The sequence below is a fragment of the Adiantum capillus-veneris genome, chromosome 9, assembly GCF_014529385.1.
Source record: "Adiantum capillus-veneris isolate H3 chromosome 9, ASM1452938v2, whole genome shotgun sequence".
Classification (NCBI taxonomy): domain Eukaryota; kingdom Viridiplantae; phylum Streptophyta; class Polypodiopsida; order Polypodiales; family Pteridaceae; genus Adiantum; species Adiantum capillus-veneris.
In genome coordinates this window covers 133,803,679-134,092,036 of record NC_140939.1, presented here as the reverse complement: position 1 = coordinate 134,092,036, position 288,358 = coordinate 133,803,679, and the positions used below count along the sequence as shown (strand labels likewise).

At 43.2% G+C, this 288,358-nt stretch overlaps 2 protein-coding genes and 1 pseudogene across 5 annotated transcripts; all 3 read left to right on the top strand.

Moving 5' to 3' along the window:
* Nucleotides 1–116,119: 116,119 nt before the first annotated feature.
* On the top strand, nucleotides 116,120–119,883 carry LOC147451207 (uncharacterized). Of its 2 annotated transcripts, none has more exons than XM_086520169.1 (10): nucleotides 116,120–117,555; nucleotides 117,666–117,707; nucleotides 118,221–118,323; nucleotides 118,413–118,487; nucleotides 118,579–118,717; nucleotides 118,792–118,861; nucleotides 119,009–119,074; nucleotides 119,154–119,276; nucleotides 119,360–119,470; nucleotides 119,558–119,883. In XM_086520169.1, the coding sequence occupies exons 1-9, from the start codon at nucleotides 116,508–116,510 to the stop codon at nucleotides 119,467–119,469; spliced, it is 1,776 nt and encodes a 591-aa protein (XP_086376295.1). In that variant the 5' UTR covers nucleotides 116,120–116,507; the 3' UTR covers nucleotide 119,470; nucleotides 119,558–119,883. The 2 variants fall into 2 exon arrangements, with proteins under 2 accessions (XP_086376295.1, XP_086376296.1); XM_086520170.1 differs by having other exon boundaries at nucleotides 119,546–119,883.
* A 33,453-nt stretch (nucleotides 119,884–153,336) lies between these two features.
* On the top strand, nucleotides 153,337–274,791 carry LOC147451206 (uncharacterized). Of its 3 annotated transcripts, none has more exons than XM_086520167.1 (11): nucleotides 153,337–153,935; nucleotides 169,048–169,256; nucleotides 169,339–169,683; nucleotides 209,206–209,455; nucleotides 231,817–232,092; nucleotides 232,227–232,292; nucleotides 251,609–251,641; nucleotides 255,088–255,141; nucleotides 255,405–255,466; nucleotides 271,348–272,419; nucleotides 272,688–274,791. In XM_086520167.1, the coding sequence occupies exons 1-11, from the start codon at nucleotides 153,638–153,640 to the stop codon at nucleotides 273,764–273,766; spliced, it is 3,744 nt and encodes a 1,247-aa protein (XP_086376293.1). In that variant the 5' UTR covers nucleotides 153,337–153,637; the 3' UTR covers nucleotides 273,767–274,791. The 3 variants fall into 3 exon arrangements, with proteins under 3 accessions (XP_086376293.1, XP_086376294.1, XP_086376292.1); XM_086520166.1 differs by lacking the exon at nucleotides 255,405–255,466 and adding an exon at nucleotides 255,226–255,404 and having other exon boundaries at nucleotides 153,338–153,935; XM_086520168.1 differs by lacking the exon at nucleotides 255,088–255,141.
* Nucleotides 274,792–281,601: 6,810 nt separating this feature from the next.
* Nucleotides 281,602–282,274, top strand: LOC147451205 (uncharacterized; annotated as a pseudogene).
* Nucleotides 282,275–288,358: the final 6,084 nt, after the last annotated feature.

The window sequence follows — 288,358 nt, the reverse complement described above, 5'->3', positions numbered from 1 at the left end:
TTAATGGTTTAGCTCGACCCTTACTCCTTCAGCATGATGGGTTCAAATGGGAGAGATAAAAATCTCCCTCCCTCTCTCTCTTCTCTCTCTCTCTCTCTCTCTCTCTCTCTCTCTCTCTCTCTCTCTCTCTCTCTCTCTCTCTTCACTTCTATGTAGTGTTCGAGAAAAGTGTGCCTCAGTGTAGCCTTGAGGCGGTTGGAAAATCAAATCAGCAGGTTGAAGAGAGGGTGAGAAGGAAAAACTCCGATTGGAAAATTTAACAAAATAGAGTTAAATTGTAAAAAATGCCAATTTTTTTGGAGAATTTTCTCTTTGAATCTTAGAGGGAATTTTCTATGTTTTGAAATAGATTTTTTTCGAGCATTGCTTCCGTGCGAGCATCAGTCTCCCTCCTAATGAGCACTACCTACGGTTGCCCCCAGCAACATGGGCTATTTTTTTGACCCCAGTGTTCGGGGAAAATGTGTCTCAGCTTAATATCTTGTCATTTCCAATTTCAAAATTGTCAATTGACTGCAAGGGGGAAAGGAGAAATTCCACCCCAAAGTAGAGAAAAATAATGCAAAACCCCCAAAAAATAACCTAATTTTCTACAATGGTGAGGCTTTCGGCAGTGTTCACACATGCCAACACTATCTACATAAGCCCTATATTGAGAGAGAGAGAGAGAGAGAGAGAGAGAGAGAGAGAGAGAGAGAGAGAGAGAGAGAGAGAGAGAGAGAGAGAGAGAGAGAGAGCTCATTTTCTACTGTCCATATCCCATAATTAGTGTATTCCAAGAGACGAAATCTTGCATAGCAAGCTCCTCAAGCACCTTTTGTGCTTTATGAAGTGCACCACATTTAGCATATATGTCGACCGAGGCAATGCCAAGCATGCCATTTTCCTTCAAAAATGCAAAGACTACCAACATCATCGTTTGCCCACATCATTTCATTTGGAGAGATGCCCTCACTTTGCATTTGCTCAAAATAGCCCAAAGCTTCGTGACCCTGATATTGGACATATCTTGCGATCAATGCACTCTTGCGAGGCCCCATCACAACAAAAAACAGCCCGGAGCTTCCTCTCTCTCTCTCTCTCTCTCTCTCTCTCTCCCCTCGACATCTCGGACATGAAGCTCCTCAAGCACTTTTTGTGCTTAATGAAGTGCGCCACATCTGGAATACATGTCCAGCAAGGCAGAGCCAAGCACAACGTTTTCTTTCATCAACCCCTTGACTAACCATATCATTGCATTTTGCATTTGGAGAGATGCCCTCTCTTTGCATATGCTAAAAGTAGCCCAGAGCTTCCCGATCATGCATGTCAACCAAGGCAATGCCAAGCACACTGTTTTCTTTCAATAACCCATGGCGAACCATATCATCATGAATTCCTTTGCCCATATTGTAATAATAACCTCAATAATAAGACTTAATATGAGTCCATTATTTTCTTGGGCAAATTATCAAAATAATTCTCTAATTTGTGGAAATTTCCAAAATACCCCTTAAATTTCAAAAATCCCAAAAAGACCCTTTTATCTATTTGGTTGGATTGTTCAAGATTTTCTAATCTTTATTCATTTCTAACAATTAAGAACCGCTTTTGAGTGCTTAGCATGTAATTTGTCACAAATTATCTCACAGAAAAAGGCAATCATGAAGCAATTCATCTCCAAAGCCTACATAACCAACGCAAATTCTAGTTTTAACATAAATACCCATCAACACCACCGTAGTACATAGAAGCAAAGATAAAGAGAGAGAGATCGTGATGTCGAATATGGGGAGAGCCCAAGTCTCCATTGTTGGGTATTCAAGCCCGAGTCCAGTGTGTCAAGCCCGTGGGAAACGCCTCATAAGGCATGCTGATACACTTTAGTCTTCTTTTAGAAGTTTGCATGGCAAGGCTACTTTTATATTGTAAGCCTTTACAAGATACAATATAGCATTTTCTTTTCAGTGTGGATTAACTCTCTCTACTCTCTCTCATTATCTTGTTCTTCTTTTTCTGCTACTGCTCCTTGTCAATGGCATCCTCCTTAGCCAGTGCCCCCATTAACTGCTTTCAAAGCCCAGGAGGGCGTTGACACTCCAGGTGGGCATCCCAAAATGCAGTAGAACTTGGCACTTGCAGTGACATCTCAGCACGCCAATGTTGGAGGGGTATGCAGAGCCAGAGGAAACCCTAGGCACCACCTCTAGCAGCATATCAAAATGATGTCCATGACAACGGCGGCAAGCCCCTGCGTGAGAGTTTTTTAAAGCACTCAAGGAGATGTAGAGCAGCGTTCATAGGCACGACGTTCTGAAACACCGTCTATGCAGTGAGACCATAGGCGCTCCCTCTGCACTAAGAGATTTATAACCTTGCTACAGCACATAGAGATTATATTTAACAGCATTTCAAAACATTGTTTAAACCTGTTGCTAGCGAGGTTGTTAAACGGCATTTCAAAACGTAGTTTTTGTTTGATCTTGGTTACATCGGCATATCAAAATTTTGTCAAGCCTATTGACGGTGTAGCAAAGCAAAGTTTTTGCCAATATATTAAAACATTGTCCAAGGCAAGTCTTGTCGAAAAGCAACCCCTCAAAAGCTAAAGAAGTTCACTTCATCAGTTACAAAGGATTTGTCAAGAGGTGATACGAGCACAGTTTGGATAGTTGACATCGACAATACTTGGCAACGGCATAGATGAAGCAGTCACAAGAAGATGATCAATTCACATATGCAAATCAAATCAACGTATTTTTGACCAATTGAAGCTAGCAATGAAGCTAGTGAAGACTATTCCAATAGTTTGCTTCAAGCACTCAGTACATCAACAAATGCTACACATGAAGATCTGCTTTGCGATTGCGGTACAAGATTTCACAAACTATTTTTGCCACTTTAGTGTCATAAATTTTCTATCTTTTGTCTGTTGTTAAAAATAATCAAATATTTCTTATCAAAAGCCTATCAATTATCAGTTATTGTCATGCCAAAATTTTGTAGAGGTTAGACATTGCCACACATAAGTGGTAAGACCTGCCAAGTCATCAATTTTTGTTCCTATTTTGTTCCGCTTCTCATGTGGTTATTGGGTACACCTTAAACCGAAGGTTTGGTATTGAACCAAAAACTCCATTTGATGGGTAGCGTAATAGAAGCACCAGGTTATGGATACACCAAAGTCCTTGGTTGTGAGAGAACCTAAAACTCACAGTTGTTGAGGTATCATGAGAGTGACGTATGTAGTTCGGACTTGATGGGGGGTGTTGGGTATTCAAGCCCAGGTCCAGTGTGTCAAGCCCATGGGAAACGCCTCATAAGGCATGCAAATACACTTAAGTCTTCTTTTAGAAATTTGCATAGTAAGATTACTTTTATATTGTAAGGCTTTATAAGATACAATATAGCATTTTCTTTTAAGTGTGGATCGACTCTCTTTGCTCTCTCTCGTTATCTCAATCTGCTTTTTTTGCCCTCTACACACCATGGTTGCTGCTCCTTGTCGATGTCATCCTCCTTAGCCAGCGCCCCCATCATCCATCACCAAGTGGGAGGGTGAAGGTGCCACCATGATCCTCGTGTTACCACCAAAAGAGAGCATGCCCTTCCCTCCAGGACAAAGAACTAAAACTCACAAGGACCGTTTGCAAGTCACGATCATCAAAACAGAGCCACTTCATCCAAGCATGGAGCCAAATATTGATCATCATCCATGATCCATTGAAGTTGGATTGAACCACCAGTGCTACACCCAAGAGGGTGCTTCCCACAAGTAGGCTTTGAGGGGGAGCCAATCCCTTTCTAGGATAGCCATTCCAAGTGACCAACATCACCTCTGCTGCCACCAATGGCATTGCTGTGAAATGGCCATCGAGACAAACACTGAGCCACCAAGAGTCCTCTAAGAGGAGAAGGAAGGATGGACCTCTCCCCATGTCCAAAAATAGAGAGCAAACAACAAGCCAAGGAGGTAGCAATAAGGGTGAGGGGATCACAGCCAAGGGCCCCAATGGGAAGACTCTTGTGCCTCCCGCCTAAGCAGCTTCGCACCCTGCCCCAGTCTTGCAACACCCGCGAAGAGTAGACCCTGTGTTCTCTTCCCTAAAGCCTCCCTTGTTAAGTATGGAGCCTAATATACCCCTTGTAATTTTTTGTATTAAAAACGCACATTTGTAAGGCCCCCATTATGAGGAGAAGCCATCGTGCGTCAAGAAAAATCACTCACCAAAAACCAAAATTTTCACGGCCAGTGTTGAGAAAAGCTCGAGACTAGCTTCATTGGAGTATTCCTTTTTGCCGGCATATTATGGCCGGATGACAGCCAAAAAGTGGTCAAAAAACGGCCGGTCGTTTGGTCGGTTGGTCGGTGGTCGGAAGTCAACGGCCGATGATGACTGGTGGTCGAATTCACTGGCTGGTGGCCGAATTCAAAAGTGCACTTGTCTTCTCAAAGGGGGCTACACATGGGCGGATTGGAGGGTCCAATTTGAACTTGTCTACACAAGGGCGACTACACATGGCTGCATCTCATGAGAGAGGGCAACCCTTTTGGCCTATAAAAGGAGGCCTCTTCTACAAACAAAAATGGATTTGTGAAGCATTGTGAAGTGAGGTGGTGAGCGTGAAGCAAGGCGGGAGCTCCAAAAAGTTATAATCCCTTTGTAACTTACTTTTTGTTTGAAGTACTAAAGCCATTGAGTGGCTACTTTCCTGTGGACGTAGCCCACATTGGGTAAACCATGTATATCGTGTGTGATCTCTCTCTCTCTCTACTCTATAATCTCTCGTGTGTAAAAAACTCTCTACTCTACTCTATAATCTCTCATGTGTGATCTCTCTCTCTCTCTACTCTATAATCTCTCGTGTGTAAAAATCTCTCTACTCTACTCTATAATCTCTCATGTGTGATCTCTCTCTCTCTCTCTCTACTCTATAATCTCTCGTGTGTAAAAATTATCTCTCTCCATTAAGTAATCTACTCAGTTATCTACTTAGCTACATCCTATTTCCTAACAAATGGTATCAGAGCAAGATGTGCTTGTAGCTAAATTGTCTTAAGGAAACGATTCCTTGAATTGAGTGGGAGTAATGGCGGAGGAAGGGAAGCTCAAGATTGAGAAGTTCAACGAAAAGAACTACCAACATTGGAAGATGCAGATTGAAGAATATCTCTACCAGAGGGACTTTTATTTGCCACTATGCGGTCTTGCAAAGAAGCCCGCAACAATGGCAGATGAAGCATGGATTGTTCTTGACCGAAAGGCATTAGGAACAATCCGGCTAATCTTGGCATCAACGGTGGCCTTCAACGTTTCGAAGAGGAAGACCACAGAGGACTTGATGAAGTCACTTGACGACTTCTACGAAAAACCATCAACGTTCAATAAAATATTTCTCATGAAGCGCTTGTTCAATCTATAGATGGTAGAGAATGGTTCAGTTGCAAAACACCTAAATGACTTTAACACCAATATAAGTCAACTTTGATCGGTGAAAATCAATTTTGATGACAAAGTGCAAGCTCTCCTTATACTATCATCTCTACTGGATAGTTGGGACAGCTTTGTGATGGCTGTAAGTAATTCTATCTCTGGCACAAATACTCTTAAGTTTGATGATGTTGTGGATGTTTTCCTAAGTGTCATAATAACTAATATCTAATTCTCCTAAATGATTTTCTCATGTTAAACTGATCATTTAATATGGGGAAGTACCAGGGGAGAAAAAGCTAGATTATTAGTAAAGCTAGCGACTGGTCATAGTAGGGGGCCCACAGTAGGGATCCAAAGGGGTACCATCTGCATAAGAGCAATGTGCAATGTGCAATGAATGGGCTCCAAAGACCTTAGGGTTCAGCCCATTAAGACTTCCAAAAGGTTAAGTTCCAAAATTTCAAAGTGTAAAGTCCAATGGTCAATTGTAAATGGAATTGGATGCTTTGTGTGTGTGCAAAAGGCCAATAAGCTAGAGGACAAAAGCAAAAACGTTTTGGGAAGATGACAAAGCTTAATAAGGACTAGACACACACACACACACACACACACACACACACACACACACACACACACACACACTATACACCTAAGCTTATCCTTTCCACAAAGTAAAGAGGACACATGTCAGGCATGCAAAAAAACCCCCAATTCTTGCCTGAATCCTATTGGATGGGCACTGAGGTGGACCAATGAGAAGTTAGCAGTGTAAACTAAAATTTTACTTTTATAAATGCTCAAAAAATAACCAATAAGAAATAGTCTCCCTAAAAGACTATTGGACAGTCAAAAGGTCCAATGATAATTAAGCAGTTCCTAAAATTGCTTAATTCCTATTGGCCAAAGGACTAAAAGGTCCAATAGCTAAGCAAATAATTAAATTATCTATTTGGTATTTACAAAATGGAAAAAAGGATGGACACTTGTCACAAGGCTCTTGACTGGGCCTCTCAAAAGCTATTGGCCAAATTATTTACGGGCCAATAGGAAGCCAGCAAGAGTAAAACTCATACTCAAATACTATTGGCTAGTCTTTTCAAGGGCCAATAGGAATGCAGCATGAGTAATTGGCAAGGGGGGTCAACCAAGAGGAGAGAGGGGGCTGTTTTGGAAGGGCATTATTCCACACACACACTCACATAACTCATGTGTAGAGCAAGAAAATCATCTCCTTCTCCAAGCTTTAATGGAAAACTCATCTTCTTCTCCAAGTTTGAGAATGGAGGCCTACACCAACAACTCTTGGATATGGAATGCAAATCCAACCAAGAGCTAAGCTTCAATGCCATGCTTCTCTCCTCTATTATCTAATTACTAAGCTAAGAAAAGCTACAGGAGTAATTAAGTGATAAAATACTTCTTTCTCGTAAGAATACTCCTTCTTCCTCTAGATCTACTCTCATACCCCGCTAGCTCTCACCATCTTCGAAGGTGTGTGAGGTCTTGGGTCTGAGACCAACGAGTAACTGATGTTATGTGTTATCACATGTAAGTTTGGTGCATGAAGCTTCCATCTTCATAGCACCGACGAGTTTTTACCAAGGAACACAAAGAATTGTATTGTACAAAGTATCTCTTAATGGGAGAAGTTATAATACAAATGCCTAATGGAGGGGGGACCGGTCCATGTAAATCCGGTCCTCAATAGTTGTCAATTGTTCTATTTCTCTCTCTCTTTCAAGTATTGTTATGCCAAACTAATTAGGTGTTATGTTAATGTTGTTATCTCCAACCAAGCACTCTTGTATGCTCATTAGGAATTTTCTCTTAATGAAATGCTCTCTATGTTAAGTTATTTTCCACTATTTACAAGCTTTATATGCCAGTAATTGTTACATTGGTATCAGAGCTATCGGTTTCTCTTTTCTTGCTCAAGAAGAGAGGTCCTCAGGCTTGCTACAAACGGTTGGAATTATTAATTGCATGAGGGTAAGGAGAACAAGGATTTATTATCCTTGAGGTGCGCCTGCTTCGTGCAGTTAACGGGATATCACCGTCGAGAGCTATGGTCTTAATAATGGAGTCCCAAGGGGCTTGCCTACGGCTTAACCATTATTGATCTATTAGAAGCTTGACAGGAACCGGTGCCGACTGGGCTATGATAAACCCTCTCTTCTATTCCTTGCAATTAATGATATTCCGAGCCACGGGTATAGATGCATGAGTGCTTATCTTTGAAAGTAAAGAGGAGTAGCAACTAGGGCTTGAAGTGCCAAAGTACAAGTAAAAATTTACACCTAAAACTTAGTTATAATGGCTGACAATAGTAGAGAAAGTGAAATTAATGTTGATGGCTTTGATTTTGCTAATGGTCAAGCTACTAATGATGCCCCTATGCTTGTGAGCTATCTTGTTACTAGGCTTCAACAAGCCATGGGCAACCCATCCCTCCAAGGTGAAGTACAACAGCAATTACGCATCCATGGGATTCTCCAATCTCCTCACCTAGAAGAGGGAGTGCCTATGAAAGCTCCTAGTGAGATTTCTAAAAGAGGGCTCTCTACGGTGAGAGAAGAGGAGGAGCCATACGAAGGACCTAAAAGCTTACAAGTTGATGGGGCAACTCCCTCACCAAGGAGAGCCCAAATCTCAACGGTAGAGCCCCCACCGAAAGAACGGGAAAGAAGTGAATCTCCCGCCACCTCGGCGGAGATGGCACCACGAAGAAGGCGGGCAAAACGCTCTACAATACCCCCTAAACGGAGAAGACCATCGGATAGTCCTTCTCACCGTAATTCAAAGAAGGAATAAAGGAAGTATGAGAAGAAAAAGGCGAGAAAGAGGTCACCCTCTTCTCCATCTTCATCATCCTCCTCCTCTTCTGAAGGAAGTGATGGTGCGGCTCCCAAAGAATTCAAAAGGAGAGGCCATAGGAAATCCTATGCCGCTTGGAAGAGGTCGTCCAAGCTCAAACAGTTCAAGGAGGGAGGAAAGAGTATCTCTTTTCTTACCTACGATGGTACCTTTGGTGCTACGGACAAAGTCTTGGCCTTTATTCAACAATTTGATGCGGCATTTGGAGATGAGGGCTTCATGGAGTCCTCTAAGATACGTCATGTAGCCATGCATCTCCAAAAGTCTGCCAGGCAATGGTGGTCTAGCCAACGAGCAAATGGTGAAGCTCCACGAACATGGAAAGCTTTAAGAGCTTCCATTATGAAGCAGTTTTTGGCTAGCGAGCCAAAGACAAAGTGCTCACCGAATGACGAAGCTTGAAGCTCTCTCCCTACAAATCTATTCACAAATACGTAGACAAGTTTTGGGATTTACATCTCAAAGCCACTTTCCACAAAAAGATAGATTTTGGAGAGCAAAAACAACAATTTTGTGCGGGTTTATCTGAAGATATGGCGGAGTATGTCAACTCCCAAAGGCCTCGCACTATTTCAGCGGTCATACACCATACTATGGTGGCTTCACGAATCCACTTCCAGCTTGAGTGCTAAGAAAAATCTTAAACCCATGGAAAGCAAAGACCGTAATGAGCCTAAGGGGAAGGACCATGTCCAAAAGTTTCCCAAGGGCAACTTCAACAACAACAAAGCTAAGGAGAAGGGAGTCTACAAAGGCAAAAATAAACTCTCTCCTGAAGAGCTAGAGCGTTATCGCAAGGATAACCGTTGTTTCAAATGTGGGGAGCAAGGGAATTCTTATCGTGCTTGCCCACAGAAGAACACACACAATGAACCTCCTAGAGCTTCCATAATTGAAGTTAAAGAAGAAGATGCTCATCACAAAGGATCCCCTCTATGCCATGCTTGGGGGAAGGTGAGAGAACATGATGCTTTCATTCTCTTCGACAATGGCTCTACTCACAATTTCATATCCACGGAGTTGGCCACTAAGCTAGGCATCCAAGACTTTGAGATGGGAAATCCCCTACCAACCGATAATGCTTTCAAGGGAGAAGAAGTCCCAGTTACTCCCTTGATTGGGAAATTGAGGCTTCATGTCCAAAGCTATGTGGACAAAGAGGATTTCTTCATCTCTCCCCTTAAGCATGAGGATGTAATCCTAGGGGCACCATGGTTTGATCGCATGGCGGTCAACATCAAGTTTCCTGAAAGGCAAAAATGGGCGGATTGGAGGGTCCGATTTGGACTTATCTACACAAGGGCGGCTACACATGGATGCCTCTCATGAGAGAGGGCAACCCTTTTGGCCTAATAAAAGGAGGCCATTTCTACACACATTTCAGAGTGTGAAGTTGATGCAACAAGGTGAGTGTGAGGTGGTGAGAGTGAAGCAAGGCGGGAGCTCCATTAAGGGTATAATCCCTTTGTAAACTACTTCTTGTTTTGAAGTACTAAAGCCATTGAGTGGCTGCTTTCCCGTGGACGTAGCCCACATTGAGTGAACCACGTATATCGTGTGTACTCTCTCTCTCTCTCTCTCTCTCTCTCTCTCTCTCTCTCTCTACTCTATAATCTCGTGTATGTAAATCTGTCTCTCTCCATTAAGTAATCTACTCAATTATCTAGTTAGCTACGTCTTATTTCCTAACAGATATTTACCAATTAAGCAAAAATATGTCAAAATATAGTAGAATTGATATTTTAAAAGCTGGCAGGTAATGGGAGGGTCATCACTAACCTGTCAGGGACTCATTTAGCAGCAAGGGGTGCCATATGGAGCTGTAGGGCTGCTTGAGCTGCAACCAACTGCTTTTTTCAGCCTATGAGAGCTTGTGAGTGCCAGAAACCTATAAATAGGACCCCTTGCTTCACAATTTCGGACATACTCAGAGCCTTGGCACACTCTCTCTCATCTAGAGAGACCTCTATGCAAAAATCATTAGAGATCAAGCTCTAGTTGGTTAATTAAACGGTAATTAGCCCAATCCTTTTTAATTAACGAAGCTAGGTTAACCTATTTTCTTAATAAATTAAAGATTAATCCTATGTTAATTAAATATTCTCTGCTGATTATTATGATTAAACTTAGGGATATTAAGAAATTTAATTATTATATTATATTAGGACTCAAATTATCCATTTAAACCATAAATTAATGGGAGTTATACTAATTAAGTTTAGATGAAGTTGAGATGATTATCAGAGCTGTGTTAGACTGTCATTAAGCTAGAAAAATTATCTTATAATTTTTTGCATAATTTTCATAATTAATTAAGAAAAATTGCACTGTTTTGGAGAGAAAAATAAAGGGGAAAATAATCAAATTGATTCAAAATGCTTTGAGTTATTTATCAGAGGTTAATTACATCTTAGGAAATCTATGATAATTATGTTAACCTAAGATAATTAGTTTACCTAATTATCTTAGCAGAATTACACTGATTTTAGGACAAATTAAAAGGTGGAAAATAGTAAATTGATGCTTTGAGTTATTTATCAGAAGTTAACTACATTATAGAAAACTTGTGATAATTTTTTTAACCTCAAATAATTAGTTTACCTAATTATCTTAACAGAATTATACTATTTTTAGGATAAATTAAAAGGGGGAAAATATAAAATTGATTCAAAATGCTTTGAGTTATTTATCAAAGGTTAATCACATTTTAGGAAATCCATGATAATTATGTTAACCTCGGATAATTACTTTACCTAATTATCTTAACAAAATTACAACATTTGTAGGACAAATTAAAAGAGGGAGAATAGAAAATTGATTCAAAATGCTTTGAATTATTGATCAAAGGTTAATCACATCTTAAGAAACCCGTGATAATTATCTTAACCACAGATAATTATCCTAATGGAAAACCACGACTATTGAGGGTAAATTAAAGAGGGAAATTAGTAAATCATGTGCTATGATTACATGTTATTTATCACAACTATATTATAGAATAAAGAGGCCATGATATTTATATCAAGGTTATAAAAGTAGTATAGATATCTATCTAAGTCAAATCATACTAATTCTAGCTAAAAACTAAAGATGGAAATTAGTAAATCATGCTATATGATTACATGCTATTTATTGGAGCTAGATTACATGATGAGAAGGCCGTGATAACTATGTCAATGTTAGAAAGGTAGTATAAATATTTATTTAAGTCAAATTATCCTATTATTAGCTAAAAATTAATTAAGTTGGAAAATAATAAGATAATTACCAGAGGTCAAAAATATCCTTATCTACTTTTGATAATTATACCATAGTTAATTAGTGAGTTTAAAAAATTATAATTGATCAAAAGTCCTAAAAGATTAATAAAAATTATAATTGATCAAAAGTCCTATGTTTAACAAAAGATTAATTAAAATAAATAGACTTTGCGGTCAAAAGTTTTTTGGGAAATTATAGTAAATGGAAACCTATGATATAAAGTTGAGGAAATGAAATCTTTAAGAGAAAATAAATAGAATAAATATTAAGCTCAAAATAAGCAGATTCCAAGCTTAAAATTCGATGGAAAAGTTAGGAAAAAGATATACAAAATTATAAGAAAATTAGGATAGCTTAGAAAACCCTTATGGAAGCTGTGGAAAAAGTTATCATGCCTATTTAGGTAGATAAGAAATTACTAGGTCAAGAATTTAACAATTAAGACTACAAATTTAACCTAGATTTGGGTAAAATTGGTTACAAAGGTTAAGTCTAGTTTTTGAATTATTTACCTAATGATTAGACGTCCTTTTTATAAGGATAAAAAGTTATGGTGCCTAAAAGGACCCAAGTCAATCCTACATCTGATGAGGGCAGAGCTCTAAAAAGAACTAGAGCGTCGCACAACAATGAAGTTGGGCCTAGTAGTAGGCCTATGGAGGAGAGTCTTCAGTCGCCAACGCAGGAGCGGATGGCCGATCAATCCCAGGTGGGTTTTCCATTATTCAATTAAGTCTTTAAATAGTTTAAGTTCTTTTATAAGTTAGCATTGCATACGTAAGGAGTAAGTAAGAATACGGAAAGGAATAATTGACCAAAAACGGAGGGTAACTTTCAACGTGCATTATTTATAATGTAGGAAAGAATTCTTTGGGTTAAAATTGGTTGAATTAGGAATGATATGATTGATCATTCTTAAAACAGCTTGTCTCAAGACACTTCCGACTCCTTGGTATAAATTGATGATAATGATTGGCTTTCCAGCCACCACGGATAAGTCGGTTACCCCCATGAACGACGAGTTTCTACTCTGTGTCATGTCTTGATGTTTCTACATAAGTTAGGATACCGTTTTAATCCTAGGGGAGCCGCCCGGTTGTATGGGCAACTGGTTTGGTGTATGGACATCCGGAACCTTGGGTGGGGGTTTATCCACTCCGGATTATGAATAAGGAATGGGTGCCGTTTTTTAAACCTGTCTTAAGTTTAAAGATGTCTTCTTGTAACATGGGCAGTCTTCAGTCGCCAACGCAGCAGCGGATGGCCGATCATTCTTTTAGAAAACAGACATCTTTAAACTTAAGACAGGGTACTGTCAATCAAAACATTGTCCATAATAACCATGACCAGTACTCTTCTTGTCTCATGGGCATTGGTTTCTTTGGCACCTGCTTGCCCAGTATAAAAATGGGAATGACGTTGTCGTACAATATGGTAGTGATTATGGGGCAATGGCTTTGCTGGGGAGCCAGTGGGCCGAATGATGACAATATTTGAGAGCAACGAGGAATTCTCCAACAAACTACACTCTATTCTTGAAATGCAAGCCCAAAGGCTGAGAGAGATTCAAGAGTGAGATAGAAAACTTGTTGAGGAGGTGGATCGTGCATTACATGAAGTATCATTGATTGAGCCACATCCAAAAATTGTGGAGTTAGATCCTCTCACCACTGAACTAGAATAGACATTTCAAGTTTTCCAGATGTACTATGTGGATTGATAATTTATGTAGATCACTATGGACGATTTCTTTTTGTAGTCTTTCGTAAATAAGCAAATTTTCAGCTAATTTCTATTAACAATTCTCAATGGGCATGCAATCATTGTGGTTCTACTTTGTTTGTGATTAAGCTCATCTCAAAAGTTCATTGTTGTAATTGAATATTTATGTACATCTCTCTCATCTTTCTCTCTATCCTCCCCCCACCCCACATTAGTTGCATTAGACAAGTCCTATCCATGCTTCTTATCCGCATATTTTAACTCGGCTGTGTTTTAAAGTGAAAAATCTATCTCTTATTTTGTGGACTGAGAAGCTCTCGCTTGGTGGACTTATGAACTTGTCTTCAGATGTATTGTAGCTTGTGTGCAAGCACACTGTTGAAAGTGAAAATAAAACTTTTCAAAAGCCCAATTTTCACCCGTAGCAAAGTATTTTAATGTTGCGGTGTAATTTTGGGTGACAGCATACACCATCATGGTTCATCATTTGGCGAAGGGAGCTTTGTGCATAATATTATGGGATCCATCATAAAGTTCATAGAGAGAGCTTTTTCATTAAATTTGCTTGCCATTCCATTTTTCCTCAAAAGCTTAGTGTATTTGTATCTTCCATTGGGAGTGCTTCACTTGGCTTATGAGCTTGTTCTTTTCGAGACATCTCTGAAGTCTCTATCAGTTCTTCCAAACTCTCTACATTATGAGCACTAGCATCTTGTCGAAGCTGCTTACTTGGAGGAGTGATGTGTGGAATTTCCTCCTTGTTTACTTGCTCTTGTTCAAGTTTTTCCTCTATTGGTGGTGTTGATTCTTCTTCATGTGTCTTGGCTTGTTCTCTTTGACACTCTTCTCTTTTGTAAGAATATTCCAATCCTACCATAGGATCATCATGTTGATAGTACATGGGATTCTTGGTTTGTATTTTGATTCGCTTGGGTGAGGGTTTCCATTTTCTTTCAAAATCACCTTTGAGCCCTCTTTCAAGCTCAAATGCAGCTACTTCTTCTTCTAATCTTGTAGCTCTTTGAGTCGGCTCTTCTATTGGTGCGGCAAGGCATGGTCTTTTCTCAGGCACTATCTCATCCACTTTAGTTTTTCCTTTGCTTCTTGTTCATCTTTCTAGGGGAGTTTCCTCCTCCTCCTCTTGTTCTTTGTCATTGTGAGTTGATTTTGATGCGGCTGTAGTTTTTGTGGTTGCCTCGTTTTTCGAAACATTGACCAGACTTATTCTTAATCTTGTGGCCACTGATGGTGCCCTGGTTTGTACTTCATCTTCATCTTCGTTTTTGTATACTAGTCATAAATTTTGTTTTGAGGTTGGAGGTAGGTGTTCTGCCTAGACGATAGCATGATAAGCTATCCGTGTGAGCACTTATGGAGCCCTTGTTTGGTGGATACAGGCTTATGCACACCAAACCCTGTGAACACTCTATTTTTCAAAGAAAGCCATGTAATTCAGCCTAGGATGAGTTGTAACCATAATGTAATTAGGAAATACCCTCTATACTTCTCTAAGTCTACACCCTTGTAAATAGGCTGGATGGCCGTGGGAAAGCCCCCTTAACTTTTAAAGTCAAAAACCTTAGTTTTGAGAGGAGAATCATCAAAAGGGGAGTTGAAAATGTGCACTGTGGAGCCTCTTATTGCTACAAATTGTAATCTTCTTTTCTTCTGAACTGGTAATCAAAATTCGTTTCTGAATAGCATATTGCGTTCCTTGTCTCTTGCTCTACAATCTAAGTGTAATCATTTTCAATTTTGTTGTGGTTCGCGATGCATTGTTTGTGAGCTAAATGCATTGATTTGGAGGTTAAAATGGTTGTTTTTTTATGTTTTGACCATAGATAAGTGTTCTTATGCTTAAGGAGGACCTTTCTGAGTACTTCTATTTCAGTTTTTTGCACATTTTTTGTGATGGATCGTGATTTATGTACCTTCCTAGATGGTGACAGAACTTGGTAGGATTGAGCCCTTAAGTGTTGTGATACCTCTCCTTAAGTTTCGTTGCATTCCGGATTCATTTGGCTGCCGAAAAGGCGTGATGACCTAGAGTGGTGAGATTGGATGCATACTAATTGTTTGACTAGGAAGTGGTTGATTTGCTTTTGTCGTGAAACGAGTAGCCCATTGAGTTCACTTTGGTGAGATTGACACTCTCAATAAGTCTCTGTGCCCCATCCCGAGTCGCTTCCTTGCATATTGACATTATGTTAGTACAAAAGAGCTATGATGCTGACGTCCGTCGCGAGGACCCACTAACATTGGCACCGTTACCGAGGAAACCGATCCATAAGTGGTGAGTGACTCGGTGTACAAAAAAAAAACAGTCTCTCCCTTCAAGCTTTTGATACCCGTTCCGCTTACACATAGACAGTGAAGCAGCTAGACGTAGGTTTAGTGCTTGGTAGAGACTGGAGTCCGAGACTAGCTAGTGCTATTCCTTAAGAGCAAAGAAAGCTGTGAGTGAAGTACAAGATAGTATTTTGTTCTTTGATTTTCACATGCTTGGGAAGGGCTATTCCACCACACACTTTGTTGTTATTTTCATACTGTTAAGTTCATTTATGTTTGCAGATTCATTTCAGTTTATAGGACTAGGTTAGAAAAAATATTACACCATCATTTGGGGCCAAAAGGATCGAGGGAAAAACTGTCAAAAACCTTATTTTGGTGTTGAAGACCATAACTCTGAAAAGTTGAAGAAGTAATGGTCCGAGCTTCAAAACTGGACCAAACCCAACAAAACTTTCAAGAAGGGGATAAAAACACTTGCTGAAAAAGACTGTGCAAAAAACTTTCAAATTCTTGTCCAACATGGATCGCGATCCATGTACCTTTTTGGCAAAATGTGCTAAAACCATTTCCTTTGCTTAGAACAGGCTCTTAGGCATCAGAACCTTGCGTTTGGTCTGAAATAGAGTGCTAGAAGATCAAAAAAATCAAAAGATTGGGGTGAGCAGAGCAAAACCTTGAAAGAAAGGGGAAAACAGAAAAAAACTGAACATATACTTGTCCAAATTCAAGAAGGGATGAGAATTGGGATGTCCAAATGCTTCCCAACATGGATCGTGATCCATGTTCCAAGTAGACATCTGACAGTAAGATTTTATCAGTGTATTCCTGATTACTAGTTGAACAACTTTTCCAAAAGGAGCCATAGACAAAAAGTGAAAAAATCTGGTCAAAATACCAGGAAAGGAGTTGTTTGCAAAAAACCGCAAAACAGACACAAAATCTTGCTTTTCACCTGGAAAAAACTGGTCAAATCCAAAAAGACTTGGGGAATAGCATCACCATACCTTGCGTGATCAGCTCACAAAGCGTCGGTCCAAAATCTTGCCAAACATGGATCGCGATCCATGTACATCTTTGGAATTTTGAGTTGATGATAGGCAAGCAGGGAAGTGATAACAATTGAAACACTTTCTCCCAAAGAACCCTTATCAAAAAAATTCAAAAAGAGGGCAAAAGGGGGCAAAAATCGGACCAAGGAGAAAACCACTGAAATAAACCCTAAAACTGACTTTTGTCTGTCCTAAAAAGCTTTAAAACATTCAAAAACCATATAGCCAGCATTACTAGGCCAAGGGCTAGTTGTGGGACAAATTTGAGTGCATTTTGACACAAAGGAAGATGGATCGTGATCCATGTTCCCCTAACATAATTTGACACCAAACTGGCACCATAGCTAGAGGGAATCAAAGAGAGTCTAGTGGTCCTTCTAGAGTTGAATTTGGGTGCAAGAAACCATCCCAACAGCTCAGAACTGACAAAAGCTCAGGCAAAGTGACAAAATCAACTTAACCTCCAATCCAGAGGTTCATTTCTAAAAAAATTGATACCATAAGACCTCTTAATCATGTTAAACTTGAGGGTAGCAACAAAAGTTCATTTGGCTTCCCAACATGGATCGCGATCCATGTATCTCTGAGTCAGAACAGAGACAGAAATTTACCATACGAAGAGCTAGCCCACAATAACCTGGTGGTTCTTTCAAAATTGAAATTGGACCCAAATTGTTGAGGTTGTGTAAGGAATTGTGTGCAACTGAAAAAACCTAGCTAAGTTTTGTCGATTAAAAGCAAGAACTAACAAGAACGGTTGTAAGCTCACAACTATCAAGCAAATTCTTGATAGGTCGCAGGTACTAGAGGATACTACCCATCAAGCAAGATCAAACAGGAGATTCAAACTATTTAACGAGGTAACTCGGTTTGGATTTTGTATTACCAATTCTTCATGAATTTGCAATCAAGAAGATTGTACCAGAATAGGAATCCCAGCATCTTTGATCAAGGGAGTAATCACTCGACAGAAGAAAGTGTGAATCAGAGACCACTGCCACCTTTGGAACCCATTTTAGAGGAGATTTTTTCTGACACTTTGTCTGAGAGATCATACAGCCTCATGACTAAAGATTCTAACAAGTCAAACCCTAAGGCAACAGCTTCGATGGGTGCAGGTCCTTCTCAGCTCGCATCTGATGTAAAGTTGTTGTATTTGAAGTTTCAAATTGAAAATGTGCTTAAGGCCAAAATCTATAAGGATGGAATGGACCGCTACTGTGTTAAGTTGGAAAATAAGCCGAGCGAGTTCAGAGACCTTGTAGATGTTGATTATGACGGGGATAGATATTTTGACCGAGAGGGAATAATATACTTGGTGGTTCATAACCCTTTTATTGTGGATAAATGGGGAATGACTAGCACCAAGGACAAGGTAGATAATGAGCTGGCCGAGGAACCACCCAAAATGGAGAAGCAAAACGCGGTACTAGAAACTGGCTATATTGATGATGCGGGTGGCAAGAAGAAAAGGAAGGATGTGATCATCAAGCATCTCCATCCCAAGCAATTGTTACCCATGTTCCAGCAGCGTGTTCGAAGATTCATAAAGCACAACTTTATTGCACGGTGGCAAGATCTATAGTTTAAGGAATGCTTGACAAAGTTTCCATCTGATGTGGTGGTTTCAGTAATAGGCTTTGCTGAAAACTATTCATTCAAGGAGCAGAACGAGATTCAATCAATGCATTGGTATTCAGCACAAGTCACAATACTGGTTCAGATTATATACATGCAAACACCAACCCAAGATATAATGAAGGTGATACACTTTTACATATCGGATAACAAAATGCATGATACACTTTTCGTGCAGCATTGCATGCAACTTCACTACAAATGCTTAAGGAGAACTCACTTGGTGAATTAAAGAGACATTGGGTTTGGTCTGATGGTTGTGCTGCTCAGTTCAAATCGAAAAGGCCTTTTTATCTCATCGGCAGGTAATTTGCATCATTTGAACTAGTTATCATTGTCCTTGAGTCACCTAGCAATTTAGTTGAACTGCCTAATGTGCTAGCTTTGACAGTTTTCAGAACCACTTAATGCTACCTAACAACTTTTTTTATTTGCAAGGTATGGTCACCTAACTGGTCTTCAAATGACATGGAGCTTCTTTGCGTCTGGGCATGGAAAGGGTGAGCATGATGGGGCTGGAGCTGTAATCAAAAGGACGCTGACACACGAGCATCTGAAACCTGATGCGTGGCCAATGAAGTGTGCTTCTGGTGTGGTTTTATTCTTGAAACAGAGGTTTAGGGGAGCATTAGGATAGGTAGGAGTGAATAGAGTATTTTGGGATATCACTGAGGAGGTACCACGAGAAACTCAGTGGAATTGCAAACAAGTGCCTGGTTCAAGGTCTCTACATTGTGTGAATGCATATTTTCCTTTTCAAAGCATGAACTCAGGGTGAAAGCACTTTCATGCTATTGTGAAGCCTGCATGGATGAGCAATGGAGGAGATGTAACAATGCACGTCATGTATAGGACTGGCAGTACATAACTTTAGAGCCTATTGTAGACAATGAAGCAGAGCATGATGAGCCAGATGAAGAGGATGAAGTAGACATGCCTCTATATGCCGGGCACCATGATGCCTTGAGTGACGTGATATGCGTTGGCGACAACTTTTCCACCAATGCTGCTGAAATGGAGTATGATTTTTACATACTGAGATGCCACAAACCCAAGTACTTAGCAACAAATGCAATCAATGATTCTTGGAGAAATTGTAGTAGCTGCTAATACATATATCCTTGAGGGTCACTATTATGAGAAGTTTGAGGGTACTACTGACATCTACTACATTCCTTACAATCATCCCAAGGTGCTTCTGCCTTCCCATCTTGTACGATCTATAAAGTTCCCCGTGCCTCCATTGCCTACAAACAAAAACAAGTACATATTGTCGTCCGAAATTTATGAGTTGGTTTATAATAGTAATAGTATGCCAAATTGACCATGCGACTGAGCAACATCAACCATTTTGGCCTTTTGATGACGTTACTATATCATTTCATTTCACTTCATATCTAACAAGTTCCAACATGTCTCCAATGCATCAACTAGTCCTATGCATACCTCAAACAGAGCTCCAATAAAGAAACACACTCTCTCCAAAATACACAAATGAAATACACACAAGTCTAGAGCAATACTCGGGTGTTTAAAAATTTTACTTTGATATATTTGTGATTATGATTACATCCCCGGTACAAACGGCTGTAGCAATTGAAATTTGGGAAGTACATGTAGCATAATGAGCAGCAGCAGTGGCTGTGTACCAAAAAAGTCATTCTTTATATTTACCGTTTTGTGCATGCTATAAACTGCAGATCAAGAATGTACATTAGACAAACATACAATGTCGCAATAGACTTCAGTGGGGAGACCGTTGCCTCCTTTGCCATGTATTGTATTTCATCCTCCATCCACCTTACATGTTTCTGGTGACAAAAGAGTCGCGGCTTGGCTCTTCCCGACTCGACATCACAAATCTAGCTCGGTCCTCAACAGCCACTCATTGTCCAGCCACAAAAGCAATCTGTCTACCATATAATCAGCCTTCTTCTCTTTTGTCAATATGACAAATGTACTTGTCCTATTGTGCATATGCTTGTACCAAGAATCATCAATGGCCAAAGTATTTCCTTTATGATATTTACCCCTATGTCTTTCAAAAAACACAGGTAATGCCTTGAAAAAAACTGGCTTCCCTCTAGGAAATTTAAAGCTTGCAACCTCACAACATTCTTGGCCAATCCAACCACTAAGACATTTAATTGCAACAGGAAAACAACTCTTTAACTTCTCTTCCAGGTTGCAAAGGTTCATCGAACTCCAAATATAGACATCAGCTATTTGGCTAGCCCAAGCAAGGAATCTTGCTGCATCCTTACGCACATAGTTTGTTCTGTATTGCTCTTGTACTACATAGTGGTCATTTGAGTCCATATCAAGGGGTTTCTCTTTCAAATGAGGGTGAAAAGTGTGTACAAGCACATCATTCAAATCAACTAGTAATGCAGGCCTGCCTAGAGTCTCGTTTGTTTGAACCGCGCTTGGAACCCATTTGGGTAATTCCCTGATTATAACTTCTTCCGGCTGTGCACATGGTTTTCTCTTATCTAGACAAAGACACACAATCATGGAAAATCATTGACCATACCTTGTAAAACCATTCACAACTCATACAAATGAAACCGTATAAACTTAATTAGCATAACTTTAAAATGGTTACTCCAATAAGGCAAAAAGGCAAAAATCTTATTTCTAGAGGCTAATTTGACAATAATTAGGGAAACGGTCAAGCATCGCAAGCACATGAATGTTCACAAAAGGAATGATGTAAACCAAGGGCAAAAATACAAGCACACATCCAAGAAGTTACAACTTCTTCCAAGCACGTGGTTTTGGATGGGCATCGTTCAAGTCAAATGAAGGCACAACACAACTGTCAGTTTTTGTAGATAAATACCAACATATTTTTGCATAGTAGATCTTGTTTTCTTTGATGGGCCTGCATTTGCATCGCAAACCAATTGAAATTGGATGACTCACAAGTTTCCAAGAATGCCAAATTAGCTAATTGGTAACATATCTTACCTTCTCCAAGTACAGTAGTTGTCGTTGTGTGCTTGTTTCATTTGAACCTCTTCACAAACTCCACCAAAAACATAGACTCTGCATCCATGTCGCCACCCAATACGGCTTCTACACCCACCTCAGATGTTGCACCAATGGCGATTGATTCAGGGGGGACAGTATCATGCTCAACATTCTTTGCTGCTTTGGGATCACTCCATGACATCTCTGCTCCACCTGAGCTAGCTATTCCAAGATCAAAAAATTTCCTTATTCAATACCAATAGCATTCTCAGTGTAACCACGACTAGTTTCAAAGCTCATATGATGTGCAGCCTCTACAGTAGACCATCCTACAAAATGGTGAAAAGAATTGTGAGGTCCCCACCATCAAACGGCGGATTTGATGGTGAACCTGGTGGCCACTAGATCTATAGCGGAAGCAAACAAAGTGGTCCAGGGTTCAACTAGCGGACGATCTCTCATCACAAAGTGAGTCGAGTTCGAGCCTACTAGCAATGAGATCTAGTTCCACCTCGCAGGGCAAGCGTACTTCACCTATCTAGCGATCCTAAGACCCACCTTCCAAGAGGAGAGAAATCCCGAGTGTCTTTTCCCCCATGTTTCAGAGGCATGTACACTTGAGACTTCGCCCCTCTAGGGGCAATGAGTATTACTAGTATCGATTTTAACACTATGGGGACAGAGAGTTCCCGACCAATCGAGACCACCCTTCTCATAGGCATTGGCAACCTGAGCCAAGCCCCCACTTTCCACCCCCACACTCACACTTCCTTGTGTGTCCTAATTACTACCACAATGGTTGTTCAACATAAACATTCCTTGATTAGATTTTGAATCACAATGTTCGTTAAGACAGCCCTTCAATCAGTATTGCAAAGCGTCACCAAGATAGAACTCTAGTAAAAATTCTACTCAAACTTATTCATTAAAATTCCAATGTTCTGGAGGTACAACATCCCCCCTCCAGCGAGAGTTTACTCCTCTCGTTGTCGCCTAGCTGCCCATACAACTAGGTATGTCCACCGCATAGAAACCACGACATAGACATTCCCACCGCATAGAAAGCAAGTCGTGGGTATCCACCGCTTAACCAGCAGTCATGGATTCAAGAGCCCTTAACCAGGAACTCTGCCCCCTGTGATCAGGAGGGGGTTCAAGACTAATTCAACATTGCAAATAGAATGAACATGCTGAGCTAAATTTTCCCTAGCAGACATTCTTTCCTATTGCAAACAGTATATCCGTCAATCATTTCTTTCCTACTTTAGACTTAATGTACAATGAATTCAAATACCGAGGTTTTCGTTGGATTTCTCCAACATGTTTGGGGGTATGTTCTTTCCTTGCTAAACGTGTGCAATGTTAAATTAAACAACTTGAATAAAATTGTGACCTACCTCTTCCATTTCTTCATCGATGGCTCGTGAGATGGCCGGTGCTTGTTCATCCATAGGAGCTTTTCCTTTCCCATTCACATTGCTCGTTCCCGCCTCGCGGTCGTGGGCACCACCAAAGCAAGTTCTCTTAACCGGGGCCATTTTATACTCACTACTTTAAATGATAAACTTGAAGAAAAGATCTAAGGTCCGAGAGCATCATAACAATCCAAATGACGGATTAGAATCATTGAACAATCCTCCTTATGCAAGAGGGTTAGATTTTTCCTTCGAGACATAGTAATTTTATGGGTAATACTTTACTTGTCCTATGGGAACCGGCTCTAAAGTTAATCACTTGGCTTAGATGATTAAGAAATTCAGAATTTTACTAATAAAATTACAAGAGATATGAATTAAGCAAGTTCAATCACTTTCCTAGTGCAATTAGAAAGATGCAGAATTACCGCATGCATAGGTGAGAGAAAATTCTCTTCTTAGTGGCTTAATGATGGATTAATTTTTGCCTTAATCACATCTTAATGTATGAGAAAATTGAATCTATCTTAGTTACACCAATATTGAGTGTTAAAAGAATGAATTTCATCAAATCTACATCATTACCGGCTTGTCAATTAATTACTATGCTGCCTAGAGAGAGAAATCTCTCCTAATCATGCATTAATCATTGATTAAGAGTGATGAATGGCTGCATAATCAGCTATTGGTTGATGATTATATAATGGAGTATAGCTATGGAGATTTAGAGTACAGCTATTGGGAATTATAGCTAGGATTAAGCATAGTAGACGAGAATCTAAAGAGAATGATGAAGAGGTTTACAGATGAGCATAAATTAAATCATCATTACTGAGATTAGGGGCTGAAAATCCTCTCGATTTTCTGATCCAAATGAGTTCTCAAGACGAGAATTCGGCAGCACTTCCCTCCTTGCTTCTCCTTCAAAAACTGTGTGTGCCGGCAGCACCTCCCCAAGGTGTCTGTGTAAGTGTGTGGGTGTGTGTGTGTACTGAGTGTGTGTGTGAGCATGTGTGTGTGTGTGTGTGTGTGTGTGTGTGTGTGTGTGTGTGTGTGTGTGTGTGTGTGTGTGTGAGCACACCTTTAAATAGGCTCCTCAAGGCTGAAAATTGAACCTAGCTGCTATAAGCATCTGAGTGAGCACTCACTTCATGCATTGGAAAGTCTAGTTATCTTCCCACCAAGTGTCCAGTTAGCTACTCTAACTGGCTCTCACATTCACTCTCAAGCTTGAAAACTCTCCCACAAGACAAGAGGGTGCCCCCTAGCTGCTAAAGCTGGCTCTAAGTGGCCTGGAACCTGTTCCCACACAGCCTCGTGTCTCGGAGCCTCCCCGCACAACTTTAGGAAAAATTGGTTTTAGGCTAAAACAGCCCATACGAGTCGGAATTTAATGCCGTAAATTGCTATACTAAGCTCTAACTAAGGCATATTGGTCCAAGTACCTGCCATATTTAGCAGCCCCTAGGGTCCGAAAATGCATTTTTTCAAATTTGGGGTATGGGTGCAGTTTTTCAAGACGATCAAAACTAGATGGGTCGGGTGACCAAAAACTTACTATTTTTGGAAATTTTTTACAAAAAATTATTTTAATTCACATTTCAAAGCTTTAAAACATTCTAAACATCATGCCACTGACAGAATTTGAGAAACTGCTAAAAATAGTAACTTTTTTCATTATGTTCATTCCATGGTACAAGGGTGCTCTTTTAGCTCGGGGTCAGAGACTTTACAACCTTCCCAACGCGAAGACTTTGAGATGTCCTCATCTCAAGAATACATATGGATAAGCTCTATGCTAACTACTTAGGTACATATATCCTTTGTCTAAAGTATGTCTTTAGCTTTATGCGTCTTATTTTGCTGAACTTTGATGAGATCCTGGTGCTTGAATTATTGCTCACTAGGATTAGCAGTTGCAGCATACAGAGCTACTCTCTCATCAGCTTCATCACCCACAGTTGGTTGTCTCACTGCAGCATTAGCGAAAGCTCCGCTTCCTTGTCCTATGTTTCCTCTTCCTCGGCCTCCTCTTCCGTTTGGTTGACCTCGCCCGTTGACGTTCAGAGGTACATTATTAGCACCGGATGTTTGGGAAATCCCTTTTGGACATTGGCTTTTGTAATGTCCATACTCCTGGCATTCAAAACATTTTATATTGGGAAACTCGGTAGTTGCCGTAGTAGCTACTACAGGACGATGGTCGTATGCAGGGTTGATTGGTCTGTTACTCCAGTTGTCTGTCCTGGCCCTGTTTGAAAAATAGTATTGACTATCTTGGGTAGTCCTCTGAATCTCTTTAGCTAACGGTTTAGCCCTTAGCAAGGCGTCTTGCAGAGTTGTTGGTCTGAGAGCTTCCAACCGAGTATTCAAACAGTCGATTAGCCCTTGGCAGAACCTCGCTACTTGTTGTTCCAAAGTCATCTTAGCAGCATATCTCCGAAGAGTGACAAACTTTGCATAATACTCTTCGACAGATGAAGTGAAAAGAACTCGTTCATCTTCAAGGTTTTATAGGCAGGCGGTAAATAACGTCCCATTATTGCGGCTTTGATGTCTTCCCAGGATTGGGAAGATCCCTTAATATCCAAATCCCTGCAATGTTGCTTCCACCATATCTTGGCATCGCCAGACAAGCGGAACATCGCAAGCATGGTCTGATTCACGGGTTGGATTCACGAAGCTTCTAAGTAATCGTCCATTGCTTCATTCCACACTTCCGCATCTCTCTCCACATTTGCCCCTTCGCCTTTGAAGGTTGGAGGCTGAGCTTGCTTAAGGAGAAGCTTTTTCTCTTGAATGGCAGTATATAGCGCAGTAGACGGTACGTATCCAATGGTATAAAACTCATTACTATAGCACTCTTCTAAAATGAACCTAGGCTTTTCCATACTCAAGAAGAAATTAAACTTTTTGGGCTTAACCAGCCTACTTTATCTGTACAGCCATCACTAAGGATTTAACCATTCCACCATTAGTTTAAATTCCATTGAATACATCCAAAATTGTCCGATAAATAATGGTAAAAACTTTACTCGAGAGCTTTGATCCATATTTATAACTTTATGTGCATCAACAGGCTATGTGCCCGCAGCACTAGTCGCAGCAACGACTTCTCAAAAAACATCATATGGAACCCACTGAATCCCAACAAGCTCAACGAGTAAAACTCTTTAACATCACTAGGAGACAATCCACTAAACAAATCCAATGTCGTTATTCTGTGAAACATCATGCTCAAGCTTTGAGTACGAGATATCCTACTATCCCTTATTTTTTTAAAAATTTCAAACAACATCATTTTCCAGTTCGTAAACATATAGCTCTGATACCAGGTGTGAGGTCCCCACCCCGCCGTATCAAACGGCGGATCTGATGGTGAACCTGGTGGCCACTAGATCTATAGCGGAAGCAAACAAAGTGGTTCAGGGGTCAACTAGCGGACGATCTCTCATCACAAAGTGAGTCGAGTTCGAGCCTACTAGCAATGAGATCTAGCTCCACCTCGCAAGGGAAGCGTACTTAACCTATCTAGCGATCCTAAGACCCACCTTCCAAGAGGAGAGAAATCTCGCGTGCCTTTTTTCCAATGTTTCACAGGCACGTACACTTGAGACTTCGCCGCTCTAGGGGCAATGAGTATTACTAGTATCGATTTTAACACTATGGGGACAGAGTGTTCCCGACCAATCGGGACCACCCTTCTCATAGGCATTGGCAACCTGAGCCAAGCCCCCACTTTCCACCCCCACACTCACACTTCCTTGTGTGTCCTAATTACTGCCACAATGGTTGTTCAACATAAACATTCCTTGATTAAATTCCGAATCACAATGTTCGTTAAGACAGCCCTTCAATCAGTATAGCAAAGCAGCACCAAGACAGTACTCTAGTAAAAATTCTACTCAAACTTATTCATTAAAATTCTAATGTTTTGGAGGTACAACATACCCCCTCCAGCGAGAGTTTACTCCTCCCGTTGTCGCCTAGCTGCCCATACAACTAGGTATGTCCACCGCATAGAAAGCACGACATAAACATTCCCACCGTATAGAAAGCAAGACATGGGTTCCCACCGTATAGAAAGCAAGACATGGGTTCCCACCGCATAGAAAGCAAGTCATGGGTATCCACCGCTTAATCGACAGTCGTGGATTCAAGAGCCCTTAACCAGGAACTCTGCCCCCTGTGATCAGGAGGGGGTTCAGGACTAATTCAACATTGGAAATAGAATGAACATGCCGAGCTAAATTTTTCCTAGCAGACATTCTTTCCTACTGCAAACAGTATATCCGTCAATCATTTCTTTCCTACTTTAGACTTAATGTACAATGAATTCAAATACCGAGGTTTCCGTTGGATTTTTCCAACATGTTTGGGGGTATGTTCTTTCCTTGCTAAACGTGTGCAATGTTAAATTAAACAAATTGAATAAAATTGTGTCGATGGCTCGTGAGATGGCCGGTGCTTGTTCGTCCATAGGAGTTTTTTCTTTCTCATTCACATTGCTCGTTCCTGCCTCGCGGTCTTGGGCACCACCGAAGCGAGTTCTCTTAACCGGGGCCATTTTATACTCACTACTTTAAATGATAAACTTGAAGAAAAGAGCTAAGGTCCGAGAGGATCATAACAATCCAAATGACGGATTAGAATCATTGAACAATCCTCCTTATGCAAGAGGGTTAGATTTTTCCTTCCAGACATAGTAATTTTATGGGTAATACTTTACTTGTCCTATGGGAACCGGCTCTAAAGTTAATCACTTGGCTTAGATGATTAAGAAATTCAGAATTTTACTAATTAAATTACAAGAGAGATGAATTAAGCAAGTTCAATCACTTTCCTAGTGTAATTAGAAAGATGCAGAATTATCGCATGCATAGGTGAGAGAAAATTCTCTTCTAAGTGGCTTAATGATGGATTAATTTTTGCCTTAATCACATCTTAATGTATGAGAAAATTGAATCTATCTTAGTTACACCAATATTGAGTGTTAAAAGAATGAATTTCATCAAATCTACATCATTACCGGCTTGTCAATTAATTACTATGCTGCCTAGAGAGAGAAATCTCTCCTAATCATGCATTAATCATTGATTAAGAGTGATGAATGGCTGCATAATCAGCTATTGGTTGATGATTATATAATGGAGTATAGCTATGGAGATTTAGAGTACAGCTATTGGGAATTATAGCTAGGATTAAGCATAGTAGACGAGAATCTAAAGAGAATGATGAAGAGGTTTACAGATGAGCATAAATTAAATCATCATTACTGAGATTAGGGGCTGAAAATCCTCTCGATTTTCTGATCCAAATGAGTTCTCAAGACGAGAATTCAGCAGCACTTCCCTCCTTGCTTCTCCTTCAAAAACTGTGTGTGCCGACAGCACCTCCCCAAGGTGTCTGTGTAAGTGTGTGTGTGTGTGTACTGAGTGTGTGTGTGAGCATGTGTGTGTGTGTGTGTGTGTGTGTGTGTGTGTGTGTGTGTGTGTGTGTGTGTGTGTGTGTGTGTGTGTGTGTGTGTGTGTTTGTGTGTGTGTGTGTGAGCACACCTTTAAATAGGCTCGTCAAGGCTGAAAATTGAACCTAGCTGCTATAAGCATCTGAGTGAGCACTCACTTCATGCATTGGCAAGTCTAGTTATCTTCCCACCAAGTGTCCAGTTAGCTAGTCTAACTGGCTCTCACACTCACTCTCAAGCTTGGAAACTCTCCCACAACTCCCACAAGACAAGAGGGCGCCCCCTAGCTGCTAAAGCTGGCTCTGAGTGGCCTGGAACCTGTTCCCACACAGCTTCGAGCCCCGGTGCCTCCCCGCACAACTTTAGGAAAAATTGGTTTTAGGCTAAAACGGCCCATACGAGTCGGAATTTAATGCCGTAAATTGCTATACTAAGCTCTAACTAAGGCGTACTAGTCCAAGTACCTGCCATATTTAGCAACCCCCGAGGTCTAAAAATGCATTTTTTCAAATTCGGGGAACGGGTGCAGTTTTTCGAGACGATCAAAACTAGACGGGTCAAGTGACCAAAAACTTACTATTTTTGGAATTTTTTACAAAAATTATTTTAATTCACATTTTGAAGCTTTAAAACATTCTAAACATCATGGCACTCACAGAATTTGAAAAATTGCTAAAAATAGTAACTTTTTTCATTATGTTCATTCCATGGTACAAGGGTGCTCTTTTAGCTCGGGGTTAGAGACCTTACAAGAATAACTCACAACAGTCAACAATTCCACATAAGCAAGCTTGTTAGTAATACCTGAAACTTCTGTCTTGATATCAGAAACTGATGGCTCCTGAAAGTAGAGGGAGGCTCTCGGATTATGTCCAACCAACATAGACTTAACAGTCTCAATAATTCTTTCATTGCAACCGAACTGCACACAAACTTGCTTAGAAACTAGTGCAGTTGCAAAACACATAATGTGGTATTTATGACCACATGGCAACATGTACACTCCAATGGCATTTTTGGCGGCAAGTGGTTCACCACAAGCAACACATTCTAAATAAAATCTACCCTATTTGTACGACCCTCCTCAGGGGCATAGAAGGCAGGACTCAAAAGCAAAGTACAACCATTGGCCAATGGCTTCATCATATTCTCAAAGAATAACATATAATGCAAGGAACATGATAATTTCTTTCCAAGAGGTTGACGTCTCTCTGCAAGACCACAAGATTTAGTTAGATATGAGGTAAACTACAACACATAAATACCTTCAGAAAACAATTAATGAGCTCACCATAAGAAAATTTACCTGATGGGAAAACTTTAACCAAATAGATGAAAGTTCACCAAACATGTGAAATTCTGCCTTACAGGTGGAATTTCTCTTTATAGGTGAAATTTCACCTGATAGGTGAAATTTCACATATTAGGTAAAGCCACACATGAGAGGTTGAACTATAGAATGGTGAGTATTTCACCTATAATTAAATAAAAGCACCAAATAGGCGAAATTTATTAGGTGGTACTATAGATTGGTGAGTATTTCATCTCGACTTTTATAAAAGCACGTAAACTGTTAACCTTGAATAGTTTCTCAATAGCACATAGAACAGTTTATAACATCACCTAGAATAGTTTATAACAACTAGAGAACACCTACAGATTATGTTAGAGGTAGAAAATTCCACCTATTAGGTAGTTTTCAAAACTATGGTAGGCTCTTACAAAGCACCTAGTGTTAGATGCCTTTCTAGGTGAAATTTCTTCTTTTAGGTGGTACTATAGAATATTTAGTATTTCACCTATAACTTTATGAAAGCACCTACTAGGTGAAATTTCACCTATTAGGTTGGTGAGAATTTCACCTAGTCTTTTATTAAAACATCTAGAACTATTTTAACCTGGAACTATTTCTCAATAGCACCTAGAACGGTTTATTGCGCCACCTAGATATATTTAGAACACCTAGAGAACACCTAGAGATTATATTTTAGGTATAAACTCTACTTATCGGGTAGTTTTTAAAACCTTGGTAGGCTCTTATAGAGCACCTAGTGTTTGTGACCTTGGTAAAATTTCACCTATTCGGGGTTACTATAGATTGGTGAGTGTTTCACCTAGAGCTTTATAAAAGAACCTATAAGTTGAAATTTCACCTATTAGGTGGTACTATAGAATGGTAAATATTTCATGTAGACCTTTACAAAAGCACCTAATAGGTGAATTTGACCTATTTGGTGGTACTAATATGAATTCGTTAGTATTTCACCTAGACTTTTAGAATAGCATCTATATTGTTAACCTGGAACAATATTTAAAGAGCACCTAGAATAGTTTATAACAGCACCTAAAATAGTTTATAACAGGAGCACTTACCTCTATACTTTCCACAACAATCTTTATGTTGGCTATTTTTTCATCTCCTTCTATCAGCTTTACTGCATTGGACATGGCAGTAATTTGCGCTTCCACAGCTGCAAGTTGCTCAGCAGTGGAATTGCCCACTTGCACTAGTGAAATCATTTTATGACTTGAATGCTCAAAAATTGGGCTCACACACGCAAAAGGATTTGATTTAAGGGATCCTCACACACTTGAAAGTTGAATCTACCTAAAGATTTGGAGCCAAAATTTTACCTAAATAGGGGGGAAAAGTGTATCACCTAATCATGCTTTCACCCATTACTGGTTTTTCAAAATGCATCCCAACATTGATCACGATCCATGTTCCTTTTTGCCAAAATCAGGGTAAAAGTGGCTCACTAGCTGGACAATGTACAAATAGTACTAGTGTTGCAAAATGATCACAAGAAGTACTCTTAAGATCATCAATCCTCTAGGATTGCTACTTTTAGTCTGCAAATGGTCTTTTGGTCATTTTCACAGCAAAAAAAAGGTGGGATCCCGAAGAAAAACTCATGAGAGGTCAAATGTTGGGATGCCAGCAAGACCCATAAAGAAACGCTAAAGACAGAGTCCTGACAAGTTTTCAAATTATTGCTAAAGTCAATTGGGAGACTTCACACTCTCCTCGGAATCTATCAACAAGCAAATATAACCTAAGGATGGTGGTAGAATCAAAACTAAGCAAAGGTTTACTTACAAATGGTGAAAATTGCAGGATTCGATTTGTCTTCTCAAAAGGATTCAATGTCTGGTAGAATTTACCAACGAACTAGGCAAAGCTATGAACTTCAGACCTAAATCATCAAAAATCAAAACAATGATAGATCTCAGGCAAAACATGAGTCCAAAAATGGTTGCTAGAAACAGATATGGTCAAAACAAAAAAAAACGTGGCCATAAGCTGGAAAATGGGGCAAACTAAGGAAAAACATGTCCAAAGTTGTCAAACCATTGATCCAAATCCCAAAGAATTTGGACCAAGGCATAATCTAGATGAAACCTACTTGATGGTATCATCAGATTTCCAAAATGTTGCCCAACATGGATCACGACCCATGTACCTTCAACCCTAAATCCAGAGAAAATTGCTCTGTAGCATCCCCATATGCCCATGAATAACTTCGCAAAGTTAGAATTTCAAAATTCTTCCCAACATGGATCACGATCCATGTTCCTTTTTGCCAAAATTCATATGTTACATTATATTCTTGTGTCTATAGTAATCCTAGATGCACTGATGAAATTTGGTCAAATTTGGAGTAGTTTTGACAAAGTTATGCTCATTTTTCATTCTATGGTCGAGTTTACACTTTTTAACAGTTTTGATCATTGCCTAAAACCTATTTTCAATGCTAGAATTGACAACAAGATGCCTCAAAGAAAAGCACAAAAGGAGTGGAACGCGGCACCCTATGAGATAACCAATATCTCATCCAATGAGAAAGCTCACATCACTGAAGCAATTCCAGCGAACATCTTCATTGGAAGGTTTCAAGCAACAGACGAAGAAATAGTAAAGGCCACAATCTTTCCACAAGAAATGTGAACTTTGCACCAAAAGCCAGAAGTGCAAGCAGGGGGCAGGTGCCTACATCTAGACAACTTCTTACGATTGCCTCCTTGGGGTACGGACTTCAGACGAGCTCACGAGCTCATAAGTTCAATTCCGTACAATGGGGAAGCAAATCTGGCGGACAAGGATGGGACAGTCGTCAAGGTAAAGATCACAGTAGAAATTTTCAATGAAGCCCTCCACCTGTCGCAAGGGACGCACAATCTCTTGCAGAAGACGAAGGCAATACACAATGATAAAGCCTTTTTGAAGCAACGAGGCCACAAGTTGACGTATCAAGACCTAATATACTCAGAAACTGAACTTCCATTGTGCCTTATATCGCAACATTTCAAGGTGCAAAAGCCGCCTAGATATACCGAACCTTTGTTGCACATGGCCCTGGTAATGGCAATGGGCTTGGCTGAAGGCAGGGTGGTCAGTTGTGATTTTGGCAACTATCTTCTTGACACTATTGTGGAAGCAAATCCAAAAGGGAGTCAAAGAAGTAAAGCTTACATGAACCGGGGACCAATGCTAACATGTATTGCCTATCAAGCACTGGGAATGATCGAGGATCTACCACCTGCCGACGCATAGATAGATCTGATCCATAGATCTAAAAGAGTTGTAATACCAGTGGTGGGGCCTTCTACAAGGCCAAAACCAGAAGTCAAATAAATGAGGTAAAGCGCACCATTAAAGGATTCTGACAGCGAGAAGACCAAGTCAGATGCTCAGAGTAGCCAGGAAGAAGGGTCCCACCCAAGAGACACTCCTTCAGACTACCAGTCTTTGGAGGAGGAGCAGGACAGCCCATACACACTTGGATATACCCAGTTGAGAAAAAAAGTTGCGCACATGGCAGAGGCTATCCCCATTACTCATGCCAGGAGGACAATGAAAGAAGCTCAGGCATTGAGGAAAAAGCAAGATGAAAAACAAACCCAAGGAACAGAAGTGGATGATGAGAAAGAAGAGGATGAAGCCGAACATATTCCGTTGCTACGCAGGCAAACAGCGGCTTAAGAAATGATCAAGCAACAGAAGAGGCAAGAAGCTGAAGAAAAATGGGAGATTTCCAGCGCCATGCGGCAGTGCATTCACAATGAACTCAAGCGAAAGATGGAGCAAAGGCAAAAAGAAGAATCAAAGAAGCCACGCGTCATGATCTCGAATCATTTGACGAATCTAATAGAAGCAAAAAAGAGAGAAGTCACTCGCAAGGAGAGGAATAGCATGACACACAGGACCAGCAAGGTCAAGACCTTGGTTCTCCCAAGGACGCTGAGGCACCTCCAGAGACTTCGGAAAAAGGGAAGGAAAAAATTGCAGGCTTGCCAGAACAAGGAGTGGAGGAAAAGCATACGAATACAAAACGAATCAAGAAACGGATTCCGCACAAACAAAGCCCGCCACAACCTCTGCTGCTCTAGAAGATTCAAAACAAAGAGAAAAGCAAGCTGAGATGGTTGAACAATCGGATCAGGGCCAAAAACGCCAGCATAGGCCAAGATCGCCACGCTCACAAGCGGCCATGGAAGAAGGAGCGGAGATAGTTAAATCCTTTGACATTTACACTCACTTAGAGTAGAATCAAGCTATAGTTTCAATGTCAAAGGGCTCTTTACAATCTATGAGAGCTGGAGTTAGAAGATACCAACAAAGAAGCGTTTAAAACGGCAGCAGATTCCTTACAGCTAAAGCAAAAAATAGAAGCACTAAAGAAGACACAACTCCTGGCACAATCGGAGTTGCAAAGAGAATAGGAGAATGCAGCCTACTATTACAAGGAAGTGTAACAATTTAATGAGGCAAACTCCGCATTACAGGTCGAGCACCAACGTCTCGAGGAAGAGCTAACTAGAGAAAGAGAACAAAATGAGAAGCAAGAAGGCTCGTATGTGGTGGTTAGTAGATCTCTGAATCAGCTCCTGGCCATACAAGAGACCCCTCCTCCTCAACGACGACTACAAGATCTACCTCCTTGAGTCAAGAAATCAAAGAGTTGAAAGAAGCCCTGAATCAAGAGAAACATGACAGATAGATCTGCAAGTTATAGGGCCCTACAACAGGCCAAGGATGAGGAAATTCAAGAATTAGAAAGGCAACTGGCTGAGGCAAGAGGGGATTTAGCAACTCTGAGAGGAGATCAAACAAAATATTAGCACGCCCCATGGGAATTTGAGCAAGGAGGAGGATTCGAACAATCCACGTTTGAAGCTCATCAAACAGAGTGCCCACTACCAACACAGGAAAAGGAACGCAGGAATCTGCAGATCTAGCCACGACATCCACTTTGGAGTCGACAAGGGATGAAATTCAGTGCTGGATCTTAGAAATAAAGGACCCTTTGCACAAAGCTTATATACAATTTGAACTGAACGTGCTGGAATCGGCTGCCCTTCTCATGATCACTCCCGATGAGGTAGTAAAGAATCACGGGCACGAGATGATCGCACTGCCATTGATGAGGCAAGAAGTTAAATTATGGTAGCAAAAGATGCTCCCCAAACTTGTACCAAACAGCAGAGGGGACTACAGGGAGATTCCTATTACGGCCCTTCAGATTCAGACAATCATAGACAATCAACCCCTCTTGCGGAAAAAATGGTTCGATCAACGACCAACCAATGAAACCTATTACAGGAACGCTCCCCAGCATCTGAGGATCAACCCCACTTATTGTCCTATCAACAGACGGCGATCTTGGGATAGTTTTATATTTGGAAAAGCAAAACACCGGCAGTGAAACTACCCGATAATCACAAAACCTCTCGATAACAAACCCACCATCCGAGCAGTACATGGTTCAAACTCTAAAAGGGGTAATCAACATGATGAAGGAGATCCCAAATCTCGCCTATCCGATGCTTGTGAAAATTTCCAAAATGCTCATCACATGCATTATAGCTTTTAGTGATATCGAAGAAGCAGTGCATCCCTGGCAAGTTTTTGTCGAAGGTACGCGGGGCATTTGCTGGAATATGGAGACAGAAATCCCAAGCAGGAATTTCATCATGGGATTATATGCAAGAGTCATGTTTCTGTCCTCTCATTACATGCAGACCTTTGAAGAGGCTTTCATGATCAACTTCTTCGAAGTGGAGTCTTCCATATTCAATCCAATGACAAAAGATTTGCCAGCCTGCCACATCGCCTACCAAAGTACCCTCAATAATAATCCCTTCAGAGAGCTAGCCACCAAAGTCGAGATTGAAGCAAGAGCTCAAAAATTCAAAAATCTCACTGCAACGCTCGAAAGAAGGCAGTAGACTCGCTTAGAGACAGCTTGCACGAGGACGTGCAATGAATAGGAAGGGGGGAATGTTTAGTGGATACAGGTGTATACAGGCGTATGCACACGAAACCCTATAAACACTCTATTTTTCAAAGAAATCCATGTAATTCAGCCTAGGATGAGTTGTAATCGTGATGTAATTAGACAATACCCTCTCTACTTCTCTGAGTCTACACCCTTGTAAGAGGCCGGATGGCTGTGGGAAAGCCCCGTTAACTTTTAAAGTCAAAACCCTTAGTTTTAAGAGGAGAATTATCATTAACAAAGGGGAGTTGAAAACATGCAATGTGGAGGCCTCTTACTGCTAAAAATTGTAATCTACTTTTCTCCTGAACTGGTAATCAGAATTCGTTTCCGAATAGCAAATTGTGGTCCTTGTCTCTTGCTCTACAATCTAAGTGTAATCATTTTCAATTCTGTTGTGCTTTGTGATGCAGTGTTTGTGAGCTAAATGCATTGATTTGGAGGCTAAAATGGTTAGTTTTTTATGTTTTCACCATGGATAAGTGCTTCTATGCTTATGGAGGACCTTTCCGAGTACTTAGTTTCAGTTTTTTGCACATTTTTTGTGATAGATCGTGATTTATGTACCTTCCCAGATGGTGATAGAACTTGGTAGGATTGAGCCCTTAAGTTTTGTGATACCTCTCCTTAAGTTTGGTTGCATTCCGAATTTGTTTGGATGCCAAAACGGCGTGATGACCTACAGTGGTGAGATTGGACGCATATTGATTGTCTGACTAGGAAGTGGTTGTTTGCTTTTGTCGTAGAACAAGTAGGCCTCTGAGTTCACTTTGGTGAGATTGACACTCATTACGTCTCCGTGCCCCATCCCGAGTTGCTTCCTTGCATATTGACATTATGTTAGTACAAAAGAGCTATGTTGCAGACATCCCTCACGGTGACCCACTAACAGCTCCCAAGAAAGATATGTTCTCTGGCTTCTTTACATGTGTTAAAGTGGTATGAATATAGTGGGCATGGTTGAACTCAATGGCTCATTCTCTCTTTGATGCATGTGTGAAGGTAGAAGCCATGGCATGATTAGGAACAAGGTACCATGGTGGCCTCTTCATGGTGAAATGGAAGTTTTGGAGGTACAGCCTGAGTGTCCCCCTCTATCCTTTTCTATTGAGGTCGACGGATGATGTTGCTAGAGAGTAAGCTTAAAAGTTGTATGAACCAATGGGTAAGCTCAAGGACACTTTGAGGTAAAAATTTCAAGAGTTGGCCAAAACTTAAATTATTTACTTTTTCTTGATATTTTAGGCCAAATTAAGTTTTGACTTGATTCACAGGTTTGAAATAACTCATAAAAGGACTGTCCTTGAAAAAAGTGTGAAAATTGGTTCATTTCAAATCTGAAGTTAATAATCGTAATTATTAACTTTCAGCTCAAATTTGACCAAGGTTCATACCATTGACTCATTGCATGTGTACAAACAACTTTTGTAAAGGCACAAAAGATTTGGATCACCAAACTGACAAAAAACTGGGTAAAAACTAAAGTTTGTATTGACTTTCTGAATCTTGAGTGCAAATTGGGGAAAAATTTGTCCAAACTTGTTGAAATTTGATTCATAGGGTTATATTGATGTGATAAACATGTGTACATGATCAGCTGACCAAAAAGATGCAAAAAGTTGCCAATAGTAAATAATCACGATTATTTACATCTGTCCCATTTTTTAACTTTTTTGACCAAGTCAGCAGACCACTAGCTTTACCATGTTGTAATAAGCCCACAAACCAAATTTGATAAGATTTGGATCATTGGATTGAAAATTGTGACCAAATTCACACAGTTAGTCTGCGGACAGAAAATTGACGACCATTTGACCAAAACTTGTCCAAACTTTATGAAACTTGGCTAGGAACCTTAACTTGAGGTGCTTAACAGATCTGTGTCAACAAAAATATAGTTGGAGTAAATAATCGCGATTATTACATCTGCTTCAAAATTTGACAAATTTGTAAATTTGAGTATACCACAAGGTCAAGCATATCAAGTAGATCCCACGAATCAATTTTGGTGAAATTTGGATTACAAAAGTGAGACTTAAGCCAGATTCTTGAAAGTAGAGTCTACGGACACAAAACAATTGATAAACTTGAACAGATTTTGTCCAAACTTGTTGAAACTTGTCCAGGGACTTTACCAGGTTGTATACTTGCCAAACCAAACCAAAAAGTGCAAAAAATTCGCAAAAGTAAATAATCACGATTATTTACTACTGCTATACGAGGACATAAGTTTTGACTTTTGAACTTGTACAGTGTTAGACCAGGATAATACAAAGCCACCAGGCAATTTTGGGTTCAATCGGAGCCAAATTGGTACATGTTCACTCAGTTTTCAGGTTGCAGATTAATCCTTTGATTTTTGTCAAAGTTGAATCTGAAAGTCATTTGCTAACTCCCATAGCTTGCTTTGAAGTGATACACACATATCAATCACAATAGTTAGCAAAGTTATACAGTCTTTGTGAAAGAATAGCTAACTTTATCAAATTTATACAGAAATCAGGTAGTAGAAAAGGAATAGGTAGCTTGACAGAAAGTTGCAATCGAATCAAGTGGAAATTGACAACAAGTCAATCCAAAGGTAAGTACTCTATCTAGGGCTTCTCAAGTCTTTATGAACTTGAGATCTGGTCGTGTACTAGGAAATCGGGGCATATTTGGAGAAACGTCCAGTAGAGTATCCACCAAAGAAAGCGTGAATCAAGGCAATTGCTTGCACACTATTTTTGAAGAAGTCTCATACACTTTTTCAGATTCAACATCTGAAATGTCTTCCTATTCGACTCACTCAAAAACCAGAACGACAATGCGCTATAAGCATATACTCTCTTTTTATAAGACTAATCACCATGGAGCTCAGGTTTACCTAGATCCTAACAAAGAGTATGCTATTCGCATTGATGACCATGGTATTGAGTTTGAAGAAGAGATTAGGGCAAACAAACAAGGAAAAATGTACATGGACAGAAACGAAACTCAGTATTTACAAGTTGAAAACCCTGACGTGATAGACAAATGGGGGTTAGAATTAAACACCATAATCCCATATATGTCAGCAAAAGAAGGACCACCAACTTTAGAATTTGAGGCATACGATCAAGTAGATTTGAATCCTTTGAAACGGCTTAGTACGGAAATCCTAGGATCGAAGTCTATTGTTGGGAGGATAGAAACGTAAAATATCTTCTTTGGACTTTGCATATCAAATCGGGACAACTAACGGCCATGAAGATCATCTATATCTTCAAGATCAAAGATAAGGGATAATCAGACCTACCAACATACCTGTTTAGGGATTGTTATAACAACAACTTTGTTATGATGACTCTTGAGGAGGTCGAACAAACCAAATACCAAGGGTATTCCATAAGGGATTGGATATTGGAACAAGGACCAGAAACAATTCCAAGAGAGGAACACCGTGAGAGATCATCTGAGAGTAATGTTAAGAAACCAGAAGCCACCTCATCATCACGAAGAAAATCCGGTGACACTAAGGCCAGTCCAAGGCTACATGAGTCACTATTTTCAACAGACTTGTTTAAAGGACTTGGAACAGGATGAACTACCAGGAGACCAGGAGTTGAACCAAATAGACACATTAGACCAGCTGATTTTCCAAAATGGGTCAGAAATACGGTGGATCAGGGGATCTATACGACCACTTAGCAAGCTTTAAGCAAGTGTTAAGAGCAGAACGTATATTCGATTTCCATAATCAATTTGAGGGGTTTAGAATGACATTAGAAGGAAAAGTATTGACATGGTTCAGAACTTTGTAAATATCCAGAACTATAGATAGAGGGGATGCAGGTATTTACAGTGTGCACAATCATCCTATAGGCTATTTGCAGGTGGTCTGTTGGAAGAAGAGGGGGAGATCGACAGGTTAAATTATTCAACAAAAGCTCCCAAGCATCACCATCAACCTATCCATCTCTTCTTCCAATTTCCAAGCACACACACTCACAAACATAGAATTGACATAGACATGCTTGTAAGAGAGTGTAAGAGATGTGTAAGGGATAAAGATTAGATTAGAGAGTACACAGCAAAATAACCATAGCATAAGAGAGTAGAGAAGAGAATGTGCAAGAGAAAGGCCTAAATCTAGCCCCAAACTCCACGACACCTCTGTTGTAGAGTTGGTATTTAATATATTATTTTTTAGTTTAAGGTGCCAAAAATTGAGGCCCCTCTTTTACAACCACTTCACTTTTGTTAATGAGTGAAGCTCATTAGTTCTTGCATGACCCATAAGGGGAGTTCCCACTATACCTATTTACAGAGACATAGTGGCTTATTGAAATGATATTCTAAGATACTGTGCAAATATAAAATGGCCAAGAGTAATTGTCGTCACCTCTTCATCAACTCCCCGTATTCCACTCTACAAAATCATCATCAACTCAATTAGTAAAATAAATAGACAACACATAATTAACCATTACGCCAGCTATCCCAATTGCAACTAACCACTACAACAGGAGGGTGCCCAGTCTCGTAACTTCCCTCCCACCAGGGATAGCAATTTTCCTCAGTTGCTCAATGGAGAAATCAACTGGACTGTGAGTGATGGAAAGTGTAGAGAAGGTCGGAAAAGTTGCGAAAAAACTTTTCAAGCATCCATTTGGCATCCTCTCTAGGGTGGCCCTTGAAAGTCAAAAGGTAATGGTTATAAACCATTCCAGTGCGTGTAGTGGTGGTTTCATGATCAACTATTTTATCAGGGATGAGTTGCTCTTCTTGGTCTACAAGTGAAGGTGGGTCTGCATAAATGTGGTGTGTAGGTAGGGGTCCTCGGAATGGGCGTAAAAGACTAATGTGAAAGGCATTGTGAATGTGCCAATGTGCAAGTAGTTCTAAACGGAAAGAAACATCATCAATGACAGCTGAAATTTTGAAAGGTCCATAAAAACGAGGAGCAAGCTTAACAAAGACATTGGTATCAACACTTTTGATCCTTCGTTTTTTGATGCGAAGTAAAACATGATCACCTTCTTTGAATTGGTGTGCCTTGCGGTGCTTGTTAGCATGCTTGGTGTAAAGTTCTTGTGAGTGTTTAATGGCAGAATGCACACTTGTATAAATATCATGAAAGTCGGTAGTAGTGAAATCATCAAAGGCGGCAGGCACAACATTAGAAAGATGTGAAGCAAGAGTAGGAAGAGAGTGATGGAGACTTATCCGTGGCAGTGTGAGTGGTGTTGTTGTATGCAAATTGTAAAATAGGTAGGTAATCATCCCATTTCTTAGGTTGAGAAGAAACATAACCCTTTAACAAGTCAATAATAGTGCGGTTTGTGACGTCGGTTTGGACTTCGGTTTGACCATTATATTTAGGATGAAATGCAGAAGTGAAGTCAAGTGTACTGCCAAGATTTTCAAACACAGTAGTCCAAAAAGCACTACAAAATTTTGAATCTCAATAAAAAATAATCACTTTAGGCAAACCATGATGTGGAAAAACAGTTTTAAGAAACAAAAGTGCAGCTTGATGTGATGTGAGTGTTTTCTTACAAGGAATGAAATATGCTTGTTTAGAGAAACAGTTAATAGTCCATATCATGTCATGTTTGTGCATTGTGAGTGGGAAACCAGTAACAAAATCCATTGAAATATGTTTCCAAGGTCTTTCAGGAATGGGGAGCGAGTGTAAAAGTCCCAATTTCTTACCTGTAGTAGTTGCTTTCATTTTTGACAAATCAAACAAGTTGAAACATAATGTTTAACATCCATTCTCATAGTAGGCTAATAGAAATCAGGACATAAATTTTGAAAAGTTGCAGCAAATCCTCTATGTCCAACATAAGGTGGTTTGTGCAATTCTTTAATAATGAATGTACGGAAAGGTTTAGTGACACACAATTTTTGTTTGAAATAAAGGAAGTTTTCTTGAATAGTGTATTCGAGGAATGTGTGTATAGAATTATCAATCATGTGCAACCATGTCGTTTTGAAGTCATCATCATGTGCATAAGTGTCAGGCATAGTGTCAAATGAAGGTCCCGTAATGGTTGATAGATGATTAAGTGAGGGTCTTCTACTCAAAGCATCAGCTACAACGTTTTCTTTACCAGGTTGGTATTGAATGTTGGGCTGAAAACTTTGAATAAAAGCCGCCCACTTAATATTTCTATCATCTATTAAGGGCTGAGAAAGTAAATATTTGATACTTTGTTGATCAATTTTAATGATCAAGTCAGTACCCATTACAGAGTGTTTCCAAATTTTCAATGCATGTACCACAGCAGTCAACTCTTTATCATAAGTACTGAACTTTGCTTCAGACGGTTTGAATTTATGACTTTCGAAAGCAATTGGATGGTTATCTTGCATAAGGACTGCACCGATACCTTTTCCACTAGCATCAGTGACTACCACAAAGAATGCTCTTTCAAAATCAGGCAATTTTAATACAGGTGCATTAGTCAAAGCATGTTTAAGTGCATTAAATGAGCTTTCTTGCAAATCAATCCATTCATAAGGCGTGTTTTTCTTCACCAGGAGAGTCAAATAATGTGTTTTGTAAGCACATTTACGAACAAATTTCCTATAATAGCTACAAAGACCGATAAAAGATCGTAGCTCATGCAAGTTTTTGGGTCTATGCCATGATTGAATGGCTTCAATTTTCTTTGGATCGACATGTATTCCCTTACCCGATACAATGTGTCCCAAATATTCAATTTCAGATTGGAAAAATGAACTCTTTTCAGGATTCAAATACAAGTGATTTTGTGCAAGCAGATCAAATACGCGTGTTAAATGTTGTTTATGCTCGTCTTCAGATTTACTGAATACCAACATGTCATCAAAAAATACAATCACAAAATCTTGATGGTCAATGAAAATTCTATTCATCATGTGTGTGAAGGTGGCTGGTGCATTTGTCAAACCAAATGGCATGACAAGGAATTCAAAGTGTCCAGTTTGTGTTCTAAAAGCATTTTTATAGACATCATGTTCAAACATTTTAACTTGATGGTACCCTGATTTGAGGTCAATTTTGCTAAAGATGTTTGCCCCTTTCAGTTTATCTAATAGATCATCCACTCTAGGAATAGGAAACCTATTCTTAATGGTGATCTCTTTAAAGCCCTGTAGTCGATACACATACGAAAGGTTCCATTTCTTCTTGACAAGAAGTACTGGAGCTCCGTATGGTGAACTACTAGGTCGGATTAGGCCTCGGTCAAGTAAATCAGTGACTTGAGTTTGTATTTCCCTGTGTGCGGTAGGATTTACACGATAAGGTGCTCTACAAGGAGGTTCACTCTACCCTGTATAATGTCAATTTTGTGGTCTTCTGGGTGTGATGGTAGAATTCCAGGTGGCAGATCATGAGTGAAACAATCTTGAAATTGTGAGAGAAATTTATCGTGTATGGAGTTACGTTAAGTTTCAGTTTCAGCAGAAATTTGATTTACCAATACTATATGTTTTCCCCTATTTTCGAATTGCTCATTTCGCTTGAGTGTGAGAGAGAAGTGGGAATTTTTTATGTGCCAGTGTTGCTTGGATGGAGAAATTTTTATTATTATGAGTGAGAGACATTGTACGTGTTTTATAATTAATCAACGGGTCAAATTCATGACGAATGGCATTCCCAAAATCATATCAAGACCATGCAATGGTGCTACCAAAAATGTACGTGCTTGTGTGAATTCACCAATGCAAACTTCAACAGTGACTTGAGTTTTACAATTAAAACGTTGATTATTAAAAACAGTTTTGACCTTGTGAGGTGATGAGATTTCAGAGAGTGATAGTTGTTGTGCCAATCGTGTAGAAATGAAATCATGGCTACTACCGTCATCTAACAGGATGGTGACATTTTCACCCTTAACAGTGCCTTGCACTTTAAAGTATGAGGAGATATAGGAGTACCTGAGGATGGGTTGTCATCGTTATCATAATCAGGATCATATCCCTCACCGTAGTAAGCTTCCACTTCATTGTCGTCGAGTGTAGCATCTTCGATGAGGTTAAGAGTAGCTCCGTTGGGGCGATTGTTGTTGAAGGGTTTTTGACTTGAATTTCTGTTGACTCCATTGGAATGGCCATTGGATTGACCATTTCCCTTAGCATGACCATTTGGGCACTTATCTGCATAGTGACCATACTGAAAGCATTTAAAACACTTCACCTTTAGTTACCATTAGAATTTGGAGGAGAATGTTGGTTGAAAGAATTTTGGTTGCTCGTTGCTGGGTGTTGTTGTTGTTGTTGCTCGTATAAGGTTGAGCAGTTGTAGGAGAATTGTCAAATCCACATCTTTTGAAAAAAGTACGCCTTTGGTGTTTGTTTCTGTCAAAGTTAGTAGAGAAAGGAGGTCTCTTGTTGCGGTTAGTGTTAGCAGGTTGATCAGTGTGAGAGGAATGTCCACCTTTCTTCTTTTCTGCGTTGAGAGCCAAATTAATAGCCTTTGACAAAGAATCTGGTTCAAACATATCTACCTCAGCACTAATTTGTAGTGCCAAGCCTGATATGTACTTTCGCTTCAATTTTCTGCAACTAACATGTTCAATAGCTTGCAATTGAATTAAACAATTCCGAAAACAGTCAGTGTAACCCTGTACATCTTCATTTCTACCCTGTCGAATTAAATCCCACTGTTGTCGTGCTTTAGCTTTGTACTGTGTGGGCAAAAATTGGGATAAAAACACTTTTTTAAATGTATGCCAAGTGCGTGGTCTTCTTCCATGTTGTTTGGTGGCGTTCCACAACAATGCAGCGCTGCTAGTGAGATTATTTGATGCACATTTTACCATTTCACGCTCGGGAAAGTCTTCATCATGAAAATAGTCATCTAGTTGACTAACCCATGCTAAAACCGTGCTAGCATCTTTAGTGCCATCAAAATCCTTGAAAGTGAAGGCTTTTCTGCTAATTTTGTTTTTCTTGGGTGCCGGTGCAGATTCGGTGCATGCAGAATGCAATAATTTATCTTCAAGTTCTTGCCTTCGCATGCGTTCATATGTGAGTGATTGTTGCAGATTTTGAAGTTGTTCCGCAATCGTGGGTGCCTGAGGAAGGTGTGCCATGATTGCGTGGTCTTTATTTTTTATTTTTTATTTTTTTTTTGTTTTCTTTCTCTTTTTTTATTTTAAAAAATATTATTTTTTAATGAATATTTAAATGGTAATGCTTAAAAAGGCTATTTGGTGATATTCATAGATGTAATATGCAGAATAAAAGAGTAAAATAAATAACAAAAATGTAATGTACTTAGCTGAGGAATAGCGGTGGCGTCCAGTCCGGAATGGCAATGCGCTAGGAAATTGCCAGAGAAGTAGACGGTCCGACGGTGCGTCACCAAGCCAGTTGAATTTTGTAGCATCCGGTCTCCCTTACCCCAAAATGATAATACACTAACAATTTTACGGTATGGTCACTGCCTGATCCGTGCCCTGCGTCATGGTGGATAGTCGCTAATGATACACGGCCTTTGATCGCCTCCTGTTTTGATCTTTGGATGCGTTTCTTGAAAGAAATAATCGTGTATCTATTTTTCTATAATTTTGCAATGGCAAGTGGCAGAAAATAAAGGGATTAGAGACCATCTATCCAACAAAAATGTCCATCGTGGATCAGGATCAATTCAGTCCTCGATAGCTTTGACTGTTCAATGGCCGATTAGTAATAAGGTGTGGGTGTCCTCTTGAAGTATTTAGAATGTTGAATTTAAAAGAGGACTTGGAAGGTTTGTAGTGGGCGGCCAAAGTAAAAGCAGTGGGCGGCCAAGCAATTTAAGCAAGCAAAAAGTCTCACTTTTTCTAAATAAAGTGGGAAAGCATGCAATGGACCAGCGACGAGCAGAGAGAGATGCCGACAGCACGAGCAATAAAGAAGGATGTGGACGGCGCTACAGTGGTTTTCGGGCTGCAAGCAAGGACAGGAAAAGGTTCAGCTTTCCAGGGTGCTCTGTCCCATGCTGATCTTGCAAGATTTGAGCAAAGTCGGTGGTTGAGTCCTTTTGCATGCAAGGGAGGTTTCCCGCAATCGTAAGTGGTGGCAGCCCTCCAAGAGAAATGAGTTCTTTTATTCCTTGAAGCATGGTTTGCCGACGCGATTTCAAAAGCCCTCGCAAACTCTTCTTCTTTTAATCTTCTTCTTGATATTTAGTCTATTCCAAGCTTTAGCCGTCCAAACTTCCTTCTGATTTCTCCGATGTCAGATTCGGCTCTTGTTTTGTCTCTTGCTATTCCTTTCCAACAATCCACAAGAGTTAGCTAATATACTGAATTTTTAAGCTTGCCATACCGAATTTGGATTGTCGGTAAGTGGAAATAACTAGCCGATTTGCCAATTAATCGTCAGATAAGCCTTGATTTGCAAATCCGATGCTGCAAGCTTGAAAATTCCTCTTTAAAATTCGACAATCAGGTTGTCGGTTGCCACGAACCTTCTCTCTGATACCACTGTTGGGAGAAGAGGGGGAGATCGACCGCTTAAATTATTCAACAAAAGCTCCCAAGCATCACCATCAACCTGTCCACCTCTTCTTCCAATTTCCAAGCACACACACTCAAACCTAGACTATCACACACACACACACACACACACACACACACACACACACACACACAGTAAACATAGAATTGACATAGACATGCTTGTAAGAGAGTGTAAGAGATGTGTAAGGGATGGAGACTAGATTAGAGAGTACACAGCAAAATAACCATAGCGTAAGAGAGTACAGAACAGAATCTGCAAGAGAAATGCCTAAATCTAGCCCCAAACTCCACGGCACCTCTCTTGTGGAGTTGGTATTTAATATATTATTTTTGAGTTTAAGGTGCCAAAAATTGAGGCCCCTCTTTTACAACCACTTCACTTTTGTAAATGAGTGAAGCTCATTAGTTCTTGCATGACCCATAAGGGGAGTTCCCACTACAACTATTTACAGAGCCATAGTGGCTTATTGAAATGATATTCTAAGATACTGTGCAAATATAAAATGGCCAAGAGTAATTGCCGTCGCCTCTTCATCAACTCCCCGCATTCCACTCTACAAAATCATCATCAACTCAATTAGTAAAGCAAATAGACAGCACACCATTACGCCAGCTATCCCAATTGCAGCTAACCACTACAACAGGAGGGTGCCCAGTCTCGTAACATGGTCAGCTGTATTCTTCATGTCAAGACCATTGGTCTTGATTAGCAAGGATACAACTTCATTAAAGTATCTATCAGACAGACTACAAGGGAAATTAGGGAAGCATCCCGGGGGATTCACCATGGAAAACTTACCGCACCACGTAAGTGCATGGGAGGGGGTTTCTTTTACAAGTTATATAAGCGTATAAGTTAGGGGTAGGCCCCCAATAATTTATCTCCCAAGCTTAAAAATAAGGGAGGGGGTATCATATTCATTGGGCGGGGGGGGGGGGGGGGGGGGGGGGAGGTGAGAAAAGGGAAAAATGAGAGAAAGTTTTTGTGTTTCAAAATGATTCCCAAAAGAGTTTTCCCTCGAACTTGTTAGTCAATAGTTGCAAAGATACATGCAAGAACTAACACTGCTTTGTATCAATTTCTTGTTTTCTTATTATAGTTCATTTGTTGAGGGAGGAAAGCTATAAAGAGTTTGTATAGATGCAAATTCACATGGAGAACCTAACATAACTTTATAACCATGTTTTTTGAGTAATTTAGATGGGTCAAAATTGGACGAGTAGCTAGAGTGCACGCTGAAGGGGCACATAGTTTGAAAGTCAAATTAAAACACATTGAGGGTACATCTAGTTATCAATAGAAATGGTTCCTTAGTACATGTCCAATCACTATGTTGCATGCTCTTTGACTAGTTTTACTCAGTTAGATCATGTGAGACCTAAGTTTTATATGTAAGATAGGGGTATGATAGTTTTCTACATTGATCGTCATATAAGCATAGAAAAGGGGGTCATATTCCCTAATACGAGTCGTATATAGGGGTTTTATCAAATTTTTCCGCTCGCAGGTGGCGTCCTATTTTGTATATAGAGTGAATCCCCCGGGGGAATCATTCAATATATATGGGTCCGTTGGACAGGTTTCCTTGCAAAATGCTAAGAGTTTGATCATTCAGGTTCTTGTGCCTTGTGTCTAGCAATGCTCCTATGCATGACACATTAAGTCCTTTACGGAAGAGAGGTATGATGCCTACCGCTATATACCCGATATGCACAAACTGATGATTTCTGTTCAAAGCCTTTTCTCTGAATTCAGATAGCTCTTCGAACAGATGGACAATATGATCATCATTATTGCTATTCTTGATGCTAAGCTTTCCATGAGTCTCATGGTACAAAGTATTGTCTAGTATGGTCATATCCCCAATTTTACTTACCCCTTTTAAGCTAGTAGAGGAAGAAGTAGGAGATTCTACCTTCATCTTTCCTGTTTCCCTACTGACAGGGTTCATAATTATGGTTTCTTCATCAGTGCTAATATCTGAGTCTTCATCAGAAGATGCTGTCAGATCTAGAAATATCTAAGGTATCTGCACATCCATCTCATCTAATTCTACTTCTTCATATCCGACACGAGTCGTCTTGAAGGACAATCCACTCGATATCTTCTGGTAAGATGTTGCGAATCTCTTCTCCTAGGTGCTGCCTTTGTGTCCATGTCTATCCTACGGACCCATATATATTGAATGCTTCCCTAATTTCCCTTGTAGTCTGTCTGATAGATACTTTAATGAAGTTGTATCCTTGCTAATCAAGACCAATGGTCTTGACATGAAGAATACAGATGACCACCTGCAAATAGCCTATAGGATGATTGTGCGCACTGTAAATACCTTCATCCCCTCTGTCTATAATTCTCGATATTTACAAAGTTCTGAATCATCCAAAGGACAGAATATAGTTATGAAAGTAGATGAAACTACTATGGGCACTCTACCTGAAATGGTAGAATGGCAGGAAGTGCAGTTTCCTGCTAAATGGAAATTGAACATATCCAAAACTCTGATGAATGAGGTGCAAAAACCTGAGCCTATGAAAATTGAGCGATTGGGCTCTACAGATCAATATAAAGTTTTGGGTAAATTGAAGTCAAGGCGAGAACTTGCTTTTGTTCTTGCTCCACCACAATACAATACTGCATCAACAAGTTCTGCAATATCTTCAAGCAAAGGTCGTCCAAAGCTAGTGTGTATACATCCGGAGACCTACAAAGATTTTGAAGGTCTGTTCTCTGAAATCGTATAATTGCTACCGACTTTGCTATCAATGGGATCGAATGTCTCACCAAGGAGGCAATCAATGACAAAGATATGTCTACAAGAAAACCATACATCTTGCCTTCTCTGAATTCAAGGTTGCAACCATTGGAAGCTGCTTTACAAAGCTGCTTTACAATACCAGGTATTATCTAAGCTAGCAATCTTCACTTCACCACTGTCTCTTGCTCGACAAGTCTTTATCCCTTAATCTAAGATTCAGCAACAACCTGCTATCACTTTTGGTGGCACTAGTGAAGACAAAACATTCCCATGGATGTTTTCAGCAATTCAGCAAGAGCTAGCAATTGATTCTGTTGATCAATTCCCAGTCCACATGTCTCCATTTATCGACGAGGATCTCGCCGATGGCTTTGATCCTAATTTTTGTTTGGGAGAAAATGCACAGGTTCAGACATGGGCACAAAGGCAGCAGCTAGGAGAAGAGATTTGCAACATATTACCAGAAGATATCAACTTGATTGTCCTTCAAGATGACTCTTGTGTCGGATATGAAGAAGTAGAATTAGATGAGATGGACGTGCAGATACCTCAGATATTTCTAGATCTGACAGCATCTTCTGATGAAGACTCAGATATTAGCACTGATGAAGAAACCAGAATTATGAACCTGTAAGGTCTCTGACCCGATCACAAGAGCACCCTTGTACCACGAAATGAATACAATGGAATAAGTTACTATTTTTAGCAGTTTTCCAGATTCTGCCAGTGCTATGATGTTTAGAATGTTATAAAGCTTCAAAATGTGAATTAAAATAATTTTTGTGAAAAATTTCCAAAAATAGTAAGTTTTTGGTCACCCGAACCGTCCAGTCTCGATCGTCTCGAAAAACTGCACCCGTACCCCAAATTTGAAAAAAATGCATTTTCGGACCTCGGGGGCTGCTAAATATGGCAGGTACTCGGGCCAGTACACCTTAGTTAGAGCTTCGTATGGCAATTTACGGCATCAAAATCCACTTCGTATGACCCGTTTTAGCCTAGAACCAAATTTCCTAAAAATTGTCCGGGGAGGCATCGGGGGCCCGGGACTGTGTGGGAACAGGTCCCAGGCCACTCCAGATCAGCTTTAGCAGCTAGGGGGCGCCCTCTTGCTTTGTGGGAGTCTTGGGAAAGCTGTCAAGCCTGCAACTCAGTCTCAGAACCAGTTAACCAAGCCAACCTGACACTTGGTGGGCAGAGAACTGGACTTGCCATGCTTAACTGGAGAAGCTCCCAGATGCATTTAGCAACCCAGATCGATTTTCAGCCTGTAGGAGCCTATTTAGAGACCTGCACACACACACACAGAGACACTTATGATCACACACACACACAGTGCATACACACACACCCACACACATTGGGGAGGTGCTGCCGAATCACACAGCTATTGAAGAAGAAGCTAGGAGGGAGGTGCTACCGAATTTTCATCTCAAGAGGCTCGATTAGATCAGAAAATCGAGAAGATTACCAGCTCTTAATCACGGTAACAACAGTTTAATTAATGCCATCTGTGAATCTTTTTCTCTACCATCTAAATCCCTTGTCTATTATGCTTATTCCTAGTCAAAAATCTCTATGACTACTCTCTAAATTCTCCTTATTCGTACTCTATTATGTAATCATCATTCCATAGCTGAATTATCAGCCATTCTTCACTCTCGATTAATGATTAGAGCATAATTATCAGAATCTTCTCTCTCTAGATAGCATAGTAATTAATCGGTAAGCTAGTATTTGTGCAGATTGAAGAGAATCACTATTGTAATCACTCATTAACATTGTAGCTTAATTGAATTCATTCTCTTATGCATTAAGAAGTAATTAAGGAGAAATTAATCCGTCAATAAAGTCTCTAAGAATTGGTTTTTCCTCACACATATGCATAGGGTAAATCTGCATCATCTAAATGCTAGGAAATAGTTTAATCATACTTAATCCAATTCTCTGGTAATTCTAATAGTGAAATCCTAATTATTCTTGATCATGTAAGCCGAATAATTATCTTAGAGCCGGTTTCCATAGGATTATGTGCCATCCTTAATGATTGCTTTATGAAAGAAATCTAGACTCTCATATAGGAGTGATTAATTGAGGTCACTAATCTACCCATTGGACTGTTATGATGCTTGTGAACCTTAGCTCTTTCTCCAAGCTAATCATTTAAAGTAGTGAGAAATGGCCCCGGTTAAGAGGACGCGCTTCGGTGGTGCCCACGACCGCGAGGCGGGAACAAGCAATGTCAACGGAAAAGGAAAGCTCCCATGGAAGAGCAAATACCGGCCATCTCACGGGCTATTGACGAGGAAAGGAAAGAGGTAGGTCCCAATTTCTATTCAAGTTGTTTAATTAACATTGCATACAATTAGTTAGGGATGAACATATCCCCGAACATGTTGGAGAAATCCGACAGAAACCTCGGCATTGAATGCATAGTACATTTAAGTATAAAGTAGGAAAGAAATGATTGATGGGTATGCTGATTGCAAGAGGAAAGAATGTTTGCTAGGGAAAATTTAGCTCGACATGTTCATTTTATTTCCAATGTTTAATCAGTCCTGACCCCCCTACTGATCACAGGGGGCAGAGTTCCTCGTTAGGGCTCTTGAATCCACGACATGCTTTCTATGCGGTGGATACCCACGACTTGCTTTCTATGCGGTGGGAACCCACGTCTTGCTTTCTATGCGGTTGGAGTGTCCATGACGTGCTTTCTATGCGGTGGACATACCTAGTTGTATGGGCAGCTAGGCGACAACGGGAGGAGTGAACTCTCGCTGGAGGGGGGATGTTGTACCTTCAGGACATTGGAATTTTTATGAATAAGTTTGAGTAGAATTTTTACTAGAATTCTGTCTTGGTGTTGTTTGCAATACTGGTTGAAGGGCTGTTTTAACGAACCATGTGATTCGGAATTAAACAAGGAATATTTATGTTGAACAACCTTTGTGGTAGTAATTAGGTCACACGAGGAAGTGTGAGTGTGGGGGTGGAAAGTGGGGGCTTGGCTCGGGTTGCCAAAGCCTACGAGATGGGTGGTCCCGATTGGTCGGGAACTCTCTGTCCCCATAGTGCTTACTCAATATTGGTATTACTCATTGCCCCTAGAGCGGCGAATCCTCGAGAGTACGTGCCTCTGAAACATGGGGAAAAAGGCACTCAGGGTTTCTCTCCTCTTGGAAGGTGGGTCTTAGGATCGCTAGATAGTTAAGTACGCTTCCCCTGCGAGGTGGAGCTAGATCTCGTTGCTAGTAGGCTCGAACTCGACTCACTTGCACTACTTGGAGTCGCCCACTTGCACTAGTGAAATCATTTTATGACTCGAATGCTCAAAAATTGGGCTCACACAGGCAAAAGGCTTTGATTTAAGGGATCCTCACACACTTGAAAGTTGAATCTACCTAAAGATTTGGAGCCAAAATTTTACCTAAATAGGGGGGAAAAGTGTATCACCTAATCATGCTTTCACCCATGGCTGGTTTTTCAGAATACATCCCAACATGGATCAAGATCCATGTTCCTTTTTGCCAAAATCAGGGTAAAAGTGGCTCACTAGCTGGACAATGTACAAATAGTACTAGTCTTGCAAAATGATCACAAGAAGTACTCTTAAGATCATCAAATCCTCTAGGATTGCTACTTTTAGTCTGCAAATGGTCTTTTGGTCATTTTCACAGGAAAAAACTGTGGGATCCCAAAGAAAAACTCATGAGAGGTCAAATGTTGGGATGCCAGCAAGACCCATAAAGAAAGGCTAAAGACAGAGTCTTGACAAGTTTTCAAATTATTGCTAAAGTCAATTGGGAGACTTCACACTCTCCTTGGAGTCTATCAACAAGCAAATACAACCTACGGATGGTGGTAGAATCAAAACTAAGCAAAGGTTTACTTGCAAAATGGTGAAAATTGCAGGATTCGATTTGTCTTCTCAAAAGGATTCAATGTCTGGTAAAATTTGCCAAGGAGCCAAGCAAAGCTATGAACTACAGACCTAGATCATCAAAAATCAAAACAACGATAGATCTCAAGAAAAACATGAGTCCAAAAATGGTTGCTAGAAACAGATATGGTCAAAACAAAACAAAAAACGTGGCCATAAACTGGAAAATGGGGCAAACTAAGGAAAAACATGTCCAAAGTTGAAAATATTTCACCAATGTACTAGGAAAACCTATAGGAACAAATGTGCACAAGAACTGTATCAAAATTCTGTCCAACATGGATCGCGATCCATGTACCTTTTTTCCCAATATAAGTAAAAACCATGCCATTTGATTCAGTATGTTCAAGAAAGCCAAACCATGGAGTTTCAAGCCATTTGAATCCCAAAATGCCAAAAACCTCTAAGTCTACAAAAGGTTTACAAAATTTAGCCCAAGTCTCAAACCATTGATCCAAATCCCAAAAAATTTGGACCAAGGCATAATCTAGATGAACCCTACCATATGGTATCATCATATTTCCAAAATGTTGCCGAACATGGATCGCGATCCATGTACCTTCAACCCTCAATCCAGAGAAAATTGCTCAGTAGCATCCCCATATGCCCACGAATAACTTCCCAAAGTTAGAATTTCAAAATTCTTTCCAACATGGATCACGATCCATGTTCCTTTTTGCCAAAATTCATATGTTACATTATATTCTTGTGTATAGTAATCCTAGATGCATTGGTGAAATTTGGTCAAATTTGGAGTAGTTTTGACAAAGTTATGCTCATTTTTCATTCTATGGTCGAGTTTACACTTTTTGACATTTCTAATCATTGCCTAAAACCTATTTTTGATGCTATAATTGACAATAGGATGCCTCAAAGGAAAGCACAAAGGGAGTGGAATGCGGCACCCTAAGAGATAACCGATATCTCATCCAATGAGAAAGCTCACATCACTGAAGCAATTCCAACGAACATCTTCATTGGAAGGTTTCAAGCAACAAACAAAGAGATAGTAAAGGCCACAATCTTTCCACAAGAAATGTGAACTTTTCACCAACAGCCAGAAGTGCAAGCAGGGGGCAGGTGCCTACATCTAGACAACTTCTTACGACTGCCTCCTTGGGGTACGGACTTCAGACGAGCTCACGAGCTCATAAGTTCAATTCCGTACAATGGGGAAGCAACTATGGCGGACAAGGATGGGCAATCGTCAAGGTAAAGATCACAGTAGAAATTTTCAATGAAGCCCTCCACCTGTCGCAAGGGACGCACAATCTCTTGCAGAAGACGAAGGCAATACACAATGATAAAGCCTTTTTGAAGCAACGAGGCCACAAGTTGACGTATCAAGACCTAATATACTCAGAAACTGAACTTCCATTGTGCCTTATATCGCAACATTTCAAGGTGCAAAAGCCGCCTAGATATACCGAACCTTTGTTGCACATGGCCCTAGTAATGGCAATGGGCTTGGCTGAAGGCAGGGTGGTCAGTTGTGATTTTGGCAACTATGTTATTGACACTATTGTGGAAGCAAATATGAAAGGGAGTCAAAGAAAAAAAGCTTACATGAACCGGGGACCAATGCTAACATGTATTGCCTATCCAGCACTGGGAATGATCGAGGATCTACCACCTGCCGAAGCACAAATAGATCTGATCCACAGATCTAAAAGAGTTGTAAGACCAGTGGCAGGGCCTTCTACAAGGCCAAAACTAGAAGTCAAATAGATGAGGCAAAGCGCACCATTAAATGGTTCTGACAGCGAGAAGACCAAGTCAGATGCTCGGAGTAGCCAAGAAGAATGGTCCCACCCAAGAGACACTCCTTGAGACTACCAGTCTTTGGAGGAGGAGCAGGACAGCCCATAGACACTTGGATATACCCGGTTGAGAAAGAGGCTATCCCCACTACTCATGCTAGGAGGACAATGGAAGAAGCTCACGCATTGAGGAAAAAGCTTCACCAACAAAAGCAATATGAGAAACAAACCCAAGGAACAGAAGTAGATGATGAGAAAGAAGAGGATGAAGCCGAAAATATCCCGCTGCTACGCAGGCAAACAGCGACTTTAGAAAGGATCAAGCAACAGAAGAGGCAAGAAGCTGAAGAAAAATGGGAGATTGCCAGCGCCATGTGGCAGCGCATTCACAATGAACTCAAGAGAAAGATGGAGCAAAGGCAAAAAGAAGAATCAAAGAAGCCACACGTTGATGATCTCAAATCATCTGACTAATCTAATAGAAGCAAAAAAGAGAGAAGTCACTCGCAAGGAGAGGAACACAATGATACACAGGACCAGCAAGGTCAAGACCTTGGTTCTCCCAAGGACGTTGACGCACCTCCAAAGACTTCGGAAAAACGGAAGGAAAAAATTGCAGGCTTGCCAGAATAAGGAGTGGAGGAAAAGTAGACGAACACAAAACGAATCAAGAAACGGAGTCGGCACAAACAAAGCCCGGAACAACCTCTGCTGCTCTAGATGATTCAAAACAAAGAGAAAAGCAAGCTGAGGCGGTTGAACGTTCGGATCAGTGCCAATGGATCAAGGCCAAAAAGGCCAGCATAGGCCAAGATCTCCACGTTCACAAGCGGCCATGGAGGAAGGAGCGGAGATAGTTAAATCCTTTGACATTGACACTCACTTAGAGCAGAATCAAGCTATAGTTTCAATGTCAAAGGGCTCTTTACAATCTATGGGAGCTGGAGTTAGAAGATACCAACAAAGAAGCATCTAAAACGGCAACAGGGTCCTTGCAGCTAAAGCAAAAAATAGAAGCACTAGAGAAGGCACAACTCCAGGCACAATCAGAGTTGCAAAGAGAATAGGAGAATGTAGCCTACTATTACAAGGAAGTGTAACAGTTTAACGAGGCAAACTCCGCATTACAAGTCGAGCAACAACGTCTCGAGAAAGAGTAACTAGAGAAAGAGAACAAAATGAGGAGTAACAAGGCTCGTATGCGGTGGTTAGCAGATCTCTGAATCAGCTCCCAGCCATACAAGAGACCCCTCCTCCTCAAGGACGACTACAAGATCTACCTCCTTGAGTCAAGAAATCAAAGAGTTGAAAGAAGCCCTGAATCAAGAGAAATATGACAGACAGATCATGACTGCAAGTCATAGGGTCCTACAACAGGCCAAGGATGAGGAAATTAAAGAATTAAAAAGGCAATTGTCTGAGGCAAGAGGGGATTTAGCAACTCTGAGAGCGGATCAAAAAAAATATCAGCAAGCCCCATGGGAATTTGAGCAAGGAGGAGGATTCGAACAATCCACGGTTGAAGCTCATCAAACAGAGGTGCCCACTACCAGCACGGGAAAAGGAACGGAGGAATCTACAGATCTAGCCACGATATCCACTTCGGAGTCGACAAGGGATGAAATTCAGTGCTGGATCTTAGAAGTAAAGGACCCTTCACACAAAGCTTATATACAATTTGAACTGAAGGTGATGGAATCAGCTGCCCTCCTCATGATCACTCCAGATGCGACAGTAAATAATCACGGGCACGAGATGATCGCACTGCCATTGATGCAACAAGAAGTTAAATTATGGTAGAAAAAGATGCTCCCCAAACTTGTACCAAATAGAAGAGGGGACTACAGGGAGATTCCTGTTACGGCCCTTCAGATTCAGACAATCATAGACAATCAACCCCTCTGGCGGAAAAAATGGTTTGATCAGCGACCAACCGATGAAACCTATTACAAGAACACTCCCTAGCATCTCAGGATCGAGCCCACTTACTTTCCCATCAACAGACGGCGATCCTGGGATAGTTTTTATATTTGGCAAAGTAAAAGACCGGCAGTGCTAAACTACCCGGTAATCACAAAACCTCTCAATAACAAGCCCACCATCCGAGCAGTACATGGTTCAAACTTTAAAATGGGTAATCAACATGATGAAGGAGATCCCAGATCTCGCATGTCGGATGCTTGTGAAAATTGCCAAAATGCTCATCACATGCATTATAGCTTTTAGTGATATCGAAGGAGCAGTGCATCCCTGACAAGTTTTTGTCGAAGTTATGCAGGGCATTTGCTGGAATATGGAGACAGAAATCCCGAGCAGGAATTTCATCATGGGATTATATGCAAGAGTCATGTTTCTGTCCTCTCATTACATGCAGACCTTTGAAGAGGCTTTCATGATAAGCTTCTTCGATGTGGAGTCTTCCATATTCAATCCAATGACAAAAGATCTGCCAGCCAGCCACATCGCCTACCGAAGTACCCTCAGTAATAATCTCTTCAGAGAGCTAGCCACCCAAGTCGAGATTGAAGCAAGAGCTCAAAAATTCAGAAATCTCACTGCAACGCTCGAAAGAAGGCAGTAGACTCGCTCAGAGACAGCTTGCACGAGGACGTGCAATGAATAGGAAGGGGGAAATGTTGAGTGGATACAGGTGTATATAGGCGTATGCACACAAAAACCTATAAACACTCTATTTTTCAAAGAACACCATGTAATTCAGCCTAGGATGAGTTGTAATCGTGATGTAATTAGACAATACCCTTTCTACTTGTCTGAGTCTACACCCTTGTAAGAGGCCGGATGGCTGTGGGAAAGCCCCGTTAACTTTTAAAGTCAAAACCCTTAGTTTTGACAGGAGAATTACCATTAACAAAGGGGATTTGAAAACGTGCACTGTGGAGGTCTCTTACTGCTACAAATTGTAATCTTCTTTTCTCCTGAACTGGTAATTAGAATTCGTTTCCGAACAGCAAATTGCATTCCTTGTCTCTTACTCTACAATCTAAGTGTAACCATTTTCAATTATGTTGTGGTTCGTGATGCCTTGTTTGTGAGCTAAATGCATTGATTTGGAGGTTAAAATGGTTAGTTTTGATGTTTTCACCATGGATAAGTGTTTCTATGCTTAAGGAGGACCTTTTCGAGTAGTTAGTTTTAATTTTTTCACATTTTTTGTGATGGATCGTGATTTATGTACCTTCCCAGATAGTGATAGAACTTGGTAGGATTGAGCACTTAAGTTTTGTGATACCTCTCCTTAAGTTTGTTGCATTCCGGATTTGTTTGGATGCCAAAACGGTGTGATGACATAGAGTGGTGATATTGGACGCATATTGATTGTCTAACTAGGAAGTGGTTGTTTGCTTTTGTCGTAGAACAAGTAGGCCTCTGAGTTCACTTTGGTGAGATTGACACTCATTACGTCTCCGTGCCCCATCCCGAGTTGCTTCCTTGCATATTGACATTATGTTAGTACAAAAGAGCTATGTTGCAGACATCCCTCACGGTGACCCACTAACAGCTCCCAAGAAAGATATGTTCTCTGGCTTCTTTACATGTGTTAAAGTGGTATGAATATAGTGGGCATGGTTGAACTCAGCGGCTCATTCTCTCTTTGATGCATGTGTGAAGGTAGAAGCCATGGCATGATTAGGAACAATGTACCATGGTGGCCTCTTCATGGTGAAATGGAAGTGTTGGTGGTACAGCCTGAGTGTCCCCCTCTATCTTTTTCTATTGAGGTCCACGGATGATGTTGCTGGAGAGTAAGCTTAAAAGTTGTATGAACCAATGGGTAAGCTCAAGGACACTTTGAGGTAAAAATTTCAAGAGTTGGCCAAAACTTAAATTATTTACTTTTTCTTGATATTTTAGGCCAAATTAAGTTTTGACTTGATTCACAGGTTTGAAATAACTCATAAAAGGACTGTCCTTGAAAAAAGTGTAAAAATTGGTTCATTTCAAATCTGAAGTTAATAATCGTGATTATTAACTTTCAGCTCATATTTGACCAAGGTTCATACCATTGACTCATTGCATGTGTACAAACAAATTTTGTAAAGGCACAAAAGATTTGGATCACCAAACTGACAAAAAACTGGGTAAAAACTAAAGTTTGTATTGACTTTCTAAATCTTGAGTGCAAATTGGGAAAAAATTTGTCCAAACTTGTTGAAATTTGATTCATAGGGTTATATTGATGTGATAAACATGTGTACATGATCAGCTGACCAAAAAGATGCAAAAAGTTGCCAGTAGTGAATAATCACGATTATTTACATCTGTCCCATTTTTTAACTTTTTTCGCCAAGTCAGCAAACCACTAGCTTTACCATGTTGTAATAAGCCCACAAACCAAATTTGATAATATTTGGATCATTGGATTGAAAATTGTGACCAAATTTACAAAGTTAGTCTGCGGACAGAAAATTGATGACCATTTGACCAAAACTTGTCCAAACTTGATGAAGCTTGGCTAGGAACCTTAACTTGAGGTGCTTAACAGATCTGTGTCAACAAAAATATAGTTGAAGTAAATAATCATGATTATTTACATCTGCTTCAAAATTTGACAAATTTGTAAATGTGAGTATACCACAAGGTCAAGCACATCAAGTAAATCCCACAAATCAATTTTGGTGAAATTTGGATTACAAAAGTGAGACTTAAGCCAGATTCTTGAAATTAGAGTCTACGGACACAAAACAGTTGATAAACTTGAACAGATTTTGTCCAAACTTGTTGAAACTTGTCCAGGGACTTTAACAGGTTGTATACTTGCCAAACCAAGCCAAAAAGTGCAAAAATCTGGCAAAAGTAAATAATCGTAATTATTTACTACTACTATACAGGGACATCAGTTTTGACTTTTGAACTTGCACAGTGTTAGACCAGCATAATACAAAGCCACCAGGGAATTTTGGGTTCAATCGGAGCCAAATTGATACATGTTCACTCAGTTTCCAAGTTGCAGATTAATCTTTTGATTTTTGTCAAAGTTGAATCTGAAAGTCATTTGCTAACTCCCATAGCTTGCTTTGAAGTGATACACACAGATCAATCACAATAGTTAGCAAAGTTATACAGTCTTTGTGAAAGAATAGCTAACTTTATCAAATTTATACAGAAATCAGGTAGTAGAAAAGGAATAGGTAGCTTGACAGAAAGTTGCAATCAAATCAAGTGGAAAGTGACAATAAGTCAATCCAAGGGTAAGTACTCTATCTAGGGCTTCGCAAGTCTTTATGAACTTGAGATATGGTCGTGTACTAGGAAATCGGGGCATATTTGGAGAAACCTCTAGTAGAGTATCCACCAAAGAAAGCGTGAATCAAGGCAATTCCTTGCACACTATTCTTGAAGAAGTCTCAGACACTTTTTCAGATTCAACATATGAAGTGTCTTCCTATTCGACTCACTCAAAAACCAGAACGACAATGCGCTATAAGCATATACTCTCTTTTTATAAGACTAATCGCCATGGAGCTCAGGTTTACCTAGATCCTAACAAAGAGTATGCTATTCGCATTGATGACCATGGTATTGAGTTTGAAGAAGAGATTAGGGCAAACAAACAAGGAAAAATGTACATGGGAAGAAACGAACTCAGTATTTACAAGTTGAAAACCTTGACGTGATAGACAAATGGGGGTTAGAATTAAACACCATAATCCCATATATGTCAGCAAAAGAAGGACCACCAACTTTAGAATTCGAGGGATACGATCAAGTAGATTTGAAGCCTTTGAAACGGCTTAGTACAGAAATCCTAGGATCGAAGTCTATTGTTGGGATGATAGAAATGTAAAAGATCTTCTGTGGACTTTGCATATCAAATCGGGACAACTAAAGGCCATGAAGATCATCTATATCTTCAAGATCAAAGATAAGGGATAAGCAGACCTACCAACCTACCTGTTTAGGGATTGTTATAACAAAAACTTTGTTATGATGACTCTTGAGGCAGTCGAACAAACCAAATACCAAGGGTATTCCATAAGGGATTGGATATTGGAACAACGACCAGAAACAATTCCAAGAGAGGAACATCATGAGAGATCATCTGAGAGTAATGTTAAGAAACCAAAAACCACCTCATCACGAAGAAAACCAAGTGACACTAAGGCCAGTCCGGGGCTACATGAGTCACTATTTTCAATAGGCTGGTTTGAAGGACTTGGAACAGGACCAACTACCAGGAGACCAGGAGTTGAACCAAACAGACATGTCAAACTAGCTGATTTTTAGAAATGGGTCAGAAATACAGTGGATCAGGGAATCTATACAACCACTTAGCAAGATTTAAGCAAGTGTTAAGAGCAGAACGTATATTTGATTTTCATAATCAATTCTAGGGGTTTGGAATGACATTAGAAGGAAAAGCAATTACATGGTTCCATAACATTTCACCAAGGTCAATCATGGACTTAAACACCTTAGCTCAAGGATTTGTAGCTGCTTGTTCTAAAACGAGGATCAAACATAATAAGGTAGCTCAAATCTACAACTTTAAACTGAAACATGGTGAGTCTGTTAGGGATTGTGCAACTCGAATGAAACAATACATTGTCAGATGCCTAGGGTTAGAGATACCTGCAGAAGAACCACTCGTATCCTTGTTTCTAGAGGGACTGCTAAACAAAGAACTTCATGATATACTCTATAGCAAGAAGCATACAACCCTAGAAGAGTGTGTGTCAGATGCTATTGACTTAGGAGACAATTGTGATATTTTCAACAAAGAAGATGTCCCTAAGGATAACCAAAGTGAGAAAACAACATCCACTAAACTAGCACAAGTGGGAACGGCTACTGTAGCACCACTTTCAGCCATAGAAGATATGCTCAAAAGGATGAACGACATGATGAACAACATGCAAAAATCACCTATGAGGGGACCAGGACAAGGGATACATCAACAGGGACAACCAATTAGGCCACAAAAATGGTGTGCAATCGAGGGTAAATGGACCAACCATGAGACCCACGAGTGCTACTTCTGACCAAAGTATGATGCGAATGTTCAGTACGTGCCTATCAGGCAACAAGGACAACCCATGTACAGATATCAGCCTAATATAGCCCAAGCTCAAAGAGCACCGATGGGTATGGAAAGACCTCAACCTTTGTTGGGTGAACAACCTCCGTATCCAGGACATAATGTAGTGCCTGTAAAGTACATTCATTCCGAAGGAGTCATAGATAAACAAGCATTAGTGCCTGTTACACCCTATGCTGAGCCTAGTCCATCTGTAGTAATGGTAGAAGGAGATTGGTATAATTCACATCCACCACCAATGGAAGAACCTGTGACGTATGCTCCACCAGAGCTCGCACCAATGTATTATGTAGTTAATCAAGGTGTCAGACCTCCCATGGTAAGACCCATGATTAAGCTAAGAGCGCAAAACTGTCACAACTGAGGTGCAAATGATCATTAGAAAAATGAATGTCCAGAGCCTGACAAGAACCTCAAGCCAATTGAAGCTTATTGCATACAATGTTGTAAAAAGGGAGGACACTTCTCAGAAGATTGTCCTAAAAATCCTTTAAATGAGGGGAAAACAGTAGTAAATGTAATCCAAGTGATACCTAGTAGCTCATCTCTGAGAGTGAACCAATTGTTCCAGTCAAGGTAATCACTAGAGCTCAGGCGAAAAAGAAACATAACTCCTTTGATGATTCAGAGAACACAAAAGCTGCCTCTCAAAAGACCAAAAGAAACAGAAGCAAAAGGTATGAATTGAGAAAACAGAAATAATGAGTTGAAATCGCGGAGAAAGCAAAAAAGCTATTCTAGGAAAAGGTGAAAGAACCTGGAAGCAAAATCAAAGAAACAACTGTAAAATTTGGAGGATCAATTTTGGTTAATAAAATTTTTGAGCCTATTAATGCAGCCTTGAAGCTTACCAAGCAGGACTTAAAGCGGGCCAAAACATGGAAAACAAATGGAAAAACTATCCCTCTCCAGACATGGAAGCAGCTAAGCGTGAAGCTTATCAAAATTTGGTAAGAATCACGCAAGAAATGCTAAAAAAACAAAAACCCAAGCTTGAAAGTATCACAAAACTTGAAGAGCTTGTGGTAAGAGACACTAAAGAAAAATCCGAAGTGGTGGTAGAACCCCACCTTATATGGACAGCAAAGATGCCTTATACGGAATTCTATTTGTGGAGGAAGACTGGTCAGGACACTTCTGGAAAAAAGTTAGAGAGATCAATGATGGGAGCCTAACTCTAAATTCAGCTCCTATAGAGGAAGTTTAATTTGACAACCTACCTCCTGATATGGACGTGGATGTACAATCCTTGTATGGGGATTGCAAATCTGAAGCTTCAGGAATGTCTAAACCATTGACCTTGAAAACATTACCCTCTTACTTGGGAGATAACGTGTAATGGAATTTGCCTATTCAATTTGAGAGTAGCGGAATTTAATGAGAGTACTTTCAAGAAATGATTTTGGGAGCATAGAGGGTTGACATAATTGAAGATAGCAACATAATCATAGCAATTAGTTAACTTGGCATAGACAATACTTTTGCAAGAGAGAGAATTTAGAGAACATGACAACAGTTGAGGACCGGATTTATGCGGAGCCGGTCCCCCCTTCAATAGGCATTTGTATTATGATTTCTCCCATAAAAAGAGACTTGTTACAATACATTCTTTGTGTTCTTTGTGACCTAGGTGAAGCAATGAAGATGGAAAGCTTCATGCATCACCATCATAGCATAACCTAAGCTTGAAGAAAGCTTTAACTATACCAAGCCTCAGTCCCAAGACCTCAAACACCTTCGAAGGTGGAGAGAGCTAGCAAGGAATGAGGGTAGGGAAGAGGAAGAAGAAACATTTCGTAGAAGAAAGAATTAGTTCCTCACTTATCATACTCTTGTTGCTAGCATACATAATATCATAGTAATGAAGAAGAAGGAGATGGCAAGCTTAAGCATTGAAGCATGGCTCTTGGTTGGATTTGCACTCCATAGCCAAGAGTGTTGGTGTAGGCTCTCAACCTCTACTTGCTTGGAGAAGGAGAGGGAGCTCTTGCACTTTGCATAGTACACACTGAGAGTGTTTGTGAGTGTGTGTGGGTGAGTATACCCCCTAAGCACCCCCCTAGCTTGCTTGGGTCGACCCCTCCTTGTAGCTCATGCTTGAAGCTCATTGGACCCCTCCACGCCTAGCCAATCACAAGCAGGAGCCATTACAAGCAACATGGGTAGCCTTGGGACAAGTGTCCCCCTTTCCCCTTTGAGAGAGAGGACTTGATAAATGCAAAAACAATTAGATAATTCAAGTAATTTATCATTGGACCCCTTTGAAGCCTAGCCAATAGGCTTCAAGCAACACATGAAGGTAACATGGGTAGGGACCTGACATGTGTCCTTGCTGCCTCTTCAAGCTGGGGCTTCCCTTGTGAGTGTGAGTGTGAGTGTGTGTTCTCTCTCTAATCCCTAGGAAAAGGGCTTGCCCCCCCTCTTGTAGGGATGCTTTTGACTTTAGGAGCTCAAGCACCTTAGTCATCAAGCATGACAAAGCACTTGGACTAGGGGGTATTCCCACAAGCATCTCAGGCAAGCATGTCAAGGCACCTCAAGCACCTTAATCAAGAGGCAAGTCAAGCACCTCAAGCATGGAGTAAGTCAAGCACCTCAAGCACCTTAATCAAGCACCTCAAGCAGGACAAACACCTCAAGCACGACAAGCACCTCAAGCAGGTCAAGCACCTCGAGCTTGGGCCGGGTTCCCACCTCAAGCTCAGCCCTAGCTTACCTAAGGTCAAAGGACTTTTACACACATTATTGGAGGTCTTCAATGAAGCTAACCCTAAGGTCTTATGCTCCATTGGTTAGCCTTGCTCTTGATAGACCATCTCCCATTTGGGCCCCTTTACTATTGGCCTCGTGTTGAGATAGATCTATAAGCACATATCTATATCTTAACACTTGTTCCCATTTATTCTCCCACATTAAGTGATCAATTTAATATGAGAAAATCATTTGGTTTGGTTAGATATTAGATTTTATGACATAACGAAGATGAATCTATAGTCTGTAAGACCATTCAAGTAAAAAAAACTTAACAGACCCTAGAAGTAGACAACATTCATTCAATCATGTCTACACCCATCCAATGCACTCTTAATTTGGGAGAACTGTTAAAACTCAGACCATATTTATGAAATGATCGATAAAAAATTCTAGAGAAGGTGGGGATAACGGGGCTGATCGCAAAAAAATTGGGAAAATTGAAACATGAAATGGACAACAAAGAGATTCGATCTGTTCCAATGAACAAAGTCAGAATACTACAAAGGGAAAGAAGGAAACACCACCCTTTCAGTGAAATATAATGACAATGAATCCATGGCGATATTGGATAGTGGAGCAGGCATAGCCATAGCCACAAAAGCAGTATGGGAATCCTGGGGACAACCAGCCATTAGACAAACTCGAATGAAATTGCAATTGTCTAATGGACACATTGAAAGACCATTAAGGCTACTTTAAAAAGTGATAGTCAATTCCTGTGGGATTGAATATCAACACACATTTGCCATAGTAGATTTTGGAAAAAAACTCAATTACGAAATCATATTGGGAAGACCTTTCATACGACAGGTACAACTTATCCAAGATTGGAGAAACAATTATCTGTACTTAAAGCAAGTGGGATCTATAATAAGGTTTAATTTAAAAGATCACACTTATAGAGATGTCATGAAAACACCCATACAAGAGTTCGATTCAGTCTCTTCAACTGAAACTAAGCTTCCATCTTGGTTAAACAAAGACACTCCTATTTGGATGTGTGGAGCTTCAGAAAACGGGAGCTTAAAACGAGAAGAATGTATCTTAGAATGAGATTGCACAGACGAAGCCTATGTACATGAACCCTTTCTGGAACATTTGTTTGAGCCTTTGAGTGGACTCAAATTTTAGCGACAATGGATGTATGCATGAATACGTCTATGCCTACTCAATTTTGCAATGAGGATGGCTACGACATAATTCCCATCCAAATGATTTCAACCCTTCACATTGAAGATGAAATTGAGCAACCCAAGGACTTGATGAAAGCTCAGTAAGTCTTTTCAGACCTCTACTGCGATGCAACAGATGAGTTAGATGAATACTCAGCTACCTTAGAAGATTCGGGGTCAGAAAAAGAACATGTGAGAGCGAAGCTACTCTTGAAAGGAGGGGAGGAAAAGTTTTTTGACTTTCCTAACCAGAAATCGAGAAGACAAAAATGGTATAGACGTAAAAGAAACACCAGAAACGTGAAAACAAGACCTATGCTATCAGTCTCTAGTAGAACGCAATTCCTGATGCAGATAGATGCACATGATTGTGTCAAGGACAAAATCACTGGTAGAAATCCTTCAAACGAAAAATTAAAAATGTCAAAAACATTGAGAAAAACGAGGAAGGATACTCAAGCAAAACCAAACAAACAGGACAAGGAGCCAACCATGATATGAGTTGAGCGAAAAAAGAAATATCAAGAGTTGAAAAAAGCTCTAAAGGAGATATATACGACTGAAATGGAAACCACAGAAGAGGATGGTAAGGATGTAATGAGTGTTCCATCCCATTACAAAAAGTATAGTCTCCAAGATCAAAAAATCATAGTTGAACAACCAGTTAGGGATCAAAACAGGGCGAGTCCTACGAAGGGCCCGAGAACGCGAAAAAGATAGACTTGGCTGAACCAGGGGAAGAACCTAGGCCTGCCTACATTGCAAATGACCTAACAGAAGATGAAGAAGAGCTTTTACTAAGCTTACTAAAATAATAGTGGGATACCTTTGCTTAGTCTTACAAGGATCTCAAGGGTGTTGATCCATAAATCTGTCAACATACCATACCCATGAGAGATGATGCAAAACCAAGTAGACAAATGCCATACACATATAATGAAACATTTTCCAAGAAAATCAAAGAAGAGATTGAGAAACTAAAGTAATCCAAATTCATTTATGAAATTGAACACACAGATTGGGTATCTCCAATTGTGGTAGTCCCCAAGAAGAATGGAAAATTACGAATGTCTGTCAATCTCAAAAAAGTGAATGCAACTACCATTAGAGACAACTTCCCTCTTCCAATCACTGAGCATGTTTTAGAACGAGTTACAGGGAAAGAAACTTACAGTTTCTTAAATGGCTTTTTGGGATACAATCAACTTTTGGTTGACCCAAAAGATTAGCATAAAATTGCTTTTGCAATGGAATGTGATATTTTTGCCTATCGGGTTATGCCTTTTGGGTTAACTAGTGCTCCCGCCACCTTCCAAAGATTGATGAGCCATGCTTTTAAAGAATATCTAAGGAAATTCTTGAAAGTATATATGGATGATTTATGCATACATTCATCAATCCGGGCTAATCATTTTGAACACCTCAAAAAGGTATTCAATAAATGTAGATTGTATAGGATTTGCTTAAATCTTAAAAAGTGCACATTCACGGGTAGACAAGGAAAAATTCTTGGACATACAGAGTCTAAAAATGGCATAGCTATTGATATTGAAAAAATTCATGTCATTGTTGATTTGCCTAGACCAACAACAATCAAGGGGGTTCAATCCTTCATGGGGCATTGTGAATATTATAGACGGTTCATTTACATGTACGCTATAATTGCAAAACCCATGTATAGTTTGATTACACACTTTGAATGAACCGAGGCATGTGAAGAATCTTTCATGAAGCTTAATCAATCTCTCACCTCAGCTCCAATATTGAAAGCACCAGATTGGAATAAGATATTCCACATACATGTAGATGCTTTGCTATCGGTTGTATACTAGCTCAACCAGTAGATGGGAAAATGACTTTCCTATTTCTTATGCTAGCCGACAGTTGAACCTGGTAGAAAAGAATTACACTACCACAAAAAAGGAAGGATTAGGAATGATCTATGGTGTTAAAAAGTATAGACATTACCTATTAGCCAACAAGTTTTTGTTCTTTGTGGACAACCAAGCTTTGTTGTATTTGGTCAACAAGCCATGCAGCACACGAAGAATAGTGAGATGGTTCATCATTCTTCTGGAATTTGATTTCACTGTGGTTATAAAAAAGGGCACTACACATTAAAGAGCAGATCATTTGTCAAGGATTATTTCAAGAGAATCACCTAAAGGGGTAGACAATGATCTACTAGATGCCTATTTGTTCTCTATAGAAATGATACCTCGATGGTCAAAAAACATGGTGTCATTGATGACAATAGCTTAAGTGGATTCACAAAATCACTTCCTATTACCATCGGATTAATCGAGCAATCGGCTATGTATCAATTACTAGCTGGTAGGCTATACACTAGAAATTGAGATGGAATATTGCTCTTATGCATTAATCCTGAAGAGAAAAAACAGTACCTAAGTCAAGCACATATTACCATAGTAGGACTTCACTTTGCGGAAGACCAAACTATGCAACAAATTTTGAGACTTGGAGTATTTTGGCCGACTGTGAGGAGTGATGTTCACTCTTTCGTAAAGGATTGTCCTCAATGTCAAAAATAGACACCCATACCTCATGTAACATTGTTTTAAATGTCACATGTTCCTAAGTGGAGTAACTATTTAGTCACTTATTTATCAAGCTGAACATTCCTGAGGTTATGAGTAAACATCGTCAACGACTAATTGAAACTGAAGCAAGAGACTATGCTCTTATTGGGAACCAATTGTATCGAAGAGATAAAGATCAACATTTGCGTCTTTGTGCAAATGAAGACGAATATATTCCGATTATAGAACAAGCACATGCTGGATTAGCTGGAGGTCACTTTTCTAGTGAAACCACCACAAGAGCAATCTTGATGCCATGCATATGGTGTCCAACACTTTTTGCAGATGCCAAAGAATATGTTCGAAGGTGTGATGCTTGTCAAGCAAAAATGCCAACACAAGTAGATAGCATGCCCTTAAGACCAATGATGGGAGCTAGAGATTTTGTAAAATGGGGTATAGATTTTGTTGGGTCAATACAGCCACCTGCTTATAGAACCTGAGCTCAATATATCATTGTAGCTACGGACTATTTGACCAAGTGGGCCGAGGCTAAAGCAACTCAAAAGAATGATGCCAGAACCACTGCCGCATTCTTATATGAGTATGTATTCACGAGATATGGACTGCCAATAGAAATTGTTAGTGATCGGGAACTCATTTCCTCAATGAGGTAATCAAGCATTTACTTAATGATTTTATGGTCATCCATAACAAGTCAGCTCCCTATCACCCACAAGCAAATGGACAAGCTGATCATATGAACAAAATTCTTAGCTCCGTATTGACTAAACTGGTTAGTTCAGGAAGGACAGATTGGGAAATGAATCTCCATGCAACTCTATAGGCTTATTGAGTTTCATTCAAAATAGCTTTAAATGCTACACCCTTTAACCTTGTTTATGGTCTTGATGCCATACTGCCAATAGAATTTCTATTGCCGACATTAAGGGTAGCTAAAAATCTTGAGTGCACTGGACATGAATTGTCAGAAAGACTTGAAGATTTAGAAAAGCTAGATGAGCAAAGGCTAACTGCCATAGCTAACATCTATGCACAAAAGCGGAAACAAAAACAGTTTTTTGATTCCCATCTAATGACAAAAATCTTCAAGAAAGGGGACGTAGTTTTAGTATATTCCCTTAAGCAACACATTCCCAAGTTTAAGAAAAAGGGAAACATACCGTTTATCATTGAAGATGTATCTCCAAGTGGAGCAGTAAATTTGTCCACCCTAGATGGTGAACCAATGGCTAATTGGATTAGTGGCTGTCGTTTAATACAATTTGCCGCTAACCAATGAATTGCTAGAAAGAATGCATGCAACCAAGCATAGGAGGATTAAACGACAGTATATTATTGATGAAGCCCAAGAGGAAGCTCGGCTTCGGGTACTCAAACGAAAAGCTTCTCTTAAGAATCAACAGATACCGATTCCCATCAACACTCTGGAAATAGATGACCAACAATGGGAATTGCCTAAAGATGCAGTGTCAACAGATGATGAATGGTTAGACGGAATGGACCTGCACATCAAAGTACAGCTCAACAATGATAGCACAAATGCTTTGGTCAACACAGGAGCTAGAGTAAATGCAGTCACTTATTCCACGTACAAGAAAGCAACAAGTCAAGCATTGACAGTAGGAATAGCGACAATAAAAGGATGCAACACGAACCCAACACCAACATTGGGAGTAGTCAACTTGAACGTGATAGTACATGGATGTTCATGTCCTCATTAGTTTGTATGCTTACCAGATGAATACATGAATGAGACGATGATTCTTGGAATTCCCTGGATGCGAACATACAAGGCAGTACCAGATTGGGATACAAATCAGCTCAAGCTATCACTTAAAGGCGGGCAACTCCTTGTTCCAATTGCACCAAGCAAGGAGGAATGGAAAAAGAGTAATCAACAGAGCAAACCACGAAGCAATCAATCTTCTCCATCATCTTGACAAGAAAATGCTACAAGTAGCATGCAAAGAGTCAGGAAAATTTGGGTACCAAAAGCACAGCTTAAGGACAAGCCGATTCAAATCCTGGGTGCCCAAAACATCACCGACAAAACCAAAGAAGGGTCAAAGGGTCAAAACATAGAAACGAGCTTCTCTAAGCAAGGAACCTGACTTGAAATGGATTTGGCAGAAAAAGGAGCACTTATCTTCTCCACAAATCGTAAAACCAATCAAGCAATGGAGAGTTAAGTCTCAGAAGACTTCACCACACCATTCTGCACCAAGCAAACCAAGCTACCAATGTATGGCGAGAAAAGCTCGACAACAACCGTTACTAGTACCTAAAGCCCATGTGATCAGCGTGCTGAAGCATCCCGATGGCACAATCAAGCAAGGAGCACACAAGCTACAAGATTTGCTCTTTGGAAGACAACATCAGAAAGCCTCGACATCATAAACCCTTGAGTTAATTACTCAAGACCCAACTCTTGCACAGCATATTGGTTTGAACTGCATTGATCTTCAAAGCATGGTAGAGCCAACCAAGGCTATGCATAGACACGATTGTTCAACCCATGCACACAGTCATCCCAGAGTACGCCATCTAGGAGGGGTGGAAGCGCACTAAGTAATTAAGGGAAATGTTTAAAGAGGGAGGAAAAAGTTTGATGTTAACGTGTAATTTTTTGAAAAATTAATTAATAATACCCTTATATTACATCAACAGGGAAAAATACATTGATAAAATCTTCACGATGAGTGTAAATAGTGTATATACTATCATAAAACCATCAAAAAATAGTCCTTTCTTATTATTTTCATCATTTTTTTCGATATTGAGACTTAAAAATTGAGAAATCCAATAAAAAACAATAAAGCTGTGTTTTTAAATAGATTTCTTAATTATTGGATTTTCACTTTGCTTTTTTAGCGCATATTGTTATTTTCTTTGATTTTTCTCAATAAACAGGTCAAAAAATAATAATAAATAGCAAGGGAGCTCAGATGGAAAAACTGAAGACATGGTGGTGATCAAAACGACAAGGCAGACAAGCATAAAAAATTTCAATGAAATCAAAAGGTGGAAGCGGGAAGCCTAAATCAGGCAGCCAGAACTACTTTTGCAAAATTCTTGCAGAATGAGCTACAGGAATCCGATAAGGGAAATTTCTGAGTCTTAACATAGATTTCACGGCCTAGTAGGACTAACAAGGGAATCTGGAAAAAATGGTTCGGGAAGTCCGTGTGTAGATATCCTAGGTAGGCTAAAACAACCTCATTTCCACTTGTTACCTTTGCAGAGAGAGCTTTTCGACCTCTTCAGTGAGTACTTTCCGGAGTCTACAGTTGCTCGTTTTTAGCGCCATCTCACATGAGACATGAGCGGTAAGTTCTTTACTCATCAATGATCCATTTTGTACGGCCGGTAGCTAGTCTAAACCCCTAGAAAAAACCCTAGAATCCGAGCAGTGCATGAAGACCGACGACCAAAAACTGACCATAGCGGCATGTCAGCTCGACCAAATCAGATGAGATTTGAAGTGTAGCATGCCCTAACATAATAGAACTTTTCTATATCATCAGTTGACCATTCGACAGGGATCGAGGGGGTCCCTAGTAGAAAAGCTAGCTTTTTGGCAGATGCCAAAATTTGATTCTAACTCCATAGACAAATTGCCTACGAGGTTTATATACAATATATATAATTGGTTTCATGAAATCAATCAAGCAAAGCCCCCGAAAAGCAGAAAATGACTCGAATGCTACAAAGCATCAAATTCGATATACGAAGTCAAACTAACTCCAAATGAGCCAAAAGTGGATGAGTTGCTTCACGACTATGTTGCGGACAAGTCCAAAGCCTCACAAGTGACAAACCAACTCAACAGGCAATGTAGTCACAGAAATCAAAGATTTCAGAATCGACAAAGCACAAAGTGATGCCGGCAAGACCAAACTTTACCAAATTCAATTTAGGACTTGTTTTAGGTGTATCGAATGTGTTTTGGTCAAAATTTTTAAGTTTTGGAAGAAAAATGTGACTGCTGTAAATAATCGTGATTATTTACTTTTGTACTATTTTTGCTTGGAAATTGTATCATCACCTTACCTATCATTTGTACACACCTATTACATGCCAAAAATCAAGTATGAGCCAAAATGATCACATATAACTTGGAAAATTGCCAAAAAAATGCAAGGAAGTCTGTGCAAGCCAATTTCTAAGTTATGGACCACATTTCTTGATCCAAATCACCTCATATCCCATATACAAGGTGTATACAATGCTTAGAACCAAGTTGTACAAAAAAATGTTGATTTTGGTAGCAAAGTTAATAATCGCGATTATTTACTTTCATGCCAAAATGGGAGAATTTTGCTATTTTGCCTTCATACATCCAAAGTACATGATGTGTTAAGCCCACTAGCCAAGTTTGAACCAATTTGGAGCTTAAAATCCCAAATTTCCTTTATATCTACTGTTTCGGGAACCTAAAGCCAAAATCTGGTACCATTTTCACCCTATGCATCCAAATGAGCCCATATTTCACTCAGAGTATGTATTTGGTATATACTTCAAGCCTGTGATGCCAAGTTTGCAAAAAGTTGAAGTAATTACTCAGTTGTAAATAATCGCAATTATTTACTTTTGTTGCAATTTTTTATGTGGACTTTATAATTTTGTTCCTTGCATGTTTTTATGCATCTATGCTTGTTCAAAAATTGATTTGAAGCAGATTGGACCAAAATTGGCAGTATTTTAGACTAAAGGACATTTCAAAGGAAAATCTGTCAAATCTGCTAGCTGTGACTCTCTATTCACTAAACAGGATCCATGCAAGCAGCAAAGAGGGCCAAGAAGAAGCTCAACCAAAAAGAAAAGTTGCAAGAGCTACCAGCATATCAACTGGACCCCGATTCAATCAAAACTGCCAAGGCAACTTATCTTTCAAAAGAACAGCTTGAAGAGCATCACACCAAAGTATTCACTGGAAGATTCAAGAGCGAAGAGGGACATCAGGTAGAACTGCAACTTCTACCAAAAGAAGTGTTTGATGTCGCTGCAAAGCTTGAGACCAAAGAAGCCAACCGAAGGCTAGGGCTTAGAGATTTCTATGAAGAATGAGAGCCGTGCGGAGTGGACTTCCAGAAAGCTTACGAGTTTTGTCCATGATCAAAGAAGATGGAACCGCTCAAATTTTTGACCCCTAAGGTAATAAAGTTGAAGTGGTAATTACCAAGGAGATAGTGGTAGAAGCACTCAGACTGCCCACAGAAGGAATGACAATGAGGGCAAGAGACAGGAAAACGGCTGGAACTTTCACTAAAGAAACCGCCGCAGCCACCTTTGCAGACCTTATTCACAAACAGGTGGAGGATCCCGCAAGGTCATACCATCATCATTTCCGTTTCCTTGCTAAGAGGCCACCAAGGTATACCATGCCCAATCATGCGGTTGCCACCACCTTTACGCAAGTCCTCAAGTCAACAACCAGGCCGCCGATTGACCACACACAATATGTTTTGTCCACATTGAAAGGGACAAAGAAGGAAGGAAAGATCACATACCTGGGTGCACCAAAAGTTTTGATCAGGATTGCATACCATGCCATCGGCATGGCCGACAACCTACCACCTACCCCAGATCAAAAGACTTGGATAGTGTCAGCTCAATCATCTCCTCGAGCTATAAGATCTACCAAGAGATCATACAAGTCAGATGAAGACTCTGTTGAGAGCTTGCCAGAATGGCACAACAGTGATAGCTCAGATAATGAAGAAAAAAAAAACACGAGGGGAAGATATGAAGAGAAAATATGTGGCAGCACACCAGGAGGAGCCTGTGAAAAAGCAAGCCCGATTTGAAAGAGAAAAACACTCGAAAAAGTGGGTGCATATTGGGCTTAAAGGACCAAGAACGAAGCATCACACCAGGAAACAAGCTGAAGAACCCACGGAGGTACTAGAACAGATGTATCAAGAAGCAAAAGCTCTAAAGCTGAAAGACGCGGCAAAATAGCAAAAGAAAGCAGAGGAAGCCATTGCACAAGGAGAAGCACAACATGCTCAAGGTGATGTGTCTCCCCGCATCTCTTCTCCTATCTCTAAACACCAAGATCACCCAATTGCCGAGCCCACCACCATCACCGGCAGTTAGAATTACAACAACTGAGCCAACAAAAGAAGAAGAACCTGAACAGGAAAAACTAGTTGAATCTACACAAGAACTTGAACAGCAAGAAGCAGCGGAATCTGCACAACAAGCAGCTGTATCTACTCAAGAGCAACAAATAGAGAAAGAGCCAGAGACATAAAAGGCAGCCAATCCTACACCAGAAGAGGGCACTGCAAAGTTGGAGCACACAAGAGAACAAGAGGCCGAGGAAACACCCTCTACCTCAACACAACAAGAGAAGGCCGAGGCACCACCCTCTACCACAACAAAAAAGATCAACAGCCACAAGGGCAACAACAACAACCAGCCGTCATGATGTAGCCAAAGGACACCCAAGAATCTGCAAAAACATCAAGACAGTTAGCACAAAATGAAGACTGGTAATCAAATGACGAAGTCATCCTGCAAGTTAATGAGTATGCTAAGCAAATGCAAGAGATGACAGAACGACTTCGCTCAGTAGCACTTCGTCGTAGCACAAGGGCCAAAGAGTTAGAGATAGTGATTGACGCACTCCAAGGGGAGCTGGATGGAAGACTCAATGCCATCACCGATCTACAGAGGCAAGTGTAGGAGTTGAGAGCGGAAGCTGAACAACATCAGCTCGCAATAGATAAGCAACAGAAAGAAATGGAGGAACTGGGTGAGTTACTCACAAAACTGTATGATGCATGCAAAGCAAAGGATGATCAGCTGATGGATGCTACAAATGAACTTCTAACTACAACCCTATCAGCTCAAAAGATCTAGGTACAGTTAGATGTAGCCAGTTCTTCCCTACAGTACTCAAAACAAAGAATCAATGATCAGGCGATATTCTGCGGCAAATACGAGAAAATCCAGCCGTCATCTCGATCAAGAAAACAAACGAGGTCTACAAGGCATTAGAAAAGAAAAATAAATACCTCGAGCTGGAGCTAAAATTGGAGCATTCTCAGCACAGAGACCTGGCCTTGATGCGGGTCCAAAGAGAAGACGATATGCTGAAGGAGATAGCTGAACTAAAAAGAGTCAACTGAGAGAGGGACGCCTAGAAATGCAAGAAGAGGCAGGCACTTTCAAGCAACCTCATATAGAAATCCCCTCAATTTCATTCGCCGAGATGGAGACACAGTCAAAAGTAGAGCTAAGTGGCAAGGAGGAGTTTCAAATACCCATTACCGAAGCAAACAGAGTGCCCATGGTCCAGCTCTCAAAGGCTGAAGAAGATGTGCTGAAAGAAAAAATTACAAAAGGTAGATGAGCAGTGAAAGGCAGCAATGGATTGGGAGCTGAGAGTACTTCATTCCATCAATGTCATACAACTCACTCCCAATAAAATAAATGCGCAATGGCACCAACAATCCCTGCCCTATCCTCTGATTAAAGTGGAGTTGTTGCAAGTAAAAGAAAGGCTTTACACTGACATGAAAGTCGAGGGTGCAGATCAAGACCACCCAAAGTGGAGGTTGAGCTGGCTGAACAAGAATTCAAGGTACTTGATTATGTTCACAAGAGCACATGCAGCCCTGCAAAAGGATCCTACCTTCTGTCTTGTACCAAGAGTAAGGACATGGATAGCACATGAGGCACTACTAAAGAAGCGGCCTACTTGGTTGAATTACCCCAGATTTCCTGCTCCAGAAAAGGGACAACCGACTGAAGAATACATGGTGAAAACCCTAAAGGGCGCCATGTCATTCTTTAAAAGTCTACCAGATTTTTCATGTGCTATGTTGTACAAAATTTGCCGAATGCTTCTCACCTGCATCGAAGTGTTCAATGATTGAGAGCAAGCAGGCGCCCCTTGGATGTCATTCCTCGAGGGTAACAAAGGGTAGTGCTATGATCTCAATGGCCAACCTTCTGAAGAAGTCCTCTATGGCTTCTATGCCATGTGTATGTTTCTACCTTCTCACAATATGTTGGCGTTCGGAGGAAGCGTTTTACATAGGTTTCTTCACTTGGCGCGAACGAAAATATTTGGGCCAGTGATTAGTAACCTGACATCAAGGCTTGTAGGCTACTCAGCAGTGGAACTAAAAAACAGAGTCACTATGCAATTCTTGCAAGTGCAAGATAAAGAAAGGAAGATCAGACACCAAAAGGCACTGAATGCGCTTAAAGATTGCCTCGCCAACCGTCAACCTGAAGACTACTTCAGCCCATAAAGATGTGTCAAGGGACGACACAGGCGAGGAGGGGGGAATGTTAGCAGCAAGCTAACACAGATACCACGGATACCATTTTTTGGAGTTCTCATTGTAGTTCTCATTGTAAAAACACTTATTATTTTGATAAATCGAGAATATTGTAACTCCTAATTTTTGGATAAACCTTGTAATTGATTAGCTGGGGCTACAAGCTTCCAGATTGTATCAACTTGTCATTTTCCATCTTTGGTAGAACTCCCAGATTATTAGTTTTGACCACCAAAAACCTTGGCTAAGATATAAAAGCCAATTTTTGTAAGTTATTATAAAGTTTTGGATAATGAAATACACAGCGTGAGCTAACGGCGCTCACTTCTCTCCTTCTCGCGCTTCCTACTCCCTCCCCAATTGTCACATTGCAGTCGCGTTTGTTGCATTGCAACCGCGGGTAAGAGCTCTACGCATTGACGTAAACACATCACAGTATTTTGTAGCTTTTGGCGTCGCAGACCCGCGGACTAATTTCATCATAACAAGAATTTACAGTTCAAAATCAAAAAGTAAGCATAGGCAGGGTATTGGGGCATCATTGCTAAGCATTTAGATGCATTCTGGGTCGAAAACGACTAGGTCAAAAATCCAATGCTGTTAATAATCGCGATTTTGGCACTTGACCTAAAGTGGGGTTTGAGACCATAAGTATGTGTGCTTAGGTTTTATAAACATGTCCTAGAAGTTTCATTACATTTGGATGTCATTTGATGCTGCAACGGATGTGATTTGTTTGCCGATGAGCGATTGGCTTTTGGTGATTTCAGTCACTTGAGTGTAGCTTGAGTTAGATGCGAGTTGTTAGTTGTTTTCCGAGAGATTGACACCCTCTTATAGCCTCTATGCACTAGTCGAGTCAGCTTCATCCCATGGATTGACAATTTAATCGTGGTTCTTGCTAATACTGCAATAAGATAGGATAGTGAGGTTAGACACGCATCCCACAGTGTTACTCTAGCTGAAACCAAAGGAAGTAATGGAAATTCAAGTGAATGCTTTGGGTTTTTCTCTAATCTAGGTTGCCTCGTCCCCAACAACGGTGGCAAAATGTTGATCGGCAGCCAAGCCTTACCATATCAATGCTAGCAAAGCGAGAACCACATACATAAAATGTCAATCCGTGGGATGTAGTTGACCTAACTAGTGCATGGAGGCTATAAGAGATAGCTAACATCTAAAAATACCCAAGTCCAATGTGCTATTACCTAGATCTGTCTCAGATGTGTGTCAAAGATCCGTGCATGTAGTTGACCTGACTAGTGCATGGAGGCTATAAGAGATAGCTAACATCTCAAAATACCCAAGTCCAATGTGCTATTACCTAGATCTGTCTCAGATGTGTGTCAAAGATCAAAAGCCACTTTCCTTACTGCAAGCTTAACCCGATGAATTTGTATAGCCACAATGCTCCAAATGCAATGAAACTTACTACTTAGAATGAGCAGAGTATCCTCTTCAGCCTCATGTGCTCCAACGTCATTTCTGACACTTGAACAAAATTGCACCAAAGATAAATGTCCTATTTTGGGCAAGTCAATTTCGGCCTGTGAAGCACTCTATAGCTTCCTTAAGACGTGCTCTACTATTCTTATGGTCAAAAACCAATTTAGATGCATCTCTTGGGCATAGGGAATGAAAATAACTCATAAACGAGCACGACTAAAAACACAACTTCATCCTTAAAATCTATACTACTCTATTATGGAGGGCCAAATTTAGGCCGCTCCACATGGCTAGAAATGGATACAAGCCAGTCCTGAGCGTGGAGGGGGACCCGAGAAGAGAATAGTCGGGATGGCACTTGAAGAGGCATCCGAGAGAGAGAGAGAGAGAGAGAGAGAGAGAGAGAGAGAGAGAGAGAGAGAGAGAGAGAGAGAGAGAGAGAGAGAGAGAGAGAGAGAGCTTGGCTAAGTTTGCGGCCGTGGGGCACACGACCTGATAGGGAGAGAGATCATAGACGAGATGGCTTGGTCCAAGAGCCTTTGCAGGCGAACGGGCGAGAGAGAGAGAGAGAGAGAGAGAGAGAGAGAGAGAGAGAGAGAGAGAGAGAGAGAGAGAGAGAGAGAGAGAGAGAGAGAGAGAGAGCTTGGCTAAGTTCGTGGCCATGGGGCACACAAGCTGATAGGGAGAGAGATCATAGACGAGCTGGCTTGGTCCACGAGCCTTTGTAGGCGAACAGGCAAGAGAGAGAGAGAGAGAGAGAGAGAGATGTTCCTTGCCATCACCATCTCATGAGTGGAGGGGAGCAGTCTGTTCGCGCAAGAGAATATAGCCTATAGCCACTAAATTTTGTGATTATAAATTTTCGAGTCAATTTTGGTCTTTTTAGTTGAGAGAAGCACATGCAAAAAGGAGAATAAGAAGAAGAAGAGAATTTTAACGTCGTAGGAAACTATGACAAGATCTATGCGACAAGGAGAGTTGAACTCAAGACCTATTATTAAAGAGAGAGAGAGAGAGAGAGAGAGAGAGAGAGAGAGAGAGAGAGAGAGAGAGAGAGAGAGAGAGAGAGAGCTCAAAATGTTGCAATAGAAATGTAATATGAAATGAAATGTAATATTAACGTCTTCAAAAGGCCAAAATGACCTATGAGACCAAAAGGTTACATGTGGTGAATCTAATTCCAGGTCTGGGTACAAAAAGTACAAAGAACTAAAACAAAAAATAGTGGGTAGGGGTGGGGTGAAAGCTGATACAAAGGGAATACAAAGGGTGAGCTGATACAATGGAGCTCTCTGACATTCAAGGCATCATATACATATACATCAGTATCCGGGACGGTTAGAGAGAGTGTTGGACAATAGAGAGAGAAAGAGAGAGTCGACATTATCTTTGCATCAGACTCTAGAGTCCAAACCATGATTAACGATCCTATGTGCCTTTCACTCTTTTGAAATCACCACTGTAGGGATAGTGTCCAACATCCAATCAATAGAGATACAATGTGTTTTTGGCACTTCAATAGAGATAGAGAGAGCCACGGGCGGCGAGCTGTTCAAACAGAGAGAGAGAGAGAGAGAGAGAGAGAGAGAGAGAGAGAGAGAGAGAGAGAGAGAGAGAGAGAGAGAGAGAGCAATGTTCGAGAAAAACTATTTTTTGAATTTTGTAAATGAATTTTCTCCTTCTCCCTCGCTTTTCAACCGGCTCAACCGGTGGTTGAGAGAGAGAGAAAGAGAGAGAGAGCGGGGGGGGGGGGGGAAATGTTAGAGAAAAATTAGTTTTACAATCATACAAAAGTCGCTCTAGGATAGATTCAAAGAGGAAATGTTAAAAAATAACTAAGATTTTTGCAATTAAAGTCTATTTTCTTAAATTTTCTAAACAGATTTTCTCCTTCTCCTTCTCTTTTCAATCATCTAATTTGGTTCTTCAACCTGCTCAAGGCTAAGCTGAGGTACACTTTTCCCGAACACTAAGAGGGAGAGAGAGAGAGACCCCTGAACACTAAGAGGGAGAGAGAGACCTCCTCAGCACACATTTTGATTATAGAAAAATTTGTTATTATCCACCACTTAGCTCAAGGAAGAAGTTGGTAGAAGCAATAAATAGACCAGTGCAGAGTAGACATACACATATGGGCGGTTGTTCACTTATGTATACATACATTTAATCACAAGGATTGCTCAATACGATGTAAGCAGAAGAAGAACAAAGGAAGCTATCAAGTATGTAGTTGCACTTGCATGTAGTTCTACTATTCTTTTATGCATCGATGAGAGAGAGAGAGAGAGAGAGAGAGAGAGAGAGAGAGAGAGAGAGAGAGAGAGAGAGAGAGAGAGAGAGAATAGCCAATAGCGTGCTTTGGCCATGGTGATGGTTGCATGTCCTTTCACAAACCCCAAAAATTTGTTGATGCCCTTCCAGCAAAAGGCACTTGACAACATTGCAGAGCATGATGTGTGTGGTGGTAGTGCTTGAATCCCGCCACCTGCATGTAAGTGGGTGCTAGAGTTGTAGCTGGTGGTGATGGGGCATTCACTAGCGATAAAGAGTAGGTCACAACACACACTACATAGCGGAAAAATGACCATGAAGGTTGATCCTCTACTGGCAACAATACCTCCTCCTCTGTTGGGGTATAAAGCCCAATGTGGTCGCCCAGGTAAGTGGGCGGGCCGCCAGGTATGTACACATATTCTTTTGTAAAAACCTAATAAGAACTCACTATGCTCTACACATTACAGTAGAGCGAGTTCACCATATCGTCATGCTCTTCTTCTCGCACTCTCTCTCGCGTCGCACTTCCGCTCGTACTCCTTCAACTGGTATCAGAGCTCAGATCGAGGCTCGGGGCAGCACTGCAGGAGGCTAGAGTCACCAGCTCAGATTGGAGTGAAATTCGACAGGCGAAGACACAGCCCCAAATCCTGTCGGTAAGCCCGAAGGGCTTGGTGTTCTCAGAATTTCATTCTGAGGTATCTCGGCCACCGTTCGGCTTCAACAAAGGTCTGCGCAAGCCATTTTCGACTACGTGGTCTCGACGGGTGCAAATCCGACTTTGCAAATTTGGGGTTTTTGGCCTACGACTGCAGGTGCTGAGGATATCGACACTCCCAGAGTGTTGATTTGTGGTTGTCTACACATCGAAGGACGGCTCACAGTTCTTGGAGGCGTGTCACATACGACACGGGCACATCTACACACAGACTGTAGGCGACATCCACTAGTTCATTAGGTAGCTTGTGTTTGCTACTTGATATTCCAGATTTCATCCTGACATTGCAGGTACTTCCACATGGGATGTATTGTCAGAGATGATGTATGTTTGTTGAGGGTTTGCTGGCTGTGAGTCATGCAGCAAACAACCGCCACAGCGGTTACAGCATATAGTGGGAAATTTGTGGATGTATGACTTTGTGGGAAGTCTATGTACTGTCAAATTTACTGCAGCCTTTGTTGAGGGTCGAGTGAGGTTTTATTGAGCTAGGGGATTCTCGAATGTTGAGATCCTTTCGGTGTTACAGGTCTTGGAGCGATCCCTCGAGCACCCTTAGATAGGCAGCTAGGATGTATTGACTGTGAGTTAGACAATTGGGATTGCATCTTTGCTTTACTGCCATTGAGGCATTGTCACAGTCTATGCTTACAGGACAGTGACAGGACAGTGAGAGACAGTACAGGTGCAGGACAGGTTTACCCGCAGCTTACAGTGTTAGAGAGAGTGTTTTTTGAGCTGTTTTTTAGTCTGTTCTTTAAGTACACCAGAGCCATTTTACAAAGGAGACTCTGCCGAAATTTATGCAGAATCTGAAGCTTTCTTGGTTCATTTGACAGGTTGATATTGGCTCAGAGGTCAGTTTACAGGGGAAACTCTGCCGAATTTTTCCCAGGAAAGTAAACCAGTGTGAAGCGTAGCTATGGCTGGATCACAGGACACTACTCTTTACAATATCAAGAAGCTGGATGGAACCAATTTCCCATTGTGGAAGAAGTAGATTTGGCACGTGTTGCTACAAAAGAAGCAGATAAAACCTATAAAGCTCAAGGGGATCAAACCAGAAGATATGGACGAAGATGAATGGAGCGAAATGGATGAATTGGCACTTTCTACCATTATGCTGACTTTGGCAGAAAGCGTTTACTTCAATGTAGCAAACGAGATGTCGGCTTATCAAGCATGGTTAAAGCTGAGTGATCTTTATGAGAAGCAGAGTGCAGCTTCACAAGTATACTGGCTTAAGAAGCTTGTTGACTTGAAGATGAAAGAAGGGACACCTATGTCCAATCATCTGAATGAATTCAACACAATCTACAGTCAGTTGTCAGCTCAAGGTGTCAAGTTTGATGAACCTGTTAGAGCTATGTTCCTGTTGATCACATTGCCGGAAAGTTGGGACACTTTTCGCACAGCTTTGAGTAATTCTGCACCTCCAGATGGTTTGAACATAGCAGGTGTAGAAGGAAGTCTGCTTACTGAAGAAACCAATAGAAAGACAATGGACAAAGGCAAAGGAACAGCCTTAGTTGTCAGGGGAAGGACCAAAGAAAAGTACAAAGGTGGAAAGAGGAATCAGTCTCGTAGCAAGTCCCGCAGTGCTAAAGGCAAGAGTGACATAGAATGCTACCATTGTGGCAAGAAGGGTCACATGAAAAGAGACTGCAGAGAATGGAAAGCAGAAAAAGGCAAAGAGAAAGCTGAAGACCATGGTGAGAAGAACAAGTCCTCAGTGAAGATTCAAGAAATAAATGTGACAAACACTGTTGCAGAGGATGACAGTCTAGTGTCAGGAGACATCTACTTCTTGAAGAATACAATGGACTCAGCTCTTCTTACAGCATCTGATGGAAATGCACTGAGTGACTGGATTATAGACTCAGGGGCATCACTTCATGTGTCTCCAAACAAGGAGTGGTTTACCTCTTATGTGACCACTAAAGATCATGTTCGGCTAGGCAATGGGCAGACATGTGAGATCTTAGGTGTTGGAGATGTTCAATTGAAGTTTCAGAATGGCTCTTCTTTCACGCTGAAGAATGTGAGACATGTTCCCACAATTACAAAGAGCTTGATCAGCACAGGTTTACTTGATGATGCTGGCTACGTCACCACTTTTGGACAGAACATGTGGAAGATATCCAAGGGTTCTATGACAGTAGCACATGGAGTAAAGTCTGGAGGACTTTACATGATTTATGTATCAAATGTCTCTAAAAATGTAATCAATGTAACCGAGCAGCCGAACGTTTCTTTGTGGCATAGCCGGTTAGGACATATGTCCAAGAAGGGAATGGAAATCTTGTCTCGTTCTGGTTATTTGCCTGGCTTTTCATTTAATGATTTTGAATTCTGTGAACATTGTCTGTATGGTAAGCAAACACAGCAGCCACATAAGCATAGAAGCAGTAGAAGAGATACACAGTTGGCACTTGTTCATAGTGATTTGTGTGGACCTATGCCTAACCTATCTCTAGGGGGAGCTTCTTACTTTATGACATTTATAGATGATTACTCGAGGAAAGTATGGGTTTACTTTCTCAAGCACAAGGATGAAGCGTTTAGTGTTTTCAAAACGTTTGTGACACTTGTGGAGAATCAGAGTGGCAAGAAGCTTAAATGCTTACGCACTGACAATGGTGGAGAGTATGTTTCAAAGGCCTTTCAGGACTTTTGTGAGTCAAAAGGTATAAAACGTGAACTTACTGCTCCTTACAATCCTCCTCAAAATGGTGTTGCTGAGAGGATGAATAGGACCATACAAGAGAAGGTCAGAAGTATGTTGTCTAATGCACATCTGCCAAATGGGTTTTGGGCTGAAGCTGTATCAACAGCTGTTCATCTTGTAAATAGATCTCCTAGCAAGGTTTTGCAGAAGGATTCAGTGCCAGAGATGGTATGGTCAGGCAAAATGCCCTCATACAAGCATCTCAGAGTCTTTGGCTGTGAGGCATATACTCACGTTCCAAAGGAATTTAGGAACAAACTTGAGCCAAAGAGTAGAAAGTGCATCTTTCTAGGCTATGGTAATTCTGGTGAGATGGGGTACAGACTTTGGGATCCCGAATCCAGAAAGGTTGTCCGCAGCAATGATGTTCACTTTAATGAATCCAAATATCATTCTAAACCAGAGAGGGTTGAGGAGATTAGAAGAGTTGTCTTCCAAGAAGATGGACCTGCACGTGCAAGACAAAATGTCAGGGCTCAAGAGGAGCAAGGACAGGATAGAGTGGAACCACAGGTTGTGGCTGAGCCTGAGCCACCTATTGTGCGTAGATCTGGACGTGTCACGCGACCTCCTGATAGGTTTGTTCCATCTATGAACTATGTCATGTTGACTGATTGCAATGAGCCTTCATGTTACAAGGAAGCAGTGCAAATGAAGGACTCCGGGAATTGGCAATTGGCCATGCAGTCAGAGATGACAGCTCTGCATAAAAACAAGACATGGAAGCTAGTTAAATTACCACAGGGCAAAAAGGCTCTACCTTGTAAATGGGTTTACAGGTATAAGATCACCGCTCATGATAGTCAGCCAAAGTACAAAGCAAGGCTTGTTGCCAAGGGCTTTAAGCAAGAACAAGGCATTGACTTTGATGAAGTCTTCTCTCCGGTGGTCAAGATGACTACATTGAGATGCTTTCTTGCATTGGTTGCCATATTAGATTTGGTGTTGCACCAAATGGATGTCAAGACAGCGTTCTTGCATGGTGATTTAGATGTGGAAATTTACATGCAGCAGCCAGAAGGGTTTGTTGAGAAAGGCAAGGAAGATTGGGTATGCCAGTTGTTAAAGAGTCTTTATGGCTTAAAACAATCACCGAGGGCATGGTACCATAAATTCCACAAGTTTATGCTTTCTCAAGGCTACAAACATAGTGAGTTCGATCACTGTCTATATACAAAGAAGGCTAAGGATGGTAGTTGGCTGATCCTTATTTTGTATGTGGATGACATGTTGATTGTTGGCAAGCACTTGGAAGAAATTTCAGCTTTGAAGTCAAAGATGGAAAAATCGTTTGACATGAAAGACATGGGTGAGGCAAGTCATATACTTGGTATGCGCATTGAGAGAGACAGATCAAAGAAGTTGATTTGGTTATCTCAAACAGAGTATATTGACAAGGTTTTGCAACGTTTCAATATGGAGAAGGGAAAGGCACTAAGTGTTCCATTGCCACCATATGTGAAACTTAGAAAACAAGATTGTCCTGTGTCTGAAGAAGAACAGGCTGAAATGGATAAGATTCCATATGCGTCTGCAGTGGGTAGTTTGATGTATGCAATGATTGCTACTCGCCCAGACATTGCATTTGTAGTGGGAGTAGTAAGTCGATACATGTCAAACCCAGGCAAGAAGCATTGGGAGGCAGTGAAAGGAATATTGAGATACCTGAAAGCTACAAAGAGTATGCGTATATGCTATGGGAGTCAGGAGCTAAGTGTAAAGGTTTTTACAGACTCAGATTATGCAGGTGACTTAGACAACCGAAGGTCTACGTCAGGGTATGTCTTTACATTGGCTGGTGGAGCAGTATCATGGCATTCTAGATTACAAGATTGTGTTACTCAGTCTACTATAGAGGCTGAATATGTTGCAGCATCAGAGGCATGCAAAGAATCAATTTGGCTTAATCGACTAGTAACAGATTTGGGAATCAAAGAAGAGATGCCTATGTTATATTGTGATAGTCAAAGTGCTATACAATTGGCTCGCAATCTTGTTTATCACTCAAAGACAAAGCATGTGGATGTGAAGTATCATTTCATCAGGGAAATGCTCGAGGATAAGCAACTTCAGCTTGTCAAAGTTCACACCACAGAAAATCCTGTTGATCTACTTACAAAAGGACTTCCCTCAGAGAGCTTTGCGCATTTTTGCAAGCAGTTAGGTGTAGGGTAGTACATCACTTGTCTACATCTCTTGTATATTAGCTTGTATAGTAGCTTCTCTCACACTTAAAGTACCACATTGGACTTTAAGTGGGAGGTTGTTGGGGTATAAAGCCCAATGTGGTCACGCAGGTAAGTGGGAGGGCCGCCAAGTATGTACACATATTCTTTTGTAAAAACCTAATAAGAACTCACTATGCTCTACACTTTACAGTAGAGCGAGTTCACCATATCCTCGTGCTCTTCTTCTCGCACTCTCTCTCGCGTCGCACTTCCGCTCCTACTCCTTCATCCTCCTCCTCTTCGTATGCCAATGCTGAGTTTTTCCCACCTTTGTTGACTCAAGAGCTTTTGTCACAAATTTTTGCCAAATAATCATAAGAGACTATGGCCACAAACACCCAACCTTTCACAGGCTATGACAGAGAGGATCTATTTGTCCATTTACTCTATTTGCCAAAGGGTTTTCCAGTTGTCCACGTGACCAAGAGTGCTTGCAAGCGATAGATCTCGAACACCCGGTGGGAGCTAGACCATGCACAAGCAAGAAGCTAAAGAGCCGGCTAGGGAGACTATCAAGAGGTGAACCAGAGAGAGAGAGAGAGAGAGAGAGAGAGAGAGAGGGAGGGAGGGAGACGGGGTGTCAGGCAAGCTCTCTCTCTCTCTCTCTCTCTCTCTCTCTCTCTCTCTCTCTCTCTCTCTCTCTCTCTCTCTCTCTCTCTCTCTCTCTCTCTCTCTCTCTCTCTCTCTCTCTCTCTCTCTCTCTCTCTCTCTCTCTCTCTCTCTCTCTCTCTCATCGTGCATCGATTGGGCTGTTACTTCTTCAAATTTTGGTATCACGACTTTGTTTCCTTCTAGCTCTCTCTCCCCCCTTTTCTCTCTCTCATCGTGCGTCAAATTGGTTGCTGCTTCTTCAAGTTCTACTATCACGACACCATTTCCCTCACCTCCCTCTTCCTGCAAACATTGCCATTTTGGGTTCAAGTTGCATGCCTTTAACATCCAGCCATCAAAAATAGCCACTAGCATGATTTGGCCATGGATGGTTGCCTGTCCTTTCACAAACCCCAAAAAAAAATTTGATGCCCTTCTAGCAGAAGGCATTTGACAACATCACAGAGCATGGTGTGTGTGGCAGTGCTCAAATCCTACCACCTGCATGTAAGTGGGTTTAGACAAGGGACCTGAAGAAATAGCAGGAGCTATAGTTGGTGGTGATGGGGCATTCACTAGCGAGAAAGAGTAGGGCACAACAAGAGCACACCACACACTACATAGCGGCAAAAGTGAGATAGGAGGGCGGACCCGCACATTGATGGGAGGTGAAGGGGTAGATGCATAAGTGGCCAAGGGGCACTGAACAATCGGGCATTGTCTCAAGCCAGAACAATCAAGAATCATCTCTCTCTTGTTCTACTCTCTCTCTCTCTCTCTCTCTCTCTCTCTCTCTCTCTCTCTCTCTCTCTCTCTCTCTCTCTCTCTCTCTCTCTCTCTCTCTCTCTCTCTCTCTCTCTCTCTCTCTCTCACTGAGACCTTTTGTGTAGCCATTGGAGAATTAGTACGGTAAATTGCGTCGAGGTGGCAGCCCATCGTGTCTCTCGCATGGTGCTAAATCTCCTAGAAAAGGTGTCGGCAAGAAGTGGGATCCAAAGCATCAATAAGAAGGAGCGGAAGCCTAGGAAGCTGCACGGTGGTACTGAAGCTAGCAGAAAAGGTGCTAGCAAGAAGAGGAGCGAAAGTGTTGGAGTGTGCATGAAGGCGAGGGCTTAGAAGCCAAGAGTTGAAGCGACAGTTTTTGAGTGTGTGTGTGTGTGTGTGTGTGTGTGTGTGTGTGTGTGTGTGTGTGTGTGTGTGTGTGTGTGTGTGTGTGTGTGTGTGTGTGTGTGTGTGTGTGTGTGTGTGTGTGTGTGTGTGTGTGTGTGTGTGTGAGAGAGAGAGAGAGAGCCTACACTAACAAGTTAGAGGAAAAAAGAGAGACAAGGCACTATTGCACATGCAAAAAGGCTCGGGAAAATTAGCCTAATTTGATAAGTTTTGGTGTAATTAGTGCCAAATGCTTCCACTTTTGACTTAAACATCCAGAAAGTTTTAAGTGCGGCTTTGGTCTGGAAAATGATTTTGGCAAGCCATGGTCATCGGAACGTCCGATAGAGAGAGAAAAGCGCATGTGTCTATGCTTGAAATAGGAATGATGTCCTTTTGATGCTTTTGTTAGCTAAGCAGCTAACATGGATTAATGAAATTGTGGTACTTCACATTGCCAACTTATTGTACCAAATTTGGTAATGTAGTGGAGTCTTTCTAGTAACATATTTGGTACTATGATGTAACACAGATGTTAGATAGGTTCAAAGTGACAGAAATGGTGTTTTGAAGTAGCATATGTTGTATTTCTCTAAAGTTTTTATGAAGTCATCTTTTAACAATCTAATATTATAGATTACCAAGTTGTGTTCTACTCTCTCTCTCTCTCTCTCTCTCTCTCTCTCTCTCTCTCTCTCTCTCTCTCTCTCTCTATCTATCTATCTATCTATCTATCTATATGTGTGTGTGTGTGTGTGTGTGTGTGTGTGTGTGTGTGTGTGTGTGTGTGTGTGTGTGTGTGTGTGTGTACCGAGAGCAAATATTTCCATAGCGTTCAGTCTTAGATATATGGATGTGTGTTGCTGTTTTTAGACTTATACTTATACACAAAAAAACATAATAGTTCAAAGATGGTTGGATTTAGACAAAGAACAATAATCAACACAAAAACAACTCAATCTTTCATTCATTTTTGTACATCATAGTGAGAATTAGGTATCGTTCTAGTGTTTTGTATATAAAATTGTCCAGAACAACTTATTCTAAAGTGAAAGAGACCAGGTTCGACAGTGATGGATAGCAGCTAAGCCAAAAAGATACTAAGTAAAGATAGAGTCCTCACATGCATCCATATAAACAAGACAACAGATTTTTTAGACTTGAATACATATTACAAGTGTCAACAAACCTACCAATTGTTACCCATATCCTCCTTAAAACCTTTTTAACTTATACATACCAGCCATGTAGTGTTAAATATCAGCAAGTATCCATTCTATGAACAGTAAGCCACATATGAAAGTGATATGTGTGTGTGTGTGTGTGTGCGCGCGCGTGCGCGCATGCGTGCACGTGTGCATGCCCACACTAACCCAGGCACCATACTCAATGAGTCACCAGTAGGCCCATTGAGTATGGATATGTTGCCTCATCAAGTTCATGAGAATAGAAAGAGAATTATACTCCACTCAGAGTTTTAAGGCTTTGTTAGCCAGTAGAGAATAGTATGGATATCGTTCATAGTCAGTCATAGAAGTTTTCCATGCTTTAACAAGTTTATATGGATAGTGTTCAAACAAACTGTCCATCCAAAAGTAGTTTGTTTATAGGTAAAATGTTCTTGAAATCATAAGAATGGAAGTAATTACACAAGAGTAAGTAATTTTGGATTAATCTGCAACCTAAAACTAGTAGAGTCAAAGACTACAACACCTGAGAGCAGGAATTCGATTTATAATCAAGGAAAAACCACCTAACACGTGTCAACCTAACAAGTAATTATAGGCAGTGGGTCCATCAAAGCCTATAGACCAAAATCTCCAAAGCCAGCATCTGATTTCCCAGCTTTCTAAGAGAACCTTGTGTTTAGGACGTGTGTGTTGTTGTTTTTAGACTTCAACTTATACACAAAAAAACATAATAGTTCAAAAGACAGTTGGCTTTAGACAAAGGACAATGATTAGCACAAAAACAACTTAGCCTTTGATTCATTTTGATACATCATAGTGAGAATGAGGTATCATTCTAGTATTTTGTATATAAGATAGTCAAGAACAACTTATTATGAAGTGAAAGAGGCCAGGTTTGACACTGATGGACAGCAGTTAAGCCAAAAAAATCCTAAGTAAATATAGATTCCTCACCTGCATCCATATAAACAAGACAACAGATTCATTACCCTTGAATATGTGTTACAGTTGTCAACAAACCTATCATTTGTTATCCATGTCCTACTTAATTTTTTTAACTTAAACCTACCATCCATGTAGTGTAAAACATTAGCAAATATCCATTCTCAGAATAGTAATCCACATATGAAAGTGACATCTGTGTGTGTGTGTGTGCGTGTGTGTGTGTGTGTGCACATGTGTGAGTGTGTGTGTGTGTGTGTGTGTGTGTGTGTGGGGCAATGGAAAATCTCACTTCATAGCACTTTCAAAGATTTGACTACTCTGAGACACCATCCGTACATGCCATGGATGTTGGTCCATGCACCCGCACAATGTTGCAAACCTTTTTAGCTCATACTTGCATCTCTTTTTTGCTCACACAATCAAGATCATATGCATGGCTATTGGGTTGCAAAGAAGCAAAGAAAGGATCATGGCATCGTTGCAAGATCACCAAAGCCCAATCAATGGCGGCACAGTGTTGGTGCAAGTAAAGGACTCCGAATGAGCAAGTGAAAGGAACTTTCCAAAAATTGTTGCACCATCAGACATTTTCAAGGTTAATATGTGCGGATCGCAAATTTAGTCTTGTCTCCATAATTCACAACACCTTGACATTGCTCAAGGTCCCTCGCTTAACAAGTGGGATTTTCATGACGAAAAGCTCTTTGAGAATGGTCTTGAGTATTGCATGTGGCACAACAAACATGAATCAATCAAAATTGCTAGTTTCTTAAGTGTTCATTGAAGGAATATAGTGGTGGAAACTTCTCGGATGTACATGAAAGATGAGGATGGGGTTGTCATTGAGTGCTTGAAAGATCAATGCGTCAAGGTAGTTATACTAGCTTCGAAACAAGTGGGTTGGTTATTGCCTTCAAGACATCGGAGACTATAGTTTCTCCTTACAAGAAGGACATATGAAGATGATAATTGAAGAAAAATTGTGGTGCATTTGCTAAATGACTCTTAGATAATCTCCTTCTCTCATTGTCAAAAATTGTGAATCTCCTTTCCTTATTGTCATAAATTGTGAGGTGTATTAGTTTGGGCCTTATTGTAGGAGGTTCTATGCACACGATGTTGCATATAGTACCAACACTTTTGGTATTCTACTGCCCCTAGAGGAAATTCTATTGAAGAGTAAATCATGTAGCAATTAATCACGTTCTATGATTGTGCAATATGCATAGTCCGTAGTAGGAGTACTAAAATCCGTGAGCATGGTTGTTGATGATGGTCGAATCTTTGGTATCCATTTGTACTTGATTGTGTTTGGCTTTGCCTAGAAGAGCGTTCTACAACAAGCCTTCATCTTGGATCTGATTTTAGGTTTTTACTTGGTTTTCCAAACCCACTTTGTCATCTGTAACTGCAGTCTTCTTCGTTGATGTGGGTTGGATAGTGCCATAGTAGGCTGCTTGTGTGTGTGTAGTAGCTTTTTAGGCACCCAGGTTTGCTAAGAGTTGCTGATGAGCTAACTTTTAGGTATCTAAATTTTCATGGTTCCCTGTATGATGTTATGATGGTGAGAAGAAATCTCTCGTGAAGTAGCATTTGTAATTGTATCAGAAGGCTCGTGCTTTGTTAACTGGAAATTAACAAGACTTGCTTTCCACTCTTCCTTGCTGTATGCAAATGGCACCTTCACATGCCCTCCTTTAAGTGTAAGCTCCAGAATTTTGGAATCCCAATCTTGGATTTCTTTATAGGCTCACATCCATGGAACTCCCAATATTAAGTCTTCATTCATATGTTCATCCGCGATGCATATGAAAGTATGCGGGCAAGAGAATCCATGAACAATGATATTCAAGTTGATTTTCCCTAAAATTGGAGTTACTTTTTTTGTTGCATCCCTTGATAGTAGCCCATCAATACTCAAGTGGTTGAGTAGTTGCTTTGCAACAAGTAGAATAACTGACCGCATTGACTCTAGCACCTATGTCTGACAAGACCTTGACCGTGTAATTCTCTTTCAGATTCATTGTGACCTGCATATCAAGTCCATCCAGCCATTCATCATCGATCTCCACCTCCCATCTACTAAGGGATGAATCTAGAGGGTATTAAGGGGTAGAACTTGAGAAATCCATTGCCTTGCTGCTCTTATCTTCAAAACGCAAACATGCGCTTCCTCTTGGCATTCTCAATCACCTATTCTTTTTTAAGCTTTCTTTCCTTTGCTACATGCATTCTCTGCAAAAGGTCATTAGTCAAGGGTAGATGGTATTTGCAAAGTCAACATCCATTAATCCAATTTTCCAGGATTTCTCCATCTAAGGTAGCTAGTTTGACAGCACCACTTGGTGAAACATCTTCAATGACAAAAAGAATGTGTCCCTTTTTCTTGAACTTGGGTATATGTTGTTTCAAGGAGTAAACTAGAACCAAATCCCCTTGTTTGAAAATTTTTGTCAGCAAATGTGAGTCAAAAACTATTTCTACTTTCATTTTTGTGCATATATATGGGCAATGACTGCTAGTCATTGTTCATGTAGTTGTTCTATGTCCTCGGATCATTTTGACAACCCGTGTTCTTTCCATTCCAACTTGTGTGCAACTCTAAGCGTGGGTAATAAGAACTCCATTGACAGTATTGCATCTAATACATAGACCAAATTAAAAGGAGTCGTGTTCAATGTTGTTTTGAATGAAACTCGATATGCCCACAATGCGGAATCAAGATGCATCTCCCAATACGCTCTTCTTGAACTAACAATTTTGGTTAATATAGAGCTTAGGATCTTGTTTGTATGTTTGACTTCCAGGTTTTCTTGAGGATAATAGGGTGCAAATTTGTTATGGATGACCATGAACTCATTTAGTAAGTGTTCTATCACCTCATTGAGGAAATGTGATCCACAATCACTTAGAAGCTCAATAGGAAGACCATACCTTGAGAATATGCATTTTTACAGGAACATGACAGTGTTTCTAGCATCACGGTTCCTAGTGGCTCGTGCCTCAACCCATTTGGTTAAATACATATGTGGCCACAATAATATATTGCGCCTGAGTTTGTATGTCGATGGTTGTATTGGACCCACAAAGTCTATACCCCACTTAGCAAATGCACGTGCTCCCATCATAGGTCACAATGGCAAAATATCAAGTCATGTTGGCATCATTGCTCGTTGACATGAATCACATCGTCGAACAAATGAGATGGAACACTAAATCCCCCAAGGTTGTCAATGTCCGACTCCATCTCCGTGGTCCAGAATTTCTTTCGGGTTCGTTTCAGCTCTTTTTATTTTGCTTTGCCCTTCAATTTTCATCATCAAAGGTTCTTTCCTTTAGATCGATTAGGCTTGCACAATTTTTGTTTCTTTTTGTTCTGTTGATTTCAGTTTTTGTGTCTAGATACCTTCCCATTATCTTGTCTTTTATGCAGTTCATTGCATCTGTGTTTTTTCAAGTTTTTCTTTTTAGTTTATTGTCCCGTTTCTTGCAATACCTTTGTTGGTGTCTTTGATGTTGGTTTGGAAAGTCAAAAACCTTTTCTTCTCCTCCCTTGAGTAGAAGTTTTGCCCTCACATGCTCTTTTTTAGAGTCCAATTCCTCTATTGTAATGGTTTTCTCTTCCAACTCATCCGCGGTATCATAGTAGTAATCAAAGAAGAAATGTTACTCCTTGATCATTTCAATAAATACCATTTGGATTGAGACTATGTCATAGCCTTCCTCATCACAAAAGTGTGTAGGTGTAGATTCGTACACACACGTCCATAAGGGCCAGAATCCTAGTCCACTTAAAGTGTTTGAATAAAATGTTGCTCCTTGATCACTTCAATAAATACCATTTGGATTGAGACTATGTCATAGCCTTCCTCATCACAAAAATGTGTAGGTGTAGATTCGTTAACACACACGTCCATAAGGGCCAGAATCTGAGTCCACTTAAAGTGTTTGAATAAATGTTCAGGGAATGGTTCATGTACGTATCCTGCATCATTCACTTATCTGTCTAAAACGCAATCTTTCCTTCGTAAATTGCCCAATTCAAAAGCCCCACACATCCAAATTGGAGTGCCCTTATGTATCCATGATGGAAGTTTAGTTTCTCTTGAGGTTTCACAGTCCAGTTTTTTTTTAGATACTCCCTTTAGGCCCATCTTTTTTTATAGTGGTTTGAAGATCTCCCCATAGATGTGGTCATAGCTTTCATAGCTCACCCAATGTGATTGTGCATTGGATTGGAGTTGACATAATGGATTTCAGATTTGCCACATCCAAGGTTTGTTTTGGTCTATTTAGTTTCGTCATTTTGCAGACCATTGATTTCTGTTTGTTTTCTCATGAGTACGAAGGTAGTGTTTGCAATGTTCTAGCTTTGGTTAATCCTAACTACTCTGATCCCCAATCTCCATACAAGGACTGTCATCTAATTTCATGGGTGGTCTATCTAGCCATACTTATTTAATTGGAGCCGATTGAGGAGTCAGACTCCCATCTTTTGCTTCCCTAACTTGTTCCCACAAGTGCTTTGGCCAATCTTCCTCAACTAGGCACTCCGTCCCATCTCTCATCACTATCAAGAACTATCAATTTAGGTGGATGTGCAACATCGTCCTCTAAAGTTTTTAGTTCTCCCTTTTCTTGTGCTTTTTCACTGATGGTTTTTGTTAGGATTTCTTCTAATTTTCAGCTGAGGTTTCTGTTTTTCCAACATGGATTGCATGATTTGCACTAAGTTTTTGGACGCTTCCAATTTAGCTTCTTCTATATTAGGTGTTGGATAGTCGTTTCTAATGTTTAACTGGTTTTCAATCCAGCTTGGAAAGCTTCCAAGTTTGTGTTGATTGGTTTGTAAATTTTGTCTACAAATACCAATCTTGCCGATTTTGGTTTTGGTTCCTTAAAATCAGATGACAATGTTGCATCTTTTCCTCTTCCTCCTTTCATATCCTCTCTTCAACATCCTTCTGTATTTTTTGTCTCTTGAGTTTGTATTGTTCGCATCGTTCTTTCCTAGAGCCTTTGGAATAATTGCTGGGTATATCCAATCCACTTGTGTTTTCCACTTTATTCCCATTGGCTTGTGCCCTTGTCACTACTCAAACTGGAATTGTGGGTTCCCCTTCTGATAAACTGCTCAACACAACTTGAACTATGTTTATGATGGCCTTCCCTTTGTTTATTGGATTCCTAGGGTAGTCTTTAGGAAACTGTCCACCCTTGCAACGACACGCTCCACAATATGCCTCTATAGGTCTTGCATTCTTATCTAGTTCAAGACAATTATTTTTTCAATGGTCATCCGCTTCACATTTATGGAAATTCATAATTTTTGGTTTAGGGATTGGATTGATCATAGGTGGGGTCTAGCTCCCTGGTTTGCCATGAAGTAAATAGGTGTTATATCTGAAGGTGTTTGATACACTAGACCTACCGCGATCGGAGTCAATTGATTATACGATTCTTCCTCTGTCCCATTGCTACTGAACTCATTTCTTGGTATGGTGTAATGGGTACCAGAGCCTATTCATCTACTTGTCCCTCATGCAACATATACTTGATTGGTATAGCATTATTCCCTGGGAGAGGTGGCTATTGGCCTAACACTGGTTGTGGTCTCTCCATATTCATGGGTGATCTTTGCATTGGTGCCACATCTAGCATGTATTTATACATGGGTTTTCCTTGTGGTCTCATTGGCTCATACTAGGCATTTTCCTCATATTTAAGCTTATAATAGCACTCATTTGTCTCATGGTTTGTGAATTTCCCTTCAATGGCACACCATTTCAATGGTCTGTGTTGTCCCATAGGTTGTCTTGGGGTTGGTCCCTGCCTCGGCCATCTCATTGGCATCCTTTGCATGTTGACCATCATGTCATTCATGCATTTAAGCATGTCTTCTATAGTGTTGGTTGGAGCTGCTACAGTTGGTCCTACTTGTGTTATCACAAATGATGTAGTTCGCTCACTCCGCGAATCTTTAGCTTTCCTCGTTGACAATCTCATAGTTTTTACTCAAGTCAATTGCGTCCAGGATGCATGCTTTCCAAGTCATGTGTTGTTTGCTATACAAAATAGCATGCAAGTATTTGTCTAATAATGCCTCTAGAAATAGTGAGACGACTCGGTTGGGATTTCCAACTCCGGACATCTGTTGATATATTGCCTCATATGACTCACGCTATCTCTAATAGTTTCTCCTTGTTTTTGTTTGAAATTGTAGATTTGCACCACAATGTTATGATTGACTCCCATTTTTGAGCAAGTAGCAACAAATCTCATTGCCAAAGTTGGCATATCAATTATCAATCCCGGAGGTATGGTCTGAAACCAAGTTAAATCTTTGCCTTCTGAGGTCATTCCAAACCCCTCAAACTGTGTGTGAAAGTCGGTTATTCATTCAACTCTCAAAACCTTTCTGAAGCTCGCTAAGTGGTCATACGGATCCCCTGTCTCGCTATATTTTTTGACCCATTTATTGGAAATCTGATAGTCTGACTCTACAATTGTGTTCAACACTCGCTCTCTATCTTCTACCCGGTGTTTCTCCCATTAAGCTTTTGAACCAACTATTTGATAGATGTGACTCATGTGGACCTCTCTTCTCCTAGTGTCACTCATTCTTTCCCTATTAAAGGTTATTTCTGCATTTTTTTGCATGTCTCCATCATTGAGGTGACTGCCTCTGTCTGTGCTTCCTCTCTGATTGACCATGCTATCATAGGCTCTATCATTTGGCCCTATGTTCTGATCAATTTTGAGCATTGTTCCCGTATCACTTCTCCAATTGAATGTCCCTGGTATTTGGTCCGTTCAATCTCCTTCGGAGGCATCATAACAAAATTATTGTTATAAAAATCCTAAAAGAGGTGGATACGTAGTTGTGCTAAACCCTTCTCCTTGATCTTGAAAATTACACGATTTTCAAGGGTGCCAACTGCCTTGGTTTGGCATGAATAGTATAGATCAAATCTATAACATTATAAGCTTACTAAAATAGACTTCAAGCCTAGGGTTATCAGTGGGTATGCTCCTTAGAGCTTTAGTGTCTATCAAATCATATCCTTCTAATTTTAGTATAGGAGTTCCTTTCTTCGCAGACTTATTCGAAATTAGAGTGTCAACCTCTAATCTCCATCTGTCTACTAATCAGGATCTTGTATTTGAGGTATTGCATCCCGTTGTGGTCCATATAGAAGGTGTTTTGTTTGTTTGCCCTAATCTCTTCTTCAAACTCGACGGTATGGTCATATACCCTAATGAAAAACTTCTCGTTGGAATCCTAGTAAAGCTGGGCTTTGTACTTGTTGGTTTTAAAGAAGGTCAAGATATTCTTGAACTTGAGTGAGGTCCCAATTCCTGTTTGAGTCAAAAATAAGACATCTCGGAGCTTGAGTCAAAGTAAGTGTTTGACACTTCTTCCGCAATAGTTTCTAAAGGAATCCCTTGGCTTATACTCTCTTTTGTGGACACTCTACTTTGTTCTCTCCTATTGTACCCAAGTTTCCCAAAACTCTACCAGACCTTAATTTCATATATGGGCTTACACAACTTAATTGAATAGATACTTCAAACTTGTAAAGTTGCCTTTGGTTTCAAACACATTGCTTCCGGCCCTTTTCCGCAAAGTCATGATTCCTTGCACACTAGCACTTCAAACCGTATGTGATTCCACAATTGTCAATCTGAAGCTACAAAATATCTAAAAATTTCTTCCATAATCACTGGATATAATCAATGTGCCCTCAACTCTAAAATTTTGCACAGGCTATCTTTGGCGTGCCTAAGATGGTTGCATTTCACTATGCATGTACATTTAGCTTTGGTCACTTGGATGTGATCCTCACAACCTGACAAAGATAACCTAGTGCATGGAGGCTATAAGAGATAGCTAATATCTCAAAAAACAAGTCCAATGTGCTCTTAACTAGATCGGTCTCAGATGTGTCAAACATCAAAAGCCACTTTCCTCATTGCAATCTTAAGTTGATGAATTTGTGTAGCTACGATGGTCCAAATGCAATGAAACTTACTACCTAGAATGAGCAGAGTATTCTCTGCACCCTCATGTGCTCAAACATCATTTCTAACACTTGGACAAAATTGCACCAAAGATTTCATCATATTTTGGGTAGCTCGATTTCGGCCTCTAAAGCACTCTATAGCTTCCTTTAGACGTGCTCTATCTATTCCTATGGTTGAAAACCAATTTAGTTGCGTTTATTGTGCGTAGGGAATGAAAATAACTCATAGTCAGGCACAACTAAAAACACAACTTCATCGCGTAAAATTTATGTAGAAAAGTAGAGATTTCACCTACGAGAGTGTTGGTATGCTCAAAATCACAATGCAACACTGCATGAGAGAGACACAAACAAGTGAACAAACAGAGAACTAATAGTACTATACTATAGCCTACGCTCACTTTCATTATTTAAATACTTAGGTCCAAAGTCACAAAAATTGGCTTTTAAACCTTAGCCAAGGTTTAAGAAATGAATTCCTAGCTAATTGGGCTCAATAATAAGGCTTAAGAATTGCACTTAGTTACAAGTTTGGAATCCCTTGACCCCATTACGTGATTTCTCATTAATAATGAGGTTTTGATAAGATCAGTAGGGATAAAAAAATAGGGATGATGTTCTTTTGATGCTTTTGTTAGCTAAGCAGCTAACATGGCTTAATGAAACTTTGATACTTCACATTGCCAACTTATTGTACCAAATTTGATAATGTTGTGGAGTCCTGATAGTATCATATTTGATACTATGGTGTAACCCGGATATTAGATAGGTTCAAAGTGACAAAAATGGTGTTTTAAAGTAGCATATGTTGTGTTTCTCTAAATTTTTCATGAACTCATTTTTTAACAATCTAATATTACATAGTACCAAGTTGTGTTCTACTCTCTCTCTCTCTTTGTGTGTGTGTGTGTGTGTGTGTGTGTGTGTGTGTGTGTGTGTGTGTGTAGCTGTTTACTTATATAATAAAACATAGATGAACATTTTAGTTCAAAAGACAGCTGGCTTTAGACAAGTGACAATGAAAAGTACAAAAACAACTAAGTCTTAGAATGATTTTTGTACATTGCTATAAGAATGAGGTCTCATCGTAGTGTAAAAGCACAATGGTTGATCTAAAATGTATGTTCCACGAAGTGGCAAGAGCCTTGTATGTCAAGGATGGACATTTTCTTTAAGCCAAAAAATTTCCAAGAAAGAATAAAGTCATCACCTACATCTATTCAAACAAGACGGCATGTATGTTAGCATTCAAAGTTCATGTATAAGTGATAAAGTCCATTCTTACAACCTTTTTAACTTAAAACCATTATCCAAATTGAATCATTAACTTTTGTTTTTGGAAAAAAGTATCAAGGTGTGAGTTGTTTTTGGTTCTTTTTAAAACTTGTAATAAAAAAGGTCATCACTCCTTTAAGATTCAAGTGCAATAACATAGGTTATAGATAAGGTAATTATATATCCCAACTATTTACTTTTACCTTAAATACTTTATTTAAATAATTAAAATTTTGATCAAAAAGCCAACACCCCTTCCGATCCAGGTGTCTTTATTCCCAGTATTTTCTCACAAGGCATTTAATATCGTTTATAATACCCATTAATTTTGTGAAGTATTTTACAATTTTATCTGTAAAGGTCTTTTGAAAGAGTCAAAAGGTATCAAAAGACTATCCCAAAAAAAGGAAACGAAGTACAGCCTAATCCACAAAACCTTTTTTAAATTGTCTGATTTAACACTAGTAAACTATCACAACGGAGTGAAGTATAACCACGGGCAAGAATAATCCAGCAAAGGCCATGACACTCACATGCCATTGTACTTATGGTCGCTTATTAAGTCAATATGAAGGGTCAATTGAAAGGTCCCATAGATGAACCATCCAAAGCACAACATAATATGCTTACACAAGTCAAACAAATGCTCAGATTACTGCACAACCAAATTAGCAAGTGACAGTTCGACAACCAACTACACACCTAAGTAGGTGTTGAAGCAAAAACTACCTCCTACTTACCCAACGGTACCATGGAAAAGAACCTAGAACAACCAAGATATTTCAACAACTCCAATCAACTCATAACAATATGTAGAACAAAAAGTTGCATTTTGGTTAGCATGATGCAGGGAATGGAAAAAAATGATAAGTTATCGATGGCAAATTATTCCAAAAAAACAAGACCCCATTTCTTTGGTGAGAAAAAATCCCGATCAAAACATTACAAAACTGGGCCAGTTTGACAGCCAACATTTCCATTGTGTAGACTAATGCAAAGCAAACCATTCAACATTCTCAGTAATGCAAGTGCCTCATTTTATGTAGTGGTTTTATCTATGCAAAGCTCTCAAACGAGAACAGATAAAGTAATCCGGCTATTTAAACCGTATGCCAAAAAATAACTTCAGAACAGTAGTATGCCAACCAGTTTTTAAATCATCAAAGGTAATCATGGACTTGAGAAGGTTGTTCAGACAACTCCATAACTACACAGTAAGAGGTTACGCACTCACTCCTCTCTTTTACATACACACAACAAAAAAATATACACCCAAGGCTAAGTGAGGGGCCAGAGCACCCTCGCCTCTTATATAGTAGTGATGTAGGTTTTGAACCTTCAGATTTGTCCAAGGCAACATAATCACCCAAGATCCATGTACTCAGTAGGTACTAGTTTACAAAAAAGATAATACGGCCACCTCTACTTGTATGGTGGGGGTTGAGAGGGAGTGTGGTAGGGTAGGATTTAGCTTGAGTGCACGTGGTTGCTAGAGTGCAAGGCATGCGACGGTAGGAACGAGGGGGAGGGGGAAAGAGTAGCACGATCATGAAAGGGCGAGCCAAGTTTAAGAGGCATAAATTCACTTAATAAAGTAATGGCTGGCAAATTGGTGGAATCCGAAGACAATACAATTGGCATTGCTTCGAATTCAAAATCTGATAATGTTGAGGCTCTTGTTTAATGTATGAGCACGATCTTACAGTGTATTACACCAAGTGTGAAGCAAATGCATCCGCCTCAGTAGAGGTTATGATGGTTTAGGGTTTAGTGCAGGTGGGTATAGCTACTGCAATAGAGGGGGAGAGGGAGAGAAGAGTAGAGAGAGCCTTGAGTGAAGGTGAATAAAATCACCATGTCCACTTAATTCTCGACCTTTATTATGTGCCCATTCATGAGTCCACTTAAGTCAAGGATTATTCCATTGTGCGCCCATTCAAGGGTCCATTCCCATGGGGAGAACCAACTAGGAGGTGGAAACTACCTTTTTAATGGGGTAAAAGATCCCCCTATTAACTTGGTGCAGTGTTTCTGACCATATCAAGCTTTAAGAATGTGAGAGAGTGTTGTAAGATGATCCATCCTAGTGAAGAGGTATAGAGATTTTGATGTATCAGTACTTAGGGGTGTGTGTGTGTGTGTGTGTGTGTGTGTGTACATGCCCTGTCCCAAGGTGCCATACACAATGGGTCGGCAGTAGGCCCATGCATAATGGGCCTACTGCCTAATTAAAGAGATGAGATTAGAGCGGCCGAATTGCAAGCCAGGAAAGTCATTCCGAGAAATATTCTTGATCATTATATTAATTAAGTCACTCCTCCTAAATCCATTAAGGAAAAATTTGTGTATAAGAAGCATGATGTCTTCCCAAGCTAAGAAGCCATTAGAGGAAGAATACAAGATCAAGTAAAGGAGGTTGATGCATGTATTAATAGATGCTTTATGAGGTCGATTACTTTTCTTTTATGAACTCAAAGGAAGAGATATTCAATAGATCTCTTTTCGAGGTGAAACGGTAGTCATAGTCGCCATTATAGGGGTTAGGTAGCATAATTGTAAAGTTAAGGAATTGTACAAAGGTGGAAAAGAAACCTGAGGTTGTAGTAAAGCCCTTATCGTATGTTGCTTCAATATCAAGGCAGTTAGGGTAAATAAGGTTAATCTCATCTGAAAAAGATATATTGTTGAGGCTTAGGATGATGTTTTGTATCTGTATGTATGCTTAAACAGGGAGAGCTTATGACAATTATCCTTATCTTTCATGGTTTTGAGAAACCATTTGTATTCAAAAAAGGCTAAGTATAAATTACACATAAGGGGTGAGCAAGAAAAACCCATAGGGATGCCTAGGCTTTGGTTAAAACATTGCCCTCCAAAGAAGATAGAACAGTTGTCAAGAATCAAGGTAATGCTACTCACCTGTTTTTCCGTATTAAAGTGGAAGGGGTGAGATGAGTAGAGTTTCTTAATCCATCTTGGTTTACTAGTGAGGGAGATGTAGAAAAAATATGTTATCCTAGCACGCTTAAACGCAATCTTGATCATTTTTATTAGAATACTCTTCAACCCCAATTCCCCATTCAGGGGTATATTTTCGTAACATTGAGTGATGTCTACGGTAAAGAGATGGAATATTTGACTAGGGAAGCTGAGAGTGACCTCAGTAATGTTTTTTACTAAGCAAAAGGGGTTATAGTGAAGTTTGAACAAATTCTTTGTTTATTTGCACATACAGATTCAAACTTAGAAAGTATAAGGTCAAGGCAAAGGGTGATATCTTTAGTAATGTTGGTAAATATCCCATTTGAAGCATCAGATATCCGTCTAAACTTACGTTTGTGATGTTTATATGTGGGAAATAGAACCAAAAGCTTGACTGTCTCAAGAGAATATCCAAGATTATTAAGATGCTTACCGATCCCATTAGTAACCATACTAGGATAACGGTTAAGCAACATAAATTCCCTCCCAGATATATGAGAATGTACTGCTTTCCAAGCCATGTTTTTGCACATAAGAGTACGAAAATTGGCTTTTTTATCAAGTCCTTCGACCAACCAATTATGTGCAAGTTTTTGAAACTTAACTCCGAGGTGTGGTGTGATCCAAGTACTATTAGTGGACAGCCAGTTGTATGGTAAAAAAGATATTTTTTGACTTCTCCAGTCGGAGAGAACTAACAATGTCAGTTAAGCAGCTAAGTAAAGCTAATACAGCAAGATATGGGTTTTTTGGAAAACTAGGGATGTGATTCAATCCTTTAGAGAGGATTTTTCGGACCATGGTGTCAACAATTAAATTAAGATCACAAGTGCAGATGTTTGCCCAAATCACCAAAATCTTTACAAAAAGTGCTATATTTATCGCAAGTGGATTCCGGGATGGTGTTGTGATGTAAAAAATCATTATTGTAGACAAGACTCTTAATAGGCTGCTGATACCTCTAGCCAATAAGCAAATTATCAAGCATTTTATGGTTGCCAAAAAGTGATTCAAAGCACTCACAAAATATTATTTTGGAAGGAAACCAATCCAAAAGTTAATTTTGGAAAAGACAGTGTAAATAGATAAACTCCAAAGTAGAGGTCTTCTTTGTGAGATGCATCCTTCCACAAGGTCAAAAGATACCTGCACAATATAGATGATCATAAGTCAAGGAGGTGCCGGATGGGAGTATTTCTACCTCTTCCTCTAGTAAAGCTACGAGATTTTCCCCTATTAAACTTGGAGGAAGTATTAGGGGTTAAAAAATATGTGAAAGAGTTATTGGGGTCGTTAAAGAGTTGGGTCTTTTTAGTGAAGGAGAATCCTCGTCCTCAGTTAATGGCTTGAGCAAACTAGATGATCTTGACATCTTTATAGTTGGCATAAGTAGTCAGATATGTCCCTGGTTCATTAGATTTAAGCTCCTTAAGGATATCAAGCATTAGCCCACAAAAAATGTTAAAAGCAATTTGAGCAATAACCAATTGTTTGGCTTGTCTCCCCAACCAAGAACAGATGAGGGATAAATGAAAGCCCATAGGTTTCTTGGGGAAGAGTTGATCTAAGTGGTTGAGGATATACTAGATAGCATGGTCAAACCACATGATGCTGGACTCACAAGAGGCTTTGGGGTCAAGAAATTTGTAGGCACAGTTTAGATAGGGCCAAAAATAATTCCACAAAGATTTGGCGTAGAAGTCAGGATTGCTCTCAGCAAACTCCATGTTACCTTTTGTACAAATGTATAACCCTGCATTAGAGGAGCACTTAGAATGGTCAACAAAGTTAAGGTTGAAGGGAGGTTTGATGAGTTCTCCTTTGTCTAAGAACTGTCCTCCTTTCAAAATTTTGAGTCTGCAATCTTCAATTGTGGATCCTGACAGATTAGCCAAATGCTAAGGATTGGTGCCAAAAAGGCTTTGTTGGGGAGGACCCACAGATGATGGTCCACATTGAAGGACTCAACTTCAATTTGTCTAACTGGTAAAAAAGAAAAAACTTTAGAAACTTTGGGCACCATTTTTAAAAGGTTACAGACGTTGAGGAAGCAAAGGTTGTTTTGAAATTCCTTGACGGTTTTCACATCAGTACTATCTCTGCAAAAGATGCCCTTCTTTTGAGGGATTGTAACATTTAATGGCCTAGAAACTTGTTTGTAGCAGAAAATAGCATGAACATAGTGAGAATTTTATTAGAATGGATTCCTAATGAGCATAACAAGAGTACTTGGGTGGAGAGAGCAACAATAAGCATAACACCTAGTTAGATAGGCATGAACAATACTTCAAAAAGAGAGAAATTAAGCTATTGAAAATAGTTGAGGACCAGATTTACATGGAGCAGGTCCCCCCTCCAAAAGGCTTTGTATTATAGGTTTTCCCTGTCAATGGAGACATTTTACAATACAATTCTTTGTGTTCCTTTAATCACTAACTAGTGCAGTGAAGATGGAAGCTTCAAGCACTCAAAAAACACTTATAAAACACAACATCAATTCCCTCACGGTCTCAGACCCAAGACGTCACACACCTTCAAAGATGGTGAGAGCTAGCGGGATATGGGAGTAGATTGAGAGGAAGAAGGAGTAGTCTTACGAGAAAGAAGTACATCTCCTCACATAATCACTCATATTAGCATAGCATATCTTAGTAATTAGCATGGTAGAGGAGATGAGCATGCATTGAAGCTTGGCTCTTGGTTGAATTTGCATCACAAAGCCAAGATTTGTTGGTGTATGCCTCCCTTCTCACAAGCTTGGAGTAGGTGATAAGATTTCCATTAAAGCTTTGAGAAGGAGAGAGAGAGTCTTCTTGCTTTACATATGAGCTAGTGTGAGTGTGTGTGGAATAATGCCTTCGAAAAATTATCCCCCTCTCTCTCTCTCTCTTGGTCGACCCCTCTTGCTAAATCCTCTTGCTGGCACCTCATTGGACCTCTCCAAGCTTAGCCAATAGGATTTAAGAAGCATAAGTGATAGCCTTCTGACATGTGTCCCCCTTTCCCCTTTTGTGAGGGCTTTAGGTAATTAATTAATGCAACTAAACTCTCATTGGACCCCTTTGTCTCCTGGCCAAGAGGAATCAGGCAAGCCATTGGGTTGTTGAATGCTCATTGGACCCCTTGGGAGATTGTCCAATAGTCTTCTAGAGAGCTTAATTCTTAATGGTTCTTTTATTAAGTGTTTTTAAATGAATTAAATTAGATTTACTCTAGCCTAATTCTCATTGGTCCACCTCCATGGCCATCCAATAGGATTTGAGTGCACCTTGTGGGCAATTGGCCTACCGAGCTGACATGTGTCCCTCATTCCCTTTGTGTAAAGGGAGCTTGTGAGTATATGTGTGTGTTTCTCTCTCATCCCCTACTTACAAGGCTCGCCCCCTCCTATGTAGGAGCCTTGAAGACTTTTTTGGCACACTCACCAAGCATCCAATATTACTAAGCTTGATCATTGGACGCAACCTTGGAATTTTGGAACCTTTGCATTTTGGAAGTCTTAATGGGTTGAACTTTAGGGTCTTTAAAGCCCATTGTTGCACATTGCTCTTTTGCAGATGGCCCCCCCTTTGGATCCCTATTTTCCCTCTTTTGGATCCATATTGTGGTCGGTCTGCCAGCTTAACCCCATATTAAATGATTCATTTAACATGAGAAAATCATTTAGGAGAATTAGATATTAGTTAGTATGACATTACCTCTCTCTTGAAATCATAGTCGTCCTCGACTATGGGGTAGAGAAGATAAAGCCTATTCATTAGTCCTTTTTCTAGTGGGTAGAGGATCCCTATCTTACCCTACGACATCATTCCAAAATGGATGACTAATCCATTTGGAGCTTGAGAGCCTAAGCTGCTGCAAGCATCTCTGCACATTAGTCATATCAATCTTCCATAGTAGAGTAACAAGCTCTACTTGGTGTTTGGGAGACGTCGTCTCCACAAACTTGATTCTAAGCATGCATACTACTTCCCATTTGTGCACAATAAAGAAAAAGAGAGTCTTATAAGACAAAAACTTTGTTCATTTTAAATATTTTTACATTTGCTTACTCTAGGGAAGCATTGTAAGCATTGACAAGGTTTACGTTATCCTTTAATTGTATGCCTTGCATCCATCTAGCATCTTCAAAAGGATAATTCTTAAACTTAATAAGATATTGTCCGATAGTCTTACCGCCTCTCAATACCTTGTCTTCATGTCGGAGAATGGACTCGGGTTGTAGCACCTCTTCTTGGTCCTCGATCTTCGGTGGGTCTTTAACAGTTGGTTCTTGAGGTGGCTCTCCTTTGTAAGGCTTTAGTAGGCTCACATGAAAAGCATTGTATATGAGCCAATGGCTGGGCAACTTCAATTGATAGGCCATCTCATTGATTGGTCTAAGAATCTGGAAGGGACCATAGTACCTTTTTGCTAACTTAGCATACTACTTTTGGTGTCCACTAGGATTCTTGCCCGTCGTGTGCCTTGACCGAGCCTTGGGAAATTTAAGTAGGACCCAATCATTTTCTTCAAAGGCTTGGGATCTTTTGTGCTTATCAACAATAGCCTTTTGACTTTGCTGTGAGATCGAGATAGCATCCTTAATCTTTTGGAAAGATTTTTGTAGGTCTTGGCTATACTCATCTGCAGCGAAGATCTTCCTGTGTACCTTAAGTAGCAGGGGACTTTTTGATCTTCCCTTAATTACCTTGAAAGGTGCTTTTCCCATGGAAGTATGTATAGTGTTATTGTAGGCATACTGCACTAAGGGTAAGTAATCCTCCCATTGGGACCTTTGATCTACTTCCGTTACATAGGCTTTTAGTAGATCAAGAATTATTAGGTTAGCTATTTCACTTCGGCCATCCGTTTGGGGGTGATAGGCCGAAGAGAAGTTTAGCCTTGTCCCTAAATTCTCAAAGAGACCCTTCCAGAAATTATTGGTCATTCTAGGATCCTATCCGACACTATGGACATTGGCAAGCCATGGTACTTGAAGATTGTGATATGAAGAGGGTTGCCATTTGATGGGCTTTGAAAGTCTTTTTGACATGTATAAAATGAGCTTGTTTATTGAACCTGTCTACTATCGTCCATATTCCCGTATTCCCATGGATAGACTTAGGCAATCCAAAGATAAAATTCATGGATATGCTCTCCCATGGTGAATTAGGGATTGGCAAAGGTTGAAGCAATCCAAGTTGCTTCTCTCTATCAAACTTTGTCTTTTGTCATACCACACATTTACAAACATACTCTTGTATGTTTGCTTTCATGGTAGGCCAATAGAAATATGTTTCAATCCCTTTTAGGCCCAGACTGAATCCCTCTATGCCCCGCAGAAGGAGGAGCATGAGATTCATACATTACTTTCTCACATAGTGAGTTGGTAACGCATAGTCTATTGCCATAGAGAAGATAACCATCTTGTAAAGTAAATGGTTCCTCTTTCTTCCCTAGTTCAAGGGCTAAAATCACATCTCTAAAATTGGGATCAATAGCGTACTCATCTATCATAGAAGATAGATCATTGTGAGTTGCTATGGAAACCGCATTCATTTTCGGCCGTCTTGAGAGTGCATCGGCTACTTGGTTATTCTTGCCAGCAATGTGAGCAATATGAAAATGAAATTGCAAAAAGAAATTTGCCCACCTCATTTGTTTGTCGGAGAGCTTGGTCTACGTCATGAAGTACTTAAGGCTTTGGTGATCCGTCCGTAGAATGAAAGGAGTTCCCAATAAATAGTGCTTCCATGAGTCTAAGGCATGTAGAACTGCGAGGAGTTTCTTTTCATATATGCCTAGAGCTTGCTCAACAGGGTCGAGTCTTTGACTTTCATAGGCTATGGCATGCCCTTCTTGGAGCAAAACAGCTCCAAGGCAATCACCACAAGCGTCACATTGGACCTCAAATGGCTTTGAGAGATCCGACAGTGTAAGCACAGGTTGAGAGATAAGCTTTTCAAAAGCATTGTTCTCCTTGGCAAACCATGTATACCTAATGTTTTTCTTTGTTAGGTCATGTAATGGTCCCGCTATTTGTGAGAACTTTTTTATGAAGCGTCTATAGTATGCACACATACCTATAAAGTTTCTTAGTTCATGAAGATTCCTTGGTTTAGGCGATCCTTTTTTACCTCTAACTTTGATGTATCCATTTGGATGCCATCTTGAGAGATAATGTGACCTAAATATTGAATCTCTTGTAAGAAAAACTCACTTATTAACATAAAGTTTATTCTCTCTTAAGACTTGAAATATTACTTGGAGGTGTTGTTTGTGTTCGTCTAGTGAATTAGAGTAGATGATAATATCATCAAAAAACACTTCAGTAAGGGTTTGGTGAGGCCTGAAGAGCTTCTCTATCAAGCGGTTGAATGTGGTTGGTGCATTGGTCAAGCCAAAAGGCATGACAATGTATTCGTAAAGACCAAACGTAGTGCGAAATGCGGTCTTTACATTGTCTTGATCAACTATCCTCATTTGATGGTAGCCACTTTTTAGGTCAATCCTACTGAAGTAGGTGGACCCTTGTAGCTTATCAAATAGTTCTTCTACCTATGGAACGGAAAACCTATTTTTGATAGTGATCCTATTTAGTGCTCTATAGTCGACACACATACGATATGTGCCATCTTTCTTTTGCACTAATAATACGGGTGAGCAAAATGGAGATGAGCTAGTCCTAACCATGCCCTTCTCAACTAACTCATGCACTTGCCGCATAATCTCCTCTTGTTGAGCTTGAGAAACTCTATAAGGAGGTTTATTAGGCGGTGAACTTCCTGGAAGAAGTTCAATTGCATGGTCATCATTGCCTCATTTAGGAGGTAGCTCATAAGGGATGTCGTCAATAAAGGCATCTTGAAGCCCCGTGAGAAAATTGGATAACTCTTATTCTTTGTGATTGTTTATATTTTCTTTTGCTAAAGCATTAGGTTTATTTTGAGAATCTTTAACAAAAATCATGTACATGGAAATAGAGCTCTTTATTGACTTATTGAAAGCTTGCATATGTACAATGGGTATGGTGTTACCCATTTCCTTAGCATCTATGTACATATCTTTTTTCCTGTACTTAAAGTAGATTTTCCTTTCAGGGAATTTAACATTGGTAGCCATGCGATCAAACCATGGTGCCCCTAGGATTACATCCTCGTGCTTGAGAGGAGAGATAAAGAAGTCCTCTTTGTCCACATAGCTTTGGACATGGAGCCTCAATTTCCCGATTAAGGGAGTGATTGAAGCTTCTTGCCCCTTGAAAGCACCATCCGCGGGTAGGACATCTCCCATCTCGTAGGCTTGGATGCCTAGCTTGGTGGCCAACTCTGTGGATATGAAATTGTGAGTAGAACCACGGTCAAAGAGAATAAAGACCATCGCACACCTCTTTGAACTATGGTGTGGAGAGGTGTGTGATGGTCTTCTCCGTTTAGGAGGTGATGGAGAGCGTTTTGCCCGCCGTCTTCATGGAGCCATCTCCGTAGAGGTGGTAGGAGACTCATAGGGGCATCATTAGTAGCCTGCTCATTAGCAAAATCAAAGCTATCAACTTTGGGCACCATTTTTAAAAGGTTACAGACGTTGAGGAAGCAAAGGTTGTTTTGAAATTCCTTGACGGTTTTCACATCAGTACTATCTCTGCAAAAGATTCCCTTCTTTTGAGGGATTGTAACATTTAATGGCCTAGAAACTTGTTTGTAGCAGAAAATAGCATGAACATAGTGAGAATTTTATTAGAATGGATTCCTAATGAGCATAACAAGAGTACTTGGGTGGAGAGAGCAACAATAAGCATAACACCTAGTTAGATAGGCATGAACAATACTTCAAAAAGAGAGAAATTAAGCTATTGAAAATAGTTGAGGACCAGATTTACATGGAGCAGGTCCCCCCTCCAAAAGGCTTTGTATTATAGGTTTTCCCTGTCAAGGGAGACATTTTACAATACAATTCTTTGTGTTCCTTTAATCACTAACTAGTGCAGTGAAGATGGAAGCTTCAAGCACTCAAAAAACACTTATAAAACACAACATCAATTCCCTCACGGTCTCAGACCCAAGACCTCACACACCTTCGAAGATGGTGAGAGCTAGCGGGATATGGGAGTAGATTGAGAGGAAGAAGGAGTAGTCTTACGAGAAAGAAGTACATCTCCTCACATAATCACTCATATTAGCATAGCATATCTTAGTAATTAGCATGGTAGAGGAGATGAGCATGCATTGAAGCTTGGCTCTTGGTTGGATTTGCATCACAAAGCCAAGATTTGTTGGTGTATGCCTCCCTTCTCACAAGCTTGGAGTAGGTGATAAGATTTCCATTAAAGCTTTGAGAAGGAGAGAGAGAGTCTTCTTGCTTTACATATGAGCTAGTGTGAGTGTGTGTGAAATAATGCCGTTGAAAAATTAGCCCCCTCTCTCTCTCTTGGTCGACCCCTCTTGCTAAATCCTCTCGCTGGCACCTCATTGGACCTCTCCAAGCTTAGCCAATAGGATTTAAGAAGCATAAGTGATAGCCTTCTGACATGTGTCCCCCTTTCCCCTTTTGTGAGGGCTTTAGGTAATTAATTAATGCAACTAAACTCTCATTGGACCCCTTTGTCTCCTGGCCAAGAGGAATCAGGCAAGCCATTGGGCTGTTGAATGCTCATTGGACCCCTTGGGAGATTGTCCAATAGTCTTCTAGAGAGCTTAATTCTTATTGGTTCTTTTATTAAGTGTTTTTAAATGAATTAAATTAGATTTACTCTAGCCTAATTCTCATTGGTCCACCTCCATGGCCATCCAATAGGATTTGAGTGCACCTTGTGGGCAATTGGCCTACCGAGCTGACATGTGTCCCTCATTCCCTTTGTGTAAAGGGAGCCTGTGAGTATATGTGTGTGTTTCTCTCTCATCCCCTACTTACAGGGCTCACCCCCTCCTATGTAGGAGCCTTGAAGACTTACAAGGCTCGCGTAGGAGCCTTGAAGACTTTTTTGGCATGCTCACCAAGCATCCAATTTTACTAAGCTTGACCATTGGACACAACCTTTGAATTTTGGAACCTTAGCATTTTGGAAGTCTTAATGGGATGAACCTTAGGGTCTTTAAAGCCCATTGTTGCACATTGCTCTTTTGCAGATGGCCCCCCCTTTGGATCCCTATTTTCCCGCCTTTGGATTCCTACTGTGGCCGATCGGCGAGCTTAACTAATATTCTAGCTTTTTTTCCCCTGGCACTTCCCCATATTAAATGATTAGTTTAACATGAGAAATTCATTTAGGAGAATTAGATATTAGTTATTATGACAAGGATAGCCGGATTGGTGGGGGCACTGATGAAAGTTGGGTTGAGACCACATAACTTCTTGAGAAAGTTCGATAACTCTGCCCCCGTCAAAGAGAACTGGGCCAACTCTTGTTCGTATTGTAGAGAAGGTATGGGTAGTTGGGCAATGTACTTAGCAATCATAACTACCCCATCTTTGGTGTCCTTGTCTAAAGTTGCCAAGATTTTGACCCAATCATTAAAAGAAAGCATGTGCAAGATAGAATACTTTTTATCCATAGCTAAGGGTGATTCATAAATAAGTTGAGGCTGCTAATACATCTAAGGACAAGAAAGGTTGCCATAGAGAGAGGTTCAAAAGTTAATTATAGGCCTTGTGAAAGAACAAGGGTCTACAATAGACAAAATGGCCAATTATCAAGAGATTACTTAGGGTAAGAGGTTACAATGCTTTTGGCCTTTCGAGCAAGAAAAGGTCTGGATCTAATGGCCATGGCTTTTTTAGGAGGATGGTCCTTTAGGTAAAATCTAATTTGTTCTAAAATTCTTGTATGCTTCTCCGGGTCCTGAATACTCTCATGTGAGTAGTCATTTTATAGTGTGTGTGATCCTGAAAGTTTATACAAATTCTAGATTAGTATTGTAGGATGGACCTGCAACCCTTAAACTGGCAAAGTAAAAAAGACTATGATAGTCGTGAGCACGTACCCAAAATTATAGTCTAAGAAGGATCGCCTAACAATAGCCAACCTAAACAGGGATTATAGATAGTGGGTCCACAACTTAGCACTATAATTCAAGCAATATCATAAAGCCAGCGTCTTGGTTTTCACAGAGAACTAGGAAAGCCTTAACTGGCTTTAGACAAGTGACAATGAAAAGTATAAAAACAACTCAGTCTTATAATTATTTTTGTAAATTGCTATAAGAATGAGGTCTCATCCTAGTGTAAAAGTACAATAGTTGATCTAAAATGTATGTTCCATGAAGTGGCAAGATCCTAGTATGTCAAGGACAGACATTTTCTAGAAGCCAAAAAAAATCCAAGAAAGTATAGAGTCATCACATGCATCCATTCAAACAAGACAACATATATGTTAGCCATGAATGCATTTTATAGGTGTCAATGGAATTTATCACTTGTTATCCATGTCCATCTTACGACCTTTTTAACTCAAAAAACTATCCAAATTGAATCATTAACTTTTGTTTTTGAAAAAAAGTATCAAGGTGTGAGTTGTTTTTGGTTCTTTTTAAACTTGTAATAAAAAAGGTTATCACTCCTTTAAGATTCAAGTGCAATAACATAGGTTATAGATAAGGTAATTATATATCCCAATTACTTATTTTTACCTTAAATAGTTTTATTTAAATAATTAAAATTTGATCGGAAGACCACTACCCCTTTCGATTTGAGTGTCTTAATTCCCAGTATTTGCTCATAAGGCATTTAATATCGTTTATACCCATTATTTTTGTGAAGTATTTTACAATTTTACCTATAAAGGTCTTTTGAAAGAGTTAAAAGGTATCAAAAGACTATCCCAAGAAAAGGAAACTAAGTACAACCTAATCCACAAAACCTTTTTTAAACTACCTGATTTAACACTGAGTGAAGTATAACCGCGAGCAAGAATAATCCATTAAAGGCCTCGACACTCACATGCCATTGTACTTACGGTCCAAGCTGTGCCAGGCTAGAGAAAAAGAAACAACTTAACTCATTAAGTCAAGATGAAGGATCGGCCGAAAGGTCCCATAGATGAACCATCCAAAGCGCAACATAGTATGCTTACACAGGTCATACAAACGCTCAGATTACCATGCAACCAAATCAGCAAGCAACAGTTTGGCAGCCAACTACACACCTAAGTGGGTGTTGAAGCAAAAACTATCTCCTACTTCCCCAATGGTACCACATGAAAGAACCTAGAACAACCAAGAGATTTCAACAACTCCAATCAACTCATAATAACATGTAGAACAAAAAGCTGCATTTTGGTTAGCATGATGCAGGGAATGAAAAAAATGCTAAGTTATCAATGGCAAATTATTCCAAAAAAACAAGACCCCATTTCTTTGGCCAGAAAAAATCATGACCAAAACATTACAAAACTGAGCCAGTTTGACAGCGGACATTTCCATTGTGAAGACAAATGCAAAGCAAACCAACCATCAAGAGAAACCATTCATCATTCTCAATAATGCAGGTGCCTTGTTTTATGTAGTGGTTTTATTTATGCAAAACTCTCAGACCTAAACATATAAAGTAATCAGTCTATTTAAATCATGTGCTGAAAAAAAACTTCAAAACATATGCAAAACTTAGCAAGGATGATGCTCCCAAATTTGATCTTGAGAAAGCAAAAATGGCAAAAATGGCAAAGGTGGCGTACTCTCCAGCAATGGTAGTCTTATGTATGCCACGGTAGCACCATACCAGACATTATATTTGCAGTGGGAGTGGTTAGGAGATTTATCATAAATCCTGGCAAAAAGCAGTAGAAATAAATGAAGCACATTTTGAGATACTTTAAGGGTACAACGAGCAAGTGCTATGCTTTGGGAATAGCCATGCATTCATAGTGAACTTAGCGAATGAAGATTATGCGAGTTGTGTGGATTATCAAAAATCCATATCTAGCTATGTATGCTTGTTTGCTTGAGTAGCCGCTTCATGGAGGTCATGTCTCTAGGATTGCACTTCATCTTCCACCTCACAGAGGCAGAGTATGTTGCAGTTTCTAGTGCTAGCAATAAGGAAGTTGTATGGTGATTAGGTTTCATGGGAGAACTTGGCATTCATCATACTCTAGTGGTGCATTGTGATAGTTGGAGTGCTATAGCATTAGCTAAGAACCCCTTGTTTCACTCAAAGTTGAAACACATAGAGGTCATGTATCATGTGATACAAGATATATTGGCTAGCAAACACATCAACCTAATCAAGGTCTATACAAATGATAACCCCATAGATGCTCTTACGAAGAGCCTGGCCTTAGAGCGGTTTGCACATTGCATAGAGACGATGGGTATAGGGTGAAGCCACACACATGCTTCACAATTGTAGGGTTTGTACATATATAGGTCACTTGGGCCACGTTGGCCTTCAAGTGGGAGTTTGTTGGGGTTTTAGGCCAACTAAGTCGGACACCCACTAGCCCATCGCTAACATAATTCACTTATTGATTCAATAGAACAATAGGGAGTGGATAAGGATTCTTCTCATCCTACACTCCACGACATGTTGTGTGTGTCTTCTCCTTCTTGCACTCACCACACGCATGCTCGTTTTATGTATGTAAAGAGATGCCTCTCCCTAAATACAATCAAGCATCATGATGACATTGCTACTCAAAGGTTGTTGGGAGAAAGATGTAAGGCTTGAAAATGCTTTGGTTGGCATGTATACGTCAAATGTGGTGCACATTTAAGAGTTATCTATCTAGGATGTTGTTTCCTGAAATTCATTAAGTGTAGGACATGCCCAACAAGTAAATGGAGCCTAGAAAGACCTAGGCTATTTGCGGAAGATTTTTAGATGCAATCGTCTATGCTTGATTGGATATCCATAGATCTCCTTGAGTAGAGTCTTCAATTCACGATGAGAATGTAAATCAAAGATTATTGCCATGCTCATCATTTCTTTGGTTGACATACATGTCAGTTTGTTGTGCTCCTGAAAGCGCCTCAAGTTCTTAAGAAGCTTCCCATCTTGGATGTAGTGGAGTTGACATACATGTCAAATTGTTGTACGCCTGAAAGCTCCTCAAGTTCTTAAGAAGCTTCCTATCTTGGATGTAGTGGAGTTCATTATCTATAGGATATGCCTAGCAAGGATGGAGCAAAGAGATTTGGGTTGTTTTTGTAGATGCAAAGTGTGAGAGACTCTTAGATGCCATCGCGTATTTTGAAAGCATGTGGGTTTTTACAAGACAATGGCATGGGCAAAGAAAATCATGATGAGATTGTTAGTCAAGGATTCATAGAAAAAGGTTAAGTGCACTTTTGAAAGCACAAAAACTCTAGTGTCGAGCTCCTTGTCTAGGATGCAGTCTCTTGGAATGCATCAATTACCACAATGTCCAATGAGGGCATACCAAAAAGCTATGGGATGTTTTGAGCTTCTCAATGCGTGCTTTATCAACATAATGAAGTTGGCTTTTTCTTATGCAATTATCATTACATAGCAAGTCATGGAGGACAAGGAGACACATCCTTCTTTCCAAATGTAATTGGACAGTTGCCAACACGATCATGATGGCGAGGAAGCTCTAGGTTGTTTTTGTCGGATGTAATTGGGCTTCCAAAAATTCAACAACAAACATGCTAATGTTCATGCTAAGGGGTCACTTGGGAAGGACACATGCTTACAAAGTGAGTATGTATGCCATCCATTGTGTACTTGTCAAGACCACATCTTCCAAGAAAAGCATGCACCAATGATATGGAACTATGCAAGCCATTAGCATGCAAACAAAATTATGAAGAGGTTGTCCATCAAGGGCTATTGGAAAAAGATGTTGTCTGTTGGAATGCGTTATTTCCATGATACATCCATCGACAAGCTAAGCTTAGAAACTCTAGATAAGCTCATGAGATGCAAAGTAGAAAAAGCATTAGCATGAGCAACCTAACTCACAATGTGATTGCTAGTAGGGGCTATTGAGAAAAGATGACATGCTTGGCAATGCTTAAGTAGACATGTATGCGAGGATGTGATCTCCTTGAATGCATCAATTGCAGAATGTGCCAACAATTCCGGCAACACAGTGGGTCTCGACCTCTAGTTTATGTGAATGGACCTAAGCTCTAACCATCCATTCTAGCCTGGCCTGGCCTATATCTCACACGGACATGGGAGGAGATGGGATCTACGATGGGATGATTGAGGACCGTATATCCCGGGCTTCCGTGGACAATGTAAACTCGGGTACAATGTAAACTCGGGTACCCGAGTTTACTTCGCCCCTCCCCCCCCCCCCCCCCACCCCCACACGGGATTGAACCCACAACCTAGGGTTGGAGGGCCCGTGTTAGATATAGCTGAGGCTAGCCTGGGTGGGATCTTGGGAAGTAGGACTGAAGAAAAACGGTGCAAAGTTCAAAAGGATTCAAACTTCAAAAGAAATTCAAAGTAAATAATCAAATACTCACACTTGTCACAGTTCACAGACAACAACCGAAATGGGCATCCCTCGAGGCTCGGATGGGCATCCTCAAACGGCTCTTTAAGGGGGAAAACCCTCAGGCTAATTGCAAATCATCGTCGTCCTTTGGGTTTCAAGAAGCAGAAGCAGGAAGTGGAAGGAAGAGCGCACGAATTACTCAGAGAGAGAGAGAGAGATTTGTGGTTTGTTTTCTCTGTCTTCCCAGGCTTGTAGAACTAGGAGATTCTCACCCGCAGAGAAAACATGGGCTTTGCCTCATACACGAAGCAGCAAGCTCGTCATCTGTTGAAAGAGGGGTAGAGAGAGAAAGAGAGACAGAAGAGTGTGCTTTGCGGTACCCACGCGGCATTTCTCTTTCTTAATCGCTTTCGTTTCACCCACTTTTGTATGGGTTCTGGTCGAGAAGGAGGCTCTCCTTCTCCAGCTATGGCATCTGTACCACCAAGGCAGGTAATAACTTCTTCCTCTATGCTCACCCACAAGATGCACAGAGAGGAACTGCTGGAAGGGGGAAGTAATGCTGCCGCAGATGTACCTGGAGGTAAGGCAAACCCCAGTTCAAGTTCTCGTAACCGCACTCCCCGAGCTGGAAATACCCCTCTACATAGCCCCAGATCCATGTCCCCTCTTCGTGGTCTTTCCTCGACAGAGGTGGTCTCCTCAGAGATTGCTTCTGCGAGTTTGATTGATTTTCAAGAGGCCATTCTCAGAGCAAGCAATGCACAGAAGGCCATCCCCAAAGCCGACAACTACAGCTTGCCAGAGGAGCCTATGGACTTTCAAAAGCAAAAAACATTGAAGCGCACAGAAGAATTGCCATCGGAAGCTTTGGCAGTAGTTACAAGAAGTAAATCTGAGGTTGCACATACTCAGGGAGGGCAACAACAGCTCAGAAGCAAGAGCCCCTTCCCCCCAAGCAAACAGAGGTCATCTGCTGAGGATATGAATCATGAAGTGGCAGTTCCTACTCGTAGCACAAAGAGGATAGAGGCAGCGAATGCATCTTCTTCGGAATGGGTGCTTTTAGACAGGGGTAAGAGTCCTAGACGAAGCAAAGTTTCTTCATCAACTGTAATGGAAGCCCAAGACCTTCAAGCTGAACGCAAATCTAGCAGAAGCTCTTCTAGAAAGAGCAAAATAGAGGTTATGGAGGAGCTTCCTGATCCAGATCTTGGCATGGGAGATGCTAACAGGGCCACTAGGCGAGCTCATGCTCGAGCACATACGCGACAACACAAGCGTAAAGCATCAGAATCGGTGACTGTGATAGCTGGGGCAGCATCCCCTCCAGATAGTTATGTTGCTCAACGGTCCCCCACTCTTCATCAGCGTCAACAGTTGGTGGCAGAATATCAGGTTCCCCCTTACCGAGTAGAGCGTCACACTCCTGTGACATCATCTCCAGCGTCGTCATCCTCCAGAAGAGCTAGCAGAGGTGATTTCCTGTACTGCATTGAATTCCTTATATCGTAGCATATTTTAGATTGCTCACCGAGATGTCTCTGGTGTGGAATCTGATGGGTTGTTAATTGATATATCATGCAGAGGCCAGAATTGTGGCAACTTCTGGTTGGCTCCAGTTCTTAGGTAAGTTTTACCATACTATGTTTGCAATGACACCTGATTTATCTATATTGTTGCACTAAATGGCCATTCTGTTTCTTAGATGCCACTTGAAATGTGCTTGTAGGAGGTGTGGGAATCCTTAAAAAAACATGGTGGCACTTAAATATGGGTCTGCAAGTTGAATTTTTAGTGGCATTTCAATGTGCTTATGCTTGCATAACGTGAGATGACAATAGAAGAGAGAGACATTGTTTGTATGACTTTGCATCAAAATGGGTTGGTGATAATATTGGATAGGCCTAATAAGTGTATTTATCTCGACTCAGCACCAAGGGGTATCGAAGGTAGCTAATGTTTTTGAAGATTGAAAGATTTTGGGCAAAATTTATCCTGATCCAGCATCAAGGGGTTTTGAAGGTAGCTAATGATTTCGAAGATTGAAAGATTTTGGGCAAAACTTATCCTGACTCAGCATCAAGGGGTATTGAAGGTAGCTAATGATTTTGAAGAATGAAAGCTTTGGGGCTATTACAGGTGACATCATCATGTGGAGACACATTCCTCGGTCAGCATTATTATTTGGGCTTGGCTGCTTCTGCATCATGTCAGCTTCGTTGATACAAGACATGCAGTACAGGTTGGTCTAGCTCAAATTTACTGCTGCAAGTGTCTGAGAGAGCTTGCTTTCCATGGATGTTTCTCATTACTGTTTGGTTTGTCTTTCAGCACTTTTTCAGTAATGGCCTACATGGCCTTGTTCTATTTGGCAGCAAGATTCATGAGATGCAATTTTCTGAGGGGGTGAGTGAGGTCTTAAGATATGCATTAAGCAAAGCCTTGAAGTTTGTTTGAGGTCTTCAGATGCATCCAGCAACTTTCTAATGTAATGCAGCTCTCCTTCAACATTATCTGTTGGTCTCGTAACGGAAGCAGATGCTTTGCGACTCATTAGGGTTGTGTTACCTCCATTCAATCTAATGCTGCAAAAACTAGGAGATCTTTTCTCTGGGGAGCCAATTGTGACTCTCAAGGTACTACATGGCGTTTTATTATTCAATAAAGTCAGACATGTCATGCTTCGAGCTCATTTTTTTACCTTTTTCAGGTGGCAGGTGCTCTTTGGTTTCTTGCACGAGCTGCGTCTACAATGAATATCTGGACTCTTGCTCGTGTTGGTAAGTTTCGCATCGAGGATGCTAAAGATGCCTGTTTTGAGTTTCTTCAACCACTCTGCTTGTGTTCATGCTAAAGATGCCTGTTTTGAGTTTCTTCAACCACTCTGCTTGTGTTCATGCTTGTTTGGATTTTCTCTCTACCACCAGCCTATTTTGCCTTATTTACGGTGCCAAAGTGCTACACGAGCTACCATGACCAAATAGAGACACAAGGTATGGTTCTTCAGAACCATTGTCGTGGCATCCACAGACAGGTGAATATGTCAATAACATGTGTGATTCTGTAATGCAGTTAGGAATGTGCTACACTGGGTCCGCAGCACGTGGGGTGCTTGTGGGCACAAGAAAGCAGTGTTGTTTGCAGGCTTTCTTGTGGTGTGGAACTTTTCGTCTGTCTCAACTCGCATTTGCGGTGGTGAGTGGTGTGTCTCTTTTTGAAGCTCACAGAAACAATCCTTTCTATTCTGATGCTCATTTAAACGTTCCACATTTCTACAGCCTTCTTGACATTGGTGGGTGTACGGGCATACCGGCATGTCATACAAAGTGAGTTTGAAATTGGATCCTCTTTTTTCAACCATGATAGACATTTGAGGACCGGTCGTTGAGGTGACTTCACTGCTGTGCATACTTTTAAAACTCTCTGATGGTGATAGAAAGTTTGCTGGATTTACTAGCTTATAGTTTTTTTAACAGGTTTTTGGTGCAGTAACAATGGTTGACATTTTTGCGTATGTGCTGTTTTTTCGATTTTGGAAGCGAAAGCACAAAGCTGTATGAAAGTTTTGGTGTGTGGATGCTTTCTTATGGCTCTAACATGCATAAATCATATGCGTAAATGCTATCTCCATCTGAGGCATCAGAAAGAAACACATGCTTGGTGTTTCTTGCACATTTCTAGCCCCTTTTGTACATATCTGAGAGATGCTTTAGAACAATGATAATGATCTTGTCAATTCTGGAGATCTCAAATGAGCTTTCTTTTACTGGAAATTGAATGGGTAAAGTACTAGGTTTGCTGATACGAATGGATCATATTCGGGGCCCTAACATAACATAAAACATCATTGGTTTTCATAACATATATTTTTCTTCACTCTGTTGCCAGGGTTCGTCACATGGAGGTATTCCCACAATTTTGCTGTGACATATTTTAATAGAAGTTCATGATGAGACTTTGAGGATATTGTAGACCAATAATAAATCTTGACTAGTACTTATTAGTGTTTCAACTTCCTAAAGATTAACCCTGATTGTGTCAGTGTAACGTCTGCTTGCTTAAATAAAGGCATCGATAGAAAGGACATTTAATTCAAAAACTGTACTCAACTATTACATGTCTGTTATTCTCTCATGTTAAATTGAGGCAAAAGCTTCAAAGTTAATCGAAGCGTGCTGCTGTGATTTTGCATGTATTGGCTAGATGAGATGAGCTATATCCATAACCCTTCCTCTCGAGAATTGATCACTACTATAGTTAAAAAAGGCAACAAGATGTGGTCACTCTTGATTCTTCAAGTTGGAGTTCTTCTATTCTTTGGATTGGTTTTATTTTGTGGGTGGATTAGACTATTCCTAAAGATTAATCAAGATTGTGGTGATGTAATGCTGCTAGAAAGGACATTTACCTGAAAAACTATACTTGGCTGTCACATGTCTCTTATTCTTTCATCTGAAATTGAGGCAAAAGCTTCAATATTGTTGGAAGCGTGCTTTAGTGTGCATGTATGTAATCTTCAACTTTCAAAAGACGACAATTTAAAGATTTTTAATCATTGTATATAGGACAGGCAAAAGATGTATTATTAGTTTTAAACCATAAAGACTCATTGGCATTGCCTTCTGAAGAGCAATTGGGTACTCAAAACTGTAAAAGAGCATCGTTAGCGTTTGCAAATTGTACACAACGATTGATCTTCACCACCCAAAACAACGAGAATTGTCCTGTCTGAAATGAAAAAATCTACTTCCAAATCAAACAATAAGCAAAAAGATCTTTCATTGCTTCACAGCTGTAGGCCTAATTCCCTTTACTTTCTTTTGTTTTGACGCACCCGCAAGGGCCCACAAGGGGAGGTGCTTATCCCTTTCAACTATTAGCCATGAAACATTGTCAGGCAAGGACCATATACCATTGACAAGAGCCATGCATAGGCTTCACCATGGCCACCTAATTGATGCACCATGAGCTGGGAAGGATGGAGAGAACTTGTAGCAACCAGCTAGGAACCTCCCTCCTTGGGTGACCCACCCTTGGAAGAGGATGCCCTAGAGTGTCCAAGGGCTAGAGCCCTAGAGACGTGAACACCAAGTGAGCATAAGATGTCCCTCTAGAGGTGACCCAATGGGGGATTTGAACCCACAACACGTAGGTTGAGGCCTTATTGTTAGACCAACTCCCTTCTTCCCTAGGACTAGCAACAGATGTGATCACTCTTGATTCTTGGTGTAGGGTGACTATTTTGTTTGTTGGGTGGAAGAGGTTTTACTTAAAACTATGTATTCAGTTTTAATTTCTCTGTGTTTAGTAGTTTTGTTGTAGTACACTTGAGAACATAACTAAAAACCTAAAACCAAGCAAAGATTTGCATGTGATGTTGGTAAAGGTATCAATTACACCATGATTCATTTACTATGAATTTTAAGTACACAACTATTGTGTTTTTGTGTCTACATTCTATGCACACAACTATTGTGTTTTTGTTTAATGCTCAGGTCATTCAAGGCCAAGATGTCATCTATATGTTGTCATATCCTATCTCCTAGATAATGATGTTAGCCTTGTCTTCTTCTTCTTCTTCTTCTTCTTCTCTCTCTCTCTCTCTCTCTCTCTCTCTCTCTCTCTCTCTCTCTCTCTCTCTCTCTCTCTGTGTGTGTGTCTCCACACACACACACACAAGCACAATCAACTTTCTAGGGAGACACGTTGATAATGTCATTATCATCTCATGTATCTTCATCCGATAAAATTTTTACTAGGTGTTACCAATGTTGAGATCAAGGCATGTTTTTAAAGATTGGCGTATCACCAACTACTCCATCCTTTTTGCAAAGAAGGGCCCAAATGCTATTCAAAGGAGAATGGTAGCAACATCAACAAGTTCAAGGCATCAATAAATGTAGTAGAAGAACAAGAGGGAAGCAACAACTATATCTATTGTGATAGTGACAGTGATGTTTTGTGAAAACAAATAATTTGTACTCTCTCATTTTTTCCCTGGGAACATGCTTGGGATAAGTATCAGGAATCTTGGTCCTTGGTTTTGGTATACTATTTGACAGTATGATAATTTATCATGAGTGGAGGCTATCTTCTCTTGAGTGGAACTTCTCTATCCATAGTGGATATGTGGATTGTCATCTACACTTGGTCATAGTCCGAGGCCCAAGGGGAGGGTTGTGGGGTATGTATGTGTCCTGTAACCCTAGCATCTTGTGAACACTTCCTTGGCGCTCCCTTTTGTATCTTGGTCTCTATTACCTCTTGTCTAGTTGGAGTCTATGTGGCACCTAGTCATGTGATACTGCAGCGGGTACATCGGTAGTAATAGGGAGACATCACTTGTGTGCACTAAAATTTTCTTATATACCGTTGTAAAATCCATCCTTTTTACCTTTGTAAAATCCATCATTTTTTCCTTACAAAAACCCCCTATTGTACACTCACGTGCCACCATACAGCTCCTTTAGTGAATAATCCAAGTGTGATACCCATGTGTAGCATATGTGGCTTGTCTATTTGTACATGAAGCCGAAAGCATTTCCGTCTTTTTAAGGTCAACCAATGCAAGTGGAGGCCTTGTGTCATGCAATATGTAAGCATGATGGAAGACCTAGATGCCAATTCTCTCATATTTGAGGAGTAATCTCGTATATCGAATAATTTAAGGCATTTCATAATTAGTTTGTTTTCATGATTGTGTCTCTATTATGAATCGTGCATTATCATTTCCCCCTTGACTCTAATTTCCCCTAACTCCCTTTCCCCTATCTTGTTGCAATTTTGACTATTGCTAATAGATGTTGGGGCCACTACCTTCTATTAAAAAAACATCCTATTTTGTTGATGGTTTGGCCTTTGTTTTTGTAGGGTGGAGACGCAATTAGATTCCTAAATCTCTATTGTGCTATCATTTGGTTAGTAGAGCAATATTTACAAATTGATGTTTGATGCTACTTTTCCTTTGTCACTTTTAGTTCTTTTTTCTCCTTATGCATACTTCGTACAATGGGATTTTTCAATTCATGAATGTATCATTTAAAAACTCTTACCTCCTTGTGGAGAGAATTCATTAAGATACTAATTACGGTAATACTAGTTAAGAAAGCTAACACATGCTACTTAGGCATTCATAATTGCTTACCTCTGATTTAAAGCACTAAATTAGATATCTCTTGATATTTATGTCCAAATTGATGGTAATTCATGCACCTTAGAGTAACTAACTATTCTTTGTAGAATATTATTAATGGATTTCATAACATAATTTTGCAACCTTACCAATAACAAATTTTAGTGCTATTAACCATCTCAATATTTATAAATTTAATTATTATAAAAATAATGATAAAACTATATTTTTATATCTACAAAAAGAAAACCACACTTTGTAATGATAAATTAAGAGAAATTATCAAAGCTATATTTTAGTGTGAATTTTTTAAAAGAATTATCTTAAAAATATTTAGCATATTCAATAATTATTTATGATTATAACAAAGAATTGAGTAGGTCAAACACATAACCAGCTGCTTCTTGCTCAACCAAGATATGCATGAGTCGTCCAACATGAAACAAAAGCCATTAGTAGAAACTCATGTACCATAATGTTGAGGTAAGCATGTAGCTTACACTCACGGTGAGAACAAACCCTTAAGCCAAGCATGCACCATTTATGTGCATAGTCAGATTTTTCCTATGGAACCTATGATCCTCACACACATATTACTTATTCCTTATACACATGCTAAAGACTTGATAGCCACGTGCTACTTGTGGCAGCTCACATGACCATTGCCATTTCCACTTGTGGTGCATATCCACCCAATCATTGATTGCTCTTCTCCACATTGAGCCTATGAATGGCCACTATCCAAGCTTGTATTTTTTGATCTGTGATTCTAATCAGCCAAGCAAGTTTGGCTCTTATTGCAATGAGTACATTCCTCTAATTTACCTATTTCTAACTTTCATGAATCTCCTTTTATGATGAATTCCTCGTTGGTCTATCCACCATAGACATTACATGTGGTATCGAAGCTAATGAATAATTAGCATTTTCTAATTACATGAGTTAGATCCCTATGCTAGATTTGATGCTCTCTCTTGAAGCACTAAATTGATTCATAACTCTTTAGGAGTAGGTTAATTAAGCTCAAGTTTTATCATCTCTATCATTTGTTTTGGGCAAGTCTATATGGCCACTATCCTAACCAATGTTTAGAAATAATTAGATTGAGAAATTAGATTGTGTGCATTTTTTTAATAACTTGCTTGATTTTGTGTGCATTGCTATATATTCTTCCCCCCCTTCATTCGAGCCCATTTACCTTGTTTAAGAGCATGAAATGAATATTGGAGTGTATGTGTGTACATAGCGGCTCCTCCAAGATTTTGATTGCACTCATTTGTGCCCTTTTTGGCCAAAGCATGAAGAAGTAGCATCTTGATTGAATATTTGCTTTTGTGCTTGATAAAATCTGTCAATTTTTTGTTGCTTGTGTTTTGATTTAGTGCATGTGCTCACTTTTAAGAGTGCGAATGTGTGCACTTGTATGTGTGAGGCCTAGTGGACAAAGGAAGCCTCTAATGCCTTTTAGGAAAGCCCTAGAAAAGTTTGATTGTGCCTTCATTAAGTAGTCCTTGCCCTGGCTCGTAGCCATCATCACGACGCTGTCGTAGTGTAATGGAAATGGCCTATGAGCTTTGAGAATAGCGGACTTAAGAGAATTAGAGTGAGCATTCTGGTGAGATTACTTTGAGAACATAGAAGGTGAACTTAATTGATGGTAGCAACATAAATATAGTACTTAATTAACTTGGCACGAACAACACTTTTGCAAGAGAGAGTATTAGAGAACATGACAATAGTTGAGGACCGGATTTGCTTGGAGTCGGTCCCCCCTCCAAAAGGCGTTTGTATTATAGATTCTCCCATCAAGAGAGACTTGGTACAATACAATCTTTGTGTTCCTTCTGACCTAGGTGATGCAAGGAATATGGAAAGCTTCATGCATCACGAGCATACCATAAACTTTGCAAAAAGCATCAACTATCCCAAGCCTCAGTCCCAAGGCCTCAAACACCTTTGAAGGTGGAGAGAGCTAGCGGGGAATGAGGGTAGGGAAGAGGAAGAAGAATCATTCATAGGAGAAAGAAATAGTTCCTCACTTATCATCACTCTTCTTGCTTAGCATAGCATAATAGCATGGTAATGATGATGAAGAAGATGGAAAGCTTAAGCATTGAAGCATGGCTCTTGGTTGGATTTGCATTCCATAGCCAAGAGTGTTGGTGTAGACTCTCAACTTCTTAACAAGCTTGGAGAAGGAGATGGAGCTCTTGCACTTTTCCTTCACAAATGAGTGTGTGTGTGTGTGTGTGTGTGTGTGTGTGTTTGTGTGTGTGTGTGTGGAGGGGGAGAGTATGCCCCCTCTCATGCTTGGTCCACACCTCTCTCTCTCTCTTTGTATTATTTAATTATATCATTTGGACATGTGTCCTCTTTTTCCTCTTTGAGAGAAAGAACTTAATTATTTATTTTTATGCATCTAAATTCTCATTGGACCCCTTTAAAAGCAATCCAATAGGATTCAAACCACATCATGAGGGCCCAAATGGGCAGGATCTTGACATCTGTCTTTTATGCTTCTTAAGATACCATGTTTGAATTGAACACTTCAAGCACCTTAATCATTTAAGCATGAAAATCGTTTATGCCCCTAGGAGTCCCATTGCGAACATTTTCTTGGGGCAAGAACGATAGCCATGTCCTTGCTTCCCACACTTAAAACACTTATTGTCTTTGCAAAAAGCTTCAAGCTCTTCAGGAAAGAGTTTTTTTTATCTTTGTAAACTCCCTTCTCCTTGGACCGATTGGTGTTGTTGTTGTTATTGGAATTGCCTTGGGAAGAATTTTGGGGATTGGTTTTCCCCTTTGCATCACTTTTGTCTTTGTTTTCCATGGGCTTGACATTCCATCTAGCCCCTTGTTGGAAATTGATGCGGGAAGCAACCATGGTGTGGTGGATTACTTCGGTGATAGAATCAGACCGTTGGGAGTTGACATTCTCGGCCATTTCAAGTAATCCCGCACAAAATTATTGCTTTTGCTTGGCAAAGTCTATCTTTTAGAAGACAGCACTGCCTTGAGATGTAAATCCCAAAACTTCTCCACATATTTGTGAATAGACTCATGGGAGAGAAGCTTCAAACTGAGCCATTCGGTAAGTGCTTTGTCCTTTGCATTGCATTTCTTCATGATGGAAACATGTCTTTGGAGCTTCACCATTGCCAGGAAGGCTAGCCCACCATTGACGAGCCGATTTCTTGAAGTGCATCTCTACATGACGTAGCTTGGAGGACTCTGTGAAGCCCTCGTCTCCAAAGGCCGCATCAAATTGTTGGATGAAGGCCAATACTTTGTCAGTGGCACCAAAGGTACCGTCATAGGTGAGAAAAGAGATACTCTTTCCTCCCTCTTTGAACTTCTTGAGCTTTTGTGACCTTTGCCATGCAAGGTATGATTTGTGATGTCCTCCCCTCTTGTATTATCTAGGAGAAAAGGCAAAGCTTTCTTTGAAAGAGGAGGAAGGTGAAGAAGAAGTAGAAGAGGGTGACCTCTTTCTTGACCTTTTCTTTCTTTGTTTCCTCTCTTCCTTTCGGAGTGACGAGGAGAAGGACTGTGTGTTGACCATCTCCTCTTGGGAGGAGTTGGCGAACGTCTAGACCACCATCTTCATGGAGCCACATCTTCAGAGGAACTTAGGGATTCATTACTTTCTTGTTCTTTGGATTCCTCCTCTCATATGGGAGAGAGTCTTCTTTTTGGGGTCTCATCAAGAGGCCTCCTAAGCTCTTTCTCCTCTTGGGGAGGAAGGGAAATCCCATAAGCATGAGGTTGTTGAGTAACTTTGGCTTTCAAAGCAGGGTTGCCCATAGCTTGTTGCAGCCTAGTAACAAGATAATTGACAAACATGGGGGCATCATCATTAGCACTTTCATGTGCAAAATCAAAGTTATCAATGTTCATTCTACTCTCTTGGTTATTGTCAGCCTTATACTTATGTGTTTACTTAGTGTATTCTTTTGCAATTCAAAACCTTAATTGCTACTCGTCTTAGCCTTTGAAAATTAGCACTTAAGTATCTACACCCAAGGCTCGAATTGGTTAATTATAGAGAGTAGTGGAGTGGGTCTAATATTGCAAAATTATTGAGGGCTAGCTCCTTTCGATCTTCGTATGGCTCAATAATGGTAAAGCCTTAGGCAAGTCTAAAAAGGGGGTTTCTAATCACCGAGCCAAAAAATTTGAGCGAAGATAAATCCGAGCAAATTGATACAAGGGCAACAATTTCTTGCCTAACAAATCTATCGTGATCATTAAATAGAAGCGATCCAACCCAGAGCCAAATGCAAGTTCTTCTGCAAAGGAAAGGCCCAAGTCTTAGGTGCATTTTTCTACTGGATGGAGAGGTAAATTCATGAAGCAACAATTTCTTATAATTTCCTATGCTTTGAGTGCTCTCACTCCTCAAAACACCCAACGTCCTAGGATATCCAGGCGAAGATCGGAAGAATATTTTTGTCCTAACTCACATAATGGCGATTTAAAACTTCAAAAGCCCGTCGAATCCCTTGCAGTAGCACGTAAACAAGAGAAACCATCGCCGGAGCAGAGTTGTTTCTTCTACATGCCAATGTCTCTCGCTGCAATCCAATGCCCTAATTCCTTCATTCATGAAAAAAAATCCCCTCGCATTGCTTGCCATATTCACATTGTAGTCGTTGTACTATCGTTCGCCCTACATCATGGCGCTTTGCTATCATTTGCCCAAGAGGCACGCAGTTGAATGATCTCCTAATGCAAACTATCGCTTGTGCCGCTTTCTTTGCATGTGGCACCGCCTAGAACATCAGCTTCTTGATGCTTCTCATGTGGCTCAATCCACCAAGGCAAGGCCAGTTTCTGGCACTGCTATCTCAGCCCGACACCTGCTCGAGCGGTCCATCTTGCCCAAGTGTGGCCTCTACGTTGTGAGCCGTGCCCACCTAGCCTCTTGACCCTGGGATGCTCTGGGATGCTCCTGCAATCAACATGTACGCTTGTCAACTTTCACCACTTCTGCAAGTCACTAAAGAATTTGCAGCATTTAAACTCTTGGTGCCTTATCCTCTGCCTAACAACGTTGGCGGCACACCTCAGCTGCTGATGTCACTTCCCTTGGATTCCAGAACCTGGCAATGTAAGAGAGTCAAATTTTGTTTGACTTTTCCCCTCTGGAAGCTGAACAGCTCCCATTTGGTCTACTTGAAGTTTTAATAAAAGACCTTACTCGCATGACCCTACCCGGCCTTGGTTTGCTGCTGCAACCAGCCCGCGCCTGCGCGGACTGGTTGCAGTAGCAAACCAGGGCGCGGACTGGTTGCAGCAGCAAACCAGGGCCGGGTAGGCTCATGCGGGTCATCACCTTCTTGAAAGTTGTTCTATGAGTGGTGAACGCTGCAGGCCGTGACACGCTCAGTGGGGAGAGAGAGAGAGAGAGAGAGAGAGAGAGAGAGAGAGAGAGAGAGAGAGAGAGAGAGAGAGAGAGAGAGAGAGAGAGAGAGAGAGAGAGAGAGAGTTTCAGCGAGTTGCAGGCTGTGCCACCTACAGTGCATGTGGTGCCGAATAGAACATCAGCTTCTTGCTGCTCCTCATGTGGCTCAATCCAGAAAGGCAAGGTTAGTGGTGCTGCTATCTCAGCCAGCCAGGCACCTGCTCCAGTGGTCCATCTTGCCCAAGCGTGGCCTGTACGTTGTGAGCCGTGCCCACCCAACCTCTCGACCTTGGGATGCTCCTGCAATCAACATGTACACTTGTCAACTTTCACCACTTCTACAAGTCACTGAAGAATTTGCAGCATTTAAACCCTTGGTGCCCCATCCTCTACCTAACAACCTCGGCGGCACACCTGAACTGCACCATTCATGCATAGCTGTACATGTATTTTCTTCCAACATCTTTGCTGCTGATGTCGCTTCCCTTGGATTCCAGAACCCCGCCATGCAAGAGAGTCAAATTTTGCACGACCTTCCCCCTCTGGAAGCTGATCAGCTCCCATTTGGTCTACTTGAAGTTTTTTTAAAAATAAAAGACCTTACCCGCATGACCCTACCCGGCCCTGGTTTGTTGCTGCAACCAGTCCGCAAGCGCGGACTAGTTGCAGCAGCAAACTAGGGCCAGGTAGGTTCATCCGGGTCGTCACCATTTTGAAAGTTGTTCTATGAGTGGAATGATGAATCTTCTTAGGTGAACGCTGCAGGCCGTGCCACTCTCAGTGGAGAGAGAGAGAGAGAGAGAGAGAGAGAGAGAGAGAGAGAGAGAGAGAGAGAGAGAGAGAGAGAGAGAGAGAGAGAGAGAGAGAGAGAGAGAGAGAGAGATTGGTAGGACCGCATATTGGCTGGGCCGGCTAGAATGAAGAGTTTACATGGATGGCCTTCACCCTTGGCGACAGCCATGGACAAGAGCCCCTTTGCCTAGCACAATCCACCCTACAATTTTGCAATGTCTTATAACCCTCTGTAATTTCCTGGTCCGCCAACATTCAGCAGATCATCCTGCTTGTTCAACGTTGCTCATGATTCTCTCATCAACTAGTGCACCTATTTGCTAGTTTAACAGATAGCTTGATATTGTATTAAATGCCATTATATATTAGCTAACGTCAACATTTGGCCATACAACCTGTAGACGTTGGGATCAATGAGATTTGATGGCCATTGGAGGTGATCGATGCTAGTCAGGGGTACATGCAAGCCCAAAAATTGTTGCCTTATGCATCCACCAGTGCTTCATCAATCAAATCTCAGCTCAACCACCATGGAAGTATCACCTCATTATATATATTGAAGCTAGTACAAAAGCCACAATAGCAAATTTTCTTTGCACCTCTAGCCCATAAAAATTCCTTGTAGCCATCCACGCCTGCCTTTGAGTAATTCACTTGTTTGTTCGGGCAAGCGTTGTTCTACAAAGGGGCTTTCAAGTGGTGCTGGTCTGATTCTTGGATGCCTGCAGATGTAACCTGTCAAATAGAGAATCATTTGAGTTTGAACAATATTTGGGGGGAGAGAGAGAGAGAGAGAGAGAGAGAGAGAGAGAGAGAGAGAGTAGGTGTTTTATTGATTTGGAAAGACAAGTATTAAAGGTCACAATAATCGTCATTATGGAGTTCGGAAATTGAAAAAGTTGGATGAAGATACATGGAATGGGAAGTTGCAGCTAGTCGTACAAGCTTCATAAATCGAGGTGCTTGCATGCCCAATGACATAGAGACCATACTTCAGTTTTCTCCCATTCCCATCGTGTGTCAATGTACCCATTCCCATTGTTGTGTATATGAAGATGAAGAGGAAACTAGAAAACCTTCTATCACTGATGTGCGATAGGTTAGTCATGTGAGTTCCCTTCTAAATAAAAATGCTTAAGTTCAGAAGTCATCAGAGAGGTAATTGAGGTCTCTTGGGATTGTTCGTTGACGTAAAAGAGGGAATTGGAATGATCTAGACATCACCCAAGTGTGATAGATTGGCTATCCCCCGCTTAAATAACAAGCCTTCAATTCAACACTCGTTACATAGATCTTTGAGGTCTTGCCCCTACAATATAAAGTTTTTGTGTCATGTATGAGTGTTTGACAAAGAAGAGAAAACTAGAATAACCTTACTATCAGCCAATTGTGGTGGAAAATGTGGGAGATTAGTTATCCCTTTTCAACATGTCTTGAGTTTTAAGACTCTTCAGATAAATCTTTGAGGCTCTTGGGATTGTTCTTCAAACATTAAAACTTCTATTTGTGTGTGTGTGTGTGTGTGTGTGTGTGTGAGAGAGAGAGAGAGAGAGAGAGAGAGAGAGAGAGAGCTAAATGTTGCAAAAACAATTCCAAGAGATATCAAAGATCTATCTAATGAGTCTTGATATCTTTGAGAGAGACAACAAGTCTTGATATCTTTGATCAAAGATATCAAGACTCATTAGATAGATCTTTGATATCTCTTGGAATTGTTTTTGCAACATTTAGCTCTCTCTCTCTCTCTCTCTCTCTCTCTCTCTCTCCCTCTCCTTTTTTTCATTCATTTCCTATTTCATAACTACTTTGTGTTGCAAACCTAGCATTTCATGTCTTTGGGAACACCCACGTAAACACTTGCACTAAATAGCTCTCATAGAATTCCATGAAGATGGCCCTTCAACTTAAACATCCCCACCTACACAAATGTTGATCAAATTTTGGCTTGCTCGAAAATATTCGCTTGATTTTGGCCTTGCTCGGAAATATTTGCTCGCCATTTGGTAAGACTCGTCTAAAAAGACCCCATTATTAAGACCAAAGCTCCCAAGGTGTGCACCATATCCCACATAGTTGGCTCAACAAAACAACTTTAAGAATAGCGAAATTAAGAGAATTAGAGTGAGCATTTTTGTGAGATTACTTTGAGAATATAGAGGGTGAACTTAATTGATGATAGCAACATAAACATAGTACTTAATTAACTTGGCATGAACAATACTTTTGCAAGAGAGAGTATTAGAGAACATGACAATAGTTGAGGACCGGATTTGCTTGGAGTTGGTCCCCCCTCCAAAAGGCATTTGTATTATAGATTCTCCCATCAAGAGAGACTTGGTAAAATACAATCTTTGTGTTCCTTGTGACCTAGGTGTTGCAATGAAGATGGAAAGATTCATGCATCATTAGCATAACATAAACTTTGCAAAAAACATTAACTATCCCAAGCCTTAGTCCCAAGGCCTCAAACACCTTCGAAGGTGAAGAGAGCTAGCAGGGAATGAGGGTAGGGAAGAGGAAGAAGAATCATTCATAGGAGAAAGAAATAGTTTCTCATTTATCATCACTCTTCTTGCTTAGCATAGCATAATAACATAGTAATGAAGATGAAGAAGATGGCAAGCTTAAGCATTGAAGCATGGTTCTTGGTCGGATTTGCATTCCATAGCCAAGAGTGTTGGTGTAGGCTCTCAACTTCTCAACAAGCTTGGAGAAGGAGATGGAGCTCTTGCACTTTTCCTTCACACAATGAGAGAGAGTGTTTGTGTGTGTGGGAGAGTATACCCCTTCATGCTTGGTCCACACCTCTCTCTCTCTCTCTCTCTCTCTCTCTCTCTCTCTCTCTCTCTCTCTCGTATTATTTAATTATATCATTTGGACATGTGTCCTCTTTTTCCTCTTTGAGAGAAAAAACTTAATTATTTATTTTTATGCATCTAAATTCTCATTGGACCCCTTTAAAGCCTATCCAATAGGATTCAAGCACATCATGAGGACCCAAATGGGGAGGATCTTTACATGTGTCTTTTATGCTTCTTAAGATATCATGTTTGAATTGAACACTTCAAGCAACTTAGTCATTTAAGCACAAAATCGTTTATGCCTCTTGAGAGATCATGTTTGAATTGAACACTTCAAGAACCTTAGTTATTTAAGCATGAGAAGGATCTCAAGCTTGGGCAAGGTTCCCACAAACACTTTAAGCACCTTAGTTAGCAAGCACGACAAACACCTTATGCTTGGGTAGGATTCCCACCTCAAGGTCAGCCCTAGTTTGCCTAGGTCAAAGGACTTTTTAACACTAACTTTTGGAGGTCTTTAATGAAGCTAACCTTTAATCTCCATTAGGTAGCATTGATCTTTAATAGACCATCTCTGATTTGGACCCCTTTAACCTTGGCCCCATGTTGAAACAGATCCATAAGCACATGTTTATTTTCTAACTCTTGTTCCCATTTATTCTCCCATATTAAATGATCAGTTTAATATGAGAAAATCATTTGGGTTGGTTAGATATTAGATTTTATGACACGTAGCATGCTACCTAGGTGGACCACCCCTCACTGCTTATCATTGAGATACCATGGTGGCATGTGTGATGATTGAGAAGCCTTGCTTTGAATTTTGCACCATTGCTTTGCCTTCACCTCACCACATAGCTTTTGTCAAGTCTTTTGTCATCAAATCTCAATGCCTTCCACTATGTTGCCCTCAAACATAACCTTATTACCTCATCCGTCCCCACTGCAGCTTGCATGTCTCTACTCCCCGAGTGACCACCACTCGCATGTGTTTTCAAAAACACTCCACTACCCACATGAGTCACCCCTTCAACCGGCCCTACACACCCACTGAGCTAGCATCATAAACAGCCTCCCTAAAGCTGCTGCTCGGTTTGTCCTAGTATCCTTGATAAACTACCACTGCAAACCTTTATTTTTGGCACATTTGCTAGCAATAAGTTTACCATTCAAGGGAGCAATTCCATTCACTAGCCCTCGGAGACCCCCATAGGCCCTAATTCATGCACCATAGCAACAGGAAAGCGAAGATTTCCAGACACCATCAAGCATCAAGAAGGTAATTCATTAAGGAGTTCAATTACAACTCATCGGGGGTATTTGTTGAGGTAAGCATGTAGCTTTTACTCACGGTGAGAACAAACCCTTAAGCCAAGAATGCGCCATTTACGTGCATAGTCACATTTTTCCTATGGAACCTATAAGCCTCACACACATGCTACCCTTTCTAGCCACATGCTACTTGTGGTAGCTCACATAACCCTTTCAATTTTCACTTGTGGTGCATATCCATCCAATCATTGATTGCACTTCTCTACATAAGCCTATAAAGCCACTATCGTGGCTTGTATTTTCCCCTTTCTAATTATAATCAATCAAGCAAGTTTGCCTCTTATCGCATTTAGTAAATTTCTCTAATTTACCTTTTCCTAATTGTTATGAATCTCCTATTATCATGAATGCCTTGTTGATCTATCCAGCACACAACCATTCAACTTTGACAACATACTAGGTATGAATAACTAACAAGTTTTTCACAAGATGGATAACTTAAACACATAGATTAGAGGGAGAAGAAAGAATTTGCACAAGAATGACCTAATCTTAACCCCCAAAGTGCATGACACAAGTCCCTTGCATATTTGACAATTTTTGAAAGTAACTTGTCCCAATTTCAGGCCTCTCTGTACAAGCATGTCATTCTTATTTAGATATTCACAAGAGGTGCTTCTCGAGAATTATTTCTAAACTAATTCATTGAAGGATAATCAATGTACAACTTAAATTATTGGGTGGCCACCATGATGAAAACTGTGAAAAAAATGTGAGACTTCTTCACAAACCTCCTTCAGATCCAAGCCACAATTCAATCACAAAAACAACAAGAAATTAATAGCAAGTTCAATTATGCCAATTTACGTGATGATAATAAACCACACCAGCATGGTTTTGTAGGTAGCCCAAGTCAATCACTTGAGAGGGCGGACAAATTCATAACATTCCTCCCGCCAAGGATAGCAACTCTCCTTAGTCTCTCATAAGAGAAAATCAACTAGCTAGTGAATGATGAAAGGAGAAGAGAAAATCAAGAACATCTTGAAAGGATTTTTCAAGCATCCAACGTGCATCTTCTATAGGGTGACCTTTACATGTCAAACGGTATCTATTGTAAACTTTGCCAGTGTAAGTGGTAGTGGTTTCATGATCTACTATGAGGTGTCAAGGACAAGTCTTTCTTCTTGGTCAACAAGTAATGGTGGTTCATCATAGACAAGATGAGAAAAATAAAGTCTAAATAAAATATTATTCATCACATGTGAAATGTGCAATGGTCATCAAAAGCGAGGAGCAATTTTAACAAAAGCATTAGTAACAACAGTTTGAGCCCTATGCTTTTCAATTCGCAACATAACATAATCTCCTTCTTTGAAAACATGATTCTTGTGGTGTTTGTTGCATGCTTAGCATATTGTTCTTGTAACTGTTTTAGGGTTTATGCAATTCTTCAATGATAATGAGATAAAATAGTTGTCACAAAGCTTTTGCTTGAAATATAGAAATTGTTCTTGAATGGTGTACTCCAAAAATGAATGTGTAGCATGCTCATTCATGTGCAACCATGTCACCTTAAAATCTTCATTTCATGCTTATATATCATGCATGGATTCAGATGATGTACTTTCAATGATAGAGAGATTATTAAGAGAGTACATTCTACTTAAAGCATCACCGATGATAATTTATTTTCCAATATGGTATTGAATAGTAGGCTTACAACTTTGAATATTAGAGGCCCACTTACTGTGTATGTCAATAATCAAAGGCTAAGAGAACATATATGTTGATCCGTTTAAGTGACCAAACCAGAACCAATTAAATAATGTTTCCAAACCAGAACCAATTAAATAATGTTTCCAAATTTTGAGTGCATGGACGCAAGCTGTGCCTTCCTTGTCATAAGTGTCATACTATTTTTAGAAGATCAAAACTTTCAACTTTCAAAGCAATTCGGTCATTAGCTTGCATTAGTGCATCACCTGTACCTTTTCCACTAGGATTTGTTATAGTGACAAAAATCAGGTAGTGACAAAACAGGTACTGACAAAACCGGTGCTTTGGTCAATGATTCTTTCAAAGCTTGAAAAGATCACTCATGCAATTGAGTCCAAACATAAGGTGTGGCTTTCTTCAAAATCAATGTGAGATAACGTGCCTTGTACGTAAAATTTTCTATAATAATTACATAAGCCAAGAAAGGATTTCAACTCATGCCAATTTCTAAGAATTGGCCATGATATGTCAACCTCAATTTTTATAGGATCCACATGAAAACCATTCTTAGAGACTAATATCCTAAATATTCAATACCGGATTGAAAGAAAGATCCCTTTTCACGATTCAAATAATACACTTCATTCTTTTGTAAACAAATCAAAAACATGTGCTAGGTGCTCTGTGTGTTCATCCAAAAACTTACCAAAAACCAGAATGTCATCAAAAGAAACAATTACAAAATCTTGGTTATCAATGAAATTACAATTCATCATATGTGCGAAAGTAGCAAGTGCATTAGTTAACCCAAATGGCATAACAAGAAATTCACAGTGCTTACTTTGAGTTCTAAGTGCAATTTTATAAATGTCTTTCTATACCATTTTTAACTAGTGATATCTCAATTTGAGTTCAAGTTTACTAAAGACAGTGGTTTCTTTTAGTTTGTGTAACAACTCATCTACTAGAGGAATATAAAAACTATTTTTTATTGTGATTTTGTTCAAGGATTGGTAGTATATACACATATGAAAGTTACCGTTCTTCTTTTTGACAAGAAGAATAAGTGTTCTAGATGGTGAATTTCTAGGCCTAATAAATCCCCTATCTAGCACTCCTTGAATTCTTGGGTATGTATCTCTTTGACACGATAAGATGCACGACACGGTGCTCACTTTGAGGAATGATGTTTATTTTATGGACTTCCTGGTGTTAAAGGTGGTAAACAAGATAACAGTTTGTTCATAAAACAATCTTGAAACAGTGTGAGGAATGGTTTGTGTGGCTCACACATGTGGGTGTTTCATTGGAAGTTACTTCAGGGACAAGCATTGTCATAAAATCTAATACCTAGTTAACCCAAATGATTGTCCCAAATTAAATTGATCATTTAATGTGGGAGAATAAACGGGAACAAGAGTTAGAATATTGACATGTGCTTATGGATCTATCTCAGCACGGGACCAAAGTCAATGGGTCCAAATGAGAGATGGTCTGTCAACGAGAAATGTAGCTAATGGAGCTTGAAAGACCTTAGGTTAGCTTCATTAAAGGCCTCCAAAGGTTAGTGTTAAAAGTCCTTAGACCTAGGACCTTAGGTTAAGCTAGGTTCATGTTTTAGGTATTAATAATTAAGGTGCTTCACATGCTTGATAACTAAGGTCCTTGGCCAAGCTGGCCTTGTGCTTGAGGTGTCCCAAGTCCAAGTCAAAGTTTAGCCTACAAAGAGGGGGGCGAGCCTACAAGCTAGGGATGAGAGAGAGAGAGAGAGAGAGAGAGAGAGAGAGAGAGAGAGAGAGAGAGAGAGAGAGAGAGAGAGAGAGAGAGAGAGAGAGAGCCCGTGCTCACACTAAGCCCGTGCATGTTGACTAAGGTGCTTAAGAAGTTTCCCCATGCTTGGATGGTAAGGGCTTGAGGAGCTTAAGCCAAAAAGGGTCCCTACAAAGGAGGGGACGAGCCCCAAAGCTAGGGACATGCTTGAATTGGCCTACCACTCTCCCAAAGGGCACCCCTTCCTTAAGGGGCACAATGACACTTATCAGGTTCTCCCTATGCTTAGCCACATGGTGTGCATGAACCCTATTGGCTAGGCTAAAGAGGGGTTCAATGAGAATTTATATTAATTAATCAATTATCTAGATATTATCAAGCCCTCTCTCTCAAAGGGGTAAGGAGGAGACTTGTCCAAAGCCTACCCATGTTGCTTGAAATGTACAAGGCATGTGATTAGCCAAGCCTTAGGGGGTCCACTCAAATCTCATGATGAGATAGGAAGAGGGGTCGACCATGAGAAGCTAGGGCCTTGCTTGTGGGGTATACTCCCTCTCACACACAGTCACATGCTCTCATTCTCACTTGGTGAAAGTGCAAGAACTTTATCTCCTTCTCCAATCTTGTTGAGAAGTTGAGAGCCTACTCCAACACTCTTGGCTATGGAATGCAAATCCAACCAAGAGCCATGCTTCAATGCTTAAGCCTTCCATCTTCTTCATCATTATTACTATGCTTTTGTTACCACATACATGTGGTAGTGATGTGTGTGAACACACTAGGACCGCCGGGGCATTTTTTCCCTCTTTGGAGTTTTTTTCTCCAGTGCATTGTATATACGCCCATTACTCTAGGGCTATCTATCTTTCCATTGCACACTAAGTAATACACTCTCTATTGTGTGCCTCAAGCTTCCTTCGTCTTCTCCAAGCTGTGTGCATTTCCATGCAACCCTAAGTCCAACAATTGGTATCAGAGCAGGTCACGTCCTCCCGAGCTTAGTCACTAACGCCACCAAAACACACCTACTCGTTTTCTCAGCTTTCAACGAGCTTTGACGAGCGTTAGCATGTCGACAAAAAATTTGGGCTCTCGTAGAGCTCGGTCTGCTCAAAATTTCATTTCGGGCTCATTTCAACCTTTGTTTCCACTACAGCCAGGTATGCACAGGCAATTTTGTGCAGAATTTCTGTCAGTGCCAATTACTGCATAACAGGTCCCATACATCCTACTGCAGGCTGTGCTATATAGCACGTGCTGGTCTCACTCATTTTGGATAGTTTTCACATCAGGTGCAGGCATTTTCCATGGCTGACAACAACACAGATGTGTTCAAGATGTTTGCTGATCAAGACAGATTGGATGGGGACAATTACCCTATGTGGGCTTACATGATGCAACATGTACTTGTATCAAAGGGAGTTTGGAACATTGTGCAGGGCATTGATATACGGCCTGGTACGGTGGATGCAAGCGATGTTGAGGATGCTCCAGGTTTTGCAGCTAGGGTTGCTGCTGTCAGACATGTTTTGCCTATGGCTGATCAAGCTCATTGGAATGTAAGAGATGTGCAAGCTCATGCATTGATTGCATTGTCTGTGAAGAGCACTATCAATCGTCACATCTGTTTGGCAAAATCTGCAAAATAGGCTTGGGATATTCTAGCAGGTCTTTATGCAAGCAACAATGAGGCTAAAATTGCTTTGCTTCGTAAAGAGATGGAATCGAAGATTATGCATGAGGAAGATGAAATGGACACTTTCCTTGCTGGGGTCAAGGATGATGAGCAACTAATTTATGCACGAGAAGTCATTTCTAACAGTTCACTTGTGCAGATTGTTGTTGATGCTTTGCCAGATTCTTACCAGACTTTTGCTAGTACTTGGAGAATTATGACCCAAGGAAATCCTGAAGTTGTCAAGTTTGATGCATTATGCACATTGCTGTTGCAAGAGTCACTTTCCAAAAAAAACAGGAATAGGCAGCGTGCAATTGAAGAGGCTTTTATTGCAGCTCAAAGAAAAGGTGGGAATAGCAATGTAACCACTTCTTATGGTTTTGCTATGACTATTGTGCATTTTCTATGTGCATTGGCTGCTCATTTTGGTTGGGATGTACATCAATCAGACATTGTTATTGCTTTCTTGAATGGTGACATATTTGAGGAAGTTTATGTAATGCAGCCTCACAGTTTTGTCAAGAAAGGACAAGAGGATAAGGTGTGCAAATGTAACAAAGCTTTGTATGGGTTGAAGAAATCTCCTCGTGCTTGGTATGAGAAGGCTAACTCATTTGGTCAAACGAGGCTTTGGTAATAGTCCAATAGAAAGCCATTGTATGTAAAGCGTGAGGGTGATGTACTTCTCATTGTGGTTCTTTATGTAGATGATTTGATGATCACTGGACCAAATGAGAGACATATTGGTGAATTTAAGTCTGATTTGAATGCTACTTTCAAGATGATAGGCATTGTCTTGTGAGAAGTTTGAAGCTTTTCACAAAGCTTTGGGCTTGCTCCCCTTTGTGGATTGATCTTGTCCTCATGGCATGGCACTTCCCTTTACTCTTCATGCCAACCCTCATTCACCGCATCACTCCTAGGGGGGATTTGTTACCATATACATGTGGTAGTGAACACACATCACTACCACATGTCCTAGTGTGTGTGAACACACTAGGACCGTCGGGGCATTTTTTCCCTCTTTAGGAGGTTTTTTCCCCTGTGCATTGTATATACACACATCACTCTAGAGCTATCTATCTTTCCATTGCACACTAAGTAACACACTCTCTATTGTGTCTCTCGAGTTGCCTTCATCTTCTCCAAGCTGTGTGTGTTTCCCTGCAACCCTAATTCCAATAGCTATTTTGGTATGCTATGCAACAAGAGTCATGATAAGTAAGGAACTATTTCTTTCTTATAAGAATTCTCCTTCTTCCTCTTCCCTACCCTCATTCCTTGCTAGCTCTCTCCACCTTCAAAGGTGTTTGAAGTCTTGGGACTGAAGCCGAGGACAAGTTAAAGCTTTCATTTAGCTAAGTTACAGGCATAATTGTGGTGCATGAAGCTCTCTATCTTCATGCACCATCAGGGTCTCAAGCAACACAAAGCTTGTATAGTACCAAGTCTCTCTTCATGAGAGAAATTATAAAACAAAAGCCTTTTGGAGGGGGAACCACCTCCACATAAATCTGATCCTCAAGTGTTGTCGATTTCTTTAATTCTCTCTTGCAAATTATTGTTCATGCCAAGTTAATTAGGTATAATGGTTATGTTGCTACCTCTAATCAAGTTCACACTCTATTTTCTCAAAGTATTCTCATAAAAGTGCTCACTACAGTTTTCTTAATTCCTCTATCCTCAATGTTCATAGGCCATTTTCATTACAAGCACTATGTTTTTTCTTGTTTATGGATTAACCTCCTGGCTTGAGTGTGACATAAAACCACAATTTTTGGTGTTTCAACAATTACTTTCAAACGAATTGACTCATTGTTATGTATAATGGGAGACAACATGTAGGGCAATCATTTTTGGGATTAAATTTATAACGAAACAACATACTAAAAATTATATCAATACCATGTAGAGGTGCAACAAAAAAACGTTCTTTGTTCATTGCATGTTAATCATTAAATTCTCCACTTGATGATTGCAATTATACTTTTGGTTATTGAACATAGTTTTCACTTTATGCTTAGATTTGATTTGAGAGAGAGAAAGTTAATGTGCTAAAAGTGAAAGAAAATAGTTTACCCTTGACCTTTAACAATGAATGAGGGAAATTATGTATACATGGATCTGTTTTATTTTGATTACCATCGTAATTTGTGTTGTGTACTTCTTTGAAGTTAGCTTCTCCATCCAAAGAATCTTTGTCTAGAGGTCCTTGATCTATCATATTTGCTATAGTAGATTGGGAATTTTTACCACGATGGTTGTTGTTGTTGTTGTTAAACTTATGGTTGTTGCAGTTTTTGATGTTTCCCTTTGAATTTAAACACTTATATGCAAAATGACCAAATAGTAACATTTAGAGCATTTAACATTCTTGAAAGCATCGCCATTGGGTTTGCCTTATGACTAGTTTTGGGAGTGAATCTTTGAGGGTTGGTTGACTAGATGTTGTTGTAGTTGCTTGGTTGATTATGCATGTGGTCTCTTTTCTAGCCAAATGTATTCTTGAAAGATTTAGACTTGCAAAATTAGAAGAATTTTGGGGCTTTCTTCCTCAATTAGTAGCTTGAAAACCATTTGGTGGTCAATGTCCACCATTTTTCTTTTCACTGCTAAGTGTTAAAGAAATTATTTCTGTGAGAGAGGAAAGATTAAACATATCCACATCTGTCTCTAGCTATGGAGCTAAGCAAAACATGAATTTCCTCCTACACATATTCAATTGCATGAGATTGAATTAGAGAATTCAAAAAACAATCAACATATGCTTCCGTATTTTTTTTTTGAACCTCTATTCCATTGCATGCGTGCTTTCAATTTGTACCGTGCAAGTAGAAATTGGCGTGCTAATCCATGCAAGCACCATGTCAGCTTCTTTTGTGCTGTTGAAATCTTTGAAGAAATTCTTTTGCAGACAATTATGTTCTTTTAATTCTTCTTTTGATGCTTGGGTCTAAATTTATGTGCATGTATGAGAGTGCTTTCCAATTCTATGCATCTGGTGTGATCATAGTCCATATATTGTTGCGGATTCAGTATTTGCTCTCAAAAAATATAGATATTCAAAAAACTTGCAATGGAAGAGGAAGTAGGTTTTGAGCACCCTACTTCTCGGGTCCATTTGCTTTTCTCCAAGCCGCCTCGTTTTAAATATTGGTTGCCTCTCACTAACCCCTCTCTTTTTAAAACTATCACTTTGGGAAATCAAAGCATTTAATCTTAGAAAACAAAGTTACAAACCTTGCGTGCCACAACGTCTCAAACCCTGTGCTCTCTCCTTGCGAAATGAAACTTTTGGGCCTAGGCCTTATATTCATTCCACCCCCTTCCCCTCCTCCTCTCTCCTCCCTTCTACACTCTTTCACTAGTTTAAGCTACCAACTCAAGCTCTTTTTTAAAGAAATCTCCCCTTCCCCCTCCCCCTTCTCTCTCCCCAAATCCTCTTGGCAACCCCAATCTCCCTTGTCTAACCTCAAGAATATTTTCCTCTATGTGTGTGTGTGTGTGTGCATACCTTAACACACTTTGGGATGTTTCTCTCACTTGCTTCTCAATTCCCCTTTTTCTAAAAGAGGCCGTTCTTTCTCTAAAAAATGATCCCTCCATCGTCATCAAGCTAGCCAACAAAAATCTAGGTCCCGTGATCTTATCTAAATCTTGGTATCTAGAAGAGGCTTCTAGACATCTTCTAGATTCCTCTACCTACACCCCCATCTCCTCAGTTCCTCTCTCTTTTGTCTCCTCTCTTCTCTCCTCTATTCTCACCAATTGATCTATTATTCCTCTAAGGAGTGATATTTCATCCTTGCTCCATCCTCATCAGAACCTAGGTCGTACCCCTTTTTCTCTTGCCTAAAATCCAGAAACCCTCTTTAGTGGGACGTCCTATTTGCCTGTATAAAGGTTACATTTTAGAGCATGCCTCTCAATGGTTGCATTTTTCAACTTCTTCCTATGCTTCTCACAAAAAAGAAGAACCTTAAAGATTCTTTTTCTCTCATTAAAGATCTTTTGTACCTTATCCTCCCTTCTAATGTGCTTCTTTTCACCTTTGATGTTGAATCACTCTACCCCAACATTCCTAATCAACAAGGTTTGCTTGCTCTCTCCTCCTCTATCCAACTTCATTTTTCGACCTCCAAAACTAATCTCATCCTCTCCCTAGCCTCACTCGTTCTTAGCCACCACTTTATCTCCTTCAATGGTACATATTGGCACCAAATCAAAGGAACTACCATGGGTTCAAACTTTGTTGTGGTGTACACGTGTCTCTTTCTATGTTACCTAGGAGAAAAAATTTACCTTCCGTCCCATCCCTCTCTCCTCTACTTCAAAAGGTTCATAGATGATGCCTTTGGCATTTGGAATGGCTCCCTTTCTAGCCTTGAAAAATCCTTAAGCTTTATGGTTATCCACTACAAGAACGTATCAAAACTACCCTTGTCATCTCCACTATGGAAGCCTCCATTGTTAAATTTTAAACAAAAAATATGTTGTGCTCTCTCATGTGGGTGTTCCTTAGTACAATATACATAGAATCTCCCTCCAACAAGACAATTGAAAGACATATTGGCGTGTCATTATCTCTCATGTGGGTGCTCCTTAGGACAATTTACATAGAATCTCACTTCAACAAGACAATTGAAAGACATATTGGCATGACTAAAATGATACAAGTAAGAAAATCAAATAGAATTTGACTCAACAAGCTAAACTCCAAATCAATATGATCCTAACTACTCTCAATGTATCCACTATAGATTGGTTGGCAACACACACAACGCTAGGCCAATGGGGGTGACTCAGCTCAAACAGTGCAGGGAGAGTGCTAATGAGTAGACTCCAAGATAGACTCTAGAACAAATACTCCTCTCCCTTCTGTTCCAGACATGTGCAAGACTATCCATATATGCAATCGATACATATCACCCATGTGACTACTAAGAAATATCTCTGAGAGACAACTACACATATTGGTCCACTCAGCTATTGCTCCTCTTTATCCGAGAAAGTGCCTTTGGTCTACTAGACCACCGATGCCAATGCTTAGTAGTCAAGCGTCACCCAATCATGAACCCCAAAAAAAGTGTAATTGTAACTGGCTTTCTTGAGCATGTCACATTGTAGCCCATCTAGACATTGCTTTTCAGAAGGCTACTCATTGTCCTAAAGTGTAAACAACAAATTGGAAAACTACACCCAAAAATTGTAGTGCTTTAAGAAATGAAGCTTGGTACATACACTGAAATGACCTCGGCATCATAACTACTATTGCCGACTATCCACAAAAGAAGGTTGGTGTGAGCAAAAGAGTGGGATGTGGAGACCATGGATATGGTGCCGGATATGCATCAAAGGTGGTAGGAAGAGGATACATCTTAAACGACACTCCAACTCTATGATGTAATGACCGCTAGGTGTGGAACTTGTAAAGCTGAAAATATACAACATGGAAAGTGGAAAAAATGAGAGACATACATTATAGGTTACTGAGGGTATGGAACAGCTCCAAGAAGGCTAATTCTTGGTATGTATATGTGTATGTGTAATCCCATCTACCCCTAGAACTTGCGGTGTACCACCCGGCTACCCACCATCTTTACACTCTCGTTGAAACCATAGACATAGGCATTAAAACCACGTGCTCGACAACACAACCTTAAGATAGTGGACCACTAATAGTAACAACAAGAAGTTTATCAATGGAGGTTTGTGCATGACCTCATTAAGCTTCTACCTGAGAGCCGTTATCATAACCTTTAGATTAAAAACTTGAATTTTAGTCAAAAATCTAGATGTGTATGACTTGATAAGGGTGCAACCCATTTACCTATTGTCATATTGGAGGGGACATCACCACTAGACTAAACCATGGAGACTCTACACACAATCAAGCATCATTGTCAAGCTCTTTAAATCATATGTAGACATGCCAGACACAAGCACACAACCAATCAACTTTGACAACATACTAGGACAAGAATAATTAGCAAGTTTTTGACAAGATGGATAGCTTAAACAAATAGAGTAGAGGGAGAAGAAAGAATTTGCACAAGAATGACCCAATCTTATCTCCCAAAGTGCATGACACAAGTCCCTTTGCACTTGGTATCTGACAATTTTTTACAAGTAACTTGTCCCAATTTCAGGCGCCTCTATACAAGCATGTCATTCTTATTTAGATATTTACAAGAGGTGCTTCTCATGAGCATTATTTCTAAACTAACTCATTGAAGGATAATCAATGTACAACTTAAATTATTGGGTGGCCGCCATGATGGCAACTGTGAAAAACATGTGAGACTTCTTCACAAACCTCCTTCATATCTAAGCTACAATCCAATCACAAAAACAACAATAAATTATTAACAAGTTCAATTATGCCTATTTACATGATGATAATAAACCACACCAGCATGGTGATTTTCTAGGCAGCCCAAGTCAATCACTTGAGAGGGCGTACAAATTCATAACATTCCTTCCGCCAAGGATAGCAACTCTCCTTAGTCTCTCATAAGAGAAAATCAACTAGCTAGTGAATGATGAAAGGCGAAGAGAAAATCAACTAGCTAGTGAATGATGAAAGGCGAAGAGAAAATCAAGAAAATCTTGAAAGGATTTTTCAAGCATCCAACATGGCATCTTCCCTAGGGTGACCTTTACATGTCAAAAGATATCTATTGTAAACTTTGCTAGTTCAAGTGGTAGTGGTTTCATGATCTACAATGAGGTGTCAAGGACAAGTCTTTCTCCTTGGTCAACAAGTAATGGTGGTTCATCATAGACTAGATGAGAAGAATAAAGTCTAAATAAAATAGTTTTCATCACATGTGAAATGTGCAATGGTCCACAAAAGCAAGGAGCAATTTTAATAAAAGCATTAGTAACAATAGTTTGAGCCCTATGCTTTTCAATTCGCAACATAACATAATCTCCTTCTTTGAAAACATGATTCTTGCGGTGTTTGTTGCATGCTTAGCATATTGTTCTTGTAAGTGTTTTAGGGTTTATGCAATTCTTCAATGATAATGAGACAAAATACTTGGGACACAAAGCTTTTGCTTGAAATATAGAAATTGCTCTTGAATGGTGTGCTCCCAAAATGAATGTGTAGCATGCTCATTCATGTGCAACCATGTCACCTTAAAATCTTTATTTTGTGCTTATATACCATGCATGGATGCAGATGGTGTACTTTCAATGATAGACATATCATTAAGAGAGTATATTCTACTCAAAGCACGAGTCATGATAATTTGTTTTGTAACATGGTATTGAGTAGTAGGATAACAACTTTGAATATTAGAGGCCCACTTACCGTCTATGTCAATAATTAAAGTCTGAGAGAACATTTATGTGGATCCATTTTAATAACCAAACTAGAATGAATTAAATAATGTTTCCAAAGTTTAAGTGCATGGACGCTAGCTGTGAGTTCCTTGTCATAAATGTCATACTATTTTTAGAAGATCAAAACTTTCAACTTTCAAAAGCAAATGGGTCATTAGCTTGCATAATTGCATCACCTATACCTTTTCCACTAGAATTTGTTATAGTGACAAAAATCAGGTAGTGACAAAACAGGTGCTTTGGTCAATGATTCTTTCAAAGCTTGAAAAGATCAGTCATGCAATTGATTCCAAACATAAGGTGTGGCTTTCTTCAAAATCAATGTGAGATAACGTGCCTTGTACGTAAAATTTTCTATAATAACTACATAAGCCAAGAAAGGATCTCAACTCATGCCAATTTCTAAGAATTGGCCATGATATGTCAACCTCAATTTTTATAGGATCCACATGAAAACCATTCTTAGAGACTAATATCCTAAATATTCAATACCGGATTGAAAGAAAGATCCCTTTTCACGATTCAAATAATACACTTCATTCTTTTGTAAACAAATCAAAAACATGTGCTAGGTGCTCTGTGTGTTCATCCAAAAACTTACCAAAAACCAGAATGTCATCAAAAGAAACAATTACAAAATCTTGGTTATCAATGAAATTACAATTCATCATATGTGCGAAAGTAGCAAGTGCATTAGTTAACCCAAATGGCATAACAAGAAATTCACAGTGCTTACTTTGAGTTCTAAGTGCAATTTTATAAATGTCTTTCTATACCATTTTTAACTAGTGATATCTCAATTTGAGTTCAAGTTTACTAAAGACAGTGGTTTCTTTTAGTTTGTGTAACAACTCATCTACTAGAGGAATATAAAAACTATTTTTTATTGTGATTTTGTTCAAGGATTGGTAGTATATACACATATGAAAGTTACCGTTCTTCTTTTTGACAAGAAGAATAAGTGTTCTAGATGGTGAATTTCTAGGCCTAATAAATCCCCTATCTAGCACTCCTTGAATTCTTGGGTATGTATCTCTTTGACACGATAAGATGCACGACACGGTGCTCACTTTGAGGAATGATGTTTATTTTATGGACTTCCTGGTGTTAAAGGTGGTAAAGCAGATAAGAGTTTGTTCATAAAACAATCTTGAAACAGTGTGAGAAATGGTTTGTGTGGCTCATCACATGTGGGTGTTTCATTGGTAGTTACTTCAAGGACAAGCACTGTGTTTTTTCTTGTTTATGGATTACCCTCCAGGCTTGAATGTGAGGTAAAAACACAATTTTTTGTGTTTCAACGAATACTTTCAAATGAATTGACTCATTGTTAGGGCAACCATTTTTGGTATTAAATTTATAACGAAACAACATATTAAAAATTATATCAATACCATGTAGAGGCGCAACATATTAAATTTTTGGTATTAAATTTATAATGAAACAACATATTAAAAATTATATCAATACCATGTAGAGGCGCAACAAAAAATGTCCTTTGCTCATTGAAATTTTTCATGTTAATCATTAAATTCTCCACTTGATGATTGCAATTATACTGTTGGTTATTGAACATAGTTTTCACTTTATGCTTAGATTTGATTTGAGAGAGAGAAAGTTAATGTGCTAAAAGTGAAGAAAATAGTTTACCCTTGACCTTTAGCAATGAATGAGGGAAATTATGTATACATAAATCTGGTTTATTTTGATTATCATCGTAATTTGGGTTGTCTACTTCTTTGAAGTTAGCTTCTCCATTTAGAGCATCTATGTCTAGAGGTCCTTGCTCTATCATGTTTGCTGTAGTAGTTTGGAAATTTTTACCACGATGGTTGTTGTTGTTGTTAAACTTATGGTTGTTGCAATTTTTGTTTTTTCTCTTTGAATTTAAACACTTATATATGCAAAATGACCAAAGTGGTAACATTTATAGCATTTAGCATTCTTCAAAGCATCGCCATTGGGTTTGGCTTATGGCTGGTTTGGGGAGTGAATCTTTGAGGGTTGGTTGACTAGATGTTGTTGTAGTTGCTTGGTTGATTATGCATGTGGTCTCTTTTCTAACCAAACGTATTCTTGAAAGATTTAGACTTGTCAAAATTAGAAGAATTTTGGGGCTTTCTTCCTCAATTCGTAGCTTGAAAACCATTTGGTGGTCAATGTCCACCATTTTTCTTTTCACTGCTAAGTGTTAAAGAAATTATTTCTGCAAGAGAGGAAAGATTAAACATATCCACATATGTCTCTAGCTATGGAGCTAAGCAAAACATGAATTTCCTCCTACACATATACAATTGCATGCAATTGAATTATGTAATTCAATGTGCAATTGCATGCGATTGAATTAGAGATTTCAAGAAACAATCACCATATGCTTCCATATTTTCCTTTCAAACCTCTCTAACAATATTCCATTGCATGCGTGCTTTTGATTTGTACCGTGCAACTAGAAATTGGCGTGCTAATCCATGCAAGCACCATGCAAGATTCTTTTGTGCCGTTGAAATCTTTGAAGAAATACTTTTGCAGATAATTATGTTCTTTTAATTCTTCTTTTAATGATTGGTTCTAAATCTATGTGCATGTATAAGAGTGCTTTCCAATTTGATGCATCTAGTGTGTTCATATAGCATATATTGTTGCAGATGTAATATTTGCTCAGAAATAGTGAGCGATACTTATAAATATGCCATAATGCAAATAATAATATAGATAATAGGAATTTAAAAGACAATAATAAGAAAACTCACTTATATGTTGACAAATTGATGTTCGTAAGCGCGTCATAGTCTGTCTCAATTGGTTTCAGTGTTGAAATTCTTTTGACTCCATGGCATTTGGAATATTTATCTCCTCCAATGTTTGAACAATGAAAATTTGCAACAACAGAGAATTGGCCAATGGATCGGTCATAAATCAGCCATTAGACTGGCCATGCTATAATTGTGACATCATTAATTTATCTTTTTCAAGAATTGAGCTTTCAATGAAAGAAAATCGATTTTTTTAATGGTTGAGTATTTTTTGCAATATAATTTTCAAAAATCTAAAAATTTTGTTTTTTCAAAATTATCGATTTCTTTTAGACTTGGGAGCTTCATCAAGGAGCTTTGGGGATTTTTGTTGGAACTTTGAGGGAATTGGAAAGAATTGTGGCAAGAATAGGGCCTTAGACTTTTCAAAGGATTATGGATTGGCTTTAAAGTTTAAGATTTTTATTTACCCAAAAATTGTGTTTTTTAAAAAAAATATCAATTTTCTTTTGGACTCAAGAGCTTCACCAAGGAGCTTTGGGGATTTTTGGTGGAACTTTGAGGGAACCAAAGAGCTATGTTGAGAATAGGGCCTTATTTTTTTGAAAGGCTAATAGGCTAGCTTTGAAGTTAAAGATTTCTATTTACTAGCTTTATGGCCATCTTTTAAACAAAGTGTGAAAGAAGCTTGGAGGGCATGTTAACATCGAGCAGAGAAGGAAAGATGATAGTGAGAGAGAGAAAACGACCTATAGCACTTCGCACGAGCCTTTTCGGCCTCAATTGTAGAGGAAAGAAGTAACGGCGAGTGCAAGGTGCCACTTCTGGTACTAATTTGTGGTGATTGACTACATGAGGTCGTCGTGTGCAGGGGAATTTTCTCGCAATGTGAAGGCGGCATAGTTTTTCTTTGATTTAATTTTCCTCTTGAGTTGAAGTCTTGTCTTCAAGACTATTGAGTAGATCTTTGAAGATTGGTTATCCCAACTCCCTCTTGATTTGAAGAGTTTGAGTTCGAGACTCGAAAGTAAAGCTTTGAGGTCTCTCAAGACTAAGTTCGGGATAAATTTTTGAGGTCTCATTGGAATACTTTCACCATTAGAAATTCCTCCTCTCTTGTTCTTTCCCAAACCAATTTTAAAGGCTTCCAAGCTTGTTAATCTAAAAAAATTTGATCTCTTCCTCTTGCTCTCTCTCGGAGACCACCTCTTCTTTCGCTTCTTCAATTTCCAACTCTTCTTCTTTGATCGCCGTTTCTTCTTCTTCACAAAATTAAGCAAAATTAGTGTGCATGTCGAAGAAAACTTTTTTGGTTGTAGATCCAATAAGCGTTAATTGACACTCGATTTTGCAAATTCAGTGTCCGTAATTAAATTCTCCTTTCGTCTATCACAAATTTTTGTTGCTGATTCGCTTCAGCCAAAGCTCTAATATCACTCTTGATGGATTGTAGGGGAGAAACACCATTATACTAAAACCATGGAAACTCTACAGACGATCCTCAACACAATCAAGCATCACTTTCAACCTTTTCAATCAGATGTAGACATTCTAGACACGAACTTACACACACACACACACACACACACACACACACACACACACACACACACACACACAATCAATCAAGTTTGACAACATACTAAGATAGGAAGTTTGAAAACATACTAAGATAGGAATAACTAGGAAGATGTTGACAAGATAAATAGCTTAAATACATAGAGGGAGAAGAAAGAATATGCACAAGAATGGACTAATCTTGGCTCTTAAAGTGATGACACAAGTCCCTTTGCACTTGAGTATTTAATAATTTACTCAAAGTAACTTGTGCCAATTTTAAGCCCCTCTTTACAAGCATGTCATTCTCATCCATATATTTACAAGATGTGCTTCCCATGAGTATTATTTGTAGACTAGCTTATTGAAGGCTAATTTATATACAAACTGAATCATTGAGTGATGGCAATGATGGCAATTGTGAGTGTCCCATGCTGCAAGCATATAGCATAGCAAGAAAATAGATTTCATTTCACCATCAAAATTGAGCCCTGCAAAAACAAGCCGTTGAACTCATTCAAGTGTGAAGCGACACTGCTTCCCCTTTTATGTTGAAACACATGAGTTTTTTCATAAGAGAATTTTCTTTTGAGGCACTCTTGCCATCCCAAGCTAAGCATAATGAATCCCATAATTCCTTTGTAGTGGCCTTGTCCATGATGGTAAAGAAAATAGTGTCGCCAAGATGCAAGCAAATGGTCGCCATAACACGGGCATCAAGCTCCTCCCACGGATCATCAATGTAAAAACCCTCTTTATGCTCTTTCAATGGTGCTGCAAGAGGTACAATAGCTTTACCAACAAATAGGCAGGCATATACATGGCCAACACAAAATACGAGTTGTCCATAGTTTGAATCCTAAAGAAAAGATGATTTGACTCTTTACAAAACGCTTTTTACTATACATAATTTTTAGAATCATGATATCCATGGTTGTTTATTTCTTCTTCCCCCTTTGCAACATTTACCCTGCCCTTGCCTTTGTTATTACTCCATTTTTATTTGTGATAGCACTTTGAGGGTGAATGGTTCTTGCTTCCATAATACAGAGATAGATTGGTGGAAATAGTCCTTGGTAGTTTATCCCATATTACCACACGCACATCACTATTTTTTGGAGCTAGATGTGATGAGGAGGCTATATTGGAGCAAGATACAATGTGGAGGACACCCTTGATGTAGTGGCATACGCTTCTCCCCCATCCCTTGTTAGTGTATTCTTGAGCTTTTGATTCTCTTCTTCAAGTGAGTTGATTATGTCTTGCATAAGGGTTAGGTTCCTTTGCCTTTGTTCTTTTTAGAAAGATGGCTGCTTTGTCCTCTTCCTCTACCATAAATTGAATGTAGGTTAATTGAGTGATTGTGCACTTAAGTCTACCGACTAGACTAACAAAGTATTTATCATCATCCATCGGGATTTTATTGGGTAGAATTTGTTCCCAATATTGGTATGCTTAGCCTTAGCCCCAAACATTTTCTTTAATGTTTATTTCTCTAGCCCCTTTTTCCCCATAGTGTGAAGTAGAGGTGGTCTTAGCAAGAAAACTCTCTTGTCCATATTTAAAAATGAGAAATATGGGTGCCATGTTTTTTCCCGAGGCCTCCACGATTGGGAAACCCTCTATATCGCATGCGTTCAAGCAACATATAAATAATCCTTCTTTACATACATATTTTCATGAATTTAATGGCTCCTCTTCTTTTAAGCCTATATATTATTTCCAAAAGTGATTTTAAAACCCTTTTCGTCAATGTAACTTTCTTGAAATTAAAAAACCTTTTGATGAAATCACGTGCTACAATTACATATTTTAAGGTGATATTTTACCTTAAGCAAGTCCCTTCAATCTTGGTCCATAAATTTGACAATTGACTAATGATGATTTACTTATTAACAAATGAGAGAGGAAATTAGGATTCAGAATACTACTAAGAAGTGCCTAATCACATAAATCACCTCACCTTTCCTCTACTCTAAGGATTGTTTTGAAAACGAAGCCATAGTTTCACACATTGTGTAATTATTGATTAGAGGTGCCCAATGTGGACACAAGATACCTTATGCACACTACATCCTCTCAATGCCAATTGAGCAAAGAACGGTAGTGGCACAAGCACCCAATCCAAGTCAAGGATTGGCTAATTAAGAAAAGATAAAAGTAAGATCTAGAAAAATTAACCGATGATTGGGGATGAGATCTATAGAATTAGAGGATACTAGTCCCTTATAAGCTCTAGTACCACTTGTAATTTTAAGGTGGATTAACAAGAGAGTCATTCATAATGCAAACAACAACATAATCTCATTCCGTTGAATCAATTGGAGTACATAAAGCTCCTATATAGGAGAGAGATTGACATAAGGCTAACTCTAGGTAAGGTATCGTATGTAGCTGCATCATGCTTGCATAGAGAATTGTGACCCCTTTTTCTAGGGACATTTCTTGGATCTTGAGCAATACAAAGAGATGTGAGCGTGACCTTTCATACACAAGAGTCATACATGGACATCAACCATATGGGGGAGTTCCCATAAAGGGGCATAGGCCATAGTTATGTCAAGCACACCATATGAACAACAAAGGTAAAGACAATTAAGGTTTTGTATGGTGAGCGGGGTTGAGATAATTTTCATTTCAAATATTATTCATGTATTAAGAGCCACATACCATAAGATAAGAGATACATGTAGGCATCCCATATGACCACCACAAGGTGTGTTGTATTTGAATAATCAATGACTTCCCCTCCACCGATGATGAAGGACATCCCCTCCTTTGGTGATACATCAGTGGGTAATCTACTTAAGGAGATCTACCTAGAGAGGAGGGTATTCTAAGAAAGGCCTTTGCCACATTCTGCTGTCAAAGTAGTTGCATGTAGGCATCTCACAATGGCTATGTAGTATTGGAATGGTCAACTTTTGAATAGATTTACCCAAGGTGATCGAGTGCACACTGCACTCGATCACCTTTGAGAGTGCAGTGTGCACTCTCAAAGCGCCCTTCCCCCCTCCACCACCAAGGTTTTAAGCGATCGAGATTCGAACCCACAAACTACCGTTAAGAGCAGTGAGCAGGACACAAATGACAGTTATAATAGCCAGCCTACTGGAGAGCGAACAGCGAGATGTACCCTCCTTCCGAAGATGAAAGGAGCTCTAGGCTTTGGCAGAACTTGCATAGCTTTCCTCGGCTTTACGCGCCACAATGCTCTTGAATTCGCCCATCTGCAGGGATGTAGAGCTAAGTTCACGTGAAGAGCTGTTAGCGGCATGAAGGCTCCTTTGAAACTTTCATTGAGCAGCATAGGGCTTCAAGAAGCATGCCAAAGGCCTTAAAATACAAATCTAGTGCGATACACCTGTTGCTATTTCTTGTTTATGCATCTGCAGTGTCTGGATTAGACTCAGAAAAGAGCAATTTTGTTTCTACCTCGAAATCCACAGCAGAGGCTCATGATGTTTTCATGGAAAAATCAGGGCTCCTTAATTTTGGAAAATCCCTAAGCTTGATTTCAGATTTTTCCGATGATATGGTGAATGATTACAGCCAACTGGTTGGGTTATCAACGGGTGAAAATATCAAATCAGATTCGGATCTTGCATTGTTCCATTGCAAAGGTATGTGTAAACCGTTTCTTCCAATTTTTGGTCTGTCCATTCTCTCCTTGTCATGAACTGTCAATGGCTTGGAGCTCATTGGGGAACGACAATTTGTACTTGGCTGGCTTATGTTGGCCACTCTCTATCTTATTCGCCACCCATACCTTGTCATGAACTTTCAATGGTTGGTAACTCATAGGGGAAGGAGAGTTGGTAGTTGGCTTGCTTAGATCGGCCAGTGTGCACAAGTGGACACCCAATGGAGGCTCAATGACATTGCTTGTGGGATTGCTCTCTGCGAAGAAGATTTGGCTTCAGGATCCTTTGTTTCTCCTAGCATGGACCTAAAGAGGGGGATCCACAATGGGAGATGATTAACAACTTACCATATGTGACAAGCTGCTGATGTGGCATACCCACAAAGGGATTAGGAGAGCAGAGAAGCATGAGAGAAAGGGAGAGATCCAAGTTTGACAAAGAACCTGTGCAGATCCTGCCGCAAATTTTCAGCTTTATAGACTGTATAGACAACATGCATATACTAGGATCACATTGGGCATTCACTTGAGATGCATAACTTTTAACACATTTGTCGTACAAGTGCCACACCCCATTGTAGTAATCTAGTAATCATCTAATTCATTGCCTTGTTGGTTGATTAGAGCAATCTCTCTCTCTCTCTCTCTCTCTCTCTCTCTCTCTCTCTCTCTCTCTCTCTCTCTCTATGCTTTTGCATCAGCAACCTATACATGATATCAAAACTGTTCCGCTCGTGATTGTGGGAGAGCAGCCCAAGAAGTAGAGCAGGCAGTGGAGGATCGGCAACGGGTGCGAGTGGGAGCATGGGCAATTGGAGCATTGAGGACAGGTGGCCGGCTGCGTTTTCTAAGTCCAGATTGGTAGTGTCTTTTCCCCGCTGGCCTTTGGTGTACGACACCAATTTTGTGTGTGTGTGTGTGTGTGTTCAGAAGGAGTATAATGGGTTTTTATAGAACACTAGCCCTTGGTTAAGCCTAAGCTAAAAGGGTGGTTTTTTTTTTTTACAAAACCCATCAAAACCCATCAAGTCCCGGCTTTGACGCAATTTCTTACCTTTTTCCCGAAATTGCTTCTTTCTGGGAGGGTTCATCACCGAAATGGCTCTCCCGTGTTTGAACGCTTGCAACAAACTTACCAAAGACAACTATGCTCATTGTAAGTTGATCATGTGGTTGTGGTTTCTATGCAACGGCTTGTGGGACATCTGTCACGAGATTGTGACAAACACTAACTTTATTTGCTGGTTTCCTTTTTTGATTTTTATTTAATTTTTGGGACCCTCTTTTTGAAATCACAAATGCGCAAAACGTGCTGACATGGTAGTGTACAGATCTCCGCAAAACGCATTGACATGTTGACATGGCAGTGTACGGATTTTTTCGTAAATTGCGCTGGCTGTTTTTAGTAGCTTTTGAAGACCATTAGCTTTTGGAACTTTTGCTCTTGAGTTTAACTTTTTGGGGCTCTGCTTTTGGGCATCCCTTGTAAGAATAAATAAGCCCAAGGGCCTCACTCTGCAGGGCATCTGGACGCAGAGACTGAGAGTGAGCATCCGCGTGCTCAATTGTACTTTGCACACAGATTAATATAAAAATAAATACCGAAAGGGACGCCAGTCTTTGGGGCCAATACGTCTTGGCACGGAACTACGCCGGGCCGTGTCATCTGTCTTGTTTTGTCAGTTAAATTGAAGTGAATCTCTGTTGTGTCGCGACAGAATCTTGACAGTGGTATCAGAGCACAGAAAGATGCTTCTTCTACGGAGGATCCGATCCTTTTTGCAGCTCACGCAGACTTTTGTGAAAGAATCTTTGTGTCTTGACCCTGGACTTATTAGCCACTCCCACTCTTCATACATCGCACATTGGGCGTGCTCCCGTCTTCATCGCTCTGTCTTACAGGACATAAAGCCATAAAGAATCCCAGATTACACATGGGTTCTCGCGAAGAATCTGACAGAGATTACACCTCTCAGTGGGAAGGCAAAGAAAAGTTGAAAATCCGGTGCAGCAACTAAAGAAAAGAATGAAGATTTGGGCAATTTTTTTAATGACGGACAAGCTCGAAAATGCATTTTTTTCGAATTCGGGATACGGCTATAGTTTGTCGAGACGATCGAAACTAAACGAAGCCCGAACTGCGATTAGAACCTCTAGTCCGCGTGAAGGTTCCCATCCATCTGGGCGCTGTTGACTCGAGAGGTGTGAGCCACTCAGCTGGTACTGCCTCTGTGATGTCGTGACACATGCTTTGCACCCCTCTCATGCCCTGTAGCTGGATGCTCTGAAGCTTCTTTGATAAGCCTGAAAATCGTAGCCAGTCACCTAAAGTGTGTGCTGGACCCTTTGCCATGGGACCCCAAGAAACATTAGGCCTGCTACTACATTTGTTGACAAAGTCTCTAATGATGGCTTTTCCTCCTTTGTAGACTGCCCACTTTCCCTTCTTTCTTGCTTCTCTTACTTTATCTAGTTCTGCTGATGTGTTCTTTAGTTGGGTAGGTGTCAGCTCATTTGATATCCAAACTGATGTCAATGACCTTGTCTGCCTCATGACTGCTATCTTTTCTCTCATATCATAGTATAAGACCTTTGCCTGTTTTCCTTTGACTTCCACATGCATTGGTGCTCCCAGCTCGATGAAAGGGGCCACCTGAGACAATCGTTTACTTAGTATATTTGTTCTACAGTATATTCAAATTCATCTTGTTCATCTTCATGTCTTTGTGTGTCCCATTGAAACCGGCCTGTTCAATCCAAAAAGGGCGGTAGACTTTACTTCAAACCTTGATTTAGCTTTCACCCATTATTAGTCGTCTATTATACGTGCGCTATAGTGACACAAGAGAGGGGAATGGGATACAGATGCTAGAATGCACTTGTATGAGAAGACCGACACCAGATTGGCCCCTAACTTAGGCGCCCCTTTCGGTATTTCTTTATTGTTCAAAGAGGGAATAAATGCTGTGGATCCCTACAAGCTGCCCCGCACAAACTTGGCTGAATTTCAACTGTTCCGGCCTGATTTCGGCAGCATAACTGTACTAGGACCCTTCACAGTCACTATTCCCACGCATTGACTGACTTTCCCGACGCATACGGGCACTTTGCAAAACCTGGCGAGAATCTGCAGCACGCTGAATTCTCTGTTTTCAGCCCTGAAAATGCGCCAGATCGGCTGTACAGCGGTCCCCTTGCGTCCCCGAACCTCTTGGGGGTATTAGGGTCCGTTTAGGGCCAAAACCCTAAACCTGCAAAAATACACAGCAGGCTGTAATTCACTGTTTCGGGCTCCGTTTCGCGTGCCGGTCGCATCCGTAGCAAGTCCTCGAGCTCCCGTTGTAGGGCTACTTGCCCTTTGAATTGGACGAGATTTCAGGCGTGAAACCTCTCCGAATTCACCTGTACGTGCGAGGGGATTAGCCGCTAGCTAATCCAGTACCTGTGCAAGAGGCTCTTGCCTCGGCAATCGCGCATGAACCCACACAACTGTACATTGGTCAAATGAAGAGCCCACTAGAGGGGCATAACATACTGCCAAAGGGGAGAGAGAGGGCAGTGCGTAGCGTGCAGGGCATCACTCCTGGCACCGCACTGTACATAGGAGGGAAAGCAAGCACTCCATAGCTCTTAACCTGTGACAAATTCTGAAAATCAGCCTCCTCTCATTTTAGGCGCCCCCTCTCTGGCCAGGAGTAGCAGAGTGCTCACAGAGTGCCACATGGCACATTTTCCGACTTTGGGCATTCCCGGCTAAAAATATCTCAACTGGTGCGTCAGTTGACTTCACGACAGAGTAAGAAAATGTTCCCTTTGTCATTCCGGAGGTAATGACGTCAACACATTTTCAGGTCCCAAAATAGCAGTTCCCTAAATTTTAGGAGATGCTGCCAATGTATCTTTCTAGGTCATCCGACCCTCTTTGTACACTGCGGCCACATCCAGAACTGAAATGTAGCCTCTGTAGCAAAGGATTCCACTTTGGCTAGTCAATGACCCCACTTGGCTAACCATAGTCCTTGCCCAACCTTAGTGCTCTCTTGCCCTCAGGCCTGGACTCCCTCTGGACAGTTCCACACTAGCTATGCAATGCAGGGCAGTTAGATTTCCCGAGGGGTGTTTCCAAAAATTCAGTTTTTGTCACAGGTTAAGAGCTATGGAGTGCTTGCTTTCCCTCTTATGCACAGTGCGGTGCCAGGAGTGATGCCCTGCACGCTACGCACTGCCCTCTCTCTCTCCCCTTTGGCAGTATGTTATGCCCCTCTAGTGGGCTCTTCATTTGACCAATGTACAGTTGTGTGGGTTCATGCGCGATTGCCGAGGCAAGAGCCTCTTGCACAGGTACTGGATTAGCTAGCGGCTAATCCCCCGCAGGTACAGGTGAATTCGGAGAGGTTTCACGCCAGAAATCTCGTCCGATTCGAAGGGCAAGTAGCCCTACAGGTGCGGGAGCTCGAGGACTTGCTACGGATGCGACCGGCACGCGAAACGGAGCCCGAAACAGTAAATTACAGCCTGCTGTGTATTTTTGCAGGTTTAGGGTTTTGGCGCTAAACGGACCCTAATACCCCCAGGAGGTTCGGGGACGCAAGGGGGCCGCTGTACAGGTGATCTGGCGCATTTTCAGGGCTGAAAACAGAGAATTCAGCGTGCTGCAGATTCTCGCCAGGTTTTGCAAAGTGCCCGTATGCGTCGGGAAAGTCAGCCAATACGTGGGAATATTGACTGTGAAGGGTTCTAGTACAAGTATGCTACCGAAATCGGGCTGGAACAGTGGAAATTCAGCCGAGTTTGTGCGGGGAAGCTTGTAGGGAACCACAGCGTTAATTCCCTCTTTTGAACAATAAAGAAATACCGAAAGGGGCGCCTAAGTTAGAGGCCAATCTGGTGTCCGTCTACTCATACAGGTGCAATCTAGCAGCCTGTATCCCTCTCCCCTTTGTTGTGTCTTGAAAGTACAGGTAAAATAGACGACTAATAATGGGTGAAAGCTAAATCAAGGTTTGAAGTAAAGTCTACCGCCCTTTTTGGATTGAACAGGCCGGTTTCATGGTTCCATCGACGGGATTAAATCACTTTTTCCCATAGAAGTGAGCCTTGGTCAGTTTTGGGCTTGTAGACACAGGGGATCATAGACACAGGGAATTGCAATTATGGCTGACAGACCAAATGATGTGACTGAAGAGGTTTCCCCTTTAGAGGGTCAACAGACACATGAAGTGGGTGAGTCCTCAAGACCACCACAGACAGATGACGATATATTCAGGACCCAGTTGGCTACTGCTGTGGCTATGTTCACACAAGTAATGCAGAATCCGAGGTTTTTAGCCTTTCTGCAACCTCCTGTTCCGTCTCAGCAAGTTGGGTCACTGGATCATATTCAAAAGCCTATTAAGGCTCGAGCACAGGTGATTCATACAGCACAGTCAATGGAAACACCTGTACACTTGACGGAGAACATGCAGTCTCCACAACCTGTGCCTAAAGTCCAAGAACAGGTGGCTGAGATGCCAGTCTTTCAGGCTGTACCAGTTGAGCCCGCCACCTTTCAACAGCCTATAGCTGGTTCTAATGGGCAGGGAAGCAACCTAGATGCTATGCAACAGGTCTTCCGACCACCTTCAGTACATCCTGGCTATTTTGGAGGTGGATCGGTATTCTAGAGCATGGCTGGTCATGCACCTGGAAATCAGTTTTACACGCCAGGAACAGTGTTCGAGGGTGCTCAAACGATGATACCCAACCCCATGTATGGTGTCACGGGCATGCTACCAGGGTTTCAGATCACTCAGGGCCAATTTGGGATGCCACAGGCAAATTTTGGTATGGCTGGAATTACAAATCAGCAGCCAAATATGGCATTTCCAGGTCAACTTAATTGCGGTCAGGGAACACAGATGAACCCTAACAGTGTTCCCATGTTTCAGTCACTTCCATATGACAATTTAACGCCGCTGGAGAGGCCAACTCCATACAAAGAAGGTGGCAAAGGTGTGACATTCACGACCTTTACAGGGTTTGATGACAAGAGGAAGGCTCTCTCATTCCTCCAACAGTTTGACAAGGCCTATGCAGGGGGAAACTTTACAGAGGCTTCAAAGGTCCGCAAGGCAGCCACTTTCTTAACAGGGAATGCGGGACAATGGTGGACAACTTTATTGCTTCAAGGGCAAGCTCCGTCCACATGGATTTACTTCAAGCAGATTTTTGCAGCAGCATGGTTATCTGATGACTTTGAAGCAGATGTCATGACAGAATGGCACCAGCTTAATGCTGCCACTTGCAGAAATCTGGATGATTACAATCGGAAGTTTTGGAAAGCTCTACTTCCAGTAACTTCCTAAAGGTTTGTGCCATTGACAGAACAGATTGAAAAATACTGTTGTGGCCTACCTAAAGGATTGAGAAAGTACTGTACGAAGACAAAAGTCACTACTTTGACGTAGCTCATCGAGGTAGCAAACACTAGCAATGGTTTTCTCAATGGAGAAGATTGTGAATTTAACACTGGCGTCAAGGCAGGATCAGGCAAGAAAAATTCAGCCAAGAAGCACGTTCCCAATGAGGCTCCTAAAGGGACTCAGGAGTCAGCCAACGCAGGGAAAGACAAAGCTACGGCTGAATCAGAAAAAGGACCAGCAAAAAAATGGAAAAGACGTTTTCCTCGCAAGTCAGCAGAGCAAAAGAAGGTCCTGAGGACAAAGAACAAATGCTTTATTTGTGAGCAGCCTGGCCACATTGCTTACAATTGTCCTACAAAGAAAAGGCCAGCTGATTCTGAAGACAAGGAGGACAGGAAAGGAAATAAGCCCATGGCTGGTCTAATGCCAGATATGGTGGGCGACAAGCCAAATTCAGATGCAAGTGAGCTTTGCAGAGCATGGGGAAAGGTCAGGGATCCAACAGTGCTTATCTTCTTTGATCCAAGTGCCAAAGCCAACTTCATTTCCCCAAAATTGGCTTCAAAGTTGGGAATCAGACCTGAAGAGATGGGGTATACAACAGAGGCAGGTTTGGCATGTCCTGGCCATACAGAGGCTGTGGCGCCCATCATTAGAAAGTTGCGTCTACATATCCAGTCCTATGTAGATGCTGAAGAATTTTACATCATGCCACTGGACGGATGAGATGTGTTGTTAGGTATTCCTTGGTTGTTTCGTATACAGGGAATCATGGATGCCTACAACAAAAAGATCACTGTACAGAGCAATGGAAAGACTCACATTCTGGATGTAAAGCTTAAAGGGGAGTCTATTCCTACTGTATCAGCTTCTGCTATTACTTCTGTAATGAAAAAGCATCTTTCTGCGTACTTGGTTTTTGCACGTGAAGTGTCAGATTGTGATGAATCAAATTTATCTGTGCTAGATAAAGAAAGGTCAATGTTTTTACAACAGTATAGTGACTGTTTTTCCGATTCATTACCGTCTCAATTATCGCCAGACACACCCGAGGACCATGCGATAGATTTGGTGCCAGGCAGTAGCCCACCAAATAAGCCTCCGTACAGGGTTAGTGCGGCTCAGCAGAAAGAGATAATGGGCCAAGTACAGGAGTCGTTAGAAAAGGGGCTGATTCAGCCCAGTTCATCTCCATTCTGTTCTCGAGTGTTGTTGGTGCAGAAAAAGGATGGCTCATGGCGTATGTGCATCGACTACCGTGCACTGAACAAGAATACCATCAAGAATAGGTTCCCTATACCTAGAATTGATGATATTATGGACAAATTAGAAGGAGCAGCTATGTTTAGCAGGATAGATCTAAAGAGTGGGTACCATCAGATCCGCATTAGATCAGAGGATGTGCACAAGACTGCTTTTAGAACGACGTTTGGCTTTTATGCATTTTTAGTGATGCCCGTTGGTCTCACAAATGCTCCTGCTACGTTCAATAGGATGATGGACAGAATTTTCCGTCCACAACAGCAGTTTGTTGGTACATTCTTTGATGACATGATAGTCTACTCAACGAATGAAGAGGAGCATAGGCATCACTTGGCCATTGTGTTCAAAGAGCTACGCAGTCATAGGTTCCTCATCAATGCAAAGAAAAGTGAGTTTTTCTGGAGGAGATTCACTTTCTGGGACACATTGTCTCAAAGGATGGTGTCAGAATGGATCCTGCAAAAGTTGAAGCGATCAAGTCATGGCCAAATTTGAAGATGGTGCATGATGTCCGAAGCTTTTTGGGACTATGCTCCTATTACAGAAGGTTTATCCGAAATTTCGCTGAGATTGCTTCACCTTTACATGCTCTTCAAAAGAAGGCGACTAGTCACCTTTAGATGGACACAGAAAGAGATTTCAGCTTTTAATCTCTTAAAGGAAAAGATGACTTCAGATCCAGTCATTGTGTTGCCAGATCTTAGGAAGTCATTTGTGGTCTAGTGTGATGCCTGTGGTAGTAGCATTGGTGCAGTGCTAATGCAAGATGATAGGGTAGTAGCCTATGAGAGCAGAATTTTGCAAGGGCCAGAGATGACCATGCAGGTCTATGAGAAAGAGTTACTGGCTGTGATTCATGCGCTCTTAAGTTGGAAACACTACCTGCTAGGTGCAGATTTCGTTGTCCAAACGGATCATCAGACCTTGCGATACTTCTTGACACAAACAAAGTTATCTGAGAAGCATATGCGATGGGCAAATATCTTGTCCATGTTCCATTTTCAGATTGTGCATGTGGAAGGCAAGAAGAACGTTGTGGCTGATGCCTTGTCAAGGAAGCCACAAATTTCAGCTGTGTCGATTCCTTATCATCATGAACTTGATGATATGAGAGAACAGTGTGCAAATGATGAAGATTTTGCAAGGGTCTTCGAGCAACTAATGGATGGACAACGTCATGAACACTATCTTCTTAAAGACGGGTTCATGATGATGCATGGCAGATTGTGTGTCACAAAGCCATTGCGACGCAAAGTTATGAAAGAGAGTCATGTCCCACCGTATGCAGGGCATCGTGGTATCGATGCTACAGTTAAAGCGGTTGAGACATTCTTCTATTGGCCTACATTGAGAAGGGATGTGGATGCCTTTGTGCGAGAATGCCTAATATGCCAAAAGGTCAAGTTTGACAGGCAAAAGGCACCAGGGTTATTGCAACCACTACCTATTCCAGATAAACCATGGGAAAGTATTGCTATGGATTTTATCTTTGATCTTCCGAGAACGCAGACAGGAAACGATGGTATTTGGACCATTATTTGCAGATTCAGCAAACAAGCTCATTTTATTCCTGTGAGGAAGAAGATAAAGCCAGATCAGATGGCACGCTTGTTTATGAGCAATATTTTCAAGTATCATGGCATGCCACAGTCGATTGTTAGCGACTGCGATCCACGCATGACAAGTTTGTTCTGGAGAGGCTTGTTTGAGAATATGGGCACAACGCTCAAATTCTCTTCGTGATTTCATCCTCAAACAGATGGGCAGTCAGAAAAGGCAAATTCTACTGTCCTAGATCTGCTGAAGTGTTATGTGTCACAGCATAAAGGAAAGTGGGAGCAGTATTTGCCATTGGTGGAGTATGCATACAATAATACAGTGCATTCATCAACTGGCAAGGCACCTTTTGAGATAGTTGAAGGTGGCAAGAAAGTTCCTCCCATACTGCATACAAAGGACAAGATATTTGCAGCAGATAAGTATGTTCAGGACATGGATGAAATGTACAAGAAGGTCAAAGTGGCCTTGGAAAAGACTCAGGCAAAGCAAAAGAAAGCAGCTGATCGTCACCGTCGTGAAGTGGTATATTCACTTGGTGATTGGGTGCTTTTACGCTTTGAAAAGGCAAGGTTAAAGAAGATGAAGGGCAAGGAAAGACTGTTTCCAAAGCTCAGCATGCGTTACTATGGGCCTTTTCAAGTGTGCGACATAATCAGTGATGTTGCATATAGGCTGAAATTGCCTGACAGTTGGAAGATTCACAATGCGTTTCATGTGAGTCTTCTCAGACCCTATGTGGGTGAAGTGCGAGAAGATATGCCAGCTGAAGATCAGTCGGAAGTCGAGGAACTTGACGAGATCTTGGTCCCTGAACAGATTTTGGCACACAAAGAAAGGAAAGTGAAAGGCAAGGTTGCTAGGCGTTACTTGGTAAAGTTCAGAAACTATCCACCAATGGATGCTAAGTGGATGGAAGAAGGTGAACTAGCAAAGTCACCAACTGTGTTATCACTTTACCTTGAAGCCTTCGATTTGCAACCTACCTTGACCCCTTGAGTTTCAGAGCTACATGGATTGTCAGTGTGACAATGGATTCTGAAACAAATGATGTACATGGTATTCAAAGTGAGCTCAAATGAAATACCTCTTACATGAATGTTAGAGCTGTACAGATTGTCAGTTTGGCAATTGCTCTTATGGAATGTCCAAAAGTTTGGTTAGTGCTATAGAAGTGAGTATTTCTTGTCAGTTTGTCAAGGATACAGTGATTGCTTCTATTAAAGAGTACATGTGTAACTGCATTCTTAAACTGTCGGTTTGGGTATGCTCGAAAGTGTTACGGGATCCAACGTGTACTATAAGACAGTGGCAAAATGTGCAGCTACCATTTTGTCATTGGAAAGTTAGTGACTCAAAGCAATGGCAGAGTGCGCAGCTACCACTATGTCATTGGGACAGGGTTCACACGCAGGCAATACATGAGTCGACGAGGTGTTGAATACACCAGGGTTGACAATGAGCATGTATGTGTCGACAGGTGTTGAATACATCAGTGTTGACAGTAAGCATGTACGACATAGATGCAAACGAGGACGTTTGAGATTTCAAGAGGGGGGTATGTGAAACCGGCCTGTTCAATCCAAAAAGGGCGGTAGACTTTACTTCAAACCTTGATTTAGCTTTCACCCATTATTAGTCGTCTATTTTACCTGTACTTTCAAGACACAACAAAGGGGAGAGGGATACAGGCTGCTAGATTGCACCTGTATGAGTAGACGGACACCAGATTGGCCCCTAACTTAGGCGCCCCTTTCGGTATTTCTTTATTGTTCAAAAGAGGGAATCAACGTTGTGGTTCCCTACAAGCTGCCCCGCATAAACTCGGCTGAATTTCCACTGTTCCAGCCCGATTTCGCCTATCATGCTTTGGTCTGGACATGGATATCCAAAGTAGATAAGATGAATAAGAATTTCTTTGCACACTTTCGGCCCAAGGGGACTTCTATTAGAGCCTTATGAGATTTTGTAGACAGGACATAACTTCATATTATTTTGAGCCTGTGTTTATTGCCGATCAACCTACTGATGATATTTTGCATGCAAGAGAAGAGGTTTGGTCTCATGTAAAGCCTGTGGCTATAGAGACTATGTACCATACATTACTAGCTCCCTTCTCTATGTAGGAGATGCATGATGTAGTGGTTGGCCTAGATGGTGCCTCTTGTCCTGGAGAGGATGGACTAACTAGACAATTCTTCTTGCAGTTTTGGGATGCACTTAGTCCCATTATGCTCTCATGCTTACAACACATATTCGACATAGGAGGGATGCCGGCCTCTATGTGTTCGGGACTTATTTCTCTTATACCGAAAGTCAAAGATACATCGTCTCGGAGATCAATCACTCTCATGTCTTCCATGTATAAGATCTTTGCTTGCATGATCAGTATGCACTTGAAACCCTTTATGCCCGAGCTTACCCATGCTTCAGAGACATGTTTTGTGCAGGATCGATGTATTTTAGATAACATCTTCACTTTCTATAAGGCAATTGAGTGCCCTTTAGACAGATCAGCCTAAAGTGCTCATGCTTCTTGATTTTGAGAAGGCTTATGATAGAGTAAATTGGGGTTTCTTGGAGGGCACTATTCAAAGGATGGGTTTCCCCTTGTAATGGATCAGAGGTGTATCTTCATTGTAACGTACTGCTTCCAACGCTGTCATGATTAGAGGTCACATTGGACGGCGTTTTCCTCAGGCTCGTTTAGTCCGACAAGGATGTCCCCTGACCTACTTCTTTCTATTTTTGCTAAGGCCATGTCTCTCTTCTTGCGCCACAAAACCCCATAGTTAAGAGGTCTTACTATGCTTTTGGATGACTCGCCAGATTTGTTGGATCAAGAGTATGCAAATGACACTATGCTCCTTGTACGATATGACACACTCACCTTGGACAGTCTACGGGATGCTTTGGCTACCTTTTGCTTGGCCAGTGGTGCTCTCATCAATTGGCACAAGTCTTCTTGTAGGAGTGGATGAGGATTCTTAGTGGGATGCGCAAGATTATTTCACTTGGCCAGACTTGCAGATATTTGGGTTTCCATGTTGGCATTGATGTGTCAGTTGAGCAACAGTTTGTGCCCCTACTATGGTCTACCAAGAAGAAACTTTGCCATTGATCATCCTTGCATTTAACTTTGGCTGGCAGAGCTCTTGTGGTGAATCAAGTTCTTCTTGCGACGGCTTGGTTCACCACATCCTGCATGACTCTTCACTCTTCACTCTGGCATCATGGCGTGTTTGAGGCGCTTGGTACGCAACTTTCTGTGGGGTGGCCTAGATGGCTCTACTGACACTTGAGAATTATTGATCCAGACCTGCAGAGCAAGGCATTGCTTGCCAAGTTCATAGTACGTGAATTGTTTCCAAGGGCTGAGCCTTGGAAACTGTTTTTCTACCATGCTTTGTCACATACCTCTCCTCATTTTGGATCTACAGATGCTATCGGTGTTTGGCGCCCGACCATCAGATTCATGTTCACAGATGCACCCTTGGATACTTCCATTTGTCACCATTTATGTGCTACTCGTTGCAGGTTTGGAAGGAATTACGTCTTGCTTTGATTCGACACCCACCTTCGTGTGTCAAGGAGGTAGTGAGGCAGACACTTGTATGGAATGCACATGTGACAGATGTAGAAGGGCATCAGCTAGACATCAGAGTTACTCGGAATGCGGAACGGGAACGGCGACAGGGTCTAGTTCCCTGGTAACACCAACTCACATTGACTGGGCTAGTTGGGATGATGGGCCATCAGGCTCTTTACACCGTTGGTTTGATTCTTCCTTGGTTGGTGCATAGGTTATTGGAGCTACCTACAAAATCTGCAGCGGAATTGCTGCCCGTGAGAGAGATCGATGAGGCTTATTCCACTTGACTTTATTGGGGGACAAACTCTTTTACTTTCTCATCAAGGTTTGTGGGTGTACTTCGATCCTCTTGCGGGAGCCCCGATTGTTGCTCAGCAGGGGACTCTAGTCTTTAGCATTGCTGAGACCGGCCATAATGGACGTCCCATCAAACTGGAGTTTTAGGGTGAGGTTCCACCTGATCAACAGTTGACTGCCCATTGGCAGCCTGTTAAGAGTGGTAGGCTCTTTACATAGGAGATCGTGTGTTGACTCTGCTTGCACTATTGAGGAGGCACCACTTTGGAGATAGTTGATTTGGCGGGAAAAGCCCCTTTTCATTTGGATTGGGATCCTGGTGAGTGGTAGTGACCTTCGTTGAGTGACGATGGAGCCCCTCTATTTTTGAGTACAGTGTATCCCTTGGGAGGAGTCTTCTTTTCCGGATCCGACACCCACCTCACCGCACAAGCCAATCCTCTGAGCTTTCTAGTGACAGTTTTGGTCATGCATCTGGACCCTCCGGATCAGCCACACGTCACTGGTCATGATCCGACTTGTTAGAGATGTACTTTAGAGCCCGCTTCCTTGAGGCACTGTTTCTGGGTTTGTCCATATGCGCAGCCAATGTGAATGGCAGTTTGTTGTTTGTTGATTAGAGTGGGCATCCATGATGGGTTCGTGACGTGGGGCTAGTTGCATGGCTTTTGCAATTTCCGGGGTCACACACCTTTTTTCAGGGCTTGCCGACAGATTCGGTCTTCATGCTTACTCCCTTAGGATATAGACTGGGCACTCTACAGATGATCTTAGATACATGTCACCAGTTGGATTTTTGCGAGTGAGCTATAGTTTTCAGCACGATATGCAGCATCACGCTTTGGACCATGTGGAAGGGCCGATGTGTCCACATTCTGGGCTCACAATCCTCCCCTACGTCCACCATTTTGATAGCCATTTGGATAGAGATGTTGCATATTCTTTGCAGTTAAATGGGATTCTTCAGCTGGCTCCTCCAGGGCAGCGGAGCAGCGTCAATGCGTCTTCCTTCATACATGGGTGATATCGCCAATTCTTTTGAATCAGGATCATGCCGACATCACATGGCATTATGCACCCCCACAGTGGTTCATTTTACACTCATTGTACAGAGGTTCACATAGCCTACACATTGTACCCTGCTTTTGTACTTCCTCTTGGTGATAGGCCATGGAGCATCTCCAGAGGTCTCCTATGTACACAGAATACAACCCCTTTTCTCGCCAAGAGAGAGAGGAAGGGAAAGGAAAGCGTATTAACGTTCACGAAAGGCCGAAGTCGGCCCATGGGACAAAGCTAATACATCCATCTTGCAGTCCAGTTTATCATGTAAGAAAAAAACCAAAAAAACATAGTAGCTCAGAGCTCCATGGTCATGAGTTTACTGATTTACAATGGTACTTCTGGATTTTTTATGGCTCACAAAATCTCAGTTTTACAAAAGGAAATAATCCCTCGTATTTAAAGGCCCTTGGCCATTAAAAGCAGTTTACGTGAAAAGCTTTAAACTCAAAAGCAACTGGCCAATGTAAAATTTGGAATTCCGTACAATATGCCACGTCATCAGTCATCGTAAAATCCAGAATTCCGTACTGTAGGTGCCACATCATCAATTTTTCACTTCTTCTTCTTCTAGTGCTTCTGCTTCTTAGGGTTTAGGCCCCTTGGCCGCTTAATAGTGATTTGAGGTTTTGGAAGGCCCGTGCTCCATGTAAAGGAGTTCTTCTAAGTTATTTTGCATTTTTTATTTGTCAATTGAAGTTAGTAGTTTTTGTGTTAGTATCCTCTTCTTGGAGTGCAAGTATTGTTGCAATGGCACTACCTAGAACCAACTTATATGCCCACTTGGAAGCTGATTTTAAGAAAGAGGATTTTTTTTTACTCCGTGTCTTCTAGCACTCACTTTTTGGATGACGTTTGCTACTTGATGCATCTTCTGGCCTGTTGGATTTCCTCATATCCAAAAACTATCTTGTACATAGGTGATTTAAAGATGAGACGAAATCTGCTTGGTGAAGATTTGTTGCTGCACCAATCTAGCTCTCCAACGATTGGAGGGGATGGCCGAGTGTATGCTTGCATTGGAAGTAATGCTCATGCCTTTAACATGGATGGAACTCTTGAATGGACTGTTGGGCTTAATGATACATGCGAGCATTTAGTGACTCCAGCAGTCACCAATGATGGCAAAGTTCGTCTTTTACTGTGCCTACAGGTAATCTACTATCACTCTTTAGTGTAAATTTGGACTAATCTTTTCTCTGTGGTTTCAGGTGTACATGGCTGCCAATGATAGAGTTGTTGCCATTGCTTACTCTCAAGAGCTGGATTTGCTCTCTATATGGGACTTGTTCAACAATACCGGCTTTGATGGAAGCATGTTGGGAACTAAGCAAGTAACAGGATTGACATTGATGGGAGATGGTAGTATCTTAATCAATGCAGGAATAGCCGGCTTGTATGCTGTAGCTGAGGATGGAAGTCCTTTGTGGAGCACAAATGGGGACCTCAGCAGCACAGATGCCACATTTCCTTCTGGAACCTTCTGTTCTGATCAAGATAAATTGTGCTACTTTCACTTCTCTCCAGCCGTAGACCATTGTGATGGGAGTGTTTATGTAAGTATTTTCTCTCACACCTTATAAGGAGGTGTCTTTCAGTCAACCAGAGTCTTGGAATGCAAAATTTGTTTTGTCAGCAATTAATTGTATCTTTGATCTCAAGACTTTTTTGGCTCGCTGCTGCTGCCGCCCCCCCCCCCCCCCCCCCCCTCCCCCTCTCTCGCCATCGCTGCCTTCCCCCCCCCTGCCCTCGCGCGCCCTGTGCCTGCAGCTGCTGCTCGCAGCCCCTCAGCGCGCCCCCCCACCCCACCCGCTGCCCGCTGTGCCACCCAGCCCACCCGCTGCCCCTGCCGCTCAGCCCGCTTCCTCACCTGCCATTCGCCCAGCCCGCCCGCTGCCTCTGCCGCTCAGCCCGCTACCCCTCTGCCGCTGCCATATCCGCATTGCCCCCCCCCCCCCCCCCCCCCCCCCCCCCCCCGGCCTCCTTTGTTTTGTTTTTTTGACTGCCTTCCTTCCCAAAGGTTTCCTTCAGCTGGCATTGGCAGTACTCCTCGGACAGTGCTCGTCAAGGTCGTTGACAGCGTTATCTCTCTTTTCTCCTTTCCGACACAGCAGTAGACACAGATGGAGGCTCCAGCTCCGCCACAGAGGGACTCGCCCGAAGCCCCCTCACACGACCCCGCTGAGCCCACCATTCGACTTGCTCTTTCACCGGCAGAGCAATCGAGCCTAGCCGCAGAGGTAGAGCGCTTGCAGGCGACGTCGGTCATCTACAAGATTCTCGCCACCCGACCTAGCAGAGGAGAGCTGCGAGACCTTCTCCAGGCCCACCTTCTCGCAGAGGTGGGCAAGATCTTGGATGTCAAGATTCTTGGACGGGGGTACTACCAGATCGAGTTTGAGACCTCCGAGATGGCGGCCAAGGTCATAGCTATGAGTCCATTGGCCATTCGAGCATCACGTGCCCACTTTCGACAGTGGCGACATGGTTTTGACCCGACTTCGGATGTTCTAGTAGAGGAGGCAGACATCCCAATCTCAGTCTGCTTTCCGGGTTTACGGAGGGAGTACCTACCGCTTCTTTCCAGGATCGGCTCCGCCATCGGGACTGTCCTGGAGACACCTCGTACAGCAGCATCAGTAGCTGCCAAGGCGGCTGGCATCCCCTCAGTTCGAGTTTTGGTCAGAGATACCCACACGCTCCCGAAGGTTATCCTTCTGCCTCGGGTGAGTGGGGCTTGGTTTAGACAGAGTGTGGAGTACTCGGGCCTCCCGACCCAGTGCTTCATTTGCCGACAGATGGGCCACCTAGCGAAGGCCTGTCCATGGAGGAGGCCGCGACCTGCACCACAGCCTCAGCCCCAGCCTGCCAGGGCTGGGCCGCAGCCATTGTCAGCGGCACAGCGCACAGATTCAGAGCCACCCTCCGAGCTTGGGGCTCCAGCGGAGGAGGGGTGGCAGCAGGCCCGTGGCCGTCGACGCCAGGGGCCGCAGCGACAGCCTGGCACTCAGAGTGGTCCCCAAGTGCCTACTCAGCAGTAGTGAGTTCCCACGCGGAACCGCTTTGGTCCTCTTGAGCAGGAGGAGTCCCCTACGCCAGCCTCCACCTCCGCTTCACCCTCGACAGCCGCTTCCCCCTCAGAGTTTCCTTCCTCCTCATTCCCCCCCCCCCCGCCTGCTCTCGTCGCCTCTCCACCTCGCCCCTCTTCCTCTGTCGCCCCATCCCGCCCCTCTTCTCCTCCGTTCCCCCCAGCTCCTTCTCCCCCCCTCCTGCTCTAGTTCCACAGTCGACTTAGGAGACTGGTCCCTCTCCGGAGGCTAGGAGATCTCTTCGCAGCGCTTTTGCCACGAGTCGCCTAGCGAGAGAGGGTCAGCCCTTCTTGCGGCCCGCTCTGCAGATTCAGACATCTTCCTTGCAGATTCAGACATCTTCCCTTGCAGCTATCCCTTGTGGTCTGACGAGCATTGACCTCCGACGCCGCTGGGACTTCTTCGACTACGGGTTCACTCGCTTTCTCGACGATTCCGCAGCAGACCACGAGGCAGCTTGCTTCAGGGTCCATGCTTTGTTCCTCGCCGCTAGGGGGACAGAGGCCTTGGACTCAGTAGTCGGTTTCTCCTTCCCCCTCTGTGGTAAGGCCGAGACAGCGTGGTCCCTCGACTCAGTGTTGGGATGGTTGCATACACAGGTTCTCGAGTTCTCTCATCACATGGGAGAACTTGGAGCTACAGATTTGCTGCAGACTTTGTGGCCATTGACCAAGTTTGTGGTGACACCCCCTCACAGCAGGATGTAGGCACATTGTGGTGTACTTCTTTGCGGATACGCAGTGTTTGCCTTGCTATGTATACGTTCATGAGGACTCCTGGACAGAGGAGGTTGCTTTACGCACGGCTCGCTCTGCTTGGGCTTGGGCTAGGTACTCACTGCAGTCTCGCCTATCTAGAGGCCGCTCGGATGCGGATTACTCCCCATCCAAGCCAGCCTCGAAGATAGCACGTCTTGCTACTGCGGCAGCATCTGTTCTCTCTCGCTCACCATGAGGATCGTCTCATGGAACGTGCAGGGACTAGGTGGGCCCCAATTTCAGCGACAGCAGGGCCGATTGCGTGAGGAGCTTTAGCGTTGCCTTGTGGGAGGAGAGATTGATCTCCTTATGCTTCAGGAGCACCATTTGTGTGAGAGCCGCATTCGGCGTTGTGGTCAGATTTTGCGTGGACGATATGATAGCTGTTGGTCAGCTGCTTCTGGACCTAGAGGCATCCAAGGTGGGGTATGTATGACTATTGCGGATTCATTGCAGCAGGCCATTGTGGGCAGAGGGATTATTGTGCCAGGCAGGGCTCAGTGGATTACTATGCAGGTTTAGGGTGGCCTTGTGGGCTTCCTGAATATCTATGCGCCCAATGTGGCGAGTGCTCGTGCAGAGTTTTGGTCATAGATTGTTGAGTCTTTGCCGCAGGCCAACCATAGGTGTGTAGGAGGGGACTTCAACATGTTGGAGGACCCTTGTTGGAGGACCCTTCTGACAGGATCGGAGGCAGCCATGCTACTGTGCATGGAGTCGAGTTAGCAGCTTGGGAGAGGTGTATGACTATAAGGGTCTCAGATACATTGCAACACTCTGGCTTTGTGAGGCCTACAGACAGCCTTGCCTTCTCTAGATCGGACCGCAGAGTGGGAGGAGTGAATCTATCGCGCATAGATCGCTTCTACACTAGTGACCACTTCAGTGACTTGGGGGGATCAGTGGGCATCCTGGCAGGGACATCCTTCTCGGACCATGCACCAGTGATCCTCACAGTGGCAGACAGACAGAGGAGTGGGAGCACGATGCTTCGCATCCCAGAGCGGGTCTTGTTGGACTCGGCACTCAAAGAGAGGGTAGAGGCTCTCTGGACAGAGGGCATGGACAGCCAGGTTCCACCTGCAGACAGAGTGGCCTTAGGCCTAGCTCAGCTGAGCCATTTTTTTCTTCAGGAGTCTTTGGCTCGCCGGGCTGCAGTGAGAGAGGAAGAGCAACGTCTCAGACGACGCATTGCTTCATTACAGAGGATGCAGGAGCAATTTCCAGACAGTCCATGGTTGGAGGAGCAGTTACAGCAGGCTCGACAGGACCTTGGTAGCATAGAGGAGAGGCGTCATGAGTTTGCTTTCCACCGCCAGGCATCTCAGTGGACTCAGGTGGGTGACAGAGTGACTGGGGCTTTTTTTGAGACAGTGGGACCTCGGCACTCGCATGCCAAGGTCAATCAGTTGAGGAGACCCGATGGGTCAGTTGTTTGTGAGCTCGAGGATATGCGTGCAGTTGCTACTGACTTTGACCGTGAGTTACTGTCAGCTGAGTCCTAGGCAGAGCGGGAGGATGCATGCAGGGAGCAGGTTTGGGCACAGATGCCTTGTCTTGTGCCTGTTAACTTCAAAAAGGGCGGTAGATTCTAGACTTAAACCTTATTTGCTTTCACCCATTTAATTTGTCGGCCACTTTACCTGTACTTTCAAGACACAACAAAGGGGAGAGGGATACAGGCTGCTAGATTTCACCTGTATGAGTAGACCGACACCAAATTGGCCCCTAACTTAGGCGCCCCTTTCGTTATTTCTTTAATGTTTAAAAGAGGGAATAAATGTTGTGGTTCCCTACAAGCTGCCCCGCACAAGCTCGGCTGAATTTCAACTGTTCCAGCCCGATTTCGGCAGCATAACTGTACTAGGATCCTTCACAGTCAGTATCCTTACGCATTGAATGACTTTCCTGACGCATACGAGCACTTTGCAAAACCTGGCGAGAATGTGCAGCACGCTGAATTCTCTGTTTTCAGCCCCGAAAATGCGCCAGATCACCTGCACAGCGGTCCCCTCTCGTCCCCGAACCTCCTGGGGGTATTAGGGACCATTTAGGGCCAAAACCCTAAACCTGCAAAAATACACAGCAGACTGTAATTTACTGTTTCGGGCTCCGTTTCGCGTGCCGGTCGCATCCGTAGCAAGTCCTCGAGCTCCCGCACCTGTAGGGCTACTTGCCCTTTGAATCGGACGAGATTTCTAGCGTGAAACCTCTCCGAATTCACCTGTACCTGCAGGGGATTAGCCGCTAGCTAGTCCAGTACCTGTGCAAGAGGCTCTTGCCTCGGCAATCGTGCATGAACCCACACAACTGTACATTGGTCAATTGAAAAGCCCACTAGAGGGGCATAACATACTGCCATAGAGGAGAGAGAGGGCAATGCGTAGCGTGCACGGCATCACTCCTGGCACCGCACTGTACATAGGAGGGAAAGCAAGCACTCCATAGCTCTTAACCTATGACAGGAACTTGAAAATGAGCTCACAGCTGAAAATCACGTTTTTGCCTTCTCTTTAATTAGTAAACTGGCCTCAGAGTGCCAAGTGTTAGTCATTTGTGCATTTTCCCACTTTAGACCCTCGGGTTTAAAAATATCTCACCTGCAGCCTCTGTTGACTTGGCCACAGAGTAACAAAATGATCCCCATGTCAAACTGCACGTAATGACGCGAAGACATTTTCAGGTCCCAAAATAGCAGTTCCCTAAATTTTATGAGATGCTGCCATTGTATCTTTGTAGGTCATCCGACCCTCTTTGTACACTGCAGCCACACCCAGAACTGAAATGTAGCATCTGTAACAAAGGATTCCAGTTTGGCTAGTCAATGACCCCACTTGGCTAACCATAGTCCTTGTCCAACCTTAGTGCTCTCTTGCCCTCAGGCCTGGACTCCCTCTGAACAGTTCCACACTAGCTATGCAATGCAAGGCAGTTAGATTTCCCGAGGGGCGTTTTCCAAAAAGTGGAAATAAATAAATAATAGGAAAGAAATCAACAAAAAGGATGGATAGTAGTCACACGTTGGTGACAAGCGGAGTGCTGTTTTTAGAGGATCCGAGTAGTGGGCATCTGTGGGAGGACCTGCGTCATAGACCCTGACCCAACAGTTCTTGAGACAAGACACTGGAGGCTATGGGCTTGGGAGTGTTGTCCGCTGGCACGAGTACAGTGGGATCCTGGTGAGTGGCTATGGAGGGACCCCTTATCTTCTGCAGACCACCCAGGAGTCCCTTTCTTTCAGTACACTGTTCGACTGAGACGTCATATACTAGCAGCACAGAGAGAGGCCCTCCCTGTTGCAGCACGTCATTGACAGGAGGAGGGTCTCACAGTCGAGTTCTTGGTAGACTTTTGGGAGAGGTTGTGGGACTCCAGACAACCGAGGCGAGTCACCTTGTTTCAGTGGCTGGTCGCACATAGAGCCACAGCAGTAGGGAGCTGGCTAGTGCATAGTGGTCTCTCGGCCACATGTGCAGCTTGTGACCATTTGGTGGAGAGTCAGCGTCATTGTCTTTGGGACTGTCCCTTGGCCCGGTAGGTGTGGCTACGAGTTCTTCGGCTGATGCTTGCTCTCTCCACGGCTCGACAGTACACTTGGGGGGCAGCGGCTTGGTCCACCCTCACGGACTCGGCACTTCAGTTTGAGCTATCTTCCACCAGCAGGATGATAGTGATACAAGGGGGGCGTCCTACACTCCAGCCTGCTACAGAGATTACTCCACAAGAGTGGTGCAGTGAGAGAGAGGAGTGTTGGGAGCTCATCAGTAGCCTGGCACTTTGGTTCATTTGGCGGGCCCGCTGTTTCTTCATCTTTGAGGCTCGCCCTGTGCCACCAGCAGAGACTGTTCGTGACTTTTGGCTAGAGCTGATCCATACTCTCAGAGCCTGTAGTCGTCCCCCACCTTGAAGCTCGAAGAACAGGACTGAGACAGACTCTGAGCAGGCCCTGACTGAAATGAGAACCTCCAGTCGTGTGAAGGCTGGGGTGCTACTGGCTCGAGAGGCGTGAGCCACTCAGCTGGAACTGACTCTGAGATGTCCTGACACATGCTCTGCACCCCTCTCATGCCCTGTTAGTTGGAAACCCTGCACCTCCTATGACAAACCTGTGAACTCTAGCCAGTCACCTAGAGAGCGCACCGGACCTGCTGCCATGGGACCCCAAGAAACATGAGGCCGACTACCAACCAAGTGGCCTCTCTGAGTGCTAACCATGGGGTTCGAGACGAGGGGCTGCCGTAGGCGCTCCTCCGTGCACGTCAGCTGTCTCTGCTCTAGGCCACGCCGTAAGAGCTCCCAAGATCGAAGCAAACTCACAGCGAAGCGGTCCTCCAGTCTCCTGCTCAAACCAACTTGGCGCAACTCTGTAAAGATCCATTTGGTCGAAGGTTGCCAAGGGCCTCCTGACTGAGGCACCCTGGCACGAAGCCTCTGCAGCAAGAACTCCTTCCAGGGCTCCTCTCCTGGAAGAAGTCCTCTGACTACGTACTTCCCAAGAAGGGCTCTGCTCTGCTGTGCTGGGTCAATGATCCCAAGCCCTCCCTGAGAACAAGGAAGTGTGATGACCGACCAAGCCACGTTGGCTCGGGCAATCTGAGTGTCACGACCTGACCAAAGGAAGTTCCTGATCAGCCTCTCTACCTGGCTGATACAAGAACTCGAGAAGATCGAGCAAGAAGTGGTGTACCACATAGTCGCCAACAACACCTGGTTGGCAACTACTACTCTACCAGCCACAGCAAAAGTCGTGCTGAGCTCCAATGTAACCGCTTTCTCCTGATGGACAGGAGAAGGGGAGCAATCTGCTGCTCGGGGGACAAGTCCAAAGCAACCTGACAACCCATGTACCGAACAACAGTCCTTGGGGGAATCCACTTGAAACCCTCTCCTGGCATCCAATCTGGCACAGGAGCACTGCGAACCGAGAAAGCCACTGTCTTTCTCCAGTTGATCAGTGCGCGCGATGCACAACAGAAGGTCTCCAAAGCCTGCTCACATCTGTGTAGATTGGCCTCCTTGCCCTCAAAGTACAAGGCTGAGTGATCGGCAAACTCAGCGTCCAGTAGCTCATCTCCTCGAATAGGGAGTGCTAAGCCCCTCAGACCAACCTGCTGTGACACCAAAAATCTGCTCATCGCCTCCGCATAGAACAGAAAGAGAAAGGGGGCAAGAGGACAACCCTGTCTGACTGATCGTGTGAGCATGAAGCGCTCACCTCTACCTCCTGCCAAAAGCACCTGACTGTGAGCCTCTTTGTACAAAGCTGACACCCCTCTGATCCAAGCATCTGAGAAGCCCATCCTGCGTAGAGTGCCCTCTAGAAAGTCCCACTCAACTCTGTCGTACGCCTTCTCAAAATCGAGAAAAGGAATCACAAGGTCCTCCCCACGGGCCGTGCCACGGCAGAAGCCTCCCAGAAAGTGAAGATGTTGTCAAGGATACTGCGTTCCTTGACAAAACCTGTTTGAGTCCCATGTATAAGGTTCTCCGAGAGTGGCAGAATCCTCAAACTCAGAGCCTTGGCAAGAATTTTGTAGGCTGAGTTGAGGATGGTGATGGGGTGCCACTGTCGAATCTCATCCAAGGAGCCACCCTCCTTTGGAATGAGGTATATCAGGCCCTCACTCATGCTATCCGGCATCACTCCTGTGTGCAAAATGTACTGAAAGGCACTACAAAGATCTGGGCCAAGTAGGTCCCAGTACTACAAGAAAAAGCTGGGAGTTAGCCCATCGTCACCTCGACAGCTACCACGAGGAAGGGCCCCAAGAGCCGTGTGCAGCTCCTCAAGCTGAAGTGGCATCTCGAGCCTCTGGCGCATCTCCTCTGTCACAAGAGAAGGCATCTGTGCCCAAACCTGCTCCCTGCATGCATCCTGCCGCTCTGACTGGGGCTCAGCCGACAGTAACTCACTGTAGAAGTCCGTAGCAACTGCACGCATATCCTCGGGCTCACAAACAACTGACCCATCGGGTCTCCTCAACTGATTGACCTTGGCATGCGAGTGCCGAGGTGCCACTGTCTCAAAAAAAGCACCTGTCACTCTGTCACTCTGTCACCCACCTGAGTCCACTAAGATGCCTGTCGGTGAAAGGCAAACTCATGACGCCTCTCCTCTGTGCTAGCAAGCTCCTGTCGAGTCTGCTGTAACTGCTCCTCCAACCATGGACTGTCTGGATGCTGCTCCTGCATCCTTTGTAGTGAAGCAATGCCTTGTCTGAGACGCTGCTCCTCCTCTCTCGCTGCAGCTCGGCGAGCCAGAGACTCCTGGAGAAAAAAGTGGCTAAGCTGAGCTAGGCCTAAGGCCACTCTGTTTGCAGGTAGAACCTGACCGTCCATGCCCTCTGTCCACAGAGCCTCTACCCTCTCTCTGAGTGCTGAGTCCAACAAGACCCCCTCTCGGATGCGAAGCATCGTGCTCCCACTCGTCTGCCTGTCTTCCACTGTGAGGATCACTGGTGCATGGTCCGAGAAGGATGTCCCTGTTAGGATGCCCACTGATCCTCCCAAGTCATTGAAGTGGTCACTAGTGTAGAAGCGAGCTATCCGCGATAGATTCACTCCTCCGACTCTGCGGTCCGATCTAGAGAAGGCAAGACTGGCTGGAGGCCTCACAAAGCCAGAGTGCTGCCATGTATCCGAGACCCTCAAAGTCATACACAACCTCTCCCAAGCTGCTAACTCGACTCCATGCACAGTAGCATGGCTGCCTCCAATCCTGTCAGAAGGGTCCTCCAACATGTTGAAGTCCCCTCCTACAGACCAATGGTCAGCCTGCCGTAAAGACTCAACAATCTGTGACCAAAACTCTGCACGAGCACTCGCCACATTGGGCGCATAGATGTTCAGGAAGCCCACAAGGCCACCCTGAACTTGCATAGTAATCGACTGAGCCCTGCGTGGCACAATAATCCCTCTGCCCACAATGGCCTGCTGCAATGAATCCGCAATAGTCATACATACCCCACCCTGGATGCCTCCAGGTCCAAAAGCAGCTGACCAAAAGGTATCATAACGTCCACGCAAAATCTGACCACATCGCCGAATGCGGCTCTTACACAGATGGTGCTCTTGAAGCATAAGGAGATAATCTCTCCTCCCACAAGGCAACGCTGAAGCTCCTGACGCAATCGGTCCTGTTGTCGCTGAAACTGGGGCCCACCTAGTCCCTGCACGTTCCACGAGGCGATCCTCATGGTGAGCGAGAGAGAACAGATGCTTCTGCAGCAGCAAGACGGGCTATCTTCGAGGCTGGCTTGGATGGGGAGTTATCCGCATCCGAGCGTCCTTTAGATAGGTGAGACTGCAGTGAGTGCTTAGCCGAAGCGCAAGCAGAGTGAGCCGTGCGTAAAACAACCTCCTCTGTCCAGGAGTCCTCATGAATGTATACATAGCAAGGCAAACACTGCATATCAGCAAAAAAGTACACCACAATGTGCCTACATCCTGCTGAGTCTGGGGGTGTCACCGCAAACTTGGCCAGTGGCCACAAAGTCTGTAGCAAATCTGTAACTCCAAGTTTTCCCATGTGATGAGAGAACTCGAGAACCTGTGTATGCAACCATCCCAACACTGAGTCGAGGGACCACTCTCTCTCGGCCTTACCACAGAGAGGGAAGGAGAAACCAACTGCTGAGTCCAAGGCCTCTGTCCCCCTAGCGGCGAGGAACAAAGCATGGACCCTGAAGCACGCTGCCTGGTGGTCTGTTGCGGAATCGCTGAGAAAGCGAGTGAACCCGTAGTCGAAGAAATCCCAGTGGCGTCGGAGGTCAATGATCGTCAGACGACGAGGGATAGCTGCAAGGGAAGATGTCTGAATGTGCAGAGGGGGCCGCAAGAAGGGTTGACCCTCTCTTGCTAGGCGACTCGTGGCAAAGGCGCTGCCAAGAGATCTCCTAGCCGCCGGCGAGGGACCAATCTCCTGAGTCGACTGTGGAACTAGAGCAGGAGGGGGGGGAGAAGGAGCTGGGGGGAGCGGATGGGAGGAGGAGCGGGGTGGGGCGACAGAGGTAGAGGGGCGAGGTGGAGAGGCGACGGGAATAGAGGGCGGGGGGGGGATGAGGAGGAGGAGGGGAACTCTGAAGGGGGAGCGGCTGTCGAGGGTGAAGCGGAGGTGGAGGCTGGCATAGGGGACTACTCCAGCTCAAGAGGACCAAAGTAGTACCCCGTGGGAACCCACTGCTGCTGAGTAGGCACCTGAGGGCCACTCTGAGTGCCAGGCTGTCGTTGTGTCCCCTGGCGTCGACGACCACGAGCCTGCTGCGACCCCTCCTCCGCTGGAGCCCCAGGCACGGAGGGTGGCTCTGAATCTGTGTGCTGTGCCGCTGACTGTGGCTGCGGCCCAACCTTAGCAGGCTGTGGCTGAGGCTGGGGTGTTGGTCGTGGCCTCCTCCGTGGACAGGCCTTCGCTAGGTGGCCCATCTGTCGGCAAATGAAGCACTGGTTCGGGAGACCCGAGTAATCCACACTCTGTCTAAACCAACCCCCACTCACCCGAGGCAGAAGGATGACCTTCGGGAGCGTGTGGGTATCTCTGACCAGAACTCGAACTGAGGGGATGGCAGCCGCCTTGACAGCTACTGATGCTGCCGTACGAGGTGTCTCCAAGACAGTCCCGATGGCGGAGCGGATCCTGGAAAGAAGTGGTAGGTACTCCCTCTATAAACCCGGAAAGCAGACTGAGATGGGGATGTCTGTCTCCTCTACTAGCATATCCAAAGTCGGGTCAAAACCACGTCACCACTGTCGAAATTGGGCGCGTGATGCTCGGATGGTCAGTGGACTCATAGCTATGACCTTGGAAGCCATCTCGGAGGTCTCGAACTCGATCTGATAGTACCCCCGTCCGAGAATCTGGACATCCAAGATCTTGCCCACCTCTGCGAGAAGGCGGGCCTGGAGAATGTCTCGCAACGCTCCTCCGCTAGGTCGGGTGCTGAGAATTTTGCAGATGACCGAAGTTGCCTGCAATCGCTCTACCTTAGCGGCTAGGCTCGCTTGCTCTGTCGGCGATAGAGCAAGTCGAATGGTGGGCTCAGCGGGGTCGGGCGAGTGGGCTTCTGGCAAGTCCCTTTGTGGCGAAGCTGGAGCCTCCATCTGTGTCTACTGCTGTGTCGTAAGAAGAGGTCGACGGGCGGAGGCTGCAAAAAGGCGCAGAAGACACTGCCCGAAAAAAGGAAGCAATGCCGAGGAGGCCGAACTGCAGTGGTTGACAGGGAGAAACCGAGGTGGGGGGGGGGGGGGGGGGGGGCAACGGGTTAGGGAAGGCAGAAACGCTGGCGGTAGCAGGAGGAGGGGGTTAAGGGGGGGGGGGGGGGGGGGGGGGGGGGGGGGGGGGGGGGGGGCTAGGCGTGCATAGGTGTAGCAGCAGTAGCAGCGAGCTCTTGTGTGGGTGACCCTGTTTTCAATTTAAACACTTACTACTTTTTAGTTCTTTGGTTTTTTGCTCAAAAAACGTCTCTTGAGATAGAAATGAAATGAAATGTTCATTTACGCTTGTAAAAGGCCTAAAAGACCTATTTGACTAGAAAATCACATCGTTAGCATATGATCACAGAGAGAGAGAGAGAGAGAGAGAGAGAGAGAGAGAGAGAGAGAGAGAGAGAGAGAGAGAGAGAGAGAGAGAGATGATGATGATTATGATGATGATGTATTTACGTCCTCGGGGGGCCAAAATGACCCATGGGACCCAAAATCTCATATATGAGACTCTCCCCTTCCCATGTGAAGGAGGGGACGTGTCATGATTCTGTGGTGATTTTGTTTGTGAGTGTGGGTGATGTTCTAGCACTTTGGCAAGATAGATGCCTAGTGCTACTGGAGAGGGATGTGTTCTTGAGAGAAGCTCCTCAAATGTAGTACATCCTTGAATAAGTTGGGGAAAGTCGACTCGAATGTGTGTATATGCTGGACATTCAAGGGTTACATGTGCCTCATTTTCCAATGAATGCAAGTCGCATTGAGTGCATCTCCTCATGTTTGCATCAATATTCAGCCATCCTCCCGTTTCACTTTTGAGCATGTGTGATCTTGTCCGCATCAAGGTGATCGCCCGTCTTGCACGGTAGGACATGGGTGTCCTGATATGTATTTGGGTTTCCCCGGTTTTGTACTCTTCCTAGTATCTCGTGTTTATGTGCTTGCAATAGTATTCAAACTTGGACCTGTGCATTGCATTCTTCCATTTGCTGTGAAGGGCCTCAAGTAATTGTAGTTCAAAATTCAGCTCGTGCTCATGCTCGGTACCTTCCTCTACATGCATGTCTACATGTGCTCCCACATTCCATTTAGAGAACCATTTCCTGATGTCCTCAACAAGGCTAGAGGTGAGAAACTTGCTTTTGTGGTTCTTTTGCGGCTTACATCCTACCTCCCATGCTATGTGAGGCAAACGGTTATTAGGCATCAACTTCACCTTCAAGAGATATCTATGCATTCTTTGCAAAGCAAGCATTTCCAATGGTCTTTGTCTAGTCTCCAATAGCATCACTGAGTATGGTGTTGTGGTTTTTATCCCCATATGTCTACATAAGAACTTTTTCTGAATGTTCTCATTGTCATTCCATGTGCTGGCCGGAATACTTGGTCCCCATACCTCTACCCCATACAAAAGCATTTGGACCACACACGCATTGAAAGCCATGGACTTTATTTCCCACCTTCTAGTGACGCTTTGTTTGCACATGTTTTCAAACTCGTAATACCTTGCTTGTCCTGCCTCAATTCTTGTTTTAGCACATTGCCCCCATCTATGATTCGAGGGTATAATGATGCCCAAGTATTTAAAGCTGTCCATTGCTTGAATCTCTTGTCCATCATACATAAGGGCGGGCTGATCCTTTGATTTGTGTGTACAAGTCGCCATACATTTTGTTTTTGTGACATTCACTGAGAGTCCTGTAGCTTCGCAGAAAGCATGTACTGCATCCAAAAGTTTTTGCAAGAGAGACATGGTATGCGCTAAAAGAACCACATCATCAGCATAAATGAGGAGTAGCAAAGTAATGAGACCTATGTTTGGTGCATCTCCATTATCTTGCGTTGTTTGGCAGATAAAGTCCTCAAGCTCATCTATGAGAGATAGATAGATAGATAGATTATCGTCCACGGAGGTCATATATGACCTATGGGACCAAAAACACAACATTACAACGATTCATTCTCAGTGTGGGCTGATACATATCAGTTAAGGACCGAGGGTCCATCAAGAGGGTAGGGTAGGAAAAAGGAGAAAACAAACAAAAACCTAAGGGTCGGCTGGGGGGAGAGCTGGTTTGGGATTTCGGAATTCCTGGATGATCGCTTGGCCACCTCGATAGACTTCCCATTTGCCTTGCTTACGCGCTTCATGCACCTTCTTAAGCTCGCTCGCTTTACTCTTGAGTTGATTCATGGTCAACTCTTCTGCAATCCAAAGCTTGGTTTCTTTGAGAAGGCGGGATTGACGTAGAAACTTCACCCGCTCCTCTTTGGTCTTGAAGATAAGGACACAATGCTCGGGACGCACATGACGATGTGTATCATTGATCCAAGCGACATCCTCTGACTTGATGTTGACTGGCTCAATAATGTTGTTAAGTTTGATGATTGCCTCTTCAAGGGTGTCCTCAACATTGCACCATTGCAAAGGGAGCCCACCGATGCGTACCTTGAGGGCATTATCTTCTTGAGATTTTTGTTTGGAGATTTCCTTTGTTACACATGTCTTGACTTGGGCGATGGTTGAGAGAGAGAGAGAGAGAGAGAGAGAGAGAGAGAGAGAGAGGGAGGGAGGGAGGGATGAAATGAAATGTTATATTAACGTCTTCAAAAGGCCAAAGTGACCTATGAGACCAGAAAGTTACAATGGGGTGTATCTGATACAAAGTCAGAATAACAAGATGACACAATGACAACGACAAAATAAAATACTATGGAGTCCTAAACTGCTAGGTGTGAGCTAAGCAGCTAGCTGGGATAGCTAGATCACAAGAGATCCAGCATCAGTCGCTTGCGGATCTCATCAATCTCCTCCATGGTCAGTAGTCTGACCGGGCGTCGTGCGTGTCGGGCCAAAGTGATCCGAATCCTCTGATGCAGCCTCTGTCGATGCTGTGTAGTCCTCCGCAGTCGTGGGCATGTGGATCTCCCCAGCTCGGTCGCTCGGTCGATCAGTGTGCCTTTGGTGTGAGGCGACGAGCTCTGTTGTGGCAGTAGCTCCTCCCGTTGTCCAGTGGCAACTCTAAATAAGTCTGTGATCTGTCTCTGCGATTGGCTAGCCTCTCCTCTATCAAGCTCTCTCTGTGTCTGCGCAGCTCGAGCAAAAACAGACCCAGGCATCTCTGATCCTCGTACCGCATGACTCTGGAGAGTGGTCCAAATCCCTCTCTGAACAAGCAATGGAATCGGCCTTGTATCTCGTAGTAGACGGGGCAGTGGCATGTGTAGTACAACTCTGTCTCAGGCTCGATGTCACACAGGGGGCATATCCTGGCCTCTGTTGGTACTCCACTGTATCTGCCAGTCTCGATCCGCAGCTGGTGTGAACATGTGCATATCTGGCCAATAGAACATCGTATCCCATGAGACAAGTGGGTGTCCATGTATTTGGGCCTCGTCACAAAACCGTCCTCCGTAAGCTGGAGAAGATGCTCTCTGCAGAAAGCCATCTTTGTGCCCAGCTCTTGTGCTAGCTGTATCCATGTCCTCCTGGTGTCTAGCTGAGAGAGAGAGAGAGAGAGAGAGAGAGAGAGAGAGAGAGAGAGAGAGAGAGAGAGAAGTTTTATTAACCTCTTCTAGGTCAAAGTCAGCCTATGAAAGGGAACGGTGTACATGTGTCTCTCCTTCGGGTATCCAAAAAAAAGGACAAGTGTTGAAAATAAACCTGCTACAAAATAAAAATATAATGACATGGAGGTGCATTGGAAGAGGAATCTGCAGCTGAGAGGCGAAGTCGCCGTAGGAGACCCGCATTGGATTTGCAATCTTAAACACAAAATGCCAGCACGTGCCCTTGTTTTTTTAGAAAGGGTTAGATCTGTAGAAGGGGAAAAATGATTGCCTAGGAAAGGAGAGGAGCCTCTGATTCCATGTGTGAACAGTGTGATCACCTTATATACCATGAATGAGAGAGAGAGAGAGAGAGAGAGAGAGAGAGAGAGAGAGAGAGAGAAGAGTCATGGAGAGAAAAAACACTATTGAGAGACAAGGGCAAAGAAGCTATCACGTGCGCATTGTACTTGAGCCACGTGGACAAGCTACTGCTACAGGTTAGCATCATTTTTAGTCTAGTATAGCTTAGGGATCTAGCCCGACAACCTTGTAAGCGTCTAGAAGGACGTGCATAATCAGGCAGTCATAGTTGCATACCCTCATTTGCACCGTACAGTCACTTAAGCATATGTGCGTATGAATAGTCACTTTCAATAAGTGACTTTGACATGGCATTTATAAAAAATAGGCAGAGAAAATGGCAAAAAAACCTATGAAAGAGTCACTTGGCCTGTAACAGACTTGGACACTCCAAGTCAAGAATCAATCATGACAGCACCAAATAACCACTTCAAAACAGTTCACAGTTCACAATAGATTTGCACTGGCTCGGCGGAGTTCTGTGCCTAGAGATATTGGTCCCAAAGACTGGCGCCCCTTTCGGTATTTCTTTATGCATCAATCAATGATCAAAGTACTAGAGAGCGGTTAGGGTTTCACTCTCAGACTCTGCGCCCAGATGCTCTACAGAGTGAGCCCAAAACCACTTATTTAAAGTTTACAAGGGATGCCCAAAAGCAGAGCCCCAAATGCTTCAAAATAAAGCAAAATCTGTTTCTCTCACAAGCCCTCTTTAGGGCTTTCCGTTCAAATAAAGCAATGGAACTCTCTCTCTCTCTCTCTCTCTCTCTCTCTCTCTCTCTCTCTCTCTCTCATTGGCAAACTGCGTCGCCAAAAGCTGAAAAATCAGCGTCCGTAAAATCTGCCGTAAAACCCGGAAATCCGTATTGCTGCCACGTGGCATTTATGCCGGCCAGAAATAGGGTTTCAGCCACAGTTAGGGTTTTAGCAGCAGTTAGGGTTAGGGTTTCCAGAATTAGGGTTTCTGGCAGAAATTAGGGTTTGCAGGTTTTAGGGTTTCTGCAGAGTAGCCACGTCATCACTTTGTGATACACCCCCCTCTTGAAAGCATTGTAATCGCCCTCAATTACGCCTGCAAAACAGACAGAGACCATAAACCGTCACCACTGACTGTTAGTACCTACGTACTAGGAACACAAATCTAGCACATGTACCAATCGACAGTCACATCACAGGACATCATAGGACATCACTCGATATCACAGGACATCACATGACATTCAACATTCATTCGGATCTTAGACCATGTTTTATCGGCAATGTAGCTAGCAATCGCATCTAGATCCAATCGGGACCTCATCGATGTCCGATTGACTAACCACTATTGCAACCATGTCTATTCGAGATCAAGCAGACCAAAATGCTGCAGTCATTTCGTCTATCAATTCCTGCACTTAAAAGAAGTCAAGAACAAATTAGTATCTTAATCAGGAATTCCATTTCATAAAGTCATACAGCAGAATACTATTAGCTTTCAGTATCCCTGAAGCTCAAAGAGACATCAGTGACTCTAGTATCTAAATCAAGGCATCTGTTGACAAAGGAGCGGAGTGACTCCCCTCTTGTGCATCCCATTGCACCGGATCTCCGGCCAAGCTGAATTCTGGGTTCCATTTGGAGTAGACTATGCTAAACCAAAGCATCGAGGTAAAGTTTCACAATCTGAGGAGTATCTGCTAGGTCCTTCTCCTCCATCCACTTCGCATCCAATGCAGGATAGTTCTTGAACTTAACCAAGAACCGCCTTCGGACTTTACCTTTATTCTTCGTATCCTTATGTGCCAAAATCTGTTCAGGAACAAGGATTTCCTCGTTTTCTTCCACTTCGGGTTGCTCATCAGGCTCCCCATCATCAGACACATCACCCTTAAAAGGTTTTAAGAGACTCACATGAAATGCATTGTGAATCCTCCAGGTATCAGGCAGTTTCAGTCGGAAGGAGACATCATTTATCTTTTTAGTGATCTGGAAAGGTGCGTAGTATCGCATACTAAGCTTTGGAAAAAGCCTCTCCTTTCCCTTTTTCTTTCTTAGGCGTGCCTTCTCAAAACGTAAGAGCACCCAATCATCCTCCTTCAATTTCAAGTTGCGACGATGGCGATCCGCTGCCTTTTTCTGTCGTTCTTGAGACTTCTGCAAAGTCTCACGAACCTTGGCAAAAGCCGTATCTAAGTCTCGCATATATTCATCCGCTTCAAAAATCTTATCCGTCGTGCTTAGGAAGGGTGGAACCTTCGTAGCACCTTCAACAATCTCAAATGGCGCCGTCCCCGTCGAAGAGTGTATCGTGTTATTGTAGGCAAATACCACCAAAGGTAGGTACTTTTCCCATTGAGTCTTCTGATCTGAGATATAAGACTTCAATAAATCTAGAACCACTGAATTTGCAATCTTAGATTGCCCATCAGTTTGCGGGTTGAACAATGACGAGAACTGCAACCGCGTGCCAATGTTCTCCCAAATTGCCTTCCAAAACAAACTCGTAAATCTGGGGTCTCTGTCGGAGACAATCGTCTCAGGCATGCCATGTAATCTGAAGATCTAGGCCACAAACAATCTCGCTAAGTGATCCGGCTTGACTGTTTTCTTCACTGGAATGAAATGTGCCTGTTTGCTAAATCTGTCAGTAATAGTCCAGATACCATCGTGACCACTTTGTGTTCTCGAGAGATCAAAAATGAAATCTGTCAGTAATAGTCCAAATACCATCGTGACCACTCTGTGTTCTCGAGAGAGCAAAAATGAAACCCATTGCAATACTTTCCCAAGGGCGGGTGGGTATGGGTAAAGGCTGTAACAGTCCCTGTGCTTTATGCCTGTCAAACTTAACCTTGTGGCATACTAAGCAACTGCGCACAAACTCTTCCACATCCTTTTTGAGTCTCGGCCAAAAGAAGTATCTCTCTACCCCTTTCATGGTGGTAGCAATGCCGCGGTGACCCGTAAAAGGTGGACAGTGGCATTCAGTCATAACCTTTTCCTTCAACGGCTGTGTAATGCACAACATGGTTTTTCTCATCAAGTAGCCATCCCGAATGGAATATCCCGCTACTGTCTCCCCATCCCCTATCCGTGTGAAAACGTCTGCAAAATCTGTATCTGTGGCATATTGGTCGACCATATCCTCGAAGCTCCTATGATGTATCGTGGAAATAGCCAGAACCAACGGCTTCCGAGACAAAGCATCTGCCACCATATTCTTCTGTCCCTGCACATGGACAATCTGGAAGTGAAACTGTGACAAGATTTTCGCCCACCGCATCTGCTTTTCCGAAAGCTGCTTCTGTGACAAGAAGTAGCGCAAACTCTGATGGTCTGTAAAGACAGTAAAATCCGCTCCGAGTAGGTAATGCCGCCACTGAGTAAGAGCATGGATAACCGCCAAAAGCTCTTTCTCATAAATATGTGCTGTCATCTCCGGCCTTGAGAACAATCGGCTCTCGTAAGCAATGACATGGCCTTCTTGCATTAAGACCGCACCCAGACTACGACCACAAGTATCACAATATACTTCAAATGACTTCTGCAAGTCCGACAAAGTCAAAACTAGTCCCGTAGTCAATTTCTCTTTCAATGTCTGAAAGGCAGTCCCGTCTGTGGATCCCCACGAGAAAGGGACTCCTTTCTGTGTCAAGATATGCAAAGGGGAAGCAACCTCTTCAAACTTTCGAATGAACCGCCTATAGTACGAACACAGTCCCAAGAAACTTCTAACTTCATGGACATTCTTCAAATGGGGCCAATCACGTATAGTCTCTATCTTGGCCTGATCCATTTGCACTCCTGCTACTGAGACAATGTGTCCCAAAAATTGTATGTCTGGTAGGAAAAATTCACTTTTCTTTGCATTAATCACTAACTTGTGATCTTGTAATGCCTGAAAGACCTGAAGCAGATGATCTCTGTGATCTGCCTCATTCTTGGAGAAAACAATGATGTCGTCAAAGAAAGTGCCAACAAATAGCCTGTACTTTCGAAAACTCCTTTCCATCATCCGGTTAAATGTCGCAGGAGCATTGGTTAAGCCAAAAGGCATCACCAAAAACTCAAATAACCCAAAAGTTGTCCAAAAAGCTCTCTTGTAGACGTCTCCCGGCGCGATTCTGATCTGATGATATCCACTCTTCAGATCAATCCTGCGAAAGCACGAGGATCCCTGTAATCTGTCGAGTATATCATCGATCCTAGGAATCGGAAATCTGTTCTTGATGGTGATTTTGTTGAGAGCTCTATAATCGATGCACATTCGCCAAGATCCGTCTTTCTTCAAAACCAACAACATTGGAGAGCAATATGGTGAAGTTTGAGGCTGGACAAGACCCTTTTCCAAAAGGTCTTTCACTTGGTTCATAATCTCTTCATTCTGTGCTCGGCTCACACGGTAAGGTGGCCGGTTTGGTGGTGTGCTTCCTAGGATTATGATCAATGGTATGATCTTTAGGACGAACAGGTGGTGACTCGCCTGGTAGGCCCTCTGAGAAGCAATCGGCGTGAGAGTGGAGAAAATCTTGGCATTCTTTATCAAGTTTAGACATATTTGTCCTATCCTTATCGCTCAATTCTTTCATAAAGATCGAGTAAACAAATAGACTGGATTTCATTAATTTAGAAATGGCCGAAGCCGATACAATAGGGACAGACTCGCCCTTCAGTTTAATATCAAGTACAATGGTTCTGCCCTTCTCTGTAGTAATGTCGCTTTCCTCACCCGATAATCGACCACGGCGTTGTTCTTGTGGTACCAGGGAATCCCTAAGAGAACATCACAACCCTCCAAAGGCATTATGAAAAAGTCCTCATGCCCCAAATACCCCTGACAATGCAATGGAAGTTTGCCAATGACAGGTGTAATGGCTACGTCCCTGCCGGGTGTTGCTAGAACTGCCTCCGCAAGTGGTCCCATCCGACTGGGAGTGATCTCGAGCCGTGCCGCCAATTCCGGTGAAATGAAGTTGGCCTTGGCTCCTCCATAAAAAAAATCAGGGCCTCTTGATCTTTCACTTTGCCACAAGCTCGGCAAAGTTCTGTACTTTTGTCCATGGTGTTGGGATCGGTACCCACACAATCTGGAACCAGTCCTGTTTTCATCTTGCCTTTTCTGCCACGTTCCTCAGCTGCTCTCGAACTCTCAGGCTTGTCGTCGTCCTTATCATTCTGCTCTTTCTGTGCCTTTTTAGGGAACTTCGTGGAGATATGTCCATGTTCCCCGCATCCAAAGCACTTCCCCTCCCTGATGAAGCGAGCTCGCTCCTGAGGAGTAAGCTTGGGTCGTGCATCCTTCTTCTCTGGGTTGCTCTTTCTCTTTCTACTTTTTTTTTTTCCGAGAAAAAGATCCTTCTATTAGTTAATGAAAACTGCCCATAGGGCTACATCCACCTCTGCAGGAGAGGGCTACAACAAGCATGATGGGGAGACTCTCCCAATGAAAAAACAACATATATACAATGAGGCTAAATCAAGAGATGGGAGGAGGGAAGAGCCACACAGGTGGACAGTAGTGCCATCTGAGCACCCCGCACCCCCTGGACAATGGTGTAGAAAGGCCCAGGGTGATTGAGTCGAAGGAAAGCCTCGCGGCGCTCCCACATGCGGTCGGAGCTGTCCTGTAGTCCCTCAAGCTGTTCTCTGAGAGTATGGATCAGCTCTAGCCAAAAGTCACGAACAGTCTTTGCTGGTGGCACAGGGCGAGCCTCAACAGCGGGCCCGCCAGATGAACCAGAGAGCTAGGCTGCTGATGAGCTCCCAACACTCCTCTCTCTCACTGCACCACTCTTGTGGAGTAAGATCTATAGCAGGCTGGAGTGTAGGTCGCCCCCCTTGCATCACTATCATCCTGCTGGTGGAAGATAGCTCAAACTGAAGTGCCGGGCCCGTGAGGGTGGACCAAGCCGCTGCCCCCCAAGTGTACTGTCGAGCCGTGGAGAGGGCAGGCATCAGCCGAAGAACTCGTAGCCACACTTGTTGGGCCGAGGGACAGTCCCAAAGACAGTGACGCTGACTCTCCACCAACTGGTCACAGGCTGCACATGCGGCCGAGCGACCACTATGCACAAGCCAGCTCCATACTGCTGTGGCTCTGTGTGCAACCAGCCACTGGAACAAAGTGACGCGCCTCGGCTGTCTGGAGTCCCACACCCTCTGGCAAAAAGCTGCCAAGAACTCGACTGTGAGGCCCTCCTCCTGCCAATGACGTGCTGCAGCGGGGCGGGCCTCTCTCAGTGCTGCAAGTACATGACGTCGAAGCCGAACAGTGTACTGAAAGAAGGGAACTCTTGGGTGGTCTGCAGAAGAGAAGGGGTCCCTCCATAGCCACTCTCCAGGATCCCACTGTACTCGTGCCAGTGGACAGCACTCCCAAGCCCATAGCCTCCAGTGTCCTGTCTCAAGAGCTGCTGGGTCAGGGTCTATGACGCAAGTCCTCCCACAGATGCCCACAACTCGAATCCTCTGGAAACAGCACTCTGCTACCTGCGGGGCCTCTATTGCAACTCGCTATAATCCTCCCCCACCCTGAAGCTCGAAGAACAGGGCTGGGACAGTCTCTGAGCAAGCCTTGACTGAAATGAGAACCTCCAGTCGTGTGAAGGCTCCCATCCACCGGGGTGCTGCTGGCTCGAGAGGCGTGAGCCACTCAGCTGGAATCGACTCTGAGATGTCGTGACACATGCTCTGCACCCCTCTCATGCCCTGTAGCTGCACAGCCTGCACCTCCTCTGACAAACCTGTGAACTCTAGCCAGTCACCTAGAGAGCGCGCTGGACGTGCTGCCATGGGACCCCAAGAAACATGAGGCCGACTCCCAACCAAGTGGCCTCTCTGAGTGCTAACCATGGGGCTCCAGACGAGGGGCTGCCGTAGGCGCTCCTCCGTGCACGTCGGCTGTCTCTGCTCTAGGCCACGCCGTAAGAGCTCCCAAGATCAAAGCAAACTCGCAGCAAATCGGTCCTCCAGTCTCCTGCTCAAACCAACTCGGCGCAACTCTGTAAAGATCCATCTGGTCGAAGGTTGCCAAGGGCCTCCTGACTGAGGCACCCTGGCACGAAGCCTCTGCAGCAAGAACTCCTTCCAGGGCTCCTCGCTTGGAAGAAGTACTCTGACGACGAACTTCCCAAGAAGGGCTCTACTCTGTTGTGCTGGATCAATGATCCCAAGCCCTCCCTGAGAACAAGGAAGTGTGATGACTGACCAAGCCACCTTGGCTCGGGCAATCTGAGTGTCGCGACCTGACCAAAGGAAGTTCCTGATCAGCCTCTCTACCTGGCTGATACAAGAACTTGAGAAGATCCAGCAAGTAGTGATGTACCACATAGTCGCCAACAACACCTGGTTGGCAACTACTACTCTACCAGCCAGCGAAAGTCGTGCTGAGCTACAATGTAACAGCTTTCTCCTGATGGACAGGAGAAGAGGAGCAATTTGCTGCTCGGGAGACAAGTCCAAACCAACCTGACAACCCAAGTACCGAACTGCAGTCCCCGGAGAAATCCACCTGAAACCCTCTCCTGGCATCCAATCTGGCACAGGAGCACTACGAACCGAGAAAGTCACTGTCTTTCTCCAGTTGATCAGTGCGCCCGATGCACAGCAGAAGGTCTCCAAAGCCTGCTCACATCTGTGTAAATTGGCCTCCTGGCCCTGTAAGTACAAGGCTGAGTCGTCGGCAAACTCAGCGTCCAGAAGCTCATCTCCCCATATAGGGAGTACTAAGCCCCTCAGACCAACCTCCTGTGACACCAAAAATGTGCTCATCGCCTCTGCATAGAATAGAAAGAGAAAGGGGGCAAGAGGACAACCCTGTCTGACCGATCGTGTGAGCAGGAAGCGCTCACCTCTGCCTCCTGTCAAAAGCACCTGACTTTGAGCCTGCCTGTACAAAGCTGACACCCCTCTGATGCAAGCATCTGAGAAGCCCATCCTGCGTAGCGTGCCCTCTAGAAAGTCCCAGTCAACTCTGTCGTATGCCTTCTCAAAATCGAGAAGAAGAATCACAAGGTCCTCCCCACGGAGTCGTCCCAGAAAGTGAAGATGTTGTCAAGGATACTGCGTTCCTTGACAAAACCTGTCTGAGTCCCATGTATAAGGCTCTCCAAAAGTGGCTGAATCCTCAAACTCAGAGCCTTGGCAAGAATTTTGTAGGTTGAGTTGAGGATGGTGATGGGGCGCCACTGTCGAATCTCATCCAAGGAGCCACTCTTCTTTGGAATGAGGTAAATCAGGCCCTCACTCATGCTATCCGGCATCACTCCTGTGTGCAGAATGTACTGAAAAGCACTACAAAGATCTGGGCCAAGCAGGTCCCAGTACTCCAAGAAGAAGCTGGGAGTCAGCCCATCCTCACTTGGACAGCTACCATGGGGGAGGGCCCTAAGAGCCGTGTGCAGCTCCTCAAGTTGAACAGGTATCTCTAGCCTCTGGCGCATTTCCTCAGTCACAAGACAAGGAATCTGTGCCCAAACCTGCTCCCTGCATGCATCCTGTCTCTCTGACTGGGGCTCAGCCGACAGTAACTCACGGTAAAAGTCAGTAGCAACTGCACGCATATCGTCGGGCTCACAAACAACTGACCCATCGGGTCTCCTCAACTAAATGACCTTGGCATGCGAGTGCCGAGGTCCCACTGTCTCAAAGAAAGCACTTGTCACTCTGTCACCCACCTGAGTCCACTTAGATGCCTGTCGGTGAAAGGCAAACTTATGGCGTCTCTCCTCCATGCAAGCAAGCTCCTGTCGAGCCTGCTGTAAGTGCTCCTCCAACCATGGAATGTCTGGATGCTGCTCCTGCATCCTCTGTAGAGAAGCAATGCCTCGTTTGAGATGCTGCTCCTTCTCTCTCGCTGCAGCCCGTCGAGCCAGAGACTCCTGGAGAAAAAAGTGGCTAAGCTGAGCTAGGCCTAAGGCCACTCTCTCTGCAGGTAGAGCCTGGCTGTCCATGCCCTCTGTCCAGAGAGCGTCTACCCTCTCTCTGAGTGCTGAGTCCTACAAGACGCGCTTTGGGATGCGAAGCATCGTGCTCCCACGCCTCTGCCTGTCTGCCACTGTGAGGATCACTGGTGCATGGTCCGAGAAGGATGTCCCTGCCAGGATGCCCACTGATCCCCCCAAGTCATTGAAGTGGTCACTAGTGTAGAAGCGATCTATCCGCGATAGATTCACTCCTCCCACTCTGCGGTCCGATCTAGAGAAGGCAAGACTCTCTGGAGGCCTCACAAAGACAGAATGCTGCCATGTATCCGAGACCCTCAAAGTCATACACAACCTCTCCCAAGTTGCTAACTCGACTCCATGCACAGTAGCATGGCTGCCTCCGATCCTGTCAGAAGGGTCCTCCAACATGTTGAAGTCCCCTCCTACACACCAATGGTCAACTTGTGGCAAAGACTCAACAATCTGTGACCAAAACTCTGCACGAGCACTCACCACATTGGGCGCATAGATGTTCAGGAAGCCCACAAGGCCACCCTGAACCTGCATAGTAATCCACTGAGCCCTGCCTGGCACAATAATCCCCCTGCCCACAATGGCCTGCTGTGCAATAAGTCCGCAATAGTCATACATACCCCACCCTGGATGCCTCCATGTCCAAAAGCAGCTGACCAAAAGGTATCATAACGTCCACGCAAAATCTGACCACATCGCCGAATGCGGCTCTCAGAGAAATGGTGCTCCTGAAGCATAAGGAGATCAATCTCTCCTCCCACAAGGCAACGCTGAAGCTCCTGACGCAATCGGCCCCGCTGTCGTTGAAACTTGGGTCCACCTAGTCCTTGCACGTTCAACGAGACGATCCTCATGGGGATCGAGAGAGAACAGATGCTGCCGCAGCAGCAAGACGGGCTATCTTCGAGGCTGGCTTGGCTGGGGAGTAATCCGCATCCGAGCGTCCTCTAGATAGGCGAGACTACAGTGAGTGCCTGGCCCAAACCAAAGCAGCGCGAGCCGTGCGTAAAGCAACCTCCTCTGTCCAGGAGTCCTCATGAATGTATACATAGGAAGGCAAACACTGAGTATCAGCAAAAAAGTACACCACAATGTGCCTACATCCTGCTGAGTCTGGGGGTGTCACCGCAAACTTGGCCAGTGGCCACAAAGTCTGCAGCAAATTTGTAACTCCAAGTTCTCCCAAGTGGTGAGAGAACTCGAGAACCTGTGTATGCAACCATCCCACCACTGAGTCGAGGGACCACTCTGTCTCGGTCCTACCGGAGAGGGGGAAGGAGAAACCAACTGCTGAGTCCAAGGCCTCTGTCCCCCTATCGGCGAGGAACAAAGCGTGGACACTGAAGCAGGCTGCCTCGTGGTCTGCTGCAGAATCGCCGAGAAAGTGAGTGAACCCATAATCGAAGAAATCCCAGCGGCGTCGGAGGTCAATGCTCGTCAGACCATGAGGGATAGCTGCAAGGGAAGAGGTCTGAATCTGCAGAGGGGGCCGCAAGAAGGGCTGACCCTCTCTCGCTAGGCGACTCGTGGCAAAGGTGCTGCCAAGAGATCTCCTAGCCGCCGGTGAGGGACCAATCTCCTGAGTCGACTGTGGTACTGAAGCAGGAGGAGGGGGAGAAGGAGCTGGGGGGAACGGAGGAGAAGAGAAACGGGATGGGGCGACAGAGACAGGGGGGCGAGGAGGGGAGTGGGAGGGAGCAGAGGGCGGGGAAGGGGATGAGGAGGAGGGGCAATCTGAAGGTGGGGCGGCTCACGAGGGTGAAGCGGAGGTGGAGGCTGGCGTAGGGGGCTTCTCTTGCTCAAGAGGACCAAAGGGGTTCCCCGTGGGAACCCACTGCTATTGAGTAGGCACCTGAGGGCCACTCTGAGTGCCAGGTTGTCGCTGTGGCCCCTGGCGTCGATGGCCACGGGCCTGCTGCCACCCCTCCTCCCTTGGAGCCCCGGTCTCGGAGGGTGGCTCTGAATCTGTGCGCTGTGCCGCTGGCTGTGGCTGCGGCCCAGCCTTGGCAAGCTGGGGCTGAGGCTGAGGTGCAGGTCGTGGCCTCCTCCGTGGACAGGCCTTCGCTAGGTGGCCCATCTGTGTGCAAATGAAGCAGTGGTTCGGGAGACCCGAGTACTCCACACTCTGTCTAAACGAACCCCCACTCACCCGAGGCAGAAGGATGACCTTCGGGAGCGTGTGGGTATCTCTGACCAAAACTCGAACTAAAGGGATGCCAGTCGCCTTGGCAGCTATTGATTCTGCCGTACGAGGTGTCTCCAGGACAGTCCCGATGGCGGAGCCAATCCTGGAGAGAAGTGGAAGGTACTCCCTCCGTAAACCCGGAAAGCAGACTGAGATGGGGATGTCTGCCTCCTCTACTAGCATATCCGAAGTCGGGTCAAAACCATGTCGCCACTGTCGAAAGAGGGCGCGTGATGCTCGGATGGCCAGTGGACTCATAGCTATGACCTTGGAGCCATCTCGGAAGTCTCGAACTCGATCTGGTAGTACCCCCGTCTGAGAATCTGGACATCCAAGATCTTGCCCACCTTTGCGAGAAGGCGGGCCTGGAGAAGATCTCCTCTGGTAGGACGGGTGCCGAGAACCTTGCAGATGACAGAAGTCGCCTGCAAATGCTCTACCTCTGCGGCAAGGCTCGCTTGCTCTGTCGGCGAAAGAGCAAGTCGAATAGTGGGCTCAGCGGGGTCGGGCGAGGGGGCTTCAGGCGAGTCCCTCTGTAGCGGAGTTGGAGCCTCCATCTGTGTCTACTGCTAAGTCGAAGAAGCGGACGGTGAAGAAAATCTGCAACCGAGAACTCCAAGCACTTGTTCGAAGAAAAAGTGATGGAGAGCCAGGTGCAGAAGACCTTCGGGAGCGATGAGGACGGGGGGGGGGGGGGGGGGATGGGGGGGGGGATAAAGCGGAGAGCTAGAGTTCAAGAGGGTGTAGGGGGCCGGGGGGAGAAACGGCTAGGGAATGGGGTGCAGCGGACGGGCTTGGGGGCAGCTAGGGGCGAGGGCGGCGGGCAGTAGAGGGCAAGGGTGGCAGGCAGGGCTGGGCGAGGGAGGCAGCGCGAGGGCGAGAGAGAGAGGGGGGGGGGGGGGGGGGTTAACGGGGAGTGATGGCGCAACAAGGGGGGGGGGGGGGAGCGTGCAGCAGCAGCGAGCGTTCTTTCTCTTTCTACTTTCATTCCCTGAAGTATGGCCTCATCGGTGGGGTAGGTCAGACTGTCAGAGTGAATGGCAAAGCCCCGCTTCGCATGAGTCATCAACTCCTGAATAGAAGCTGACTTCTATTCCAAGCAGGGATCTCGGATCTTTGTAGGTAGACCCAAGGTGAACCGCTCAATCTGTTCTCTGAACGAGATCTTCTTGAATGAAGAGGCGGGTAGAAAAGAGCTCCAGAATCTCTCACAGTAAGGATTCACTGTATCTCTCTTGGTCATCCGAAGATGGTTGCAAGCAGCTCGTATATCGTGTTCATACTCTTGCGTCAACCAAGAAGAAATAAAAAGCTTCTTAAATATCAGCCATTTAATTGGCGCAGTCTTGTTTAAAAGAAGCGTGGACCACCAAGTGCGACATTCCCCTTAGAGTAAGAGGCAGCTCTCCGAATCTTGGAGTGCTCTTAGTAGCGTCCTCCCGCGAAAGCGATGTCAAACTGCTGTATAAAAGACAGTCTTCGAAGCATCTTGGTATCCTGAAAAAGTGTCAAATTTGATCCACTGTCCACCTTCCTTAAACTCTCGGACTTTCTTGCTTTTATCTTCCAGAAAGTCATACTGGTTGGCTTTATAAAAATTCTTCTTGTTCGCATAAAATTTTCCCCTCATCGGAGTCTGAACTGTCTGTAGACGAGTCCCCTACAGAACTGTCAATCACTGGGCGAGATTTAGACTTCTTTGCCTTTTTCTTGCCTTTTCCGAAGTGTGGTTTCTTGCTTCGCTTTTTGCCTTTTCTGTCTTCTTCGCTTGAATCTGAAGAGCTAGAAGAACTGTTAGAAGAAGAAGAAGAAAAAGAACTGGGTACTCCTTCAAATCGAACACGCTTCTTCTGTTTCTTTGCTTTGTCAAATGTCGACTGACGACCCAAGTAACCTGGAAAGTCAGTGCCTTTCTTCTGCTTTTTGCCGTGCTTTTTGGCTTTCTTCTGCGCGTCAAAAGCTGAGCAATCCGTGCATCAACCACCTCTTCTAATTCCTTCTCTGAATATTGCTTGTGATCAGAAGGTTTCTTGAGAGCGGGTTTCGGGGATGGTGTTGTGGTTTTCTGCCATTGCGCATGCACTTTCTGAAAAGAAGTCTCGCTCATATATTTTGCCAATTTCGGGTCCTTTGCAAAACTGAGCATCATCTTTGTTGCATTGCCGATCAACTGACGACGCTTCATCTCTCTTTTCTCCGCCTGAGTAGGCCGAGGCGGGCTATACTCTCTGCCGGAATCTTCGTTGTGATCCCTCCCCGCATCTCCGGATGCAGAGGGAGTCGACTGATCCTTGCGTGAAGCCATAGGTGCCGCGGAAAAAAATTTGGGGATCGGATTTCCCGTAGAAGAGAAATCGGCCGTGCTCTGATACCACTGTAACAGACTTGGACACTCCAAGTCAAGAATCAATCACGACAGCACCAAATAACCACTTCAAAACAGTTCACAGTTCACAGTTCACAATAGATTTGCATTGGCTTGGCGGAGTTCCGTGCCTAGAGATATTGGCCCCAAAGATTGGCGCCCTTTTTGTATTTCTTTATGTATTAATCAATGATCAAAGTACAAGAGAGCGGTTAGGGTTTCACTCTCAGACTCTGCGTCCAGATGCTCTGCAGAGTGAGCCCAAAACCACTTATTTAAAGTTTACAAGGGATGCCCAAAAACAGAGCCCCAGAAGCTTCAAAATAAAGCAAAATCTGTTTCTCTCACAAGCCCTCTTTAGGGCTTTCCATTCAAATAAAGCAATGGAACTCTCTCTCTCTCATTGGCAAATTGCGTCGCCAAAAGCTGAAAAATCAGCGTCTGTAAAATCCGCCGCAAAACCCGAAATCCGTACTGCTGCCACGTGGCATTTCTGCCGCCAGAAAAAGGGTTTCAGCCACAGTTAGGGTTTCAGCAGCAGTTAGGGTTAGGGTTTCCAGAATTAGGGTTTCTGCAGATTAGGGTTTCTGGCAGAAATTAGGGTTTGCAGGTTTTAGGGTTTCTGCAGAGTAGCCACGTCATCACTTTGTGACATGGCCTTCAATTTGTAGGACATCAGAACCCAGTACCTGCAGGGGCATCCAACGCCCACAGCACCTTAGCACCGTACCGTTTGCAGATTGCATTAGTTTAGCATAGCATTCTTGCATAAAACCTATGAAAGAGTCACTTGGCCTTGATCTAGTACCCGCAAGGGCATCCAATGCCCATAGCACCTCAGCACCCTAGCGTTCGCAAATTGCATCAGTCTAGCCCAGCATTTTTGCATAGTATTAGATCCCCTCAGCATCAAGCATAGGATTTAGCATTTTCGTCATTGTATCATCATTATGCGAGTAATCTAAAGCAAGTACTTGCTTTGGCAACAGATCAAGGGGGCCTTTAAGGGTTGTTGAGCCCGCGGCGGTGTGTGCAAGTGATAGAGCACGCGAAGATGTGCAGGCCTTGAGGCTTGAAGCGGAAGCACTGTGCTGCAGAAGGGAAGCGCTAACAGAACAAAGAGGGAGAGAGAGAGAGCTCACGTTTTTGGGGAAAACTCAATAAGTGAGTTTTGGGTTTTCCCACTTTTATTATAAGTGACCTTTAAAAATGTGTCCAGGTTCAATATGAACTTAGACAAAGTATAAAAATGTACAAAAAGGGGTTATTTAGGCCTTTAACCCAACAACCTCCCACTTAAAGGCATAAATGACGCCTTTAAGTTAACCAACTCCCACTAGCTGTATGCAATGCTCATGTTGAGCCTTAGCAAGACTCGGTGAAAACATCTGCAGGGTTATCCTGTGTGTGAATCTTAGTCAAGGTGACTAGACCATCCTCCAATACCTGTCGTATGAAGTGGTATCGCACATCAATGTGCTTTGTCCGTGCATGAAACATGGCATTCTTGGCCAAATAGACAACACTCTGGCTATCACATCCCAAGACAGGAGTACTAGCAGGCATACCAAGCTCTTTGACAAGTCTGCCCAACCATATGGCCTCTTTAGAAGCCTCAGTCTGAAATATATTCAGCCTCAGTAGTACTCAATGCCACAATTTTCTGCAGTCGTGAACACCAAGAGACAACACCACCAACAATAGCAAACACATAGCCACTAGTGGACTTTCTGGTATCCAAGTCACCTGCCATATCTACATCACAATAGCCCTGCAACTTCAGGTCACTTTTGCCATAGCATATACACCTAGATTGTGTACCTGACAAGTATCTCAGAATGCATTTCACAGCTTCCCAATGTGCTTTGCGAGGATTGGACATGTATCTACTAACAACTCCCACCGCAAGGGCAATGTCAGGACGAGTGGCAACTATAGCATACATAAGAGAACAACAAGCTGATGCATAAGGGATTCCCTTCATAGCATTCACTGCCACGTCATCCTTTGGGCAATCGGCTTTGCTAAGTTTTGTGTGTGGAGGTAAAGGTACTCCAAGTGACTTAGCATCAGCTATGTTAAACCTGTCAAGTACTTTAGCAATGTACTTTTCTTGAGATAAGAAGAGCAATTTCAGCTTTCTATCTCTCTTGATTCTCATGCCCAAGATCCAGCATCACCTAAATCCTTCATTGCAAAAGTTGAATTCAGCTGACGTTTAAGAGCATCAATGGTAGACTTATGCTTCCCAGCAATCAACATATCATCTACATATAGCACAAGGATTATAGGACTTCCATCATTATCCTTCTTTGTATACAAACAATGGTCTGAATGGCGGCGTTTAAAGCCTTGAGACATCATAAAAGTATCAAACTTTTTGTACCACTGACGTGATGACTGCCTCAAACCATACAGTGTCCTTCTTAGTTTGCATACAAGTTCCTTTCTATCAGGAACTACAAAACCCTCAGGTTGCTTCATGTAGATATCTTCATCAATGTCACCATGAAGAAAAGCTATTTTTACATCCATTTGATTCAATTCTAAGTCAAGCACTGTAGCGAGAGCAAAAAGGACACGCAATGTCGTAAGCTTTACAACAGGAGAAAAGATTTCTTGAAAGTCAATCCCCTCTTTTGTGCATACCCTTTGGCAACTAACCTTGCTTTATACTTGGGCTTTCCATCAACACATTTGACCTTGCAAACCCATTTGTTAGGAAGAGCCTTTCTCCCTTTAGGCAATGGCACAAGATCCCAAGTATCATTTGCATACAAGGATTTCATTTCCTCTTGCATTGCAAGCTCCCACTTACTGCTTGACTCACATGTCTTTGCCTCTTTATACGTTCCTCATCTGTCAACATAACATGATGCAAAGAGGGCTCAAAGCGCTGTATCAACCTTCTGACACGAGTAGACTTGCGTACCCAATGATCTACATTCTCAGGCACAGGTTCTACATTAGGAGGCAACTCATTTTCAGCATGCTCATGCTGCTGAAAATCATTTTCAGCCATGACAGGTGGTTGTCCATCCTCATTTGGAGCATCTAAATCATGTCCTACCTCTGCTGGCTCAAGGTTAACTGGCTGATCATCAATGTCAGCTTGCGATAATGCATCATGAGGCTCTTTTTCAACATCAATAGGTGGCAAGAGATGCTTAAATTTGACCGATTTCTTGTCAATTTCATAAGATGTAGCATTTTTCAGCAATTTAGCCTCATTGAATACTACATCTCGGCTGCTTACTACCCTCTTAAACTGAGGCAACCATATCCTGTAGCCCATTTCACCCTCTTCCCCATAACCTAGGAAGAGTCCTTGGATGGACTTGGCATCTAGCTTTGTCCTCAAGTCATTACGAACATGGACAAAAGCCTCGCAGCCAAATACTCTCAAATGATCATAAGAGGCAGGTTTGCCAGACCAAACCTCCTCTGGAATGTCATTTTTCAGCGCACTGTTAGGAGAGCGATTTCATACATGAAATGTAGTTTTCAAGGCCTCTCCCCAAAACCCATGAGGGAGATTAGCCGTGGACAACATGCAACGCACTCTCACATAAAGTACGGTTATACCTCTTAGCCACACCATTAGAAGATGGATTATAAGGGGCTGTTAACTCCCTTTTAATCCCATATTCTTCGCAATAACGCTGAAATTCAGCAGACGTGTACTCCCCCCCATTGTCAGATCTTAGACATTTAAGCTTACTACCCTTTTGCGTGCTCACAAAAGCATGAAACCTCTTAAATGCATTAAATGTCTCACTCTTATTCTTTAACAAATATGCCCAGCCTTTCCTAGTGCAATCATCAATGAATGTAACAAAGTATAATGCACCACCAAAAGACTTAACAGGCATTGAACATACATCGGAGTCAATTAAATCAAGAGCATTAGCTTTGCGCGAGACACCAGAATAATAAGAAGACTTCTTTTGTTTACCATACAAACAGTTATTACAAAAAATCTAACTTGGTGCCCTTTACATCAATCCTCTTCAAAGAGGAGAGCACATCAAGTCCCTTCTGGCTCATATGGCCAAGTCTTTTGTGCCACAACTCCAAATGAGAAGCAACTTCAGCCATTGCAAGAAACTTGCCAGGCAAAGCTTTGCCATGTAAATAGTACAATGTACCACTCTTGCATCCCTTGACAATGAGCATTGATCCCTTAAGCAACTTCCATGAACCCCCAGCAAAAATGGTTGTATAACCCTGTGCATCCATCTGGCCAACAGACAATAGACTCTTCTTGATGCCTGGTACATATCTTACATCTTTAAGCATAAACTCTTGGCCATTGTTCAATGCCAAGTGCACAGTGCCCATTCCTTCAATGTCATAAGCATGGTTATCCCCAAGGTAAACCTTGCCATACTTGCCTGCATGATAAGAAGCAAAACACTCCACACAGATGGAGTCACGTGAAATGAGGCACCCGAGTCTACTATCCAAGACTGTGTAAGGCTATCATTTGCACTTAGCAATGCATCAATGACATCTCTACGTGAGATAAGCATGTCTTTTTCATTTGCTACAACAAAATCTGAGGGGCATGAAGCTGCAACCAAGATCTCCTCACTGTCGGATAACTCTTTGATAACCACACTAGAGGATACATTGACAGTCTCCGAATCCTTGGAGGGGGTACCTGTTGATTTTTCCCCTTTCTTATCCTTTGTCTTCTTCTTCTGTGATTCCTTCTTTCTTTCCTGCTCTTTCTTGAAATACCTGCAATCTGGCTTCTTATGGCCTTTTCTGCCACACTGGTAACAAGTCACATCCTTATCCCTAGACTTGCTTTTGCTCCTGTTTTGAGTCTTGGTACCTATATTTTGCTTCTGACTTCTGCCTCTCGCATTGTAAGCAGAATTGCCACCTTCCCCACCACTAGACTTGCGTCTAATTTCCTCATTTAAGATGGAGCCTCGCACTCCATCATATGTGAGGTTTGGGCTATTACCACAAGCGTTTTTCAAGAGTCTGGCAAAGTCATCAACAAAAATATGGCTTTCAACTTGTCATCAAAAGGTTGAAGCCCAGTATCCTGTAGCTGACTCGTAACACTGGTGAAAGCACTTAAGTGCTCAGAAGCCGACTTGGCTTCGTCAAGCATCATATTCACCTGTCTGCGCATCAAATGCACCTGATTCACAGGGGTGACATTCTCATAAGTGTGGCCTTCAACTTATGCCAAATTGCATGTGCATTGTCCAAGCCCTTTACGTCCACCAGAATGTCATCGGTCATAGCCATTTTGATATAGGCCTTTGCTCTCTTGTTGAGCTTGGCCCAATCCTCATTCGGCATATCTACAGGCTTTACAGCCAAAAGGGCGTCCTCACAATCCTTGAGGAACAAAATCCCCTGCATCCTTTCCTGCCATAGGTCGAAACCTGTACCGTCAAATCGCTTGATTTCCATCAAGCTCTTGGCATTAGACGACGAGGAAGTAGAGGCCATTTGCACGGATAAAAATGCAGTAGAAAGTGTCTACACAAAATCTGAAAATTTTCAGTGATCACAATGTACCGCACGTTGCATACAATGTGCTGAAAATTTCAGCAATTAACAAGTATCTCCAATGCGTACTTACGTAAACCCACAAAAGGCGTACATAAAACCAGTCCAATTCTGAATTTTCTGCAAATTTACTGTTTTGGTGCATCAATTTGCATCAAATGGACCTGTTTTGAGTGGGCAAAGCAAGGGGCATTCACGGGAATTGATTTAGAACACCTGCGTTTTGCTGTTTTGACCTGTAATTTTCTGGTTTTTATCTGTTTTGACCTAATTTCAGCCTGTTTTAGGCTGTTTTGGGAACCCTAATCACCCTACGTGACATCGGAAGCAAGGGGCTTCGCGATGAAAGCGAAAATTTGACGCGAGAAAAGCCTTTTGCCTACTGTTCAGCCACCTGCGCAAAGCTTCTGAAACCCTAATCTGGCTCTGATACCAATTGTTGAGCGCGCGGCGGTGTGTGCAAGTGATAGAGCACGCGAAGATGTGCAGGCCTTGAGGCTTGAAGTGGAAGCACTGTGCTGCAGAAGGGAAGCGCTAGCAGAACAAAGAGGGAGAGAGAGAGCTCACGTTTTTGGGGAAAACTCAATAAGTGAGTTTTGGGTTTTCCCGCTTTTATTATAAGTGACCTTTAAAAATGTGTCCAGGATATTGAACCTGGACAAAGCATAAAAATGTACAGAAAGGGGTTATTTAGGCCTTTAACCCAACAAGGGTGGTTGGGACCTGACATGGGGTGTCATCTCTCTTCTCTTTCTTTCTCTCTGCCTCTCTCTTTCATTGTGTCCTATTTAGTAACCTTGTGTTTGGGCAAAGTACTAAATCTAAGCTAAAATCCTTAAAGCCTTTCGTCGCACCTGACATTGGTGTCAGGCCTTTGGACGTGTGTCCGCTTCGCAAACCCAAGGGAAGAATCAAGGATCCAAGAAGAACTAAGAACCCAAAGAACCTCTCGTAGTTTTTTTTTTTTTCAAAGAAGTTTTGTGTCCCTACCCTGGACTTATTAGCCAATCCCACCCTTAGTCCATCGCGCATCGGGCGCGCTTCTGTCTTCATCTCTCTCTGTCTTGGATACCCATAAGGCATAGCCTCATCGTCATGAATTAAGATCTACATCGGATACACAAAGGTCCAGATCTTGAGTACCAAGATCTGCATGCCTCGTATGCTGAAATGGAAGAAGCTGGAGAAAGGATCCCCAGCCCGCTTCTGCATTCGCATTGGCATGTAGCGTGCATCCATTTCCACCGACATGGAACCATTGGAAATAGATTTGAGCATCCTTACCTTCCATCTTCACCGGCAATGTTTTCACGACAGGACTATTCGACTGGTGGCACTTGCTCGCAAGGTAGAGTCAGCATCAAGGCTGGTATTCTGCGATAATAGTAAGGCTACCTAGTTACTTGGTTGGTCGGTGGCTACATCGTAAGAGTACCTACATACGCAGTATCCACAAGTTTGGAGGAGTTTTCATTAGTTTATGCATCCACAAGCATCAAAAGCATTCAACATTAGAAGTACAAAAGCATCCATAGGAAGAAGTTCCGCAGTTGTTTCTCACCTTTAACAGGGGGGATGTCACGTGCACATTGCGCTCGAGCCATGTGGACAAGCTATTGCTACAGGTCAGCATTAGGCGTAGTCTAGTATAGCTTAGGTCTAGCTTGGCAACCTTGTGCCTATATGATTAAGTGACTACACTGTGTTGGTGAGGGTATGCACCTATGACCTGCCTGATCATGCACGTCTATTTATTAATAAGTGACTTTGACATGACATTTATAAAAAGTAGGTAGAGAAAATGGCAAAAAACCTTATAAACTTGGCCTTCATTTTTTAGGACATCAGAACTGAGTACCCGCAGGGGCATCGAGCGCCCATAGCACCTGAGCACCCAAGTGTTTGCAGATTGCATCAGTTCAGCCTAGTATTTTGCATCAATATCAGATTCCCTAAGCATCAAGCATAGCAGTCAACATTTTCAGCATTGTATCAACATTGTGCAAGTAATCTAAAGAAAGTACTTGCTTTGGCAGTAGAGCAAGGGGACCCTTGAGGGTGGTTGGGACCCGACATGCGGTGCTCTCTCTCTCTCTCTCTCTCTCACACACACACACACACACACACACACACACACACACACACACACACACACACACACACACACACACACACACACACACACACACACGCGCGCGTGCGCACACACACACACACACACTCATTGTATTCAGTTCTCTCAAGTGTGAAGTAAAGTAACCCTGTGTTTGTGCGAAGTACTAGATTTGAGGTGAAATCCTTAAACCCTTATGTTGCACCGGACAGAAGCCCATCTGGTAGTGACCCAAGGGTGTGTCCAAGATGTAGCGGAAAAGGGTGAATTGGATGATAATCTCGTCTGCAACTGCGAGCAAACCTCCTCTCAAGACTGGGCAGCCAACGGATCTCGGATCTATCACGATAGATCTTCTCGTACACAAGCTCCTAGGGCGAACCTCCCAACTTATGGGCACAACAACCAAGTGTAAGCTTAAACACTGTGTGTAGATGTCTACACGCAGAGGAGAGGGAGTGCTTGAGAGAGGAAGTGAGATCGCCGTGCAAAAACGCTAGAAAGAGAGAGAGAGATCGTTGGTGGGAAAAAACGCTAGTATGACACAAAGGAACTTCACAAGTGGCTGGAATTAACACTTCAAACAATCCACGGCTTGGCAGTTAGAGTACTTCCAAGCAGACAGTGACACCGTGTTGGCCCCAAAGATTTGCACCCTTTTGTTTTTTTTTTAAAATCCAATTAAACTTTAGAGAAAATCCTCTAAGTTCCTATGAGTTGTCCCACTTTTATTGGGCTGAAAATGACCTACTCTAGCCCAATTTCGACAGCATAACCATAGTAAGAGGCTTCACAGACAAAATCCCCACGGAAACGGTGACTTTTCCGACGCATTTGAGCACTTTTCCCAAACCTGGTGAGAAATTACAGCACGCTGAATTCTCTGTTTTTTGCCCCGAAAATGCACCAGAACACCTATACAGTGATCCCTTGGCTTCCCTGAAGCTCCTGGGGTTATTAGGGATCAAAAAAGGTCAAACCCTAAACTTGCAAAAATACACAGCAGGTTGTAATTTACTGTTTTGGGCAAGGTAGGATCCGTACGTCCGTACAGTACGGTACAGCACCGTACGGATCCGTACTGTACAAAAAAAAAAAGAATTTCCCTTTCGCGTTTTCGGATTTAATTTCGCCTTTGTTTTGGGGGTTTGGCCGCCTGGTTATTGAGACAAAGTGAGTTTGGGCGCCTGTTTATTGCAAACTATTGACTATAGAGTACTACAGAGAGAGTTTGGGCGCCTGTTTATTGCAGACTCCTCATCTTCAGAGTCTGATGTGGATTTTTGATTCTCATTCAGTTAGTAGTATGTACTTTGCAGCAGTGCAACTGCTAGCATGCTTCGTAGTTTTGTTGAGTCGGGACTTGTGGCTTTCTTTGTGGATTATGGTTTATTAGATGTCATTTTTTTGGTATGGATTCTATCATGATTAATCTTGGTATTTTGATGAGATTACGGTCTACCATCTATGATTCTGTGTCATTTCAGTACTTTATGAATTGTATTGCCTCTCAAGTTTCAAGTCTCATTTGTCGAATACTATACAGTGTGCAAATCATGATGAATATGAAGTTCTCTGTAGTTTGAAGTTTGAAGTTTGTTGAAGTATATTTGAGAGAGAACTGAAGCTTTGAATTGTATTTGTTTGTGAATATTGAATGTCGAGAAAGTGGTCATGACTCGCCTTGGATTGTCTATTTATGACAACCTTGGATAGTAGAACAGTGAGCTAATATCCTAGAAGTGATACTTATGAATTTATTATCAAGTACGGACCGTATCGTAGGTTTTTGACGTTTTCGAATAAAACCTTATGAATTTTACGTACCTTACCACTCAATCCATTCGGTACTACGTACAGTACGTACCGAACACGTATCGTACCTTACGTACCTTTCCACCTTGGTTTTGGGCTCCGTTTCACGTGCCGGTCGCATCCGTAGCAAGCCCTCAAGCTCGCGCACCTGTAGGGCTACTTGCCCTTTGATTCGTACAAGATTTCTCGCATGAATTCTCTTTGAATCAACCTGTCCCTGCGGGGGATTAGCAATTAGCTAATCCAGTACGTGTGCAAGAGACTCTTGGCTCGGCAATCACGCATGAACCCACACAACTGTACATACAAATGAATAGCCCTTGAGATGGGCATCATGATTCTGTATTCAAATGGGGAGAGAGGAAGGATCATCGTGCTACATAAGACAAGGGAGAAGGAAAGCTTTCCATTGAAGTTGTGAAACCTGCACCCACTACACACACACACACACACACACACACACACACACACACACACACTGTAGGCACTTAATGAAGAAGGAGACAACCTTCTCTTTCAAAAATGGGCACCCCCAGCTGAGTTGGCTTGTAGATTGGCTTTGGTGCCGCAATGTGTCCAGTTTGCCTTATCCCACCACCTTGCATGCCAAACAACAGTTTTCCAATGTAAATCGCTGATCTGGGAATGGAGCCAAGAGTATTTGCTGAATCCAACGGAGACTCCATTAGAACCCATGATGAAGAAAGCCCACCTACAATAAGAAGTAGTGTGACACCGAGTGTGACATGGGTATGTCAATGCTTGTGACCGAGTGGGATTCCCTGTCAGAGAGTGGCCTACCAAAGTCTAGATCCTACAAGGCTTGTCACCAATGCCGAGTTTTACCCAATGTAAACAATCACAAGAGGGTATTTTCCCTGTACGACAAAAGGTACTGCAACCTGTGCCCTGCCCCTGACTTAAGGGAGACTGGAAGTGTGTTCTGCTTCGTTATGGTGCCTTAAATACTCGTTCTCGACAAAATAACTAAACACTTGGCACTATTGGCTCAAAACAATTAGGACAGCTGAAACTTGTAATGATTGAGACAGTTTTCTTCTTGAAATAATGTTGAGTCATTATTTTCTATGATTGTGGCAAGCAGCAACTTGTTATCATAAAGTTTTCTAACTTCTAATATTATTTGTTTGGGAAGCTGATTGACTTGGCAGATAGTACATACAAATGGATGGCTATATGCAATTGATGGATGGAATCCAAACGTGAAGTGGCGTTACGATATAAAAAGCTCAGGAAATACATCTGTTGCTGGTGTAACTGCTGGATACAATGGTCGAGTGTATGTGGCTACCACTACAGGAGTACTGTCCACTCTTGACACTATGACTGGGCAACTATTATGGCAGGTTAAAGTGGGACCTTTAACGAATCGAACTTGTTTTCCCAAGTTGGATAGTGCAGGTAGATTATATTTGGTCTTACCAGCTTTATTTAGTGTTCTTGCAAGATACAATGTTTGAGGCTTGTATATGTGCATACATCTGCAGCACAACACAATTTGGGCATCGTTGCTCACTGAGTCACTGCTCAGTATGAGTATGATTAATTCGTAGAAAAATTAACGAAGCTGCAGTCTGTTAAGGGCTCTGAGCGTTCAGCAAGTGTACCATCTAGTTCCTTGCTATTACAGAATTCTTATCTTGGATTCATTTAGGTATATTTATGATGATGATAAAGAACCACTAAGTGAAACAGGCTGAGTTTACCATATTCGAGTTATTACTATTCGAGTCATTTCACTCTGTGACCAATGTCGTGGAAACTGGCCTTCACCCTTATTCAAGATGCTAGGTTTATGTTCATGATGCAAATAAGACATCGGTCAGTTTATATAGAAACTTTCCTTCAGTCTTTTAGTACACTTTTATTGCCATTTCAAGTAGGATGTTAGAAACTTGTCCTGGAAATACTTGTGCCTCGTCTCCAGTGACACAAACAAGAGGTGCACAATGCCTTCAATGGCCCTTATCCCCTTTCCACCCATGACTAAGCTCATGTTGTCAAAGGTGGCAACGGAAGATGCAATGAAGACAAAAATTGTTTACGATCCAGTGGACACCTTGACTTCGATCTAGATCACCTGCAATGCCACATACATGAACAAGGCACCTACGCAGAGAGAGAGAGAGAGAGAGAGAGAGAGAGAGAGAGAGAGAGAGAGAGAGAGAGAGAGAGAGAGAGAGAGAGAGAGAGAGAGAGAGAGAGAGAGAAATGAAATGAAATGTTATATTAATGTCTTCAAAAGGCCAAAGTGACCTATGAGACCAGAAAGTTACAATGTGGTGGATCTGATACAAAGTCAGAGTAACAAGATGACAAAATGATAGGCAGATATCTCTACATTGCTATTTGCTACTTTCCCCCGAGTATGTCGGGCTATGCATCACCCAGAGGACAGTCCCCCTTTTCTATTTTGGATGATGACATATGGGAGTTCTCTAGAGATGGTGACATTATCATTCTACGGGACTTCAATGCTAGGACTGCCCATCACCAGACAGTGTTTTATTATACTTCAGAGGAGATGATGAGAGAGCTAGATGCTGTAGAGATGGGCCTGTCCAGACTATCACACGATGCGGAATATACTGAGTATGGAGGACACCTGATAGATATGGGCACCGCAAATGGACTAGCCATCTTGAATGGCCTACAGAGGTTTCCTGCTTCGGGAGGTTTCACATGCTTCCCACACAAACATGGAGCCAGCACAGTGGACTATGTCATGGCACAGCCAGGCCTCATCTCTAGTATTCAGGACCTCACGGTTGGACCCAGACCTGTTGGTGTGGCAATGGATCATGCTCTTATATCACTGACCATTTCTTTCCAATTTAGTGTAGCACACAGGCTACGGGCAACACCCCCTACTCGCTACACCTTCACACGGGAGACGGACTCTGTATACATAGATGGGATCTATAGACGCCTGTGCACAGAGGAACCAGGGCGACCTCTGGAGGAGCTTACTACTATACTGACACAGACACTACATGATGCAGTACTAGAGGCATACCCACATACCCAGCCTGAGCAGAGACGGCGTTCAGAGAGCATGCCCCAGAACAGTTGGTATGATGAGGAATGTCGAGACACTAGAACTAGACTTCAGAGGGAGGTGCTTTTGGGGAACATCACTCATAGGCAGTCTCATAGATTGACTTCTGACGCCTAGTGCGGCGGAAGAAGAGCGCATTCCTAGCTCGCCTAGAGCAGGATCTATTACCAGTTATTCTTGAGTCAGGACTCACGTGAGGCGTGGAGGCTCTTTCATGAACACTCCTCCTCCCCTGCCATCACTTCTACAAAGGCTTGGGGCCAGTATGCATCATCTTTGTACACAGTTCCTGAGCAGCCCCCCCTTCCCGACCCCCCCGATCCATGCCCGCACACATGTGTTTTTTTTCACCGCTGAGATGGTGAGGAAGGCCATTGACAGGATGAAGACTGGGAGAGCATATGATCATGATGGCTTAGTGGCTGAGCATTTCATGCATGCCAGAGATTTACTAGCAGAGCTTCTAGCAGTTATGTTTAACCGTGCCATGTGTGAGGGCTTGCCTAATACGTGGAGCCTATCTACTATTGTACCTATCTTCAAGTCGGGAGACCTATGGAGCCTGGGAACTATCGCACCATCATGATTGGACACACACTGGCACAGTTGTACGCATCTATTCTTGAGCAGAAGCTGAGTAGATGGGCAGAGAGGGAGGGGATGCGCGCAGCCGGGCAGGCAGGTTTCAGGAGGGGTTTTTCTACTCTTGACCATATCTTGACACTCAGAGCCATCATTGAGGAGGGTAGATCGCGTGGGAGTCGGATCTATTGCAGCTTTGTGGATTTCCGTAAAGCATTTGACACAGTGCCCAGAGCGAGATTGATGCGCAGATTATAGCAGATGGGAGTACCCACAGAGCTCATTTGGGGGGTCATGGCATTGTACAGGTCAGTAGTGGGGCATGTACGCACTACAGAGCGTCTATCCACACCGGTTTACTCCACTTTTGGGGTGAAGCAGGGCTGCCCGCTCTCTCCTACTCTATTTGGTATGTATGTAGATGAGGTTTCTGACTACATTGAAAGAGAAAGTGATAGAGGTGCACAACTGGCGGGGACATGGATTCCACTACTGTTATATGCTGATGATATTGTTTTGATTGCTGACTCTCCGGAGGGGATGCAACGTCACGTGGATGCTTTGCATAGGTTTGCCCAAGAAAGTGGTTTGTCCGTCAACCTTGGCAAAACCAAGGTCATGGTATTTAATACCACCCCACAGTGGATCAGGAGGTCAGCGCCGGCTTTCACATACAGACAGGAGAAGGTGGAGTATACTTACCTTGGAGTGGTTTTCAGTGGGCCAACATTTTCACTGAGGAGGGCAGCAGAGACTCGATTGACCAGAGCCCATGCAGCATTGGGTAAATTGGAAAGGATGTGTTCACAGGTCCAGTTTCAAGAGCCTCGGACGAAGCTCTCGCTCTTTGACACTCTGGTGGCTTCTGTATTGCTCTATGGAGATGAGATTTGGGGACCTTCACTGGAACATCACGGAAGGACAGGCCAAAGTGATGGATTGGGGGACATGGAGAAGCATCTGGTCTCTATGATCTCGCGGCTTATTAGGTCCAAGACTTGAGTACCACGTGCTATTATACGAGCAGAGCTAGCTGCCTCCCCACTGGTGGTTGAGGCGCTCAGAAGATCGGTCTCCTTCATACACCGCATGTGGGACCTCCCCAGAGAGATATGCACGCCTTGCACTTGAGTCCTCTCGACAGTTAGCCGTGCAGGGAGATACAACATGCTGGTATGGGGAGATGACGTCATGGTTTCAGGCGCATGGGTTCAGCATTGACAGATTGCCTCCTTTCCAGTACTCACTGGATGCGCCGTGTTGGGGGTCTACTGCCTCGTCACCCATTTGTGACATGGCCTCTGTCTGTTTTGTAGGCATAATCAAGGGCATTTAAATCTCTTTTAAGAGGGGGGTATGTCACAAACTGATGAGGTGGCATGACCCGGGGACACTAAAATGAAAGACTTTTCAAATTATAAGTTGTTCCAACTTATGGACAACTGCAGAGGGGCCAGAGGGACACATAGGCATTAAAAATTGCGTAAGAGCTGTTGACGTAGCTGGCTGTACGGATGCCCGCGATCTGTGCTGCTGATGTGACATGCTGTACTGGATTCCGCAATTCGCGCTGGCTGTTTTGGGCGGCAGCTTTTGGCACAAGATGCTTTTGGAACTCAAGCTTTTCATGTAAACTGCTTTTCCAAGGCCAAGGGCCTTTAAATAAGACCCTAGGCGTTCCCCCGTTCCACGGGGACCTTGTCGCCGTTCCCGTTTGGCGTTCCGTTCTTGTTCCACGTAACTTTGATTCTGACATCTTCAGAAAAATTTAGTTCACTCTATATGGCATGATCTAGGTCACAAGACTACAGTGGACTGCGCATATAACCATACTGTGCACGCATCCATAGGAAAGACTCCTTTTGAAATTGTGTGTAGCAAAGTGATTTTACCACCTATCCTACGCACTAAGGATGACATCTTTGCAGCTGATGAGTGTGTAAGAGACTTAGATGTTACTTTTTCCCAAGTGTCGACAGCCATTGCAAGGTCACACAAAAAGCATAAGAAGGCCTTTGATAAGCATAGAAGACAAATAGATGTTAAAGAAAATGATGGGGTATTGCTGAAATTTGAGAAAGCTAGACTAAGAAGAAGCCAGCTTATGAGAATTTGACTGTTAAAAGTAAAAGAGAAGGTTCTTAGAAAGAAAGAATGTATCCTAAGGTTGCTACTAGTTATTATGGTCCTTTCCGTGTGAGTGAAAGAATCAATGAAGTGGCTTTCAGACTTACTTCACCTAGTCATTGGCGAAACATAAGATTTTCATGTAAGTCTTCTTCGCAAGTATGTTGGACCAGATTCCACAGTTCCATTCCATGAAGATCCACAGGTTGTTGATGAGCTGGAAGAGATTTTACTTGAGCAAATTATTTTCGTAAGAGATGCAAGGCAACAGATGGAAAGATTGTGAGGCGGTATCTTGTGACGTTCAAGAACTATCTTCCCATGGATGTGAAGTGGGTTGATGAAGAGTACTTTAGAGATACTCCACACTTCCTTCATGCATATTTGGTTTAGAAGTGGAGGGGGGGGGGATTGTCACCCTTTGGCCGCTTAAATGGGAATTGTGGAAAATAAAACGTTATGCTTGCTTGCATTGAGGAATGATGCGTCATGGGTTGACACCTCTTCCCAGGTGTCCTTAGATCTTACGTTCCGTTGGTGCTTGAAATTTGCATTCATGCTCGGTACAGTGGAGTTGGCTTTCTGCTAGGACTTGTGCTCACATGCATATGTTCGGAAATGCCTTGTTTGCAAGCTTTTTGCAGGGTTTAGTACCATCATATACTTGCACAAAAACGTCTTCTTGTCATAGGCTTATGAACGGGGACCATCCATATCAATGTTGCATTGCATAGCATATTTATGTGCTTGGATGCTTAATTTTTGCGTGTTATTAAGTTTTCTCCTCTTGGATGTCTTCGTAGTTCCACTGGGTTGACTTCCCTTGTCTGCTCGCTGGCTAACCCTGCGATGGGACTCTCTGACTGGTCCTTCATCAGTTCAATCTCTCCAGCTTCGGTCAAGTCTGATCTGATTTGCCGTACTTCTTCAACGAGGCTTTGAACTGCAACTATCATGGACTCATTCAATCCAAATACTGCCTTCTCCCCCGTTTGGCTTAAGTTCTCTTCATGGGCCCCTAGAGGTTGAGGCTATAGTTTCTGAATTGTCCTGGCATTTGAACACTCTGAGTGTTCTGGCATCTTCTTTGCCAGATTCTTGGTTGCCAGCTCTTGCTGTTCTTGCCATTCATCAACTACTTTGCATGAATGCCGTGATTAGTTTTGGCATTGGGAATGCCCGTCCAAAACAGTGCATGTGCTGTTTGCTTGCATATTTTCATGGCTTGTGAAAGCCCTCTTACCAGGCAGGTTGAGAAAATCCTAGGACTAGAACCTTGGGTAACAACCCCCCTAAGGCCTTTAATAAATGTGTGTCCACACACATTTTAAAGTTTGAGTGTACAAAACTTAATGCCCAATCCTTAAATTAAAGGCTTTTGACTAAAATGAGAAAATTGACCCGTGGCAAGTCTACAAACAGAATTTGCGAGTTTGAGCTGTTAGGGCATTGGGGATAAAACCTCAGTTTTTGCAGCAATTTTCTGCACTTTGAAGCTTTCCATAGCTGTATCTACCTTGGGGGAGACTCTTTTCATCATCTTCTACCACTTTTTTACTGATACAAAGCTGTTTTTCTTCAAATAGTCCATTATATCATTGAATTATCTACCCTAAACCCTAAACCTTAAATCCTAAACCCTAAACCCTAAACCATAAATCGATTTTTCTACACTCTTCTGGTAATTTCAGCCATCCCTTTTGATGGAGATCATGGGGAAGCTCTCTTTTCAACCTATGTCGACATTGGAAGAGTTTCATTGTGAAGAATTGCATCGGAATTGAAGATTTCAGCCATTCATTGACTTCCATCGTGAAGGCTTTGTTCAATCTACTCTAATGACTGCATTCTCGTCCCTTTGTGCTTGCAAAGATTGTGGCTTCTTGTTTGAAAGATGATTGCAAGCAGTTGGAGGAGAATGTGGGCACTTGAGAGAGTAGAGAGAGAGAACAAGCAGCTTGGAGAATCGACATCCACATTTATTTTTTTGCAATGTGGAATTTTTCACTTGCTTTGGTATGGAAGTCTTGCATTAAATTCCCCATGATACCGTGTACAATTCTCCCATAAATTAAAAGAAGTTTTGAGAGAGGGGCCGCCGTTCCGGCTTATTGTGTCCCTTGCTTCATTTCAGATTTGTCTTTGAAATAAACAAGTATTTGTCCTCTTAGTGTCCCTTGCTTCATTTCAGATTTGCACCCGCTCGCCCTGCACCTGCTCGCCCTTGTCCTGGCCTGCACCTGCTCGCCCTGCACCCCCCGCCCCTCGCCCCCCTAGCCCCCTCGCCTCTCGCACCTCGCCCCTCCCCCCCTATCCCTCGCCCCTAGCCCTCGCCTCTCGCCCCTCGCCCCTCGTCTTATCTCCCCCCCCCCCCCCCCCCCCCCCCCCCCCCCCCCCCCGTTTTCCTCTTTTTCCTTTTTTCCTCGTCCTCGCCCTCTATCCTTGGCCTCGCCCGGTGTAAGGTTGCCCTCGCCCATGGCATTAAAACACAAATCAATTGAAAATTGCATGGCATTGCTTTGCTTTAATTATTTGATTTTCCCTACGGAAAGCACTACCCACCGAAAAATCACAAAATTCGTAAGGCCGATTCTCCTACAGGTGCTAGAACAGGAGCAGACCAGGACATTGGGCGCACGGCCCCCCATCATTTTGGTTTTAAGGCTATCGCCCGCAGTGGGCTGTGGTTGTACCTTTACCCGCAGTGGAATGCTTGATGCGGGAGACAATGTATGCATAGTGTGGATGCATATGTACGCTTAGTGGCTTTTTTTCGGACAATGATTAAGCATGAGGAAGCTGAGTGATAAAGCCGACCCCCTAGAGAATGCCATTCAAAAGTGCAAAGAGGAAATGACAAAGAGGACATTCTAGCCATATTTAGCTCTAGGTTTTGGCTTGGTTCCATGGCCATGTTGTCTCCTCCAAGCCCTATGTATTTGCCACATGACCTGTAGGCCCCATTCTTCTCACTTATTCAGGGTTTTGCCCTCTTTTTTTGAGTTGTGAGGTGGAAGGGGCTGGGGCAGGCAGCGTGGACTTGGGTCTATATAGGGACTGGGGTTCCCTCTCGTGTGATGCGGTTCAACTTAGTAGGGGGCCCTTATGGACAGCACTTTGCCACAGGTGTAGCCTGGCGCTTTTCCCTTAGTGTTTTTGGTGGGATGTAGCCTGGTGTTTTTGGCATGAGCAGTGCACAGCATGCGCATGTGAGAAGCAGATCTAGTCTTGCATTTTTCTTCAGGACATCCCTTGCTCATGCGATCTCCGGCAAAGGCAGAGCACCTCTTCAATGGTGTAGGCCTAGGAGAGGAGATATGTTCTGCCCTCTAGAGCGCAGCCATACAGTGGCTACCCTTGAGGGATGCCAATCTCTATCCAGATCTGAGCTGGTGTAAGGAGGAGCATCTTAGGGCGCCCATGTTGAGGCTGAGTCAGTGGTCTCATGTGCAGGAGCAGTTGGCACTGTCAGTAGCAGTCGCAGTTGTGTGTACCTCGGGTCTATCCACTGGGGCATGTCAAATCTATGCCGGAACACCCTTGGTCACTTGTACGAGCAGCTTGTTATCAGCGTAGAGAGCCCCTCTCTCTCTCTCTCTCTCTCTCTCTCTCTCTCTCTCTCTCTCTCTCTCTCTCTCTCTCTCTCTCTCTCTCTCTCTCTCTCTCTCTCTCTCTCGCGCCTGCCCTACTACTCGCCCTCGTCCCGGCCTGCACCCGCTCGCCCTGCACCCACCTCGCCCACCTAGCCCTCGCCCCTCGCTTGCCCTGCACCTGATCGCCCTCGTCCTGGCCTGCACCCGCTCGCCCTGCACCTGCTCGCCCTCGTCTTGGCTTGCACCCGCTCGCCCTGCACCTGCTCGTCCTCGTCCTCGTCCTCGCCTGCACCTGCTCGCCTTGCACCCCCCACCCCTAGACCCTCGCCCCTCCTCCCTATCCCTCGCCCCTAGCCCTCGCCTCTCGCCCCTCGCCCCTCGTCTTATCTCCTCGCCCCCCCCCCCCCCCCCGTTTTCCTCTTTTTCCTTTTTTCCTCGTCCTCGCCCTCTATCCTTGCCCTCGCCCGGTGTAAGGTTGCCCTCGCCCATGGCATTAAAACACAAATCAATTGAAAATTGCATGGCATTGCTTTGCTCTGCTTTGCTTTAATTATTTGATTTTCCCTGCGGAAAGCACTACCCACTGAAAAATCACAAAAATCGTAAGGCCGATTCTCCTACAGGTGCTAGAACAGGAGCAGACCAGGACATTGGGCTCAAGGCCCCCCATTATTTTGGTTTTAAGGCTGACGCCCGTAGTGGGCTGTGGTTGTACCTTTACCCGCAGTGGAATGCTTGATGCGGGAGACAATGTATGCATAGTGTGGATGCATATGTATGCTTAGTGGCTTTTTTTCGGACAGTGATTAAGCATGAGGAAGCTGAGTGATAAAGCCGACCCCCTAGAGAATGCCATTTAAAAGTGCAAAGAGGAAATGACGGAGACTATTACCAAGATGAACCGCAATGTGTTGGGCACAATAAAAATGCTGGAAGGACGCGTCTTGATCCAACAAAGCAAGATAAACGCATTGGAAGACCGAGTGACGACTGAGGACGAAGAGATTGCGTCACTCAAGAAAGATCTCGTAGAAGCACGATCAAGCAGCACACTGGAAGAGGGCGAATTGCGACCCTCAGTAATCGAAGAAATCAACACTATCAAGGAGCAAGTACGGGCCATCAAAGAGGGAGAAGAGCAACACAAAGATGACGACTTCTTGGGTGGATGTTCTTGCCAAAACTCAGCACAAGGTGGATGAAGCTGAGAAATGGACCAAGAAAGGAAAAGGCAAAGAGATAACGTCCACGTCCACACCCACTATCATTAATCAGGCGCTAGAGGAGGAGTTAAGAAGACGTGTGCGCACTTTACATGTGAGAATTTGCGGTCTTAAAGACAAAGGCAATGTCGACGAAGAGGTAAAAGAACTCATGGCCTTGATGGGGGTTCATGAGCCGACGCACACAAGAGCTTGGAGAGTGGGCAACATAAAGAAAAATGGAAGTAGTGGGGAAACCTCGAAAGAAAGGGCACTCATCCTCCGTTTTCCCTCCATGGAAGCGAAAAAGTCCTTCTTGAAGAAAAGGCAAACTCTTAAAGAGATGGGCATTTTTCTCGGGGATGATCTTACCCTCTCGCAGATCGCTCATATACAGGAAGTAATGCCGGAGATTAGAGCAGCAAGGGGAAAAGGCAAGATTGCCTTTTACCGAGATGGAAGAGTAGTAATACTGGAGCGACGCTCCACATGACGGTGCGAGACTTATGGGACCGCACTCAAAGTGGCTGCCTGGAACTGTAATGGATCCATGCGTCTTGATGTGGGTGCTTTTGATGATAGCTTTATTGGAAGAGACATAATCTTCTACTCTGAGACAGACCAGGCCCCTGGACAATCCATGCCTCATATCAGTGGATACAAATGGGAGACAGCTTACAGACAGGAGACACGCTCAGAAAACAGAGGACGGGCCTCGCGGTATGTGGCAGTCTTATTTAGAGAGGACTTGCAGCCATTGATACATATAGCCCGTAGGGATGAGCAAGCTACGTACATGTGGGTGAGATTGAAAGCAGAGATAGGCAGATATCTCTACATTGCTATTTGCTACTTTCCCCCGAGTACGTCGGGCTATGCATCACCCAGAGGACAGTCCCCCTTTTCTATTTTGGATGATGACATATGGTAGTTCTTTAGAGATGGTGACATTATCATTCTAGGGGACTTCAATGCTAGGACTGCCCATCACCAGACATTGTTTTATGATACTTCAGAGGAGATGATGAGAGAGCTAGATGTTGTAGAGACGGGCCTGTCCAAACTATCACACGATGCGGAATATACTGAGTATGGACGACACCTGTGTAGCCTGCTACAGTGTCACTTCACAGGACAGGCACAGGACAGGCAGTTGGACAGTTAGCTACAGTTGGTCTGGTTCACACTGGACGGACCCTTTGGCTGGGAGTGACACGTGGCAGGGTACCTACGGTGGTCTAGTGGACGTCGTGGCCAGGTCACCACCACCACTCAGTTTGGAGATAGACTTAGTTGGCTGGACATTTATGGGCCGTTGGTGGCTCTTATGGTTGTACATATCAGTAGTCGTTTTGGGGGAGTTGGGGCTTATCTTGCACGTAGTCGTCTAGAGAGTCTTACACAGAGCACTGCTACACCATCCATGCACATCTGAGCCTCGACACCCCATCTTGTATCTGTGAGTCCTGGGCTGGAGCTGAGTGTGCTGCCACTCCAGAGTCTGTACAAGGTCCTTTGAGTTAGTCGAGTCCACATGTTCTGGTCTACTGCTGTGTCTCTGTTATTATCCATTGTTTCTTGTATTTCATTCTGTTGAGAGAGTTTCTGTTTGTTGAGTGAGATTGTCACGCACATTGCACTGGGGGACACCCACACTGTAGAGAGCACGACACATTATCCGCGCTATAGGTGCTCTCATTTTGGCGATCACGGTGGGACCTCAACTGAAGTCTCACTCTGTTGAGTAGCTGGGTTCTTCGCTTCGCCTGTGCAGCCTGTTGGTCTGGTCCAGTTTCACCCTTGATAGCTTAATCTAGCTGGTCTAGTCTCTCGCCTTGCTGGCCTGGTCCCCTCTCGCCCTGGTCCAACTTGCCTCGTCTCTGGTCTAGACCCCTCGACCTTGGTCTAGTCCTCCTCGTCCCTCGTCCCTAGTCCAGCTGGTCTAGTCACTCGTCTGGTCTAGTAGAGTCTAGACCAGTCTTCAGCCAGTTCAAGGTTCTCTTACTCAAAGCATGGTTGGATTGGAGGTCTGTGAAGAAGCAACAGGGGTTGCTGACGACTTTCCGGACAGCAGTCTTTTTAAGGTGGATACCACACCGGAATGGTACGGCGATGTTTTGCATCTGCTTTCTAGGGGCCTCTACCCTGAGAATGCTTCTCCCCTACAGAAGAGACGCCTATTGCTAAAGTCTAGACCTTTCACTCTCATTGGGGGCCAGTTATACAAATCAGGGCAAGATGGTGTTCTGAGGCAGTGTGTCTCCCCTCACGAAGTCGAGTATATTTTAGAGGATGCCCATAGTGGTCCCACTGGTGGCCATTACCCTGGCCATATTACTGCACAAAAGATTCTCCAGTGTGGCTTGTGGTGGCCCTATATTTTCCGCGATGCAATCGCCTATGTAAAGGTATGTGATGTATGTCAGCGTTGTGGCCCTAAACCAAGCAAACAGTCAAACCGTCCTCTGCAGGTCTCTATGGCATGGCAACCCTTTGAGAGGTGGGGCATAGATTTTGTAGGCCCAATTACTCCCTTTGCCCAACCCGGCAATCGGAAGTATCTCTTGGTGGCTACCGACTACGCAACAAAGTGGGCAGAGGTACTTGCCACAACGGACTGCACTGGCACTACAGTAGCCAAGTTTCTCTTTGAAAATATTTTGTGCAGGTTTGGATGTCCATTGGAAATCACCAGTGACAGGGGTAGTCACTTTGTGAATGAAACAATTTCTACCTTGCTGGCCAACTACAAGATTTTTCACAGAAAATCTTGTTCTTATTACCCTAGAGCAAATGGGCAGGCAGAGAGCACTAATAAGGTTCTGATAGCACTCCTGCGGAAAGCATGTCATCTTCATCCATCAACTTGGGCTCAAGCTATCCACTGTACACTTTGGGCATATTGAACTTCTTTCAAAGCCACAACCAATCACACTCCATTTCAATTGGCGTTCGGGTTGGAAGCGATAGCACCTTTCGAATTCAACTCAGGGTCCTCGCGAGTGGGAAGTCTTCGTGCCAATGGAAATTTGGGGTCGGCAGCAGTCTCTCGTCTTTTCATTTTGGAGGAAAGCCGAGGTTTGGCTTCACTGGCTCTAGAAGCAGAGCAGCTTCGTCGTAAAGCCTGGCATGATCGCCATCTCAGGAAGCCGCAAATAACACAAGGAGCACTGGTGCTACTTTATCAGGCCAAGTTTTTGAAAAAAGCAAAGAAGCTGGTTCCAGCTTGGCAAGGGCCCTTTAGAGTACAGGAGGTTTTGCCACAGGGGGCTGTCCAGTTAGTCACTTTGGAAGGCGTCCCTTTGCCACTGGTAAATGGCTCCAGAATCAAGTGCTATTACTCCTCTGAGTAAAGGGTATGCAACTTTCCGCCATCTGTAGGTTCTATGGCCCATCTCTCTCCTCCCCTCTAGCTTTCCACCAGAATAGATGTTCTGTTACTGTCTCAGTTTTTGCTATGTTTGTAAGTTTCCGCCTTTCCTCTAAGATATCTTTTCTCCACTAAGTCCTCTTGGTAATTGGGTATTATCGGGAACTTCTGCAAGAGTCACTCCTCCTCACTGGACGACTCCTATAATCAGTCACTCTTCTAATTCCTCTAATGGTTTCTATCCTCAGTGTTATTTGCAGTTAAGTATTAAGATCCTTCCAAACTGCTTTCAGTCAAGCTTCTTGCGTGACTTTGTTTAGTCTGACAACTGGAATCTGCTTGGGGACTAGTGGGGACTCTGCTTAGATGGCAATTGGGATAATGAGCAAGGTGTAATCAAGGACTTGGCTTGATGGGACTCCCAATGCCATACTGTCTATGGGAAGAATATAGGCTTTACTGCAGGAACCTTAATCTCCCAATGAGTCAAAATTACCCTCCCTTTTATCTGCTCGAAAATTGTAGCTGCTAAAAAATTAGCACTTTGTACCTTCTCTTTGCTTCTGCTATCACTTTGTACCGAGTACCGAGTGCGATCATCGGCCCTACCCTCTCCCACACCCCCTCTCGCCCTACCCTATACTCTCGCCCCCTACCCTCTCCCACATCCCCTCTCGCCCCTACCCTATACTCTCGCCACTATCCTCCCCTCTCGGCCCTACCCTCTCCCACAACCCCTCTTGCCCCTATCCTCCCCTCTCGCCCCCTACCCTCTTCCTCACCCCCTCTCGCCCCCTACCCTAAACTCTCGACCCTATCCTCCCCTACCCTCCTCTCTCGCCCACTACCCTCTCCCACACCCCCTCTCGCCCCTATCCTCCCCTCTCGCCCCTACCCTCTCCCGCACCCCCTCTCGCCCCTACCCTATTATCTCGCCCCTATCCTCCCCTCTCGCCCCTACCCTCTCCCGCACCCCCTCTCGCCCCTATCCTCCCCTCTCGCCCCTACCCTCCCCTCTCGCCCCTACCCTCTCCCGCACCCCCTCTCGCCCCTATCCTCCCCTCTCGCCCCTACCCTCTCCCACACCCTCTCGCCTACCCTCTCACAGCAACCCTCGCCCCTAACCGTCCCCTCTCGCCCTAACCTCCCACTCTCGCCCCTACTCTCTCTCAGCACCCCTCTCGCCCTGCCCTCTACTTGCCCTACTGGTTCGCCCTACTGGTTCGAATTTGCTGCCCTAAATTGTGTTTTGCAGCAAAACTAAAGCATCACGTGCTTTTCCATTGCCAGCCTAAATCGTTTTGCAGAAGAAAATCCAACCTGGCCTTTTCTTCCAACCTGGCCTATATCTGAGTGCTTTTCCATCACTTGACTACTCAGAGGCTCGGTTTGTCATCCGACCTCAACATGGCAGGGGGTAGCAAGCAACAGGAGAAACAGCAAGAAGGAAGTAGCAAGAAAAAGGTAGAGTTGAAGAGGAGGAAAGCTCTGGTTGCATCAGAGAGCGAAGCAGATGAAGTATCTGCAAGTAGCAGCAGCCATGACATAGAGAACTTTACCTCCAGTGACCCAAGTGATGAGAGCTACAAAGCAGACTCAGTAGCATCTGATGATTCCGATGTCAATTCCGAGTCAGGTGCATCCAGTGATCAAGAGGAACACTCAAAGGTGGCTCAGAAAAAAGAAAAGCAACAAATTATCACTCATGAAATCAAGAGGCCTGCTTCTTCAAAAAATCGCACAGCATTTTCATTACATTTTCATATGCAGCAACCTCGACCATCTCTCAGCGAGGTGCTGTCGACTGCTCAGCTACGGACTCTGGGCCTCACAGAATTGGCTGATGCAAATTTACCTGATACTATTCCAGCAGAACTGATACATCAACTGCTGAAAAACTTTCCAAAGGTCCGGGGCCACAAGCTAACAGCTACAAGGCTTGGCCATGCCATGGGTATGACCAACTTTCCAGCTGTGAAGTCTACTACTCGCACTTTCTCTTTGTTGTCCAAGGACGCGACAATTCAAGCATGTAAAGAGCTATTGAGCTCGGATCACCCAAATTATGAGCGAAACAGACGGCTTCTCGCAATCTTCAGGTATTACTTTCTGGCTCGGGATGCCAAAGAAGACAAGGTACAAAAAAATATTCTCACTACATTCTCCCACTGCGACGGGCTATACTGTTTAATCCACACTATCCCATGTGGATTCCACCAAATTCTCTTCAGCTCTCTGCAGTCTAGGGCTAAAAGATTTCGGGCCCAAGTGCAGTCTGTGCAGTTAACTTTTAGATGTTTTGCGGCGCCTCTCTTGGCATGGATCATAAACATACCTATTAACATAAATGAAGTGGATGAGGAACTGGGAACCTCGAAAGGGAAAAGGAAACCCGTGAGCATGCAAGTAGACCCCACAGTCACCAAGAAAAAGAAGATCAAGGCGAAAGTGATGAAGGATACAGTGAAGTCTCTTCTCTCCTTGCCAGTTTCTGAGAGACAGCAGACTAGGGTACATCTTCAGCGTCATACGTCTACTGCTACACCTGGTTCTGCTGTGTCGACACCAGTGTCTACTGCCGCTCCTCTGGACAGGATGGTCACTTCACCCTTACAGGATCCTCTTCCTTCTTCTCCCATCTTCACTCATACACCGGTCAACATATCACTCGCTGCACCTACAACAACAATCTCTGAGGCACCTTCTACACCGAGTGTCCCTACTTCTAGCTCGCCGGTTGTGCCACCATCTGCACCTACTTTTAGCTCGCCGGCAGTGCCACATGTGCGCCCTCCAGCATCACATCCATCTGAGGGATCTTCAGGTAGGACCGACTCCACTTCTCTGTATCAGCTTTCAGAGAAGTTGCTTCAGGACTCCAGAGCTGCTATTGCCACCATCGAGCTAGGCGTGGAGCAGCTAGCTGCAACCCACCAGCATCGCTCCGCCACATACGTAGCTATGGAGGGATCCCTGCGAGTTGCCGAGAGTGCCATCGCAGATCGAGATGCAACGATTTTTGCACTACAACAGGCATTGAAGATAAAGTCGAGAATTATTGATGACCTCAAAGCACAGGTGCAAGGATTTCAAGAAATGCTTATGTATGATAACAGGCCTACCCAGGCTACTGTGGGATATGGATGGACTAGGCCAGGGATACAGGTCCAGAGTCCAGCTACCTTTGCAACGCCAGCAGGTCCCTCTCAGCCCTCTCAGCAGTTCATGGGACACTACCCACAGCCCCAGGTCCAGTACTTCACTCAGCAAGAGTCTCAGATCCAAATGCCACACATGCAGAGCTAGAGTGTTCCTTGCTGTGACGGTGTTGCTGGTGCACACTGCCATGGTTGCGTTACTAGGCGTCCGGAGTTCACTTCAGGGCAGGTACTCCCATCCGCTGTGCAGCAGATGGCTGCTACAACCACAGGAAATCAAGGTATGCAAAGCACAGGACAGCAACCGCATGGTTACACTATTGATCTGATGGCTCCTCCCGATCCGGAAGCTTCTGGAGCAGCAGTGGGGACTACCCTTTCCCTTGGGTGACAGGACTGTGCTCTTACCTCATCTTTCATGGTACATATAGTTACTTTTGCAGTTTCATTCAGTTTTGGCTCACCGAGACGGTGACCAGTCTTGTGGCGGGCAACCTGTAGCCTGCTACAGTGTCACTTCACAGGACAGGCACAGGACAGGCAGTTGGACAGCTAGCTACAGTTGGTCTGGTTCACACTGGACGGACCCTTTGGCTGGGAGTGACACGTGGCAGGGTACCTATGGTGGTCTAGTGGACGTCGTGGCCAGGTCACCACCACCACTCAGTTTGGAGATAGACTTAGCTGGCTGGACATTTATGGGCCGGTGGTGGCTCTTATGGTTGTACATATCAGTAGTCGTTTTGGGGGAGTTGGGGCTTATCTTGCACGTAGTCGTTTAGAGAGTCTTACACAGAGCACTGCTACACCATCCATGCACATTTGAGCCTCGACACCCCATCTTGTATCTGTGAGTCCTGGGCTGGAGCTGAGTGTGCTGCCACTCCAGAGTCTGTACAAGGTTCTTTGAGTTAGTCGAGTCCACATGTTCTGGTCTACTGCTGTGTCTCTGTTATTATCCATTGTTTCTTGTATTTCATTCTGTTGAGAGAGTTTCTGTTTGTTGAGTGAGATTGTCACGCACATTGCACTGGGGGACACCCACACTGTAGAGAGCATGACACATTATCCGCGCTACAACCTGATAGATATGGGCACCGCAAATGGACTGGCCATCTTGAATGGCCTACAGAGGTTTCCTGCTTCGGGAGATTTCACATGCTTCCCACACAAACATGGAGCCAACACAGTGGACTATGTCATGGCACAACCAAGCCTCATCTCTAGTATTCAGGACCTCATGGTTGGACCTAGACCTGTTGGTGTGGCAGTAGATCATGCTCTTATATCGCTGACCATTTCTTTTCAATTTAGTGTAGCACACAGGCTACGGGCAGCACCCCCTACTCGCTACACCTTCACGCGGGAGACGGACTCTGTATACATAGATGGGATCTATACACTCCTGTGCACAGAGGAACTAGGGCGACCTCTGGAGGAGCTTACTACTATACTGACAGAGACACTACATGATGCAGCAGTAGAGGCATACCCACATACCCAGCCTGAGCAGAGACGGCGTTCAGAGAGCATGCCCCAGAACAGTTGGTATGATGAGGAATGTCGAGACACTAGAACTAGACTTCAGAGGGAGGTGCTTTTGGGGAACATCACTCATAGGCAGTCTCATAGATTGACTTCTGACGCCTAGTGCGGCGGAAGAAGAGCGCATTCCTAGCTCGCCTAGAGCAGGATCTATTACCAGTTATTCTTGAGTCAGGACTCACGTGAGGCGTGGAGGCTCTTTCATGAACACTCCTCCTCCCCTGCCATCACTTCTACAGAGGCTTGGGGCCAGTATGCATCATCTTTGTACACAGTTCGTGAGCAGCCCCCCCTTCCCGACCCCCCCGATCCATGCCCGCACACATGTGTTTTTTTTCACCGCTGAGATGGTGAGGAAGGCCATTGACAGGATGAAGACTGGGAGAGCATATGATCATGATGGCTTAGTGGCTGAGCATTTCATGCATGCCAGAGATTTACTAGCAGAACTTCTATCAGTTATGTTTAACCGTGCCATGTGTGAGGGCTTGCCTAATACGTGGAGCCTATCTACTATTGTACCTATCTTCAAGTCGGGAGACCTATGGAGCTTGGGAACTATCGCACCATCATGATTGGACACACACTGGCACAGTTGTACGCATCTATTCTTGAGCAGAAGCTGAGTAGATGGGCAGAGAGGGAGGGGATGCGCGCAGCCGGGCAGGCAGGTTTCAGGAGGGGTTTTTCTACTCTTGACCATATCTTGACACTCAGAGCCATCATTGAGGAGGGTAGATCGCATGGGAGACGGATCTATTGCAGCTTTGTGGATTTCCGTAAAGCATTTGACACAGTGCCAACAGCGAGATTGATTTGCAGATTACAGCAGATGGGAGTACCCACAGACATAGTAACAGGGAATGGCCGTTTTTAGGTCTCCGTTCCCAGTTCCCATTCCAAGTTCCCATTCCGTGTTTCAAACGTGAGTACCCGTAACAGGGAATGGCATTTTGTTCCGCGTTCCCGTTCCCTGTTCCCGTTCCGGTTTCCCGTTCCTGGTAACTCTGCCCACAGAACTCATTTGGGAGGTCATGGCATTATACAGGTCAGTAGTGGGGCATGTGCGCACTCCTGAGGGTCTATCCACACCGGTTTACTCCACTGTTCGGGTGAAGTAGGGCTGCCCGCTCTCTCCTACTCTATTTGGTATGTATGTAGATGAGGTTTCTGACTACATTGAGAGAGATGGTGATAGAGGTGCATAGCTGGCGGGGACATGGATTCCACTACTGTTATATGCTGATGATATTGTTTTGATCTCTGACTCTCCGGAGGGGATGCAACGTCACCTGGATGCTTTGCATAGGTTTGCCCAAGAAAGTGGTTTGTCCGTCAACCTTGGGAAAACCAAGGTCATGGTATTTAATACCACCCCATAGTGGATGAGGAGGTCAACGCCCGCTTTCACATACGGACAGGAGAAGGTGGACTATACAGATGCTTACACTTACCTTGGAGTGGTTTTCAGTGGGCCAGCATTTTCACTGAGGAGGGCAGCAGAGACTCGATTGACTAGAGACCATGTAGCATTGGGTAAATTGGAAAGGATGTGTTCACAGGTCCAGTTTCAAGAGCCTCGGACGAAGCTCTGGCTCTTTGACACTTTGGTGGCTTCTGTATTGCTCTATGGAGCTGAGATTTGGGGACCTTCACTGGACCATCACGGGAGGACAGGCCGAAGTGATGGATGGGGGGGGGGGACATGGAGAAGCTTCTGGTCTCTATGATCTCGCGGCTCATTAGGGCCAAGACTTCAGTACCACGTGCTATTATACGAGCAGAGCTAGTTGCCTCCCCACTGGTGGTTGAGGCGCTCACAAGATCGGTCTCCTTCATACACCGTATGTGGGAACTCCCCAGAGACAGATATGCGCGCCTTGCACTTGAGTCCTCTCGAGTGTTAGCCGCGCAGGGAGATACAACATGCTGGTATGGGGAGATGACGTCATGGTTTCAGGCGCATGGGTTTGATCATAGACAGATTGCCTCCTTTCCAGTACTCACTGGATGCGCCCTCTCTGACTCTTACATAGTCGGAGATCACCAGGCTCATTCGTCAGGACTTGACCCAGCTAGACACCAAGAGGACATGGATACAGCCAGTACAAGAGCTAGGCACGAAGATGGCTTTCTACAAAGAGCATCTCCTCCAGCTTACGGAGGATGGTTTTGTGACGAGGCCTAGATACATGGACACTCACCTGTCTCATGGGGTGCGATGTGCTATTGGCCAGATACGCACATCTTCACACCAGCTACGGATCAAGACTGGGAGATTCAGCGGAGTACCAGCAGAGGCCAGGAGATGCCCCAGGTGTGACATCGAGCCTGAGAGAGAGTTGCACATGCCACTGCCCCGTCTACTACGAGATACGAGGCCGCTTCCATTGCTTGTTCAGAGGGGGCTTTGGACCATTCTCTAGAGTCATGCGGTACGAGGATCAGAGATGCCTGGGTTTGTTTTTGCTCGAGTTGCGTAGACACAGAGAGAGCCCAATGAGAGGAAAGATTAGCCAGTCTCAGAGACAGATCATAGACTTCTTGAGAGCTGCCACTGGACACCCGGAGGAGTTACTACCACAGCAGAGCTCGTCTCTTTACACGAGAGGCATACTGATCGAACGAGTGACTGAGGTGGGAGATCCAGATGCCCACGATTGCAGAGGACTACACAACATCGACAGAGGCTGCATCGGAGGATCTAGGTCACTTTGGCTCGACATGCACAACGCCCGGTCAGACTACTGACCCTGGAGGAGATTGATGAGATCCGCTAGCGATGCTGGATCTGCTATGATCTACCTATCCCAGCTAGCTGTTTTAGCTGCTTAGTCCACACCCAACAGTCTAGGATTCCATAATATTTTATTTTGTCATTTTGTCATCTTGTTACTCTGACTTTGTATGAGATCCACCACATTGTAATTTTCTGGTCTCATAGGTCACTTTGGCCTTTTGAAGAGGTTAATATAACATTTCATTTCATTTTCATTTCTCTCTCTCTCTCTCTCTCTCTCTCTCTCTCTCTCTCTCTCTCTCTCTCTGTCAGCACTACAAGAGAATCGGCTACAAGAATCCTTGGGCCTCAAGGTGAGGATTGGGGGGCTCCACTCACCATGGTGCACAGATGAGGACACTCTTGAAGAAGCAATTCCAAGCTCAACAATATTCTCCAACGAGTATATATCAAGCCAGAGACCGTCTCTTGGATCAATGAAAAACATAGAAAGGTACCACCCGAGCATTGTATCCTCACTTTCAAGGACAAGGAAGAGCGGTGGAAGTTACTTCGCTAGTCTCATCTTCTCAAGGGAAAAAAATTCTGGATTGCCAAAGAATTGACTCCGAATCAACTCAAGGCCAAAGCCAATGAGCTCAAAAAAATGCAGATGACGGTGCATACGTACACCCAATACAATATTCCACACTACTATATAGTAGCTATGAAAATTGCACCTCTAACAGAGTTTCCCACGACACTAAAATAGATCTGTAAAAAGTTGTCTAATCATGTATGTGTGATGAGGAAAAAGATATTTCATTTAATGAGGCATTTCAAATTGAGAAAAGTGCATGTGTGTAATGCAATGTGTGTGCGCGCATGCGTGTCCACATGATGCAATTGGTAGTAGGTACTAAGTGGGTTCCTGGTTTACAAGTTGAGGTCTGTTTTTGGACCTAATTCGACTAGTAGTGGGGACTAAACTTACTGGAAAAGTTTATGGCAAGAGAAGGAGAATGATTTTGGGGAGAGTTGTGCCCATTCCTTGTATGGCGATCGTTTGTAGCATTTGTACATTGACATTGCACAATGATTGGAATGTTCAGCTATTGAACATAAATATTGAATTTCTAAAATTGAGGTACTGATTTAACATAGCAAAGGACAAGAAAACAAAGTGTGTAGGTTAAAGAGAGCTTTTTAGGTTTAAAGGAAGTGCTATATGCTTGACGTGAGAGATTGGGTGCTTCACTCCACATGGTTTTCATGACACGCTTGAAAGTACATCATTTATCAAATGGGAGGATGATATATTTTTTATCGTTATTTTATATGTGGATACATACAATTGAGACACATTTTTAATGTAAGTCTGCATAAATTTGGGTCTACTGCACCATATTGTTGGGACATAGTTTAAGCATTGCAATAATGGAGTTTCTTTGTGTATATTTAGACATTGCTGTAAGATTCAGCCTTGAGGACTGCAAGCACCTTGCTACTCCTATGGAAAAATGTTTAAAGCTTAGTCAGGGACTTGAGCGTTGGCACACTGTTGCACGGATCTTTCTTTGCTTAGGTGGCATTAGGTGCTTTGGGTTCTTTTATCCCAAGGTGGGATCATTATTGCTAGATCTACATGCTTTTTTAATTTTAATTGGGCTTCATGCTTAGTAGTTCATGCGTATCGTGGTTGAGCAAGAATTAGCCCAATATGCCACTTCTATTAGTGATGCTAAGTATAGGGCAGCTTGCATAGGTGCAGTTGAGTGTATTTTCTTAGACTCCTTGTTTCTCATTTGGGTGCTGGAGATCAACCTGCTACCACTATCCTCACCAACAGTAAAGACCACTTGGAAGTTCCAAGAAACCTTGTGTTCTATGCTTGCACTAAGCACGTTTAGATGCATCATCATCGCGTCAAGGAGAGATTCTTAGTAGGAGATCATGTTGGCATATGGGCAATGCAGGACACACTTGTTAGCCAGGGTTCCCTTTTGCCTCGTAGTTTTTCCCTGTGAATTGGATATACGCTCATCATTCTAGGGCTTCCTTATCTTTTTACTTGCACACTAACTGCTAGTGGTTTTGTGTTGAGTGCTCTTAAGCTTCTTGCTCTTAAAGCACTAAATCTAACATTAGCTAATGCTAGTGTGTTATGTCATCAAGAATCTGCAAAAGTTCATAAGTGAAGTTTTCTCCTTAACATTCTGGCTTATTTTATCTTGCTCTTTTATTTGTCTGACAAAGCTCTTCCATGACACATTGACCCCTTGTATGATTGTATTTTCGTGTGTTTATACATTGCTCTCGAATATGAGATGTGCTTTTCTAGAGTATAATTCTTTCTTAAGGGCGGTATGCTAAAGGAACTCATTTGTCTCCCTGTTTCTCTTTCCCAGGTCAAGTAGTTTTGGGTTCTCTAGACGGATTTCTTTATGTTATCTCTTCAAGTGGACGAAGAGTCAAAAAATACCTGGGTAGTTGGGCAGAAACATCAATCATACACAGCTGCCCATATATAGATTGTGCTAAGAAAGAGATTTTTGTAGCACAAGTAAGCGTTGGCATGAAGATGGTTACAAAAGCAGCTGTCTCATATCTTGCAGCCAAAGGAGTTACATTTTTTGTCTTGGATGCATATTCTGGTTATGTATTGCTATCTAAATATTTTCCAGGTCTGTCTTGGAGATGATTTTTTGCCTGATTTTGTGAATTGTTTTACTTTGTAATGAAAAACATTTTGGTTCTTCCTAAAAGCATGATAGAATATGACCACAATATTGTCAATCACAGATGGAATGGTTAACAGGTATAAGTATTGCCAATCAAGACGGGATGCTGGATGCAACCTTGCTTCTTTCAGTATTTGCCACAAGTACGAAAATTTATGTTTGATGAAAATTTTACTGCAGTGAAAAAGTCCTTTTTGAAGCTGTTTTCTCTTTTATGTACATTGTGTTCTTTTTGTGTGAAGAAATTTTGTAACCACAACTGCTTGAATGGGTATCAAGCGGCCTAGAAGCAATTGTGGACCTAAAATGACCATTTAGTGTGTTCTTCTACACATACAAATCCTTGAAGGGGTAGTTGTACTACCAAAATTCAGTGGTCTACAATGCTAGCGTTCTCTTGGGGGAAGTGTAAAAAAGAAGTGTGTTGTGGTGGGTCTCTCTCAATGCAGCATGCATGAAACCCACTCAGATGTATCAAACATGAGACAACTGATATGACAACTGAGCCAAAATAGCAGTAGTGAAATAACAAGTGGATTGAAATTACAGCATGATCTGAAATGACAATAGCATAAACTGAAGTGTGAACAATTGCAGACTTAATGCCTGCTGAACCATTATACTCTCAGTGGTAGGCAGCACTCACAGCTCCTGACCAAGGACGAGTAGGATACTAAGGGGGTGCAGAGGCTCAGTAGTGTGTGGAGGTATGCTAGTGTCTGTGCTAGTGCGGTGCACAAATTAAGACTCGACGCAGCTAGACTCAATTTAATTGAAGTCCACTGATGTTAGCGACCTCGTATACAATGGCAGAGATCTATAAGCAAAATATCTCCTTTGAGACTATAAGTTGCCTATGATGGATGTCCCAGCCATGGTGACCAGTGAACACCACTCACCCCTACAACACTTGATAGAGAGCCATTGGGTTGGCCCATTGGATTATGTTTTGCTCCCACATCACTGATACCACGCATTCAGGACTTACCAGCGTTGTAGATCTACATGCTTGTTTAGGCCTAATCGGGCTTCATGATTAGTAGTTCATGCGTATTGTGGTTGAGCAAGAATTAGCCCAATATCATATATGGCATTTAGGACTTATCAATGAGCCAAAGCGTCACCACTGTGGTTATTCTTACATTCAGGTCTAGTCAGTCTCACCCAAACTTGTTAGAGTCTCTGTAGATCATGCTCATATATCTTTTGCAGTAGATTTTACTTACACTATTGGTGGCTTTCATTATGCAACACAGCACTATCCGAGATACCATTTTTGCAGAGAGATAGATGGAGTGTATATAGCAGAGTTGTATAGTCTTCTAGGAAGGGAGAACCCCCATAGACCCTTGTCAGAGCTCACCCATGTTGGGGTAAAGGCGTCTTGCCTTTGCCCGAGGTCGGACGTATGGTGCCCAGCCGCCCACTGACTCTACTAACTTACTCACTTATTCTTTATACATGGAAGAATAAGGAGTGAGTGTTGCTTCTTGCCACTCTGCTCCACCTCGCATCGTGTGTTCTCTCTCTCTCTCTCTCTCTCTCTCTCTCTCTCTCTCTCTCTCTCTCTCTCTCTCCCCCACACCGCATACGTGTAGTGCAACTTGTAACAGAGCGCATGGCGATCGTGAGGAGCATGGCGGCTTTGAGAGATCAAGAAAGCTTGGAAGCTTTGCAGGAACACAATGGGAGCTTGTGAGCTCAGTTGAGAGTGATGTATGCTCTTGTGGAAGATCAGAAGACAGTGTAGAAGATAGTGTGTAGGTGAAGGTGCTGTCCTAAAAACTGTGTGTGCAGCAACACTGATTTCAGATTCGTTTTTCTCCTTGTAGAATGCAAATCTGAAAATTCTGCCCTTTGTGTACTGCGTTTCAACGTGGTTTACAACTTCGTAGAAGAAACTTTTTGCAAATTCCTCACCAATTTACTAATATTCAACTCAGACTGACTGTATGCAGAATATTTCAGATTTTTTTTTTTTCGCATTTGTGTGGGCGTTTGATGCACTTTTGGAAGCACGGTAGGTGCTCGAAGCTGGGTGCATAAATTCTGAGTTGAAGATGCAATTTTAGCTTGTGCATAGCTTGTGGTTTGAGGATTTTTGGTAGATTTGGGCAACGAAGCACGGAGGGGTTTACACACCGTCGAAGCGGTCTCTTGAGAGACGTAGTTTCCCGAGCACACACTTGCTCGGAGGTGGAGTCTTTTGCATTGACAACACAAGTGAGTTTGCGCTTTTACAGTGTGGATTATGCGGCTTAGGTGTTGTGCTCATTATGACTATGTGGGTCATTTCAGAGAGTTTTTTAAGCATGGTTTTGTGCGATTATACTATGTATGCAAATGCGGATACAGTGTGAGCTAGTGCCAACTCGCAAGTAGCATATTCACAAGCTTACAAGTGTTTTTTTGGACAGATTCAGGAGTCCATAGAGCCACTCATTCAAGAGTGAGCTAGTTTTCCAGGGTTTTGACAGGTTATGTATGCCACATGTGGATTTATTTACTGAGACAATGAGTGTCTGCTCTTGCTTTATGCGGTTTTGGTGAGACTTTTGAGTTTTTACTTGGTTTCAAGGGAAAACTTTGCTGGATTTTTCCCAGTTTCTCGCCATGTTTTATGCGTATTTGTAGTTTTACTCCACTTTGACAAGTTTTGTCAGCTTGGACACAATTTAGTATTCTTGTATTTACTCTCACAGGAGTGAGGATTGCATATGCTCGTGTGGCTCTACAAACACATTGTCATAGGCTTTACAGGTTCTACAAGTTTTTTGGCTGATCTTTGCAGGATTACTTGGGATGCGTTTTGAGCATTGTTTGCTCACTACTTGTGCATATGGTTATGCGATTTACGCTCGGTTGAGCTGTTTGTCCTAGACTTGGCTCACTTGGTTTAGTGATGATGTTTATGCTTACAGATTGTGGACCTTTGTAGAATTGTTTAACGCATATATGAGCATCGGTTTTGATGCAATTTATCATGGTTTTCATGATTGTGTAGTGGTGGAGTGATTCCCACTTTGTTTCCATTTTGGCACGGTTTATGGTAGAGATTGTACTTGAGTTTTCTGCTCAGTTTACAGGGGAGATTTGCCAGTTTTCTCCCCGGAGTTCTCGCCATAGTTTCTTGACATTCACTTATGGTAGCAGACATGTGTGACAGTTCAGAGTTGGGGCTTTGCAGCATACAGAGTCGTCTACGGGATTTACATGCAGGCTCTAGCGTGGATACGCCTGCTCGCCTACCACTAGAGTCTATACGAGTGCATGTAGATCGAGAGAGCGAGCCAGTGGGCGTAGGTTGAGAGAGTCTCTCACTTAGTTTCTTGTATATACTAGTAGTTTAGCTAGTAGCACTCACTTTTTAGGACATTCGTCTTTACGTGGGAGGTTGTTGGGGGAAAGGCGTCGTGCCTTTGCCCAAGGTCAGACGTCCGGTGCCTAGCCGCCACTGACCCTACTAACTTACTCACTCATTCTTTATACATAGAAGAATAAGGAGTGAGTGTTGCTTCTTGCCACTCTGCTCCACCTCGCATCGTGTGTTCTCTCTCTCTCTCTCTCTCTCTCTCTCTCTCTCTCTCTCTCTCTCTCTCTCTCTCTCTCCCCACACACACACACCGCATACGTGCAGTTCAACTGGTATCAGAGCGCATGGCGATCGTGAGGAGCATGGCGGCTTTGAGAGATCAAGAAAGCTTGGAAGCTTTGCAGGAACGCAATGGGAGCTTGTGAGCTCAGTTGAGAGTGATGTATGCTCTTGTGGAAGATCAGAAGACAGTGTAGAAGATAGTGTGTAGGTGAAGGTGCAGTCCTAAAAACTGTGTGTGCAGCAACACTGATTTCAGATTCGTTTTTCTCCTTGTAGAATGCAAATCTGAAAATTCTGCCTTCCGATTCACTGCATTTCGATGTGGATTACAACTTCGTAGAAGAAACTATTTGCAAATTCCTCACCAATTTGCTAATATTCAGCTTTGTCTGACTGTATGCAGAATATTCCATATTTTTTTTTCGCATTGTGTACGCGTTTGATGCACTTTTGGAAGCATGGTAGGTGCTCGAAGTTGGGTGCATAAATTCTGAGTTGAAGATGCAATTTCAGCTTGTGCATAGCTTGTGGTTTGAGGATTTTTGGTAGATTTGGGCAACGAAGCACGAAGGCGTTTACACACCGTCGAAGCGGTCTCTTGAGAGACGCAGTTTCCCGAGCACACACTTGCTCGGAGGCGGAGTCTTTTGCATTGACAACACATCTGGAGAGCGTTGGTGTTCTGACCAAGTATTACTTTTGGTCAAGGTTTTCTACTCACACAGCTTGCGCTTTTACAGTGTGGATTATGCGGCTTAGGTGTTGTGCTAATGTATGACTATGTGGGTCATTTCCGAGAGTTTTTTAAGCATGGTTTTGTGCGATTATACTATGTATGCATATGCGGATACAGTGTGAGCTAGTGCCAACTCGCAAGTAGCATATTCACAAGCTTACAAGTGTTTTTTGGACAGATGCAAGAGTCCATAGAGCCACTCATTCAAGGTGAGCTAGTTTTCCAGGGTTTTGGCAGGTTATGTATGCCACATGTGGATTTGTTTACGGAGACACTGAGTGTCTGCTCTTGCTTTATCCCGTTTTGGTGAGACTTTTGAGTTTTTACTCAGTTTTCAAGGGAAAACTTTGCTGGATTTTTCCCAGTTTCTCGCCATGTTTAATGCGTATTTGTAGTTTTTTTTTTTCCCAGAAAAAGATCCTTCTATTAGTTAATGAAAGCTGCCCATAGGGCTACAACCACCTCTGCAAGAGAGGGCTACAACAAACATGGTGGGGAGACTCTCCCAATGAAAGAACAACATATATACAATGAGGCTAAATCAAGGGATGGGAGGAGGGAAGAGCCACACAAGTGGTCGGTAGTGCCATCTGAGCACACCCTCGACAATGGTATAGAAAGGCCGAGGACGCCAGAGTCGAAGGAAAGCCTCGCGGCGCTCCCGCATGCGGTCGGAGGTGCCCTGTAGTCCCTCAAGCTGTCCTCTGAGAGTATGGATCAGCTCTAGCCAAAAGTCACGAACAGTCTCTGCTGGCGGCACAAAGCGGGCCTCAAAATTGCGGAAACAGCGGGCCTGCCAGATGAACCACAGTGTCAGGCCACTGATGAGCTCCCAACACTCCTCTCTCTCACTGCACCACTCCTGTGGAGTAAGCTCTGTAGCAGGCTGGAGTGTAGGCCGCCCCCCCTGTATCACTGTCATCTTGCTGGTGGAAGATAGCTCAAACTGAAGTGCTGGGCCCGTGAGAGTGGACCAAGCCACTGCCCCCCAAGTGTACTGTCTAGCCGTGGAGAGAGTAGGCATCAGCCGAAGAACTCGTAGCCACACCTGCTGGGCTGAGGGACAGTCCCAAAGACAATGACGTTGACTCTCCACCAACTGGTCACAGGCTGCACATGCGGCCGAGAGACCACTATGCACAAGCCAGCTCCCTACTGCTGGAGCTCTGTGTGCAACCAGCCACTGAAACAAAGTGACGCGCCTCGGCTATCTGGAGTCCCACAGCCTCTGCCAAAAGGCTACCAAGAACTCGACTGTGAGGCCCTCCTCCTACAAATGATGTGCTGCAGCGGGGCGGGCCTCTCTCTGTGCTGCAAGTATATGACGTCCAAGCCGAACAGTGTACTGAAAGAAGGGGACTCCTGGGTGGTCTGCAGAAGAGAAGGGGTCCCTCCATAGCCACTCACTAGGATCTCACTGTACTCGTGCCAGTGGACAACACTCCCAAGCCCATAGCCTCCAGTGTCCAGTCTCAAGAGCTGCTGGGTCTGGGTCTGTGACGCAAGTCCTCCCACAGATGCCCACAACTCGGATCCTCTGAAAACAACACTCTGCTACCTGCGGGGCCTCTACTGCAACTGGCTGTAATCGTCCCCCACCCTTCAAAGCTCGAAGAACAGGGCTGGGACAGTCTCTGAGGAGGCCCTGATTGAAATGAGAACCTCCAGTCGTGTGAAGGCTCCCATCCACCGGGGTGCTATTGGCTCGAGAGGCGTGAGCCACTCAGCTGGAATTGACTCTGAGATGTCCTGACACATGCTCTGTACCCTTCTCATGCCCTGCAGCTGGAAACCTTGCACCTCCTTTGACAAACCTGTGAACTCTAGCTAGTCTCCTAGAGAGCGCGCTGGACCTGCTGCCATGGGACCCCATGAAACATGAGGCCGACTACCAACCAAGTGGCCTCTCTGAGTGTTAACCATGGGGTTCCAGACGAGGGGCTGCCGTAGGTGCTCCTCTGTGCACATCGGCTATCGCTGCTCCAGGCCACGCCGTAAGAGCTCCCAAGAACGAAGCAAACTCACAGCGAAGCGGTCCTCCAGTCTCCTGCTCAAACCAACTTGGCGCATCTCTGTAAAGATCCATCTGGTCGAAGGTTGCCAAGGGCCTCCTGACTGAGGCACCCTGGCACGAAGCCTCTGCAACAAGAACTCCTTCCAGGGCTCCTCAGCTGGAAGAAGTTCTTTGACTATGAACTTCCCTAGAAGGGCTCTGCTCTGCTGTGCTGGATCAATGATCCCAAGCCCTCCCTGAGAACAAGAAAGCGTGATGATTGACCAAACCACCTTGGCTCGGGCCATCCGAGTGTCACGTCCTGACCAAAGGAAGTTCCTGATCAGCCTCTCTACCTGGCCGATACAAGAACTCGAGAAGATCCAGCAGGAAGTGATGTACCACATAGTCGCCAACAGCACCTGGGTTGCAACTACTACTTTGCCGGCCAACGAAAGTCGTGCTAAGCTCCAATGTAACAGCTGTCTCCTGATGGACAGGAGAAGAGGAGCAATCTGCTGCTCTGGAGACAAGTCCAAACCAACCTGACAACCCAAGTACCGAACTCTAGTCCCTGGGGTAATCCACCTGAACCCTCTCCTGGCATCCAATCTGGTATAAGAGCACTACCAACCGAGAAAGCCACTGTCTTTCTCCAGTTGATCAGTGCGCCCGATGCACAGCAGAAGGTCTCCAGAGCCTGCTCACATCTGTGAAGATTGGCCTCCTGGCCATCTAAGTACAAGGCTGAGTCATCGGCAAACTCAGCGTCCAGTGGCTCCTCTCCCTGAATAGGCAGTGCTAAGCCGTGAAGACCAACCTGCTGTGACACCAAAAGTCTGCTCATCGCCTCCGCATAGAACAGAAAGAGAAAGGGGGCAAGAGGACAACCTTGTCTGACCGAGCGTGTGAGCATGAAGCGCTCACCTCTCCCCCCTACCAAAAGCACCTGACTGTGAGCCTGTCTATACAAAGGTGACACCCCTCTGATCCAAGCATTTGAGAAGCCCATCCTGCTGAGAGTTCCCTCTAGAAAGTCCCAGTCAACTCGGTCGTATGCTTTCTCAAAATCGAGAAAAGGAATCACAAGGTCCTCACCACGGAGCCGTGCCAGGGCAGAAGCCTCCTAGAAAGTAAAGATGTTGTCAAGGATACTGCGTTCCTTGACAAAACCTGTCTGAGTCCCATGCATAAGGCTCTCTAAAAGTGGCTGAATCCTCAAACTCAGAGCCTTGGCAAGAATTTTGTAGGCTGAGTTGAGGATGGTGATGGGGCGCCACTGTCGAATCTCATCCAAGGAGCCACCCTCCTTGGGAATGAGGTAGATCAAGCCCTCACTCATGCTGTCAGGCATCACTCCTGTGTGCAAAATGTACTGAAAAGCACTACAAAGATCTAGGCCAAGCAGGCCCGAGTACTCCAAGAAAACGCTGGGAGTCAACCCATCCTCACTTGGACAGCTACCACGACGGAGGACCCTGAGAGCTGTGTGCAGCTCCTCAAGCTGAAGTGGCATCTCTAGCCTCTGGCGCATCTCCTCTGTCACAAGACCTGGCATATGTGCCCAAACCTGCTCCCTGCATGCATCCTGCCGCTCTGGCTGAGGCTCAACCAACAGTAACTCACGGTAAAAGTCAGTAGCAACTGCATGCATATCCTCGAGCTCACAAGCAACTGACCCATCGGGCCTCCTCAACTGAATGACCTTGGCATGCGAGTGCCGAGGTCCCACTGTCTCAAAAAAAGCCCCAGTCACTCTGTCACCCACCTGAGTCCACTGAGATGCTTGTCGGTGAAAGGCAAACTCATGACGCCTCTCCTCTGTGCTAGCAAGCTCCTGTCGAGCCTGCTGTAACTGCTCCTCCAACCATGGACTGTCCGGATGCTTCTCCCTCATCCTCTGTAGTGAAGCAATGCCTCGTCTGAGACACTGCTCCGCCTCCCTCGCTACAGCCCGGCGAGCCAGAGACTCCTGAAGAAAAAAGTGGCTAAGCTGAGCAAGGCCTGAGGCCACTCTGTCTGCAGGTGAGACCTGGCTGTCCATGCCCTCTGTCCAGAGAGCCTCTACCCTCTCTTTGAGTGCTGAGTCTAACAAGACCCTCTCTGTGATGCGAAGCATCGTGCTCCCAATCCTCTGCCTGTCTGCCACCGTGAGGATCACTGGAGCATGGTCCGAGGAGGAGGTCCATGCCAGGATGCCCTCTGAACCCCCCAAGTCAGTGAAGTGGTCACTAGTGTAGAAGCTATCTATCCGCGATAGATTCACTCCTCCCACTCTGCGGTCCGATCTAGAGAAGGCAAGACTGTCTGGGGGCCTCACAAAACCAGAGTGCTGCCATGTATCCGAGACCCTCAAAGTCATACAAAACCTCTCCCAAGCTGCCAACTCGACTCCATGCACAATAGCATGGCTGCCACCAATTCTGTCAGAAGGGTCCTCCAACATGTTGAAGTCCCCTCCTATATACCAATGATCGGCTTGCAGCAAAGACTCAACAATCTATGACCAAAACTCTGCACGAGCACTAGCCACATTGGGTGCATAGATGTTCAGGAAGCCCACAAGGCCACCCTGAACCTGCATAGTAATCCACTGAGCCCTGCCTTGCACAATAATCCCTCTGTCCACAATGGCCTGCTGCAATGAGTCCGCAATAGTCATACATACCCCACCCTGGATGCCTCCAGGTCCAAAAGCAGCTGACGAAAAGGTATCATAACGTCCACGCAAAATCTGACCACATCGCCGAATGCGGCTCTCACACAGATGGTGCTCCTGAAGCATAAGGAGATCAATCTCTTCTCCCACAAGGCAACGCTGAAGCTCCTGACGTAATCGGCCCCGCTGTCGCTGAAACTCGGGCCCACCTAGTCCCTGCATGTTCCATGAGACGATCCTCATGGGGAGCGAGAGAGAACAGATGTTGCTGCAGTAGCAAGACGGGCTATCTTCGAGGCAGGCTTGGATGGGGAGTAATCCGCATCCGAGCGTCCTCTAGATATGCGTGACTGTAGTGAGTGCCTAGCCCAAGCCCAAGCAGAGCGAGCCGTGTGTAACGCAACCTCCTCTATCCAGGAGTCCTCATGAATGTATACATAGCAAGGCAAACACTATGTATCAACAAAGAAGTACACCACAATGTGTCACCAGCGTGTGACTACTATCTATCCTTTTTGTTGATTTCTTTCTTATTATCTATTTACTTTCACTATTTGGAAACACCCCTCGGGAAATCTAACTGCCCTGCATTGCATAGCTAGTGTGGAACTGTCCAGAGGGAGTCCAGGCCTGAGGGCAAGAGAGCACTAAGGTTGGACAAGGACTATGGTTAGCCAAGTGGGGTCATTGACTAGCCAAAGTGGAATCCTTTGCTACAGAGGCTACATTTCAATTCTGGGTGTGGCCACAGTGTACAAAGAGGGTCGGATGACCTAGAAAGATACAATGGCAGCATCTCCTAAAATTTAGGGAACTGCTATTTTGGGACCTGAAAATGTGTTAACGTCATTATCTCCGGAATGACAAGGGGAACATTTTCTTACTCTGCCGTGAAGTCAACTGGGCAACCGGTTGGGATATTTTTAGACGGCAACCCCGAAACGGGAAAATGCTTGTAAATGTGCCAAGTGGCACCTTCTGGTGCACTTGCCTCATGCAACAAGAAGTGGCGCTGAATTTTAAGGTGGGAGAGCCTCATTTTCAGATTTGTCACAGGTTAAGAGCTATGGAGTGCTTGCTTTCCCTCTTATGCACAGTGCGGTGCCAGGAGTGATGCCCTGCACGCTACGCACTGCCCTCTCTCTCCCCTTTGGCAGTATGTTATGCCCCTCTAGTGGGCTCTTCATTTGACCAATGTACAGTTGTGTGGGTTCATGCGCGATTGCCGAGGCAAGAGCCTCTTGTACAGGTACTGGATTAGCTAGCGGCTAATCCCCCGCAGGTACAGGTGAATTCGGAGAGGTTTCACGCCAGAAATCTCGTCTGATTCAAAGGGCAAGTAGCCCTACAGGTGCGGGAGCTCGAGGACTTGCTACGGATGCGACCGGCACGCGAAACGGAGCCCGAAACAGTGAATTACAGCCTGCTGTGTATTTTTGCAGGTTTAGGGTTTTGGCCCTAAACGGACCCTAATACCCCCAGGAGGTTCGGGGACGCAAGGGGACCACTGTACAGGTGAGCTGGCGCATTTTCAGGGCTGAAAACAGAGAATTCAGCGTGCTGCAGATTCTTGCCAGGTTTTGCAAAGTGCCCGTATGCGTCGGGAAAGTCATTCAATGCGTGGGAATACTGACTGTGAAGTGTTCTAGTACAGTTATGCTGCCGAAATCGGGCTGGAACAGTGGAAATTCAGCCGAGTTTGTGCGGGGCAGCTTGTAGGGAACCACAGCGTTTATTCCCTCTGTTGAACAATAAAGAAATACCGAAAGGGGCGCCTAAGTTAGGGGCCAATATGGTGTCCGTCTACTCATACAGGTGCAATCTAGCAGCCTGTATCCCTCTCCCCTTTGTTGTGTCTTGAAAGTACAGGTAAAATAGACGACTAATAATGGGTGAAAGCTAAATCAAGGTTTGAAGTAAAGTCTACCGCCCTTTTTGGATTGAACAGGCCGGTTTCACAATGTGCCGACATCCTGCTGAGTCTGGGGGAGTCACCGCAAACTTGGCCAATGGCCACAAAGTCTGCAGCATATCTGTAACTCCAAGTTCTCCCATGTGGTGAGAGAACTCTAAGACCTGTGTATGCAACCATCCCACCACTGAGTCGAGGGACCACTCTGTCTCGGTCCTACCACAGAGGGGGAAGGAGAAACCAACTGCTGAGTCCAAGGCCTGTGTCCCCCTAGCGGCGAGGAACAAAGCGTGGACACTGAAGCAGGCTGCCTCGTGGTCTGCTGCGGAATCGCCGAGAAAGCGAGTGAACCCGTAATCGAAGAAATCCCAGCGGCGTCGGAGGTCAATGCTCGTCAGACCACGAGGGATAGCTGCAAGGGAAGAGGTCTGAATCTGCAGAGGGGGCCACAAGAAGGGCTGACCCTCTCTCGCTAGGCGACTCGTGGCAAAGGCGCTACCAAGAGATCTCCTAGCCGCCGGCGAGGGACCAGTCTCCTGAGTCGACTGTGGTACTAGCAATTATGTTTAACCGTGCAATGTTTGAAGGCTTGCCTGATACTTGGAACCTATCTACTATTGTACCTATCTTCAAGTCAGGAGAACCAATGGAGCCTGGGAATTATCGCACTATCATGATTGGACACACACTGGCACGGTTGTATGCATCCATTCTTGAGCAGCAGTTCTGTAGATGGGCAGAGAGGAAGAGGATACGCGCAGCCGGGCAGGCAGGGTTCAGGAGAGGCTTTCCTACTCTTGACCATATCTTGAGACTGAGAGCCATCATTGAGGAGGGCAGATCACATGGGAGACGGATCTATTGTAGGTTTGTGGACTTCCGCAAAGCATTTGACATAGTACGATACGCAGACTACAGGAGATGGGAGTACCCACAGAGCTCATTTGGGGGATCATGGCATTATACAGGTCAATAGTGGGGCATGTACACACCTTAGAGGGTCTATCTACACTGGTTCACTCCACTATTGGGGTGAAGCAAGGCTGCCCGCTCTCTCCTACTCTATTCGGTATGTATGTGGAGGAGGTTGCTGACTACATTGAGAGCGATGGTGATAGAGGTGCACAGCTGGCAGGGACATGGATTCCACTATTGTTATATGCTGATGATATTGTGTTGATCTCCGACTCCCCAGAGGGGACGCAACGTCAACTGGATGCTTTGCAGAGGTTTGCCCACAAAAGTAGTTTGTCTGTGAACCTTGGTAAAACCAAGGTTATGGTGTTTAATACCACCTCACAGTGGATCAGGAGATCAGCACCTACATTCACATACGGACAGAAGACAATGGAGTATACAGATGCTTACACTTACCTTGGAGTGGTTTTTAGCGGACCAGCATTTTCATTAAGGAGGGCAGCAGAGACCAGATTGACTAGAGCCCACACAACATTGGGTAGATTGGAGAGGATGTGTTCGCAGGTTCAGTTTTAGGAGCCTCGGACGAAGCTCTGGCTCTTTGACACTTTGGTGACTTCTGCATCGCTCTATGGAGCTGAGATATGGGGACCTTCATTGGATCATCACGGGAGGTCGGGTCGCACTGATGGATGGGTTTGGTCTCTATGATCTCGCGGCTCATTAGAGCCAAGGCTTCAATACCACGTGCCATTTTCCGAGCAGAGCTAGCAGCCCCCCCACTAGTGGTTGAGGCGCTCACTAGATCAGTCTCCTTCATACACCGCATGTGGGAACTTCCCAGAGATAGATATGCCGGCCTTTCACTTGATTTCTCTCGACAGTTAGCCATGCAGGGAGATACCGCATGCTGGTATGGAGAGATGACACCATGGTTCAGGCGCATGGGTTCAACATAGACAGACTGCCACACTTCCTGTACTCACTGGATGCACCATCTCTCACTCTTACATAGTCCGAGATCACCGGGCTCATCGGCCAGGACTGTACTCAGTTAGACACCAAGAGGACATGGATACAGCCAGCACATGAGCTAGGCACGAAGATGGCTTTCTACAGAGAGTACCTTCTCCAGCTTACGGAGGACGGTTTTGTGACGAGACCCAGATACATGGACACCCACCCACTTGTTTCATGGGATACAATGTGCTATTGGCCAGATACGCACGCCTTCACACCAGTTGCGGATTGAGACTGGGAGATACAGCGGAGTACCACCAGAGGCCAGGACATGCCCCTTGTGTGACATGGAGCCTGAGACAGAGTTGCACTATACATGCCGTTGCCCCGTCTACTAGGAGATACGGGGCCGCTTCCATTGCTTGTTCAGAGAGGGTTTTGGACCACTCTCCAAAGTCATGGGGTATGAAGATCAGAGATGCCTCGGTTTGTTTGTGCTCGAGCTACGCAGATACAGGGAGAGCCTGATGAGAGGATAGGCTAGCCAATCTCAGAGACGGATCACAGATTTCTTTAGAACAGACACTAGATAGTCGGAGGAGTTACTACCACAACAGAGCTCACATTTGTCTCACACAAAAGGCACATTGATCGACCGAGCGATTGAGCTGGGGAGATCTAGATGCCCACGACCGCTGAGGACTACACAGCATCGACGGAGGCTACACCAGAAGATTCGAGTCACTTTGGTGAGGCATGCACGCCGCCCGGTCAGACTACTAACAATGGAGGATATTGATGAGATCAGCGATCGATGTTGGATCTCTTGTGATTTAGCTATTTAGCTATTTAGCTATCCCACCCAGATGCTTAGTTCGCATCGAGCGGCTTAGGATTCCATATTATATTTATTTTGTTATGTTATGTTGTTATTGCTGTTATTTTTGTTACTCTGACTTTGTATCAGATCCACCACATTGTAACTTTCTGGTCTCATAGGTCACTTTGGGCTTTTGAAGACGTTAATATAACATTTCATTTCATTTCATTTCTCTCTTTCTCTCTCTCTCTCTCTCTCTCTCTCTCTCTCTCTCTCTCTCTCTCTCTACACACGCACCACATATGTTCACTTCAACCCAGATATCATAATACACATAGCGGCACCCACAACTTTTCCCCACTCTCAGCTTACTAGGAGACCGCGGTTTGGGAGCATGTCTCAAGATAGTTGGTGTGATGATGAGTGCCAAGAGAGGAGAACCCGGATACAAAGAGAGGTGGCTTTGGGAGACATCACATATTCGCAGTCACGTACACTCTTCTGAGGCCTTATACATTGGAGACTCTGACCCTGGGTAAACCTAGGAACATGGAGCCCGGATACAAAGGAGGTAGCTTTGGGAGACATCTCATATTCGCTGCCATGTATACTCTTATGACGCCTTATATGTTGGAGACTCTGCCTCATGCTAGCCTATCGGGTGGGCACAAGGGTGAAATGCACCACCGAAAAAGTAGTCTTCCTTAGGTACGAAGGGGCATAGCCACAAAACAGTCCTCACTCCCTAATCTACTCCTTGGAGATATGGGAGCCACCATCGGACAAGAATTTGAAACTCTAACAAAGGCACTCTTGAGAAAGATGAAGGGTAAGAAGAAGTTTAATCCAAAGCTGAGTATGAGATACTATGGGCTACTCGAAATCTTTGAGAAGATTAATGATGTATCCTTTCGATTGAAGTTGCTAGATACTTTGAGGATTCACAATGCATTCCATGTGAGCGTACTACTACCTTTCAGAGGTGAGGTCCCAGAGGACAAGGAATGAAACTAGCCCATAGGGCGGTAGACTTTGGCTTTCACCCGAAACTTTACTTTAGACTTTAGGGGACAGAGAAACTTTGCAAATAAAAACCTGTAACGGGAATTGATACTTCAAACAGACACGGCTGAAAAGCTAGAATGCTCCGAGCAGACATCGACAACGTGTAGGCCCCAAAAACTGGTGCCCCTTTCGGTACTTCTTTATTCCTTTAGAGGGTAAAGTTACAAAACTAGAGTCCTAGGGATCTTCACCTATATCCAACTAGATCACACATGTTCTGGAAAAATTTCGGCAGCATAACGGCCCCAAAACTTGCCCTGAACAAATCACCTTGCTTCCAAAGACGTAAACCCTCTGTTTTCAGCCCAAAAAACAGCAATTACAGCTCGCTGTATTTACTGGTTTTTACCCCGTTTTCAGCCCTAAACAGTCCCGGAACTGTCCTCTAATAGTGGGGCACTATTCCCAATGCTTTTGGCATCCATACGACTGCAAAACAGTCCAAAAACAGCGCATAACCAGCACTGAAAATGCACCTGTAAGGTGAGGTTATCACCCTCACCGGTGCCTGCCTTTGGAGTAGCAGTTAGCTACTCCTGTTCCTGCTCAAAGAGGCTCTTGCCTCGGCACAGAAGCATAAGACCACACAACTAAACATAGGTCAAATGAAGAGCCCTCTTGTGGGGCATCACATAATTGCACGGAGGGGAGAGAGAGCAGTGTAGAGTGTGCAAGACATCACTTATTGCAGTACACTGTACATAAGAGGGAAAGCTTGCACACAATAGCTTTGGTACCTGCAACAATCCACCATACAGATGAAAAATGCAGCCCCCACGTTTATTTCAACACTTCTCTCTCTCTCTCTCTCTCTCTCTCTCTCAAGGTGGAAAATGCCCAAAAATGTGCCAAGTGGCACTCATGCATGGTTTTTCCATTTGGTACCCTCTGGTCTAAAAACATCTCAACCAGTTGCTCAGTTGACTTAGCGGCAGAGTAATTGAATGTTCTCCTTGTCACTCTGAAGCTAATGACGCGAACAAATTTCGTGGCCCAAAATAGCAGTTCCCTAAATTTTAGGAGATGCTTCCATTGGACTGTCACTGGTCATCTGAACATCTTTCACCACTGGGACCACGTCCAAAAATGCAATGTAGCCCAGTTCTCGGGTGATTTTCTCTTGGTGACCCCACCTTGGCACTGTGCCTCCATTGAGTTAGTTTCCTAGTATCCACCAACTTATTAAGTGTGGCGAGGGGACCTAAATGACTTTGAACTGAGCCTAGACACCCTTTTACTACTCGAATTCCAGTGCCGACCAACTTCCCGTCTGCGGGTGAAACTACTGTTTCACACTGGCCATACAATGTCCGGCCATTTGCAACTTAAAAAAGAGGGTCTCAAAAATCAAACGAAAATCATCGGAAAGAAACCAACAACTAAGGTTAGCAGTTGTCATGTCCTCGTGACATGGAGCCTGAGGGGCAACTTGAGGTTGAAGAAATTGAGGAGATTTTTATCCGTAAGCAGATTCTACCACACCATGAAAGGAAAGGAAAGGAAAGGTAAGCTGGTCGTAAAGTACTTGGTCAAGTTCAGGAACTACCTTGCTCTAAATGCACGCTGGATGGAGGGGCAGATATCCTTAGATATCTTTACCTTGAGACTTTCGGTTTAGCTACGACTATTTAAAAAGTGCAGTCGATTCAATGGGTTGAGTATAGTGTAGTGTGTGTTGCACAAGAGAGGATACATTCCACTCCTTTGTCACAGATTCAAGACAGATTGAGATAGGGTCAACCGATTTGTCTTTGACGTTTTGGGGTTACTGATATGTTGACAGTGCTCTGCCTGGTGACTATTTTATGATATGTACATAGATTGTTTAGCAAGATATGTGATGGTACGGTTGGATTTTCTTCAAATTGTTTGAATGAGTACTCTTGCAAATGTGTGTTTGTTTGCAAGACCGCACGCGATCAGAAGAGGAGCTGGATTGACTACAGGACCTGAATCAGAGGCCAAGCTGCACATGAAATGCATTAGGATTTTCGGGTGACACATGGCAATACAGATGCGGGTGCTGATGTGGCACTTTACGGTGCTGACAGGGCAGTGCTAACATGGGGTTACTTTTCCAGCTATAGCTATTGAAAAGCGATGACTTTTGGGCGCTAGAGCTTTCTGGCATCAATCGCTAAGGGACTCCTTGGCAGTTAATCTGTGATTATCAAGCAATAAAGAAGTATCTCAAGGGGCACCAGACTTAGGGGCGATTGCATTTGGGCGGAGAACTCCGCTCCATTGTGTCCCATGTTCAATCATTTTGGTCTTTTTCTCAAGTTCAAGTGTTTGCTGCTCTCAATTCAGTCTGGGTTTGTTGACAATGCACCACCTTGTCAGTAACTTGCTGGTTACATGTAGCCCAAGCTACTAGGGGAATTGTATTGATACCCAACTTAGGTGCAATACCTACAAATCATGGTAAGTCCATGCAAATACATCTCTGAAAGAGGTCATAAAGGAAAGTACTTGGTTCAATAGCCAAGGGTGATCCCTTAGCCAGGCAACCACGAGAATAGGCTTTGGATCCTTGCGTGTGCCTAGGTTGATTGCTTTGATTGGGTCTTGGCAAGGGGTGCAGGGAAGCTCCTCTTCACCACTAGCAGCTGCTTTGGTAATAAAGGACACATTGTGGGCAGGAGTGCCAATGGGAAAGTCCTCATGGTGTTCCTGCAACCAGCTGTCCAAAAGCACTTCAAATGATAGATACTCTGCAATAGAGGACTTTTGAGGTGGTTTTGGGTGGGACGGGCCATCTTGAGTGTGTCGAAATAATGATGACTTCTTGGCTCGGCGAAACAATTGTATCTGTCATAGCCGTAGAGGTCTACTTCCTTGCTGATCTACAGGCTCAGACTGTATGGATAGACTTTAACCAAAGACTCGCCAGGTTTGGTTGGGTGAGTGGGCTCAGTATCTGTAGGCTGATCTCAGTGAGAGGTCCCAGCATCTGTTTACTGGGTTGAATTGGCTCTTGTGGGGTCAGCTTAATGGAGACCACCAAGCACGGGAGGGAGTCAGCAGCTTGCAGCGACTCAGATTAGTTGATAATCATCCACAATTTCGAGTGGCAGGTCTTGTCCTTGGAAGGATTCTACAGACAGAACAGTTGTGAATAGTATGGTCCACCCGACTTTCTAGCTTGATAGACTGCATCGGTTGCATTATAGATCCATGTGCCACATCCACGTAGCATCATTTCTCCAATCATGTAGGCCCGTAGTATGCCTCAACCATGGCCGATTATCAATATGGGAAAACCACCTGGCACCCTGGGAAACTGGACGACTGCAAAGTCGAGCGGGAAGGTGAAGTCTTGAACCTGGAGAGGAATCTTTCTCTACAATACCAATGGGCTGGACTATCCTCTAGTCAGCGAGCGTCACAGCGAAGGGTGCCAGCTCAGTGGGCTTGAATCCCAATCCCAACATACTGAATTCTGGCATCGAATTGATTCCTGATGCTCCATCCACAATCACTCCCAAGAAGTTCTTCCCAAGAATTGAGACCTTGAGGCGTGGATTTCAATAGTCAGTCAGAGGTGCCGAGGGATAGGTCACCATGTAGGTCATTGTAGGCAGGACAGGTAGATGTCCACCACAAGAGCTGAACCCATGGTATATAAGCTGTGAATAATTGCCAAGATGTCGCTGCATAATGCAGCATCTAGACAGAGAAAGTCATAAAACCCGTTGGTATGAAATTTTAAGTATCTGCTCTGTTGATAGTGCCTTGGCTTTGGAAGTGTTGCCACTTTGCTAGTTGACTGAGCCACCTGCAACTTACATTGAAAGCCTTTAGGTATTCATCATCTACAGTTGTAGTCTCAGGGCAAGGGAAGGTTGGAAGAGAAGTGCGCTTTGGGATTGAGTTAGGAGAGACTGAAATCAATTAGGCAGTGGAAGGCCTAGAGCTGCTCTCTGAGCACTAGTGAGTACGCCAACTTTTAAGGACGACTCATTGGGGGAGGATCCCTAGGCTCTACTACCTAGGTGTAGGGCAAGGGCTGCTGATGGGAGTTGACAGATGAGGTTGATGGGGAATGTAAAGGCATTAGGAGGGGGTGAAATAGAGGCGGAAGCCTTTGCTTCGGACAATCTCTAGTACAATGATATTTGGGCTTGGGGCAGTGACAGCAGGGGCAAGGCCCTCGGGTAGAGGGCATTTTCCTTGATAATGCCCATACTCCCCACAATCTGTACCAGAGGATGGGGCAGCTGGAGGGCCTTGGTTGAGGTTCAGAGTGGAGTTGGTTTGAGAAATTCTATGAGCTTATGATGGGATGCCTTGGGGAGAGCCTTCTCAACCCACTTTCTTACCATGAAGTCTCTTGGTTGTTGGGGTAGCTTGGCCTCTAATGCCTTGATCCACGTCATGAGCTCTGCAAATGTCTCTTTTGCCTTCATTGTAAGGTTCTCCAGCTCATCTAAAGCTTTTTCTTGGTAGCCTCCAGCCAGGAAAGCACAAAAGGCCTTCTTTAAAGTGTCCCAAGATGAAATGACAGTATGAACTGGAATAACAATAGCATAAACGGAAGTGTGAATAACTGTAGAGACGATGCCTGATAGAACACTATACTCTCAGTGTATGCATTTGCCTGGTAGGCAACATTCACAGTTCCTGATCAATATCATTAGCCTAATGATTTGTGCAGCTTGGTTGATGAACATTGCAAAAATGATTAATTGTTTGTCTTTAACAACTGGTTTTTTAGAAGACACTATAGACATTTCATAAATGATTCTTATTTTCTCTCTCTGCTTGTTTACCATACTGATCATTGTATAGGTTTTGACAGATTATTCTCTGGGAGGAATATGCGATGCCTTTGGTGAGATTACTTGATTTTGTTTATTTGTGTTTCTCAATAACCAAACTGAACATAAACTTAAGGAAAGCTGTTGTTGATAAATTTCCCTAGGATATGCACGACCAAAATTTCCTAGCTCCATTTCTGAGTTGGACACTTTGAGATGTTTGTGTTGGCTTCTTGCCTTCAACCCCACACACACAATCCAACCTCAGACTATTGAGAAGTGCCCCCACTATTGCTGCACCTTGCAGATCTCTTTCGTTTCTCACACACAGTCTGCAGACCCTAGAGAACCTGCATGAACAAGCCCGAACATGGGTCTTGGGTAAAACCCCCCAAAGTTTTGGCCAAAGTTGCTGTTAGTTGGGGCACTGTCTGAAATATCATTTCGGATGCTGCAAACTTCTGCAGAAAAAAACAGAAAAAGAAATTGAGGGAAAACAACTTTTATTGATTAAACATTATGAGAAAACAATTCCCAAGCTAAACATGCGTCGATTACATCAGAGGAAGTCATCCAATTATAGGGGCCATGTGAAGAAGGTGAAATTCCAGCTTTGGAATCCTTGCGCCAATAAACCATGCTGGGGTGAGGCACCTCTGACTGCCTCTGTTTCCCCCATCATCTTTATTTTGCTTCTCTTCTTCTAACTTTGTCATCTTTTGTTCTTATCTGCAAGAACTTAGGAGTACCTCTAGCTGAAGACTCTTGTGGAGTCTCCTGTCTCTCTGCTCGTGCGCTACCCTACTTGTGCATACAGATGCCACATGGTCTGATCTCCACAAGCAAAACAGTGTCCAGAAAACCCAATAAAGAATACCCTTTGACAAGCCTCACTTCTATGTATAGTAGGGGGGAGAGAGAGAAACGAAATGAAATGTTATATTAACGTCTTCAAAAGCCCAAAACGACCTATGAGACCAATCTGTTACAAAATAGTGAATGTGATACCATGTCTAGGTACAAAAAGACTAGAACAAAAATACTACTACTACTAGAATCCATCCTCATCTGCACTGTGGATGTCGAGAGAGTATGGCTCGAATCTTCTGTTGTAATCTCCGTTGATGCTGTGTAGCTCCTCTCCTCAATCGTGGCCGTCTGGATCTCCGTAGCTCCAGTGCACGGTCGAATGAGTGTGGGCCGAGCTCTGCAGTGATGGCTGCTCCTTTGGTTGTCCCCTATCTAGTGAAAAGAGTGCCGGTAGTGGTCGAATGAGTGTGGGCCGAGCTCTGCAGTGATGGCTGCTCCTTTGGTTGTCCCCTATCTAGTGAAAAGAAATCTGTAATCTGTCTCTGGGACTGTCTCTATCCCAACAAGCCGCCCATTTTTTGCTTAGTCTTTTGCTTGGTTCACATCGATCAACTTAGGACCCCATTGTATATATCTTTGTTTTGTACTGTTGTTAGGTTATTTGTTACTCTGACTTTGTATCAGATCCACCACTTTGTAACTTTCGGGTCTCATAGGTCATTATGGCCTTTTGAAGACGTTAATATAACATTTCATTTCATTTCATTTCTAGCTCTCCCCCCCCCCCCCCGGTAAAGTGTCTCTATATCTGTGTACTCAAGTAGATATAGCCCACGACATCTTTGATCCTCATAACTCATGACCCTAGAGAAAGGACCGAAACCCTCTCTGAATAAGCAGTGGAAACGGCCCTGAATCTCATAGTACACTGTGCAATGACATATGTAATGTAGCTTTGTCTCTGGCTCTAGCTGGCATAAGCGGCATATCCTGCTGTCTGCTGGTATCCCTCTGAATCTACCAGTCTCAATCTCCAGCTGTTGTGAGGATGTGCGTGAGAATGTGCGTATTTGACCAATGGCACATGGCAAACCATGAGACATATGTGTATCCATGTAGTTGGGTCGAATCACAAACCCATCTCCTGTGAGGTGTAGAAGATGCTCTCTATAGAAAGCCATCTTCGTGCCCAACTCCTGGGGCGTCTCTATCCACGTCCTCCTGGTATCCAGCTGGATCAGGTCTTGACGAATGAGTCTAGTAATCTCCACCCGTGTTACAGACATCGAGGGTGCCTGAAGAGATTACTGGAAAGGGGGCAGCCTGTCCATGGTGAAGCCATGCATATGAAACCATGATGTCATCTGTGCATACCAGCATGAAGTGTCCCCTTGAAGAGCTAACTGTCAGGAAGACTGAAGGGCCAGTCTAGCATATCTGTCTCTAGTAGTATCCCACAAGCTGTGCAGGAAGGAGACTGATCTCATAAGTTTCTCAATCTCCATAGGAGGGGCAGCTAGCTCTGCTCGAATGATAGCGTGGGGTACGGAGGCGCACGGAGGCCTTGGCTTTGATCAGTCGAGAGATCATAGATACCAAGAGCCTCTCCATACGTCTCCAACCATCCTGGCCTACAGAAGGTCCCCATATCTGCACCCCATACAACATAGCTGATGCTACTAAAGTATCAAAGAGCCATAACTTTGTCCGAGGTTCCTGGAACTGAACCTGCGAACACATCCTCTCCAAGCTTCCCAAGGCCGCATAAGCTCTAGTCAGTCTAGTCTCTGTTGCTCTCCCCAAAGAAAACCTCGGCCCAATGAAGACAACCCCAAGGTAAGTGTATGCATCTGTATACTCTACAATCTCCTGACCATATGTGAAAGTCGGTGTTGATCTCCTGATCCAGTGTGGTGTGGTGTTAAACACCAAAACCTTGGTTATCCTCTGCAAAACCATGTAATGCATCCAGCTGTCGTTGCAAACCCTCTGGTGAGTTAGAGATCAACACAATATCATCAGCATATAACAACAATGGGATCCACGTCCTTGCCAGCTGGGCACCTCTATCACCCTCTGTCAATGTAATCAGACACCTCATCAACGTACATACCAAATAGAGTAGGAGACAATGGGCAACCCTGTTTCACCCCATTGGTGGAGTGAACTAAATCAGATATCCCCTCGGTAGAGCCATAATCCCCCAAATCAACACTGTGGGCACCCCCATCTCCTGCAATCTGCGCATCAATCGAGCTCTCGGTACCATGTCAAATGCTTTGCGGAAATCCACAAAGCTACAATAAATCTGTCTCCCATGTGACCTGCCCTCCTCAATGATGGCTCTGAGTGTCAGAATATGATCAAGAGTGGAGAAACCCCTCCTAAAACCGGCGCGGCCCTTCGCCCGTACACCCTCACCCTCCGCCCAATTACTCAACTGTTGCTCAAGAATGGATGCATACAACCGTGCCAATGTGTGTCCAAGCATACTAGTGCGGTAACTTCCAGGCTCTAGGTTGTATGTGTCATAGTAAAATAAGGAGTTTGCAAGAGGTTCAAATGAACACATTGCTTCAATTTCAAGTAACGTTTCTACTCATAATGCCCACATACTTTGAACAATTACAGTTGAGGAGAAGAGGTATTTGTCTTTTGTTTTGACAGGTAATCTGATTGCTTGACCACTTTAAAGTTTGCGTTGATATAGGTGCATATGCAGGAGGATGGAAGTGCACATTGGTATCAAGTGATGCTTTAGAAGGTTTCACTTTATTGCCAAACATATGTAGAATAATTCTGCTCTTTTAAAAGACACTTAGCTTAACGTATTTTTACATGGAACCAGGTGTGCCAGCTTTTATTGGTAGAAGTATTGAGCCACTTTACATCGCCCTTCCACTTACTTTTTTTGTGCTTGCAATCTTGATTCTCATCTGGTTTCTATTACGAAAGAGATATGAGCGTAATCATATGCGATCAGGGCCACCAGAAGTGATTGACAGACATATCTTGCCTGATTTCCAGGTAATTTCTGGACTACAACAAGAAAAGTCAACTTTCTCTCCTACCAGCCTTTGGATGACGTGGTACATAAATAAGCTTGCACTTGCAATTTTCCAGTGACATATCTATAATGATTATTAAACTTGCCTCGTTTGTTCAGTACACTAGTACAAAACTATGCTAGACTAATAGTTATTTTGGAAGTCTTTTGCAAGCCCAGAATTATTACAGGACATGTGCTGCATTAGAAGGACTTTTAGTTTATGCTATGTTTCCTCTTAGTGTAGTGAGGAAGTTTTTCCAAGAACTTAGCTTGTGCGAGGTGATTGGGAATGTGGCACGACTTTATGTATGTAACTGGTCATATTTTTTTATAAAAAAAGAAAGTTTCTCTCTCCTAATATGGTGTTATATGCTTCAATTATTTGGATTTTCTCGAGTTTCTTCAAGAAAATCTGCTTTTGTTCAATCTTGTTATCTAATTTCTTACTTGTTGAAAAAGGATAGTAGTTCCCAAGGGTTTTGAAAAAAGTTCGATCTTTCTGTAGTATAGAAAGTTTATTTTCAACATTTCATGTTTTGGAATGTAGTAGTGAATACAATAAAAGTGAGGAGCTTAGTGAGACACTCTTCTATTTTTCGACATTGTACATTTAGTACATTTTCTCTTACTGAAAATGCTGTTTGCCCATTTTTAGTCTGCCATAACTATGGTCTGCCAATGAGCAAAGGGAAGCGTGGACCTGCAAAGGCACCTTGTCCACTATGCCCAATGGGAGATTGTCCTTTGGTCGGCCAAAGTAACTGTGAAGGGGGCGGGTCGGGTAGGCTGGAGACCTAATTCCAACATGGTGAACTCAGGAATTAGGTTGATACTAGATCCACCATCCACTATCACACTTAAGAATTGCCTTCCCAAGATGGGACACAGTGAGCTGAGGGCTTTAATAATCAGTGAGGGGAGCAGCAGGGTAGGAGATCATATAAGACTCTGATGGTAGAGGTGCCCACCACCAGGTAAAGAGTGAATAACTGCAAGGGTGTCACTTTGAAAACCTGCATCTAGCAGATGATGTCATAGAGAGACACTTGCTGAAAGGTTTCTTGAGGACATCCTCTGCTGTAGGTTTTTCCCCTTGGATCAATGCCTTCTCTGGTACATTCATCTATTGTAGGTCAGCAACTGCTTCTAAGAAGCCCCATCAATATCGGAGAGCAGAGATGAAGATCCGCTCTTGGCACTAGGGGATGGCTTGTCAGCTGTTGGAAGAGGTGTTTTCTTTGGGGAGGGAAAAGTTGGACCTACTAGAAGATTGAGGCCGAGGGCTGCCCTCTGTGCCCGAGTGAAGACACTATCGGGCTCCTCTACCAGCTGCAACTTGTCTTGAGGGGCAACCGCATGGGCAGAAGGTGACGGCTGGGGGATGGTGCTAATAGTTATCAGATTTATCTTGGGAAATGTGAATTCAGGTGGCTTTGATTGGGCTCAAAGATGTGGATGCATGTTGTTTTGACAGTCCTTACTGTAGTGATCCTTAGCCTCAGGGAAATGTCAGCACGGAGGAGACCCTTTTGGCAAAAGACATTTGCTTTGGTAGTGCCCCATATTCCCCGCATCTGTAGCACAAAATGGGCCAATTGGATGGGCGAGTTGGGAGGCGATGTGACCTCTGCTCTTACTGCATGGAGGTGGATGCTGACGAGTAGAAGCTCCGAGGGGTTGTTGAAGTGTTAGCATGGTAAAAGCTCTAAGATGGAAAAGTACTTTGCATACCTTGCAAAGCTTGCATAGGAGGGGTAGTCAGCAAAGTGGGCATGTGATTTGGATGGCCATAGAGGGAAACCATGTTGGAGGCAGGTGCCAACCCTTGTTGAAGCATAGGGGCGAGGCTCTATTGTAGTTGCCGCAGTTCCTTCAGGTAGTAGCAATCTTTGTCTTCATACCCGGACTTCTCACAGAAGTGGCAATAAGCCCGTAGTGTGCATTCTTGAGGAGGATGCCCCTGAGAGCGACATGAACTACACCAGACCACGGACTTAGATTCCTGTTGAGCTTTGAGCTCTTCCGACTCCCCCTTTATTTGTTCCAAAGCTTCTTGATGTGGGGACTTCTCCAGTCAAAGAGAGAAGGATCTCTCCTCTCGAAGAGCTCGTTGTAACTTCAGTGCTTCGAGTTCCCTACATATAGAAATCAAGGACTTTTTCATAAGAATTGAGGCTGCCTTTACATGAGGGAGGCCCTTTAATAGCCTCCTTGCTCCTTCTATCCTAGTAGCGGCAGCGACAACTCCTCCAGAGTTGCTCCAGGTTCGAGAGTCTCCCGTAACTTTTGTTGAGATGTCTTGGGGAGAGCCTTCTCCACCCACTTCTTGACCATGAATTCTCTTGGTTGGTGGGGAAGCTTGCAACAAGAGACTTCGTTCTTGTCATGAGTTTTGCAATGTCTCATCGGGTTGGAGCTAAGGTGGGTGATAGAGAAACATAGTGCAAGTGTGTGAGTGTGTGTAAGCAAGATTATCACTCAAGTGAGTTAGATTCCAAGATAGATTAGCTTGGACTCATAAACACAATCTTGAGTATTGACTTAGCTTAGCATAGGCTCACCATAGACAAGCATGTAGTGTCACAAACTGCTGACGTGTCAAGCCACTGAAGAACGGAGCCAACCTTCAGATCCCGGCCAAGGGGCCAAAACCCTAAGAAGAAGCAATTGAAGAAGAAGAAGAAGAAGTTTTACAGACTTACAAAGTCTTGACAAGTGGCCTTATTTTTAAAGAAGAGTTCCCACCAACTTACGGGACACCGTCCAGTGGGGCCCAAGTAACATAAAGGCATTAAAAATTAAGCAGAACACACTCAGAAGACTTTGCACATCAAAACATGATGACGTGGCACCTATACAATGCAATTCGCGGCGGATTTTTAGGAAAATCCCGAAATTTTAGGAAAGTGTTTTTTTAGGATCAACTTTTTATATTTGATGCTTTTAGGCTTTGGGCCTTTAAATATGAGCCTTAGGGGCACTCTCTGGCACTCTTCAGCGTGCAGATTGTAGAGGAGGTGCTCCCTGGTTGTTGTACTTTGTGAATCAACAATAATAAAGAAATACCGGGGCGCCAGCATTTGGGGCCAGTGCTCTTTTGGGGTGGAACTTTGCCACTCCCCGTCTCGTGTCATGCATCTTTTTCACTTCAGTTGTTATTTGAAGTGCTTAAAGTTGTTCAGTCTGTTCTTTTCTATTTGCACGTGGTGCCCGTCTTGTGACAGTGGTATCAGAGCATCAGGCGTGTGCTTTTATGAAAGAATACCGGTCCTACGAAAGAGCAGACAGAGCAAACTGGCGCTTCCAAAGTCTATTGGAATCTCATTTGAAGTATCTTTGGGTCGTGACCCCGGAGTTATTAGCCACTCCCACCCTACTTAATCGCGCATTGGACACGCTCCCTTCTTCACCGCTCATGTCTTACAGGGCATAAGCCATTAAGATCACTTACAATAGAAGGATCAAGATTTGTTTCGAGCTGCTGTTTTTCTCAGATGCAATGGTGGATGTCTATAGCTACCAAGCCGCTCACTCGAAGGACTTGGCAAGCTTGTACGAAAATTTTTACCCGAAGTTATATGGTTTCTGGCAGCTTTTGGCAGAGTCGGGTATCCTGAAATGTTTGCCACGGAAACCCTAGCAGATTACAACTTGAAAATTTTGAACATCTCTCACCATGTGTCTCTTCTCAAGCTGATAATCTTGGAGGTCCAGTGTGATTAGTATATCTTGTGGCTACCATCATCGCCACAGGAACATTGTCTGTCGAGGCTTGTTTCGACTATTCAAGCGCTTATGGACCATGGTGTGGCTGGCTACGACCTCATGGAAGGAACCTAACCCTAATTTTAAGTGCAGGTTTTAGGATGGAAAGTTAGTTGACTTTTCGAGCTCGATTGATGTCGAGATTTCTTTTTAAGTTCGAATTTTGTTTGAGAACTTGTTTGGTGATCTTGTTTGGAATTTGTTTGAAATGGATGGTATCTATTTTGAACTGTTTGACTCTGGTTTGAATATTGGTTTCAATGCTTGGTGATTTACTCCTGGGTGGAGTGGTGAGAAATGATGTTTGAGAATGCTTGTTCATACTCATGGCCCGGACCCTTGTGGTTATTTGCGGGGGGAGTGTTGAATGCTTGAAAAGTATTGTTGTTGTTACTCCCGGCCCGGACCTGGATGGTTATGCGGGAGGAGTATTAAGAAGTCTGAGCAGTGGTTACTCTCAACACCTCCAAATGAGGCAGGCTGCGGTCTGGGGGGCGTTTGGTTGTAAGAGGCCTCTATATCTCCCGGCCCGGACCTTTTTAGGGTATGCAGAAGGAGTGATGAGGGAGTCGTTGAATATCTCCCGGCCTGGACCTTGTTAGGTTATGCAGGAGGAGTATTCATTGGCGACTTTATTTTTCTAGGTGTTGTAACATGCATATGTGAGCATTTGTGTTGCATTGTGATATGCCAACTAGTGAATATTCCTAATTGGATGAGATTGCATGGGTATGTAATTTTAGTGCATCAAGACACCCGTCGAAGATCAGTGCGGTCTTGGTGTGATGGCTAATTTTACTATGCCGGAATAGCAAGAGTTCCGATCGGGACGAAAGGAGAAGCCAACTCCTTAACAAAAGAGCCGAAAGGAGAAGCCAACTCCTTAACAAAAAAACAGAGCAAACTAATTGTCCCTCGGAATGACCCTTGGAAATTTTTGAGCTAACTTGAGTTGTTTTGCAGATATGTTGTGATCGCGGATGATTACTTTCTTTCAAGAAAGGAAGATGTCACAAACTGCTGACGTGTCAAGCCACTGAAGAACGGAGCCAACCTTTAGATCCCGGCCAATTGTAGAGAAGGTGCTCCCCGGCTGTTGTACTTTGCGAATCAGCAATAATAAAGAAATACCGAAAGGGGTGCCAGTGCTCTCTTGGGGTGGAACTTCGCCACTCCCCATCTCGAGTCGTACATCTTTTCAGTTCAATTGTTATTTAAAGTGCTTAAAGTTGTTCAGTCAGTTCTTTTCTATTGGCGCGTGGTGCCCGTGTTGTGACATGTAGTGCAAACTTGAACCGTGTTGTTTATTCATAAGTGAGCTTTAAGTAGCTCTACAGCTTGACTCCTTCACATGTGGGACTATTCCACCTTTTCCCTCATTCACTCAGAGTCTAGGACAAAACCCACACTTTACAATCCTCCCCGTGGTGTTTGGGCTAGGACAAAATACTGAAGATGCAATATCCACACAGGATTGCAAAATCCACACAGGATGACAATATCCACAAGGATGGCAAAGTCCACACAGGAAAATAAAGGTCCTCCCCTACAAGTAGAGAGGTTGCAATCTTCAAAGTATGTCTTCATAGAAGACAAGGTTATTCTCGTCTTCGTCTTCTTCTTCGTCCTCTACCATATGAGCGGATCCTCTGACATATTTCTTCCCTTTGTAGCTTCTGTTGTTGTTGTTGCTACTGTTGCTTTCTCCACTGCTACTGCCTCCATTTGAGTAGCATCGAGAAGGAGGATGTCCCTTCTTACGACATTTGCTGCAAGGTTTGTTTGTGTAGCAATCTTTTGTTACATGTCCCATTCTTCCACAATTATAACACTTTCTTCCATTTGATGATGTCGATGGTGAATATCTTCCCCTTGAGGATGATGTGACAAAAGCCCCTCTTGATGATGTTAATGAGCCTTTTGCTTTCTTTCTTTTGCTTGAATTGAGTTGATGACATCTTGGAAAGGTGGAGCCGGTTCTTTTTCTTCAAGAATGGTGACTAAGTGGTCATAAGAGGGTGGAAGTACACTCAAAAGCACGGCCACTTTGTCAACTTCTGGTACTTCGCACTGAATGTAAGTGAGCTGCGTGACAATGCTCTTAAGCCTATTTACTAGGCTAGCAATGTCCTCCCCTTCAATTATAGTGAGCTTGGATGAATTTATTTTATTGCAAGTTAGGAGAGAGAAAAAAAAATTCCTTGATTTTGTGAAGTACCTCTTCACGAATGTGAAGTCACCCTTCACAAAAAAAAATTTGCCTTCTTTGATTGCTGAAAAAGATTTGAAGCTCAAAGTTGTCTTGAAATGCTTGATGCTTGGCAATCTTTGACGCCTTGGAAACTGTTGATGTTAGAAGCTCTTTAGGGTCTCCATGGATCTCAATGATTTTGGCCATGCTGCAACTATGTGGGAGCATGCCCTTAGAGGGCTTGGAGCTTAGAGGATCAAGAGGGCCACTGGCCGCGGGAAGGGGGGCCCAATAAGGTCGCGGGCAGAGCGGAGTTGGGTAGCAGCACCGTAGGACGTCCCCCTTGCGGAGCCAACAAGGGCTTTATTTCAAAAAAAAGGGATGGCACGATGGTGTCCGGCTACAGAGAGACCCCGTGCATGGGAGCGGCCCCCGGCGGACCCGCCAACGGCCTATAGTGCCTATTGAAAGGGATTTGGCATCCACCCACCTTGCTACAATACAAAAGCCGCCAAGGATTGACCCCCGAACTTGTGGGGACCGTTTGCTCTATAATAAGCAAGATAACCACTTTCCCTCTTGGCTCCTTGTGGTGTAAGACCCACAATAAAACATTATAAGGTTATTTTGGCAAGGTGCACACATACACAAAACCCTCTATTCCACCTCTTATTCAGAAAAGGTGAATCAAGACTTAATGCAGGGAAAATGCAGAGTTTAAGGAGTCTAATGAAGGTTGAAAGCATGAAGATTTGGACACGCAAAACTAATAATGCATTTAAATCGAGCAAAAAATGTTCAAATGATTAAGTGTGCTAACGGAGCCATATTTGAGCGGGGAGATAGTCAATAGAAAACTCTCGATGACGGCTTCGCACACACACAAAGCATACAATCTGAAAATGGACACAAAAGCACGCAACTAATTGAAAAATTGCTCACACATACTCAATTATTAGAACGCCACTAATCACCATTAAGAAGGGTAGTGGCTCATTGGTATTGCCAAGAACATGCCCAAGCTTAATTAGCGATGCTAGTGATTAGGGAGAGAGAAACCTAATGGAGATGCTAATGATAATTAAAGAATGTTAATCACACTAAAAAATGCATAGCAATAGACCTAGCTAGTACACCAGAGCTCTGATACCACTTGATGGGAATGGGATCGTGCTAGCTAAGGTGGGTGATAGAGAAACATAGTGCAAGTGTGAGTGTATGTAAGCAAGATTATCACTCAAGTGAATTAGGTTCCAAGATAGATTAGCTTGGACTCATAAACACAATCTTGAGTATTGACTTAGCTTAGCACAGGCTTATCATTGACAAGCATGTAGTGCAAACTTGAACTATGTTGTTTATTCATGAAAGTGAGCTTTAAGTAGCCCTAGAACTTGACTCCTTTACATGTGGGACTATTTCACCTTTTCCCTCATTCACTCAGAGTCAAGGACAAAACCCACACTTTACACCATTTATCTGCTAAGCCATCCAAGGTTGACGGGAAGAGCACTAGGCAGGCAGAGGCCATGACCTGTGCAAAGGGATCCAAATCTCCTAGCATGGTCATCTGCATCCTCTATGGAGAGTCCCTTGAAAGGCGAAAAGTTTATGTTCACCTTGGCCAATATGCTTGTTAGCTCCTCCATTGTTGCCTCCTCAGGAGCCTATTGTAACACAGTTGGTGGAAAGTGTACTGGGGAAGGTGACAAGGGTGGTGAGGAGCTGGTTGAGGAAGATGCTTGAGAGGGTAGAAGGAGCGGGGGTGGAGGACTTCTACTCGGTAAGAAAGGCTGGTGATTTTTGTGGTAGTACTATAAAGGGCTCTGTAGTGGGCTTTTTCGATCTTTAGACTGCCTTGTATGTGTCATGCAGTAGCAACACTCCCACCCAAGCTTTGGGCACGGAGACCCTTGAACTTGCTGGAGAGTCTAGACCAAAACCATTGGACCAGACTCGACTAGACCACTCCAGCTAGACAGGGGCGAGAGACTAGACAAGCTAGACCAAGCTGGACAAAGCGAAGGTGGACTAGATCAAGCTAGACTAGATGAGTCTAGACCAACAAGCTAGGCTAGGCGAGAGACTAAACCAGCTAGCTTCTCAACCATGTACGGTTAGCGGAGTGAGACACCAATTGAGGTCCCAATGGGCGTGCCAAAAATGAGAGCACTTGTAGTAAGAAAAGTATGTAATGCTCTCGACTGTGGGTGCCCCTCGGTGCAATATGCAAGAAATCTCACTCCAAAGAGAATAAACACTAAAAAGCAATGTCACAACAGAGCAAACTCAAATGACTCAATAGTAGACTCCAAACACAATGGAACTCGACTAACTCATGAACTGGCTGGCAGCACACTCAGCTCCAAGCCCAGGACTCACGGGTACAATGGGGGTGTCGAGGCTCCGTCTGTGCAAGGAGAGTACAAGTGTGCGAGTGCTAGAACACAAAACTCAAGACTCTAGTGTAACCAGCCTGTACTTTCAAAAAGGGTGGTAGACCTTAGACTTAAATCCTTATTTGCTTTCACCCATTTAATTAATCGCTCACTTTACCTGTACTTTCAAGACTTATTTGCTTTCACCCATTTAATTTATCGCCCACTTTACAATGGGGGTGTCGAGGCTCCGTCTGTGCAGGGAGAGTACAAGTGTGCGAGTGCTAGAGCACAAGACTCAAGACTCTAGTGTAACCGGCTTGTACTTTCAAAAAGGGCGGTAGACCTTAGACTTAATCCTTATTTGCTTTCACCCATTTAATTTATCGCCCACTTTACCTGTACTTTCAAGACACAACAAAGGGGAGAGAGAGAGCAGTGAGAGGTATGCAAGTCATGACATCCTGCACCTCACTGTACATAGAGGGTAAGCCAGCACTCCATTGAAGCTCTCCCACCTATGACAGCACTCAAAAACGAGCTCACAGCTGAAAATCACGTTTTTGCCTTCTCTTTAAGTAGTAAACTGGCCTCAGAGTGCCAAGTGTCACTCATTTGTGCATTTTCCCGCTTTAGACCCTCGGGTCTAAAAATATCTCACCTGCAGCCTCTGTTGACCTGGCCACAGAGTAACAAAATGATCCCCATGTCAAACTGCACGTAATGACGCGAAGACATTTTGCCGTCCAAAAATAGTAGTCCCTAAAATTTAGGAGTTTCTGCCATTACATTCCTCTAGGTCATCCGACCCTCTTTGTACACTGCAACCACACCCAGAACTGAAATGTAGCCTATGTAGCAAAGGATTCCGCTTTGGCTGGCCAATGACCCCACTTTGACTAACCATAGTCCTTGTCCAACCTTAGTGCTCTTTAGCCCTCAGGCCTGGACTCTCTCTGAACAGTTTCACACTGGCTATGCAATGCAGGGTAGTTAGATTTCCAGAGGGGTGTTTCCAAAAGGTAAAACAAACGAAATTCTCCAAAGAAAGAGAAAATAAACAAAAATGGAATTGCCACTGGCTGGTGACATACTCCCCTCTTGAAATCTCAAACGTCCTCGTTTGCACCTATGTCATACATGCTTACAGTCAACACTCGGGTGTCTGGACACCGTGTCGACACATGTACGACACATGTACGACACATACATGCTCACAGTGAACACCTCGTTGACACATGTATTGCCTGCGTGTGAACCCTGTCCCAATGACATAGTGGAAGCGTCACACTCTGCCATTGCTTTGAGTCCATAACTTTCCAATGACAAAATAGAAGCGTCACATTTTGCCACTGTCTTTTAGTACACGTTGATCCAGTAACCTTTCGAGCATACCCAAACCGACAGTTTAAGAATGCAGTTACACATGTACTCTTCAATAGAAATAATTCATGTACCCTTGACAAACTGACAAGAAATACTCACTTCTATAGCACTAAACAAACTTTTGGACATTCCATAAGAGCAATTGCCAAACTGACAATCTGTACAGCTCTAACATTCATGTAACATGCACTTCATTTGAGCTCACTGTAAGTAACATGTACATCATTTCTTTCAGAAGCCATTGTCACACTGACAATCCATGTAGCTCTGAATCTCAAGGGGTCAAGGTAGGTTGCAAACCAAGGTTTTAAGTTCCCATACTTTTAGTGACTCTGTAAGTTCACTTTTTTCCATCCACTTGACATCTAGAGGTGAATAGCTTTTGAACTTTACCAAACAGCACCTTGCAACCTTGCCTTTTCTCTTCTTTCTTTATGTGCCAAAATCTGTTCCGGGACCAAGATCTCGTCAAGTTCCTCAACTTCCGGCTGATCTTCAGCTGGCATATCTTCTGGTACATCACCCACACAGGGTCTGAGAAGACTCACGTGAAACGCATTGTGAATCTTCGAACTCTGAGGCAATTTCAGCCTTTATGCAATATCACTGATTTGCATACTCAGCATCGAAAACAATCTTTCTCTGCTCTTCATCTTGATCTTTGGAGATTAACCTATGATCTACCCTTATGCTGCCACTTTTATTGGGCCAAGAATTCTCTTTTTGATCCAATTTTGGTAGCATAACTGTAGTAGAAACCTTCACAACCAAAAATCCACATATCCAAGTGATTATCCACGCATAATAGAGCACTTTTGCAAATCTGTCCTGGAAATTCAGCACGCTGAATTCTCTGTTTTTAGCTCCTAAAATGCTCCAGATCACTTGTATTACTGTCCTCTAGCTTCCCCGAAGCTCTTGGGACAAAAAGGCATCAAATAGGGTCAAAACCCTAAATCTGCAGAAAAATACAGCAAGCTGTATTTTCTTCTTTCGAGCTCTGTTTTGCGTGCCAATCGCATCAATTCGTAGCCTTTGATCTTCTGCATCAGTAGGACTACTTGCCCTTTGATTTACACGAGATTTCTCGCAAGAAATCTTGTTAAATCATCCTGTACCTGTTTTGAATTAGCCTTTAGTTAATTCGGTACTTGTATGAAATCATTCCAAGTGGAAGGAGTCTATCCTTGTAACAACAGTGTATTCCACCATTGACTTGCAACTTTTTTTTAAAAGAAAAGTGGCAGCTTTCCTGACTTTAAATGCTCCTTCCAACAAATGCTTTGTCAAACTCTTTGAGGAAAGAGAAAACCTTTGTCCTCTCATCAAAGCCATTGAATGTGTCAATGGACTCACTGATCATCTTCTTTGTATGGCTTTAGCTTATCCATTGACTCCAAATTTTCAAAGAGACAGTTTGCATAATGGGTACACCTGTGGGAGCCATCTGTACTCCCTGGCCAGTAACATGTTGATGTCCAGGTGTCATATTCACTGATGGGATTGAAAAACCAGCCATACCCAAGTTGCCTTGTGCACCCCAAACTGGCCTTGTGTGCCCTGAAATCTTGGGTGCAAACCAATGTTTGCATACATGGGATTAGGCACCATGCCTTGCATACCGCTAAACACTGTTCCTGGCATGCCAAAACTGCCTTGAACTTGATGTGCTATTGATGAAGATTTTATGAACTCCATAAATCTTGGATTCTCCATCAATTGCTTGAACATGGTCATTGCAGTAACAACCTGCAAAGCTTTCTCTGCTTGGCCTGAACTCTCGCCAATTTCATGTGTAGTTGGAATAGGCTATCTATCCTCTGAAGAGGAACCCTCTTCCTTGTTGCCATCCATCTTGTATCCAAAGAAATACTCGTAGCCTTTCTCACCTGTATCCAAAGAAAGACTCGTAGCCTTTCTCACCTGTATCCAAAGAAAGACTCTCGTAGCCTTTCTCACCTGTAAATCCACTCGATCTGCTTTCAAACTCTCTGTGTTTTCAAGGTCATCCCAAACTCTCTGTGTTTTCAAGGTTTTCAAGGTAGACCTTAGACTTAATCCTTATTTTCTTTCACCCATTTAATTTATCGCCCACTTTACCTGTACTTTCAAGACACAACAAAGGGGAGAGAGAGAGCAGTGAGAGGTATGCAGGTCATGACATCCTGCACCTCACTGTACATAGAGAGTAAGCCAGCACTCCATTGAAGCTCTCCCACATGTGACAGCACTCAAAAACGAGCTCACAGCTGAAAATCACGTTTTTGCCTTCTCTTTAAGTAGTAAACTGGCCTCAGAGTGCCAAGTGTCACTCATTAGTGCATTTTCCCGCTTTAGACCCTCGGGTCTAAAAATATCTTACCTGCAGCCTCTGTTGACTTGGCCACAGAGTAACAAAATGATCCCCATGTCAAACTGCACGTAATGACGCGAAGACATTTTGCTGTCCAAAAATAGCAGTCCCTAAAATTTAGGAGTTTCTACCATTCCATTCTTCTAGGTCATCCGATCCTCTTTGTACACTGCAACCACACCCAGAACTGAAATGTAGCCTATGTAGCAAAGGATTCCGCTTTGGCTGGCCAATGACCTCACTCTGGCTAATCATAGTCCTTGTCCAACCTTAGTGCTCTTTAGCCCTCAGGCCTGGACTCTCTCTGAACAGTTTCACACTGGCTATGCAATGCAGGGCAGTTAGATTTCCAGAGGGGTATTTCCAAAAGGTAAAACACACGAAATTCCCCAAAGAAAGAGAAAATAAACAAAAATGGAATTGCCACTGGCTGGTGACACTAGACTCATAGAAAGTATGATACATACGACGACTAGAACCAACTAAGCATATATACAACCATAAAGAGCAGCCAATGGCTAACACAAATAACCCTGACAGTCTAGCTACCTCTATCTTTGAACTGTGGTGGCGTGAACTAGCCACGTTGTCCACTAGACCACCACGCCCTGGATTTGCCACGTGTCACGGCCCAGGCTAGAGTCCACCAGTGTGAACCCAAGATCAACTGTAACTACCTATCTAGTGCAAGTGACACTCTAGCCCTGCTACATGGGGATAGATTGTGAAAGAAAGGCTCTCTGAGGAAGTCTAGAAGCTGTGGTGTTGACACCTTCTCTCCAACCGCTCTACATACCAAACAGTATGCCTCAAATGTAGCCACTGAACTCTGAATAGAACTGATTGTATCTGCAGAGAGTCTAATCCCAATGGAAACTCCATCAGAATTCATAAGGAAGAGCTGCTTACCTCTAATGCTTATAACCAAAAGCAACCCAAGGAATTGGACAAGTGACCAATGGAGTTGACCACCACTATGTGACAGTTTACCAGAGTATGGAACCCCAAGTTTGTGATGATTAACACCTATAAGGAGTCTGCTCCCTGAGAAAAACAATAGATACTTGATGCTGTGTCTTATTTGAATAACCGTGGCGAAGACTATGGCAATTTACTGATGCGTCAAGGTAGCTGCACCTTGGTCTCCAAAACCTGTGACATTGCTCATCATTGCTGAGATGACCGACTGAGAGGTAAGCAGTGTAACAGGGACCCGATTTTCGAACGGCATGACAAACCCTTGTGATGTTACAACTCTGAGAGAAACTCGTGTAGGGTGAGGCGGAAATGGAGGTTCACAATGAGGGGGGTTGGGTAAAGGGGGTCAGGTATAGGCAAAGGCAAGGGCAGCAACACACCAGCAGCACAGGGGAGACGGAACTAGGTGGGTAGTGGAGGAAGATGGCCACGGGTGGCAGTGTTTAAAACAACAGCTGTAATGGGAATGGCCTATGAACTTTGAGAATAGCGGAATTAAGAGAATTAGAGTGAGCATTTTTATGAGACTACTTTGAGAACATAGAGGGTAGGGAAGAGGAAGAAGAAACATTCATAGGAGAAAGAAATAGTTCCTCACTTATCATCACTCTTCTTGCTTAGCATAGCATAATAGCACAGTAATGAAGATGAAGAAGATGGCAAGCTTTAGCATTGAAGCATGGCTCTTGGTTGGATTTGCATTCCATAGCCAAGAGTGTTGGTGTAGGCTCTCAACTTCTCAACAATCTTGGAGAAGGAGATGGAGCTCTTGCATTTTGCACCTCACACAATGAGAGTGTGTGTGCGTGCGTGTGGGAGAGTATACCCCCCAAGCTAGCCCCTAGCTTCCTTGGTCGACCCCCCCTTGTAGCTCATGCTAGAAGATGATTGGACCCCTACAAGCCTAGCCAATCACATGCAGGGTGCATATCAAGCAACCATGCTAGCCTTGGGACAAGTGCCCCCTTTCCCCTTTGAGAGAGAGGACTTGATAAATGCATTATCAAATAAATAAATTAGCTAAATTATCATTGGACCCCTTGAAAGGCCAACCAATAGGCTTTAGGCACACCATGAGGGCAACATGAAGAGGAACTTGATAAGTGTCCTTCTTACTTCTTTAGACCAAGCTTGCCTTGTGTGAGGGTGTGTGTGCTCTCTCTCATGCTCCTACAATGAGGGCTCGCCCCCCCTTGAGTTGGGATCATGTTTGACTTTTGGAACTCCTCAAGCCCCTCAAGCATCTTAGTCATGGAGCACCTTAGCACCTCAAGCACCTGAGTCAGCAAGCACGACAAGCACCTCAAGCTTGGGCCGGGTTCCCACCTCAAGCACAACACTAGCTTGCCTAAGGTCAAAGGACTTTTAACACTAACCTTTGGAGGTCTTTAATGAAGCTAACCCTAAGGTCTTTAAGCTCCATTAGCTAGCCTTGCTCTTTGACAGACCGTCTCTCATTTGGACCCTTTTACCTTGGCCCCGTGTTGAGATAGATCCATAAGCACACATCTATATTCTAACCCTTGTTCCCATTTATTCTCCCACATTAAATGATCAGTTTAATATGAGAAATCATTTGGGTTGGTTAGATATTAGATTTTATGACACCAACCGCGGGGAGGGTTGGCGGGGCTATTGTGCAGGTGGCAGGGAGGGTGTCTTAACACTTGTCTTATTTTGGTCTCATGGACCTTTTTAACCTTTAGGAGACATCAATGTATCATTTCTTCTTTATCTCGCAGCAGGCATGGCCCTTGGTTGTGGGTTGGCCACTAGTACAATTCCAGGATAATGTTTTATCATGTGCCCAATTATCTGCCAACTTGTCCCAGTTGGCTGCCTCATTCGGCCTCTCACTATGCACGCTGTGAATGATGGCCATTTCATGGTTTTTCTCTCCGCATTTTCTTATCAGAGGTTATTTTTATTGTGATGGGTATTTTTTAGGACTTGCCTGACCTTGCTGGCAATGGAGACCCTTGTGGTTGTCTTTCCCCCAAGCAAAGCTTCCATTGCTTCCATTCTATCCAACACTTATTTCACTCCTTTGGTCATGATCAACATCGATTTTGGTTCCGTTGTCTCTTCATCTCTCTTGTTTCTTCCCTTATGCCTTTCTCGCCCACTTTTCCGACATGCCATCTGGAGCTGCTTGACTGTTTTTTCCGAAATAAAGCTACAGAAACAGTCCTATTTCAGTTTCTTGATGCAGTGCTAATTAGGGAAAAAGTTCTAGGAATAAACTCAAGTTTGAGCCTTTATTCATCCCTTACCTCCACCTGATCAAGAAGAAAGAAGATAAGGCTACTCGCAAGAATCTTTTGGGTTGCTTTAATGTGCTTAACTTGAGCCTGTATTTATCCCTTACCTCACCCTGATCAAGAAGAAAGAGGATAAGGCTACTCGCAAGAATCTTTTGGGTTGCTTTAATGTGCTTAACTGGAATCCAATTTTCCAGATAATGATTTTCTTTAGTTAAGTTTGCACCATGTAGATTTCTTTGCTATGTTTTCTATTTCTTGGCTTTCAGCCCTCCATCGCAGCCATTGCACTAAAATGAAGATATCACAATCACATTTTAAGGCTGTAAAAACAGAAAGCAATGGATTTGTTTGGCTCTGGTTAAATCTCTTCTGTATCAGTCATCGAGTTATGCTTTTCTCCTTATTGTGTGGAGATCGTTTGCATCAAGATCGTGACAGCACGCGAGTGCGGCAAAGAGGGGGTTCCAATTCAATTTCTGAATGTTGTTTTGTACTATTGCAAAAATGTGCTCTTACATTGTCAAGACCAAATTAACAAGAAACTGAACATGTTTGATATGCCTTCAAGATTTTCCTCTTACAATTTCCTGTTTGTGTTGCTATCAGGATTTATGTCGCAAGCGAACCATGTCTCAAAATAAAGTCATTAGGTTGGAACTATTGCTGAAGAACAATCCAGCCTCCAAACAGCTCCAACTGGAACTGAATGAAGCTGTTGAAGATCTCTACTCAAATGAATGGATTCTCTCCCAGTTTTCTCCTAACTGTAGGAATGACACAGATTTGGAGCCTCTTTTACAGGAAGTGACATCTGACTTCGGAATATTTGGGACAAGCTCACATAACAGCATCAGCCCGAGTAAAGGACTGGGCTTGTCTTTGAATCCTGGCAGTTTCAATAAGTTTGTCATTCCTAGTAAGCCCAAGAAGGTTGGATACTCACAAACTTCTTTTAACACCTCAATGGAGGTAGAATTTGGTTCTCTCAATAGAGCTTCATTAAGGAGGTCCTCAGCCAATCCTTTATTCAAGGCATCTGAAAGCCTAAGTAGGTTCAATTCACCAGAATTCCAAACAACTCACAATAGCTTTTATGGTGTGTCAGATCTTGAAAATGGCTACAGTCCCTCATTAAACTCAACAGAGATTAGTTTGTATGAGCAGCAAAATACAGATCCCTTTCTTATCCCAGAGGCTGTCAATGCAGATAGTACAGAAATTCCAGACTCCCAAACAAACCTGTACAGTAATACGTCTTATGCAACTCAGAATGTAAACTATGATGACTATGAAAGTGATTTGGACATTCGCCAATATGATGTATGTGATACTTATCCGAAGATCTTGCAAGAGGATATGATGGATGAGAACGCGTTAACGGCTCATTCAAGTCTTCGACCTTTAATCAAGGACGTAAGAGAGAATATGATTAAATTGGAGCCTCAGTCAGGGTCTGCAACAGATGAGAACATGGAGCACGAAGATACTGACAATAATGCAGACAGGTTTATTCTGAATGCAGAAGTTGAAAGGCCTTCCGTACATGTGTCTTCGGCTTTAGAGGTTGAACCAGAGGCATCTTCTGCAAATGAAGCAATGGATACGCCCCCCATCGACATGAACATTTTTGAACAGGGGGATGGCGAGCTTTTAAGTGCATATTCAACTGAACCAGAAGGTATTGCTTTTTGATAGAGAAATATGCCAGCATGTCATACAAAATTTGTTAGTAAAAATCTCTGACATTTACTCGTATTAATATGCAGCTACAGGTATTTTTCTCAAACCCTTATCATTCATGACTCCTACCATAGATTCAATAAAGAAAGGCTCTTTTTCTGAAAGGGGTGAATAGGTTTCCACAAAAAAAAAATACAAACACTAATACAATTCTGTGAAAGACGCATTTATAAGACAAGTACCTGAGATTAGGAACATTGGTGCAGATTCTGCCATGATGGGTGCCTCAGAGTTTGATTTTCTGTCAGATAGAAGCAAGCCCTTCCATATAATACCAGATCCTTATCCTACTTCTGAGTCTAAAGTGGAAGATCAAGAATTAAAGAAGTGGAATGGAGTGCAGGAAACATTGCATGGAGATCAAATCAGCAGTTTTAAGGATGATGAAATCACAAGATATACTGGAAAAGAGGACACCGAAGGCTACGCTCGAGACACACAAGAACTGCGTTTTGAAGAGAATGGTAGCTCTGGGGAGAAGCTCTGTCAACCCGAGGGGGATAGTAGCTCATTTGGAGAAGCTATGAACCTCTCAAATTTGAATCTGGTCAGTCATAGTGAAAACCAAGACCCAATTGAGGGGAATGATGTAGTAGCGAGCGGACCGCAAGACTTCAATCCGGGAAAGACAGAGAGTGAAAAGCTTGTGGAATCAACAGCAAACACTTCAGATGCATCAGTTGAAACCCCAGCGTCCTCAAGGTCAGAAAGCTCAAGTCAGAGCACGCCAAGAAGTCTTGTTACAACAAGTGTTTCAGAGCCGGCAGAGTCCTTGAATTCAAAGGCCTCAACAATCACTGATGTTTCAGATGATGAATCAAGTGACAACAGTGATAAAAGTGAACAAGAGGGTGAGTCTACTGCCCAGCATGATAGAGGGATCATCACACCTTTAGGCCCACAAAGAATGACAAGGACAGCAACCAATATATCAGATTGGCATAATTTACCACCTGCTATAGAGGATTCTTCACGTAGACGATTGTCACAGCAAGCTCCCAGGGCATCTGCGAGTGAACGTCAAAACACTGTCGCATTTGGAGGCTTGGTTTTGCCTGGTTCATACTTCACATCCCAGTCACAAGAGCGGGTAGGATCACAACAGTTTTCTATTTCCAGGTTACCGATTGCCGAGATGCGGTCTTTGGATCCCAGAAGATCCATATTGGACGATAGAACTCTCTCCCAAGGTTCTTCCATGGCCTCTAGGTCTAGTTCAAGAATACCACCAGGCAGAGCTAGCCAGGACTATGAAGGAAAAAACATTTCGGAAGAGCCCTCATGACGTATCATTTGATTTACAGTCTACTTGTATGGCTCAGATGGTGTCATCTCGGCTATCAAGCACCTAACCCCACCTATACATGACCTATGGAGAGGTTGCGATAAGGGAGCTCCAACTTGGTCCAGGTGATATCATTCTTCTTTTTTTGTGGAAGGCGTGATCTGACTATAGAAATGTCGAGGGCAATCATTACCAAGGCTGGAAGAAGTTCATGGTACGTAGTCCAACCAGTAAAATATGAGGCCTCCATGATAATCTCCTAACTATACTCAGGAAGGTCTTTAATTTTAGCTTTAGGAGCAGCTGAGGGCTGACCTCCCTCCCTGTATACAGCATTGCTGGTACCATAAAAGCACCGCATCAAGATATAAAGAAAAGGTCAGGGTTTCTCAAGTATGGGATTGTATAGTTTGGCTTAGCTTTTGTACCCTTGATGTGTTAGGCATGGTGTACTTTATGTGAAGTACTGGCAATGTAAATGAAACCAAAGGCAGCTATGGTAATTCAGCATTCGCGTTCATCCATTGCAGTATTTGTTCTTCATGGCAGCTGTTGAGAAGGAGGCATCGGGGTTCCTTGACCTACATTTTTGAGGTTTGGTGAAGGAGGGTGTGTAAAGTGTGTATCTATGGACACAGCTAATGGACACCCTCTATTGGTATATAACACTCATTACATTCCTACATTACAATATGTCAAACAATAGGTAAAGTTCAAACACACAAAGGTAGCTTGCCGACACCTGTTTTATGTGCTACCGGATACAAAGCTGGGAGAGAAAATCATAGACAACCTTACACTTGCATGTGAATCAGGACTGTTCATCTAATGGTGGCCTTGTACCAATTTGTCTATGTATTCCTTTCCAGGGTTGTCATTGTACCGTCATACGATAAATTAGGATTCGGTTTTGTATGGGAAAATGCCGTGTAGTACAATTTAAATCGTACGTACTACGGCTTAGATTCGTACAGTTTTTTTCTTTTGTTGAAAAAATCATAAGAGTACGGCATATTTGTACGGTATCCGTATTCGTACACTATACGGAAACTTCCATGTTCCTTTCCAATTACATGTGAGATGTCTTTATAATAAAATTTTCATTTCCTTTTATTCTTTGCAAATCACTTGAATACATGGTTTTTCATAGTATGTTTCTCTTGCATGTTTCTCTTCCTTAACCAGCAGGGCCAATTGTAAGGAGCAGGAGAAAACAAATATATGTTGTGTACCCAGATTAAAGTCTTTGGAAATCAAAGGGGTAGTTACAGACCAAAGAAGCAAGTCGCAAGTATGGGCATACATAAGCAGTTTTAAGTGATGCACGAAAGAGGGTCCTGTATATGGAGCCATGATAGTAGTTGAGGTAAAGATCAAATTTGGTAGAAGGTGTACTTGATCTAGCTAAAACTTCTGCCACACCTTTTATGTTTTGCATTTGATAGCTGATTTATTGCCTTGAAACTTAAAAGATTTTCATTGGAGTCGGACATCTTTCGTTAGAACTGAAAGACCCATTAGTCAAAAGTCAAAAACCAATGCTTTTGATGAGCACTTGTATAAACATAACTACATTGTCTAGCCTGAAGAACCTTATGTTTTTCAATCATTACTCCACTCCTTCGCTGTTTTCGGGTCTCTACTTCAACTCCTTTTCTTCTTTAGGAACATGCATGTTTCCAAGCGAAATTTGATGGTGGCTGTGATCGAGTGAGTGCTCAGGGTGTCCATTATATGTAATCCCTCCATGTCACACATTTGAGCTTCTTCTTGGAACTCAGTCAATTCTACCGATTTTATCAAATTTTGAAAAAGTGCGCAAATCGTTGGGAGGTTGAGTAATTGCAAGCCCTAGGGAACTTTTCACTTGTTATATTCAATATCAAGGAAGCCTAAGTTTAGTACTATAGAGGTAGAAATTACATTTGGTAATACAATTGATGTACCTACTTTTTGAGGTTTTCAAGAATGTTTATGTATGTGTTTAGGTTGTCTATTTGCCTTCAAAACAATGAAGGGTAGCAATCCTCTTTTGATATTTAGGCACATCAGCTGAGATTATGTGTGTTGATACAAAACAATTGGGTATCAACAATTAAACCCGTCAATGGTTTGGAAGGCATTTGTTTGCGCGTGACTAAAATGGAGTCATTTGAATAGTTCTCTCAAATGTCTACAATGATAATGTTTGTGTTTCATGGTGGTTATATGATTTCCTTGGCCCCATGTCTCCACATAGGTTCCTTTTATTGTTGTCGAGGTACCTTTCTCTTGTATCACTCAAGCTAACACTAATAAAGAAGTAGCTCAAAAAATTGTCTGTTGTGTAAGACAAGTACACATTAATTACAAAGGCATTCAAGGTTCCCAAATGTGACATCAAGGGGATGTTCAGAGTAAATCTAGTGGCTCAAGTAAATGTCCATGTAAACAAAAATCCATAGTAAATCTAGTGGCTCACCACACAAGGTTGGCTCGTGTTCTATTGACTTGCAACTATTTGATAAAAATAATTTGGTTTGGAATGCTATCAAAGATAAAGTCTAACTTGATGTCTCTTTTGCCTCCTTGTCCATGTGATGTTTAGTGCTTTTATACATGCAAGTTGAATTTTTGTGGGTACTTAATTATCACGCATTGGCGTTCGGTGGTCAAACTGGGTGATTTTTCAATCTTATTTTTTTTCCTCATTAAAATGCACCTTTTCTTGGTTTTGTTTTCTTATTTTTCCATTTTGTGAATCAAGACTTTAGATATTGTCCTATAAATGGGTGATCATTCAATGAAAGTGTGTGGGCACTAGGAGCCTTGAATGTTGGTATAAAATAGATTAGATTGTGGTCATTTAAAGACAAAGACATGCCCAAAGTATAGAGATAGAGACAAGCGAATCACCACCAAGTGTACCTATATGTGTGTCTCCTTCTATACATCCTTGTTTCGGCTAGCTCTTCACTTCATATCATGTCCCCACTAGGCTTTTGTCTTGAAATTGTCTCCTTAGCAGTCTCCTCACAACCCTCTTGCCCTCTTAGCCTCTTTCACTAGCTTGCTGTCCACTGGTCAAAACCGTGCCCTCTTTGGCGTATTTTCCCTTCTTACCATTCCCGTTGCTACCCCCCTTCTTCTCGCTAGCACCTACCTCCACTTTTGGTATCAATACTTTCCCCCTCAGAAATCCTTCACAAACCCTTAGCCCGCTCAACCTCATCCACTAGCTTGCTACCACTATTTTTAAAACCATGCTCTTTGTGGCGTCTTTTCCCTTCTTCTTGCCATCCTCTTTGTTGTCCCCTTTCTTCCCACTAGCAACCACTTCCCCACATTTGATATTAATAGCATTCGGCTCCCCTCTCATCCTCAACCACATCTAGCAATGCTCATCAATGGAAGAGGCTTTCTTAGCCATGGTGTGCCCCGCGTTTGGTATGTCATCATTGATGATCATAGGTTTAGCAGCACCCAATCTAGGGTTTTCCTTGCCTCTAGTAGTCTCCTTCCTCCATATCAGAGCTCATTGGTTGTCCCCCATTGTGTCCCCATCCAGCCCCACCACACTCCTCTTCCCCTCCATGCCACCATCCTTCAGGTTCCATAGCACACCACATACCTTCTACAAGTCTCCATGACCTCAAGCATATGACTCGCAATAGACTTTGCTGGTCCTAGATGTTCATGCTACACATCATTTGCAATTTACCCATCTTTGAAGATTTAGTCACATATTCCTTATCTACATAGTAACTGCACGCAATTTGAGAATCATGATCACAATAAATCATCCGAATCATCACATAATTTTCTTCATCACCAAACATGAGTAAGGTTCTTTTTAGTGCACCATAAAGAAGCTCTCCTTGTTTGCGCACATGTAGGGTCAGGTCCTCCTTCGTCACAGTTCTTGTTGGTGCTATGAGGAGACTTTGTTTTGTGCTTACTCTTCGTCTATGGAAGCTTCTCAGGGGTGTATTTAGCAATTTTCATTGGGGTTATGTTACAAGTGATCTAGAATGCTCAAAGTCTAAAATAAAGTCAATAGAGAGAACAATGAAGCACAAGGCATGGCAAGATCGAGTAAAGGCGTACAAAAATGGATAGAAAACTCCAAAAGGATGCATTGGATTTTATTATGTCTTACTGATTTTTTTTTATAACTTCCTTCTTGTCTTCCTTTTAAAAGAAAACTCTTCTTTCCTTAAAAAATGATCCTTCCGTTATCATCAAGCCAGCGGACAAAAATTTAGGACCAGTCATCTTATCCAAATCTTGGTATATAGAGAAAGGCTCTAAACATCTCCTAGATTCCTCTACCTACACCCCCGTGGTTTAAGCTCCCCTCTCCTTTGTCTCTTCTCTTCTCTCCTCCATTCTTACCAATTGCGTTCTTCTTTCTTCTAAAGAGCAGGCTTTCATCCTTAAGCCTCTTTCTTCTGAACTCAAACCTTGTCCCTTTTTTCTTCTTCCTAAAACCCACAAACCCTCCTTAGTAGGACACCCCATTTGCTCTTATAGAGGATATGTTCTTGAGCTTGCCTCTATATGGCTCCACTTACAGCTTCTCCCTATCCTTCTCACTAAGAAGCAACACCTTAAAGATTCTTTTTCACTCATCAAGGATATCTCCTCTCTTGTCCTTCCTTTTAAAGTCCTTCTCTTCACGTTTGATGTTGAGTCTTTATACCCTAGCATTCCCATTCAACAAGGTTTGCTTGCACTCTCTGACTCTATCCAGCACCATTTTTCCTCACCCAAAGAGAGTCTCATCCTCTCTTTGGCCTCTCTTGTCCTTAACCACCACTACATCTCCTTCCAAGGAAAATGTTGGCGACAAATCAAAGGTACTGCCATGGATTCCAATTTTGTTGTCTTCTATGCCTGCCTCTTTTTTTGTCACCTGTAAGATAGTATCAACCTTCCCTCCCATCCCTCTCTTCTCTTTTTCAAACGATACATTGATGATGCCTTTGGCATTTGGCAGGGCTCCCTTCTTGATCTTGAGAAAATCCTCAAGGTTTACGGTTCTCCACTCCAAAACCATATTAAAATTTTCCCTGTCATTTCTTTCATAGAAGCTTCCATCCTTGACATTCATTTCTTCAAAGGACCCTCTTTTTCTCATTTAGGGATTCTTGACTCTCATTGCTATCAAAAAAGTCTTAACTTCTACAACTACATTCCTTGGAAATCTTGGCACCCAACCCACCAGAAAGTCGCTTTTATCATTTCAGAGCTGAAAAGATATATCCTTAGAGAGAGCTCCTTGGAGGGCTTTCTTACCATTTGTGCCCTGTTTTTTCAAAGACTTAGAGCAATGGGTACCCCCAAGCTCTTCCCCGTAATTGTTTCTCCCTTATCTCTTACAATGATAGGGACTCTCTCCTAAGGAAAAAACCCATATCAAAAGACCCCCCTTTTGTGGTAAAAATTCCCTTTTTACCCTTTACGCGCAACCTTAATCTCTCTCATATCTTGATCAAACCTCTTGCTCTTCTGCTTGGCTCCACGCCTGAATTATTCCACTCCCGAAGACCCTTATTTGTTGGCTCAATGCGCCCAATGTCGAAAATATGCTTAACCTCCAACCCTCGCACCCCTCCTTGCCCCTTCTAGTACTTCTCCCCCCCCCCCCCCCCCCCCCCCCAATTTGATGTCAATAATTTATTTTTTCCCTTTCCCTTTTTTGTGTCTTTCAATAAGTTTGATTCCCCGCCTTAGTTTTGCACTTAATGCCTTGCTCCTTCTAGCCTCTCTTATCTTGATATTACCTCCCCAATGGTGCACATTGATATTACCTCCCCAATGGTGCACATTGTATCAATTTTTGTCAGTATTTACTTCTTTGTACCAAAAGATGCTTGCATTTACTTCTGTGTACCTAAAAACCTCTATCCTCCTCTTAATCCTCATCTTTGTACCTACCTTGGGTTTGCAACCCCCAACCCTTACCCTTATTAAAGAAGCCCCCAATCTTTGTAAAAGAATTAACACTACTGATGAGCTTTATATAGCGAAATGCGTTTAGTGTTAATTCATTGTTTGCTCCCCCTCCCCCCCAACTCCAAGCAATTAAATTCTTTTCTTGGTAAGATTCGTTTGCTTAAAATTCGGTGAAATTTGTGACTTTTATGGCGTTTTTCTGTCGTCGATGTTATAGCGTAGCACTTACCTACGATTATTTACCTTTCCTTCTACATTTCCACTCTTGCCCGATTATATACCTTTCCTTCTGCTTTTCCACTCCTGCCCGTCCCTTCTCTAAATCCACTCCTTCCCCTCCCTTTTCCGTGAGATTAAATCTTGTTATCTTTACCTTTTCCAAGTAATATACATTAGTATATGGGTTTTTATGCCTGGACTTTCTTTAAAGCCTTGGCATACTGTTGTTGTTAGACTTTGTTTCTTTTAAAAGCTTGGGGTTTTCTAAGCTTTGGGTTTGCTTTTTTAAGCTGGCTAGTTTCTTTTCCAAGGACTGCTTCACGTGCTTGTCCACCCTTTTGCATCAGCCTTTCATCGCTTTCCCCGCCTACTTGTGTTACCCCTTGCTCTGAGCTGCTCGTGCCTCCGCCTTCGTTTCGCCCTGTGTTGCTTGGGAGACGGCCATCACTTGCCTTCATTCCCTTTGCTCCACGCCTTCTGGCTCGCTGCTTTCACTTGCTCCACCCAACGTCACTTAGCCCTTACTCCTCTTATTGCTAGCCTTTGAACTTCTGTCGTAGCTTTGGTTACAAGCTCCCTATAACCTTGCTTCATTCAGCGCATGGATGGGTGTTTGTACTCAAGCGAAGGGAATTTAGACAGCTTTGAAGCTGCCTCCCAGTAACTGCACAACGGTTTGCTTAATGCAATGCCTCAAGCCTACTGCAGTGAGGGTAAGCTCCTCATCTCGGGCCACCCGCAGTTTCCGGTTTACAAAATGTCTGCTACAGCGAGGGTAAGCTCGTCATCATGGGCCACGTGCAGCATCCGATTCACTCCAGATGGTTTTCGCGCTACAGCGTCAGGCACCTTATTCAGAGGCCACTCAATATCGAAGACGCAGTTTCGGGCTTAACAAGCTAGCTCATAAGAGTTTCAGTGTTTGAAACCTTCAACCTCCTAAGCTAACACAGAAGAGTTGCAGCCTTCAACCTCGACTACTGGTTTCCTACGTACTCTACTCCTTTTGCTGAGCATTGCCGGATTTTGCTTGAGTTCTTGCGCCTTCAACCAGTACAGCGTGTCTTATTTGCTCCGCTGTATTTGCCGCGTGTAGTGGTTTCGGATCCCTTTGCTTTAGTTCATGCGCCACCCAGTTTAAGACTTTGGTTTTATTACACAGTGGCCTGCCTACGGGGTCGAGCTTATATGACGTGCCATGCCTCAAGCTTGCTACAGGCCATGCCTCAAGTTTGCTGCAACTAAGGGATAATTTCGCTCGTTTTCACAGGCCACCAGAAGCTTCCGCTCACCTGAAGCATCTGCTCACCAATAGGCATTTTTTCCACTTTGCAGGCCAGCCTCACCTACTCTGCTTAGCAAGACTGCACCTACGCAACTTCGCAAGCTCAACTTTGTAAGCCACTCTACTTAGCAAGCCAAACTAACTTCGGCTTAACTTTGCCTTGCCGTAGCACTACCCAGCAAATGCCGTATGCGTCTTCGGCTACGACTCCAACAAGCTTTCACCACTTTAGAGCCCACCCACAACCTCCAAGCTCTTAGTAGCCTTCTTTTTTCCTTCTTTTGTCCTCACTATTAGTTAGCCAACAACTATCATTGCATTTGCTTTATTAGTTATTGAGGCTGTGGAGGGCTTTAAGACCTTTTTAATTAAGACTTTGTAGTGCATGAAGAACATGGAATCCTCTTCCACCCCTGTCCTCCATAGTAATCCTGCGCCCACCTTTGGAACCTCTCATTTTCTCTCACCGTCTAGCTCGGTTACCATTCTTTCCTTCATCGGCTCCGGCTTCTCACAGTCGGCTCACCCTCTCCTAATATCGCTTTTATCTTTCTCGCTCCGTTATCCTCTTCTTCAACTTTGCCTACCACCCTTCCAGGCTTCGTTGCGGCTTCCGCCCTCACAAACCCCTTTGCACTTATTGCACAACCAAACACTTCGACTCCCGTTTCCTCTTCTAAAACCTCCTTGTGGAAAAAATTGATTTCTCCCCTCCTTTCTCGAAAGGCGCCAAAAGCTATGGTGCGTCCGTCGGTCTTATCACTCAAAGAGGAAAGCTCCCCAATCCCCCCCTTATTGCTCCTTTCTCTTTTGGTGCTTTCTCCTCTTCGTTCGCCACCTCCCCCTCCCTTTTCGCTCCAACGCCTCTTCTCTTAATTCTATCCCTTCTGCTTCTCCCCTCCCCACCATTCCTACCATCACCAAGCCTCAAGAGTTTGACAAAATTGTATCTTGTTCCTTACATGAATTCAAGACTATTAACATCAAGCTTTCTAAAGCTAAATCTCACCTCTTACACCTCCAAAACCTCAGGGCTAACAATAAAGCTCCCAATAGCCTATGCATGAAACCACCGCGCCTTGTTTTGGAAGATTCAAGTGCCCAAGCGCTTCTCAATGCCAAATTTGTTAGCCTTAACATACAATACCAACTTGATTGTTTCGACATTTATATACAAGCCCAAGCCCTCCTGGTAGAAAACCTCCAAAAGCTTTTTAATTTCTTCCATGAGGCGGTAGAAGAACGCTTGGAAGACCTTGTTAAAAAGCTCTCACCTATATCTTTCCCTAGAATTCTACTGAAGCATGGGCAAATCAACTCATTATGTAGAAACAGTCTTCTCTCCTAGAGCTAGACGCTTTTGTTCAAAACTCCATCCTTCAAGCACATTTAGCCACTTCTATTGAATCAACCGCTCACAATGCAAGAAAAAGATCCCAAGAAACCCTCTTTGCCGAAGCAATGGCTTTACCAAAAGAAGACACCGTGATTGAGCTCGTTCAACATGAGGTCACCACGCAAATGAGCAAGCTCCTCTCCCAAAAGACGTCTTTAAGCATTTGTAAACCCCTTCCTCTAAAAAACCTTTTGCTTCCGCTCCCTCACAACCTTCGTCTTCCCTTGGTAACCATAAAGCTCTCTTTGGGAAATACACTCTCCAACCTTTCAAAAAACCTTATAACGCTTCCTCCTCTCCCTCCCTCTCCACCACCTTGCTTGAAAAAAACCCCTCCTCTTTGGGCCTTCTTCCCCCCCCCCATTACTCAAATCTCCCAAATACCCCCTTAATATCCCTCCGCTTTCTAGCCACCCATCTCCCACCCGTTTGCCTCTTCCCTCTAAATCTCCCCATCCCTTATCCAACATTCCTAAAAAACCTAGATATTCAAAAAACCTGCAATGGAGGAGGAAGTAGCCGTTGAGCACCGTACTTCATGGGTCCATTTGCTCTTCTCTAAACCCCCCATTTTTTTTGTTTCTTAGACCCCTCCTCCCCTTTCTCAAACTTACATCCCCACTACACCCATTTCCACTCCTTCCCTTTATGGCGTTGCTAAATTCCCCACTACACCCCACTCCACTTCTCCCCCTTATGGTGTTGCTAAAAAAAGATGCAAGTATTGGCTTCCATTTACTAACCCTTCTCTTTTCACGGTGATTAGTCTAGGAAAGCAATCAATTTTTGAGTTAGAAAACAAGGTTACTAACTTAGCTTGCCATAATCTCTCAAAACGTACGCTTTCCCGTTGTGAAAAGAAGCTTCTGGGTTTAGGCCTTAAATATATTTCTCCCCTCTCCCCTCCTACTCTCTCCTCTCTAAAACAATATTTTTCTAACTTGGAAAGAAGCTACCAACTCAAGCTATTTTTTTAAAGAAGTCTCCCCACCCTCTACTCCTTTCTCCCTTCCCAATGCCTCTTGGTACCCACCAACTCCCTCTCTTAATCTCAAAAATATTTTGTTTTTTCTTTCTTCGAAACTTACCACCTTTTGGAAAACTTCCTTCTTGTCATCTCACTTCTCAGCCCCTTCCTTTTTAAAGAAAGCTCTTCTTTCCTTAAAAAATGATCCTTCCATTATCATCAAGCTAGCAAACAAAAATTTAGGACCGGTCATCTTATCCAAATCTTGGTATATAGAGGAAGCCTCTAAAAATCTCATAGATTCCTCTACCTACACCCCCGTGGCTTTAGCTCCCCTCTCCTTTGTCTCTTCTCTTCTCTCCTCCATTCTTACCAATTGCGTTCTTCTTTCTTCTAAAGAGCAGGCTTTCATCCTTAAGCCTCTTTCTTCTGAACTCAAACCTTGTCCATTTTTTCTTCTTCCTAAAATCCACAAACCCTCCTTAGTAGGACGCCCCATTTGCTCTTATAGAAGATATGTTCTTGAGCATGCCTCTATACGGCTCCACTTACAGCTTCTCCCTATCCTTCTCACTAAGAAGCAACACCTCAAAGATTCTTTTTCACTCATCAAGGATATCTCCTCTCTTGTCCTTCCTTTTAATGTTGTTCTCTTCACATTTGACATTGAGTCTTTATAACCTAGCATTCCCATTCAACAAGGTTTTCTTGCACTCTCTAACTCTATCCGCCACCATTTTTCCTCACCCAAAGCGAATCTCATCCTCTCTTTGGTATCTCTTGTCCTTAACCACCACTACATCTCCTTCCAAGGAAAATGTTGGCAACAAATCAAAGGTACTGCCATGGGTTCCAATTTTGTTGTCGTCTATGCCTGCCTCTTTCTTTGTCACTTGTAAGATAGTATCAACCTTCCCTCCCATCCCTCTCTTCTCTGTTTCAAAAGATACATTGATGATGCCTTTGGCATTCGGTAGGGCTCCCTTCTTGATCTTAAGAAAATCCTCAAGCTTTACAAGTCTCCACTCCAAAACCATATCAAAATTTTCCCTGTCATTTCTTCCATAGAAGCTTCCATCCTTGACATTCATTTTTTCAAAGGACCCTCTTTTTCTCATTTAGGGATTCTTGACTCTCATTGCTATCAAAAAAGTCTTAACTCTTACAACTACATTCCCTGACAATCTTGGCACCCAACCCACCACAAAGTCGCTTTTATCATTTGAGAGCTGAAAAGATATATTCTTAGAGAGAGCTCCTTGGAGAGCTTTCTTACCATTTGTGTCCTATTTTTTCAAAGACTTACAGCAAGGGGATACCCCCAAGCTCTAATTGTTTCTCCCTTATCTCTTACAATGATAGGGACTCTCTCCTAAGGAAAAAACCCATATCAAAAGACCCCCCTTTGTGGTAAAAATTCCCTTTTCACCCTTTACGTGCAACTTTAATCTCTCTCATTCCTTGATCAAACCTCTCGCTCTTCTGCTTGGCTCCATGCCTGAATTATCCCACCTCCCCAAGACCCTTATTTGTTGGCTCAATGCGCCCAATGTTGAGAATATGCTTAACCTCCAACTATCGCACCCCTCCTTGCCCCTCCTAGTACTTCTCTCTCTCCCCCCCCCCCTTCCCCCCCCCAAATTTGATGTCAATAAATTTTTTTTCCCTTTCCCTTTTTTGTGCCTTTCAATAAGTTTGATTCTCCCCCCTAGTTTATCACTTAATGCCTTGCTCCTTCTAGCCTCTCTTATCTTGATATTACCTCCCCAATGGTGCACATCGTACCAATTTTTGTCAGTATTTACTTTTCTGTATCAAAAGATGCTTGTATTTACTTCTGTGTACCTAAAAACCTCTATCCTCCTCTTAATCCTCACCTTTGTACCTACCTTGGGTTTGCAACCCCCAACCCTTACCCTTATTTAAGAAGCCCCCAATCCTTGTAAAAGAATTAACACTACTGATGAGCTTTATATAGCGAAACACGTTTAGTGTTAATTCATTGTTTGCTCCCCCCCCCCCCCCCCCCCCAAACTCCAAGCAATTAAATTATTTTCTTGGTAAGATTTGCTTGCTTAAAATTCATGAAATTTGCACCTACCTCCACTTTTGGTATCAATACTTTCCCCCCCAGAAATCTTTCACAAACCCTTAGCCCCCTCAACCTCATCGACCACCAGCTTGCCACCACTATTTTAAAAACCATGCCCTCTGTGGTGTCTTTTCCCTTCTTCTTGCCATCCTCTTTGTTGTCCCCATTCTTCCCACTAGCAACCACTTCCCCACATTTGATATTAATAGCATTCGGCTCCCTTCTCATCCTCAACCGCATCTAGCAATGCTCATCAATGGAAGAGGCTTTCTCAGCCTTGGTGTGCCCCGCATCTGGTATGTCATCATTGATGATCACAGGTTTAGCAGTACCCTATCTAGGGTTTTCCTTGCCTCTAGTAGTCTCCTTCCTCCATATCAGAGCTCATTGGTTGTCCCCCATTGTGTCCCCATCTAGCCCCACCACACTCTTCCCCTCCATGCTACCATCCTTCTTGTTCCATAGCACACCACATACCTTCTACAAGTCTCCATGGCCTCAAGCATATGACTCCCAACAGACTTTGCTAGTCCTAGATGTTCATGCTACACATCATTTGCAATTTACCCATCTTTGAAGATTTAGTCGCATATTCCTTATCTACATAGTAACTGCATGCAATTTGACAATGATGATCACAATAAATCATCCAAATCATCACATAGTTTTCTTCATCACCAAACAAGACTAAGGTTCTTTTTAGTGCACCATAAAGAAGCTCTCCTTGTTTGCGCACGTGTAGGGTCAAGTCCTCCTTCGTCACAGTTCTTGTTGATGCTATGAGGAGACTTTGTTTTGTGCTTACCCTTTGTCTTTGGAAGCTTCTCAAGGGTGTATTTAGAAAATTTTATTGGGGTTATGTTACAGGTGATCTGGTATGCTCAAAGTCTTAAATAAACTCAATGGAGAGAATAATGAAGCACAGGGCATGGCAAGATCGAGTAAAGGCGTACAAAAATGGATAGAAAATTCCAAAAGGATGCATTGGATTTCACTATGTCTTAGTGATTTTTTTTGTAACACATTTGAAGGCTCGTCAGCTAAGCATGGGAAATTCTTGCGAGAATGAATAGCTAAAAGAGTAGATAGAACTATGGCATAAAAGGATTGGTCATATCAACTTGTCAATCTGGAAAACAAATTCATCTTCCATGTCCAAAAATGGGGAGAGTATACAAGTACCCATTGGAAATCATACATTGAGATCTTTTGGGACCATGTGATCATGTAACAGTGGTTTGTAATACTTCATGATGTTTATTGATGATTTCAATAGAATGACGAGTGTATTTCTCAAAAGTAAAGTCTGAAGCATTTGACGTGTTTTTGGAGTTCAAAGCAATGGTAGAGAGGGAAGTTTCCTACACATGGATGGAGGGGGTGAGTGCATGGGTTTGATGACTCCTTGCATGAACAAGTCATAAGGAGACGGATTGTTTGCAGATTACACAAAGCAAAAAATGGCATTGTCCAAAGAAAGAATAAGAGAATTTGCAAAGATGGCTAGAGCCATGATAAATGCGATGAATGTGCCATTGATATATTGGGTAGAAGCAATATATACGAAAGTACACATCATGGACTTAAAACATGGTTTAATGGTACAATATTGACAATCATCATTTGAGCATAAATCCTACTCAAATTGGGTATAAAAAATCATTGTATCAGTGTCCAACATGGGCGCCTACAATGCATAGCAAAACAACAATCATCCCATAACCTTGTGGGCTCAAGAACCACAAGAGAAATGAAGGTAATTGAGGCTATGACCAAGGAGTCATCTCTATTCTTGTTAGAAAATACATAAACAGTGATTATTCTTTATTAGCGATTATTCTATGCAAAGGATTTTTTCATGATTTTGAAATACCTTTGTCTTAGAAGCTAGGCTTATAGTAGAAAATGGTTCTGTCACCTTTAAAATTACCTCTTGTACTCATGTATATGGTTCAATCAAATGTGAACCCTAGAGGAGGATTTTATTCAGGTTAAAAGAAAAGTTCATTATGATTTCCTCTAGTTATTTTAAGGTGAAAACTTTGCATAAGAGAGGACAAAACTTCATCCATATCCTCTGCACACATACCAAGGAAGACTCTTTGTTCATGCCTCCTACAATAGTGGTTCCAAATACAAGAATTTTTATTTTTTCTTCTCTTTGTTCTCTCCATCTTGTTACATTAAGAATACATTCTTAATGTGTGAACTAGTTGCTTAATTAAAGTGCTTAATCCATAATGCTTAGTTAGTTAAGAATCTCCTCAATGATTAGTTATTGTGTGTAGATTGTTAGTTGAAATTCTAAAGTGATTTGAATCAAGAGTTTAGTGGATTGCCTCTCTTCACTTGAGCACATTGCACAAGCTAGGGTTGAGGTGTTTTGGTTAATTTATTGCATGTTTTTCTTTAATGGATAGGAAAAGTAAAGAGGGAAAGATGCACAATTGAGTGATACAATCAGTGTAGGAACTAGTGGGATGTCAAGTACATTGTAGGTTGAGCATGGCTTTATGCACTTCTCTTCTATGCATAGGAGATGACTTTCCATTTCTAGTCCTTGGGTTACTAACCTTGAATTGACTAATCTATAGGATTTGGGTGATAGCTATGTGTGCAATGCTACTAGTATAGCAACCCACCATTTTCTTTTGGCGTCATTGTGAGAAAATGGTGCATATATGAAGTAGGAGACA

Excerpts from the sequence above, each read along its gene's own strand:
- LOC147451207 (XM_086520169.1), top strand. The coding sequence starts at position 116,508 with ATGGGTTCTGGTCGAGAAGGAGGCTCTCCTTCTCCAGCTATGGCATCT. Across the intron at positions 117,556-117,665 it reads CTCCAGAAGAGCTAGCAGAG|AGGCCAGAATTGTGGCAACT; the intron begins GTGATTTCCTGT and ends TATATCATGCAG. Across the intron at positions 118,718-118,791 it reads AGCCAATTGTGACTCTCAAG|GTGGCAGGTGCTCTTTGGTT; the intron begins GTACTACATGGC and ends TACCTTTTTCAG.
- LOC147451206 (XM_086520166.1), top strand. The coding sequence starts at position 153,638 with ATGCCAAAGGCCTTAAAATACAAATCTAGTGCGATACACCTGTTGCTA. Across the intron at positions 169,257-169,338 it reads CAGTCACCAATGATGGCAAA|GTGTACATGGCTGCCAATGA; the intron begins GTTCGTCTTTTA and ends CTGTGGTTTCAG. Across the intron at positions 232,293-251,608 it reads TCTTTCAGTATTTGCCACAA|ATTATTCTCTGGGAGGAATA; the intron begins GTACGAAAATTT and ends AGGTTTTGACAG.